Source organism: Calliopsis andreniformis, unplaced genomic scaffold, assembly GCF_051401765.1.
Source record: "Calliopsis andreniformis isolate RMS-2024a unplaced genomic scaffold, iyCalAndr_principal scaffold0022, whole genome shotgun sequence".
NCBI lineage: Eukaryota > Metazoa > Arthropoda > Insecta > Hymenoptera > Andrenidae > Calliopsis > Calliopsis andreniformis.
The window spans coordinates 5,878,351-6,166,708 of NW_027480432.1; the positions used below are offsets into that span (position 1 = coordinate 5,878,351).

The 288,358-nt window shown below is 41.3% G+C and overlaps 7 protein-coding genes across 12 annotated transcripts; 2 read left to right on the plus strand and 5 right to left on the minus strand.

The window, feature by feature from the left end:
* Window positions 1–897: 897 nt before the first annotated feature.
* Glcat-i (Glucuronyltransferase I) lies at window positions 898–3,409 on the plus strand. Its single transcript, XM_076391450.1, has 4 exons — window positions 898–1,038; window positions 1,500–2,023; window positions 2,382–2,678; window positions 2,853–3,409. The coding sequence occupies exons 1-4, from the start codon at window positions 912–914 to the stop codon at window positions 2,949–2,951; spliced, it is 1,047 nt and encodes a 348-aa protein (XP_076247565.1). The 5' UTR covers window positions 898–911; the 3' UTR covers window positions 2,952–3,409.
* Window positions 3,410–6,184: 2,775 nt separating this feature from the next.
* Fas2 (neural cell adhesion molecule fasciclin 2) lies at window positions 6,185–130,221 on the minus strand. 5 transcript variants are annotated; one of them, XM_076391446.1, is made up of 11 exons: window positions 129,792–130,221; window positions 30,278–30,443; window positions 29,057–29,080; window positions 25,161–25,330; window positions 24,176–24,441; window positions 22,329–23,388; window positions 21,725–22,177; window positions 9,372–9,503; window positions 8,913–8,982; window positions 7,858–7,983; window positions 6,185–6,326 (listed from the first exon to the last, which is right to left on the minus strand). In XM_076391446.1, the coding sequence occupies exons 1-11, from the start codon at window positions 129,853–129,855 to the stop codon at window positions 6,185–6,187; spliced, it is 2,673 nt and encodes an 890-aa protein (XP_076247561.1). In that variant the 5' UTR covers window positions 129,856–130,221. The 5 variants fall into 5 exon arrangements, with proteins under 5 accessions (XP_076247561.1, XP_076247560.1, XP_076247562.1 ...); XM_076391445.1 differs by having other exon boundaries at window positions 21,725–22,189; XM_076391447.1 differs by lacking the exon at window positions 29,057–29,080 and having other exon boundaries at window positions 21,725–22,189.
* A 64,661-nt stretch (window positions 130,222–194,882) lies between these two features.
* LOC143186974 (uncharacterized) lies at window positions 194,883–196,608 on the minus strand. The gene is made up of 4 exons (XM_076390877.1): window positions 195,727–196,608; window positions 195,446–195,653; window positions 195,201–195,333; window positions 194,883–195,107 (listed from the first exon to the last, which is right to left on the minus strand). The coding sequence occupies exons 1-4, from the start codon at window positions 196,499–196,501 to the stop codon at window positions 194,946–194,948; spliced, it is 1,278 nt and encodes a 425-aa protein (XP_076246992.1). The 5' UTR covers window positions 196,502–196,608; the 3' UTR covers window positions 194,883–194,945.
* A 6,823-nt stretch (window positions 196,609–203,431) lies between these two features.
* Window positions 203,432–207,862, plus strand: Tko (30S ribosomal protein S12 technical knockout). Of its 2 annotated transcripts, XM_076390527.1 has the most exons (5): window positions 203,432–203,574; window positions 203,879–203,926; window positions 204,016–204,063; window positions 207,218–207,439; window positions 207,552–207,862. In XM_076390527.1, the coding sequence occupies exons 1-5, from the start codon at window positions 203,511–203,513 to the stop codon at window positions 207,683–207,685; spliced, it is 516 nt and encodes a 171-aa protein (XP_076246642.1). In that variant the 5' UTR covers window positions 203,432–203,510; the 3' UTR covers window positions 207,686–207,862. The 2 variants fall into 2 exon arrangements, with proteins under 2 accessions (XP_076246642.1, XP_076246643.1); XM_076390528.1 differs by lacking the exons at window positions 203,879–203,926; window positions 204,016–204,063 and having other exon boundaries at window positions 203,437–203,574.
* Window positions 207,863–217,495: 9,633 nt separating this feature from the next.
* On the minus strand, window positions 217,496–219,890 carry L(2)k10201 (zinc finger protein 511 lethal (2) k10201). Its single transcript, XM_076390626.1, has 3 exons — window positions 219,181–219,890; window positions 218,866–219,067; window positions 217,496–218,797 (listed from the first exon to the last, which is right to left on the minus strand). The coding sequence occupies exons 1-3, from the start codon at window positions 219,318–219,320 to the stop codon at window positions 218,354–218,356; spliced, it is 786 nt and encodes a 261-aa protein (XP_076246741.1). The 5' UTR covers window positions 219,321–219,890; the 3' UTR covers window positions 217,496–218,353.
* Window positions 219,891–220,364: 474 nt separating this feature from the next.
* Window positions 220,365–228,765, minus strand: LOC143187223 (uncharacterized). The gene is made up of 3 exons (XM_076391316.1): window positions 228,642–228,765; window positions 228,512–228,577; window positions 220,365–220,457 (listed from the first exon to the last, which is right to left on the minus strand). Exons 1-3 carry the CDS (start codon window positions 228,732–228,734, stop codon window positions 220,365–220,367), a joined length of 252 nt encoding a protein of 83 aa, XP_076247431.1. The 5' UTR covers window positions 228,735–228,765.
* LOC143187237 (uncharacterized) lies at window positions 220,502–223,919 on the minus strand. The gene is made up of 7 exons (XM_076391329.1): window positions 223,860–223,919; window positions 222,839–223,810; window positions 221,308–222,778; window positions 221,034–221,250; window positions 220,834–220,887; window positions 220,691–220,726; window positions 220,502–220,583 (listed from the first exon to the last, which is right to left on the minus strand). Exons 1-7 carry the CDS (start codon window positions 223,917–223,919, stop codon window positions 220,502–220,504), a joined length of 2,892 nt encoding a protein of 963 aa, XP_076247444.1.
* Window positions 228,766–288,358: the final 59,593 nt, after the last annotated feature.

The window sequence follows — 288,358 nt, forward strand, 5'->3', positions numbered from 1 at the left end:
GTTCTAACTTTCTAATGACCACATAATTTGTAATGTAGTTCAATATTCTTTATTTATTAATACAGTTATCAAAGTTTTTAAGTATGCACATGATTTCTTAAAAATAATTTTGTGAAACTGTTATTAGAAGTACTATTTAAACCGTATATAACAATTATATTAGGTACATTAGACTGTTGCATGATAGTATTTACAGATTTTGTGATAAAGTTAAGGTCTAAATGCTAAATAAAATAAGCAATGAATAATTCACAGATCCTAACTACTGAAAAATTACTTCCTACTGAAATTTCTTGTGATTAAATTTTGTGAAAATAATGTACAAATTTTCTACATGGTGGCCAATCTTTGAGTTGTGATTAAAACGGTAATGACTATTAATCTATCTACTAGTATAAAAAGAATGATAACTTGTCGATATAATAGTACTAATAAAATGATTATATTTTAAATATAAATTTAGCGCCAGAATCAAGACGACAAGCCTGCAACTGTTCTAGGGACTTTTACACGTTAGATGTCACCTAACCTACAGCAATACGCGCATGCTTGAGTAGCATTTTTATGAGATCATGTACCATATTTTCCCCATAAATTTTGACACCTGTCAAATATAAAACTGCCTCGCAGTCATAGGATTTCATCTAACATCTCAGTCTGACTCCGTCTATCCAAACCGAGATATTGCCTAGTAATCGGTTTACCAATTTATGATTACTTCCATAATAAATATAGCAGTAATTTTCGAGCCTTTTTCATTTAATACGCGACATTGCAAAAAATGCACAGGATGTCCTTCACGGAACGTCCTTGCATTTGAGGTTAGAATTTCACCGGTGATTGTCGTATGAAAGGCGTGCACCAACGCGTGTTGCGCAGTCGACATCGAACAGTGTCATGGCGCGACAACAATGACAGAGTGTGTGTCCCTTACCGACGAGTCCGGCACTAAACCTAATATGTTGGGCGGTTTTCGCTGTAACAGATACACAGCATTCCTGATATTGTTCCTAGTTTTCGCATTCCAAGGTTTCATATGTGAGTACTGCTCAGCATCTTGCATTTTTTATTTTCATCTCCCTTGGTCCAGAATTCAGATCCGGAAGACCACGCATCTATACAGAGTCACGCTTATTTATAGTGTATGCGTATGCACATGCGCGGCGCGAAATTCAAACGCATTTAATTCTGTTCCTGTGGTTGTATATTATATTTCTTAATATAACTAAACATAATTGTCAGTTTTCTAAATGTATCATGATCGTAATCATTGGATTTCCGTGAGTTACGTATAACTATGTCACACATGCGTTAAAAAAATGTCACAAATAAAGAACGAAGATTTTTCAAACAGTAAATACACCTTTATTTATCCTACAAGTTTTATTAAATTTTTCCAAGCACATATTTTTTCATTTCTTCTAAAAGATGATTTTATACAGTGGCATTACTTTGAAATACACGTGCGATATGTTATCATAAATTTCGCTGTTTTAAAGATTATAAGGACTACCATAAATGGCAGCAATTGATGGACAAAGTGGACTCCATACTTAACGAGCAACGAGACACACGGGGCATGGCATATGGTATAATAACTAGGATAGAAGGGCACGGTATTTTCAGCGCATCAAACAGACAAGAAATCCATTTGAAGCCCATTATCTATGCCATCACTCCCACGTTCACCAGGCCTGTGCAAAAAGCCGAGCTCACTCGATTAGCGCAAACATTCCTGCACATCCCAAACTTCCATTGGATAGTGGTCGAGGACTCGCCGAAGAAGACAAACCTAGTCTCGCGATTCCTAGAGAACAGTGGCCTAATTTATACTCACCTCGCCGCAGCGACCCCGCCTAATTACAAGCTGGGTAGAAATGACCCCAACTGGAAGAAACCTCGAGGCGTCGAGCAGCGAAATAGTGCCTTGCACTGGCTCCGAGAGAATCTTAAGCCATCCCATAAGGGAGTCGTCTTCTTTGCCGACGATGACAACACATATGCCATCAAACTGTTTCACGAGGTGAGAGCTTAAAGCCTAAAGCATCCCCTACTTGGAGAGACTAATTTCGCAACATGACTCGAGGCAAAGTCCCATGTAAGGTGTCCTGGGTATCATGATACCTATTCATAATCAGCAACACGCACGGGTTTGGAGTGGAGTGGAAATGTTTCTATATCTTTCTGCGCGAGCAAGATTCCAGTTGCTTTTTATATATGAAAAAGGAAATTAGGAAATGGACCTCAGAAATAGATTCTCTTATGTACCATTATTAAAAGAAATTGCAGTGAAAGGGTCCCCAAATCTCATCGTGTATATTTTAATGCTAGAAGAGAAATGCACTATCACTGAAGTTATGTAAGCAACGTGTGTATTACAGATGGAGAAGATTCAGAAGGTCGGCGTGTGGCCAGTGGGTCTCGTCGGTGGTTTGATGGTGGAGAAACCGATATGCGATAACTTTACTAACAAGGTTATTGGTTTCAACGCGGCCTGGAATCCTGACCGTCCATTTCCAATAGATATGGCTGGCTTCGCTATCAACTTGAGGCTTTTACTTCAGAACAAAGACGCGATGTTCTCGTATGATGTTAAAGGTGGTTACCAGGAGAGCGAGATCCTGAGGCACATTGTTACTAGAGATGAGTTAGAGCCATTGGCTGATTGCTGCACCAAGGTGCGTCTATTAATTCTTTTGCAGAGAATCTTTCAAAATTGTGAGGCAAAATACAATTTTTTGCGAAAGAATGATAAAAATTCAATTTCGCAGACAGGGTATACAGATGAAATTAGTTGATTTTCAGTTTCTTTACATTCTGTGTGATATGCTAACATTAAATATTTGCTTCAGGTATATGTGTGGCATACGCGAACTGAGCCACCTCAGTTGAACGTGGAACAGCTTCTGATAAAGAAGGGTAAACGCTCCAATGTAGGCATCGAAGTGTGATAAGAACGTTGAGCTGTAGTAAGTTGATTTATATTGTTTGTTAAGATTACCTGTACGACGGTAACGAACAAAGAGATTATCAATCGTATATTTGAAAACGAACAAGGAAAGGAACAATGAATATTGTATACGCTTCCCTTGGCAATGTGCTCTCTTCGCTACGTGTAAAAATATGCTGTGCCATAAAGCATAGTCGCTGATTACAGTCGCATATTTAATAAGGGACTCGATGTAATTTGATACGATGGAATCTGATGTGATGAATTTCTAGTACGTGAAACGTACACATGTCGATGATATGCTTAATAATGCGGCTCTACTTTATGAATGAGATATTCATTTTTTACTTTTCATATTATGCCCTATTAGTACAAATGTTTTCATTGTACGATTGAAGCACATGGGTGTATTCATGATTAAAAAAAAGTGTTGGAACGAACGAAAATGCGTGAGACCTATACAGCGTGAATTACTTGACCTTGAAAATGTCCTTTATCCTTTATTAGTCGAGTACGTTTCCTTGACGCGTACAGAAAAAGCATACATAAAAAATATGCCTTACACCTACGAACTTTAATAATATTTGTAATAGTTTTGTTAAATTTTTGTTTCTTCTTTAAATTGGAAGATGCGCAGTAATACTTTTCATGGGAAGCTACGGGGGTTACGGGTTTTGGCAACGAATATAAAATAGCTAGATAAACACGGCCTCTTGACGAGGAGTTTCGAGAAATACTGCATGTGACGATCCAGATGAATAGCTCTCGCCATTTTCTTTTCTCGTCGATATATATATATATATTTTTTTTGTTCGTGTATAATATGTACTCGTTGACTTATAAGCTAATAAGTACTATATATTTGGCAAAACTCTGTGTTTACGGTACGTAAAAAAGCTACCCGCGCAGAAAGTGTGTTCGCAAGCGAGGAGGTGATTGGTGACTTTCTTAATTTTCTTTTTTTATATATTGTACGATTATCTTATTAAATATACACGTGGTCAATTATGTTTCCTAATTACTGCTTTGTTGTTTCCTTTCTTTATCCTTGTCCCTTTTTGCGAACGCACCTTCCGAACTCGCATACAACATCCTAAACTTACCGAATCTTAAACTTATCTCCGATTATCCTTAAAGATTAGGAAAAACGTTTACAAGCATTTACAAAAAACTTATCACATTTTAAACTGCGTATTTTCTCAAAAAGCCATCTTATACATTAGGACAGAGAACTGGTTACGTTTATCCAATATTATTACATATATATGGCAGCTTGTTTTGTTTTTTCTGAAACGGAAATCCGAATCCTTCTCAAAGATGGCGAGTGTCACTACTCGCGCAACTTCGAATCAGGTGTTTTGTCTATAGGATGTCGAAACAGTTACCGTTTTTAATTACATACATACATATTCAGAGAGACTTTTAATGTGAAGAGATGCGTCTGAAAATCATCAGAATGCCATCACGATCGTCCTACCACGTGACTCTTCTAACCTAGAACGCGTTTCCGGTTCCCATATCTTACAGTCTCTAAATTTAAGTATACTGTCTTGAAATCACGTCGACAAGTTGATCGCAACGGCATTCTGTCTTATCTACCAGAATTCTCTATCGTAAAACTTGCCTAATTTTCAAGTTTTTTCTTACACTATACCAACATAGGATACATAAAACACTAATGGAAAAAAAAAGATTAAAAACAAGGAGTTGTTTGGGCCGCAATGCAATCTTTACATCGTCAAATGTACATAGTAAAATTATCACGATAAATTATCACGGTTAAAAAAAAGAATACTTGAAAAAATTAAAAAAAATAAACGCAAGCTAAACTAATCGCGGGAGTACGCACAGTGGTTAACGATTACGCTAGTCATATGCTCTTGATAGAGTAACGGTCACATTAAAAATTCGAACAGTACTTGTTACGCGTTGAATTTGTTCGAAACACACACAGTAATGATTTTTCTCGTAGAGTACACGCAAAACAGCGAGTGAACGCGAAAAACGTTTGGATGACCTGAGTTACTTGATCGTCAATGATACAACCATCGCGAATTTTCAAATTTCGCGCTTAAAGGAATCAGTCTTTGAAATAAGGTCGATAACTTCGTCGTGCCGAATATTTAAAAGGGAAACGATTAGAACGTGTCTGTGTTACAAAAGATATAATACTATGGCTTCTAATCGAGAAACGTACGGGATTGGGACGTGTCGAGTAAATATAATAACCGTCGGAAATATATACACAGATGAGAGGTCGCGAAATCGCGGACCTCATCCAGAGAAATATATAGAGAGAGTGACGAGTTCCTATTTCGCTCGTTTCTGCTTCGCCAAAAGAATTTTCTCAATGTTTCTCCTTCAACTCGATATCTCGGTCGATTATACAGTTCTCTTCAACGAAGCAGGAGAAACAGACCGAAATAGGGGAACCCTGTTCCGTTTTCATTCTCGTGCTGCGCGCACGATAACACAGTACTACCCAGCGTACTAGACTGCGATTATCTAGAGGGTGCCTCGAAGCAATGATCACTAATTACCGACCAACGTCTACCAATTTCGCGACAAATTTTGTACATTCTTCCTCCTCGTGTAAGCGATCTATCTAACTCCTCCTCCTTGCAATATCGACTAAAAGTTACATTACATCGGTAATCCCTTCCTTTCCTAGGACGATCCTCGAAACGAGTACTCGTTTCGAGTTTCCATCGTGTGCTTTGGGCGAGGAGGGAAGGAAAGGGGGCATGGAGATTTATTTTTCAAGAGTTTCCCTTACTGTTGGCTATCAGAAGTTCTAGGGGGTAAGTCATGTGTGCTCAGAATTTTGTACCAAGGGAATTCGGTGGAGATACTTCATCAATACAAGAGGCTACTTTTTGCTTCCTGTCTGGTCCTTGAAGGACAGACGAGAATGTACGGCGCGAACAACTGCGTCGATTGTTGAGGATTTCACGAATTTTCCGCGCTGTTTGACCGTGTGTCAATTGGCCAGATGTCGCTCTTCGAATCCAAGAACGAAGTTTCGTTGGTTCGAATTTCTTCCTGCATTTTGTCCCGTGCCAATTCCAACTGGTTTCAGAATCGCGCGAGAGGAGAGGAGATTCTTGACACCCGCGAAACTTCATTCACCGCACACTCCCGGATGTACGAGCCTTATGGTACTGTTCGCGAACACTTTGGCCAGAAACAGCGTTTCCAAGGGTGACTTTACAATCTAGTACGCCGGAAGAATATCTAGACGGCCGAATCCTTGCCGACAAAGCCAGTCTTGGACACAGACCTCTTCCCGTCGAAGGTGATCGATGTCTCCCGACGCAGGCCAGAGTCGATGATCGGCGTGATCTTCTTCTCTTCCTTCAGCGGCTCCTTCTCGTCTCTAGAATGTTCCAATAAACGTAGGGAGATCAGTAACTGGGAAAATACTGTGCTTTTGTACGATTGTTACGGTTACTTCTAGTACTGGGCATAAAAGAGCATGTCGAGAGATGCGGCGCGTGGTGCAACATCGAAGTACGCAGAGGGCATGCCATCACTCGTTAGTATCGTATATTTGCATACAGGACTGTACAGGGTGCTTCAGAACTGCGAGTACAGAGTATTTTTAGGATTCAGTTTTTGGAAGGTTTTGATTTTTCATTGAGGACAGTTGTCGATTGGGATTGGGTCCATGTAGACCCAAATATGGCAGCTGGAGGAGTGACTTGTTTTATAGTTATCGTGAATTTAAAATAAGGTGGCACTATGTTCTGAATTTTTTAGGAGAGTCCAAGTTTCTTAATTGATAAAATAATTTGAGACATATATTTGTCCTGAATTCAGTTTGTTAGTCCTAATTCCAGCTATTTAATTTCGAATTTATTCCCAGTTATGGAGAATATCTTCTACTTCGTCACATCTTTATTTCCCTATTTCCATAATCCATAGAAAAACCAATAAACAGCGAATAAATAAAAACACTATATGTTACATAGTTATAAGCTCAGTGTTATATTCACCATATCTCAGAGTCACATATTTAAAGCAAATTTTCGTCCACATCTTAAATCAAACAAAACTAATCACTATTTAGGTGGACCACAGAAGCAAGTCCCTCGCTATAAGCTCATCACCAATGATCTTCCAATAAAAGGATTCTCAAGTTTGTACTCACTGCTCCAAAACAGTCTGTACATCATTCATATATTTATTCCTTTCTGATATATTCCACAAATTAAGAAAGGGAGAATAATATCAATAGAGAAATCTGTAACTTTGGAGACCATTGGAAAACGGAAAAATCTTATTTAAAATCGCGCATGGATGAGACTGACGATTTCGTTGCCTGAATTACCTATGCCCATGATCCACAGCCGAATGGACCATGGCAAATTAGAGAGCATGGTGGTGAGGTGTGTGCTAGGTGGTTAACGAGCAATTAATATCACTTTGGGGTGTTGATATCTCATGCAGCATAGCCAAAGCACGGGCGAGTAATGGCGACAGTTTTATGCAGACCGCGTAAACAGTGACAGAGGAAGACAGATTGGATTGGATAAGTACCAAATGAAAGTCGACGAGACGTGAGAAATGGTTGGCGGCAAAACTGATGCGTTGACTCAAAGGGAAAGAGTGGGGGAGGAGCAGGACAGGAGGGAAAGGGAGGAAACAAGCAAACAGGAATTCTGTCATGCTCCAGTCCTGTCTCATCGACGTTTACGTCGATATCGTCTCTGGGATATGCGTTCTGGACATTCCAGAATATTTGACGGTGGGGAACGGCTCCAGGAGGGGTACAAATCATACGTGAAAGAAACAAAAGAGTTTGAGAGCATAAAAAAAAAATGTATCATGCCAAGTAGAAAGCCGTGTCGGAGCCCCTTCGAGAGGGGCCATGCTTCTTACTGATTTCACTTATGTATCTCTCTTACATGGCAGTGTGTTTGACCAATTTAATGGTATTTTTTCCACTACCCGACTCTTGGATGGCCGTGACCCCGGCGACATTGGCCATTTTTTGGTCGCAATACGGCAATGGAAACCGCCAACCGTAAAGACTACCGGTAAAGAAAAAAAAAGAGAAAGATGCGAGAGGGTCAAAGTGTCTCCTAATGGCGGGCTACGTTCTAGCGAGTTAATCGGATCAGCTAATCTCGGAGTGTTACTAGCTTTTTTCTCTTTTAGTCTTTTCTCCCCGAAAGCACTTGTCGGAAGAAAACGCGACGACGAATGCCCGGTGCCGATTTATTGAGCTTCCATTAAGCTGATTACGAGGCTTAAAAGGTTTATTGAATGTGTAGAACTAACTTCACGCGTTTGAAAAAGAGAAGAGGAGAGAATATTTTATTTCCTAAGAATTGAAATCCCTTGTGCAGCGTAGGATTTGAATTAGTAGCAATTGTGGCGGCGCGCTGTCTGTCTTTAATGTGGCGTCATCTACTTCGTTGGCGCGAGCGGTCAGATTTAGAAATTTATGGCAGAGGAGGCTTCTGAATTTTCAGTGACCACTTGCTTTCCTTCTCATTTTCCTCTATTAATATAGCAATTATAGCTCCACTGTTAATTTTGTTTTTCTTTTTTTTTAATATTCTAATTCCTTTTGAGAAATTGAGCTAGCCTAACTCTAAAAAAATTTTCATAGCTTTTAACAAATCGGTACCGGGGTTTTCACAAGCAATTCAATAAACAGGGATTCGATATACTCTCGCGTTCTGAATTTAGTCTGCGTTTCAATCGTGAATTTGTTTAATGGCCGAGGGATTGTGAAAGAAAGAGACCCACGAAAGTCCAAACCGAAGTTCGATGATGGGATGCAAAGTTCGATGACACGGTAAATGTAGCGCCAGACTTGCCAAAGCACAATGTAGAGTATATAATAATGTATAAAGAGGAAGTTGAATAAATCAACTATATATAGAATATCGAGAGGGTGTTTTTCGTGTTAAGTGTGAATGTGTTCAAGGGGTTTAATTGGAATGACTCTCACCTGCCCAGTTTCGCGTCTTCCTCGTCCACTGGCTTCCGGCGAGATCGTTCGCAGACATAATATATGATACCTGGAATTTGCAGAATTTCTTGTCAAAAAACATATTTTTCAAACATAAAGTGTCTAGATAGTATTATATAACATCTCTTCACAAGCTTGCGCAATAATTTCATGTACTTTAATGTTTACAGTTTCAGATATATTTGCGTTGAAGATTTAGATAAGTTTCGGTTATATGTTTGCAGAAAATTTATGGCACGAATAAATTCCATAAATGTTTGCTCAAGTTATTCTGCAGAAAATGTTACATAAATTCTTATTGGAATTTTGAGCAAACTGCTTTACCATCTTTAACCATTTTTCTTTTTTATTAATATGAATCAGCATAGATATTCTACTGTATTTTTGTTGTAACTTGTGAAGACGCGCAAAATTAATGAAAAATTGTAATTTTCTTACCTGTTTTATGCGCGCAACAGCAGATTACGTCGATCACAATGATAATAATGAACAGTACCGCGATCACAATACCGATTATGGCTGCGCTCGATATCAGGGGTCCCTGATGGTGAACCACAGTGGTGTCTATACCTTAAAGGATAAGAACAACATGTCAGATAAGATTTCATAATGTGCGTATGTTTGTTGCAATCCGTTAGTGCAAAAGCAATACTTAACGATGTTTGGTGATGATAAGGAGAAGAATTATCTCTGTTTAATTAACATATTTGGAGAACGTACTGGTACGTTTTGTAGATTTTGCATTTCAAGGCGAACGACTGCGTTTGATTACAGATATTAATTATTTGACCAAATTTATGTAGGTTTATTTTTGAGAGCGTAATTACTAGGGTTATGCGAGAAGCTGAATACCTTCAATTTTTCTTGGTTACTAATGAGTAGTTTGATTAAGGAGAAAAAGGGATTTAGAATTTTGTGCAGACTGACACACTAAGAAATATATACATTCAAATATTAAATTTATTATCAATGTTCTAATAAGATTAGTGAAACTATCAATGTATCTTTTATTTTTAAAATTTATCAACTTTCTGCTTTGTCCCCATTTTTTCAGTCCTGTTATAATCACGATACAAAGTTAAATGCTTCAAAAGTTTTCAGTCTACTTTGATCCAAGCTTCAAGTGCCATCGATACCAACAGTAATAAATATCCAAATGCAGCCTATTAATTTTCGAAGCAAATTAAAGCTCGAGTACCCAAAAGTTTCGAGTACACCCCTAGTAATCACGCGATGGAGCAATCCATCGTCGAACTGCGCGGCAATTTCGCGTCTCCGATCGATCGGGGTCCAGCATCACCAAACACGTTACGCGAACGATTAATTTTAGTCTCCTGAAAAGAAAATAAGATCGGCGAGGGGGGGGTTCTGGGGATGTGCCAAAAATCCGTTTTCATCAAAGCGTAGACACGTAAAGAACCAAAACCAAAGCCAATGGAGATTACACATGAGATTAAATAACGATCGTCGTCTACGAAGCGATTGATACAAGCTTGTTAGATAGACGGAACCGAAGATAAAGAAGAAAAGAGTAAAACCGAACGGAAGAAGGAAAGCTGGGGTGCACACACAACTAGCAAAGCGCGCGAAAAATACAAGGTGTAACACGGCACACAAGAAGCCATGGGAAAGCGTTTTCTCCTTTCGTTCCTTCTGTTCCTCTGAGTTGTACATACGCAGAGAATAAAAAAGGGGTGCTGAGAAGCTCAAGGAAGGGGGAAGAAAGCTCATTCGCTACCTTTCTCTCCCGATGTTAGTTTCTACGCGTCACTAATCTAAATGTGCTACCTCCACATAGAAAGCCTTTTTCCACCGAGTGCCTCTTACTCGCTCTCTCTCTCTCTCGCTCGCTCGCTCGCTCTTTTGCTTTAAAAAGTCAACAGGGACTACTACGGATATATGTATACTTAGCAGATGGTTTGATACACATTACACCGTCGTTCTCTTCTGATGTGCTGAGCATATTTACCCTCTCTCTTTTGGACCGTGTAGCATCCCGTCGAGTTTTATCGTTCCCGCCTCTTTTTTCGCTTTCGTTCACGTTAAATAGGTGAGCGGTAAATGAACGAGACGGCCGAGAAAAAGAAACCATCTCAAATTGCTCTTGACTTGTCTTTTTTTTCGGTAGTCGAGGAGGACTTTCACCCCTTAAGGCTTGGACTCGAATGTAAGTACGTTCGTGAGGGTGTTGGTGATCCATCAACCGAGGAAGATGGAGTAGGAGTAAAATACGAACCCCTTCCCTTACAATTTTCTTTCGTAACGTTTCATCTTCGCTGCTGATCTGAAACGTATGACTATCCAAAACTGCCAGCGACAAAGCTCCCATTGAACGAACGTGGATCCCTCACGCGATGGTGCGTGATCGGTTACTTGCGAAATATCTTCGCCATTTTTTACTACTGTAAAAAGTCCGACTCGTCGAAGTATGTCAAGGGGTTAAATTTTCACAACTCTCGATTTCAGATGAATTTCCCCACCTACCATAAAACAGAGTTGCCTTAAGGGGTCAAGCAATCCAAGATAAATAATTTTCAACCCATATCGCCTTTCACATTTTTCTCGAACAATTAAATGTATCTTCCTTTTATCATTGCTTGCCTGAATAACAATTTGAAGGTGGCTTCTCCGCCGGCGGATTCAGTAATCTGGTGTTCCTTAAACACTCACATTATACGTATATTTCCGTACTCATATTTACAATAAGTGTCCCACAGGGGGAACTGGTACTCCGCCCTCGTCATAAATACGAACATTAGGCACTAAGGCTAGCACATAATCCTTGCACGCATGTAAATGTTCTTATCGTTCTCTCTCTCTTCATATATATAATATTTATAATAATATATATATATATATATATTTATATACGTTTGTACATACACGTGTATATTGTATACAGATACAAGTGTTTACTCGATATATTATGTATATTCGTCGGAAATAACACGCGGGTCTTTCGAACGCGCTGACCTAACCCAATGGAAAACGTGTTCCTTTTCTTTCTTATTCGCCATCCGTGCGAAACCCTGGGAGAACTGAAGCACAACGCGTTGGCCTCTTGCTGGAGAATTTCGCGCGTCGCGTTCGTTTTACATTCCATCCCTCCGTTAACTCGAGCCTGTCGGATACATGGAGCGTATCGAGAACTAAGAAACGTGCCGTCGATGGACGTTCAGGTCGTTATTAAAACGAGAAAAATAAAAGAAGGCAGAAGAACTGGGGAGAAAACGAAAAAAAAAAAGGAAAAGAAAATAACAGAAAAATTACATCTCCTCGAGGGCTGCGATTGACAGGATCGTGGTTCAGCTATTGTCACCGTCGCCGTCGCGTGGGTGGACGTGGAGCTTCTCTACTGTTGGCGAAGGAGAGCTACGCTGCTCGAGGATTGAAGAGTAATATCGGCGATGGAACGAGAGGAAACGAACGAGGGAGAGAAAAAATTGCGAAAATGGAAATTACCACTGTAACGAATTTCAAGAAACGATCCTCCGCTGGGGAATTGTACCGATGTAATCGCGGAGCTGACTTTTTCGGCTTTCAGCGGGGAATAACCGACTGGGGAAAAAAGTAGTCGGACTCGTTAATGCCCGAAGTCGTTTTCGTGCTTTTAATTTCGTCATTTTTTTACCGCGCTCTCTACTTGCGCGCGACGATTCGGAAGCGAACGAGCCCGTGAAAAATAATTTTCCCTTTTTCCTATTTGGGGAAAGACGAAAGAGCTCTCTGGTCCTCCAATTTCGAGAATGAGGTAAAAAAAATTGCGTTGGGAGGAACAAAAATTTTCATTCGGAGTAAAATTCTATTACAGACTATGCTTGAATTCCTAGCTGGGGCTACGTAACCACAATCACTTTGAACAAATGTTAACGCTTAACGTATGTGTTATTTCAAGTGTCAAAAAATAAAAAAAATATTAAAGAATACTTCATTCTTTTGAAGATTAAAATAGATTAAAAAATGTCAGTAATTCTCATTCTTCTGATCATTAAGTATTCACTTGTCTACATTTGACGGTCATTGAAAATTAAAATAAATATTGCAGCGTGTCTGCTAGAAATTCGATACGCCGCGCTATAATTGTATAACACTTGAGAGACAGATTGCGTTATCGCGCCTCCGCGATGCACAAGGGCTCGAAAATCCACGGTGAATGCCATGTGCCCCCCTCGAAAATAGATTCACGGCTCTCGACATTGCACGGTGCACTTCATATCGCAAACGTCACGATCTTCCAGCTCGCTCTTTCGTCCCTCACCGCGTGCTTCTCTTCCTTCTCTTCCTCTTCGTCGAGGACGTGTCTTCTATTTATACCGGGGGCTCTGTTTCGAAATGGCGAGAGTTCCTTGAATAAGTTCGCCTGAGTGTCCCTATTCGTTTCTACTGTAAACGATGAAAGTGTTGGTGCAGCGAGGTTTCTATAGTTGGAACGGCGTTAAAATGCCTGCTGAGGGATAATGAAGCTTCCCTGATACAAGTGTGTGATCACCTTCACAGCTTCGATTTATGAGGGACCTTGATCTGTGTGAAATAATATTAGAGATTCAGTGATGTTCAAATATGTTAATGTGGGTGGTTTTTAGAATTTTGTTTAGTGGAGAGTAAAAGAGGTTTCAGGTATACAGTGTCTTCGACAGGTGTAAGGAAATTTTAAAGAATGATCTTATATGCCAAAAATAAAGCAAAAATTAAGAATGGTGAAATTGTGTTTGAGGCTTGGTTTCCTAGTTATTCATTATTGAAGAGACATTTAAAATGGAAATGAAATGTGTCTGATTTGAGGCTTATTCTACTGCACGAGTACGTGACCCAGGTCAGCTGCAGAAGGGTCAGTAGAACGAGCCAGTAGAATAAGACAAGTCAGACACATTTCACGTATATTCTAAATACGTTTTGACCAGTAAAGTCTTAAATGCAATTTTGTCATTCTTGATTCTCATCTTGTTTTGCCATAAAGAATCACTCCATGCAATTTCAGACATTTGTTGTGGGACACACTGTATAATACACTATTTCAGAATAACATTGATATGCTATACTGCTAACAAAAATTAAATTCAAAATTATTTTCTTTATCAAAATAGAAAGCCTATAAAATGTCTAATTATAGTATCTTGTACATACATATGTAGATATTACAAAGTTATAAATTGACTAAAGACTTCAAGAAAAGCCTTCCTCTATATTGAATCTCTGTTCCTTTACTTTGAAAACCTCTCAAGAAACAAACAACCAAATAAATGTGCTAGTTCCCACATCATCTTCAAAATAACACTGTCACGTTTCCCAAACAGAAGCTTTCCTTTATCACCAAGGTCCAAAATTGATCCAATTTCCAGTCACCAGCACCTACAAACGATTCCCTAATGACAGTCTCTCGCTGCACCAACGTTCCAGCGCTAAATTTCTTCGCTTCTCTGCGAGGCGAGCTTAGAATACACCTCGCGCTTCTTCAGCAGCCCATTTGCATCCGAGTCGAAATTATCGCGTCGACCTCCCGATCTCTCTACCCAAGTAATTTCACGGAGGATTCCTCGTTGCAACTTGTAAAATTACAAGCATGTAAGGCGAATTGGGGGCGACCAGAGTTGAAAAGGTGCAGAGCGAGTTGCCAGCGAAGTATAGTCCCGCCATTACAAGTTTACGCGACGCTTGCAAGCCTCGAGAGTTTTAATTGCGTTAGAGGCGGACCATTATCCACCGAGTTGCGCCGATTAATCTCGAAATCCGCCTTTTATCCGTGAGCTCGCCCTTCACTGCTGGCCCGATGCCTCAGGCTGGCGTGTAGGCAGAGCAAACACTCGTCCCACTCTTCAGGGACTTATCAGCGATATCTTGTCGATTGGGAAAACAGCTGGACAGGGGGCACTGTTCGCGAAGGTATTTTGCAAGGTCTTTTGTCCGCGAAATTGCAGTGTCCAGGGGACGAGTCTGCGCTAGGTGGGCGTTAAAGAATTATAGAGATGGGCCCTTGGGATGAACTGATGAGGGACGCCACGAAGGAATGGATTTCGATTGATTTTTGCCTCGTGAAATGCAACTGTTATTCATTCTTTTAGTGCTGTTTAAAAATCACTTGGTTTTTATTGGAGTCCATGAAACTTTAGTATCCAATATTTGAGGTCGGTTTTAGTAGATAATAATTTTAAGAAAAAATAATAGATCATTAACAAGTAGTACTTCCCGAGTTATCAGTACTCATAAATGCCAAAAATAAAATTGGTTTCTGAAAGTTCTGAATGCCACTCTGCATTTAATAATCTTTAAACAGTCTAATAAAATTCTGAAACTAAAGCAGTTTTATTTCTTCAGAATCTAGACAGATCACAAAACTCCATAGAATCCTTAGGCCCTCAAATATTCAACAATCCCAAAACTATACTCCTCAAGGTTCTGAGATACCACTCTGCACTTACTAATAACAGTCCATTTGAACGAATTAAAATCAAATTTATTCAAATCACTAACAGTCTATTAAAATCCCAAAACCACTTCAGAACCAGTTCTATTTCTCCAGACTCTAGACAGAAAATCAAAGGGGCTCTTCAGAATCCCTAGGCCCATCCCCAGAAATCATTATCGCCGAATCTCGAGCACCAAGTCGATCCTCGAATACCTCTCGTTTCCGTCGACGTCGTGTAATTCTCGCGAACGTCCGCGAGCGTCCCAGAAAAAAGGGCTCGCCAGATCAAGCAATTCCGATCGTCGACTCCCCGCTCCCCCGAAAGCGATTTAACTCTGGCAAAATTACATTAGGACACGGTTGAATCGAATCCCGTGCCCGTAGTCGGCTGGACGTGCAACAAATTAAGAGGGCTCTCGCTCCAAAGGGGGATGATAGTCCCTCGCTCGCCTCTGCTTCGGATCGATTCGAAAAAGGAAAGGGTTTCCGCGGTGGGACGAGGCTGCAGAAACGATTTCGCGTGTCGCTTCCTCTCTTCTCCATCCACGTTCTATTGTCTCCCATCGACGCGGAACACGCTTCACGCGCCGACGAGCAAGCTTTTCGGCGCGATCCCTGGTTCAAAGGCAGCACCTCGAAGGAGAAGAAACGCCTCTCTCGCCTCGACTGTGCCCCCTCCTGCCGGAACAGGGCTTGTCTTTACGGTCGCTGGAGGCTCGAGTCGCGAAGATGAAGAACGATTCGAGGTCTCGATGGCGCTGGGGAGGCTAGGTTCTTCAGGAACCTTCGTCAGCCCCGTGGCTCCAGGGAGATGGGGCTCGGTGAAAATTGTGCAAAGAGATTACAGTTTCCAGAGAGAACTACGTTTGTGCTCCAAAGACGGCCCCCTGACGGTAAATAAGTCGTGTTTGAGTTTTGGAGGATTGGACTCTGAGACTCTTGGACGGTTCGTTGCCTCTCTTCGGTGAGATTGTGCTATTGGTGTTTCGATGTTAGTGAGTTAAGCGTTGGCTCCCTGATGGCGCAAGCGGAGCGATTTAAGCAAGTTCTTGGTTTCTTTGGCCTGCTCGAGGGACTACAAATGTGAGTTTCTAAAGGAGGTCAAGATGTACTACTGACAGTACTAGGATAGGAAATTTCTAAAATACTAATTTCTTAGTTTATGGTTTTTCTGTACTAGTAATTCAAGTTTTGTTCAATTTTGTCCCTCCGATTTACAGGCCAAAGATCTCAAAAGAGAAATATTCTGAGATTCTTTAAACTCTTTTTTTTTAATAATTAGCTTAATAAATCTTCCATTTGCGAAAGAATAATATTCCTCAAAAAGTCTTCAGTATAAAAAACACGACTTAAAAATCTGTCCCATCTTCCTGGAACCACGAGATTTCTTAATTGTATAGTAAAGATTCTTCAGTTTCAGATTCTGACTCCACTTTCATGAAGTGTTGAGATTCCTTTGTCGATACCCGTGATACAGATCTCTTGGTAGTCGTCGACTCTCGACTATCGATCACAAAACGATAAAGCGCGCTGCACTCGTGTCTGTTCCTTCAATGGTGAGTCGGTGTACATGAAATATAGCTTTCCGACGCGTTTACATGAATCCAAATGGGAAGCTACACGAGCGTTCGACACGCAACAGTTGAACTTCAAAGTGCTGTGCATTTTCCTGCAGAAAAGAGGTCTCTCAAACTTTCAGCGCTGCCATTTATCACTATTTCAATGTTTTCAATATTCATTCAGTAGAGGTAGATTTTTTCATAGAAAATAGTACTCAAAAGAAAGTTATAATTTATATTTTTATGTCAGTATTATTGATATAAAATCAGTTTCTTTTTTAAGTTAAACTTGAATATTCTTTTGGTTATTAATTAAATGATTTTAAAAAATTGATTAAGGTAATATTGGATTTCTTCTTTCATGACTAAGTTTTAATAGAACCCCTCTTATGAGCAACCTCGTACCACTATTAGCTCACCAGAAATTCAGAGAAGACTTTCCATAATTGAAAATCCATCTTCCATAATTCTAAATATTTCACAAACTCTCAAATATTCCACAAGTAACTTCCTGAACATTTTTTCTTAAACAGCTGGTATCACTTTCATCAAAGTTTCGAACGCTCGTGTATCCAGCTTTTACAATTCACCTTACACCTAAGCACCGAGACTCGGATACGTTCACACACCCCTGACCCACGGAGCCTCTCGAAGAGGGTACACAAAAGGTTCGTTGGAACGAAAGTGTCGCCAAACGGAACACAGGTGAACGGCGTTAATTAAAAGAACTTCCAAAAAACTAAGATAAAACGAAGAACTAAAAAAAAAAAAGACTAAAAGGGGGAGGAAAAAAGGGTGGAAAAAAAAACTGAAACGATACAAGCGCATGCCATGCGGTATAATCTAACATCTAAGAACCCAGGCAAGTGAGCGAAAACGCGAGGGATCGAAGTTCGACGACCCCGTCGCATTCGTTGAACGATGACTCTCTGTCACTCGATCGATACAACGTAGACACTCTGTCGCGGTTTAATGACCGTTTGTGTCTTCTCAATGCGACAGAATCTTCGACCCTTCGAGCCTGCGCCCGGTCCCGTACGGAGCACCTATCGTCGCTTCTTATCCGAACGAAAATTAGCAAATATTTGTGGTAATACTAATGGTAATGACGGTACACCATGTACAATAGGTGACCCGTGGCTCTAGTCACGAGGAAATCAGTTGGGCCCCTCAAGATGGCTCATAACCTACCCCCACTACCTCTTTTCTTCACCCCCACTTGCTCCTTTACTCCGCCCACAATACTGGAGAGACAATAATTGAGGGCCCGCTTTGAATACATGTTAACTGATTTCCTGTTGACCATACTTCACGACGTAATATCAGTGACAATAATAATAATAATAGTAATAATAATAATAATAATAATTATAATAAAAGTAGCAGCTATGTACGCCATAATAATACAATAATCGCATAACGGTAGAAATAATGATAATCGTAATCATAACACACATCATGCGCACTAAACACGTATGGTCCAATAGCTAATCAAGCAGGACTAAAAAAAAACTGCTAACTGTCAGTAACAGTATTCCCCAAGAAGTATATGTAAAAAAATAAAATAAAAAAGAATACGCAAGAGGAGAGAAAAAAATCGTTGTTTGCGATTCAGCTGAAATGAACCCACAAAACTAAAACTAATTTATTGCGCAATCTAAATGGTTATATAATGTATGTATATATATATATAAAAGAGTCGGCGTGCTCCCGGGTTCGTGCGGATGCTGCTCTTTTCAGGTCTCTCGTTCTCCTTCGCTGAACGGATCAATCGTTCGAAAACGGATTACATCCCCGCGAAATGGAGCGTCTCCTATCGCGTCGAGAACACGCGAGAAGCGTGATTTAAGTATCTGCGGTTCTTTGGCTCTGAACGTGTTATCGCACGCGGACGTGGATGCGCGAGAAATGATCGGCAGACCCACCGATGTCGACCTAACTCTGCTAAGTCCCAGCTCGGACAAAAACGGATTTTCTTCCCTTCGCGGACACAATTATTTTCAGTGATCTCTGCGTTACCAAGATGGCTGCGAGGTGTGGCGTTTCAATACTTAGCTAGCTTCGATGCAACGAGACTACCATCGAACTTTTCGTCGTTGTTTCTGAACCCCTCTACGGTTGATATCGTCGCGAAATTAGGCCGCGAGAATCGCGAAAAAATTCCCCTCCAAAAATATTTGTACTCTACTAAGTGGCGCGAAAAATAAAAAAATACCTATAACCCGCTTGCATGGGGTTGGACCAGAATTTTAGGATCAGGTTAAACAGCGATTCTTCGTTTTGAGAGATGGTGAGAGTCTTCTACTACTTTGCTCAGAGACATTTCTTAAAAGAAAGAATTCATAGACTTTTATTATTGACTTGTTTCACTTATTCTAGTTTCCTAGGGGCTAGGCTTTAAAACAGTATTTTAATTTCTTTTGCTGAATCTTTTTTTAGTCACAAAGACTGACATCTTATACGATATGAAAAACCGTTCTTATCAATCTTCTTATCACTATTTAAGCTAATATCATTAAGATTAACAGAGCTTATATGATCTTAATTCATTCTTCTTTTATCAGACTAAATTACCAAATAACTCAGTACCAGATATTACCTTGACTTTATCTCGATACCACAATTTGCAAAGTTACCGACACTTTTTTATCTCCAATCGCGAAGAATTTTTATATCCTGATTTATCCCAAAATTCTGGAACACCCCGTACAATTATTCCTACGTCCACTCCCCTGGAGAACAGATAAATCATACGTTTCCACCCCCATCGAAAATCCTGTCTTTCCCCACAGAACAACGCGCTCTAAACACTAGGCATTTGGCAATTTAAGGCAGTAAGTGTCTCTGGCCCGTGAAGCCTCTCACTGTACGCTAAAATAGATCCGCAGTGCACGCGCGGATGCATTCGGATGCGCGCTGCAACGGGAGGTCGCAGCGGAATGCAGTAATTCAGCGCGGTAACGAACTCCTCGAATGGAGCACATCATTTTTACGAAGCGCAGAGATTTCACGAGATTCAAAGCTTTGTCACAGGACTGTGTCCAGCTGGTCGAAATAAAAAAATTTCGGGAATGAGAGAAAAAAAGAGTCGTTGAATTCCGCGATGCATTTTCGGTTCCACCGCGTTTCCATCTGGATTCCTCCCCGTTTATCTGTCATCGTCAAAATGACTCCGTTCGCGTGTCTGTGATTTTTTCATCCCTCGTTTTCACGCGCCGCCACGGCGTCAACCCCGTCGAAAACTGCGCGCACTGTCGGATCCACGAAATCACCGAGGCGTGGGCGATGGTTAAAAAAAAAAAAAAAGTAAAAGAAAGAAAGAAACGTACCAGTACGTTTGCTAAACGATGAGCATTCTTTTTAACGTCGTAAATACGCTTTGCTTCGTTCCTAGAACCCCCGCGACGTTCCTCCCCCTCGCTAGTATACACAAAGCCCCCGACTTATCCGCTATAATCGTTTCCTCGTTGTACGCTCGGAATGTTGTGCACCGGTGTCTCGAAGCGACTCTCACTTCACAATCGTCAATTATGCACGATACACGAAAACTCGACGAATCGCGGATTTGTATGCACGAAGTGTACTCTCTGTCCATCTTGTGTCTAGTGTGTTTCTCTTTATCCCCAGGAATTATGAATAGTCTCGCATGTACCACTCCTACGAACGTGTACACTATACGGAAAGGATATTTTTTTATAGAGCGTGAACAGCGATCGTTTCCCCTGACGATGTTTTGCTTTTTTCTTTCTCTGTTCGTTTTGCGGCTTTTTAAATAGCTATGAATAGAATCGTTATTGCTGTAGCAATGGCGGTCACGGCGAGCTTGGGGGTACCTCCAGCGGAAGTATCTATATTGTAGTCCACATTGATGCCCGGAGATTCTGAATGATAAAAAGTGACTTGTAGAAGGATCGTCGTGTCTTGAACATATGTTTGAGGGGGGTATATCTAGTGCCTATGCCCACTGAGTGGCTACCGAGTTCATCTAAGTCGCTTGTCTACAAGGGTCAAGGGGACTGAGGACTCTTTTAGATTCAATCTATTCAATAGTTCTAGTGATTCTTCTGAGACGTTCAAGTTTAGGTTTGAATCGTTTTGGCGGCTGTTCAGGTGTCAGGAGGTGACACAAGGAAGGAAACATGTTTGTATAAAATGGGTATGTGTAGTTGAGGCTCAAAGCTAGTTCATCTAAAAGGTACTAAAGAATCTTTGAGTTCTTGGGGAATGAAATAGAAAAGACTATGAAAGAAAAAAATGTGTATCAGTTATATGATAATCTAAAGATAGTCTTAATTATACTGGATACTTATAAAAAGGAAGACCAAGTAGATATTCCTTTTAATATTCCTAGGCAAGATGCAACTCTGAAAGCAGACTTTTTCTGAAGCTGGACCAAACTGATATGGTCCAGCAATATGGTAACTGATTTATAGTATAATTAGTAAATACTAGTACTCTAGTATTGAGTGACTATATGTAGTATAGTGACGCAAAACCCAGTGACCAAACATCCAAAAGAAGGGAATGAAGGAAGGCTATATCTAGGATCGCCGCCACGAGCCTCGCCAGAACATCGTAATACCTCAATGACCCTTTTCCCTCCTCCTTGAGTGAACAAAATAGAGGCGAAGTAATTAAACGGTCTTTCTCGTCAATGGAAAAAAAAAAAAAAAGAATATATCAATCGGTGCAATAGCCTCGTGCACATATAATAATGTCTCAAAGAGAAATTACGACTTGAAAAAGGGCACTAATAACCGACGAAATATCGTTAAAGATGAAACGGCGAATGAAAACGAACAGTGGTCAGATAATATAAGGACACTTACCTCTTGCAGTCTTAAACTTCGCCGTGCCTGGTTTACTGTAACCGATCGCGTTGTGCGCCTTCAGCTCTACCATGTAGAACGTGTCCGAGTACAAATTCTTCAGCCAGTGCTTCCTCCTCCCCTGTGTCTTCACTTCCTCTGTTCGGCAGGTGTTGTCCAGGACCTCCCATGTGCCAGATACACGTTTTATTTGACAGTATTTAATCTGGTACATGTCAATTGGCTCTCCATTGTCTGCGATCGGCAGCCACCCTAGCTCGTACTGATTGTTGAACATTGAGAGATCGTAGTCTGGGTCTGACGTTAATATCTTTGGCTCGTTCGGGACTGTTCGTCGTGGTGTCACCTCTCGCAGGAGAGCTCCCCAGTTGCCCAGACCGACCTCGTTTCTTGCAGCGAAACGAAACTCGTAGGCAGTCTGGGGCTCCAGATTTTCCAGGATGTAGTAGGAGTCTGGAATAGTAGCTGAATATCAGCAAAACGTTAAGATTAATTTGAAGTAAAACTTGAGGTTGATTGCAGGCAGTGAGATGGGACATGAGGTTATACATGAGTGATTGTACAGTGTTTTAGGTTTAATTTGATACTGCTTCGAGCTACTCACCAATAGACCACGTTTTATTCTTCGCCTCCATCCAAGTCTGCCCATCTCGCCTATACTGTACAGTAATAGTCCTCAAGGGTAGCTCTGGATGCGTAGGTGGGGGAACCAGATCAAATCTGATAGTAGTCGCCGTGATCTCAGCCATTTTCGCCTGCAGCATCTCACCAGGCTTGGTAGCTTCCCTCAGCTCGATATTATGCTCGGTAGTACCGTGAGTATTCGAAGCGATGCACTTGTAGGTGGTGTAATATCTTTTATCCATAGGCTCAATCGTCAAAATAGACACTGGTCCATTTCCTATCTGCTTTATCCTAGCCTCATTGTCAATACTCTGGTCTCCATGTATGGTCCAGCGAATCGTAGCATTAGGGATACTCTCGGCGATGCAGCTAATATTCACAGGCTTCTGTTCCCAGGACCACACTGTTATATTAGGCATAGAAGCAAAAGATGGTGGGAACTCGACAGTGAGATGACCATCCCTGCGTGCTTCTCCACCTGTGTTCTGAGCGATACATTCGTACATCCCATCGTTGGATCGACGTGCCTCGTGGATCGTCAGGGTACCAATAGTCTCCCCAGAGCTGTCACGAACAGTATTATCCAGGACTATCCTCTCGTCATCAGGCTGTACACCCTTCACGTATGGCTTCTCAGCAGAGTCTTTCTTGAAAAGGACCAGAGGAGGCGGCCTGCCAAAGGCTTTGCAGACGATGGTCGCCTCCTTGTTCTCCACCACGACGCTGTCCATGAACTCCATGATCTTCGGCTTCACGATCACGTTCACCATGATGTTTGTGTTCGCCGTGCCAGCTGCGTTTGTCGCGGTGCACTGGTACTCGCCAGCGTCATCTCGGTTCACATTCGTGATCGTCAGCAAGCCTGTGTCCGCGTCCACGCCGAAACGATCGGCGTTGGACAGGTTCTGCTGCGTCAGGGATTTCACCCAGCTGAATTTTGGCGGCGGTTTGCCGTGGGCTTTGCACTGTATGCTCGCGTCTTCCCCTTCGATTATGTTCACCGGGCTGGAGAGCTCCTCCACAGTTGGACGTACGTGGACCTGGCAAATGAAAGGCAAACTTGCTGTGATGCCTGCGGTGCTGTTGGCACTTGGTGTTGGGAATAATTGGTACACATCATTGCGGGCATGCTCAGATTGATGATTGGGAGATTTGAGGGTGATTGAGAGGGTGGTGGGTTTTAATCTGAGGTTCTTTGTGGGGGTTTATGTGGGTTCTCCTGTTGACTGATTATATACTAGTAGTATCTATTTTTTACTGAATAAGGTAAACAAAATTTCATGATAATACTTGGCAATTAGAAAGTTTTTAAAGCTGAATACTTAAATATTCGAATATTTGGATACTTGATTATTTACAATGTTCAAAAATCTTATTTACTATTGAAATTTGAAAAGTGTCATAGTGAGTGGTGGTTATTTAAAAGTCTGAAGATTTAAAAATCTGGAGGATTAAATATTTGAATACTTGAAAATTTAAAAAATCAAAAATCTTAGAATTTAACACATTTGAAATATTAAATATTTGAATATTGAAAGATATTTGAATATTTGAAATTACTTGATATTTAAAAATTGAAAAATTTCAATATCTGAATATTTTAAAATTAGAAGAGTCTAACATTTGAATATTTTACTAAACTATACTTACTTTTACCATACCATTTTCATTACAAAAAATAAACTAACATAAAAATGAGATTGTGATCTAATACAAAAATTACATCTCAAAAAATTCCTCAGTGTCTCTAAATTTTACAAAACTTGATTTTGATTAAAAAATTATGAAGCAGAGGTATTTATCTCTATGCATTAAACTTTTACGTACCTCGACGCGAATGGGTCGTTCTTTGAGCTCTCCCGTGGTCAACACGGAAGCACGGCAAGTGTAGATACCGTCGTCGGACTCTTGAACGTTCTTGATCGTCAACGCGTACTTGTCTATGATGTAGTGGTCGTTCGTCTTAATTAATTCACCGTTGTACAGCCAGTCGACCGAGGGCGGAGGCCTTGCTCGTACTTTGCAGAGAATGGGGAAGTCCTCTCCGAGAATCGGGTATTGATTGGTCGGGGCATTGTCCCAAGTGATCGCAACTACGAAACAGTAATTACTCTTCATACTTCTGTCTTTTCTCTTTTCCATCCCTATTCACATTCCTCGTTCAGCTCTTCGAGACAATAAAGAATGCAATAAAGGACACTTAATAGAATAATAGTGAAGCATTCCATTCTTTCGACAGTGGGAATGAAAGCCAAGAAGTGGAAGTGGATTGTCATTAGTCGGACAAATTTAATCACATCTTCAGTAGATTTGAAAAATTAACAGAAAGTAGATCCTCTGGAGTAGGTATCATTTAGTTCAAATAATAATGATTACGATTTCATTTCGAATTTTCTGCTTTAGATCTCTCCCTTTTTACGAGAATTTTAAATACTCTTTTGTGCGCAGCACAAGGACCGCTCTTTTGTATGCAATGCAAACGTTAAGGGGGAAATTGCGGACATTGTTAATATGTTCGTGAAACCCATTTTATGACAGTATTTTCTCGTACTCCATTCTGCTACACTACTTCATATTAACCATATTAGCTTTAAACCTTTTAAGACTTATTTTCAAGGGCTTTTCTCTGGTTCGTGCAACCTAATATGAACTCGACATATTTATGAAGTCTGGAAGCTTCAAAAATGAAGACACGAGAAAATTTAATAAAACCTTCTTCAACAAAATTTCTGCTTCCAAATTAATTTTCACGTACGCAGTTTCAGTGCCTTCACTAAGAAGAATCATTATTTGTCTCGTTGCTCTTTCTTACCTATGGTCTCGATCGTCACAGATTTCTCCAGTTGAATGGAGTTCGCGTAAGTAGCCTTGCACTTGTACTTCCCAGCTTGCTCCTCTTGCAGGGAGTTGAAGAACAAGGAGAGACTATTTCCCTCGTGCAATTCGGTGTACATCGGTGGCTTCGAGTAGCCTGGGAACGTGCTACAGGGGATAATCACAGAAATCGTTAAAACGTTCATCTTCACAAACGCTTAGACACATGCCTATAATATATAATAATGAGTCAGATGTCCAGGTGGAGTGTGATGAGGAGAAACTGTACAACTACCAGCCCAACGTTTCGCAGGTACAATATCTCAATTAATTTTCCATTTCTCTACGTGTCAAAATACCGATCCAAGGAACGTGGCCCCAGGAAAATCGTCGATTTTCATACGGAAACATAAAAATTACGAGCTGCTCCAAAAACAACCGCCACAGAGCTCGTAAATCTATCCAAACAACTAATCCACGTCACAGCGCGAAACATCGGGCCGATATCGGTAAAATATCGTTCACGACAGAGGTATGAAGGGAGAGTGCGCGCGTCGAATTCAGATCGATAGACCCGTGTCATTGCGCATGCAAATCGATCGACCTTAATTCGACGTAAGAGCCTCGGGATCGATCGAGTCGGCTCTGTTTCGATCGCGAGCTACCAGAGGACCAGCGACTCCTCGATCTCCGCTGCGCGCGAGAGGGACGATCGGTGTTAAATGAGACACATTCACGCGAGTCCACACAATTTAACAAACGTTGCACAGGACAGCGTTACGAGATGCGGAGGCGAGATAAGGTCCAGAGGTAGAATGCTGAATCGCCATGGTTTAATGAATGATTCCGCGACCAATGCGAATTCGAGCACGTCAGCGATGATATGGCTTAATGGACCCTTTTCGGGGCACGTGGAAGCGAGATCGAGATTGGTGATTGAGTGTGGAGAGGAAATGGTGGACAGTCTTTTGTGGTTTGAAGATTTTTTTTTGCGATACTTTGGTGATGACTTTTTGGTAGCTTTTATGTTTCTTTTTGCGTGAGTTTAAAGTTGCATCGACATCTAGATCCTTAGTGATTTGGTTCTATGTGCGGGTCCTTCAGATTTTATTGAGTATTTTTGAAATTTTTAGGTATTGGATGTTCCTAATTACTATTTTGAACTGAAGCTGAATTATTAACCTTGTATTTAAAGTATATGCCTCGGTTTTAGTTGAAGTAGGTAACAGGAATGGAAGGAATTGAGTGTCTGACTACGACTGGGTGATTCCACTTATGAGCTCAAACTTACTGTATGTTGATCTCTTTGACGAAAATCATTTCAAATGATTTGTTACTATTTTCTTCAAATTTAGACTATAAAATATTATACATAGTATGCAAATTTTTTAACATTTGGTTTATCGTACATTTTCAAATTCCCCTTTCTGGCATTTTCATTATTGTTGTTGAGCTTGTATTTTTGTTGTGAAATATACCAGTTGCGAAATTGTAAATTTTAAAACTGGATGTTTAATGGTGCAACAGGAAAAGTCTGTTATAAAAGCTTTCTCTGACACAAAAAATAGAACACCTATAATTATTAATGTCCATTAAAAGCTCTCGACAAACTAAAGCTGCGCAAAAAGTTACGAAAGAGGTAAATCATTCTGTTGCAGAAATGGAAATGCATAAAACAACTGAAAAAGTAGAACATTTGAATAATAAAACACTTGAGATTTCAAAAAACCTAAAAATTCAAAAATATCAAATTGCTCACATTTAACGAACACAAAAAGGTAGTGAAGCTATTACTCCTAACTATAATTAACTCTTAAAAGACGAATAGTTTTCGACAGCCACGGGAGATGAATGCAGGATCATTTTAACCCACAATAGAATTCCTCTATAGGAATACAGAAAAACGATTTTGAACAATATACACTTTACTTCTTTTAAATTTTCTGTACATCCGATACACGAAGTAAGTGTATTTTTTGTATAATTCTTACAAATACATTTATCATCCTTTTGACATCCTGTACTGTATTTAAGATCAAAGCGACCCTGCATTCGTAGTACGAGGGTTAAATGTGAGAACCACAACCACTATCACTGTTACCACTTTTACACTACAAATCAATGCCAGTCACTCAATTCACCTCCAACAACACCTCCTCGATTCCACGCGCGACACCAAAGGTCCATCAAAGCCAAACGAAAACAGGAATATTCCACGAGCAAGTGACGACAGAGGAACAGTATATGTACAGCAAGATGAATAATCAGGTTAACTGAAACAATGTCCAACAGTATATGATGTGATACGATGACGCAAGTGACGACTACGAATAGTGTTAGTCCGACGATTATGTAAAGATATTAATCCCCTTTCTTCCTTCTCGAATCGAGTCAGCCTCGCCGACTACGATTTAATGAAACGATTCACGGCGCGGTACAGCCCAGGACTCGCTGCTGAATTTATCGGCCATTACTCTCGGGCTACGAGAGCGGACATAATTATGCAAATCGCTCGGGGTCCGCGTAATCGGGCAAACACGCGATCCGACGAATCAGTTACCGAGGTTAACGCTCGTTAGATTGTTTGGTCGCAGTGGTTAAATATTTGCAAGACGAACACCGCGATATGTTGTTTATTAATGAAGTGGATCTCTCGTCATCGCCCTGGACTAACACGGGGATGGAAGACACTACTCTCGATGAATAGATGATGATGATGGCTTGCTGGTCAGAAGAAGGTACCACGTGAGGTGTCAGTGATAATGTGGTAACAAAATCTTATTTCAGAGAGACTCAAGTTTCGTTAGATTATATTAAGTGAACTGAAGTTTCAATTTAAGGTTGATCTGTTCAGAGTGTCTGTGTATTTTGATAGGCAGCATGAAATATTGTATTCTCAAAAAATACTTATTTCTAAAAATGTCAATTTTAATTTGAAAGTCTGATTTTAAGAGCCAATTTTAATCTAATAAATTTCAAGTGAGGATCTTAAACAATTTATCTACTGAAATGAGTAGACTCGTTAATCTTCAACTGATGTAATATTAAGTACAGCAAAATCTATTATTCATGACCTGTGAGAAGTCTCCTGAAATCCATTAGAGGTAATACTTCCCAAGGGACTTTCCATAAGACACGAATAGTACTACTTGGACTTCTGATGTTCGACAATGAAACGTGATTAAAATAGTGTCACATAAAAAATTCGCAATTTCCCAAGTTCACTAACATCCTATTTATATCCAACTCTGAAACCTGAGTCAATATAAACGCCGTGACTTATGCCACCCTAACCAGGGGTTAATATTGAATACTTAAACACAACTACCACCAAAGTCCATCCTCCCTTTCCCATAACACCTCACGTGGCCCCCTCTTAAAGGGGCACAAAACTATCTACACGAGGGGCCAACAGAGCCACCTAATAGCCAAGGCTTGGCCATTGTTCTCGAATGGCATCTTCATAAGCCGTCCAAGTATCTTCCAAGCGTTTTACCACAGCAGTCTCCCTCCGCAAGGTTTTCTCGCTGGCACGCCAAGGCACACAGTGCGGCGTTCAACGTTCAAATACAGCTAGAAGTCAGTTTAGCAGCTGGAAGGCTGAAAACTTTCTCGAACAGCTTAATGAGCAACGCTTAGTTCGCGGAACAATCGGCGAAGCCTGCAGCAATTAAGAGACTCCGCGTACAGTGGCTGTAGTAGACGTAAATCAGCCGACGGGGGCGATGGTGGTGATGATGCTGATGGTTTAAAGGGGGGGTTGAAGAAAAACAGTCTTCTAAAGTTGGATAGAAGGAACTAAACGGGGCCAACATCGCAAAACAGAGGGAAGAGACTGTTAACGACACTACGGTTGCGTGTAAAGGTCTTGAGAATTCAGTTTTGTATACTCGCCTTTCGATCGGCAAGACGACGAGTCTGTGTGCAAATAAAGTGACAGAAATATTGTTAAATTAGTGCCCTGGGTGTTGGTTTCGTGTCCTACTTGTCGTGTAATTGCAAAAGAATCGCGTGATTCTCTACGTATCTCTCCTTTTTCAATTATCTGCTGAAAGCTGCTGTTACGTTGTTAAGTGGAAGAAGAGAATAAAAGTCAGCCCGAAAGCGTGAACCATCCCTTGCTTCTATATTCTCGTCCGTCTGAGCCAGCGCTTGTTTACTCTACTGCGATGTATTTTCGCGCTCATAAGGACACTGGCTTGAGTTATGACCTTTGACCGAGCGTCGTGTGTTATTGCAAATCTGAAGGGTTTAATAAATCAACGGGACTTTTGTTCAAGCGACGACTGTTGCTATGGGGAGTTGCAATATTTTTAGCGATTGTTCGACGATGTATGGGTCAGCAGGAAAATTCTGCAGGGTGATTCTACTGTGTCTGAAGCTTTGATAAAATATTCTACATTTTTTCCGAGGGATTTGCACAGGGCGTGAAAAATATAGGATTAAATTTCTTGATATTGTACACTGTTCTGGAGACGATTTTTTATGCAGACTCGTATTTTGTAATGCTGGTTTTAAGACATTCTGTTTTGTATTTTAAACTACTAAAAATATTCTTTCGAAAACTAAATAATCAAAAATCATCTCCATGACACTAAAATGAAAAAATATACATTAGAAGCAGGACTCGAAACGCTAACTGAAATAGATACAAGGTGTTATATACAGAACCTATGTTGACTGTACATTTTTCACTCCTCTCGCTGAGTATTAAGTCCTTAAATCCTTAAAGTCTTCAAACACTTTTCAACACCCTGTATATTCCAAAATTTCGGTTCTTCGTAACAGTTATTCAGAATAAAGGTTCTTCGTAACTGTTACAAAACCCAAAATCGATATTACACCACTTTTCACTCCCCAATTAGAAGTTCTCTTTAAAAAGAAAAAGGCGTCTATGCCTCCAAGAAAAGAAGTATTCTACACAAGAATTTGCCATTATCCCCGTACAATCGAGGTTCCATTAAAACCTTTGTCCCGGCTGAGCGAGCATCGATGAAATTAATTCCAGGCCGGACGAGAACATAACGGAGAGCAAGGGTGGCCAAGAATGTACCAAGAAGTGCGGCAGCTAACGATCTCTATCGCATTGTCCCCTCTCCCCGACGATCTACTCACTTCAGGGACTCGATCACACGATTCTGTGGATCGAGCCATTGCATGTCGCTGATGAGCGTGGTGTCGTCGACCTTCGGCTTGCACGTCAGGATGATGCTGGACCCAATTGGCTTCGTCTGCGTCTCCCCGCTCGGCAGGATCTCCAAGGAGGCTTCCTCCGCGTAAGCTGCAAGCAGAATCGAGACGTGACCGCTCGTTACATTGACACGAGAAACGGATCGTTAGGCGCGCGAGGAGGAGGAACGAAGGCAGGGGGAGCGCCAGGGATTTTCTCGACGGAGCCACGCTTTAATCGGCTACCAGGTAATTGCACGTAATTCCACGTAATACCGTAATGGCGACGCGATTACGTCGCGTCCCTGGAAACCGTCTCGCGATTTTTACGGACACCTGGAACCTGTGCACGAGCCTGTTAACACTCCGTTTATGGACGTTTCTTACACACCTATCTTTACGGATACGCGTGAATTTAATGCACGAACAGAACTGTGCATGTTCTTCGTAGAACAACATAATTACACGTTATTAACTTAAACATGAAAAATGATATTAAATATTGAATTATTTATTTTATACATGAGTGTTAAGTGTTAGGGTTTTGATTGTTATGGTTTGTGGGGGATGAAAATTGTATAGTGATTTTTATTTTAGTGCTTTATATCTTGAAGGTATTGTAATATGACATTTATGAGAAATGAGGCGATAACTTGAATATGCAAAGAATTCTGTTTCGTTGTGAAATTTTATGAAATATTCGTACTTTATTTTATGGATTTAATAACAGCCACATGAATAAAGTCCATGCATGTCAGTGTTAATAGGTCTTTAATGTATCATACATGAAAATATATAGAAATTTGTCATAGGTAGCTTTAAAAATGTCAGAAAGAGTAAAATAAAAATCTGTACCCATCTAAGTACCTTAAAATTGTTCAGGAAATTAAATATGCTTTAATACATAAAATAAATAAAAAACAGTAAGGTCTGAGTATAAATTTCGTCCATGTAACATTGCACAATTTAATGCAATGCATCCATATTTCATTCTTCTTTCATACTTGTTTCCATGTTTGATATTTCCCTCATACTTTTTCCCACGTTTCACGTTCCTCCATATATTATTTCATGCCAACCTTATTCGCATATCTTTTTCACAGATGCAACGAATATACACACAAATTACAGGTGCAATTTTTCTCTCGTAATGGAATCAAGTAGTTTCCTTACATTCGCGAATAAACTTTTATTTTCCTCCGAGGAATAAAGATACGCAAGCATCCAGTTGGAATTTAAATTCTATCATTAAAAATATTCTTGTAATTTATGCATCGATTCAAAGGCAGTAATTCACCAATCGATAGACATCGTTATCGCAGCTACCTTCGAGCACTGTATTATTACGAACAGTCGGGAACCACTCATTCATTACGTTAACGTACACGTAACCATAAGCTTCGTTCACGATAAAACTTTGGAGCATGCTAGGGAGACAGAAAATATCGCAAAACTTGCAATAAACAATCACACTCTCGACGATTATTTTCTTTTTCAGGTTGTGCTTTAGTCAAATGAGAGTTCCCTTCGGAAAGGACCTGCCCACCCTTCGTACTCGTAAAACAATGATAAAAATCTTTATTCTCTTACGAAGAAATTGCATGGCGAGGGAAACGTCGATGGAGCAAGCAGCGAGTTGCTAAAAGAAAAGAAACTACAAAGGGAGAGGAAATGACGCGCAACAAGGGTGGGAGAAAATTATCTCTGACTCACTTGGTTCACGAGAACATATCAGCGTCATACCGTGCACTGTGACTCATAAACGCTCCCAAGTTGCTAACCCCCAATCACTATAATTCAACCTATTCGCGATATAAAAAGAGCGCCTGAAAGACGACTGATTATTAAGAGAGATTCATGCAACAATATTATTAATGTGAAATTAGATTTCTTCTTCTTCTTTTTCAATTTAGAAGTCAATTACTTCTGTCATAAATTGAGAGTCAATATTCTGGTCATGAGATATAACAATTACTTTTCTCAGAAATTAAGACTGAATATTCCAGCCATGAGATATGGATGTCCTCTAGGTCATCAGCTCCAGTGATTTACTGGTAGCGTGACTATCTTAATTAAGGATTAAATCACACTTGATAATCAGTGATGAGTTTCGGGATCTCATTTGGCAGCCTGAAGCTAGCTGTAATGCTGGCGAAACAGTGGAATATATAGCCTCCCTTTGCCATTGCCCTGTGGCCTAATAGCAATGAGCTTATGCAGCGTAGGCACAGTTCTGAAACTAATTCAGGTCAAATCAAAGACTTCATTTAAAGCTTAATTTACAGTATACAAAATCACAGAGAAAGCTTCTCAGTAACAATAATCCTAAGACCAAATATCCCTAGATTCTATCAGCAAAAATAGAAAGCAATCTTCAAACCATATAAAGCAAAATAATAAATCACAAAAGACTCTTGAAGCCTAAAACTTCTATTTTTAGCATCTGCCCTAAACTTCACCCATTAATCCCAAACCACAGCCTCTCAAAACAATCCCCTGACACAAACCCGAACCCAGCTCCCAGGAACATCCACAATCACTCCCAGCAACAAAAGACAAATCCAAGCACCTAGCACCCCATAAGCCTCATAGTCCTCTCCTAAATAACCCCGTCGCATCCAAATGAACGAATCGTCCACAGACTCCTAGACCCGCGCGAAGTCCCTAAACCCTCCTACACGCTAGGTAAACACGCGCCAGAACAGGGATGGGGGCTGCAGATTTACTGCGACGGGATGCAGCGCGGTGGCGAGCCGTGACGAGAAACGGTTACCAGGATCCAGATCCACGATCGCAGCCTCTGTGGATCGCGGTGGCTGGATCGTCGGCGTAATCTTCTTACCCAAACGAGCAGTGACGCCAGTTGGCGGGGGCGGCGTGGCCCTGAGGACGTAGATGCAGAAAACGGAAATGCAGATCGACGTCTCGGCGGCGCTCATCTCCTCCTCGCGACGCGGCAGATGCCACGGGTGCTTTTACGGCGACACACGTGCGTCAACTATGACGCCGGAATGCGGCTGGTTATGCCAGCGTGACACGCAACGAGCGCCCCGCCGTCGGTACGCACAACAGGATGCCAGAATTAAGCTAATTAATCGTGACGGGCGAAAGTACGGAATTGCCCTAACTAGGAAACGCCGCAGAGCCGCTGCGCGCTCGATGACAGGCCCCCGTTTCGGGAGACGGAATAATAGTTCGCGTTCTGAGGACTCTGGTATCGAGTTGTTGGCCATTCGAGAAATGATACGTTCGGGGTTAGTTAATAGTCACGTTGGGGGACTGTCGCTTTTGAGGGCGGTAATGGGATTTCCTTTAACTACAGGGCAGTTACGGGGCTTGATATGAAGTGCTTAATTGTGTCGAGTTGTTGTGAGTAGTGTGGAGTTTAATAGGCGGGGAATGTTCGGAGGAGTTGAGGATTTTGGGGACACAGATATTGCAATATTTATTTTTGTGTGCTACTTATGGATCTTTACTATTCCTCCACTCATCAATTTAATTACAGTTCTGTCTTCTTTTTATTAATTCTCTGGTTGACAAAGTTTTCAGCTGAAAATTGTCTCCTACGCTTTCACAGATGATTGATCCAGCCTCCCTCAAAACAAAAGAATTGACGCCAAACCTAAAATGACTCAGACCTAATTTCCATCGCACACCCACTGCCTCCAATGCGAGGCATAACACAGAATCGCGGACATTGTTCCATCCGCGTGTCCGTGGTGCGTGACGCAGGTTGCGCCTGACGTATCCGTGGCACGAAAATTGAAACTGTGTCAAATGAAACGGCGCGGAAAAAAATTGTTCTCGGTTTACATCGACCACGAGGCACTGCCGTGGGACACGGTGTGGCGTGTCGTGTCGACGGCCATTTCGCGACCGGCTGGTACACCCGCGGCAGAAATTGTAATGCGGCAATTAATTTAATGGGACAACAGCGGAGTCTCTGGCGACGCCGACATAGCGTGCAGGTGCTGGGACACTGTTGGACGAAATTCGGGGGACAGCTACGTATAGAATTTCCGGTTCCATGCACTGTGCAAGGACGCGGAAACGCCCTGAAGGCGACGCCAGTTAAAGAGCGTCTGAAGGAAACTTCTTTAATTGATCCAAGGAGAGCCTTTAGCCTGTCTCGTTAGGAAGCATCAAAGATCGAACTTTGATGCGCTGTGTACACTGTTTCAGAATGGAGGGAAGGGGGATGCTGCGTTAGTGAGATGTCGTTTCTTGTGATATGGTGCTGCTTGAAAGGGAGTGCAGTGGAATGGGGAGTAAGACAATTTTTCTATAAAAATGCGATTTTTATGTTACATATTAGGTCGTCCCATAAGTAATACTGTTCCTTGTTTTATAATTTAATCCAGAAAATTAATAAGCCTTCGAAGAAGAGCCTAAAAAATGAACTGATAAATAGGAAATCTTGATGGAATATAATATTTTAGAGTTGTGACTAGAAATAATAGTATACATTAATTACTTGAGAAATAAAATAATTTTCAGAAGCAGTAATTATGAATCAAATTTAAGGTAAGTGTCTGAATATATGTATAAGAAGACTTAAGATGTCGACCTAAAACTGTATAGTCCTCATTCTTTAATTTTATGACACTAGTTTTATTTTTAATTAAGTTACCTAATACATCAAAATTTAAGCCTACAACTGAATAAAATTAACATTAGTATTTAGGTATTAGAATATGGTCAACCACTGAGACATTTACCTTAAATTACAGGTTTCCAAAATCCTCCAAAAATTCCCCTCTTCCCCCACCAAATATTGTCTCAGCTATAATTAATGACCCTGATGAAACAAACCAGAGAATCCATTAATCACGAGATACCTAATAAAATAATGGTAATGACCAACCGAAAATTCATCCGCAGCAACCGAGCATAATATTCCAACCGTCTGTTCTTGGAGCCTTATTAGTCAACCCCATTTCTCTCCTCGAATAGCTGCAGGAAAATCTTTAATTCACCCTTGTGATGCGTTCCTCCCCTTTGACTAAGCGAGCCGGAAATGATGAATTCGCGAGCCTTATCGCGACGGCGGACCGTTGTTTCCCGAGCGACTTCAACAAATAAGCTGTCCCGACGCAAGATATTTCTTGGGGGTCGTAATCCTCTCGATTGCTGAACTTCTTATCGCGAAACGGGGAGTGCACAGGACCGAAAATTGGAGCCACCGTTTGAATCTTCTTCCTGTACGGCCTGAGACGCCCTTTGAATTACGCAGCTGTCTGGTTCGCTCGTTAACTTTGTCACTGCGTTCGGCTTCCCTTTTGCTAGATTGTTGGGTGCAACCTTCGCTGCAGTGGAAAAGATTGATTTCGTTGTGGTGATTGGAGTCTTTGAGATGGCACTGTACCTTGATGGCGGGAGGCTTGGTCAATATGCTCAGGGAAGGGTGAAATTACAGAAGCTAAAAGTTCTTGATTTTCTCCATTATATTCTGCGTTAACTTCTTTGAGGCTGAATGTATTGAAATAAAAAATAATGACTTTATTTCACCTTCTTTTTGTGTGGATTTTTATGTATTCATGAAAATTTGATATGTGTACAAGATTGTAAAATGCATGCAGTTTTGAAAAACAGAAAAAATATGAAAAATAGAGCATGAAGAAGACGAAGATTTATATTTAGATTCCATTTTTTTAATTATGTTTCTAGAAGTATAAAACTGCATAAAAATCCAGTCTACTTATCAGTAACTTAAAAAAAAGTCATACTGAAATGTGTAGCACCACACATAACCATTTAAAAATTAAAACAAATACATCTCTGTATAAAACCAATTCTTTCCCATTTTCAAAAATAGCTCACCCTCAGTTCCATCAACATCCTCCATTAATATCCATATAATATTAATACAGCTAGTATTATCACTCCAATATCTCTGACTCTATTCTCCCCCAGCTCGAATCCCCAATATTCCCCAAATAGCTCATCCAGAAAAGACATCATAATTACGTCGCCCCGAAGGGCAGTGCTCCCATTCTGCGCTCCGTCGTTGATCAGAATTCTGCGATCTCATCGCAGCGACCTCGATCATTATGACGTTACACGAAAACCATTCGGCGGAAGCCGTCGAAGAGGCGCGCCTCGTCGAAGGGCTCGCTCTCATAATCCATCTCGAGGATCCACTCGAACGGATTCTCTAATCGTTTTACAAATTCGGCCGACTCACCGCGACCCCCACTTCGCTATGGTGTACCGCGTAAACCATTATCCGACCCTCGGTAAATTCGCAAATTCATCGTTTCCCGTGGAGCGTAACCATCGAGGGCGTGGGGTCCCAAACGAAACATTCTCCTGGAAGCTTTCCGCGAAGAAATCCCGTAATTGGCCCCGAGGCTTCATCAGACTCGCCTTCCAGCGAGGTCGAGGGTAAGATGGCTGCCCTGCTGGCGTCACGGAATCACAGGGTGACTTGGAAACGGAGAAAAAGAAATGGGATGGGGAGCGAGGGAGATATGTTAAGATAGATGCAGAGACAGAGGACGCCCTCCTAGGACATCTTATTTACGTTAGTTAGGGTTTGTTGGCACAGCCACCCCAGGGGCTATTCAATGGATCCACCACTCCCTTTTCTATTCCCCGATGCACACGCACACAGCCAAGGCTCTTCGTCCTCGACGAGGCTCCTGGAACCTGCTATTACCTACACCCACGCAAGCAACACCCTCTGGACCACCCCACTTGCGTACACTTGGCGTCTACTCCGAGTTTGCTTGCACGCACTTTGAGTTAGTGTGGATGTTACTGGATTGGGGTAAGCTGGGAAGATGCGTGTGGAAATGGTTTGGAAAAGTGATATTCTGTTTTTTTTTTTTCTCTTGGATATTCGATATGGTTGGTGGAAGCTGTATTGGTGATTGGTTTTGGAGAAATATAGGATGCTCTAATTATGAGGCAAATTTTAGGTATTCTTCTTCACTGAAAATGAGAAGACTGTAAGTCGATCTGTTGTGTTATCTTACACCACTATGTGTGGAGAATTATACTATATTTCAGAGAAGAATAAAAATGGTCAACCCCCGAAGATAGAAATTTTTATAAGTATAGCTTTCCACTGTAAAAAGTAATTGCAATTTTTTGTAAAAGAATATTTCTCTGTTTTCAGCAGTAATATTTGAAATACTCTCCCAGAAGCTTCCACCTACCATAAAAAACTGCCCACTTTCCAACCCTTTCAACCCCTCTTCGCCTCTTATCAGATCACCTGTCCAAAAAACACAGCAATCTCTTCCTCCCTCATTTCCTCCTAGTCCTCTTACACCTCCTGCCTTATCTACATCTAGCAAAAACATGGTACCTACAACAAGAGCACCCTGTATATCCGCGTAGTCGCATCGGGGGTGGAGAGCCGAGTAAACTCGGCGACATGTCACTCGAGCTGGAAGAATTCGATCTAGGAGGGTCCTGGTGACAGAGGGTGAGGACCTCGCAAGGAGGGGATGGAGGATTTGATCAAATTCCGATATCGAATTGGCCGGGTAAGGGTGAAAAACGAGAAGCACTAGGGTGGCTTACGAAATTTTCGGATGTAGCTACTTGACAAACTTCCATTGGCCGCGTGTGCCTGCTGGGTAAACTTTCAGCGCGTCTTCTGGCACCAGCGCGATTGTCAGCGGGGGTGGAAATGGACATTGGCATCCCTGGAAAGTTGGCGTGCACGAGACTCGAGCGTCGAAACGCGAGAGGCTTGAAATCCAAAATTGGATGCTCGATTGGAAATGTTGCCCTCTTTAGGCGAGGGAATTGTAAAACGCGATTGGGACTGCCATCTCGAACTTCACGAGCTTATTTCGAGGCTGACTCGACGCTTACTCGAGGAGTTTCGCGACCTGAATGTGAGCTTATGGAAGCTAGCGATTCTCTCGATGATTTTTTGAGTTCTACTTGGTAGAGGAAAACGCTGGCTAGATTCTGCTTCAATTTAATTCGCTCGCGTCGATGTGATACAAGGGACGAGGTCTGTGCAGTGATAAAATAAAATATGCTGCAGGGTTTTCCTGCCGCGTGGAACGTGTGCTGGCGCAGATTATCGAAATTAATCGAACGCTTGCTCGATGGTGGAAATTATTTTCTTGCTGAATTACAACGCTGTGTTACAAGGCTGGGTTGTTTGAAATGCTCGTGGCGGTTGTTCCTGGGAAAATTAAACTTTCAGGCCGCGTAATTGCGTTATGGAAATTTTGTGGAAAATTGAGGCGAAGTATGGGAGATTTTAATCCTCGAGTTGGAAGAGTGTAGTCGGAGTATTTACGTTACATTAATATTTGATGTTTAAATTGGAAATAATTTACAGAGATTATTAAATTGGAAAATTGTGAATTTTTTGTTGGCTATTTAAATTCTTTTCCTAATTGAATAGCGGTTATTTTGTCACGTTATGTTATTATAATCAAGCCTTACTTGAGGGATAAAGTTTCGCTGTGGTTGTTGGTAGCGTGTTACCTACGTAGTGGTACAGACAAGTGACAAGTGGTTGAAATTAACTCTAATAGGTGTGATATACCGCGAATATCGACAAACTGCCTTCCTGTTATCGAGCAACCTCGTTATCTTAATGTATTGCCAAACGCAGCACGATAATCGAGCCAAGGATTGACAAGCTTTCAAGCAGCGGTTTATCCCTTTAAGGAGCGACGTGGAATGCTGTGCATCTTTACCACTTTTGATAAATTGTCGTGTAGTTTATCTCCCAAGCTATATGAAGACATTAATAAGGACAATTAAGAGCTCTTTAAAAATTCTTTACAGCTTTCTTTCCTTTCAGCTCAGAATCTCTCTAATTTTTATAAATTAATAATTTTAATAGCTTCAATCAATTTTCACGTGTTAGTAATTCGCTATTTATTAATAAAGTAAAAATTGTTTTAAATATTCTGCTGTCTTAAAAACTCATTGAAGGATAATTTCACTGCATAACAAACTTATGTCGTCTAGGTTATATAAAATTATATAACATGTGTGGCGTAGATACACTTTAATACCCCTCAAAAAATAAGCAAAAAAATTCCCTCCAGACAAAATTGTGTATCCTCAGTCACCCCTAAATTTCGTCAAAATCAACGAAGATTCCTCCACAAAAGTATCCTCCGCCTCATCCCTCGAACCCAGTGGCAAAGTATCGACGTTTCCTTTACCGACACCCCGAGCAGACGAACACCTCCGAAGAATCGAGCCATTTGGCACACGCGTTCCCAGAGAATCCCGAAATCGCTGGAATCGTCCCGATAATCGAGTCCCCATCCGTATTTAAATCGATCGTCGAGAACAAAGGGAGTCGTCTGAAGGATACCAGGGATCGGGCCGCCAGCGTCCTCTCCGAAGGGACAAGGGATGAAATCGCAGAGGGAAGATTGGATCCGAAAACGATACGTCGAAATCGATGGGGAAAAGACGTTTCTGAGTTAACGTTCCCCCCTGGCCCGAAAGTTTCCCGATTAAGGCGCGGCTCGAGAGCACGCTCGGGGATCGTACCCGTTGTAATCTTGTCGACAAACTCCAGCGATTAAGTAGCTTCGATATAACGTGGTAGGATAATGAAGTGGTCGAAGGGTTTCTCGCTGCGGCTGTTCTGTAAACCGAAATTACGTGCATTAATAAAGGGGGCACTGCTGGCCTGCGAAACTTCTAACGACGCTGCGTGTGCCAGTGATGTTGGTATCCGCCTCGATGCTCGGGAGAAAGCGTTATTAGTAGGGATTAATGAAATTGTTCGTTTTGGATTTCAATTTGGTGCGCTGGAGCATATTCTCTATTTGTGAGGAGAAAATTGTGAAGAGGTGGGATGATGTGGGTGGACTCTGGTTGAAAATGGAGGATTTACTCGTTGTGAACTCGGGGCATTTCTGAGGAATGAAGCTATTTTGTATCTTGTGGGAGGCTGAAGGTTGGTTCAGTAGTTTTTGTGATTGTGTCTTTGGTTCTTGGAAAAGTGATGAATTTGGAAAATTTGTTCGTTATAAGCTCGTTGATATCTAATGTAACTGTCCTATAATTTTTCAGTCTTGTAAGTTATATTGTTGTTACCTATTATAAATTATAATGTAGTAAATATAATATAGTATTATAAATTATTGTAATTCTATCGTAGGAAAATGATTCCTTATGAATTATAACAGTATTTTTGGTGCCCATCATACTGGAGTGAATATGAAGTCACGAAAGGGGTTGACAGTGATAAATTTTCATTTGGATGGCGCTGTACTCGGAAGATTAATGTTATTGGAGATTTCTCAATTTACGGAGCCTCTGATATCATCTTTAAATGAGTTCCAGCGAAAGGGTCCCGTGTTTGACTACACATTTAAGCAGAAACGGAGAAGCCATGAAGCGGAAGGATGAACGGAAGTCGCCACCGCGTGAATTGTTAGCACGTGGCTCACCGAAGCGACCAGAAGAGCAATTTGGGCACGAGGCTTCCTTCTAAAGCCTTCCTGCCTTTGAAGTGGCTTTAAAATAGGATGTCTTCGTGTAGGAACGAAATCCCTTCAATATGACAGTGTCTAGCAGCCACGATGTATTGCTCTATTAACTTAGCGTTATACGAGTAGACACAGTGGCAACCTAGACGAGTATCTTCAGATGCATCGCGTAATACACCATGGTTTAATATAAGTAGTACTTTCAGTAATAAAATTTGAGTAAAATATTACAAGTGTTTTATATCTACTATTTTCATAATTCTCATTTTACATGTTTCAAAGAAGTACCATAAAACTGGCAAGAATTTGATGAGAAAAATGAGTCCAAACTCGGCATAAATCAGACTAAATTGAGAATAATAAATTTCAATTTACTACCCCGGATAAGTGATCATAGACTAAACCTATTCCAATTTATGTCGTGTTTGGGCTCATTTTACTCGAGAGAACTTCACCAATTCAGTAATACTATCTCCATAAAAGTAAATCAATTCCAACTCTACAATTCTACTAAACACTATACAAAAAAGAATCCTCTATAACAGTACAGGGTTCTTTTAAATTACCCATAATACTCCACCCTTTTTACCCCACATTTTCAACCCATTTCCCAAAGCCATATTGCCTGAAAGTCCTTCCTTGTAGTGATTAGATTGCAACAAAACCGTGAAACCCGTCTCCACTGCTGGAATCAAAACGTCCCCCTGTCAGGATCCAATCAAAGCGCGCGGCATGCAGAACAGTAACAAGGAAGCCTTCTAAATCCGAGCGCAGCGTCGAGCTGAAAGGCACACCGTGCCCGATACCGATAAAAACTTTTCCCGACGCGGCAGACGGTACACTCTCGGCTGGAGATAAGCCTCCTCTAATTAAATGCCGCTTGGAGGCTTCCGATCATTCTTTTTTCGACCCTGTTCACCCTTTGCCAGGGCCTCTCTCGTCGATCGCTAGATCGCCAGTCGAACGTCGCCTACCCTGTCCCAGAAACAAGTGGCCCAACTTGGGAACTTCCCTCCACTTGTCTGGAGACAGTTTCTTCTTCGAGTTTATAAAGATTTAATCTTCATGAAGTTTCGCCATACTCCAGACGAAAGTGAGTCTATTTACTCTGCGAAGTTGGGTGCTTATAGGGATCCACAGGTTTGCTTATGTGTGCTCGGAATATTAATTAATATTTGTGGAAGTTGTGGCACGTTTTTCATGAGATCTGCGTTGCTTTCTGAGTTTATTAATGTTGCACTTTGATGTATAGGCTGGACTAAATTAGAAGAAAGTTTTTATGATGCTGTATAGAGGTTTAAGTATATTCATATTTCAGTTTGTTTTTTAAGGTGGATGGAAATGAATTTTAAGTAATACTTTAAAAGCACAGGAAGTATTTAGAACTATGGCTCTAATGGAGGGCTCTAAATTTCTAGTTTTATTTCTGTCTGTGGGGGTTTGTTCGCCCTAAAAGTATCCCCATAGAGTCCAGAGCTTGTTCAAAGGTTTCGTTTTCTTTTTAGAAGAGGAGGCCTTGATGGAGTTCAACGTGGGTAGGGTGATCTTACGTCACACGGTCTAAACCTTGAAATAAAGGTTTTCTGGGAATCCAACCGTGCTGTGGAAAAATCGATGAAACCTTTCGGTGAAAGTCAAAGGGCAGCCCGATATCTACGATGAAACTACTACATTACAGACTTCTGCCACTGCATAGAAAGTGAAATTTCTAATGCATATGGAAAATAGATTCCTCACATTCAAATTTACAGAAAAATTACTAATTAAATGAAATCAACGTCCACTTTGAATAAGCCAACTTCTAAATATATGTGTCAAAAACATGTAAGTATCCATAATTAAAACGTAACTTTCATATAGGTTGACCCCAAGTCAACTATCTATCAGATCCAGCAATCTCTCTAACACGAATTCAAAGAACTAGTACACCACTTTATACCACTCCCAAGTAAATGGTAAACCAGCAATAATACCACTGCTGAGAGCAGTTCCTCAGAAAAATCGAAATCGTTCACTTAACCAAGTCAAATCGGGCGTGACTAATAATAAGAAGCATAAAACTTTATTACACGAGTGATTGGAAATCCCAGACATGTTTTTCCCATACTTATTGTCTGTATTCTATCGCCACTCCAGATTGCAATATAATTCTCTACTTAATTTTTCCACAGTACCAGCAGGGATAAATTACCATCGGCACGTACACAACTCTGACGTTTCGTCGACGAATCGGGCAGCAGTAAATTTACTGCACAGTGGAGGAATGGTCCGACGCCCGAGGAATGCGATAGCAGGGTGTTTATGAGCGTATTACTGCCTCCACCGCGTTAAATTGAGAATTCCATGCTGCGAGGGCGGCGCAAACAAGAGTATCGAAATACGCGATATACAATTCTCGGTAAGCGTGAAACATCGAGGAACATCGTGGAACATTTCCGAGGTTGTTGTTTAAATAAAAATAGCCGTGGATGCTGAGAAATTTAGATGTAAGCGGGTCGGGATTAAAATGGAATTGTTTTGCCAAGGAACGCAAAAGGAACGAAGCAGCGAAAGCTTTTCGCTGCAGAATATTAGCATGAAATTGTTCTGCAATTTTCTGTTTGCTGATCGGCTGCGCTGGCTTTTTATCCTTATTTAACCGTGCAAGTGTGAAAATCGGTGGAATGGACCGTGAGAAATTAAACAATGCGCTTGTGGCATGAAGAAATTTCAGTTTACTGTACACCTTATTGGACTGCTGATCACTTTTATCCAATATCGAGGTGATGCTGTTATTTATAGAATTTTGCGATGTGCAGAAGGATAATAAATTTGCATTCATGAATTAATTTTAACACGCTTAAAAAATTCTCTTCTGCTCCATTTTTTCAAATCAAAGAGTAAATTTATAGGAAACTGCTACTGTGTTAAATAAAAATTCACAAAAGATACAATTTTCGCAATCATAAACTGAATTTTTGCTAGAAAGAAATCAGAAAAATTGATACCTATAAGACTACAATTAAATAAAAAAAAAGAATATTAACACTTATATAAAAAATAAAATCTTGATTAACAGAACTTCTGATTTAAATTACATTTTTCAACCACCTTTAAAAATTACTAATTAGATGGTTAATCCTGAAACTATTTTCCAGACAATGCACTTCAATTAAAAAAAGGAGAGTGGAATATTCATCTGGAATAATCCATAAAATACAAGTCACACCTCGTTCGACTGAAAATCGCTCAGAATCGCGCTGTCAATTTCCATAAACCGTACTGTCGATTCTTTCCCAATTGAGAACGCAGACTGAACGCAGTTGCAGCTCGCCCCGTGTAAATACGTGGGAAACTAATTGCAACGTTTGAACGACAGAACAATGGGAACATTTAAGCCGCGCATCCCTGGTAGGAGTTTCCGGGCAACGGATGAAATTCCAAACTGTCTTCTGTAAGCCACACTTCCGTTTGAATATGATCCGCGCGTCGCCGACGCTCTGCTCCATCGAAACCACCCGGATATCTATTAAGCCGCATTTCCATAGTTTCCATCGCTAATTCTGCCCTACTCGTGTCGCTGGCAATTGCGGGGCTTTGTTGCGTCTTACGATGCCCGTTGTTAAATCGAGCTGAGAATCCTATTGTTGGCGGTTAATTATGGAACAATGAAGGTGTTTTATCTGTACAGAGATTTGAAGGATTGGCGGCTTTAGAATAGTTTTATTTTCTGGAGAGATTTTTTGTGATTTAAAATAGTATTTTTTGCCTAGAGAGAGGAAATATGAAATGCAATAACAGAAGGGATTTAGAAATCTTTGAAATTTCGTGGCTGAAATTGAGTCCTTCAGTGAGAGAATTTTCACTCAAAATTATTAGTAAATTTATTTTCTGGAAATTTTCTATCGATCTGATAAACACCACTTTAGTGTTATCTTCCGATTTTTATGAAACTTTGTATATAAATAAAGCATTTTGAGGGTAGTTCTCACCCCCTAAACAAATATCAGTAACTAAAAAAAATACATGTTTAATATTTTTCGTTGCACTACTCGTATACCAAATTTCATCAAAATCGGAAAATGACACTAAAGTGATTTTATTAGCTAAAATAGAAATGAGCCCAACAGTATTGAATAAAAAATATAATTAATTTCCAGATAACTAAAAAAGAGGCACCTTTTAATCACTCTTGAGCGGTAAAAAAGACTCCAATATTTACATATCAGCCCCCACTTATTACACCCCAGCAGAGTCCCCAAGTTTCCCATATTTCTACAGGGGCCCATAGGCGACGACACCCAGCAAATGGCCACGCGCGAGCTGATTGGCAATTTCGTCGAACATATTTTTTCTCCCGCGATCCGTTTGTCATCCCAGCCTATCCCGCGCCGTCTCGCGGGAGGGATCCATTATGGACGCTGGAAAAAAGCGCGGCGCGCTAAATATAATGTCCAGCGGGACGCGTCGTCAAACGCGAATCCGAAAATGGATCTACCGTGGTTCCCAGGCGCCCTGGTGTTTTTATCCGACCGAACAGCGTCGAACAATTTTATTTCGACCGCGGGGGAACACGAGCATTCGCCACTGGCGAGGAATACCATTGTGCGCGGGCTTTTCAGTCGAGCGCAACACCGTTTCCCCGAGTATGCCGCGGATGGCAACGCGAGAGATCGATAAAAACGCGATTCGCTCCCCTTCGCGTGTGCCCTCGCGGGGGATGAAAAAAAGGAGGGACGAGGAGAGGCGTGGGTGGACCTGAAAAGGGGCCAGGGCGCGATAACGCGACACGGTCTTCTTCTAAGCGATACGGCGCTACACGCAATTAAGTCGAGAGCGAGAGATCCTTGAATAGAAGAACGTGGCGTAAGATGATCGCTGTGGCTGCGCCCTGGCCCCCTTTGTGACGAATCGGCGCGGCGCGGCCCTAAAAGGCGGCGACCTCAAAGCGACAAGACTCGTTAAAGGCGAATCTGGTAGCTTTTTATGGACTCGCTGCCACTCGTTACACGGATTTGCACGCGCGACATTCGCTGCCCAGGGGCGGATGAGGTCAGGGTTGCCGCGGAAATTCCCTTCTTGGGTTTGGTGGGGGCGAATTGGGAGGAAGGAAAAATAATGAGTCTTATTGGTAGAGGTCTAGAGCCTAGACCTAAGCGAGATCTTAAGGTGGGTCTACGATACATATTATACAGGATGTTTCATAACATGTAGGATACACTTTGAGAGTTGCTGTAGTCTAAAAACAATGAGAAAAAATCATAATTCTTTTCATTGCTTTTTGGACTTTTTTTTATCTGAACATCTTATAGATGTACTCTAGACATCTTTAAAACGTCTTATGAATGTCTACTAAGAGACATCCTAAAGACATACTAATTTGTAATTTCAAATGTCTCACAGACGTTTTTTTGGACATTTTTAGAACTTCACTGGAGAATGTTTTTAAGATGTTTTTAAAATGTTTGTGCTATATAGGATAGGACAGTCCATACTTCTTTCCCTTCTCCCAATTTTCCCCACCACACTCAAGGAGAGAATTTGTGCGACAACCGTGAATGAGGTCGAGCTCTGAGGAGAAGAATGCTGGTGAGGGAATTCGAGAAGGATCTTTGGGGTTGAGGAATTTGATGAAATTGAGTTTTTGAGGTTCGCTGGAGGTTGGAATCATGGAAACGTGTTCCTGGCGTAGTGGGTTGGGTTTTGGATATTGGATAAAAAATACTGATTTTGTGTAAGCTGTTCATGAAGCTATTTGTAACCTTTTTACCTCTCAATTTAAGGAATCTACGTTTATAGGAGCTATTAAGCAAATTTATTTATGTGAAAATCGATGTTCGGCTAAGCTTACTAGTATAATTTGCATGATATCAGGTTGAAACGAAATTACTGTGAATTGCGATTACATTAGAATCTAATTATACTATAAGCGGAATTGTTCTCCGTGATCATGATAATTACTGTTTCGACATCGATCAAATTCGCTAAAATTGCTCTGAACGTATAATTGATTAATTGTATTGCAGAATTGAATAGGTGCAACCTGTTTGCTCGGTGATCTTCATCAGTTAATTGAGCTGTCGATTCGGACGAGCCATTAGAGCGTGTCTGACTAAGCCAATCACTTTCTACTGTTTGCACGAAGGATCGTTTATTTCGCTGGTACGGTAAAAGAGTATTCTATGAATCGATTACTGTGAAGAGACAGTATAAATAAAATGAACACAAATTGATGCTAGCAGATCCTATGTAATTAAAAAATTCAATATCTAACTTTATTTGAATTTTATGTAAAATTTCTACGTCTCGATTTTTCACCTTACTTTTATTCTAGTAAAATGTGGAAACAGCTTCAAAGATATAATCTGAACAGAAACAGATCCGCCCCTGCTCTCAATGCACGTGCACACGCGTGCACCCTGCACGCGGCTCCTCAGTCTTCTCCAAGTAGAGCGAAACGTGTCTGATGTAAGAGAATCGCAGCTAAAGAAACCTCCGTGAGTCTCAAAAGAACGCCGAGGAAACGAGTCGCGTCTTCAAACAGAGATCCGACAATAAATCCTGATAACAGCGATACCAACCGACACAGTTAAGAATATGACGTTGAAACAAATATACAGAGTGTCACAAAAACAACAGTCATGGATTACAAAGAATTCGTACATTTATTCACAGGATTCATAAAGTTTCTTATTTTTAAATATTCTGCTAGAAGAAGTAATGAAAATTTTAGAAGAATCCACGAATTGCACGTGAACAGGTTTCGGTTAATAAAGTTTTAAAGTTTCAGCCAATTAGGTTGTGTGACGTGGCTCTAGGGCTGGAACTTCTCCTCCACGTTACACAAAGCTTGGACAGCATTGGTTTATGTATCTTAGTGGGGAAAACGCTCCACCCCTAGAGCTACGTCATGCAACCTAATTGGCTGGGACTTTGAACATTTATTAAGAGAGAGAATTGTTCACTTGCAATACTTGATTTTTAATGAAGTTTTCCTTGCCTTTCCTTAGAAACTATTTAAAAATAAGTATTATATGAATTTCTAGATTTTGAAATCTCATGAACATCGTTTTTTAATAACCTATATATTTGTCTCAATGTTATACTCACTGACAAAAACCTCAACACTTTTTTACAATAAAAGAAAATGACTATCTCGCAGCAGAAGCTTCTCTTCCACCTTTTCCCTCTTTCACCAAACAAAATATGAAAGACAGAGGGATCTCCCGATACAGGTTTCTTCACTAGATCTCTGCCAGATCCCCTGAAATTCACCACATGCTCCACCGCTCGAGAAGACAGGCAAAGTATTATCGATACGATAGAAAATTGCTGCGAGGGCATCGTGTGATAAAGTGGCGCGATAAAAGTCGACGAGAGAGACTCCAGGCGCCGTGGAGACGCGGGTCGACACGCGTGCGCTCGCAAAACTCAGCGTAATCGTCGCTATTTCGCCTCCTCGCTATGTCCTATGGGATTTCATTCGGAGCCAGCCGAGATAAGGCTTCCCTGGACGTGTCTCTATGGTATCCCATTGATCCGAATCCGTTTTACGCGTGTACTTTATTGTGTATTGGGCGCGGATGGGAAGCTCTACTGTTTCCACGGGGACAAAAGAGTTTTGCAGTAAATTTCGGCCCGAAGACACTCGCCTTCGCTGACTTGTTTGCGCCGAATTACTCCACTTGTCCGGAGTTGTTCCGCAGGATTTCGCCGGGAGCTTTAGTCGGTTAAGAAATGGCCTTCGCTGGCAAACTGTAAAGTTAGAGGGTTGTCAACTATTTTTACTGCTATTTGTTTTAGGAGTTTGACTCTGCAGAGCTTGCCTCGATTTAGGTTGGGTCAAGAGTTCCGCCAAGTTTTTGGATCCTTCTTTTCCTTATTTCAGCGACTGTCTTCCATAGACTGAATTGAGCGGCGGAGAAAGGCGTGCAGCCACGCAAACACGAGGCGATCCATAATTCATGTTTAACTGAGCTATGAGGATTACGCTGTCAGCTCGTGAAAGGAGAACATCGTAGCTCGTTCCAGGAGACTAGAAATACGTGGCTTAGAGACTTCAGTGTCTCTTTATTAATTATTACATACAGAGTCTACCTTATTTGTTATTCCTATTTCAGTAACTATCGATTCTATAATTCACGACTACCAAACATACCCTAACACCAACAGCATGTATTATCGTCTATTTAGTATAGAAATAATATCCAACCCAAAGTGAATTGAGTCATGTCGTCAGACATGTGTTGAAACGTCAGTCCCTCTCTGACTTCAACCTTGTTTTGATGGAGCATGATTAAATGATGACGGAGGCTGTTTAGTCTTTCGTTCGATATTGTTTACACGGCCAGAGTGCAAAATACGAGGAACTGCGCCACTTGCTCCCTGACGATGACGAATGCGAAATACGACCAAGTCTGGCCAGGACAAACTAGCTTGAATGAAACCCTGTCACGGCACAGAGAAGGGCACAGTGGCGGAGCTGCGAAGGATTTGGAGCGGATGATCTCACTTGAGATTGCGAGTCGAGTGCTCGCTCTGCTAACCGCGGCGATAGTTTGACCACAGATAGCTATTTTCTACTGACCACAGATAAAAAGGAGCGCCCGTTTTCGCACTAGCCACTGTGTTACACAAGCTGCTTGGGAAATCGTTCAATTCTTGGGAAATTATGTCGGTTTCAGGGATTACTTATTGAGTTAACAATTGCGAAAGAAAGTCGATTATTGAATTGTATTTTTCTTCAGTGGGGAATTATTCATTGAATACCCTTTTCCTGAGATCACTGAATTTTCTGGAGGACACACGAATAAAAATTAATTAGTTGAGGTACTTGATCTGAGAAGAATTGTTTTACTCTTCACGCTATATTTCTTTTATTTTTTTTCTCAGCGATAAATATTATAAAGACCAGAGAGACTGATTTAATTCTAAATTATAATGAAGACAGAACAATTAATATTAACTCCTATTGGACCACTAACCAAAGCACGGGAAATTTTAAACGGGGCACCCCTAATTCTGCAATTAAATCCCTAATTAAACCCTTTTCCTTTCATCATCACGCTGCACAGCGTCAGAGAGTGCTCAATATTTTCCCAAGCAAAATGCACCGAGATAAGAATGCGAAGTATTCACCCCGCAATGGCGCAATACCTCGGTCCTTCCATATTCTATTTTCCAGACCCAGCGCATTTACAAATTGTATGTTTTCCCCGCGTGGGGAAGGGGGCGAGATGCGCAAGATTGAAGAAATTCTTGCCGCGGTAGAATCCTTGAAAAGCGCGACGTATTACCAAAGCGAGTCTACTGTGAGAAAGGGAGAAAGGAACAGATTATATTCAGTTTGCTCGTTTATTACGTTGTCAGGACTCGCGGGGAAATTCTTCGCCATAAATTCTTGACGCGGACCTCTTGGCGATTCCTTTTTTCTGTTGGCTGAAGATGTACTGAATTTCAATGTTTCAAGAATTTCGAGATGAAAATGTTAGTCGGAATATGTTTAATATAAATAAACTAGGTTTCTGTGGAATACTTAGAGAATTATTGCTGGTCTGGGTATTTGGCTTTGGGTGCAGTAGAAGATTATTAGAAATTTCATATTGATTACACATCTTAATTTATATTACTTTATCTAACTTTAAAAAAATTCTACAAAATCATGAATGAACCCTCATGGCATAAAAAAACAAGCTCCCAAAAAGAATAAAAAAGAAAAAAAAGCATCTCCTCTAAAGGAATCCTCTCCTTTAACTTCAAAAAATGTGTACAAAATTACTTAACTGCAAATACCAAATGCACCTGCATGTCACAAAAGCACAAATCCTCAAGAAAAAAAATACTAAACAAGCACCATCTCTAAAGAACTCCTCTCTTTAAAGGTCCCAATAAACCAGAACTAAAAATTCAAGCAGACTACTAACTCACCCCCCAGAATAAATCCAACCGCCTCAAACAATTATCACTCAGCAGTTCGACGAACGACAGACATCACAGAATTCCTGATCGGCTAGGATATTTCAAACGCTCGAAATTCGCGTCGAATTTCGCAACCTCGCGAAGGATGATTCTCCAGCGGAAAGACAGACGTGCGTCCATACATTCCCACTTATTACACTCTCGAAGCAGCCTCCGAATTCACAAATTCCCCAGCGCACGCGTTCTCTTCGAAACGAGCTCGCGGTACCTACATCAATCATCCGCCTTTCTCTTCGCTTTTCGCCCGTCGAACGTCGTTGTCGGGTAACGTATTCGAAGCTTTGGCGATCCACGGCTGGAAGATAACCTTCGAAGCCCGATATCAGCTGTGCTGGTTCTCAATGTTATCTCCGAACAGTGTTGAATACATTCAACGAGCTCAAAGAAGAAAGCAGCCCCCTTTCACTATTCGCGAAAAAAAAAAGTAAGTGAGGAAAAAAGAGGATCGAAAGTTTTTCGTGACGCCGCGTAATTTCGAGGAGAATACCTTTACTGATAACACGTGTCAGGTGGAGTGATATCGGCGACGAGATAACGCGAAAAGGGTTTACGCGCTTTATCCATGTGTACACAGACTGGAGCCCCTCCATAGTGCTCTTTGGTCGCGTGACGGCATCCCGTTTCAAAGTGAAAGGCGGAAAATATTCTCAAACGGGGATGGATAAAGTGAAGAACAAGTGGTTATATTCGGCTTCCTATGGGAAAATTATGGTAACGAGCTGGGAGGAAGAAAATTCTGGCGAAATGAGGGATGTGGGGAGGAGACTGAAGGATGTTGATGAGAGGCAGAGGAGGTGTTATGTTCACTGAGTACCTAGTTTGAATTTGAATTTAATGATTGGTTCAACCCCTTGATTTACCTCTGTTTTCAGAGATCTATCTTTTAGCATTAATTTAACCTTTGAAGGAGAAGGAAAAATGAAGAAATTATTTTAAAATTTGGAGACTGGGAGACTGATAAAAAATTGATAAATGATAAATTATAGATCAGTAAGTAAATCTGTAGATCGATAAATTTGAAAAAAAGAGGCTAAAATAGATACAGACAAAACTGTTCTATTTTTTAATATCAGATCATCTTATTAAATTTTGAAGTATAGTCTTTTTTCCCTTGAATATTACTCACTGCATTGTCATAAAGAAATAAGAAAAGATATATAAAATCTTCTAAAAATATAGGAAAAAGAAAATAAAAAGAACCTGATTAACCAAACACAGATATATGCATTTCCCTCGTTCGAAATATTCACATTAGACCCAAGTGTACTCAAAATCTCTGGCAGCCACAATCCTGCATCAATTGCACTATGCACCACAGATGCAGCATCATATCGCCTTGCGGAGTTCATCGCTTGATTCGCCCGACCGCAAACAGTTTCAGCCTGCAGCCGCAAAGCGTTCGCCCACAATCAATAACGTCCAACAAAACGAGCTTGAAAACTCGTTGCTAATCTTTCTTTCGCGTGGCCAGCAGTATTGTGTAAGTGGAAAAGGTTTTCCTAACTGGGAGCGAGAAAATAACTTTACTTTGTGGAGGAGAAAAGGGTACACGCGGAGTTGCTGCTCTTCAGGTTGATGTGTTGGCTCTAACATTGTGTTTGAGAAAATTTCTTGCTCTGTCAGAGGTTGTTTCCATTCTAGGGAGAGTTAGAGCATTTTTGTTCGAGAAAATAATCGTGAGATTATTACTTTCCCTCAATTACTTCAAAATGCAGTATGTATAATACAACGAGGATATAACTAAGAAAGATTATTCCTCTCATTCAGTATTAAACTTTCCTCTTCCTTTTACAAAATAAAAACTGCTATTTCAGTCAGAGTTGGGGCATTTTTATTATAACAAATAATCGTGAGATTACTATTTTTTTTAAATAACTCCAAAATATACTATGTATAAATCAGAGAGTGTATAATAAAGAAAGACTGTTCCTTCGTCCAGAATTCAATTTTCCCCATTTTCTCCCTTTCACAAAACAGAAACCACGAGTCTTTCGTACTGTCTCTCCACGATCCAGACACGGAGCTGTTAAAGGGATTTCCTCGCAAAAATTTCATTCCAACGCAAGGCGACACCTGCTTACCGAAGGGCGGACAGTTCGAGGCTTGGGGGAGGCAGTTACCCAGGGCGATACCCAGCAATTTCGGTAAAAGGGTTCGGCTATACAGAGGGCTGCGCACCTGGTGACGCCGCCTCGACTAAAAGCTATTTTCCCGTAATTCACGGCCCTGTCTAGCCAGCAGTTCGCCGAGGATACGCGACGACTGTGCACGAGTCGGGCCAGCTTCCATCAATTTTCCGTACGACGATGCCTCGCCTTGCCCCTGCCCCCCTGCTCGCGGCAATAAGTCGTAACTCAGGCGACAGTGCTCCTGCGCGCGGGATTCGCCCCGATGGAGCTGGAGGGCCTGCCTAGGGAGCTGCACGTTTATGACCCTGGATTCACAGGACCATGGCCCTCGTTAAATATTGCGCTGTCGAGGAAGCTCCGATCGTCGATCTTGGGACGATCTGACTGGTGCTAACGAGAGGAGGTCGAGGTCTGGCCGAGGGATTCTTGAATGAGGTGTTGGGCGAAATGGGGGCTCAGTGGTTTGCGATTCTGGGACAGCTTGCAGGGTTAGGTCTGGGCTGGATTTGATACTGGCGGGTTTTGTGGATGAACTGAGTGTTGGAGGTTTGGAGGTTCTGGATTGGAGTGAGTTTGAGGGAGTTTGAGGGAGTTTGAGAGAGTTTGAGAGAGTTTGAGAGAGTTTAAGAGAGTTTGAGAGAGTTTGAGAGAGTTTGAAGAAGGTAGTTAAGGATACCCATTTTTGGGACATTTAGAGTTAGTACCTGGAGAATTGAGAAATGAAAACATGGTAAAGAAAAGGTCAAGTACCTAGTTACATTTTTAATACACTGTTTTAAAAAAGTTATAACATGGTAGGCCTATGATTTTTCTTTTAAATTAAAGCCTAAAACCTTTACTTCAAGGCACTATGTCTTAACTTTAAATCTAAAATACACCCACTACTGTAACTTCTTAGTTTTATTGAACAGTGTATCTGTTAGTACCTATTCCTTGGGTACCTAACAATTTCTAGAGTTCCAGCAACTACATCTATCATACATACACCTATTCCTCCCTCCTTAACCAAATTTAGCAAAGCAGAATAATAACTCAACTCAAAAATCACAATTTTAAGAAAAAACAAATTTTCATTTCAAGAACCATCCTGGCTCTAAGGTACACAAGTAAAACAATTAAAACCTAGTTACTCCAATTCTCATTAGCATCCTCCATCAGTAACCTATTAACAGCTGCATCCTCACCTCCCAATCAAAAATTCCCCGTATTTAAACCAGGAATACCCAAATCCTTTCATCTTTCTTCTCCGCTCATAATCCTCCGAGTAATTACGCACAGCGCAGTGCCTACACTCTGTAAAACCATCCTGAGGGTATTCTATGCAGGCCACCGCCGAGCTCGCAACTTCAGGACACCCACACCGGCCCGTAATTGCGATCATTAGCGAAACATTAATCTCCGAACGAACGGTTATTAGACAATACGGGAGGCGTGTTCATTAACGCTTCGAACGGCAAACAGGGTTAGCGAACTTTATTAGTGCGGATGCGGCAGCGAGGAGAGCGTAGGGTCGCAACGACTTCCTCGTTCTCACTGATCGTTTCTCTCTCCTCTCCCTGCCCGCGGCCGTTCTTCCCACAGCCGACCAACGCCGAGCCAATTTTCGCACGAGTATCCTCGAATTCTCCGCGGTTCGAAAGGGGACGCTCGTGTTTCGCGGACCTACGTACGGAGAAATTGGATTCGCGATTTACCGACGCGCGCGCGTCGGCCAAATTTAATCTTCGTTTAAAACGCGAGGCGCACGGACCGACGGCCGAGCGACAAAGCGGAATTAAGGGGCAAAAAGCGTGGACCTAATTAAACTTTGAATCCCGAACCAGCGCGCCTCGGCTCCCCCGAGACGCCAAAAAGAGGAAAGACGACGCATTGTTACGCTCCTTTCGCGGGGAACAGGAATTACTCCAGTTTTGGCCGCTTTTTTATAGTGTAGAGAGAATGGGAGGTTCTTTATTTTTGGGAGCGAGTGGGAGACGTTTTTATTAAGCGGGATTCGGGAAATGGTGCACGCAAGAGAGGGAGGTTTGCTTGATTTTGAAGGAGATGGAATTTTTTAGTGGAAGATGGAAATTTATGGGACAGTTGAATATTTTAAGTATGATGTTCGTTAAATTAGAGACGGGGAGGTGTTCCCTAATGATAATTAGGATTTAACAATCTACACGAAATTAATTCGAAAAATTGGATAGCTGAATAAACATTTGAGTACTTGAAAGTGTTAAAATTTAAAGATTTGAATATTTGAAAATTTAAATATTTGAAAATTTGAATATTTGAAAATTTGAAAATTTGAATATTTCAAAATTTGAATATTTCAAAATTTGAATATTTGAATATTTGAAAATTTGAAAATTTGAAAATTTAAATATTTGAAAATTTAAATAGATACCTACTTACTTGGAAGTTTAAATATTTCAATACCTCTCACGCTGAGAACTAGAAAAAGGAATATCACCCATTATCATAACTCCAAAAAATTCACCAACAAAAGCACCTCAGTGTTACTCACAAACTAAAAATCCCACCCACCCTAATAACCCAGAAGACCCAGAAACTCAACACACCTCCAGCAGAACCTCGACCCCAACTCAAGCTGTACCCAATATCAAGTTTCGTCAAATCCCGTCCCCAAGGAACAAATCTGAACCACTCGAGTCAACCTGTAACAAGAGTAAATCGCGACCGCTAAGCCAGTCAGTCGCAGGCCATTATATCCAGCGCGTCATCTGCTTAAAACGCTTAAACGCAAGACAGACACTCGGAGGCGTATTAGCTCAACCTTCCGCGATCTAATCGTCGAACAAAGGCGGTCTAACCGTCCGTTTCGCCAGCTATTGTCAGTCCAGTGAATGCTTAGACCAGAGCGAGACTCAGCTCGGCCGTAATTATCGCGAATCGCTTAATGGCTTTGAAATAAAATACCCAGAGCGAGGCAGCGGAGGCCGAGTAGCGTTGTCCCTCCGAACTCTACAGAGCTGGCTCGAAATTCTTTCTGATCTCATTAATTCACGGCAAAAACCATTACCCAGCGTCGATACACGCCGAGGAAGACGTGGCAGTCCAGTCAAAGGCAGCCAAGGGCTTCAATGCCATCGAAGGGATATACGAACCGACCAGCTCGGATCCAGTGCTGCCTCTCCTCCGCTGGTCTGCGCTGGAGGGCTTATTTAATGCCTCGAGCGGGATTTTTTTCCGCCAACCTGGCTGGAACACCGAACGATCGTGTGTCGGGCGTCGATGCGCGCCTCCTGCCCCATTCCTCCCACCAGGGAATACGCAAAATTAATTCGCCGCGGTGAATTCCACCTTTGGTCCTCCCTTTTCCACTGGTCGAGTGTCTGGCACGGGCTACCTGTGCTCGTTTCACGGTTTTTCGTCCTTTTGCACCGGGGAAAGCTGCGGTTCGAACGCATCCGATCCATTAATGGAACGAATCCCAGCGATCGAGCTGCTGCAAGTTTGTTTCGACGGCCAACGATGGAGAGGACCGCCCATCCGAACCAGCGCGTGTATGCTTTGACGCTGTTTGCGCAGACGAGTTCGTAATTGTTAATCGGCGAGTGTTGGCTGCGCATTAAATTGATTGCCCGAATAAATGGATTATTAGGGACGACTCTTTTCCTCGCGTGATTCTCCGAGGCTGGTGGGGGTGGAGAGGGGTTGTTTGGAGGGGTAGGAGTTCGAGAGTGGGGTGGTGTTTGTGGGGGATGTTTGAGGAGTTTGAGATTTTTGTTTGGAGACTTCAGTTTGATGGGTTTTTGGGGTTGCTTCTTTTTGGATCTAGAACTGTGAATATAAATTTTTTAGGGGTAAGTTGGACAGAATTATGAATATAGTAATAATGTAGGTAATTAATAATTTTTTTACGAAGTTATAGCAAAAACTATTAGAAAAAGGAGAGCACTATAAAATTACTAAGTATTAAAATGAGTTAAAAACAGAGTGGGAATTTTAATGAGAACCACTCAAAGGATATAAATGCATCCACCATATTATTTTAAAATCCTACACTGAATATCCTACAATAAAATACCAATATAGACATTTAATTCTTCAAAAATAAAAATTCATTCATCTCTAAAAATCTACTTAATTCCAAAAAATTCTTTTCTTTTGTAAACAAATATTATAAATATTTCACCAATTAGGGAGCACGGGAAAAGCCAAATTCAGCTGCTCTTAATTTTGTGGCAAATTTACGCTCTACCGCAAACACTTGCTCAAATATTCAAGCGGTTGGAAAGCGGTGCTGTTGACAAAAACTATTCGGTGAACTATTAATGAGAAATACGTACGCTATACTCTTGTACTCTATTTGCCATTATCGACGTCGCCTGCAGTTCGCAGAGTGGATTGCCAACTTAATTACACGAGCATTAAATTAATTACTGAATAAATACAGCCAGCGCTCCATTCTCGTGAAGGATTGCTTCGATAGTTTCTCCTCCTGTTTGGAATTCTGTCTCGAAAAACTGACAATTAGAAGGACCTACCGATTTGTCACAATGTTCTCCATTATCGAAACTTTACCTGTCGCAATGTCACCAATTATCGTTAATTACGAAGCTTCGAATGGGCATAGAATCGATTGGCAAGTGAGTTTCTTTCCAAACGGGGCACGTTTTGTCTGCCTTCAATAGCCATCAATTCACTGTGATTTTGTTACTATAAACAGATACAATGAGAAAGCTCTCGAAATTTGGTATTGAATCTAGTTTCTGCCGTTTACTGTCCTGTGAAATGTGGGACTTTAACTGGTCACTTAAAAGTGCCATAGGGAGCGGCACTGGGGACTGTTTATTGCACAATGTAATGAGCTTCTGGGAATTGTTCACTGCAAAATGCTATGTATGTTCGAATTGATCATTAAATGAAGTGGGATAACAGTATTTTCAGGTACTCATCAGCAATTTTAATTAAAATAGAATTTTTGAAAAACTGAGTAATTGAAAACTGAAATATTTAGTTATCTAGATATGGTCAACTCGTACTATTCTGCGTCAAAAGATACACAACATCTGTCTGAAATATTTTTTACAAGACCTCTGTCTTTTAAGATGTTCAGAGAAAGATTTACAAAATCGTTGAATTAATCTTCGCGTGTCTATTTCAAGATGAACTTTCTTTTTCTCTTAAAATAACAGCGTTATTTTCCCACACTATATAGTATTCTTTATCTATACACAATGTATTCTTTCATCACTTCAACCTGCACACCTAGAAATCAAATCCACCCTCAAACACCTGCCAACAAATCACCCTCAGTACCTCCACTCCTCTCCTTACCTAATCAAATATTCCAAGCTCCCTTTACAAACATCTCAAATAATCCCCGAGGCAGCCAGGCAATCACCACCCAAAGCACCTCAAGCGATTCGCGATCCCAGCAAAAATCACGTCCCACAATCGATCCTTCAGCCACGCGGCGCCAAAAGAGCGCTGCACGCCGCTGCTCGCGTTTCATCCCCTATTTCTCTTTACGCCGCTCCTCAAAATACGACTCCTCTGGTGGGGGGGACGTTGCAGGGCCAATTAAAAGCGATCCAGGGAGGCGAAGGTTTCCGCGGAAGGGGCAACGAGCAGCCGCTCCTTCGCTCGGGGATGAAATTAAATTTCCTTCGTTTCCACGTTCGAAAACGACGTCGGGGGTGTGGCGGCCGACGAAAAAGGAGGAACAGCTCGGTTAAGACGGGTCGCGACTTAAATAATTCAGTCGTGGACGCCTCCGACAACTTTCTCCTCGGGGTCGCCTCTTCGCATTCTCTCGCCCCTCCGCGCGGCCCCACGGGGGCGGCTGGCGCTGGATCGCGGGGGAGGAATTCGGGATAAGAAATCCTCGTCTCGGAGCGAGGGGCAGACGGGAGCGATATTTTCACGGGCGCACGTGCTGTCGATGGAAAACGAACGGAAATATCAAATTCGATTTTCAGTCGGTTGAGGGGTCGGACCAGACGTTTCTCCCTCTGCCTTGCGCCACCCTCTCTTCCGCGCGCCTCTTTGTGCGCGGTCATTAATGCGATCCGCGGAACAGCGAACGTGATGGAAATTTCAATGCTGAAGGAGGAGAGCTGCGGTTCTGGGACAACTGAGGGATTCTTTGATGAAACGAAGAACGTCATTTTCCTATGAATACGAACACTACGGGGCTTCAGTGGGTTCGGCTCTCCCTTTGGCGAAGTGCGTTGCAGATTGTGCGCTTTAGTGCCGAGGACCCTGATCCCTCTTTTCCTGTATTTTCTGTTGGTTTTGTGTTGTGAGAGCTGAGGGGTTGGTTTAGCCTTTGGGTATCGTGGGTGCTTCGAAATAATAGTCGACGTAGGTGGTAGATAGATCATTCAATAATTGAATGACAGAAAAATTGAGCTATGTGAAAATGGAGTAACTGAGTATTGAAATTGTTGGAATTATGAATAATTGATGTTTTAGTACTTGAATTCCTGTATAATTGAATTTTTGAATAATCTAATTCTTGACTGTTTGAATAGTTGAATACGTGAATAATGAAATATTTGAATAATTGAATGCTAGAAAATTGTAATATTTAAACACTCAGAAATTTGTGCATCTGACAGTAGTATTTTTAAATGTATGTGTAGATAATTTTAATTTAGAATATACCTTACATATTCATCTCTGATTTGGAAGTGGTTCCCAAAGAAAACCTCGACATATAGATTGCAAAAATTCCTTACCTGAAACAAAAGAAGAAATCATATTCAATACATGTTCTAATAAAAGTTTGCTATCCTACCATATCTCTATAGCCCTCAATTCTTTTAAAAATGTTCAGTCCTGTATTACTAAATCCTGAATTAATACTTACAAATATCCTCAAACAACTTAACTCTATCTTATCTACCTCAACCCCATCCTCATTAAATCACCCATCAATTAACTGCTACTATGAACAACTCATCTCCCATAACTGCAGAACCACATCACTTCTTAAAACACAACCACCCCAAAATACTCGAACCCCAGCACAGGAAGTTCGAATCGATATAAATTGAAATTCCTCGGACTTTCTCACCACCCCGCCACGCACCCTCCTCCCGCGACCTCCGAAGAATCCCCCAAGAATCCTCGATCAGTCGACAGCAACACGCACGAAAGCAGCGCCATACCAGAGGGTAGACAGGGCAGAGAACGCTCGCAGAATCCCAGATTCGCGGCGGTGGTGGCGGTTGCATTCGAACCCCGACTTGTTTAAATTAATATGGAATGCCTGACCCGTCTCGTTGCGCGCAAACGGCACAATAGACCTCGTTGCCGCCGAGAGACGGCATTGTACGGTCGATAAGCTGCCACATTAGCAGCGCCGTACACAGAGGCTCGATGGGATGACGGGGCGCGCGATTGCAACGAAGCCCCCTTTACGCGACGCGATACGCGTGTGCACAAGCTCGCGAGGGGGTGGGGACCCTGGCTGCGTTACCAAATGAAAATTGCGCCTAGCGAAATTTCCAAGCCCTGGCTGCAATTGCAACCCGCTCCATGGTAATTCATCCGGGGCAACGAGATAACACTGGGGTGGCTTGTGCTCGTTCTGGCGTTACGAGAAAATTTCGACTGTGGAGCGATTAGAATGTAATTAGGGGTAGAGGAAGTTGAAATTCTTGTGGGTGCATTAGTTTTTTTAACAGTTAAAGATAATAGGAAATTCGAAGTCTCAAATGTTGGGATTCTGAAATGTCTTGGAATTTTTATGTACCTGTCTTGGAATTTCTATGCTTTGGAATTCTCAAATACATATCTTGGAATTCTCATATATAGAGTGATCAGTTTTACTGGAAATCTTCTAACAAGTGTTGGCAGCACTTACAACCCTACAGCATTTACAATAAATACTGTCAGCAATAATTAGAAGGTTTCCATTTAAACTGATCACCCTGTACATATCTTGGAATTCTCAAATATTAAAAAATTGTTAAGTATTTGAATTCTCAAATATTGCCACTCTGAAATATTCAGACATTAAACTACGAATAACGTTCTACATTTGACTAACCATTCGCATGTTAACGACGTGCGTACCACGACTTCCTATTCCACTAAAATATGACTCATAATTCCCCCACGTTTCCTCCACTCTGAACCTCCTCTAAAAATCTGGGGCACCAAGTACTCAGAAATCCCGAGAGGACCTCCCAAGCGCGTTTTCCTCACAAATGGTCATAAACATTCCAGCGACGACAGAGCGATCAGTCAATCCAGTTCCCCGGACAATAGAAGCGCAGGAACTGCTTCCTAGAACCAATCAGACTAATGGTCGCCCCGTAATTAGGATCCCGCAAGAGTCGAAGGCGTCCTATGAGGCGCATCGAACTACTTTTCGAAGAACGTTCGACCTTAAAGGGGTCTTCTACTTGGGAGGACCAAAGACAAACTTTCTTGAGAATTTTTGCTAAAGAAACCATGAGACTTTTTAATACGAGGGTTTCGCTCACTTCTTTATTCACTTTCAGAGAATAATTCACAATTTTTTCGGTACACAATAATAAAAATTGCAAAAGTTATGTAATGATGTATAGACTGTTTCCATGAACAGGTATTTTAATTTTATTACTCTCAGTTTACGTTCGACAATTACTGTCTTCATCATACTCATGCACGTCATGAAGGCTTCCACTTTCAGAGTAAACATATACATCAAAACACGCATCATCCAGCACTGTTTAAGGTTGCAATGCAATTTTTATCTATCTCTTATCCTTTCAGAGCTATAGCCCCAGTTGCGTGAAACACCCTCATATCATCACATAACTCCTGAAATTTGTATTATTACGTGTTAAAAAAAATTGTCGATTATTCTCTAAACATGAATAAAGAAATGAGCGAAACCCTCGTATTAAAAAGCCTCATGGTTTCTTCGGAATAAATTCCCAAAAAGGTCCCTGTTCTTCGTCCTCTCGACTAGGATGACCCTCCTTAAGGGCCAGCAGCATGGACTGCTCGACGAATTATTAATCTTCCGGTCCCCAGCGTGGCGGCGACCAGCGCGGAGAATTATTCGCGCGCCACGGGACGCTGTAATCCCTGCCCACGTCGATGGCACTGTCAGCGGAGCATGAGCCTGGCCGACGAGCCTGTTGTGAGCCACCCTTTAAAACCGGAAGCCCGGATTACCGGGAGAAATCGAGTTTGCCGCGGCGCTCAATTCGCGTCGTTTCCTATATGCCTTCTTACCCCATTTTCGCGCTGTTAATGGAACCACGCAGCTCGTGCTACACCAGGGGGAAGGACAGGGGATGGGGTTCGTTTGCCACGTGATGCACGGGGCGGAGTGACGGATGGCACGAGACAAGGGGTGATTTTTAGCGTGAAAGTTAGGCGGAAATGGCCAATAAATTCACTTGCGCGAGGCTGACTCTTGTTTTTCGGGAACACGGGTTTTTGACGTGTCGAGCGCAGTCTGTTGACTCTGTTCTTATTTTCGGGATGTTCCGCGAGTTTTGACGGGCTTTCAGTTTTGTGAAACAGAGATCCCCGAGTCTATTCGCGAAAAATTGGAGGTAGGAAAATAACGCTGGAATATTGTTTAATGCGTTCTAAAAAAATCATGACTTTTTTACTCGTACACTTTAAATAATAAATACTAGCAGAAGGTGGAAATTCACCTATTTTTGTACACCTTTTTAGATGGCGTACCTTCTTAATCGTCATGAGGAAATTATCAATTGATCAATTTTTGGATTATTTGAAAATTAGCGAGAGCTGATGTTTCAGTGATCTTAGAGGTTCTAAACTGGAATATTTAATTTACTTAGTCATTTGAATATTTATTAATTTGCATACTTTAAGGCATGAAAGAATGGTAATTCAAAAGTGAGGAGCCCTCTTGTTAGTTCCAATACCCAATCCTTTCTAATGAATACTTAGCTATCTCATTGTCAAAAATTCTGCTTCCCCCTAAGTCCCACTACTATAGTCCCCCACAAGTGTCTCATATACTTCAAAGAATCAAAGGGTTGAAATAAATTCCTCCCATCACGTGGAGTCCACACTCCCCCCAAAGAATATCCAACACCACCCATTCTGAGAAGCTTCATGCCCCATGCACCTAACCCAATACTATTGGTATCCCATGAGAAGTCTCCTGGAAAGTGCTGCCACTACTGTTTTCCAGGAGACATCTCATGGAACACCTATGGTACCCACATATCCACCTACTGTCCCCCAATTCCCCCTTCATGGACACTCAGACGAAATCCCAGAAAATCGTGAAGGAACTCCGCTCACCCCCAGCCGCAGACACGTTGCGCCAAGCGATTCAGCGAGCACGATCGCAGTGGAAAGCAGAGTTTCTCGCGTCTAATAGGAAATGCCGCGCATTCTCGCGAGGCCTGCGTAGATCCCACCCTCGAACTGTCTCGGTCCAGGCCTTCGTGGGCGCTCGTCGTTTCCATTCGAGCGGAAGGTCAATCCCGACGCTTCGAAATTTCGGACCACCCCGACTACGACGAAATTAACTGTCAATCTCAATTCCGTCTCCTCCCCCTCGGCGGGCTACCATCCCCGTCGAAGAGGGCCCCCTTTGACACGGCTGCTCCCACAACAGGCTGGCGCGTCTAGGATATATCGTGCGCGCTGTGCAGCCCCTCTCCGCACCCCTGGCGAGTGTCAATTATAAAGCACCAGGGTCTGGCGGGAACGTCAGGCCGCGGCGTCACGCCCGTCTGCTCCTCCTTTTTCCGTCAGGCTTCGTTTAATCGAGGAAAAAAAATCCGATCCCCGATCAGTCATAACAGGGTCGAGCTCGCCGATCCCGACACGATTCTTGGAGGCTGGACAACAGGCGACGCGATGGCGCGCGAACTATGAACGCGGCGTCAGCTAATCGAATGATTTATTCGGATCGAATGTCGGCGATAATTGGGGCATAGAGGAAATTGATGGGAGCCTGTGTTTAACGAGCTGCAGAGAGGACCTCTGGATTCGGGGATTATATGGTCGGTAGGGGTCGGGTTCCCAGGTTTTACCAATTCATGGAGCTCCGTGGCTGGAATAGGCGGAGATGTAGTTTGGTGACAAAGCTGGCCCGGTCATGAATTCGTAAATCCCTGTCGCGATAGTTTTGGAATCTCTGATACGCTATGAATAGAGCGTTTGATGGGAGAGGGAACGTGGGTATGGGTCGTAGGATTAGATCTTTTTTTTTCTTTTTTTTTTTTTTTGCGCCAGTGGGCAACTTGAACAACAAATTTTTCGTTGAGCTGCCTCTGACGGAGCAGTGGACACGGTGGACCTATGCCTGTGGCTTTTTAATTTTTATGGAAACGACTGGCAGAAACGAGGGGACGTTTACCGATAACCTGTGCGGTCGCCTCTTGTCGGATTTACCGAGCTTTTAAATAGGACGACGGCTTTTGCCGCAAGCTTTTATTGAGGGGCACCGTGTTACCACAATGTGGGAGATCAAAGCTCATTGATTTATTGGCGGAACTGGTGAATTTAAAGGGAATTAATGAATGTTATTACGATAGTGATTTAAAGGATCGTGTATTGTAGGTATTTATTTTCAGTATTAGTGTATTTTGGTAATATGCTTTTATACAAAAAAGTAGGACTAGAATTTTCAGAAATGTCTTCAGTAGTAAGTGTAGACACCCACGTGTATCATAGGTACCATAAAAAATTTTCAAGTAAAATACGAAGAAGAAGATCTTGACAACGTGTCCCCTGCAAATGCGTCTGTTCTACGCGAATAGAAATGATTGGACAGCGAAACGGACGTCGCCAGGCGAAAGAGCAATCAAAGCTCAACGAACAATGAAGTAGAAGAAGGGGGGTGCCTTCAAAGGATGTATCGAGTTAATGACAATGGTGCCATTTGCATCGTCGTTCTCCCGTGCCACGAGGAAGCGGATAAGTGTATCTCGCGGATGAGAGAGTGGCTCGTAGGCGTGCCTGCGCGGGATCGTTGCACCAGACAATAATTGAGACAAACCTCCGTCCTTAGGCCATCGGAGGACATCCAGCTGAGAATGTCCGAGCAAACACGATAACTAATGGCCCGCGGTGCTTTAATGACGACCCGGTGTCGTTCCTTTTCTCTCCCGACAGCGACAGGTAATTGCGTTACGTGGGTGGAGAATCATTCAGACCGATGTAACAACTGGAGGTACAATGTTGCGATAATGGCAGAAGGCGGAAGAGAATGATGATCAAATTTGCTGTTTCGAATTTTTTACAGGCTCTAGTACCTTCAGCTTATTGTCTTTTTATTCGTCTTGTCCTGAGATTCTTGTATTTGGACCCTAGGGCCAGAGTGTACTTACTGAGACACATAGAAAGCAAGTGGACTTAATGGATCTGTGGTTGTTAGGCAAAAGGACTTGAGTCACAGATATAGGGTATGAAGGCTTGAATTTTAATACTGTCTTATGAACCTGTGCCTTTCTGAAGCTTTAATTTTAAATGAAAAAATTCTTTTGATGTCCTGTTTTTCTTGAAAATAGACAATATATATTCTGGATCTCAATTGAGACTTTAACTCGAATTTCCTAAAAAAGTGACATCAGTCGTTCTGCTTTACAGCTACAGAGACAGACTCTGGATCTAGAGTCCAGCTATGTTAATAGAGTCTCTCTGTACACATATTCCCAGTACGAAAAATTAGAAAAATTCTAGAAAATAGTTGAACTAATAAAACCAGAACTATTAAAAAAAAGAATATTCCAATAAATTTCCCCAAGTACCTTAAAATGTACTCCAACCCTAATATCTCATTTCGATTTCGCCCGAAATTAAATTACCTCCGCGAACCAAATACTCCGAGCCAATGAAATCTAATGCCACTTGATCTCAATAAAAATTCGTCTCACCCACATCTCACTTACGCACTCCACTTATCAACAAGCATCTCCCATCTTTCCCCAGCGCTGCAGTATCTATTCGCAGGGGTGCATAACAGCGCAGCCTGGGGCATATGCTAAAGCCGAATTTATCGCAGGCCCGTAACAACGCGGAACCGATTTATTCCGGGTGGATCGTCCGAAATGGCCTGTTGACGTCGATCCGTATTAGACCTGGGGCTCGAATTATCCCCGTCTCCCGTCAGAAGGGTCAGCGCGCGAAATATGAAAAATCGAGCAGTCGCTTTCGCCTGACGCGAAGGGGAGAAACGCGATCACTGAGCAGATCTTGATGAATTGACCGATTTCCTCGAGCGGCGAGCTCCCTGGAAAAATGAGCACACGTCGCTTGCTATGAAGCGAGCGTTTCCTGCTGTAGTCGTGGAAATCGATGGGAACAGAATGATAGCTCTTTTTACAGACTTCCAATATTCCATTGCTGGTTCTATCCAGAAATGTCTGCAGGTGAAATAGACTATTATTGTTATTTATGTATCACATTTTTAATGAAGTATAATAGCAGAGAGGAAATTGAAGCTTCTTAAGAAAATAGAAGAATATGTAACATTTATTTATTTAATGCTTTAAATCTATGGTTTATATAGCATGCAGAATAAGTTCACAATTAACTACTCAAACTCCCTAAATTAACCAAAGTCCTATATAGCTTCATCACTCTTCCAAAATCTTCTCACATCCTCCATCATAAATCACACAAGCACGAAGACGAAATTGTTGGACAACGATCGACACTGAAATCGTGACGAATCGCGAAGCTTGCGACAGGGCGATAGTCGACGAGGCTCGACGGCTCGGTAAGTGTGCGAAATTGCGCTGGGGAGGGACACGACCCTCCTGAATTACCGATCGTCGCGGATTAATGGACGCCATGACTAGCCATAAATTTCGAGCTGCCCTCATATTTCGGGAACAACGCCCGCGAGGAAGAGTTCCACGGGAACTTTGTTCACGGTTGGCACCCGTACAAATCGCTCGACCGAGAATCGCGAACTCCGCGAGCGCTCCTTCGAATATGCATAGCAAATCGCGCGGGCGGTTCTTGAAAACTCCGCTGAATTGGAGAAGTTTCGCTCTGCGCCCGATTGTGAATGATAATGAGTAGTTCAGGGGAGACAGAGCTTGGCGGAGGTAACAAGGTTCGCGAGTATGCCAGGGATCGATTTAAGTGGAGTATTTTATTAAATCCAGTGGAACTCAGTAGATACTAAAAGTGTAATTTGTAATGTAAACTGTGGGTTTGTTAGGGTGGGGTATAAATGTCCAATTAAGAGACTCGAGATGAGTTTGTTCCTTCGGTAATGGGCATTGATTCCTGAGCTGAGGACGTGGAAAGGGGTTGAAATTATGCCATTTTTAAATTGCTTGTTTATTTGCATTGGGAGTTAGTGTGGCTTATTTTGCGAATAGGGAGGATGGTTTGAAAGTTCTTTTAGTGGTCTTTCTTCTATCTAAGAATATCAATGCTAGAGTCTATATATCAATTAAGCTTTTGACTAGAATTTCTTAAAAATGTGACATAGGTCATTTCGCCTCACAACCACAGATATATCCTCCTACTTGGGGTTGCATATTTGAATAGATATGAAACTCTTCAAACTTTCAAAAATTAAAATTTTCAAATCGTCGAATGTTCAAATTATCGAATTAAAGTAAATGTCTCAATACCCAAACACTCAAGATGCCAAATGTCCCAATAATCTAACAAAGCTAAAAAAAGGTTGAGCCTCAACGAGCCCCCCAATCATCAAACACCAGAATCCCCCAAAAATTCCTAATACAACAAAACCTTTCTGCGCAAGCTCGTACTCGGTAAGCTCGCCTAAAACCAAAAGTATTTCACAATCGTCGGGAAATCACTTCGTGCCCCCAATACCAGAGCCACTGCGCCGCCGTTTCGACAGGAATCTCGCGGAGCATCCAGCAACAGACTGAAGCTCGAAGGAACTCGGCCCCGAGCAACGGGGGCAACAGTCAATAAGTTAAAGAAACGACTGGGGAAATACAATTTTCTCGGTGCCGCGTTCCCAGCGTTCCATTCACCAGACAGGCCAGTGCATCCGGGGTATTTCTCTCGATGGAAAACGCATCGATTCACTGCCGCTTACAGTCGATTTCCGGCCAGGTATTATCTCGAGAGCTCGCCAGAGAGCGCGGGCCAGCGTAATATTATTGGGGAAACTGTTCCCATTCGGGGAAAACCGAGACACAGGTCTGCCCTTCTCTCTTTCTGTGTGTGTGTCTCATTTTCTCTCCCCCTGTCTCATTCTCTTTCTCTCTCTCCCCCTGGAGCCACGACTCGCGTCGATATATCAAAATTACTCGTTGCTGCTCGACCATCCGCCCCCTGACTCGGTCTTAGCCGAGGGTGCGTCTCGCTGCTCGGACATTAAATCCGTAGCCGAGGAATTAGCAGGAGGGTGGTTGTCACTGGAATTAACGCGGAGCCAGGGCAAATCTGTTTGCTAGAGAATAGAGCCGCGAGGATATAAACTCGGGAATTTTCAGGGCTCGGTCCTCGGCGAGAGCGAATCCTGCACGGGGTGTTAGGCGACTCCTAATGGGGTAGAAATATGCCTTTCATCGCGCGCGACATGACGTGAAAGGCGGAGGTGCTCGTATAATGGTCTGGGTGGTATTTGGGTGGTTATGATTGGGAACGAGGGATGCGGGTGAAACTGAGGAAATGTTTTATGATTATGGAGAGGAGGATGGATTAGATGATTAAGGGCGGTGTTGGGAGGTTAGTTGGAAGGATTTGAAGGTTTGGGGTTGATGGAATTCTGGTTGGAGGCAGAATGCTAGTTTCTGGTTTAGTGGATTCGTTTCATTTTTACGTTTCATGCTTTTATGGAAGTATTTTAATATGAGGCAGATGCTTACGATATGGTGGTAGTTGGGTGATTATGATTGAGAACTAGGGAAGCAGGGTGAAACTGAGAAAGTGATTTATGATTATGGAGAGGAGGATGGATTAGATAATTAAGGGCGAAGTTGGGAGGTTATTTGGGAGGATTTGAAGGTTTGGGGTTGATAGAATTCTGGTAGGAGTTAGAATACTAATTTCGCTTTTAGTGGACTCATTTAACTTTTACGTTTCACGATTTTAGCTAATTATTTTAATATAAAGTAGATACCTATGACATTTTGAGAATTCTAAAAATGTATAGGTACTTAAACTTTATTAAACTTTATCGTGATCAAATTTCTGAAAGGCTAATTTTTGCATAAATGTACCAAAAGCGTACACAAAAACGAATTTCGAAACATTATCAATAATGGAGTGGGTGTCGAATTTACAACAAAATCGCCACGTCTGGTTCGAGAGCTATACAGTACTGAATTACTCTGGTAACATCAAAGTTTAACAAACAAAATCTCCTCTCGGAAAGAGCATTCTGCACTTGGTAGATGAATGCGTTGCGTAATTCGTATAAATGCACATTATTAATATTATTCGATGATCTGCGTGCTCCATTCTGTACGTAAAGTTTAAACAGTAACAATAATATACTTCTCCTAAATAAATAATGAGCTGCTGTGTTTCCTATATTATGTCCCGAGGTAAAAATCTATAGACTGAATAATATTTATTCTCGAATTCGGTGAAATAATAAATATCATAATTAATAACATTCATTTCACTGTCCACTGGATTATTTAATTTATATAAAAAAAGGAAAAAAAACGGTTACGAATATATTTCCTCGTTATAAGTACCTCATTATTGCCAGCAATAATTCTCTAACTCTTCCTGTACCAATCAGTCTTCCAAGAAACTCGCAATCACAATCAGCAAATAAAATAGTCACGTTCAGCAAGCCAATCACTCGCTTCCTTATCATTTCCCGATCCAAACGCCGAGGAAAATCCCAGCAGAAGGATCGACCCACTCATCAAGCCCAGCAATAACGCCAGCCAATTAGCTGACCCATTCGAAGACGTCGTTAAAGGATCGTAGTGTCCTAGATGACGTCATTGTTTGAGAAAGAATCATTCCAGCGTGGCGGAGGGCCCAAAGCCAGACGTATCAGTGCACACAGGCGGGGGTGGATCATCGATTGCATTGCGTCTCTGTTTGCTCCGACGATCAAATGTCGCTTCGGCGAATTGTCCTGCAGCGTTCGACGCGATATGAATTTTCTCGTGACCCCGCGACTCTCTTCCTCACCCTCGATCGACCCTCCCCCCTCTCCCTAGCGTCAGTTTCACCCCGATGATTCCCCCCCTGCGAGCTGAGTGCTCCTCTCTGTTCCTCTCATTTTCGTCCCTGTTTCTCGGATACACTGGCGAAACTCCACGCTCCATTTTTTTTTCCACAGCGACACTCGCGTATCGTCGGCGAAATTCGAAGCGACACGGGGAAAATCGTCGATAAACTTTTAACGAGATACAGGCTCGACGACCGATCGAAAATTATTGGCAAACACGCGGCGGCGTTCGAACGAGAAATTCGACGCATATTCGAGATACGAGAGGGGACTCTATTGGACGATTATTCGATGAGAATTTGGGGAGATTTGTAAGACAGACGACAGGATGTTGTTTAAAAAAAAGTGGAGTGCTTACAGTGTCCAGGGTTTTTTAATTAATTTATTGTTCCATATGTATAGGGAAAGAGGATAATGAAATTATCGAACGTAGGATGATTTTAATGGTAATTAGTAAATGGTTGATGACCTTCAGATCGTCGAATTTTTAAATATTTTATTTGTACTAATTAACAAGGTTTTAGTTATTAGCAAATATTGGAATACTCAAATTTTGTAAGCAAACGTCGAGTTTGTAGAATTTTCTGCGGGTGGAAAATACTGATAAAATAATCAAATTGACTGTGTCAAGAAAATTTCTATTTTTACTACTTACTACAAAGGTGAACACAGAAGTCGTCGTTTGTTACTAGTTCAGCACTCATACATATGGATCATATGTATAACATCTAAGAGTAACGTCTGACGAGAACATGCCTCACCTACTTGCCCCTTCTCCCCAAAGTCTACAGTAAGATAAAGTCAGAAAACTTCAAGAAAAAATCTCGATACATCAAGCTTCGAAACAACTAAAACGAAATTCAGTTTCCATCTCAATTTTCAAGTCTGATCAACACACACTCAATTTCCTGATTCCATCTTCCTCAAATTCTACAGTAAAAGAAATTAGAAAAGTTCAAGAAAAAGTAGCTCATAAAAACACAGAGACCCATTAAACACAGTAAAATAACTTGGAAAAATTTGAAACGAAATTAAGTTTCTATCTGTAGTTCCAAGTTTTATGTCTGATCAACACATACTCAATCTACTGATCCTATCCTCAAACTTTATAGTCTCTAGTAAAAAAAAGTCAGACAATTTCAAGAAATAGTAGCTCGTGAAAAGTACAGAAACCCATTCAATACAATAAAATAGCTTCTTGGAAACATCACAAAAGAATTCAGCTTCCACCCAAACTCCACTTTCCCCACGTAATTAAAGTTTCAATAAATAAGAAAGCAAATGCAACATCCCTAGGAAAAAAGAACAATTTTACTATAAAAGCACAAAGGCTGCAGTCCCGAGGGGCAACGCGAAATTTCAACGCCAGAGGGAATTAATTCAATTTAACGAGAGCCGAGCGAATAGCAACGCGTCGTAATTCACGCCAGCGGCGTCCACGGCTGGCTGGAACAATGCTGGTCAGCGGAGAAGAACGCGTGCACCAGTTCCGTTCCAGCCAGGGATCGTGAAATCGTCTTCTTCCCTGTCGTCGCCAACCATCGAACAGGGACGTCTAAACACAATCAAGAATCTTCACTTTTCAATCTTGTACATTGTTACTCTAAACCTAAACAGAACTGAGAGGAAAACTGGAGGATTAAGAGGAACTAGGTTACTCTCATTCGTTCTGCCTTTGGTCACTTTGGAATATATTTTAAAATAAATTATATTTTATTATATTAATATTTTAAAATAATTTTATTAAGCATATTTCTGTGTATCGTGAAAAAATAAAATATGTAGAATAGAGATCATCATGTGATTTTTCATGAAAAAATAAGACGTATAGAATTGCACACTTTTCAATGATATCACCAGTTCTGGGTCACCATGTATATAATTTCCATTACACATTGTCAAAAACAGAAGATACAGTTCCTCCAAGACCTATGGACAGTGTTCGATTCAGATCAGACGCCTCTATATCCAGAGGCGTATCTCTCTTCGTTAAGATAGCGTTACGCGAACATATATCGAATGTCACCGAACGACTCTTCCCCTCGTATAACGCGAGACTCGCTTCCGGTATTCGCGAGGGACGCATACTCTATCCTGGGACGTTTGCATAAAATTTCACGTGCCATTTTACCCTGTAGACAGACATCCACTGTGCGTTTCATACATAGGGAACACCTTCTAGTCATTTTCATATGCAGTGTCTCTATATGAGGGGACATTAGGTGGTGGTTTCCGAGGAAATTCAATTCTGACCAAAATTCAATTTTATGAAAAAAGCGAGGTTTTGCTCGTTTTGGCGGTGGCTTTTGCCCATAGGCAAGGAAACTCAATCGAGATGGGTGGCAAACTGATGCCTTAGGTCTGAGAAAATTTCTTTTTTACTTGATTATAGGTCCCTGATTTTTGGAGAACAGTACAAGAAGAATTTTCTCATTCTCCCTTACACGATTTTAAAAATACTACAAATATTATGAAAAAATCAATACCTAATAATAGTTGTGTTGTAACTTATCTGTCTATGGTACAAAATGAGTAGGTCTTAAAATTTATACAACATATTATTTTCTCCAATTATCTAACAATTACTTTCGTATTAATCTTCAGAGTATTTAATAAGATCCTGCTATTCAGGACCAGAGTGCCATAGTTGAGGATTAACCTACATATTCTACGCCAACACTTCCAGCGAAGAATATTCAAGAATCCTGGGAAATAATCGGGGGCAATTTTCCATTGTTCGCATTCCATAGTTCCACTAAAAGAATCCTCTTTTTACGCGTCGACATAATCCTCGACGAGCTTCAACCGCGCAAAGATATTACGTGCCTCCCGTTATCCGATTCGAGGAAGTATTAACGCTCCGACGAAGCTGGTCCCGCAGCTTCCGCGAAATTAAACTTTCGAAGTGTGCGCGCAGGAGGCGGGCAAACCGAACAAAAGTTTCCGCTGGGTTTGCGAAAACGGAACAGACTGCTATCGTGATCGAAAGAAGTTCGCGAAACAAATGGGGAAAGAAGGAGCCGCGAGTTGAACCACTTTGGCCGACAAGCAGCCTGATAAACGGGGCACTTAAAGACCGTGGAGACGCGAAAAACCAGCTGGAAAAGTGTCCTCTTTGTCGATAAGGAGGAGTCATTCTGTTATCTCTTGGACTGGTTATCAGTTCTCGGTCACCGAGTGGATTGTGATCTTAAGGTCCTTAGTTGTGTCGTTAGTCTTGTCTTCGCAGTGTTTTCTCGCTCCAGACTTATGGCTCTCAAAGGCTGGGGTGGTAGCTAAAGCTACTTTGTGGAGGCAATTAGTGGTAGGTCATTATCAGTTTTGTGTCACTGAAGGCGTGAACAAGAGGGCAGAAAAGGGACGATTCTTGGAGACTGGTCATGAGGTGTTTAATTATGAAGATTGAGACACTTTAAGGAGGTGTCGAGTCCAGAGATAAAACGAAAAGAAAAGAAAAAATAATTCTGTTCTCTCGTCAAAAGACAAAGTGGGATATATGAGAGAATAATTTCAAAGATTGGAGAACACGACGAGTTTACAACCAGAATATACTCCATTTCCTGACTCTGACTTCCTCCTGATATCTGTCTTTAATTTCATTTCACACCAGCGATGTCCCATATCTCTTCTCTTGCACATCTTAGCACGCTGACTCCAACTGTCTTCTAGGCTTCATCACCTCGCCCGTCTGTTGGATTATCTTCAAAGTTTCGTCACTATTCCACTCGTCTCGACAGACAGCTACTTAACCTAGACAACCTGTCTTCAATGTTCCCAACTTTCTGATTTCAGTCTGGACTCTCTCACATATTCTTCGAGCTGCTTCTGTTTTGTCTGCTCTCTAAGGATCTTCAACTACTTGTTGGGCTAGGTTAGACGTGAAGGTGGTTAAGACTTAATTTTTATGGGACATCATACAAGTGTCTTGTAGTATATATTAATTAGAATATTTGAAGTGATTAGAGACTGAATTAGGTTCTATAGAACCTAATACAGTTCTCATAAACAGTAACAAAAGATTGCAATAGTTATAAAAGATTGAAGACGTCTATTCTGAATTCTAAATCTACATTCTCCACACACTCTCAGTTCGCAGAAGAGTTAACACCCGAGATCCATCAAAGTTGCACATTCCTTCTCCTCTAAACTCCATCTCGCCTATTCTCTCACGAATCCTTTGTTTCCCTTCTTCGTTCCCAAAGTTCCTGAAGTTCCATCTTGATCCACCGAACTTCTTTAACTTCATCCTCGACTCAACATCCCACATATCCAAGGTTCCACCTAAAATTCATCAGTATTTCACCTATTCCCTCCTAGTCCATCTTTTCCTTATTCCTCTAGCCTGCCATAAAACTTGGCTTCCATCTTTCAAACTTCTTCGCCCAGCTTCACACTTCCCCACTCCTCCAATTCTCAACTCCAACATTCTTCGCCCTTCTCTCTCTCTTCCAAGCGTCTCCTCAATCTCTCCACTCTCTTCCCCATACCACGCTGCCCTACGCCCATATTCGACACAATAAAAATCGGTCAATCATCGTTACGAGCGCATCCTGTCCTAGCCCGAAACTGCGGATTCTGGCCCACAAAGAGTCGCTGCTCCTCTCTGGGCCTGATTGCGTCCTCGCCGCCGATTAGGCCGGATCTGCCAATCTTCGAAGCAATATAAAGCCCATGGCTTTATTTATGTACACCATCGGCGCCTGTGTACACGAGCGTCGTATCGTTCCGCTGCAAGCCACGCCCTTATATAAACAGTATAATTGCGGGGGCGTTCGAGCGAATATACGGCTCGCTGGGGCTACTTCGCCCCCTCTTTCCCATTCTGCTTTTATCACCGTCGTCGTGACAAAACGACTGGAGCCTACGCGGGGAGGAACGATAGGGATTCACCAGCTACAACATGCTCTCTGTTCGTCTTCCTCCATCCCTCGAGAAGACCTAGGAGCAGACGCGCCGCGACGCCCCCGAGGCGACCACGCGTGCACCACGACGCTGTGGCGCGGATACGACGACCTATGAATTCCTCCTACGCCTGGGGGAGCGGAACGGAAACGGGGATACGCGGCCGCGTGAAATTGGGGACCTGGAATAACGTCGCTTATGAAATCTTTGGGGCGAGAAGGCATTCTTTTCGGGAAGCCTGGTGGGGAAAAGGTATTGGGTTTAAGGGAGGATTGAAGAGGGAAGATTGGGGCGGGAGGATTTGGAAGGGTTGTGTTTCATTTGAGACGGGTGGTGGCAGGTGTAATTGTGTTCCGTGAATGGCAGATTCTGGGGTGATTGAGGAGTTAGGGGTGTGAAAGAGGTGTTTGGGAGGTTTAGCTGAAATTTTGGGGAAGATTGTTTGGTAAAAGGATTTAAGATTTGTAGGTTTTCTTGTTACACTGATGGGATCTTCGAGGTCTGACTTTAGGGAGGCTAAGCTATGGGATGGCTTGGGATAAATCCTAATTCAAGAAACAAATTAATTATCCTGAGGAATATTATTTCTTTAAATGAGGATTTAATATTGCAATATCTTCTAGGCTGTTAGCATTGGAATTCTGTACATTCTTAAATTGTATATCAGTGAAATTAGACCTTAGTAGTATTCTAATAATTCTAATTCTCACCTCCATATAAAAAGTACGATAACCAGAGCAATATAAAAGCTAAAAAAAATTAAGTGCTTTTAACACTACTATAAGTTCTTCTTATTAAAAAAATTCAATAGATATTTTCCAACCAATGTCCACTAGAAACCCACTAGCCCTACCAAAGAACTTCAACTCAAATAAAAAAACTGTACCCTGAAATATGTAATCGGCCCTGAACGAACCATTGTAAAACAAGCACGGAAATAGGGGTAGCAACGTTAATTTTCAATTAAACCAGCTCTCGTTTCGCTAAATTTCTCGCTCCATCTCGATGAAATCGCATTCCAGCGGCCAGCAGTAGCTCCTCTCCCACTGATACAATATTAACTACGCCCAAACATGATTCTAATTACGCCATAAAGTCTGACCGACGAATTAATGTAAAATTTGCCAGGGAGCAGAATTTCATCGCGTACGCGTTAAACGTGAGCGCAAATGCTGTGCTACGTGCACGAAGCCAGCGGTCGGAAAAACGGAGGAAAAAACGCGTGAGAGGTTTCAGCGCAAAGTAGTATCGCCCTTGTCTGACTACCGACCGCCACGAGCTACTGTGTATTTCGAGGGAAACATTCACCCGACGGAAATCGCGCTCCTTTTATTTAAACGCGTTACTATGCACGATCGAGCATGTGTAATTGAAGCGGAAATAATTAATAACGCGTGAAACGTCTGGCTGAATTTTATTACGAATAAGGAGGAGTTAAACGCTGATGTAGAACGTTGACGAGTGAAATACTTTGATATTGATAGCGTGAATAATATTGTTACTGGGAATTTTATTACCGCTAACTGGCTGAAAAGCCTTTGGAATATTTCAACAACTAAATTGGGCGATGACTGGGTAATTAATTTATTAGCGGAGTTGTGTATAGCTACCTATGTCGGGAATTGACAATATTTCTCGACATTTTGTAAATAGACTGAAAACTAATTGGAATTTAAATTGAAATTTCCCAGTCGTTAAAAGCCATGCATTTGTAGCAAATTTTTTAAGGTTTCATTTTTCCATACAGCTTGATTATATTTACGTCTAATCATTTTTTGATTATTGATATTTTTAATATCAATGAAAATGTAGCAATCTGAGGAATGTTCGTTATTGCTTTCAGTATTTTACGTTCACAGAAAGATATTAATTAAGATGAAAAAATTAAAATAGTAATTTACAGAATTCTTTCCCCATAAGCTCGTCTCTGTTTACCATCCATATCTGTCTTTAATTTCTTTCGTTTTCTCCGAATCGTGCCTACAATAAAGCATGATTCATACATCTACTCTTCGAATTCAGTGCTGGCAATCAGTCTCGATACTATAACGAGTAGCAACATATATACATATTTCACAGTCTCATTAATCTCTCACTTAACCTACCCCCAATTTCGAGTCCCTCAGAAGCCACATTTTGCACCCTTCCCACGAAACTTAATCAATAAAAATTTCTCCAGACAAGAGCGTGAAAATATCGCTTTAATCTCCTCGAGATTCCTCCGCCAGAGTGGGATCCTCCGCAACGAAGTTACGCGGTTTTGCCTCTTCGCATCACCTCTTCCCTCAGTTTCTTTATTTATCCTCCTCGTAACCGCATCAGAGGCGTTTAAAAAATCCTAATAGAACGCGAACGTGTTCAGCGCGCCTTGCTTCTCCGCTTTATGGTATTTTATGAATCTACAGGTTGTAACCTTGTTCCTTGCGTTCGATTAAAGCTCCTCTTCCCTCGGGCGGCCCTGCGGGGCGCGGACTAAAATATCACCCTCACCTTTTCAAGGCCACCGACAGCGGCGGCAGTTTCACGCTTCGCGTGGATTTATACCGTCGAACTTGCCTCGGATTTTATTCAGTTTTTTTTTTTTTTAACCCTCGTTGGCGGAAAGTCGCTTTTACTGCTTCGCGAGATGGCGTCGACGTTAAAACGCACGTTGACAGATTTGTTGTGCACGATCTTCGCGAAAAACGTGGACGAAATTTTGATTGGATAACGGATTGCTTTTGTTGAGTGACGAAGACCAGAGGTTTAAATCGATGCCCATATGCAATAACCTCAGTATTAAATTCCACGATTTTTATATCCTGAATAAATATTTTCTTGGTACTTTCATTTATGCTTCAATATAGTATAAAAAGTCAATCTTTAGCAATGAAGTATTGACATGAAGCTCCAATATAGAGAGCAACTATGCCAATTAAACAAATCAAAATTTTTATTTATCCGTAGCTGCATAGAATGTGTACACATTGATTCAAATATATCAAGAGAGATTTTCTCTGTTTCCCTTCCACAGGAAAACAAATAACATCATTACGCTCAATGAAAAAGAAAAATTAATTACCAGAATTGAAGCGAATACATCGACTATTGATACGAATACTATGGGAATTTCACGTTCAATTTAAATTCAAATTCAGGCAGAATATTTTCCGTCCTGAATACCAATATGGAGAAGATACTTTTGTAAAGTTTGCAGAATATCTGGCAGCACGAATGCGAGCTTATATTGACAAAAAATTCTGTTCATTGACTTGAAAATTAATTTTCCATAAAACCGTATCGACAGTTTTTACGACTTCCCTGGTACTTTTTAAGTATTCTTTAAACTGCAGTTTTTCCTATAAATTTAAGTACGAAATACCTGGACCATCCTTGGTTCTTTTTCCTCGTAAATTTCAGCGACAACGAACGACGATAAGGAAAACGTGGAACAATATCCAGCGTAACTAAACCAGAATGGACTTGTTAATTTTGCATACTCGGTTTGCCTAAGTAATCAACAACTTTAATCGCGAGTTATGGGACTATATAATGCAGTTACTCCTTTTATCTCGACGAAAGCGGGCTACACGTATATCGCCTCGCGTAATAACGTTATCTACCCACAGCCACCTCCACGAGAAATCGTAACGCTTCCGTAATACTACTCCTTCCGTTATTTAATTTTACAACTTCGTTCGCACTTCGAAAAAGATAGGGCACTGTCGTTACCATTTTATTAGAACGATTCGTTCTATCTCGTCACTGAATGACAATGTTATCATCCATTAGTTGATTAAAAATTATTTCCTTAATGAGGTGGAAGATTTTGGGTTCATTTCTTGACAAAATTTTCTTTTTCCAGGATACAATAGGAGTTATGGATAACTGCATTTTCCTTTCACGAAATTTTCTGGGTATAGATTTCACGTAAAATTTCAAGATCGAGGATATTTCAGTTTTATGTTGGATTTAAACGAAACAATTCTTTGGAAGAGGAGTTATAGATACTTACTCTTTCCTATTTGTCATGAAATTTTATGTTATAAGTTTAGGCCTCGTATTATATTTCTAGATAAAGATTGCTTACGAAAATTCGTATTTTCATAAACACAATCAGGGAAGTGGAACCGAACTGAAGATTCATTTCAGCTGTCAGATATTACAAATATTGTAAAATTAATTTTCAACAGTTCTATATTATATGAATCCTATATTTCTTTGCACATTGAAGTTTCTAATAATTACTCCAATTTAATCCAGTATCAAAAACATACCAACTCTTTCAAAGCATTTAATTTAAATAAACATCTATTATCAACATTCACATCCTGCCTCGATAATTAAAAAGCAGAAAATTCCGCGTAAAAAATAACTAACAAAGTCACAAAAACATCGGTAATATTCAACCACAAAGAAACTACAATAAAAGAAACATTCGCGTTATCCCATGCAGCCTCGGACACATTCGAACCAGCACGCGCATTTCACGCTAATTTCCGTCGTAAAAAATTTCCATTTACCATCGGATCTACATTCCCATCACACGCATTTCATCCTTCCCCCTCCTCCCCTGTAAAAAAAGTCCGATACCCCGTTGGCGAGACTGGCCAGCGCGCCAATAAAACGCGACGTAACAGGAGCATCGTGAAAAATCCGACATTACTCGAAAGCATCTGAATTCGTTTTGCAGTTCCCTGGCGCTCGCGAGTTCCATCGGGCTGCCTAACCGTGGCACGTCGGGATTAATAAATCGACTCGGCAACGGTGCACTTCTGCGCGCATTGTTTCCCATTTCGCGCGGTAATCGTGATTCATGCGTCCAGCTTTCGGGCCAAATCCGATCATATTCATCCGGGAGGGTGTGCCATGTACAGGGTGTCTCAGAGCTGGTGGTGCAGGCAAAAAGAGGGGTGATTCTTTGGGAGAAAATAAGACGAGAATGTAGAATACAAATTTTTGATACTGTGCTTTGTTTTGGAGAAATTTGAGTTGGAATTGTGGTCGGGTGCTAGGGTAGAGAAGTACTGTTAAGGGTGATTGAGGGATGCATGGGGTGAGAGGAACACTCTTGGTGATTCTTTGAGAGAAAATAAGACGAGAATGTAGAATAGAAATTTTTGATACTGTGCTTTGTTTTTGAGAAATTTGAGTTGGAATTATGGTCGGGTGCTGGTGTAGGGAAGTACTGTTAAGGGTGATTGAGGGGTGCATGGGGTGAGAGGAACACTCTTGGTGATTCTTTGTGAAAAAATAAAACGAAAATGTAGAATACAAATTTAAGCTTCGAGTATTAATTATAAATGATTTTCTGATTTGCTGAAACACCTTGTACAATAAAAACTGTGTGTTTGAGAATCCCTCTTTAGACTCGAGCCTCAGTATTCCTAGGATTAAGGGAGAGGAGTTGGCTCAAGAAAGTTTGATAAACGCTGGAGTAGATAAAGCCAGTGGTCAGACCGAGAGCGCTAGACTAGATTTCCTAAACCTCCAGTAGATAAAGCCAGTGGTCAGACAACTCATCCCTACAAGTCAAACTTCAAACTCAATTTCCCCTCAAAATAAAGATACAGCCAAACAATTGTTTCACTAATTACGAAAGTGATCTAAGTCAAACATTTAAGCTGAACTTGTCACACATTCAATCCTATATCGATTCACATTACAAAATCAGTATTAAATGGTGTACTTAAACCAAGCAAACGAATACTTGTTCTTCTCTCAATTCAACAAAATTCAGGTGATTAGCATTCCACCATTCAGCTGTCGATTTTATTTTGCCCTGCTTTCCACATTTGAACTTTCTATAAATGCATAAAAATCCACAGTTTAATCATAACCAAGTGATTTCAAGAAGCCTTAGTCAGACAGCACTTTGTCCAATATTTGAGACTATTGGTCTAGCCCTAGCAGCCTCTATTTCCCTTCTGAAACACCCTGTACACACATCCCAATACCTCTCCCCCCTATGCCTGCCCTCGCAGAGGTTTCCCCCGCGCATAGACGAGAGCTCCTCTCTTTGTCAGGAAACAAGGCGCGAGTTAGCGGTAATTAAGGACAGTTACCTCGAGGAGGCGAGGAGTCAGGGTTAACGAGGGTCGTCACCGCTGCGGAGCATCGACGGATTCTGCGGCGCAAGGTAAACTCCTAGAGGCTGGTTAATTTGAGTCGAGTCGAGCGCGTAAGTGACTCGGTTATCGAGTTCCACGGGAAACCTTTCATTGGGAGCTATTTATTGGACGACCTTGCCTGTCGAGCGGAGGAGAGACACAACTCTCGCTTGACAGGCTGGGAATCTGCTGAGGAAGGAATGCCGAGGAGCTGTGATTCAACTGTTATGTGGCTTATTTTAAAATACTAGAGTTTCTTTGGGAAACTGATGCTGGGAACAGGATTCTCCTCATTTCGTTCTGTTTTTATTTTCCTGTGGTATGACAGGTGTTGCGACACTTCTGACGTAGGCTTCGAGCTGGAGATTTGCCAGCAGAGATATTGTAGATATAGATTATTTCAAAGCACTGTGCAGGGTAAAAGAATATTCAGAAGTAGAATTTTTATTCATTTTTTAGGATTTTTGATATAGTCATGAATGTCTACCAAAGATAATATTTTTTAAATTGTGGAGGCTCGAAGGAGATTCTAAAAATCTGTATGAAAATATATTCGACTTGTATTCCTACAGCATCTCTCAAAATATGGATACATATATATGTTCAGATTATTACAGTCAATTCTAATAACTTATATTCAGTGAATTCTAAAATAACCTCAGTGCTTTTTAGAACCACTTTCTATTTCTCCAATAATTCTCAAGCGTCTTCAAAAGAAAATTCTTCTCTACCAATCAAAAATATAAATTAAACCTCCACATGATTTAAACATCAACTTGAGAAGAAAATTAGAGATCTTGAAACAATATCTTCTCGCTTTTTCAAAAGAAGAAAAATCCACAATCGAAGGCAAAGCAAAGCGAGCTATTTCTCAAACGAAGCTCCAGTATTGATTCAAAAGCGAGCATCACGTATTTTCCACGTAAGTAATACGAGCAGCGTTCTCAGTAACGACATAAAACGATACCTTGTTTGAGCCGCGCAGCTATCGTTCGCGTAAACAACGATCCTCGGCTCCCCGCAGCCTCGAAAGATTAAACACATCGGAGCCAGGTCGAGGCTGGCTATTTGAAAGACGCTGGAGAGAGGCCCCCTTCGATTCCAATCGGGGAAACTTGGCTGCTAGAGAGCCACGACGGATGAGATTGAACTCTGACCAGCCAGCGACCCTTAATTTCCTGTTCGACTTCTTAATTGCACGCTGGCTGGCTGGAACGTGCACTTAGAGCGAAGCAAGGCTTGGGTCGTCAAACCAGTCCAGGGGACTTCTAATTTCACAGGAAATTCTATACGCGATTATTCTGGAGATCAAAGGACACAAGGCATCTGTTCAAGGGAAAAAAAACTACCCTCTTTTGGTGGGTCGATTTCTGGATAGCAAATGACACGCGAAATCTCGTTCCAGGATCGTTCTATGGGACTCTTGTTGATTGGGAGTTTCGAACAGTGGAAACGCAGCGAACCAGCGGGGACCATAATCGAATAATTGCAGAGAGGAATTGCGTAGTCGAGTACTCGAAAACGATAAGGATCGAGCAATTATCAAATGTGATCGTTCGAGGACGATGTTGAGCAAATACGAACGAGGAGCGTGTAATTGTCGGATGGAAGTCGATAATTTAATTGGCGACCCTCGCGCATATTTTAGGAAGAAACCGAGCGGTTGGCAAACACGCGAAGCGGATAAATGAAACAGGATCTTAAATGCTAGTTACAAGTTCATTTAATTTAGCTCGTTACTAGGTTTTGGGAATGTGTAACTGTTTCCTGTGTACTATTACGTCATAGGTAGAGTGAGAGTAAATGGATGCTGGTTTATGTATTATTTATTCGAATATGTTCTGCTTGGAACGACGATATTTACTTTGGAATTTTAGCAAAGTTTCTTTTCAATTTTATTCGGATAGAAGCTAGTTCGAATAATAAAGAACTTTGCATGGAAATGTGAATTTATTTAGATACCTGGACCCCAGAAGCAAAATACGTATGTTAAGTCACACAGAGAACAAGTGAACTTAACATAATCTAACTCTGAGGTTCAGAAAAGAATTAGAGAATCATCAGTATCCCAATCCTTCATATTAAAACCTAACCCAGCCATACTGAAACTGGGGAGAGAAATAAATAAATAATTTCTTCTACACTCCTAATTACCCATCCATCTCAATGAGAACCTTCAAACTTTACTTTCCAACAAAAAGCTTCCCAAACAGCTCTTAGCTATCTATACCCATCAATCTTCCTCCAAAAAATAAGAAGATTCTTTCAGACAAACCTCAATACCTCACTCGCCCAAAAGCAGCCTCCCAAACCCCTAAAAACACCAGACTCGCCAAAAACACAATCAGAGCTGCCGAGCGTCAGCGTCCCAACCGAGTCCTATCTCTCCAATCAAAGACACCAGTCGCTCCTGAAGATCAAAGTCACGGGAGGACAGGTCGACTCCGCAAAAACGGTCCTGGAGGGGTTTAATTAAAAAATTAGCTCCACCTTCGCTCAGGGCGGAGGCGAACGAGCCAGAAAGACAGCGTAGGATCGGTGTAAACGACGGGCAAGGGCACTTTCATTTAAAACGAGCTCGGCCAGTATGGGAGACGCTAATCCAATTTGCGAGAGCAGCTCGTTCCTTTAATCCTTCGACACACACAGCTTCCGGCCTAACCAAGTTTTTCAATCGAATTTTCAAGGCCGCCGCGGATCCTCGCCCCCAGCTGACCTTTGCCCTTCGTTTTCGCGTCAGCTTTCGCGGGAGGATCCGAGAGGATTCGAACGAGACACGCGTGTCAGAGAGGGAACACGAGCCAGCGATTGATCGTCGTATCGGCTGGCCTGGGACAAGACACAATTAAGGCTGGTTTACATGGCTGTCCCGGGAACTGGACGGTAATTACAGACTCGCTCTTGCCAGCAACTGGAACAAGACACGGCATTATAGGGGCTGGTGTACTCTGGGCAACTGGCGCGGAGGTAACTACTGGCGCAAAGTGCCTTTCAGGCGAGACGGTCCAAACACGCTGGCAAGTGACGGCAGTTTTCAGCCAAGAAGTTCTGAGAGGGCAATTGGTTTATTTGCTTTCAGCGAACTCTGCTGGTGTACTAGTTTTGACGAGGTGATGGAGAGGGAGATTTTGGGGAGATTCACCCTTGGATTGGCCACTGGGCAGGAGACAGAGATTATAATGGAGGTATTTCATACTGTAATTGAGGCATTGGGAAGAGCAATTCACTAGTCCCTCTACTAGAAAAGATTTTTTAAATTAGCAATCTAAAATATAGGATTTCTTTGTAATAAATTAATATTATTAACTCAATCTTGGAAAACAATGTAGCTTATAATTTACTTTTGCACTCAATGCCTCAATTGTTTTTTCTTCTATTAGGGGAAGATTATCTGTGAAACCTTTAAGCTGTGATTTTCTGACGAACTCATGTTCTGATGAATATGTCTGAACTATTTATCATACGAGCAAGACAAGTTCAGACATATTCGTCAGAAAATGCATCCACTGTAACTACAGCCTTACAAGTTTCAATGAGTCTATACCATTTTTCGATTTTTAATTACATAAAGATTTCGTAGAGAAATGGTACCTACACACCACTGTCTTTAACATCTCGATTTCTAAATGCATACAGTAACCTACTCTGCACGTTGAGTGCAGCTCGACTATAATATCATTTTAGGCAAATTTCCCAGCGCTTCAGGAATAAAAGCAAGAGTATTTTAAACTAATTAGACAGCCTTCTCTTGTTCTTCCGCCATAGTTGAAAATGATCCTTAATTAGATTCGTGCAATTTTTAACTTCCTTCAGGCCATTTTCTTCCGTGCACAATTCCTCGCGTTCGCTTTACCTCCCTGCGGCTTTCGCCTCGTCTGAATGTGCAGTAGGCGAAAAAAAGGCACTCAGGAATCCACTGGGATCCGAACCCGAGAGTTCTGTCGCAAACAAGGACGCTACTCACTTCGCCAGCGAGCCTCCACTGGTGGTCGCACTTTTTTCCAATGTTTCTACTGTGTGGAGGGCTTGTTTTTACAGAGGGCGCTTCCCTATATAAAGGCTTCTTTTCTTTCTGAGGAGCTAATGGCGCGAACATACGGACTGAAACTGTGAAACGAGCTACACAGGCGACAAGCTTATCGTCATCGAAGAAAAAATGTGCTGTGTTATAAAAAAAGGCAAATATACACGTTTTTGCTTGCTTGCCAAGCAATGCTTGGTGATTAATCTCAGATTTTTCAAGAGTATTAGAAAAATAAATGCCTACAGAGTGTGTGATGCAGAGTTTGTGTCTCACCTCTTCGAATCTAATCGATTTTCTGCTTCATCAAGGAGATACAGGCACGTGCCTGATAAGACAATAGAGTCTGCCCACCAATTTTCGATTCCCCTTCGCACTGACAGTTATTCATTTTCTCAAGAAGTTTGCTAACTTTGTTCATTATATTCGTCCCCTAGTCTGTCCAGCTCGTATTATTTAATAAAACTTTTAATTCCCAATTTTCTATCGTTCCCTTCTTGCCGGAAGCGACGCACGTGCAATTAAGAGGCATCGACGAAGTTCATCACTTGGAGCTTGGCTTCGAAATACGTCACATGCAAATGCAGGATCATTCTTTTTTAATCTTCGAGGGAATATTAATGTCGAGAAGAAGTTACTGAGATTTCTGGCCCTCGTTCAGTATGATGAGAAAATTGATGGTGTAGAATATTGGAAGTTTGTTATACTAAATTTAATTAATTCTGAAGCATCACTAATTAGTGATATCTTCTTTTGAATTAATGAAATGGAGAATTTGTTCTGCTATTTTATTTTAATACGAGATTTAGAATCGTTTTGACTGTGATTCAATGATATTACAAGTATTTGAAAAGGGATCAGCAAATATTTCTCATGGAGATCAAAGGCTGTTGATAGAGTACACTGAAGAACTTCTACCTCTTCAGTTGGAGGACTTCTGCAGACTGACAAAACTGACAATGAGACACAGACTAGTCAAACAGAACTAGAAGACTGAATCCCCCTGTAGTCAACGAGTAAGCTCTTCGAAATGGGATAATTAAACATCTCGCTATGCAAACCTAAATTTAATCACTCCAGGATTTTACCAGAATCCTCTAAATAGTGAAATTGGAAATACAATTCAGGTCTCAATACCAGTGCTTTACTTAAAAGGGTAGCATTCAAATTATTTCTAAACTGTATAGTAATAGCTATAGAAATCTATAGAGAGTTTCTCCCAAAAAAAATTACGTCAAAATCGAAGGGTACCAAATTGAATGCATCCCCAGCCACAGACTCCAAGTGCACACTTCAAAAAGCTACACTGAAAAGCTAGCCCTCAGCTAAGTACAGCCTAGGTCAAGGCTACTTCCAGATTAGTCCACTCATAAGCCACTATGACCACAGCCAATTGATCACGCGTCGCCTCCCAAAAATCACCTCTGACCCGTGAAGAAGCTGACGCATCGGCACTCGTCGTCGTCGAAATCTGGCAACAGTTGTTCTCCCGAAGCAGGGGTGGAAGAAAGGAGTGAATACGAGTCTGAAACCACGTGTAACACAGCCAGTGGCGCTAGGCCCCGAGGAGACACTAGAAAAAGCCCAAGTGGAAACGTAATATAGCGGCTTTGTGTCTACGCCACTCAGACTGTCGCCAGAATCCACGCCCCTCTCCCTAATTCTCTCTTCCTCTTCATCAATGGTCGGCAAGCTCCTCGACGTAAAACCTCTCCGAGTCCTCTCTCCCTTCCTCGCGCGTGCCACCCCTCGCCCCCCTTCTTCCAACAACAATGACACTATAGAAAACCGCGAGGGATAATACGGAGGTACGCAAGACCCTAGACGAAATCGATTTCACCCCTGGCCATGCCCATAGACAGAGCCGTCCCTCGCCCCTCGCCACCCTCTCGACGCATCACCTTTGATTCAGCGAAATTCGAGACGTCTTTCCACGCCACTCTGCCATTGTTTCACGTGGGAAGAGCCGCCGCGGAAAGGGGAATTTATCGAGAAATTCGAAACGACGCTCTCTCTGTGCAACCGTGGAACCTCCCTCTACGAATCTCCTTTCACCCCGCCACGAGAGTCCACCCTCGTTCTATTCTCGCTTGTCTTGGCCCCCTTCGTACACCTAGGACGCTTTCCTGTCACGTCACCCTGCGTGGAGCCTATTCCACACCCCTTACTGCGATCCTTTCTCGCGTTCTGTGATCGAGGAAGTAGGTCGGGCAATATCGAGTGTCGAACATCCCCTTTCTGCTTCGTTTCCTTTCTTTGCTGGGTGGCGGTATCAAAGGGGGTATTTCTTCGCGAAAATCCGATTTTTTGATGCCAAGGTTTTTTCCAGGCGATGGGCTCTTCAGGATGGCAGGCTTTGAAAATCTTGTAAGCTATATGTATTGCCACTTTGGGATTGAAGGTGGTGTGTCAAAGTCAGGATTTTTAGGACTACGATTATTGGTCTTAGAATTGTATAAAGAAGTCTCCTTTAAAAAACCCATTAATATAAAACGATTATTTATGAATTTCGTCTTGAAGACGTAGAAATTATGTCCTAAGACGTTCAAACACAAAATAGACATAAAATACATAGTTCTAACCAATCCTAAATTTCCTTATCTTCATATGTTTCAACAAGAATAAATTTTATTTTTCCCAAATAACTGAATCTTATTACCCAAAATAAATCCCCCATTTCTGCCTCAGAAAATCGACACAGGTACAGATGCTCGCGAGTTTCGTCCAGGAAATACACCTTTCCTTTTCAGGCCACTGTGCATTGCGGAAGCTTGGCTGTGCTCGTTCGAGCTGTCGATGCCGCGGGGATCGATTTGAAACCTCGAGAGAAGAGCGACGAGGGAGAGGAAACGCGCCTGCAAACGGATTTAACATCGGTATTTTTCTGCCCCTGTCGTCTTCCTTTTGCCGTCGCACGACACACAGAGCAGATGTCGCGGGCTGCCTGTTTGTCCTGTACGGAGCAGCGATCGGAAGTCGATTTAGCGGAAGCGCGGTTACGTGTGCATCGGTGAACCATCGCTCACGGTATCGTGGCTTTTATGTAAACACTTCCGAGGGAACGTGTTGACTACCCTTTCTATCTAGACGTCGCGTTTGTTTTGCTGTTTATGGGGGCTTTGAGACTCTGACGCTTCCTGGTGGCTGCTGCTCAGGGGTGGCGACAGGTGAGATGGAAGTGACGTTTAGAGTTCAGAAGAATTTTTATGGAGAAGGAAGTCGATGAATATTGCGGGAAATAATTGAATTCTTTCGATTTCTGGTATTTAGAAAGAGGCAGGTGATAGGAAAAATAAGGGTTAGCTAGAGTAGCTAGAGTAGCTAGAGTGATTAAGTGAGGGTAGCTAGAGTTATTAATTTCACTTTTTGAGTGATATCAGTGGGTATAAAAGAGGTGTAAAGTATTTAGCAATAGATAGAAAAAGAAAATCTAAGGTAAATGTCCCAATACTTAGATACTTAGAATGTCAAATGCCTTGATAAGTGAACAAGTTACAAATATATGTCCTGATACTTCAAGTACAATATCTCAGTACAATATTATAGATACTATATTTTGTTTCCAATTTTGATTGAATATTATTGTAGAATTGAAGCTTAAAATGAAATAAAATTAGTGTTAGCGTTCAAGTATCGAGACACAGTCACGTCGAGACATTTGCCTTAAATACTTTACATTCTTAAATCCTCCAAAGTAAGTGATATTCAATTTTTGCTACTATTTTCCCCTTTTACTTGCACCTATATTCCATATAAAATATTTCTCGACCTTCTATCAAAAAACAATGTTTCAAAATACCTCTCGAAGCCCCTCATCAAAATAAAACTGCAAACTCCCTCACCCGCAATTCAGAATCGTCAGTAGTGACCTCATTCCCGCGCCAGTATCCTCGAATAAAAATTCAAGGTTATGGTCCCCGTCTCTTGCGTCATCCTCAAAGATAGCCCACCGAAGCTAACCCTGATCCCCAGCGGCGCCTGTCCCAAAAGGAGGAAAGCCTGTTTCTTGCGGAGTGGAGAGGCACTTTATCTCGAAACGACGTCGCGAGGTCCAGCGAGCTTTTTCTCGCAAGATTAGCGAAGAGAAAGCTTCGCTCGGCGGCTATTTTCTCGACAGCCGAGCGCAGAGGAGCGATAAAAAGCGAGGAACACACCGATGCGGCTTCGGGGGCGTCGCGGCGGCTTTCCACGGATTCTCGCGTCGATGGCATAAGCTTCTCTCAGAGGTCATTACCTCCTGATGCGGAATTCAGTGTCACGCACCGCGCACCGAGGGACTCGCTTTCACTCTACTGAATCGTCGAACTAGTCGTGATGGGCGGCCAGAATAGCATTTGCGTAAGAGCTGGGTCGATTGTGTCGCGGAAATAGACGTATTGCGAGGGATACAGTGCTCCAGAGATATGGATTCACTTAGTAGTGACAAGTTTATGGGGAGCGACACGTTTCGGAAGTGGATTTGTGGTAGGAGACTTTGAAAAATATATCTGAATTCTGAATGGAAATATATGTCAATGGGATTATTTAAATTTGTTTATGGAAAATAATCAAATAATAATTTTAAGAAATAGTGATAAGAATAATAGAAGTTTTACACTGTTTTTTAATGTGTCCCTCAATAGGGGACACACATTTGAAGAAGGGATTCTTCATGCTAAAATAAGACGAGAATTAAGAATGAGAAAATTGCGTCCCACGCTTCATTTAGAAATTATTAATTACTGTAGAGGACATAAAATGAGCGTGAAAGGTGTCTGACTCGGGACTTATTCTACTGCCTGTTTGCAGTAGCGAGGTCAGGCGTAGGAATGTCACCGGAATAAATCAGTAGAACAAGAGAGGTCAGACATATTCCACGTACATTCTAGATGTACCATGGAGATATTATCTCAAAAATAACTTCTTTATTCTTGAATTTTTCGTCTTATTTTAATGGATAGAATCCTTAAAATTTATTCTTAATCTTTTAGTTCTGATTCAGAAAATTATTTCAATTTTTCGAGAATTTACTTACTCCTCAGATGAACTTTGTGATCTTTATGACTGCAAAGTTCCCAAAAAATTGATTGTAAATAATTCTTACCTGCAACATAAAGAAATAAGAAATTAGAGAGACTGAAATATTGTTACATAAATTTATAATATAATTATTAGTGGCACTATGAGATAAGACCTACTCTTTTATTTTTTAATTTGAAGTTAACACATTTCTCACACTCTCGTGAATTTTTCTTTATCATCTACTACCTTCAAAAAGTCTCTTTTATTCTCTATAAGCTTTTTTAATCATCCCCGAAACTAATGGAATTGAAGCTGCAACGAAAGCCTGCCTCCAACAACACCTACTCATTTTTCCATAAACAAGTTCCTGCAAAATCTCTCCTCAAAAAACAATCCCTCCACAGATGCAATTACCCCCGAACGAACGAAACGCGAGAACAAACAGCTCCAGCAGGAGCAATTACCCAATTCCAAAGTCCCGACCGAAACACAAACCCTCTTCCCTGCAGGCACATCATCCAACCCCAACGAGCCCCGCTCCCCACCTCGAAACTTAAAAAAAACAACAACCATTCCAAAATTAACACACCCATACAGATCAATATCCCTCGTCAACGACCACCCTCCCAAACTCCCAGGCGCCGTTCGAATTCCCTCAAGGCTGAAAACAGCGAGGTCAAAGGCCGTCCCCTGGAAAGAGCATCAGCATCGTCAAAGGATTCGGGCAAGGACACCAGGGTCAAAAAGCTAGAGGACTTTTCGATTCGCCTGGTAAGTGTACCCAGGCGATCCCTTTACGACGCAGGGCGTCTTCTGTCGCTCCAGAACCCTCTGAATCCCAAGACAGGAGACGGAATAGGTCGGACACGGAAGGACGGCAGGAAGGAAAGGGAAACGGCTGAGCGGCCAACCAAAGGACACGCCAGGATATATCGTTTCGCAGGCTTCTTCCCATCGCGACAGAGGTATTGATCCTGTTTGCCACGTGGCTTTAGTATTCGCCGCGCAAACTTTCGCGAAAACGTGTCCCGCATGCCTGCGGCGCCCCATAATTGTAGATTCAAAGGATATAATTCGAAAGAGAGACATCGAGGGGCGGGAGGGGCACAGAGGGAGCGTCGAGGGAGAGTAGAGTCCCTGGAGGACGCGAGGGGTCCAAAAACAGCGAGAGCTGGGAGCAGCGCCCTTGGCCTTCTAACGAAGTGAAAATTGCCCGTAATTTTTCCCCCGTCAGACATCCGATTCGATTCCACCACCTTGCCAGGCCCCTTCGCCTCGTTTCACCCTGGCCAGATGTCCGTTTCCACGGAGGATCGCGATCCTATGAGGCTCCCTCCTCGGAGCAGGAAGACAGCCACTTTTCCAGGCCTGGCCTCTAATTCGTAATTCGCGCGTCGTCAAGGATACTGCGATCCCCGTGGATCCCTGCCTTCTTCTGCCACGAGAACTCGGGATTATTGGGCCGTAATTAACGTTCAAACTCTTCCTCCCTTCGCTTCCTGCCTCCAGCTAGGGACTTATTGGCTTATTCCCGATAATGCGTGAGATAAACGGGAGGGTCGATCTTGGATTGGATTCTGTGGAATTTGGGTAGGGGGGAGATGGAGTTTGTTGTGGAGCTGGCCTGTACAATTACTTTTTGAAACAGCTTTTCTTTAAGTAAAGAGAGGAAGATTAGTGGCAGAGAACACAGACTTCTATATTATTATAATACACTAGACAGCTAACTTCAAGTGTTCTATCTTTTATGTACCAATTTGCTATACATATAGACTTAAGCGTATGTCCCAGGAAAAGGGTAGAAGAACATAGACTTTTTCTCTATATGACATAGAAGTACTAAGCTGGGTCTACACTACATGTTATATAACAAAGTTATATTAAGAAAGAGAGATGTTATATAAAGAGAGATGTTACACATATGTCTTTTTTCTGTTTTCTAAAAAGTTATATAACTCTGTTATATAGCATGTAGTGTAGACCCAGGTTTATATAGAAATCTGTGTATACAATACATAGGTAGCTACATACTTGCCCATTTGCCTGTCCTGTAGCTATACAGGGTGATCAATTTAACTGGAAACTCTCTAATACGTGTCAGCAGCATTTACAATGCTAACAGCATTTAAAATAAATGCTGCCAACACTTTCAATCTCCATAACTAACCCCCAAAACTACAGGACTATCGACGTCACTGATTTCCTAAGCTCTGCTTCACGAGCAACCAAAAACACTCTGAGCTCCTAGAAGCTCGGTTGCGGGCCTGTGTCAAAGCGAGTGGAAAGTTGTCGTCGAGGACGAATAATCGACGCGTAGCAGGTGGAATCCGTGAGCAAATGTTTGGACAGCGAGACAGGCGTAGGAAAATATTTTCCTAGATACTCGTCGACAAGGAGCGCCTGTGTGCCAGGAGAGGCCTGATCGTTTGAGAGACCACGGAAGTCTGCCGCACACGGGACCCTTTGTCGCGGGCAGGTTTCTAGGGAACGTGCAACGATGTTTTTCGCTGTTGATAAGGCCAAGTTCCAGCCTCCGATAAAGTCAGGCCTTTCATGCCGCTGGACCGTCGTCAGAGGCGAAAAACGTGAGAAGATAGGGTGGAAAGCGAAGGTGGTTTACAGAGCAGGTGAAAGGGAGAATCTGAGAAGCTGACGGCTATTGTTCTGTGAAAAATGGCCAGGATCGAGCTGAGTTTCAGGTTGACGCGAGCTGAGGCGCTTATTCCGCCACTTTTTCATGGCCTTCGAGATGGGCTGATTTATGGGAAGGGTTAAGGGGCTCTGAATGCATGGGCGACCATACGAGTCATGCTCGCAAGTGGCTGCTTTTTGGGGATTAAAATTCATCTTACTTCTAAATTTCCTTACATCAAAGTAAAAACTGGTCCTCTCTATTAACTCAGGTCCAAAGTTGCGAAAATGCAACATTTCATTCGGCTGTTTTTTGTTCTTCTTTTTTAGGACATTTATATTCCTGAATCCTGCTCCTTCATGTTACTGTCACGTTGATTTTACGCATCTTTGGGCCTTGATGGGTGAATACTAAATACAAAGTAACGCTTGATACCTGGATAGATACTAAAACTTTGCCAATAGTAGGAGTAATAGGATTCCAGCTCAGTTTTAAAAAAAGGTTTATTTCGTTCCAAAGTTGCAACATTAGCTTAGTGTTGCACGAAGAAAAATGGTTTAAACTTTAACCAATAATTGGAATGCTTTAGAAGGATCGACCCTGAGAGTTGTTTATCAAGTTTTATTCACGAAAAGGAAGAAATCTCGGAATCCGTAAATTCTGCTTAACCAAACCCCGGGAAATGCGATTTCCTCGAACCCACTTTAAGCAAAACTTACGTAAGTTTCCGTGCCATGTAAGTTTGCAAAGTAATGCCAGAGAGTATGGAGCCTGACATACTTCGGTGCACTTTGTTTCCATAAACGCCGCAGTTTTGCAAACAATATCCCCTGGTTTGTTAATTTGCTCGTGAACTAAATTGGAAGGGAAAGTTTTCTCATTGGCAAAAGGGGCATAAATTTTGTCCTGTCTGCTGGGAGTGATGAATCATTGGAAATATGTTCTGAACATTGATCTTCTTACTTTAATCAAGCAAAATTAATTTGTATAACAATTGCATTGCTTATTGGTGGAGGAACCCCTTGTTTTTAACGAGAATTAAAATAATAGACAAAATAAGGAAACTTCAGTGATTTATGATACACTAATTACAGTGAATTAGTATAATAAATATATTAATCTTTTCGTAATAGAAGTTCGTATGGAAAGAACGCTTTTCTTAAAGTGTACACAAGAAATTTAGAAATGGAAGCTGCAGGAATTGGCTTAATGGACATCAGCTTTTTACAACTGTACGACTTTCCTGCAGCGCAAAAATGCAAATGCAATAAGCAACTTCTGTTACTTTCTAATGGATTAAGTGTTATTAAAAGAGAGTCACGACTATGGGAATGAAAGCACAGTTCTTCATTCTCACCACTTTTCAAGGAAAATTATAATACACTAACACCCAAATAAAATACAGCACAAGTGAGAATTGCTAAATTGTAGTAGTACGTAATATACTCAACAGCATAAAATAATACTTCCGCGGAAAAGTGTAATAAAGTTCTCAACATAGACGTTTTTTAACTTCCATAATACCCCACAACTTCGCACATTCTGCAACTCTTGTTTAATCTCACAATTCCTCTCAGCGGGGAACCCTTTTACAAAAAAAAAATCCTCGCCACGCGTCCGAGAAAAATTAAAACAAAAGGTCCAAACACAACCATTTACCACACACCTACAACAAGCAATTAACCCCGTTTCACAAATGCGCTTCCGACAGTGATAAACCACCCTCCTAGTCGGACAGGAAGGCAATTAAAGATGGTCGAAAGATTTACGATCGTTCAGCTTTTCCATCACTCTCCCAAAACACCGATTAATCACAGGAATCAATTTTTCTAAATTGTAGAAATGATGAATCTCCTCTGCGAGCAATAAACGAATCGTTAAAAATAAATTCCTTCAGCCTCGAAGGTCCCCCAGCGAATTAGTTCAGGCCAGGTGTATCTATCCAGCGGGTCCTTGATTCGACTTGCTAATTTCGGCAGGTGATCGTCCCAACCAAGACGAGCAAACATTGACTCTAGCCGCGAGCAAACACTCTGCGATACCGTCCTCTCTTTATAAAGCCTCTGGAAGACTGGTAAAGCGGACGAGGTCCGGAGTCTCATCACACAGGGACTTTCCACAGTGAAATTTCTGTCTTTGGGTGTACAAAGCCAGTTTTTGGGGACAACTTTGGCGAAGGGAACCTGGACAGAAACCTAGAATCGTGGTTTAATTGGATGAGGACTACGTGGGAAGAGAGAAAGTTGCACAGTAGCAATAGGTACCGCTGTAGAGTGTGCCTCGAATTAGTGATACTTTGTGAGATTTGCTGTATTGAATGTTTAAAATAGATATTACAGAATTTCATTTTTGTAGCTTGAAACTTTTTTTAATTTTTTAATTGAGAAGGGGACAGAATTTTTGAAAAATATCTCAAGGATTGGCCACCACAAAGTATTTTTCATATTAATATTATGCAGGTATTAGTCAATAATTATTTGAGATATTTTCAGGCGTACCTAATTACTATCATTATTTCCCAAATACCTTGAACCTCAAAAATACAAAACAAGGAACAATCTATCGAAAAATACCAAGAAAGTCCAGAGTTATGAAGGCTCCTCTCATCCACAGCATAAAACTGTCACTCCTAATTTTCCCAATCATCGTGTAACAGAGTAACAGCGATGTCCCTCACCATCGTCAGGGCGACGAATGGAACCGAAGCCCCGCGGAAAATGGAAAGGGATGACTCAGTCGAAGGCGATGGAAGGCGAGAAGAAAAGACGTGTCCCGTGAACTTAAGGTCAAAGAAAAATTCCATTTGTTCTCTCGCAGGGCGAGTGGTGCTCGTGCTTCGACGCGAGAATCCCCGCCGCCACTTTCCTCGTAAAACGGTAAACGCGCGAGGCGGGAGAGAAAGGAAGAGGGAACTTTCCTCAGTTTCCCGGGCCAACACGGAAATTCCTTTCCACCTTTTTTAGAGCACCTTCCACGGTAACTCTGTTTGTTTCTGTCGGGATAAAGCCGCGGCCCAGATAGGAAGTCCCTTAACGAGACTAGACCGCTGAACAAGGAGAAATCTCGGCCCCTGGAAACGTTTTGCCGCAGCTGGTTCCGCTGCTGAATGTAAGGAGAATAGAAAGGCCGATGGAGTGCTCCTGGGTCTAATTTATTGTGGGCTGATATCGTTTACATGAGTGGCTTTTTCTTTGGACTCATACAGAACCCTACTTTCTTTCATCTGAAAGGTTACTGTGTTTACGAGCTATGGGGAAATTGTTACTCGTATTTCTACTGCTTCTTTCTGTTATCCTTTTTAGATTATTTTAGAATTAGAGGTAGAGGTACAATTGCTGGTGATATGGGTCCTCGATGATTTTTAAATATGTTATAAATGAACAACTTTTTTTTTGACGAAATTGGCGATCGAACTTAGTTTCACTTAGTAAAATTTAGTATAAAATGTGATATAATTTCGGTGACAGTAATGTGTTTACACTCTTATAGGATGAATTCGTTCTATGCTAACCATTCAAGCAACAGAAATTGAAACTGTGTCACTATTGCAACAAATTAGTAACATTTGTTACTAAACACTATTATAATATAGAGTTACCATGATTCTGGTAAATCCTCTTTTCTACTTTCAACCTCACGAGACCCCCTAAAAATGTAACAATATTCCACCAAAGCCCCCTGCCAATAAACAATCCTTCTCAAAGCCCTAATCCCAGCGCAGAAAATCGAAGGCAAGGGAGTCTGACACATATTGCAGGGCAGCCAGAACGCGTCGCGTGAAACGAGAGCAGGAATGGAACGAGGGTGAAAAATTGGAATTTTTTTCCCGCGCGCGCGAGGGACTCCTGGAAGCGTTTCTCTCTAAAGAAGCCTCCGCTCTCTCGCGAGGCAAAGGGATCGAGGGCACGAGACGTCGAGGGAAACACGGTCATGGGATTGCGAGATCTCCTGGTGCTCGAGTTACAAACGCTTTGTCCCGGCGTTAAATCCAAGCGGTTAGTGTCGTGTTATGGAACACCGTCGTAGCCAATTGTGATCTCCGCGCGCGCGTGCACACGCCGCAGCTGCGACGCCGCCTTTTACTTTCCACTGTCTGGCCAAAGAGGCCCTCCGCGCCTGATACGGAGCGGGCTTGTTCTCCCTTACCGCCACGCTCGTTTGCCCACCTGCGAGACGCGCGAAACCACTCTCTCCGCGGCGCGAACACGCGCCGCTCGCAAACAATGCGGGGATCCATTAAGGTGGTTGTTAAGGCTGCGAGGAAAGGGGCTTCTGGCGGTAGTTGACGGCTAACTGCTACTGGTTCTTTGGGAGAAACTGGAGACACGGTGTGAGGCGAGTGGTAGGGGAAGGGAAGGATTTTTTGGCGTTTATGTGTGGATTGTAGAATTTTATTTAAATGGGTATAGTAATTGTGAGTACTGATTTTGATGGGCTTGGATTGGAACTTATTCTAGTGTGATTTTCTCTTGCCTGGCCTGAGATTTATTCTACTGGTTTCTCTGTGTCTGACCTGAGACTTGTTCTACTGATTTCTCTATCTTAGTCGCAAGTAAGACCTATTTTACTAGTTTCTTGGTGTCTGACTCGAGACCTATTCTACTGATTTCTCTGTTTCTGATTTGAGGCATATTTTACTGATTTGTCTGTGTCTGGCTCGAGACTTATTCGACTGATTTCTTTGTTTCTGACTTGAGGTCCATTTTACTGATTTGCTTGTGTCTGACTCGAGACCTATTCTACTGATTTTACTGTGTCTGACTTGAGTCCCATTTTACTGATGGGTCTTAACGTACATCTGAGTAACAAACAATCAGTTTTAAAATACATATTAATAATATATCAATTCATTGAAACTGCTCCTCAGGTTTCTCACAAAAACTGCTATTTTCTATTCTTAGTATAGCTCCAAAAGCAGTATCTTAAAAAGTAAGTGAAGCTGAGGAACAAGCACTTCCTTGAATGTGCGACACCCCGTAAAAGTAGCGCTGATTTGTGTAGGGTGCTTGCAGTATGCACACGTCCTAGAAAGCACGAACAAGGGGGTTGTTACGAGCTTGAGTAACTTCCTACATCTGCACAGTGCAAGCACTTTACACTTTGGACGACATAGCAGAGGACGAACTAACACTTCGAAGATGCAGTTGTTTCGCTTCAAGGTATGAAATTTTGTCTTAATTGTCACAGGAGAATTAAATTCCGCGAATTCTGTGTATTTCCATTTATAACGCAAGACAATTTTATGAGAGAGTTAAAACAGTTAAACTAATTGTCACGAGAGACAGTCTATTCGTTCTAAATTTTCATTTCGAAAATGCATTCCCCCTCGGATCAACGCGATTTCCCTAAATAAATCCATCCACAGATTAAACTGTATTGCCTCATATGAATATCTAACAGAGATGCAAATTTATATTTTTATAATTAATTTATGTTTGCAGAACTGATTGAAAGTCACTCATGAAATTATTCAAGATTTGCTAACCCAATATTGTTATAAATTAAATTCATCAAATTTTATCATACTTTAATAACTACCACGCTCAATTTTTCAATAAAATCTCAGCGACCCATCTCTCCCAAATTCATCGTTGAGTAAACAGGTTACGTAAGTCCTTCCACTTTGCATGTTCAGCCTTCGTGAATATCGTTCAGCGAGAACCGTGCCGACATTTTTATTACGCGAAATATGTAAAACTGTCACGTCTCGTCTGGGTCGAACTATCCCTCGAACGCCGATATCCCATAACGTCACTTTCGTCCATTAAAAAGAACGAACCTATCGATTCTCGATAACGTATTCCCCGTCCAGGTAATTTGTTATTCATATCCACCGCGAGATGAGAAGCTGCCTTCTCCCTGGAGTGCTCGTAATTTAATACATCGTTCGCCTGTGAAAAAAGGAGTAGCTAAAATGCACCGATGCAACCAACGGGACACGGAAGTTAAGCTTCGGCTCTTCGAGCATGCACCCTCGTAAACCACCCGTGAACCTCATTCAATTACGACGTAACATTTTGTCATCTGTCAAAGAGTGCGTGAGAGGACAATGAGACTTGAAAAAGGAAGATAATAAATGATGAAAATTGAAGACGAGGAAATTTGAGAATGGAGGAAAAAAGTTAGAAATAATGAGACCTGAAGATATGAAAATTTAATAAAGTTTCCATTGATAGTCAACAGAATGGGTTAATTATAATGGCTGAAGAAGAGGAATTTAAATGTGCTATTCTGCAGAAGCCTTGGAGCAACAAATCTGAATAATTGTATTTGAAGACTGTCTGAAGAGGAAGAGGTAAATTTTTTAATGAGTGCTTGAATGCTCTTGAATTTTGAGAGACATGTCAGTCACGTAATTCTGAATTTTAATTTCATTAAAGGTTAGTAGAATATAAGTATGAACGAAGGGTAGTGTGAATGGCAAGAAAAGTGAATGGATGGTATTATTAATGACATTATTCATAGTTGATATTTTTAGGAGATATCACTGATTCCAGATATTTATAACAAAAACTATCATGGAAATGAGCTATGTTTAAAATTTGTTATCAATAAGTTAGCGTTTAGAGTCACAAAATTTCAATAGTACTTGAAGTAGTTTATACAATAGTGTCTTATTCGTATAATTCTACGAAAATGTTGGGTTGAAATTTAATAAATTTCCTTCACTTATAAGGTAACTTAATTAAATTCTTATTATTTCAATAAAATGAAGAAAAAGCAATAAGATCCTGCAAAAAAACTTAATTAAAAAAAAAAACTTGGTTTAGTCTGGATCTGAGGTCCAGAATTTACATCAAATTTCAAGAAATAAATAAAGATTTCTTAATTTCAAAAAAATTCCTCTATTTTCCAATTTAAGTCATGCAGGGCTAGATTTTTTAAGCTTTAAGTTCCACATAAAATTTGATATCTCTAAGATTTCGACTTTAATATTCTTCAAGAACTTCTCAACCCTAACTAGCTTCTGGCTATCCTCCAACACCCAACAAACAAGACACCAAAAAACCCGAAATTCCCACAAACGCTTGTCAGCATCTAGCTGCACAGCTTCCTTCCTTTTTTCCCCCAAAAAGTTTCCTTGTACCGCCGTTTTCCCACGTCGATTACCAAAGGTTTGCTGTGAACCGCTAAACGCAACGCGAGAGGAACGCTGTATTCAGGTAGCTTCCTGCTCTCGGTGCAGCAGGGATGCATTAATTATTCATTCCGCGTTTCGTAAATACCGCGGCAACGTTAGCCGACGGGCCACGTGTAATGTAAAAAAGGAGAAAAGGGAAAAATGACCAGCTAGCTGCGGTTTTCACGGTTTCCAACAGCGGCGGGGCAAGGGGAAATTGCGAGAGGACGCGACGCGACTGGCGGAGGTTCGTCGTGTTGCTTCGCGTCGCGATGCGAACCGAGCTCGTTCAGAATTACGCAACATGAATATTTAAACGCGACAGACATCTATCGCGTCTCGTCATCTGGGACGCTACTGGCTCCTTTGTCGTTATTTTGTCGCGAGCAGCGTCGACACGAGGCTCTAGACGAGGAAGTTGCGCGAGGCGAATGTTTCTTATGATCGATAAGTGGAGAATGAACAGAGTGCAGGCGGTGGGAATACTAAGGGCTGATTTCAGAGAAAGTGGGGCTCTGGAGGGAGTGGCTTTTTCGCTGTTGCCTTGGAACGCCATGGAAACAGTGCTTCCATGACTGGTTCTTTTTTAGCTATTGAACATTTTCAGGAAAGAGAGGAAACTGTCGTTGACAACGATCAAAATTATATAATAGATGAAGAACTAAAAACTTGACTTTACAACCAAAATTTATTTTAGATGTCAAAATAATTGATTACTTATGGGTACACTAAATACCATGGAGGTTGAGAAGAAATAACTAGAAGACCTAAAAATGAAATAAATTAAGCAGAGAAAGAAATTTAAGGAATCAAAGAAAGTTATCCTTCTAAAAGCTTAAGACCACTGTGCACTTTAAGAGGAATTTCTCTCAAATATCAAACGTTCACTCCTCCAATTATTACACACTCCCTCCCAATCACGAAGAAGCCTCTTCAAACCAATGGCACCCCAAAAATTCACACCACAACCCCCTCCACCAGCCCAAAAATTCCCACGAGTCAAAGAAACCACCGAAGCGAGCGAACTCTCACGAAGGAATCCTCTCCACTTAACACCTTCCCACTTCCTGCAACACACCCAAACCCAAGCACACCTTTCAGGAATTTACCTCCATGTACAAAACCCTCCCTCTGGCGTTTGCATCGATCACATCGACTCGAAAGCAGTCCAACACAAGAACACCTCTCCTCCTCGTTTCAGACAGAGCAAGACAGAGCAGGAAAGCGCTGTTCCAAGCAACGAGGGATAATTGAGGGGAACAATGGCTGGTGGGGCAGCGCGATTTTATCGCGAAATATTTAATGCACTGGAAAATGTTTCGGCGACGGAGGTCCAAGCCCTGGCTGGATGAATCCATTCGCTCCGCTGCAATCACGCCACGTCGCTGCATAGTAATTGCAGCGACGGGGGTGGAGGGTGGCTGTTTAATCGAGGGCGCTGCCGCGGGACAAAGGCGGCGCGCGAGGCGGCGAGCAAAACAACGCGGAATTATCCGACAGTGTTTTTCCACGCGGCGAAGACTTACAAGGGATGAACTCGAGGGAGCCAGTCGATGATGAGCCAAAGGGGTGGCGACGGGGTGGACGCACGCGGCAGAAGCCTCACAAATTAATTGAGAAAGCGAGACGACTCGAGAGACGCCGTCACGGAAACAACCCTTCAATCTAAATTCAATTATTTTCCCCCTTCAGCCAGCTACCCCCTCGCGCTGAGTATCGCCCACTCGAAAATCCTATGCAACGAGGAAAGGATCCACCGCCCCAGTCCACGTGCATTAAGGGAACGATAGTCGCGAGGTCGTTGACGACTGTTACGTCGCATTCGAGACCTGGAACGATTTTCATCGCTAACGACGTGGAAGAGAGATGAGGAACTCGAGGCAGCTTTGTGGGGGGTTGTGTTAGTTTTGGAGAGTGTTTTGGGTGATGGGCTTTAAGAGGTGGATTGGAATACTTGTTGCGCGGGAGGATAGAGATTCCTTGGAATGAAGTGAGAAGGAGGGTCTAATCATCATATAACACAATGAATTTTTATTTTTTTGGGGGGTTCTGAAATTGGTATACTGAATGGTATTTTGTACTACTTGGTGAACAGTAATTAATAATAATCCGTAATATTCGACAACTCTGAATAACAACTCTAGATTTGGGTGTACCTATTTCTATGCAAAAGCATTTCTCTGCAAGTTAGGATGATTTGAAACAGAAGCATGCTTCATATTCGACACTCTAACCAATTGGAAAGTCTGTATTGAATTGTTGCTATCACACTCCAGTAACTGGTTTAGGAGACGATCTATTGCATGTGAAATTTGAAAAAAATATGGGAAACTACGAATTCAAATGGAATCTGGACGAGCTCCCTTTTGCGAGCTCACGCTTCAAAAAATCGAGTAAAAGCTGGTCGAACCTGATGGCGGTGCAACCTGTTGCAATTCTCGAACTTCCGTGTGGTCTGAATTACAATTTCCATCACGCCCAGCGTGTTAAAATTATAACTTCCCAGAGATTGCTGGCTGTCACATTATTCCTACGCTTTTATTAAACTGTATGAATGAGTTTTCAAATTATAAAACTCTGGCAAAATATGAAACTAATAATTTACATGAAATAGCAATCATTGCTCGACACTTCAAACGTTAAAGAAATTTAAACCTATATACTTGCAAAAAATATTTATCATTAAACACTAGATACCTCTCATTTAACTCTCCAAAAAATGAAAATTTTTAATTAATTTCGCTCAAAAGCTAAAAAACTGTAATTAACGTGTCAAGCATATATTAAACATTTCTTTAAAACAATATAACTTTCGAACTCAAATTCAGACAAAGTTCCAGTACACGTACTAAAACAGTGTTTCAACACACACAGTTAATCAAAAAAATCTTAAAACCCATCCCCAAATACTGGCCATTCCTCCACATTACGTATTCCTTGCCCAATTTGTCAGCTGCTACCCCCTACACACGTGAAACGCCTTTCAACAACCGATCTGGACCTGTTATCAAATAAATCTACCAATGCAACGACCGAATAACCGTGGAACGAACGCGGAACTGCTCCCACGAGCTTCGTCATCCTCGTTGGCAAAAATTTGCGTCGGCACAAACGCGGCTCGTTAGCGTCGCGTTCCACTGCAGCCGTCGCCACTTCGAACACGTGTTCCGTTCGAGCATAAATATACATGGATATGGTAAACACGGAACATGTGACGTTCTAATTCACCCACCTCCCCGTTTGTATATTGCGTCGTGTTTAGAAGTTGCCCGCGTGCACGTGAGACCTCGTGGATCGAGTGGAGCCGAGGAACTTTTTTAATCAGTAGGAAAACACGTGAATTTACGGTTGCCCTTATTCCAGCCACCATTCTCGCGAGACAGTGGCCCAGGCAGGAACAACCATGGCCTGGAACTGACTCTAGATTGAAGTAACGTCGGATTGCGGAACCGTCGATCACAGGAAATTGTTCTCAGGCTCGCACGAAGCGGCCACCTGTTTCCATCCAGCCGCTTAGGGACCCATCGTCATTCACTGAAGAGGTGGAAAACCTTCATCCTCTTTGCTGTGTTACTTTGGTCTTTGTACTGGTTTCTTGAACAGTTTCTTTGATGAAAAATCTGGGAGATGTACTAAGAGATGTCTAGTATCTGTGTTTCGAATTCTCAATGCTATGCATAGCAATTTTCAGAAAATTTGAAAATTTAAATATTTGAAAATTTGAATATTTGAAATTTTGAATATTTGAAAATTTGAATATTTGAATATTTGAAAGTTTGAAAATTTGAAAATTTGAAAATTTGAATATTTGAATATTTGAATATTTGAAAATTTGAATATTTGAAAATTTGAAAATTTAAGTACTTGAAAATTTGAATATATGAAAGTAGAAAATTGAAATAATGTGGAGGTGAAATAATATAGACTTGAAATAACGTAGAGTTGAAACAATATGGAGTCATAATTTGGCCCTTAAAGTCCTCAGATATATCCCCCAAACTACCCCATAACATCTTATTCGAAAATTGATTTTACGTAACTATCTCCTCAATTGAATTATACCTTCCAACTGTTTATATAATCGCCACGAGCCATGCTTTACAGATACGTAATTTTCACTCTATTTGGTATTACAAAGTCAGCGGGGGGCGCACGAACCCCCTGCAAGGTGCAATCTAGCTCGTTTAATGACTTAATTCACTCCCCATGAAAATTATAACAGAGAAGCAAATCGACAAATGTGTGCAGCGCTTATCCACTTTCAGAGGCTGTAACATTTTCACCGGTTCGATGCTGTAATTAGAGATAATTGCGTGCCCTTCGCTTGACGTGGATGAACATTAAATTCGTTCGATCGTTAACTACCAAACACGCTCAGCTTTCGAGATTATTACACCGAGGGGAATATAATTTTCATTCTTTCGCTTTTGACCTCGTCGCCTGACAATGTTCGCCGGTTTCCAGCAATTAATTCTACAAAGAGGAAAACTGGAATTACACTGGCTCGGGGTGGGAAAACTGCTTTGTAACTGTTTTCAACGTGTTTACAGAATGAAGATGAATAGCGGACGCGGCTTCGCCAGCGAAAAACAAAAATGAAATTCCTGCGGGTTCCGTGCCAACCCAATTTCAGATTTTGTACTTTATTTAATCCAGGTGCAGATTAAATACGACTTCCTGTAATATTGCAGTCAGTCGGTGCTAGAACAGTCCGCGGACGGTAGAAAATTTTATAAAAGTAGAAAAAAGCATATTTTAAACCTAGGTTTGCGGGAAGCGTACTTTAAATATTAAGAACTTTGAGGCTACCTCCTAAAGTACAGTAATTAATTTATTCAGGAGTAGTGGAGGAAATTCTGATTTTAGAAATGCAAAAATAAAAAAAAACAGAGAATTCAATTTAAATTTTAATTTAAAATTAATTTTAAAAACACGATGACCAGCTGCAGGGAAAAAATGGTTTGCAAGAAACTCAACTGTTCCATCGAGCTTATAATCAAGACACCACTCTACTGCAGAAAAAGGGAAGTACTGAAAATACCTACTCAAGCAATACACACATTAATCTCTAAGAACAATAGGACAATTGTAACACAACATAAGCTATTTCAATGCTGAAAGATAACAGGTTCCAACACAGATATCCGATTAAATTAATATCCACAGGATCTTCGTTAAGGTTTCATTTCCGCTTAAAACCGCTGACACCAAGGCGCCCCTAAACTGCGTGCAAACTATCGACAACTATTACTTAACGCTCATAGCCCTAATCCCATTCCCACATTAATAATTAAATCGATCCGTTCGAGTGCTCTCGAGTGGCGCGACAAAAAGGTGGATATAAAGCCTTGAGTGCATTTCTCTGTCCAGGACGACAGGCCAGTGCAACCCTAGCGATCGGGGTGTCTCCTGGGAAAAAGGTGGCCAGAGAGATTCGACGAAATTCCACGAGGCAACTCTGGTGATCCATCAAAATCAACCCCCTTGGCGGCCCACCCACTCGCCCTGCGTCCTCCCCCAGCCTTTGTCTATTGCTCTGTGTCGCAAGATGACAGGGTGCCACGCCGAGGACAGGAATTAAGCCCTATTCAGAAGAAACGACCCCGTGTCTGAATTACGATCCATTCAGCGACCGACTGGCAGCTTTTGATCGCGGGCCTTCGCTGGCTATTAATTGTAATAAGCCGCTCTTCGACTTTTCCTTCGAGCCTCACCCTCTCTCGCCAACCCCTTTTCTCCGCCAGGCCCTTGCTCCTCGGCAAATATTTGTAGACGAGTCCAAATAAATCATCCTTTTCACGGGACGCGAGTATTTGGTTTTAAAACTGGCCTCGGGTGGATCCGTGCCCGTCCTCGAGGGTGGACTGTCTCCCCTCGACTCCTTGGACGACGCTGAAGACATCCGTGGAAGACGTTTAGCGGGAGTGAGGGAGCGACAAGTGTTCGGCAAGCACGAAAATTTGGGAAAGCTGGAGGGTATTTGAGGAGACTGAGTTGGGGGTGTAATTCTTTCTTTGGATGTTGCGATTTCGGATTGCCTGGGTTTGAGGATTTTTAGATGAAATAATTTTCCTTTTTAGGAAGGTTTCATAGTATTCGGAAAATGTTGAATATTTTAATATTAATAATTTTGATTATTTCAGCGTTTGAAATGTTGAATATTTAAATCTTTTTACGTCTGAGGTCTTCATGTTTAAAAATTGAAAAATTTAGATGTTGAAGGTTGACTGTTTTTGTGGGTGATTATATTTCTTTGGGGTGATTATATCTACTCCTCTAGGGTGATTATACCTTCTTCTCTGGGATAACTATATTTCTTTCAGGTGACTATGTCAGCTCCTCTGGACTGACTATATCCCACTAAGGTCACTACACTTCTCTGGTGTGACTATTACTTCTCTGGGGTGACTATTACTCCTCTAGGGTGATTATACCTATTACTCTGGAGTGACTATATCCTCATAAAGTGATCATACTCCTCTGGGATGACTATAATTCTTCTGGTGTGACTATATCCCTCTACAGTGACTATATCCCTCTACAGTGACTATAGTCCTCTGAGATAACTATTACTCCTCTGGGATGACTAGAGGTGAATGCCCTACTACTCCCTCTGAGGTGAATGAACCTCCTACTCCTTTAAGCTGACTATACCTTCTCCTCTGCGTTGTCTATATCCCTTTAAGATAACTATACTCCTCTAGAATGACAATACTCCTCTGTGCTGACAATATTCCTCTAACTAAATATTCCAAAGATCGTTTCACAGGTAATTTCAGACCCTCCTATCAACTCAACACTTCATCACCACACTATCAAGTCTGGGCACGAACATTTTCGCTATAATTTTATTCGCCATACTTGTTGCACGCGAACCCGCCCCGAGTTCACTGAAATTAACCGACAAACGCGATTCCGCGTTATTTCACGAAAGAATACGCTTACGAATGCCCCGCTGAGCGGGCTTAATCATCGACAAGCTGCTCTCGCGCAGTGGGTTCTCGATAATTGCGAAACTCGCTGGACCGTCCGCGTCGGCGTTAATTTATTAATCGCATCGACGGGCGGCGGCGAATCGCGAGCTGCGTGGGCGACGCGTATGAATACAAGTTGCGGTTTCATCTACGCCGATATTAAACGAAATTACCAGAGAGGGAGGTGAACTGCGCGAACGAAAATACGATTCAAATTCCATCTCGCCGTTTCGCCCGATCGATAATCAAATTTTTTCCGAGTCCAATGGACTGTGTGAGATTTTAATAAAATTACGCGAAGCCGTATTATTGGCGAAAGCTTCCCTTTTGAGTCAAAGGGTGGAGAATAGAAAAGATCGGTTATATTTTTTACATAGCCCTGCATTTATAATTGATTGATATTCTTACGTGCTATTGTGACGAATAATGCTTTCTGAATTTCTCGAGGAAGGGTTTCCATTACTGTGACTCTTGAAGATCCATTTTGGTTTAAAAGAAGGATTGTGTGTGGATATATTGAAGAACATTTTTATCAGGATATTGATATGGAGGAATATTGAATTCCTGGGTATGGGTTCTTGATAACAGGTTGAGATCTCGAACGCAGGAATATGGAAAATTAAATTTAACCAGAGACGTCCTAGCTGTGGATTCTTTTTGTCTTCGATATTACATTTATTTGTGATAGATTGCGCAAAATATTAAATGGATTGTTCTATTGAAAATTATTGATAGAAATAAGAGATGTGTCAGACGTATGGAAGAGAGTCACAGAAATCATAAACAATATAAGTATGGAAAATTAATATACAAATAAATTGACTTTGGAACAATCCTAAAATGTCTGAACTATCAGAGGTACAAAATCAACCCTAAGAAAATGAATAAATAGCCAAGATATCTGATTCCTACCTTAACAACTTTCAAATAGGTATCTACTTTTTTCATCCAAAAGAAATTAATGGAAGAGAGCACAAATTATTTGACAAGAAGTGCAAAAACTTGTTAAAGGGTTTGTGGACATTTCTTCACCCTCCTAGCACATCGATATCCATGTCAGACTAAACAGTTTTGACGCGCCGTCATGTCATGAAACCACTTAGGAATCAAATAGCTAAAGCCCCAACTATCGAAGACCATTAGCTCCGTCTCAAGAACGAAATTAATCACCCTGAAAGTAAAAACGTCCCCAAAGAAATCACTCCAACAGGAAAAAGTATCAAGAGGAACGCGTTTCCGCTGGTCCCAGCAGCAGGTCGATTTACTATCGCCAAGTATGTATATCGTTGTCAGCTCGCGTTTCACGTGTCGTTAGACATGCCCTGCTTTCGAAGTAAGGCTCGCATCATCTGAGTGTCCCCTTTCGCTAGCTCCTCGACTAATCGAACCGACCAGCGGCTCGATATCGCTAGGAAGAGCGGAGCATAGTTGGCAGAGATATCGGGAAAGATGTCTGGCCAATTGGAGTGCATATAATGCAAAACTGTGCACTGGAATGGCGATGCTAAGGGAAAGGAAAGTATGTATGTCTTATCGATGTTAAATTTGTCCATTTTTTTTCTTCAAAATCACAGAGAATGTCCAAACCAAATTTTAGATACGTGTTTCTGAGATCTTTCTTGTGTATATTGATGTGTTAGAACTTAGAAATAGAGCTTGGAACCAGAGATGTAATTTTTTAAAGAACACCTAATTTTTACCTCATTCTTTTTCTTTCAATTTTTAGTGAAAGACAGTGATAAGTTCTCTAATATTTCAATACTTTATAATTCCAGTTACTAATAAATAGTAGATACTCGTACATTATCCTTTGAAACAAAGTAACAATTTCCTGCACCCAACCACGTTAAAAAAAGAAAGAAGAAAAATGAACACACAAAACAGTCAAATGTATTCTCAGGTCTTCACTGCATTACTCCCTCAAACGAAACGCAGCTCGAAAAAGCTCACGAGGTCTTCTCTCGAGTTTCATCCCGAAGTTCGGGGGAGAGCCACCCCTTTCATTTATTTTTCTTTTGGTACGTTACGTCCGTTCAGAGGAGTAGCTGACGTGCACTCGTTCTACGCGCTCCTCCCCGATTTCGTTGAAAGCAGAAGAAATATGCGTTCGTTAAACGTTCATCCTGGATCTGCCCGCGGTTTCCCCTCTCCCCGCCCCTGGGCTCGGTTAATTTCGCCGCGGTATTTTTCGAGGCTTATCGCATTAATTGCATCGCTGCACCGAGGGGGGATTAAATTTCGCTTAATGAACAATACCGTTTCCCGCGTGCACGACGCTGGCCCTCGAACAAATGAAACGGATTATTTTTGACTGTATCGGGAAAAATCGTCGGCCAGACGAGGGGGTGACTTTCGAATCGACGGCGGCGCTAATGACGGGGGTGGGTCGGATGGAAACTTCGCGTGTTCTTTTTGGCAGCAGGAAGAGCTGGTTTGTGCAGCTTCCGCTGCTTTTTGTGGCTTAGACCAGGCTATTTGCTGGGGTGGAATAAATCATCTTTTTGGGGAATAATGGAGTTGGTAATGATCGAAGTTTGCGCAGAGATATTGAGGCGAGAGTTGGCTGGATGGATTCCTGTGCTTTGAGGATTTTCGAGTGAAGTTTACTCGAAGGAAGGATCTGTGAGTTTGTGATTTAGAATAGTTATGAAATCTTGAGGATTCTCAAAGTGAACAGTGTTTGAGTTAATATTACCTTGTTAGGTACTTTAAAATATAGACAGTTGGCAGTTTCTAATTTAAGAAAAATTCATAATTTATTTTATTTTATTTTAGTTTTCCTAAAATATGTGCTTTAAATCAGTCAAGTGGTATACAAACAAACAGTTCTTAATTATGTATTATACTACTTATTTAATGACACAAAATTACCTAGATTTATACAAGATCCAATAATTGCATCTAAAATTATGTATTATGTACTATTAACGAAATTATGTATTATTAACGAAATTATGTATTATCTTTATGAGAACATAAAGATTGGGAATGAGGCGTCAGAAGTGACGCCACGTAACCCAGAATTATCACGTCGCTAATCGTACAGGCATTGAGACAGTTGAAACAGCTTTATGGGACAGTTGTCTTCGCTAGCGCCACCTCATATAAAAACTTGCAGAAATGGTAAACCTAACTACAGACGATTAATGTGTAATGCATGGGGCGAGTCATTAACAGCAGCTTTTTCTATCCCATCGTAAAAGAAAAGAGAACATTTATGTGGTGTTAATGTAAGCAAAATGCTTGCAAATTGCGAGAATTGTATATAAAGTAGATTTAAAACTCAAATGTTGTCAATGTTTCTCCAGTGAAGGCTAATCAAATTTATACGATGAGCTAAATAGTTTTAACAGTTTAGAAGAAATTGGTAATGGAGCAGAAATTGAAGACACAGAAAAAATTTACTAAATATATGCAAATTATTGTATATACTTAATCCTCTACCCAGGTGCAATAGAATCCACAAAATTCTCAAGAAATCAAACGATCTATACACAAACCAAAATTCCCAATTATTCATTCCCCTATTTGATACTTCAAAGGCCAATTAATCCTTAAGAAAAATAAGGAAAATGGAATAAAGAACACATTACCCTAAAAAAAACCCCGAGAAAATCGAGCAGTTTCCCTAAAAATAACTCCAAATTAAACCATTTCCCTGTTTAATCCCTTCAGCTGCGATTATTACTTAAAAAATCCGCCAGTGAGAGAACGAAGGAGCCAGTTTACCAACAAACAGATCGGAGCAGGCAGAAGGGGATGAAAACGTTTCCCCAATTTTCCGCGAAAATCCAGGAATATCCCGCGATTGCAGGGTTTCATAAAGATATCCGCTCGCAAATGAAATTCAGTCGTAACAACCCCTGGACGCGTCGAGTGAACAAGGGCAGGTTGTGTACGCCCGCTTGTACCAGCGGGGGTTGGACGTCGGTCCTCGCGCGGGAGAGAGCGAACGTCGCAATTTTCGATCGATTCGCGCGCGAAAACCCCTGTTTTATGCAAATCTCGCTTGCCCGGTACCAGTAATAAATTATTCGCTCGGCCGAGTCCGTTTATAGGTACATAGGTTCATGCAGCCGAGGGAACCCCTGGTATTATTTGTCGCCGTTGGCGCCGTAAATGCGACCAAATATTTGCCGGTAATAGCCCCGGGGCGAAGGATAAATATTTATTGGACGTCACGAATCCTGCGTTGCAGCCCGATGCGCTCGATGTCGTTTCGGGGAAAAAAAAAGCGAGAGATAAAGAGACAGGGAGAGAGAGGCAAGGAAATACTACGTGTCGCGACATAAAAAGAATCGTACTCCGCCGCCCCCATCGTTCGTCCACGGTTTCGTTGTTTTTACGATCCGATAGGAGAGTCTTCCGCCCTTATTTCCGGGGAGAATTTGTAATTTTATGGTTTCCACAGGGATTATGGATGCCACCCCAAATGAAGTCCTGTCTATTTTTTACCTGGGAGTGAAATACAGTAGAGGAACTTCTTATGGGGTTGCAACTGTTGCAAACTGGTGAAGAAATGGACTTTTGTGGAGCTTGCGAAGTTTTTTGTCGGCAATATCTTTTGGAAATCTGGTTTCTGTGGATGTTTCGGGCTACTTATACGATTTACAATAATTTTCATTATGGAATATAAGAAGTAATTGGAAAGTATATTTGAAAATTGAAATATTTGAGAACCGAAATATTTAAAAATTGAAATATTTGAAAACTGAATATTTGAGAGTTCAAATATTTAAGAATATTTGAGAATACTTCAATTTAAAAATTGAAATATTTGAAAATTGAAATATTTGAAAATTGAATATTTGAGGATTCAAATATTCTCAAATATTCTCAAATATTCTCAAATATTTGAATTCTCAAATATTCAATTTTCAAATATTTCAATTTTCAAAAATTTGAATTTTCAAATCGAAGTATTTGAAAATTCAAATATTTGAGAATTGAAATAATTAGAATATTCTGAAAAACTGAAATATTTAAAAAATCTATTTTAACAATTCTGAAGTTCCTCTAGCTCTCTTCTAATCACCAAAAATTTCTGAAGCAAAATATCCAAAAAAACTGAACCTACAGGACTGATCAGAATATTCCCAAATAATTAAACTGCCACATATACCTGCTCCATTACATGCACCATCATCCCAAAAGAATTGAGATACAAAAATCCGTGAAGCTCTCAAAGACCCATGTCCCACCTCCCACGCTCCAGTGTGCAATGCTTTTTCGAGAAGGAAATGAAATGTACGTCCTTCCATTGACGCCCCAACAAATATTCCGCGTTATCGCGGAGCAGAACGGAAGAACACAGGCGGCTAAAAAAGAATGACAAAAGAGAGGTGATCGATGAAAAAACAGCTCCGTTATTTCACGGAATTTATACCGCAGCGGAGCGAGTAACCAGCAGAAATTCCTTGCGTCTCTTGCCGCGTGACTGATCCACGAGCCGCAGCGCGCAGGAATCGATCGTTTGGATTCTGCATGAATGAAGACACGTCACAGCGATTACGATCGCCGCTCTGGCCCCGACCACTTGTCCCTGAACGACAATATGCAACCGGTGACATTTACCAGCCTCGTGTCTCGAGTACGCTGTACTTTAATTATCCCGACTAAACGTACAAGCCTCGTCCAATAAGCGACTGCCAGCGCCTCGAGGTAGCCCGTGACGCTCCTACAAAGAAAGACAACGGCTGGAACGAGGACGAATTCTCGACGATTCTCCTAGCCGACAGAGGAAAAACTCTATTTTCACGGATTCATCAGATAAGGGCCCTGGGACACCGTTTATTACCCCAGGTCTCAGTTAATAAACGATCCCCCGATTTAAAAGTCCTCTCACTGTCTCTCTTATCTTGGGGCCGGGGTTCGAGGAGCATTCGAGATCGAGATTTCTACTTAAAATTTAAATAGACTTTAAGGTCCAGAGTGCTGGGGTAGGAGCGAGCAGCTTGCGATAGACTCAGTTTAACAGATTCAAGACTGCAGAAACAATGCTGCTAGATTTTTTATGAGACAGTATTTCTACACCTGTGGAATCGAGGCACTAAATCAACATCCTAAAAATTTCATTATTCTAGATTCTAGATTCTAGATCACAGGTTCTAATATTTAACAACTCCATCAAAGACAAACAGAGATGTATTCATTTCCAATTTTTGTGAACGTGCGTCAAATAGACTTTTACATCAATGAAATACGTATTGATAGTGTTCTCTCATTTATAATTGTGTATTTGTGATTTTTCGCTATTATGTATATTTGCCCAGCTTGTGCTCGGCTCATTGGTTGCACAGATGCACCTTAATTGGCTGCTTCCTGCAAATACCACAGACCAACATTTGAAATGCAATCCCAAGAGCACTAAAAACACCCCTAACCATTGACCTTCGCTTCCCCATAAAATCCTTCAAGCTCGTCCATCAATTCTACCTGCCCTATCTTCCGTCCCCCGCAGTGACATCGATAGACGGTTCACAACAAAGCCCACGGGGTCCGATAATGTCGAACGGTTGGAAGACGTCTATATTTGCCTGGAGGTTGTCCCTGATCCACCTTGCTCGGCTGTCAGGTCCTCTGACGGGGGCTCGACGCGAGGCTCTGGTCGTTAAAGTGGCAGGTCAGCCGTGACACCCTTGCTCCTTTCTCCGCACTTCCGTTAGCTTCGTTTTCGCGTGAACTGGATTAGAACGAACTTGGCCTGCCCTGTCGCTGGCTCGATCCGTGGGAATCGGCATATAACGGGCAGAGAAAAGATGAGCGGTTGGATCGCGATAACGACCACGAGTGGCTGGAGTTCCTCCTTCGGTCAGCAACGCGTGCAGGCACAGGGCTCGTTAAAACTGCTTGTCGCGCCGTGAAATCCTAGTGAACGTCGCGGCGTCCACTTTGTTATCTCTTGTGGGCATTCCTTGATGGATTGGGGATCATGGACACTCGTGTCTGGTGCTTAAATTCTCGCCTAGCGACTTTTTTATTACGGTGTTAGGTGGTAAAATTTCTTTATATTCAATGAATAGTAATGCATACTGAGAAAAAAGTAGCAAAGAAAAGACCAATCTCTGTCTAAAGATTCTTAATGATGAAAGTTACAGAAACTCAAGCTCCCCAGCAGTGAAGGAAAAAGATGTCAAAAGTAACTACAGATTGTTTGGTGTCTTCAAAGCGATGGAAGAAAAGCTTTTACCACTTGTAACTGTGAAGAGAATCTTCACTTCGTTTTCGAGCTTCAAAAGTTTCAGAATCTACTGAAGTTTTAATACAGGAAATGTTCACATCTTTGACCCTTATACGTCGATAAAATTATCTCCCTTCAAATTCTCGCCAAGAAATGGCGTGTAATATACATAAAGTCCTTTCCAATTTGTAGGACTATGAATTTCCTGATTAATGCTCCTATTAATACCCGAGACTTCGAAGGGTAAGTCGTATCTATCGGGAAATCGATTCCTACGTTTCACCGACGATACGACTAGATTCATCAGAGTAGGATTACAGTAGGACTCCCGTTTATCCACGCTCCATTTATTCGAAAGAATCTTTGCACAGTACTGATTGCCGATGGACTCCAGCCATGCAATCAAGTATCAAGCCCTGTTCCACTTATCCTGCTAGTCAGTATTTTTCGAACGAATATTAGTTATGGATAATCAAACAGAGAATAATCAGATTTCGTTGAAATCCTGACGTCGTTTTTACAGATAAAATAAAATATTAGAGACACGATTTGTAAATTTTGTATTATGCAGATTAGTCTATTCAAGGTACATACTTTGTTCCTTAACGTTGAGGGCTATTAAAGGGAACAATAGGAATGTGATATGAATAAGAAATGGAAGTTCAAAGTATTATTTGGGAAAATGCCTACGTTTCAATGGTAAACCGAATTGAGAAAAGGAAAATGCATAGAAGGAGATAGAACGTACAAAGGGAGTACAAAGGACACAACAGATTTTACAATTCTGACGTTAGGTTGAATTATTGGAACAGTACGTGACATGAATGGAGCTTTCTCAGGCCCTGAATATATTTTAGAGTCAAGAAAAGGCACCGTTCTACTCCATTTCATCGAATAAATCAAGCCAGGGTCTATTATTTCTATGAATAAAGCGATTCAACTTTTTCTAAATCCATAAACTTGGCCTCTACGTACGAGGATTTTCTGCTTCCCTTAACAAACAGATCTATTTCAAATGATATTTTCAATCAGAACATTTGCTTTGTAGTTCGAAAACTCCTAAAGTTGTGAACTGGGTTTAGAAATATCGCAGGTACAGAAATTTGCGAGCATTGGGCATTATTTTAGGAAAAATCATTTTTCAAATATTCAAATATTCAAATATTCAAATACTCAAATATTCAAATACTCAAATATTCGAATATTCAAATTTTCAAATATTCAAATTTTCAAATATTCAAATTTTCAAATATTCAAATTTTCAAATATTCAAATTTTCAAATATTCAAATTTTCAAACATTCAAATACTCAAATACTCAAATCTTCAAATTTTCAAATCTTCAAGTCTTCAAATTTTCAAATATTCAAATATTCAAATATTCAAATATTCAAATATTCAAATGCACAAATTTAAAAATACTCAAATACCTAAATACATAAGTTTCCAAATGCTCAAATCTTAAAATTATCAAATATTCAAACTTCCACCCTGCAATATCAAACCAGTACTCAATCCTATCACTGGTTTTGTATTCCAAACATTTTCTCCCCCAATCCACGCTCTACTAAAATAAATCCCACGGTTAAAAACTCAACCCACTGACAACAACTAAAAACAATTCCTCTGGAAGAAAAAGCGATCACTCAACCAACAATCAAAGTAACTGTGTAAACATCTGCCCAGCGCGAGCAGCGGTAAATGGCGATGTCCGCAAGATAACTGTACAGGACTAGCTGCCAGCATCTCCCAGAACTCTGTCGCGAAGCTCAGGCGTCGTTATGGAAATATTCAAGGCCGGGGATGATTTATCGACGTCGTTACTTAAACGGCCAAGCCGCGGGGCCAACAGTTCACGAGTTACGAGGCGAGTTGACGAAACTTCGAGTTTGCAGGACACCCGGTGTATAGTATAACAGTTAGGCGTCCAGGAGAGGCTCCGAAGGAAAAGGCCCCGAGGTGGTCGTTGAAAAGCCGAGCAGGGGTGTCCCTCTCAAAAATCCCTTTGTCCATGGTACAGGTGCGCGCGGCAGGTTGCTGGCAGAAACCCAAAACAGGTTTTCACAAAACCCGCGGTACAGTCCCTCTCTTCCCTTCTATCTATCCCCTATCTATCCACCTCCCTTTCCCATCGAGACCTCGCCAGCTTCCCCTTTTTTTTCTCCCTCCTCGGCGTCTCCTTTGCACGGTTTTCGTTCCCAACCAATGCGTCATCGGACAAACCGAGTGTCCCGTCGCTTTGACGAGCATTCAAATTAAGCGGACCCGAATCACACACGTGGTCTGCCGCACAATTAAAGGGATAATTAATTTTGCATTTGCGGCGACCGAGGCCGCGGACGATGGACGGACGCGAGGGGCCTGGGCCAAGCTGCAATTGCTGAATTCGAGTTTCTTGGAACCTGTTTGCATGGACCTAGGGGAAATTGGGCAATGAGGATGATTTTGGGAGGCTTGGGGATCTGTTGGTGGGGGTTGAACTGGACGAAATAGTTTCATACATACTTAAAGAATAAATAAATGATAGGAAGAAGAATAAAGTTTATTAACAAGATGAATATTCATGGATTTTTCTTAGCATGTACACTGTATAGCCTCTCACTCTTTGTACTGAGAGTGATCTGTCTGGAATTTTCTTTGTGTTCATTAGTTCACTTGCCTCGATCCTCACACACTTTCAAACCATAAATATCTGATTCTCTAGGTAAGACAGTCACGTATAACATTCACATCATAAACTACAAGACATCACTCTAGAGAAAGAACTCTCACTCATTTCAACTCATCCATACTCACACACATATAAAACCAACACTCACAATTGGAATACTAATTTCTGGAGTTGTAGAAAAGGTACCAGTTATTCTTGAATCTTACAAAGTAATGAAGTTTTAATTGTTTGAAAATTTGAATATTAGATTCTATATTCGTGATAATTTGAATATGACCATTGTTCCAGGAATGTAACCTACTTAAGGTTGTATTACTTTAACTGCACTCTCAACTTATAATTTTAATCCTTCGCCTCAAGACAGCATCGTTATCTCTGATGAAAGAAACTTAAAGGATAAAAAGAACAATAGTTTCACCCTGTCCATTGTTCAATTATGATTCACTTATGGAAGAAAACTCCCACGAGTGGAAGCCTTGTTCGAGGTAGTGAAACCTTATTTAGGATTAATAATCAGCACTAAGGTCTCAAAGGAAGGTGGAAAGCGAAACTCTTGAACAATTCCCTCTGCTCGTGCCGAGTTAATTAAACTTCCCGTCTTGATTAAACTAATCACATTGATTTTCAAAGGAAATATTCACGGGCAGACTGCTTAAACCAACTGGATATTGGCGCTTCTCATCCAAACTTAACGCTAACTATAACCACTCCTGCGAAGACGCTAGTAAAAGACGTCACTATCTCTGTCAAAATTACTTGGAACGAATCACATGGGAGCGGGAAGTCCAAATAAAATGTTCAGTGACCCTGTGAAACGTCACGTTTCCAAGGCGGTTAAACAGTGAAGTTAAACCTGCTTGTTCAATTATACACTGGGTTGCAGATTCGAAGACTTCAGTGATTCAAATCTGAGCAGATCTATATATTTCAAATATTGAGCTGGTGAATAATTCAGATTTTAAATAATTAAAATTTATAGTAATTGAAATTCTGAAACACTTTACTTACTAAAAGACCTTAACATTTCAAAAATCTGCATTCTCAATTTAATCCTTGTACAAGTCAGTTCCAATGCAGCAGCAATTGAGACGACTAATCTCAGCCTCTAATATATGCAATAATGATCAAACACTGAAATACTGAAAACTCTTTCCCACGAACTATTACATCCCCAATTTTAAAGGACTCGAGTAGTTCCAGCCGTTTCCCAGAAAACGACGCAAGACGTCATCTGGTCGGAATACTTTAATTAAAGGTTACTTCTGCCAGAGCGATTTTTCCAGCAAGGGTTTCCCCTTCAGTGACGTCCGAATAGAGAAGAATCACGCCCTCGCCTCGCAGGCTTTTCAAGTCGCGTAATTTGTCTGGCCCAGCATCGTAAAACGACCGACCTGGTCGTAGCGCCGAAATATTTTGTCAGAAACACGGTGTTCGCGCGACGTATCGCCCAGCTTTACGACAATGTAAAATGCGGCCGAGGCCGACGATACCTACTTTAATCACTGGATCGTAAAAATTACGATCGTTGGAGGCGTCGATAAAGCATCGTCGGTAGCAAATACTAATTATACTTGGGTACGTATAAAACTGCCCTGGCTACGACAGAAGCATCAATGGTGAAGTGGTTTATGCATCGTTGAAAATTTGATGCGGCGAATGGCGTTCCCAAGCAAAAGTATTTGCACATCAAGCTTCGAGAGGAACATGTGATACTGAATTTGAATGGATGACAAGGTATGAAATGTTTCATGACGTTTTGCTGGCCAGAGGGTATGACATAAGATCGTAGTTTTTATTTTTGAAAAGACGTACTACTGCGTCATCCGACAAAGTGTTAATTTATCTAGGTATCGTGTTTCATTTTTATGTACCATAGAAGTGAATGAAAAATGAGTAGGCTTCATTTTTGGAGCGTTTAGGGAAGTATTCTTCTTTTTCTATGATTTAATTGTGGAGTTTCTCTTTCTATATGGAAAGTGGAATGCAGCTTGTAAAGAAAGACTATTGGAGAGGTGTTACAACAATGTTTTAAATTATTAAAATCGTGAGATAAAATTAAGTACTTTAGCTTCATCTCAATTTTAAAGAAAGGCCTACTACCCCTTTCCCCATTCATTAAATTTTGATCAAAATTTTAGTGAATAAAAAAGAACCTAAAACACCACATGAAACAAAAGTCTCCCCTCATCAGATCCCCCAAAATATCGAGAACTCTCCTGCCAAACTTCCCATGAATCCAAACGGACCACAACACTGTCAGTGTCCCCAGGTCCATTACCGAATAGTTCATCCTCTCGAAAGCGCAACGCAACGAGAAAACAAAGGGACAATTATTTCGTCGGTGAAGAGGGTCCATCATCCTCGATACTCTAGATTCGAGTGATTAAATAACAGGCTGCTGTTATTTTAGTAAGTAGCCTCCGCGCGGTGGCCCTCGCCTGGCAGCCGTGGGTGGGCGTCAGGCTTAATTCACGTGAAGTATTTAGCCAGTTAATCCTACGGGCACTGTCTAGTGACGTCATTGAATCCTTCGGCTCGTTAAAGAAGCCCGACACCCGGGGATTGTGTCGAAACGACGGGGCATAAAGCGCTTGGCGCAACCGTGCGGACGCAACGTTATCCGACTGACTTTCCATTCATCCACTGGAGCCACGAACCGGAAGACGGCTGTGCAGCGCCGCTACACTTTCTCGTTCGCTCGTGAATAAGTCCTTTAAAGGGAGACGCGACACGCATTCAACTTTCGTTTAGAAACTTAATAGTTCGAAACGACACGTAGGAGACTGAATGGGCACGCGTGCGAGCGCGTTTGTTGGAGGAACGTTGTTCGCTGACACCGATATGGGAGTCGGAAGAGGGGAGCTCGCGGTTGGGGCATGATTATGATTATGAATTACGTGGAGTGTTCGATGACCCCAGGAAGCGTTTAGTTTCCTAGATAATCGGATAAATCAGTAAAGCTAGTCTATATGGTCGTTGTGTTTTCATGTAGTCGAATATTCAAATAAATCTGTCATTTAGTGCAATAAACTTGTTATTTATGAATATTTTAACATTAACATTCTTCGATATCTTAAAAGTTTAAAAAATCCTCTAAAAATCCGAAAAATCCTCTAGAGATCCGAAGAATCCCCCAGAGGGGCGAAAAATCCCTCAGAAATCCGAGATATTCCCCAGAGATTCAAAAAATCCCCTAGAAATCCGAGAAATCCACCAGAGATCCGAGAAATCCCCCAGAGATCCAAGAAATTCCCCAGAGATCCAAGAAATTCCCCAGATCCAAAAATGCTCCATCTGGTAAATAATAGAATTCTAAAAGCTCCGATTTCTAAAAAAATACTCTAAACAATTTGTTGAAAAACATTCAATTCACACAAAAACGCAAATTCTAAAATATAATAAATATAATAAGTACTCATATTTGTGTAGGTACAACCTGTCACGTAACATTTATTTTATGAGTAAATTTGTAGTATCAGACTATCAGAATAATAGGTATATTATAAATATCTGTACTCATCATTGTGCACTTTCTAGGTCAACAGTTCTCGCGTCTTACTTAACACTAGCCCGTGGCATCGACCTTGCGCTTTCGTCGGAGGGAAAAATTACATGAGCCAGCGCGCAGGAAGATTACGATGGAACGTGATCCAAGAATCTCCATCGCGAACGCAAGAAAGAAGACGCCATTTCGCACGAGATAAACTCCTCCAATCGTGGGACTAACAGAAGAACATTTGTTCACGAGAATAGCATCGTAATTTTTTCTTAAATTGTCGAGATATGTATCCTTCCGGCTTTGATAAATCTGGCTCAATTTTTCATATCGTGGAACGATATTCCGTTTGATTAATCTGCTCGAGAAATCCTCCTCTAGCAACGATAAAGAGAGATACAGAATGAATTCAAAAACAACAAAATGGAGCAAATATACAATTCATTAAAACTACAAATTGGTTGCATAAATTGTCTTTAAAAGCCTGTTCATTTATTTGCAAGAGAAAAAAAAATCGTTTCCCCTAACGCTAATTCTAATGCTACAATCTATAGGAGTCTTGTATAGCTAGATATTAAAGTACATATATGACATATTGAAATGTTTGTCCGCCTTATCACCTCGTGAATCACAATAATTGATTCGAACACCTGTATCGCCATTCCACAGAAAACTTACTCACTAACACCAACAAACTGACACAGTCGTTCACATTTTATGACACCTAAAAGATAGATTTTAACGAACCATTAACCTTTGCATGACACCAATAAGAATACTAAAATTGATAGCACACAAACACCAAACGACGACAAGTGTCCTAAAAAACATTAGAAGTCAACTCTAGCACGTTTACCTAATCTATACCCTTCCTTAAAACAAAAATCAAAAACTTAAAACAACTTCGACAATCTCTCTTGTATTTATACACCTAATAACGAATCAAGACCCGCTATCTGGACTATCGCGATGAGTTTCTCTGTCGATAAGATATAAGCGATAGTACGTTCGATCGGTTGTTCTCTTTCCACGCGACACCAGCACAACAGGTGAAAAATATTTCTCTACCATGATTCGGAACTCGCTATTCGCCTCCTCCCCTTTCTGTCTGACGTTTCCTGACGCTTGATTAATGTTCGGAACGCGCGAATTGAACATTCCTCACAAAAGAGGAGGACGCGCTTCACCCCTGGGTGAAATATCGATTATGGATATCAGAGATCGTAATTAAAAACGTGTCTTCCCCGTCGGTCGACCGACTCGTTAAGCACTCGACGGTTAACGACACGGAAATTATCGTTCGTGTCTTTATTAAGGAACCAAGGAATTCGCGACGGACCTCTCTCCTGCGCCAGGAGCCTTTTGTCCTTGGCATTTCGACGAGTTCGAGTGTGAAAGCAATTCCTGTAACGTTTCGTGTTGAAATTTAATTGGGTGCAGCTTGACGGAAGACCGGGCTTATTAGTCGCGGTGATTAAAAGTGATTTTAGCAGGGAAATTGGGAACGCCGAATTTTTGGCTCTTCATTACTGTGGTTCGATTGTGATCGATAATGTTGAAAAGTTAACTGAATAAATAGTGTATGGATTTCGAGATCTCTTTTACTGAGGCCATCTGAGACTTTTGAAATATTAAAAGTTCTTTCAAAAGTTTCATATATTTTTTAACAAAATTATATAGACATTTTATAGAATGTACTATATATTATGGAAAATTATTACTTTTAAATACAGTCTCAAACGACAAGGTACTGAATCGTTACATATAGAAGAATATTCAAGGAAATAGCGTGTCTTAATGAAAAGCTTCCTGCCACGTGACGTTAACAACTTGTTCATCATCTCGCAAATCAGTATTTACCGTCTGTCCCCGAGTTGCACTATCACCTTATTGAGTATTTTGAACAGAGTCATCACCAAGGGTAAAAAATAACAGGACAGTTTATATATCCTCGTTACTCCAATTACGAAAGAGAAAAACAATTACATAAAATTTACCTCTTGTCTCGAATAACTGTGAAATTCGATGCAACAGCTTTAATAAACAGATAAGAAATATCATACACTGACATCACCGAATCCTTGAAAGCTGATAAAGAGCTAAAACATTTAGTGCACATGCAGATTTGAAACCTTCTGTCAAATATTGAAAATAAAAAGTTGAAAAGAATACTCGATATTAGTAGTTTCCAACACTTTGATGTCTGATATTGAACAAGAATTTTTTAACAGAAGCTACTTTATGAGAAGACTCACTACGAAAGGAATAAATTAAAAGCTCTGTACGTAATTGAATCTTCCATAGCTACAAAAAATGACACAGTTAAAATGTTAATTAATTCTCAGTTTTTAGTCTATGTAAAAACCCTCACTGACGCTATCAAACTTGTAGAAGGCAGTTCAAGCATAATAAAAAAATGGCAAAGGATGTGTCCATCCGGTCCAGAAAACGTCACCTGGAAACGTGAGAAGAACAAACTAGCAAAGCTCGTCGTGCAGGCTACAATGGCTCGTATTATCGAGAACGCTCAACGAAAACAGCAGCGAGAGTGCCCTCGGGCATTGTTAGTCGAACAAGCTGCACGATAATGGCTGCACAACTTCCCGATGCTAAAACAAGCTGTATCTCGTTCGTGCACTGTCGAACCCCTGAAGGTGGCTCCATGAGTGTTTAAGGGCAAATCGAACACTGATTTCGAGTGCTGCTAATGGGAACTTTGCTGTATGTAACGAAAGAAAAACAGGGAGTACTGGAAAGCCTCCATTTGGGGCCATTCGACTTCTATTAGCTTCTATATTTAACTGTCTTCGAGACAATAGTCAAAACTTGAATTAATAGATGGGACTCATTTTTAATACAAATATAAAGGGAAATGATAAAAGATAAAGAAGAAACAATGAGGTAGCGTTACTGTACTATTAAGTTTAATAAAAAAACGCTAAATATCTGGAAAATAAATCACGGATTTGAGAGAATTAATCATTTTTTGTTTGCAAATTCTCGTATATATGACACCTTGTATATTTCCATAAAGAGAAAACTGCAAAATTTCACGTTTTTAGCGAAAGCTACAATTAAATAAATCACTCAAATCTCGTTATTGTACGTCAGTCAGAATAATGCTCAGCCCTCGATAGTGACAAATACGAGCGCTGAAAACGAATAAACCTCCAACTCTAAAAACGCTGTTCCGTCACACGAATTCAACCACCCCAAGAGAATCGAATATTCACCATAGAAGGGTGAATTGACGTCACAATAGACGCACCAAAAAAGCAACACTCGAGCGTCGAAATTCTGCTAATATTCGAGCAGCATTCGAGGTGGTGAAACGAGAGACGATCGCTTCTCCATTTCACCTAGGGGTTGATTCTCTCGCAATTCGCCAGCTATTTCATCGAGCGAGCGTTGTTGAAACGAGCTGCCCTCTATGTTTATTTTTCATTTCCTCCCGAAAAATCGCTAATTATCGGTACGTGGAAAATGCAAAGCGAGCGCTCTCGTACGCGCGGCTCCTTTCCTCGTTCCGCCTACAACCGCCCCCAATTTTGCCTCCGCTCCTCCGCCGCGGGGAGGTGGATGTTTTTACGGCGACGTGGAGCATATTAGTCGGAGGAAAAAGGAACGAGAGGAACCGCCGCGGCTCATTAACTGTGGATCCTTGCTTTCCATGGAGGATATTTTTTCACGGGGCCACGCAATAACCATAATCAAGGGTTTCTCGCGGGTGAAACTGTTTCCACCCCTGTTCACGTCGCGCCGCGGCCACTTTTCTTCTCGTGCACTTCCTCCCGTGTTTCGGATACGTCGTAAAACTTGGGAACTTCTGCGTTTCGGTTCGATCCGTTAATTCCATCCCCCTTTTGCTTATTACGCGAGTTGAACGCGGTTTAGGGGAAACTGCGTGAAATATGCTTCACTGGGGTGCTCGGGTATTTGGGAGTTTAGAGTAGTGTTAGCTGTTTTTGGGAGTGAGTAGTAGAAATTGTTTAGAATTATTAGAGACAGGGGATTTTAAGTTTTATATTTGGAAATTTAGAAAATACTCCAATTTGAAAAGAGACAGTTTTATAAGGGTGCTCCAATATTTGGAAATTTAAAGTAGTGGTAACTATTTTTGGGAATAAATAATAGAAATTGTTTAGAGATATTAGAGTCGAGGGATTCTAATTTACGTATTGGAAAATTTAGAAAATACTTCAATTTAAAGAACGAAATTTTTACTGATATTAAACTAAACATTTTATTAAATATTTAGTAGGTTGTATAGGATTTTGTTTTACTGAGTAGGCATCCTTTAAAGTTCAATAATTGTTAATATTGATGAACTTGTTAGAAAGTATGCGCATTCAGTGCAATTTATGTTTTCACTGGTGTAGCTATGTGACCTAAAAATAGTTTTTGAAACTCTGATATCGCCTGCAATAAAACGTGGACAGCAGCTGGAAAATTTCTGCAAATATTGAAGTTCTTGCAACTATCGATACAACTGATAGTGTATACCACAGAGAATGCATTAAAACTAAAACTTTCCAACCCATTTCCAATTTCAATTATTCTCTATCAAACGAGTATCTCTACTGTTTGTCAGCAAAATATAGTAAACCAAAGTTTCAGAAACTATAACTGAATTCGAAATGAACCTAGTGCAATCCTATATGTATAATACATGCAGAAAGCATGTTTATTTAACTACTACTAAAATAAATTTATATTTTATTAAACATTTGATCATTACATGTTATTTGTATCTTTATCTTTTCAAGTATACTGATACTGTGTTTATTTTTTGCAATTTAAATTTTATTTCAATGAAGATCTTGTTTCATGGAATCCAATTTCAATGTTTGTATTTCATTTAAATACTATTGGCAACAAGATGATAAAAATATAAATAAAATTTAAATTTTATTAACGAGACATGTAATATTCAGTATTTAACTAGGTCATGTAATCACTTGCTGGCATTTTTTAAAGCTGTGATGGGACAAGAAACATTGAATTAAAAGTAATTAGTAGAAATGACTGAATCCAAAGACACCTAATTAATTCACACAATGTAGAATTCAAAAAGTCTCTAAAGCTTAAAACTCAATATTCAGAAGATCGACCCTACCACCCAATTTTACCAAAACTGAACCCATGAAATTTCACTCATGGCTAAATAAAAGCTGGGCCCCAACATCCCACGCACGTGACTCACCATTTTCCATAACTACACACCTCCCCACGTGCCACAACACTCCACTTCGACCTACAACTCCAAAACCATTTATAAACTCCATTTCTCCATATTTATGCCCCTCGATAACGCAACCACGCGAGTAGGTCCCATTACCGACCCAGGAATGCGTGGTCCCTAAGCACGGGTCACCATGCAACAATGCAACTCGACGAAAAAAGGGGATCGATGACCCGCGTTGGTTCGTTGCACTGTGACGAATCTCCAAGGAGATTCCAGCGACGCATTTACAAGAGAAACATGAAGAAAAGGTCACGTGTCCACGAGGGCCCGTTTATCCTCGAGGCATCTGACGTCTGTCCCTAGCTGCTCGATAATGTTCGACGGTTCTCGAAGAGGCTCTCGAGGTAATCGCGAACCATCGCGAGCCTCTATTCACTGGCTAGACGCGCGTCATCGTCGCGACACTTTCTCCCCAGTGGCCCTTTGTGTCCTCAGGACCTGAAGATCCCCAACGATGCATATTCTCTGGTGGCCCGAGCCGCAGTCGGGCCCTGAACAATGACAAATAAATTTCGGAGCCAGGAGTACAGAAAAAAGCTAGAGAAATTATGACCGACTTCTCCTTGGAGGCTACAGGCTGTTACAGAAAATAGGATATTTTTGATGAACAAGTTCTGGACCCAAAAATGGCGTAAGAAATTTATGTGAAATTATTTCATCAATAAGTAAGGGTAATAGAACAGTTTTTGGTAAAGAGGACAACTTCATAAAATTTCACCATAGTATAATTTTACCTAACATAAAAGTATAAATGAAACAACAAAAAGCAAAGAGTGTTAATTAAGCATACTTGAATTTAAGCTATTTTCTAGATTCTCATATCTACAGCCAAGCTTCCACGACAGTCTTCCATTTTCTGTAACACCCTGTACTCCTAGTACGAGTGTCCCACGGACTCTGTCTGGAAAGTGAAACGGTCCAGCGAGGAAACGGTACCCTTTCAGTCCCTCGTTCTCTCCACGCAACCGTCCATTTATAAATTACAACCGGTGAGCGAGCAGGCACGCTTGTAGCAGCGAAGGGACAACCAGAGAAAAAGAAGAGAGGCAAGGAACCGGACCGAGGGCCAGCCAACCGACAGAGACAAAGACCAGAGGGAGCACCGTGAAAAAGGAGACCAAGAATCGTCCCAGACTGGCCAGGTTGGATCATAAACGGCCGATCGAGAAGACGAGAGGAAGACAAGAGGAAGACGAGATGCTGGGCTCTCTTCCTTCCTAGGGCAATTTGCACCAGGCATTCGGACAGGTATTCGGACGAGGTCGCTGCAATTTCATGGAAAGTGCTCCGAGAGTACAAAGGCGACGCAACAGAGCCTGACTTTCAGGTAACGTTTCCCTCGATCCCCCCCTTTTCCCCTGGGCCCCCTTGGAGGCCAGGTTATTGTTGGCAGGAAAGCCGACTCCGCGTAAGGTGCACCTAGGCGCCTGCACAGGTGCAGAGGGAGATCGTTTGCTCAGGTGTCGGACACTTTGCTGAGGGTCGAACCTAACCGTCCTGGGTCTTGAGTTTTTGAGGAGAGACTGATTACCTGCGGAATGATTATGTGGTCGATGGTTCGAGAGAGGATCGCTTAAGTGTTGCTTGAGAGCCGTGATTCATAGAGGTAGCGAGATTGAGAGCAGTGCTAAAAATGGAGTGTTTACTGCTGAGGAGAGTTGGCATTTTGAGGGGTTGATATATTGACTATCATTATATTTTTGATTTTGTTTCAAGTATTCAGAAGAAAAAATGATTTTATTTTTTGATCAAATATACTACGAAATCAGAGATGAATATTGATAATGTTTTGTTTCAACAAGTCTCATAATTAATAATACAAATAGTGATTCTAGTTTTAAGTAATGCTGTTTTTGTTTAAGATCGTTATGACCACATGTATTGGAATAAATTAAAATTGTATATGATGGCATAAATGAGTGCTCATCTGTATGCAAGTAATATAACCAGATGTTATTGCTTATAAAATAAATGAAATTTTAAAATTCATTAATTTTAATTTCCTCAATAATCTACAGAGAAGCTCTACACTGTGTTCGGAAATTAAAAGAGGATTACAAGTGCCATTCAACCACACTAAGAAGGAACTTCATCCTCTTATTAACTGCAAGCTTTAGAGCTAATAGAAATTTTATATTCTCAATTCTATTATGTACCATTTGATTAATTTCTTCCCTAATCTTTTATCGCTGCCTAAGTGATGAAAATTTGCCGAAAGAAGGTAAACAAATTACTCTAACTTTCAATTTTACTTTTAGTGATCAATATACAAAAGTAGCGATACAATGTTTGAAGTTGGAGGTAAAAAAAGAACGACGAAGTGGCCACTGTTTTGACAGTTGTTTAATAGGGACTGTCAAAATAAAGATGGTTACGTGGATGAAAGAAATACGATTCGAATGACGTTTCAGAAACGCGGGCAAATGAAAATAGCCGCTCCATCGCGTCAGGAAAATACACATCTGTTTTCGAAGGAAATTGCTACGCATGGTAAGGAAATGAAACAAAAAATAGACTTTCTGAGAAGACTGATTATTTGGGTTTCATACTCTTCAGACGTGGCACGATAAAATCAGCAGAACTGTATCCAAATATCAAAGTAAGAGCTCAACTTTGTTACACCCGCGCCTGTAAAAATACAATATGATATAACTGTATCTTCTTAACTTTTCCACTTATGATTTTTACAAGTAACCCCTACAATTATCTGTCTCTTAGGAGATAATTTCTTACACTTTTATTTAAATATCAAGATAACAATCGAGTGAAAAAAGAACCATGATTGAACCACAAAAGGCCAGAAACGCGTACTCGAATTAACAATAAAAAGGAAAAAGAAGAGGAGAACAAAGAAGATTTCCACTTTATATTCACTCTGTAACCAAGAGAATTGTACACTTCTCCCTGTTTTTTGTTCTTCACAGAACTTCAAATAAATTCTACCCGCGCAGCATACAAATCAAACTGACACAAAGGCTGGATTCCTAAAAATCGAACCACTTCTGCGCAGTCGAGCTTCAATCAAAAAGAGTCGACACAATTTCGTGTTCGACCTAAACAGTCCCCATCACCCGTCGCTACACGCAATCACACTTTTCCTCTCGTCGCAACCGCACATTCCTTCGCGCACGGGACCAGTGACTCATTCGTCGATAGATTACGCGCTGATACTATCTCTTTCATTCGCGTTATCGTGTCTCTCTTATTTTGACATCGCTCGCCACGACACGTTCGAGCTGATGAACTTCCCCCTATTCAGTTCGACGGACGCATCTGTGACCACTGGCCAACCATCACAGGTGCAAGGGACGACGTGTAATTCAATGCACGCGAGTAGCCACGCCAGGCCCAAATTGCGACGCGTATGGTGTCTCAGATGTAATAACCAGGAAACAAAGACAAAAATAGGGTAGAATAATTCTACAGGCTTACAGAGACATATGCATGTTATAGAGACATATGGGAAATTTATATGAAGTAGGAAAAATTATTTCCATGGAGTTTAATGTAAAATATTGATTTTTGGTATCGTGATGCATCGAAGGCTTTTTTGAGAATTTTAATTGGGGATTTTTATGAATTCTGCTGTTGAATATGGTAGGAATATGTTGAAAGAAGAATCTTGGATTTCAAGGGTACTTAATTCAGCGTTGATTGAGATATTAACAATGAAAGTTGCTCCTTAGTTTCATGAAAGATTTGAAGAATATCATGAATATATGTATTTCTAAATTATAAAAATTTCAAATGCATTATTTTTCAAATGTTGGAGTATTTGCTCCAATTCACTGAAGCAACAATGAGGAACACTTTGTCGCCTCTTGCTAGGTGTGTTTCGCTTCTGTTTCAATGCGACATTTGCTGCTGGCAACAGAAACAGGAAGAACTACGAAAAACTACAAAGAAGTATTCTTCAACAAGCGTCGACTTTCCCAAGATAAGACCAACAAAAAATTCCTCATTATTGCTTCGTTGGAAACCCAGCTTAAAACGACAAAGTAACATTCCTCCACAATCCCTCCTCCCTAAAAAGCAATACTCGCACTTAGAAAGCTCCTCGTACCAAAGCCACCATTTTCAAAGCCCACTCCGCCCTCGCCCGCCATTAATCGAATACCACATCCCAGACATGTCTGCCAGCAACAAATTCCTTCAAACATCTCCCCAAATACGTTAACCAAACCTCCAGCCACCGTCTACCATAAAAAAGCAGCAACCCACGACTCCCTAGGCATCCCAACGTCCAATCCCCCTCGCTCGGCGTCACGGAAAGTACGTTGGCGGCACTGCGTCGGTTTGAATTCGCGCGAATTGCCGCGCTCGCTGGACCGAGGCCGCGTCCAGCGATCCGCTCGCCGCGAAAGCCAGCGCTCGGCGTCGAACGTCCGCTGGAATTCCGCGGGGCGTCGGTTAACCACCTGCTGAGCGATCGCGTGCCGCGGCGAGAGCGTCGTGCAACGTCCCGACGCACGTGCCTCGGGGCGGCGGAGTTTCACGTGGATTCAGGGTATTCGCGTCTGGCACTCACCTATCAGCGGCAACAGCAGGAGGAGAACGACGGTAGCAGCAGCCGGATGCTCGCGGGCTGCCATCGTGACCAGTGGTCCCTCTTCTTGCACTGACGTCGGTGACGCAAGTTTCTTTGGGTCTCACAAAATTATCTCTTTTTCTTTTTTTTTTTTTTTTTTCACTGACACCACACAATCAGCCCCGCACTGGAGTACTGGGTCGATCTACGATCGATGGGACCGATCAAACTGCTGACAAAGTCGCAACGGGCATCGGGGTCTGCTACCAGTCAAACGACTCTCGCCGCACGTCGTATCGTCACGCTAGCCGATTTCGGACTGTGGCGGGGAGCAGCTCGTACGCCGTCGGCTCGCTGCTCGGTCGCGCTCGGGATCACTCGGTCGGCACCGGTACGCAGGTACGAACGACGAGTGGGAAAGCCACGATCTCGCGGGGAACCGCGAGATCAACCGATTCTTCCTTTCTCGGCGGGCTCTTTGTGTTCGTTTTTCTCGTGGCCCTGTTTTACTCGCGTCGCATTTTTGCATGTTCCTGGGGGGAATGTTGCGCTCCCGAGAGAGTTTTCTTTTTGCCAGCTCGAACGGTGGGGGAGGAGGCTCTGGGCTTTTTTCTTCGAGACGCGTGTTTCAGGGACACTGGTAGTGTTGGGGATTCGAGTGAATTGAATTGCTGGTTGGTCGCGTGGAATTGTGCCTGGAGTCTGGTTAACTTTAGTTTCACTTCTTTTTTTTTTTTAGATTCAGTTGTATTATTAAATAATCTGTGTTATTACCCACGTGACGCCTTGAAGATGTCTGTTGTATGTACATTCTATGCCTGAATGTTTTGCCACATAATTTGGGCGTATTAAAAATACCTGACAGAGTGCATCTTAAAGACTTCCAAAATTTATTTTCATAAGACGTCTTAAAAACACGCTATGTAAATAAATGTTGTAAAGACTTACGCTTTGAAGACGTATATTTTTTGTCTGAACGTTTTACAGACTAAGTTGCACGTCTTTAGAACGTATATAAACGTTTTATAGACGCAACCTGCACATTTTTAGGATGTCTTATAAATGTCTTCTAAGCATCCTAAAGACATACTGATTTGAAACTTTAGGTGTTTGAAAGATGTCTTTTCACGATTCTCAGATCTTCAGGATTCTGCTGCATACCTTTAAGACGTTTTTAGACACTATGTGCTACATGGATACTTTCCTGTGTCTTATGAGGCAAGACTGCAAAGGAGCATAAATGAAGTTATACCAGTTTAAAAATAACTGAATGCACTTAAATTTATTCTCTCAGAATTTAATTTCCTAAAACTAGTTTCCAGAATTTATCCTGTTTAGAGCCACTAATACTCCCATTAAGCAATCAACTGCCTCTCCAATTAACATAACTACCTTTCCCTATCACAAAGACATAATACCACAGCATCCACATTTTCTCCATAGCTGAACAATTCCGTTCACATTCCTGTGCCACTAAAATCCCGCCATTCTCAGTCCACGATACCGTATCGCTGTCAATTTCGCAATTCCCCATCAACATCTGTTTCTCGGCTGAGAAGCTGAAAGCCCTGCCATTCGCCAAGACCGTGGTTAAACGTTTAATCAAAATTCGTGTCGCGCATTATCAAGCAAACAAAAGACTGTTGAGATAAGGGATTTACATTTTCAGCGGAATCGTCGTTGTTCAGATGCTAGAAAACGTGACATGGGACAAGGAGAAACCCCCCTTGGCTCCACCTTCCTGTGTTTTCTACCGAAGGCAATTAACGTTCTTATCGCGTCGTAGCCGAAGAATTAGTAATTTAAACGATCTTCTCGCATACGACGACGACTCGGTTTTCAGTACTTTATCACGTACGACTACACCCGTCGTTTTGCTGTTTCTCCCGACTCCCCTCTTCCATGCAGCCTGTTAAGGGCCTCGACCGCGTTTTATGGCACTCGACATCGGAGCGGTTCACTTTCAGCGGGCGACGACGATTCTCGAGGATCGGCGAGATTAATGGCTCAGGTGTATATTTCAAAGCCCTGCAAATATCGCTGTCACGATAGTTCCAGCGTAATGAAACGCGCTGACATGAACCGCGTACATAACTATCCGCATGACGAGGCAACCACTATTCGTGACAGAATCTGATTCGACCAGACGCCAGGCTTGCAGCATGGATTTTCTGTTTCGCGGAAAAAAGCTTGATAGAGAGCGCGGCGACAGGTGGATTGCGGGGAATTTTGCTGAGAAGTTTGATTAATGCTCGAGGGCTACACTGCCTATTCACGAGTAATTGAAGTCACTCTTTGCGTATTGTCCTCTTGTAGGATTTGCAAATATGCAAATTTACGAAGCTACAGAATTTCTAATATTCGAACTTTCTAATTATTTAGAACAACACAAAATTTTTAACTTGAAGGTCTATTTAATACCAATATAAAATTAACCTCCAGATAAAAGGACCTAGTTAGACATAGTACATTAGCAAAAATGCATACAGATCAGTGAAAATTAAAAAACCATACAGAAGAATATCCTCAGAAAGCAATTCCCCCAAAAAGAGAATTTGATCGCAGTTGGTAAGAAAAAGAATGAAGAAAGGAACTCGTGCATTAAGCGGTTAAACATTGAATCGGTAGCAGTCGTTCTCGAGAGCGCGGAACAGCGCATCAGTTGTCTCTCATAAATCTACTTATCCCTTCGCAGCCTCCTCCCACCCTCGTTCATTTCTGTTTATTCTCCTCGCCAGCTCTTTGCATCGTCTTTTTTCCTCATCCATCGAGGAAGATTTAAGTGTTTAATAACGTTCGCCCTCGCAGAAGGTACAAGCATCTCGAGCATCATTCAGCATTGCGTCTTCAGAGTCTTTTTATTTGCTTCGGTTCTATCCCTCTCCTATCTATCCATTCCTACTTCACCCTCTCCTTTCGCCTCTCCCCCTATCTCTCTCGTTTTGTTTGCCGTCTCAGCATCTTCTTGGATCGACAGACTTCGGTGAAAAGAGAGGAAGGACGTTCATTAATCGAGGCTGTTACTGCAACGCGTGAAGATGGGAAAATGAAATGGAACGAAAATTGAAGGGAAAAATAAAATCACGGGAATATTCTTTTTTCTTTGAACGGAGCCTTTTTCCTTACTCCTGGAACGCATGGTTTCGATCCTGCACAGCTTTCGTCGCTCTCTGAGAAACCTCTGACACCGCGAAGGAGCACGTTAGACACTCTGGCAAAGCTAGATCCACTTTCAGTGTTTGCCCAGCCTTGAAACCGCTGAATCGCGGCAAGGTAGCTTCCTTCGAGGTATTTCAGGACCTCCTTGCGCTCTAGACCAGGTGATTCAATTAGAAATTCGAGCACCTGTGTATCAGTGAGTAAATGTTGCCTTGGGTTTTCAGGATGGAAATGAAGATTCTGAGGAATCTTTTAGAGAGAAGAGAAATTTATGTAGAAAATAGTTTGGGATCTAGAAAATATTATTTCTAAAACTATTCGTCAGTCAGATGAAAGTTTATTTTTTTAGGCGAAGCTGGGGACCCCTGGAGAATGGGTTCATTAACCTATAACACGTGGTCTCTTAAGATGATTCAAGACCTTTCAGAACCCATCTTAGAAAAATTGTAAGACACTCATGTAAGTACTGTCTTCATTCCCTCATCATTTATACAGCTTCACAAAATTGTACTCTCTTAAATTAAAAAAAAAAAAAAAACTCACATTACTTGTAAGACAATTTTACATTTACAAATGAACCTGACACATATCAAGTGACCTGACGATAAAAAATAAAATTCAATTAAAACATCACAAATTAGTCCCTGTTCCTCCCTCTAATTAAAAAGAACGAAACAAATTTCTCCAACCACCAAATTAAAAGCTCATAAGCCCAGAACGCTTTATAATCTCCAACAAACAGAGAACACGCAGTTTTTCTCAAACTCCACAATTCTTAATCCCATGACTACGTAGAAACTAGAACGATCGTTTTTCCCTGGACAAAACTTGCACCCACACCGACTTTAATTAAGAGAACGCTGTTTGCGTCATACGATCTGTTTGGCATCCACGAAGACAGCCTCCCATTGGCGGGTGCAGCGTAAATAAACGGGTGGCATGGCTGGATCTTTCCACGAGGTTCGAGCTCGGGGAAAGGCGCAAGAAAATTCCGTGTGGCGTAATTCATTCGGGTGTAAACAGGCCAATGACAAACGACAAGCATGCACTCTGTCCCTTTTCTTACCCGCGGCAGCGGGTCAACGGTGAGAGAGCACAACACGTTCTCCAGCCTCACGAAAGACGCCAAGGGCGAGGACGTAAACCACCAAAGGGTCGCGCCTGGGTTTATTTGAAGAACGATCCTCGAGAGAGAGGGGGAGAGGGTGGGCTCTGTGTTTTTTCCAGACAGAACGCCACTCGAGACCAGTGACGTTTCGGGGATGAGCTTCAGGTCCTCTTGGCGAACCATCGCTAACTGATCATTTATTTAGCTCGAAATTTATTTATGGCGGGGTCCAAGTGGCCACTGACAATGAGCATCGCTTAAGTTAGTCACACAGTTTTTTTTGGGTTAGCACTTGACTTTGGGGGGTGGCAAATGTGTTGGCACTCTTTTAGATTGTGTCAAGTGGGCCAATTTTGAGAAAGAAGACTGGATGGTGAACTTGTTAATTGTTGGATGTGTGAATTATTCTGAAAATTATTTTGTTTCAATTTTAATTGTTTATAAGATATATATTTTATTTACGTAACATTTATCTCATATAGCATAGAGACGTTCAAGCATAAAATGAATATAAAATAGATGTCTTCAAGACGTCGTATATTATTTGAGTAATAATTTCAGGGATGTGCTTCTTACACAGTTTAAGCTTGTTAGTTATAACGAGATACAAATCTATAGCAGATAAATACTATAATCTATTTTCACTTTGATCTTCATGTACCATTACTTACGTTGGAATCACTTCTATCTGAAAAAATTTAATGCAAAAATTTCGTGCAATTTTATCGTAGTAAAGGGAACAGAAATATTGCGTCCCTAAAAAAGATAGGGATTTCATATAAAACTGCACTCAACCCGAATATCACTGATAAAATTGAGACAAAAATGTAGGTTGCAGAAGTGGCCACCTCAAAACTTGTCCCATCGTATCTACTTGAATCGGAATTCTGTCACAGGCCTCTCCAATGTTTGCGAATTCAAAATAAGCCAGGAATAGAAGTTCCTAGGAAACTATGGTATCGATTCCCGACTGAAAATGGTAAAGTTAACTGCTGGGTCTCTGTCCCGATTCTCGAATCGAATCGAAAATTTCTGACTAGCACATGTCCCAGAGGGCGGTATAAAAATCGTATTTCCGCGAAATGTCAAGGGAAACTTGGCCAATAATCGGTCGCGAGAACGTATGGAAACACAACAGGTAAAAAATGAGTTCAGAAGGGGGAAACAGATGGTCGAGTGCACGAGATAAATCATTTCCAAGATCAATCTTGAAAGAGTCGGCTGGTAAGAAATTGGATGAAAAACGCCTTGTATCCGCTGGCAGCTCGCGCTTTCGAGGATACCGCGAAACTCTTCACAGAAATTCCACGAACCGTTTCGAACGTGTCGGATGATCTTGACTCAAGTAAGGCGGCAGAGATGTAATTAAAGCTCTGATAGACAACTCAGCCGTCTGAGTAGACTTCCAGGGGTGCTATCGAGTAATTCGTGAAAGTAGCAAATCTCTTTTAACACCTCAGTCGAAACGTGCAAAATCTTCAGTGTATCTAGGTTGTTAGTCTGAGTTTAGGTAATTTAATTATCATTTGTTTCTTAAGTTAATTCTTTCTTGGAAGATTGTATTTGCCACTTTTGACTCCATCAGCCGAAATGGGAGAAGTCTTGAAGTTTCATTTTGTGGAAAGTTGTTTGGAAACGAATTTTGAAGTTTTCTGATACGATAAATATTCAAATGTAAAATTTAAAAATTTTTCAAGTTTTCAAATATTCAAATATGTAAATTTAAAAATTTTCAAGTTTTTAAATCCTCGAATTTTTAATTTATTAAGTAGGTATTCTGTTTTTGAACATATCGTAGCTAAGGAGAAACTTAGATGCGGAGAAGCAGAATGGCATAAAATTAAATTTCAAGAAAAATATGGCCTCTCTGCATTAATTTTCCCTCATAATACTGAAATTATGGGTTCCATGCTCAAGAACTTTAAACCAAAGCTTTAAATAACACTGTATTTAATTTCGTTCAACGATTCAGATTCCGAAACGAAGTAATTTCACATGGAAGGAGTTAAATGTTTATTCTCCCTGTAGGAAACGGTGGCGAGGAGGGATAAAAAAAGAATATTTGTATGTTGAGTCAAGAAAATAGGACGGGAGAAATTTAATTAAAATGTGATAGAAAATTTCAACGCTGCAGCTGAAGTGTTTTACATCTAACAAAGCAATTTACGAAACGAAAAAAATTCCCCGTGCTATCGCAAGCAGTGGATTATTCTTTTCCCGAGGTGGACGTTGTTTCGCTCTGAAACGAAAGAATTACTGCCTCCTAAGAAACAACCAGGTCAAACACTGTGCGATGTATAGGAAAAAGAAACGAAACGATCCACCTTTATGACGTGAGAACCCTTGTACGAATTCAATTATCGTTTCATACAAAATTCATGTTATGCAAAAGAATTTCCCTAAAAGTGGAATACAGCTTTGAGCTCGAATCTCGAAAATTTCTGTATTCCATTTTGCAGAAGTGGAGGCCGAAACTCTCTTCCTTTTTGGGCTTGTGAAGGAATAAACAGTTTCTTTTGTGTGCCTTGAATCGATTCAGTTCCGATATTTCTAACAAAATGGGCTTGACAGAAGCTGCATTCCATCATCACTTTATTGACGAAAATAAGAAATTTGAATAATATATAATACTGATCAGTCTACTCTTCGTAAAAAATTTAATTTTATTAAATTTAAAAGTACATGATTAGTAATCAACTCTGCAAAAATTGAAAAATTTACCTACACAGTTATGTCAACTATCATAAAATAATAAAACTATGTATAGTTAGTAAGTAACATATAAGGTATTTCATAACATATATAATTCTAAATTATAACTTCATTTCAATTCTAGTAACGTTCTTCAATATAATTTTCCTGTTTCAGGGATAACAAGTAGCTAAACAGCATTCCTTTTCGATTCTGCTAAATGTCAAGGTATTAAAATGCGTCAGCTTTTACTAACAATTTCTCTATAGTCACACAGTGAATCAATTTCACATATTGCACAAGGGTCCCTTGCGATCCAAATTACTAGCCCTCGAGATACGAACAAAATTCTGTACTCTCGCGTTCAGCTAAGAGCTACCTTAAAGCTCATCTGAATAACATCCCCCAGCGTGTAAAAAAAGAAAGAAAGAAAAAAAGATAAAGCGAGACGGTGATTTTCAATCGCAAAAAAACAAGCCAGAAAGAGTCTCGCAGTAAGGAAGGCGGAAAGGAAAGGTCGAATCGAGTTAGAAAATGAATGATGAACCCGATGTACGTCCTCGGTGTCCTCCGTTTGCTCCCGCCGCTGCGCGCGTATTGGAGCAGGTCTGCTGGCGCCTGGAAGGCAGGCAGCCAGGCGGGCGCCGCTGCTTCGAAAGGGTTTCGCGTTGCTGGAACAAGGACGGCGTCCGTCGTCGTCGCTGGCGCGAGAGGAACGTCCGATCGACGCGGGGGTGGAAGCTATGGAGAAAGGGAGAGGGGTTGCAGCGGGGACGTCGGATCGGGACGCAGGCGCGACGGGGGACGGTCGGGGGGAGGACGTCGCGAGAAGAAAAAGCAAGGGGGAGGCATCTCTATGCGCGCCTCGGAAATCATGTTGCGGGGCCAACAGCCTGGAATACGGCGGAACACGTCCTCCGTCGCGGAGGAGCTGGATTGAAAGCTACTTAGATGCTAACAACGAATACGTTTCAATCTATCCGGATGCGACTCGCCAGGGCGCCGATATGCCCTCCCGTGGGACGACAGACCGTGGAATTCTGCGAGAACTTGTTAACTTCTGGGGATTGTCACGGGGAATTCTGATGCACTCGGGGAGGGAGTCGATTTCATTTGCATTGGAGTCGATGTTGTTATCTGGTCTGAGGATGCTTGCTGGTTTTTTGGTGAGTGGACTTTGTTTAGGGGAGTTAGGTGACGGGGTTGGCGGTGTGACTAGGAAGGGGATGGGGGTAAACGTTTGAATCGAAAGAACTGAGAGGTGGTTGAATATTAGAAAACTATAATGTTGTTAATATTTAAATATTGAAGTTGTGACGTTTGAATACTGAAATATTTAAAAATTTGAAAATTTGAATTTTTAAAGAACTGGAAAGTTTTTTAATTTGTAATATTCAAAAGTTGGAATACTTGAAAATTTGAATATTTGAAAATTTGTAATATTCAAAAATTCGAATATTCGAAAAGTAAAAAATTTAAAAATTTTCTGTTGCACAGTTATTCTTTAAAAAAGAATTATTTTTTAGTGTTCATAAACCACATCTGGAACAATGAAGATTATCACCCATAGAAGTAATACTGGAACAAGTAATGAAGAAAACTCTCATCATTGATTAAACGTATTCTCGCCATTTTTGATACTTCAATAATCGAGACAATTCCAGCCAAGAGCCAACGTTTCCGCAATCCAATATGAGGATGAACGTAGTAAAGGGAGCACTCTAGCTATCGTTAAGGACACGGAACAAACGATCGACTGAACATTGCGCGAAGGGCGAAATAGGGATTGTTCAGGGCACAAAAGCAAACAATAATGGGTGGAAGGGGAAGAGAAGAGAGAAATGAGAAAGAGGCAAGGAAAGAGAAGTGAAAAGTACAAGGGCGAAAGGAAGTTAAGAGAGTAATTAGGGAGAAGTGCGATTGTGAAGGTACGAGCGACTTAAGAGAATGAAATACCGATTCTTATTTACTCGAGAAGCGTGTTTACGACATTCTGTTCAACTGTTCCCCGTTTGCGAGGAGTTCTTGGATAATGTAATTCGAATAAAATGCAATCACATTTTGATTGTGTAATGTGAATTCCCTTGGACATTTAATTTTATTCCTTCATTTAGGCTGGTGTAGTAAGAATTATTTTATTCTCCTCTTTTCTGACGAGATAATACCTATTTTACTTAAAGAAAGATGAATTTAAAGGCACTGATATATCTTCATGTAAAATATATTAAAGAGTATATTTACTGAGGAATACTTCATTTCTACTTCATCTGGGATAATTTTTCATCTTTTTTTATAAAAAGAAATATTGATGTGCCTGTCTGCTCTCTGTGCTTCAGATTATTAATTACCATGTGCATCCCCTGCAGGGGTATACGAAATACCCAGCATGCTTTGCATAATGAGGCTTCTAAGACAATAAAAACTGCATAAATAGATAAATATCTAATTTTTGTCTCTAAGAATAAAGAAAAATTCGATATGGTTTCTTATTCTATTTTCTAGATATTGTATTCGACAATAATTAAGATACCAGATATCAGATTGTAATCTGATCAGCAAATACGGATACAAGAGAAGCCCTATTATCCGGTGTATTTTTCTGACCCATTTTCCAGAGCTCTAAATCCCCATTACCATTCCTGTGTCAGAATTTCGTGTCGTTACATTACGTCACCGGTACGTTATCAGCATACCCTACAAACAGATCATAAAACTGAAAGAACGTTATTAATAGGAATTCTCTACCTCGAACCATATATCTCTGATAATACAAAAGTGAGCTACTAGAATGCAAACTGATATAAAAAACGTGACCCTGACTACATTCCTCAAATAAAACTCCTCAGAAACGCTAAAACTAGTCTCAGCCTCTAAATCGATAAACTAATCCACCCAGATATATAAACTTCTGTTATTTTCACAGCCTGAACCAATCTCCCCAATACTCCCTCGCAACCAAATAACAAACCCACTTTCCAAATTCCAATCAATCCACAATGAAATCGAGCACCGTAAGACACGCTCCCAAGCAGGCCCCACATCGAGCCACGAACCTCTTCGCAGCATCCCACTCAGAAGCTTCTACAGATTCCGGGAGGCAGACAAATTCCAGCCGAAAAATGCACACTTCATCAGGACCAACCGCGTCCGACCCGTCACTTTCGATTGCCTTTCTGCCCACGCTCCCACCCTCTCCCAACCCTCCACCTCGAGCGTCCTCTCATTTCCTCTCGACTGGTGTCGCTATCAGGCTGATTCCCCGCGCGTCTGGTCCCACTTCCAGGACACGAGGGATCCCCGAATCGAGTTCTCTTTCGTCGCGAAAATTTCATCGGAACAGTGGCACCGCGGGGGTCGAGCAAGCGTCGAGCACGAGCGACCATAGGCGCGATCGATGAACGAACGTGCGCCGAATGCAGGGGATACTTGAAAAAGCAAACCGTCTTCATCGGAGCCTCGTCGGGCATACCGAAGTAATGCTGGAGGCGAATCGATAGGTCGCTGGAGGGAGGAGGGATCCGGAGGGCGATCGAGATACTTTCCTTCGTGAGGCAGATATCGAGGGAATCTCGAGGACCAGGGACGCTGGAGATGCTCGGCCCGCCAGGAAGGTGATATTTTTCTAAAGGGGAAAAGTTTCAAACGCAGACAGTAACCGCTTTTTACCGTAAAAGGGCTCCATTGTCTGCGCCGCGGCGCTTCCCCCGTCTTCCTTCCTCCGCGGCAGCATAAACAGTCCGCGACGGGCGGAAGTCTGAAGTTTGGCCTGAACCTGGAGGAAGGGGTAGAGGAGATTTATTCCTCGTCCGTTTCGTGCGCCGATAAGCCGTGAGGGAGCCTTGTGGGAGCCGCGAGGGAACGAGGGTATCCAGGTCCACGTAAACTCGAGACGTCGCTCGTAACTTACTAATTGACGAATCACCCGCCACAGGCTCGCCCAACTACAGCTGTAAAGCACGACAACTTCCGTGCGCTTGGACTATCCTTCGCGGTGGACACTTTGATGTAACTGGGAAGCGATTCTTGCCGTGGGACACTCGGTCTTGGGTTGTTATTTTTGCAGACACCGAGCTCGGGGTAGCACCTGTCGCTGCTGGCTTGGGAACAGGGAGTGAGTTACACTGGGACACCTGCGCGGACGGGGTGGTTCATTGATGAGCTGGGATTTAAATGAAGACGAGTTCCTTGGGGAGGCTTCTCGAGGTGGCTTTATATAAATCTAACCTCAAACATGGAACTAATACTGAACCTGAATTCCTGAAGCTTAATCTATTCTCCCAAATAATACCTCTAAATCCTATAATTCTTTCTCAAAACACCATACACCCATCTCGTACTATCCACCAAAAACTCTTATCCTCCATCCCCTAGCCTTTGACTTCATGACGATTGAACACCCTCTTCCAAGCCCAAGCCCGTCAGTCTAAGAACACCCAAAGCACGATGAGTCTTCCAAGCGAGGTAGCAGACACGTTGCGTCTGCTTCAGCAGAGTCTCCATCCTCTTCAAAGCGTGAACAGAATCCAGCGGTGTCTAAACAGCGCGAGTATCCTGGGAAGCCCTGCTACCCAAGCTGGACATATGCAGAGGGAGCAGGCAGGATAAATCTAGCAGATGGAATCGGCGCGGAAGGTTACACATTCGCGGGAGCATTGTGCCGATCCTAATCCGATTACACGGCCCATTGAAGTCAGAAGTGCGATCTTTTAAAAGGGGCTAACGTAACGCGCTTGTTAAACGCCGCCCAGTGGAGAAGGAGGATCGATATTTTCCGCGATGCGCCCGCCCGGACAGGACACGATACACGTTGCCAACAACCCCTCTGCCGCGTCGGCCAGTCGGTAGATAATCTGGCAGGAACCTCGTTACCCTCCTATCGCGGAATTACCGGAGAGAGTCCTCGAATTTCCACGGGATCCCATCCGCCTCTATAGCTACCCCAAGCCTCTGCATCCCCATTGCCGCGCCCGAATGATAGCGATTGTATCTCGTCCGAACTTTCAATACTGTTGTTCCACGTGTAGATAAGTCCATGGTGGGGGAGAGCATTCGAAGCACGGTGAAATATTGTAATACTTCGAGTAGCTTTTGTTGCTGGTGCTCGGGGTAGCTTTTTGTCGAAGGATTCTTTGGGATACGGGTTATTGGGGTTGGTTGCTTTTTTGGTGGATTGTCACAGAGTTGGGGTTAGAGATGGGTTGAAGAGGACAATTTTTGATGGAACTTTAGGCACTAAATGTCCCAGCAGTTGAATACGCACGCTAGAGCATTGTCTGTAATGCATTCCTGGGGACTTCTCATGGGACATGTATAGTTCTGATGCCTGAACACCAATTAGTTTAGCTCACTTGGTTTGATCAGTAAAGAAAACTTATTGATAAGCAAAAATGACGGGATTTAAGCTCTTACTAGATCACAAGCCCCTTCTCCTTTTATAAGCCACCACATACAGTATATGTAATATCAGTTAGTTCGCTAGCTTTTAGCCCATTCTAACTCATTTACCAACTCCTCAAGTGGATGATACTTGGATGCTGGGCTTGATCCTTGTCCCACTTGTCTTAGAGTATTATAAAGTTAGTCGAGGATGGGTTATGACATTTAGATGTGACGAAGGTATGCCGTAAGTCAATTTCCAACAAAACTTCGGCGCTAATTTAAGGGGGATATAGTTCAAGTTTCTCGACTAATTCTCAAGTAAAGCCACAATTCTTCAACTGACGTCGACGAATTCTCTACACATTCCTCTTTACAAAACACGTAACTAAAGAAAGGAAACTACTGTCATTTGAGCTACGATCCAAGTTTACAATCGTAAACCAGAATCTTTGAACGAAAACAAGGAAAAGTTACGTTTCCTGACTTTACGACTTCTTCGTCATAGCGCAACAATCCTCATCAGGCCGAGCATCAACGAAGAGTATGAACTGCTTCATGGAACATTCAACACCGTCGTTCACTCGATATTTGTCGATCGGTCGCGGATGGAAGAACACTAAGGGTGCACTTAAATAAAGGGCCACCCCGTCGGCAGCAGACATCTAAATAAATGGCCAATGGGTTCTTGAATTATGAGCAAGCGTACCAGTTCGCTCGGTGTAATGTAATTATTGCTCGTCGAGCGTTATTGGCTCCATTTCTGTATTAAAATCGACTGCGTTTGCCGTGACTGTGCCGCTACTCTATGCTGCTTCGATTAAATGGACTTTAATTCGCGTAAGAGGCAGACTGTCAGAAAGAACCCGCGGCAGAGGGTGTTTCACCTACTTTCCATTGCGTTCCCTCTTCCTTTTTCGAGAACTGCCCAGTAAATCATGTATTCGGGGTTGCGTAAGTAATGCAATTTCGATCTAACTGCTATTTTTGCTGTCATTATGGATTCCAGGGTAGAATGAATTATCGATTGGTTTCGAAAAGTGTTATTGGTTTGAGAAATATTTTAGATGGGCTTTGGGGAGCATTTGCAGCTAGACGTGATTCAAATTTGTAGAATGAATCCACTTACTCAAAATTTAAAGTGCGAAGAATGAAAACTGGAAATGTTTTTATGAATATTCATCATACATGATATACTCATTGAATACTTGAATATTTGAATAGTTGAACTACCAGGGTTTTTAGGTCACAGAAAAGTAACAGAGTCTTTAAGTCCCAGAGGAATTACAGACCTTTTGGGGCACAAAAACTCGCTGCAAAGAAAACCAAAAAATGTTCCAACCCAAGGTCTAAATGGAAATATAAATCTGAGATCTAAACCGAGTTTTAAACCCGAAATTCAATCCCAAGTTCTAAACTTCTCTTCTCAAAAGCTTGTTACACGAATACATAACCACCATTTAAGTTCTCTTCACTAAACCAGTCCATTGCAAAAAATACCATCATACACCAACTACCCGTACCATTATCTCTCTTCTACTCCACACAAGTATCTCCCCCTCCCCCAGCACCCAGCTCCCAACAAACAAAAGTTCAACGCCCAAGACAACCCCCAAATTCCATCCAACACCCCCAGCCCCCTCTCAAGCAGTTCACAATGAATGGAAAAAGAGGTCATTTGTCGCGCAATAACCTAATGTTCGGAAGCACTAACGTCCAGATGAACGAGTGTCCGTACTCGAGGCTCGTGAAAGATGGGGACGAGAGCAAGAGGCAGTCGGCTCCGTGAAGTCTGCCCGTGTTCGAGTTTACTGTCTCGATGGGAACGGGGTCGTCGTCTGCGCTCGATGCTAGGCTAGAGCGAATAAAACTGTTCCAGGGTTCGTGCCGCGTCAACGTTGTATCCTTCGCGGGGCGAGAAAATCGTTCCTGATCCCCTTTACGAGGGAGACATCGGCCAGCTAGGATCTCGTTTCGGGGGTAGAGGCGACAAAAAGCTCCTAGTCTGTTTTCCATGGCGATGCCGAGCCGTGGTCCGGCTCCGGGTCTCCTGGCAACCGCGGCTGGAGCGGCTGGACTGATTCCAAGGACGACGATCTGGGTTAACGTCGCGAAATTGTGCCGGGTCCGCGTCTTCGCCGCGACGAATCGGCTTTAAAGCTTACCGACGAATCGATATCGCCACGTCCGACGACACGGCTCGAAAGGATGCCCTTGTTTGCGAGCGGCACGCCGAGTTGGACGTCTCGTAAATAATGCCCTTTTGAGAGTGAGACTTCTGGCAAGTGTGGACTGTGGATCGGGAGACCTGAAAAGGGTTCATTGGGAAATCTTATTTCGCGGTTAGAGGTTAGAGAGGTGGATGGAGAAGTGTAGAATGGAGCAGAGTAGAATGGAGGACTGGTGGCTAAAGCTAGGTGTGACAGGAGTATTATCTCCTGAAGATTATTTTTTAGTCGACTGCAGGTCGAGGAAGAAAAGATGATTTCTTCTGGAATATTTTCTAAATTCAAGTTACTCTCCTGAACTTGATCAATTTTTTGGGGGACTCGTTTTACAGTAGATTTCAAGTCTGAAGTTTTGCCTTTTCAATGAGGCCTTAAAAAATGGTCTGCGATTTTTTTTCACCGACTTATCGCACTTTGAATAGAAAATGTGACTGATATCGGGAAAATGCAATGACAAAGAGATAAAAAGAATTGTCGATCTTAAAGCTGCTGGTCAGTTTGCGAAAAAAATCACATGACAGTGAGCCTGGGCTAAATTTAAAGGACAAAGCCTCTACTTTTTCATCCCTGAATTGTAGTTTTTTGGAGACGCTATTGTACTCGGATGCGCTGCAGGAATGTGAAAGTGGTTTTTTCTCCTGATAATTTTCCTAGAGGGATTTCCAAAGCCTGAGAGTCACATCAAGTATCCAGAAGAGAGGTACGTCTACAAAAAAATGTATCTAGTATTTAGTATCTAATGTATTTACAAAGATATAAAATGTGTTAAAGAAGAGTAAGCCCTCAAATCTTCTCAAGAATATTTCGTTCTTCTTTAAACGAACTGTCAATGACACGATGACGACTGACGACTCTATAATCCAAGCAAACATATTCCACTCGCACAAAGAATTGATAACGTTCGTATCTTTATTTAGTTTGACGATACAGCATTCAGAGATTGCGATACACACCGCTGTATATCAACATTGCGAGTTCCATCGTTGAATTATAGATGAATGTGATGGCTGTAGTGCGCTGTTTCGTCTATTCACGGTGTTATCGTATCTAATTAGGACGTTAAGGGAAGCAGACGAAGCTCTTGAACGTTCCTTGCTACGCTCTTAATGAAACTATCGTTTCGGCAATTACAGTTACGAGTCGTTAGCTATGCGACATGTTAATTTGGACGCCCTGCGCGTGTTGGCGAAGTAGTATGTGGCATTGCTCGATAGTAGGACTGGGGCAATTAGCGTGAAGAAAGAGGAAGTTGCATTTTTTACTTGGAAAGACTTTCTAATAAAGTCTGTTATTACTCTTAAGCGTAGGATCAAAATTATATTTTGCCTCATAACAATTCTTTGAATGTATTGAATTCGATTACATAGCTACAAATATTTATTTCGATAATTTTACGGATCATAATAGAGTCCTGCTTATAAACTGTCGAGTACATAAGTTGTTAACGAGACACTGAAATAAATAGTATTAATAACAGCATAACTCTAGATTTAGATACGTAGATAAGTGAAATGAAATTATTTCCACTCTGATAATTTAAGCTTCAACCATGACCCAACCTTTACGCTCCATTGCAATGTTATATCCCTGAATCATCGATTTGAAATGGACTCGAACTACCATTTCATGTAACAATATCCCCGCTGGTTTTAATAATAATATCGTCAGGATTTTTTGGAAAGAAAATTTCCGCTGTGGAGCTCCTGCATCTAATAGGCTACTATACCTCTGACGAGAGAGAAGGGTTCACCATGAAGCTGCATCTTTATAACACGGTTAAACGAAAGAGGCAGTGGCAAAGATTGCTCGTAGCGTTTTAATTTAATAAATTACGAAAAATTGAGGAAGAAAGGCAAGAATTTAATTATCATTCTTGTAAACGAGTACCAGGTTTTCATATCACCCACTGCTGCAAATTGCAATGTACGTTGAAGAACCATAAAAGGAATTTTATACACACACCTACACTGTTACACTTTATGACAAAAAAATGCATCTCTATATAAGGCCACTATTTTCAATAACAAAAAAATAAAAAATAAGCTGATAGAAAGGATAAAAATGCTTTTTCCTCTACAAATAATCTAATAAATATTTTAAATCTCCATTTATTTGAAACCTGTAACCTTCCAATTAAATTCAAATAATTTTTCACGCCAACAGCGCTGTGTCAAAAGCAGTTCTAAAACCGTCTCAGCCAGGCTGCAAACTATATTTTAAACCACCTCCGAGGACTGAAGAAACTCTTAAACAACTCCCAAGTATCCCGCAACTTCCGCCACTCACTACCGGCAAAACTCGATCGATTATCGAACTGCGGCAATTTCATTTAGGAAATGTCGCCTGAACGAGGACACTGGTATTAAAGGCCGTGCACCAGGCTCGTTTTTACAGCATCCACACCATTGCTCTTCGAGTATTTATTATATTTATCCGAGGCCTGACGCGCTTAAATCGATGTAGCGCGATAATTCGAGATACGAGGCCAATATGGTTTCGTATTGTTTGGCCCAGTGGAAGGGGATGAATCGTGGGCGAATTTCGGCAAGTGGTGTTACGCCTGGTTCGACCAGTGGAAGGGTAAATCTGACAGATGCAAGGGCGATATTGATTGCTGGAAGTCTGCTTATTACTGTTCGGTTATTGGCGTATCAGGCTTCTCGATGATATTATCTAATTAATTTCAAGGAACCTGCTTCTTCGCACAGATGTGTGCAATCTGCCTACGTCCTACACTGTGTATATTCGAATATTTAAATATCTGAAAATTTGAATATTTGAATATTTATATGTTTGAATATTTGAATATTTGAAATTCTTTTTACCTAAATCAATTTTTCCCACAAATTATACGTACATTAGTTTTCATTTAACATAATAAAATTATCATTGGTCCTCTAACTGTTACATGTCATCAACAGATTGCACACATCTGTATGAAGTGGTCACATACCGAAGTGGGAATATGTTGGGCCAGAATCAAATGAGCCGTCTGTACAACATTGCAATTTACAGGAGTGATTGCATCACTAAATATTATGCAACTACCGCAGGTTTAATTACACGCATGCTTCTAGTTTCTGATAGAATGGGACACCGAATGCTGATAGTGGAGTACTATACGTTCCTAAGCTGTCGATGGCCTGCACATGTAATTGAATAATTTGCACACAAATACAGACATACGTACCTAAATATCTCAAAATTATTCACCGAACTTTTGAAAACATAATTACGAGACTATTTTCTCAATATTTTTGTGTACAATTTGAAGTAACTCAAGCTTAAACTCAAACTACTATATCCTATACTCAAGAGACTAAAAAATAATAGACTTTAAAAAGTAGATAATTTAAGGAAATTCATGTCTTAAATTTTATTAAGTGTTACAACTTATTTTTTTAGAAAAAAAAGCAAATTGTATTATATAACTATTCCTACAAATCTAATTATCCTAGTATCAATATACAGTCTTCATAGTTTTATTTTTTACTGATACTATTTTATCATTGCAAGCTCGTTTCTCTATTCACTAAAGTATTCACTTAAAAATTACACCCCCAACACTTCGCTCAAATCCTGCAACAGTTAATTCCAAATTTCTCAATTCAAGTGGCCATTACAGCCCAACCACTGTGTCCATCGATTTCCCTTAAAAACCGTTATCCGTGTCAGCGAGCTGCACCCCCTCGCCCCTTCAACGTTCCCCTGTTCCAGTTACGGCTGGTGTTTTCGAAAGCCCAGTTTCCATCAGCGTGTCGGATAATAGACTAATTCTCTATTCGTCTAACACGCATGAAACGGAATAACAGAGCGTCGATAATAGTAACGACGGTGAAAGGACGATCGCAAAAGTGCACGGAATGGCTGAACAGTTGCTTACGCTCAAAGCATGGTAATTAGCGTTTAATGACGCGTTATTGCGCCGAGTGCCTGCCACGAACGACGTCAACAGCGATATTATGCGATTTACCTTCACTAGTGCGATTGGGCCAATCGTTAGAGTGGGAATCATGAGCGAACAAAGGCGTTGGCGCCTTCTCGTTATACAGTCGCGACTTGTTATCTGTTACGAGTTAATTACAGGGATACACGTTCATGAGATCGTTTATTACGTGAACTGTTTGTGTCCATTTTATTAAAAGAAAAGCTGAGAGAGAATTAAAATATTATACACGTGATACTTTCACTGAAAAAAATGGAAGACAATGAGAATAATTCTAAAAAAGGAAGCAGATATATTACTGATCATGAGATAATCTGTCTCTTACACTGGAAAAATAAAATCACTTTTCTTCTAAGCTCAATCCAACAATTTCTCTTCAATTCTCATCTTCTCGGTTCCCGCAAAAACAAGAAGCGTGGCACTGAAAACCGAGTCCTCGCCTATGGACTTACTTTCGCCCGTGAAGTCGCCGCTTCCACCACGAATTCGCCAGCGCGACTCTATTTTTCCATGACGTCTCGCCACGACTCGCCTAGCCCCGAGGTAAAATTTCAAGTGGTCGATCGCGAAGCTGGCTGCCGTGGCGTTCGCCGACCTCGACGGAATATTATATACGGCACCAGTGGGGCCTATGAATTATGCATATTTTCCGCGGTATGAGTGGCTGAGTGATGGGGTGGCACGTAGCTTTGACAGGCTGTAAATTAGAGACGAAAAACGCGCTCTACCACCGGTTTTACGTCGCGATTCACGTGGACTGTGGCGATACTACGTCGTGTACAAGATGATTGCACGCTGAGTTGGGAAAGCGAGAGTCTGGTGACATGACTCATAAAGCTGGGTCTGAATCAGCGAACAGTTTGTGAACACTGTTTAATTGTTTGCAAAGCTTTTAATCACTATATGTGTATACAGGACTGCTCGTAAGTATTCAAATGGTGTCACATGTTGAGAAAAATACTGGTTCCTGTGTAGGAGTAATGATGTACATTCTTTACATTGATTTTATATTTCTATTATATCATAGAATTAAGTACATAATAATTACAGTAATTGTATCTTTAGCAATTTGTAGCATCTAGGTGGTCCTGTTTCACTGAAACTGTTACAATGGTAGAATTGTTTCCTGAGGGTCTGGAAGTTGATGAGGTGGATCATCTGCAACCGATATTTATTGCTTAGACTAACTATTATTGCTAAAGATACAATTACTGTAATTATTATGTACTTAATTCTATGATATAATAGAAATACAAAATCAATGTATAGAATATAAATATCGATTGCAGATGATCCACCTCATCAGCTTCCAGACCCTCAGGAAACAATTCCACCATTGTAACAGTTTCAGTGAAACAGGACCACCTAGAAGCTACAAACTCGAGCATTACCAAGCGTCTCAAGAAATCTCGTCGTCTTTCTGAATGCGTTAAGGTGTAATCCCACTTTCCTTTCACCCCCGCCAGGGCGTCGTTCTTATGCGAGCAGGCGTCGCGACGCTGCGCCTTCGCGTCCTCGGCCCCGTGCACAAACAGCCGCTCTGTGAAAGCGGATCGCTAAAAAAGCGTCGAAAAGGAGAGAGCGTCAAATCCAATGTAGAAGCTCTCCGCGTATCCACTTTGTAGCTCGGTTTCGCTGTGTAAATCGTCGCGAGGCTGTTCGTGTGCCCGCATATCGATGCTGACAGGCGCGAAGTGTGGGCCACGGCGATAGGAAAAATCACGAATATCCGTTCCCGATTTGACAAACAGCCTCGGGCTGTTTTCTAAATTTACCAGTCGAGCGTTCGCGCTTGCCTGTTCGCCAAACAGAGAACGCCTGAAAGCCGACTGAATGGGCGCTGGATGGGGACCGTTTTAGGATCTATTGGCTTCACGCTTTGAGAGAAGCGTCTTGGCAAATGGAAGATAGATTGGCTACACGTGCTCGTATTGGGGTCGTAGGAGGCGCTGAAACAATTTTTATGCCTGAATTTTTTTAGCGGATTTATGGGACATAAGGAAGTGCTCTCTTGTGGTGGCAGGTTTTAGTCTGAATTATAGTTATGCGTGACATCTTGGCGCCCTTTAGTATAAGCTAGTTAGGTTTCAAATCTCAATTTATTCAAAAATTGTTAAGAATTCAAATTTTCAGATTTAGGGCTTTCAATTTTTCAAATATTTCAAGATTTCAATGTTCAAATTTGGAATTTCTTAACGCTCCACATTTTTAATATTTTACTTTGCACGTAGCTATTTCAAATTTCATGGTTTAGAATTTTCAATTTTTGAGATCATGAAAAATTTTAAACTTAGGAGTTTCGAATTTCAAACTCTTGAAATTTTCAAATTTACAACACTTTTCCGTGCAAGTACCTAGTCTAGTAGTATAGTGATATAGTATAACAGAATAGTATAGTATAGTACAGCAAGTACTTAGAAGCTTCCAATGTTCAAACATTCAAACTCCAAATTTTTAAAAGCTTAAATCTCCAATTCAAATAATATTTCCAAATTACCAAATTTTGTATTTTCCCCGACGCTGAAATTCGTAATCCACGTTTCGAAGCCTTTCCTCAACATTTTCCAAACAAACGGCCCCATTTCACGCAAGAGAAATCGTCCCTTCCGCAGCGACATTATATCAACAGATCACAAGCGCGTGGATTCGATTCGGCTCGAATCGAGGACATCGACGACCGACTGATTCGCTTCCATTAACGCGATATTACACGGGCATGGAGCGAGCGAAGCGCGAGCCATCGTGTCCGCCACGCGATGAAACGCAGGACAAACGGGCAAATATCGAGAGCCCCGAATGAGCAAACGGTCGCTTTTTTTTACGGCCATCTGCACACATCATCGCTATGCGGCACTGTAAATATCAAGGCGAGCAAATACGCGCCACGAGATACGCCCGTTTTTATTTTCCAACTTCATTCGGTTATTGTTCCTTTCCCTGGTTGAATTTTTATGTGACGCCACGGCCCGTGGCTCGCGCGCATTCATTCAGACGCGATTTTTACGAGTCACGTATGAGAGCCAGGGGCCCTCGGGCGGAGACCTGAGGTCGAATAAAGAGGATGCCAGTCAGCCTGGACGACAACGACCACCACGAGCCGACGTCGCGGTTATTACGCTAAGGGTCAACGAATTTTCCGCCGTCCCCTTCGTCGTCCCTGGTGAAATCCAAGAGGAAGCGCGACGGTGGCACCGCGTCGTTCGATACGCGCCCCCGCGCTGTCCCTGCGGGGGTGTTCCTGCTTTGCTACTCGTTAGCAATATGGATCACTTTTGGGGCTTTCGGAGGACTCGGAATTTTGGGGTAATTTTGGGTGAGAAGAAGCATCGGAGCTGAAGCAGAAATATTAGAATGTTAGAAGAGATTTTAGAAGATTCTGCGATTAAAAAATTGTTGAGAAAAATGTTAAAATCTTCTCAGTACTTTAAGGGGAGTATTTTGGTCTAGATCATAAGTTTTCAAATGTTCTGTAGAATATTTTGGTATCAAGTTTTCTTGTATATTTCTTGCCGATATTTGAGGAGCATACACAATTTTTTTATAATATATAATAATGATAATTCATAAATAATTTAGCCTTGTAGATACCTTGTAGGCACATATTTTGTTTCATATTCTAGTCTTTTTGTCTTCTTTAATTTCTTGTGTATTTTTATTTCTGTTCATTCTTCTCTGAGTACTATTATAGAATAATAGCAAATTACGATTAATTTCATTGCACAAACATATCTACATTAATAATAATAGGTAAACTAAGTAAACTTTAATAATAATAGGTAATAATCTTCAATATCACCCGCCATAACCTACTCCACTCAACATCTCATTTGAATACAATTTGAAAGACATATTTCACGGGGCATGCTCTCATAAAACGGCAAAGAAAAAATAATCAAGTTCTTCAACCCCCCAGAGTAGGAAAACCACTTCAACGCGCATCGAGCCATTTTCCATCCACCTCACCCCCTTCTTTCCCCCTCGTCCTGGTAAACGACGTGTCACCAATGTACCCCACTTCATCGTCGACGATATCGAGGAAGCGTAGAGAATCGAGTCACGCTCGCTCGCCTTTAAACCTTCACGTAATCGCCCCGTCTCCAGCTCTGACCTACTACGAAAACGAGAATCACCCCTTCCAGTCACTCAATGCTGAATTTTTAATCGTCTCGACCCCGTATGGTCGCACGTCGCCCGTAATCACGCGCCATCCTATGAATACGTTACTGTGGAACAGGCTGGGTCACTTCGAGTCGATGCTGGAGCCTTATGGATTTAATTAGCTGACTAAAGCTGATGAACGGTGGATCGTTAAACACAGAGTGTGCACAGGTTTTTGTGGGCTGTTTTGGGGGCGTGTGGTAGTCCTTAAAACCTTGATTACTATTTTATTACGCAAAAGAATTAGATAAACGATTTTTCATTGCTCTTTCGGTAGGTTGTTTCTCTAGAAAAAATGTACATTGCTTGGCGTTAATCGTGTAAATTAATTTACGATTTATAGAAGTAAGTTTGAATACTTATGAGCTTTACTGTATGTTCTTCTGAGTTCTGAGTTCACTTTGCTGTGATAACTTGTAGCCAACATTTTAAGCAAGTGAATGCAGCTGACTGCAAATGAAATTCTAAGATCTCTGCAGATGCCAAAAATATTGTACATGCTTTGCATACTTTGTGCATCTGTATATTAAAGTTTGAATGCACATAGGGACTGCCTAAGGAATTTTCAAAGAAGGATATTTCCCGAAACCGAAAATTTGCTAGATGTCACGTGAATTCGGAGCCACTCGGGTTCTATAAAGTATTACATCTGTGACATTCTAGACCCCATGTCACCAGCCCTGATCCACTGAGCGAAAAATAATTTCCTGAATCTTTTTCCTGACCTATTTCCTCGCTCTTGCCCCAAGAATCATCGAAGACACCACATATTCGCTCATCCTGTTCAGATCCAATTTCCACTAACTCCATTTACAAAAAAAGAAATAGAGTGAACTCTAGGTATCAATAATGAAGGGCATCACGAAGAAATTGTCAAACGAGTACAGTTGCAAGCTGAACACGAACTAAATGAACTACCACTAATCCTGTTAAACATTCCAGGATTTATAACACTGTAAGATATTACGTTCCATGCGAAATCGGAGCGCCCTATCAATTTTCAGCTAGCTGAACGCGATATATTATCACGTATACACGACAGGCAATTCATGCGCTGATAAATCTTCCATTAAAAAGTGAATTAATAGGCGAGTAGCGGGCCACTGAAAGGTGTTTATTATCTACGTCACTGACTGGCCTAAAAATGGGAAATTTTATACACGAAGGAACTCTAGTGTTTGTGCCCCAAATACAAGTATTCTAATACTCGCGAAACAGCTTGCGTCTTCAATGGAAATTATACTTTATAATGGACACTAAACGAGAGAGGGATAAGGCAACTTCGCTGGGAGATAAACGACTGAAGAAGAAACGAAGGAAATATTTGGCCATCGCTCTCCTCGAGCCAGATTCAAGGGCCACGGAAATTGAATAATGGAAGGACGTGAAAGTCTCCTGGTGCTTTCGACTGGGTGGGGCTTAGCAGTATATTTGCAATATTTTGGTGCTATTTGGATCGAGAATATTATGAAGCTGACTGTGCACATAGTAATTCTGTATTCAATGTAGAGATATTATTTAATGAGGGATTAGTAATTATTTTATTATACGCGTGTAATACCACGAATATTACCTCGCGCATAATTACCAAATAACCATTTTGGTATTATGCGAACATATGCAGACGTAGAATTAATAACACAAGCTGAAGCCAAAATTTCTCTAAAAATGTCTCGGTTCAGAAAATTCCAAGGCAATTTTAATGAAATCGCAAGCATTCAAGAGAAAATCGTACCAAAGTGCATTTTAGCAAGTCGATGGTTGGAAAAATTCCAGCCAGTCCATTACATTACGTGCCCCCTGGGTGATGGATCGACTCGTTGCATTATGGTTATCTGATAGTCCAATAACGCCTCCAGCGTAGTATCATAAATTTTATAATGAAACTACCTTCATTAACATTTAACTTGCCACAAGCAACCTAGAAAGCCCAAACCTTTTTCAATTTTTATTTGCATTAAAAGAAATTTCTAAAAATCGAATTCTGTATACATAATAGAAATTTGAATAAATACCTCAGAATATTCATAAGCTTTTTTAAAGCTCCATACATAGAGTAAAAAAATTGCGAACTTTGGCGAATTGCACAAACTTCCTAGAATTTTTTTCGGGGGTGCCGTTCACAGGAGCATAAAATTCGATCCTTCCCCTTCAATTTAAAAAAAGAATCAAGTCATTACGATTTTTTTTCACTAAGTTACAGCAGTTCAAAGCAACCCTTGCATTTTGATAGCACATGGGGTAGTGCCAATACATGACAAAAATGCAGGGATTACTTTGACAGGCTGTACCTTTGCGAAAAAAAATCGCAGCGACTTGATTCTTTTTTTAAATTAAAGAGGAAGGATCGTACTTTGTACCCCTGCAAACAGCACCCCCGAAAAAAAATCTAGGAAGTCCGTGCATTTCCTCAAACTTCGCAATTTTCAATACACTAAACATGCCTTCCGATTTAAGGCGCTACATAAGTAAAGGTGTACTAAACTCAAAATTGAGGCACAGTATCTTACAGTCAAGACTTCAAGCTATAATTTAAAAAAAAGATCATGACTTTACGCTGATTTTTCGCGGAGTTATGGTCAGCCAAAGTTAACCGATTTTTATCCAAAATTGTTCTATGCCATAATTCTTTTAACAAGTATATTTCTATAAAATAAAAATTAGTTTTTACATTACCGTATACAAAAATCCATTCACCAAGGTAGGGTTAAAAAAAGAGAATTAAAGATTCATCAGAGAAGTCACTTTCGATTCATTTAAACCTCCTCCTCTCCCAACTATAAACCCTGACCAGCGATTCACCCCATTAACATCCCCATCGCTGACATCCCCGTTGTCTGACAGTTATTAAAATGGACTTTCAGTCGCGTCATCGATCACGAACCATGGCGGTGCTCTCTCTCGGACGACCGCAAAGGTGGAATAAAATTCATCGACTCCCATGAGCCCAGGGAGTACATCAAAGCCAATGAGAGGGACTCGATCGCGCCTAGTCGCGGAGGACGCAGTCTGCGCAGGGGTAGCTCGGCTAAATGTAGCGTATAATTTAGACAGCAGCTGCGCCGCGCGACAAATATAATTCGACGCATCAATCTGCGGCTTTAGGGTCGAACTTCGGCCTCGGACGAAGCTTTAGACGTAACGGAATGATCGAGGCTGCAGGAGAGGAGCTGAACGATTTCGGGGCGGCGTCGGCGACGGTTTTGAAGGCTGCGAAAATTAACGGGCGCCGTGGAAAAAGCGGCGCGGATCGGTGATAAATAAGAAATTAAATATCGGCCCTCGCAAGCTGCGCGCGCGCTCCTACGAGGACGTAATTTATAGGGAAAGTTTCAGCGAGAGGGAAAGTGCACGCGGCGCAGGGTGGAAAAGTAGTGAGAGTAAAAACGGGGGTTTCGGTTTGCTGGAGGAGCCTGGCTTTCTGAGGGATGAATCTTTTTCCTGCTTTTTCTCGTCTGCTTGATAATGCTTAATGACGAGCGCGAGTTTAATTCTTGGTACTTTTGAAAATAATTGGACTGTTGTAAATGGTTATGGAGGTTGGCCTTTTAAGGAGAAGTAATGGCAGAATTTTTGAAGTTCGAAAGAAGTTGTTTGAGAAAACGAACAGAGAACTTGCGCGTATTTTTTGTGGTAAAATAAGGATCTGCTTTTGTGAATTAATAAGATAAAAGAAAATTAAGGGGGAAGGGAGATTTTGTGTGTAATAACGAGACTTATTAAACGGAGTTTTAGTCGAGTATACGCATGCTCGACGTTTCTCCAGAGCCAATTATGCTAAAAGTGTGCTGTCTATAAAAAGACTCTTGTCGGGACTTCGTTGTTTAGGAGGTACATATCGTTTAAGCGAGGTAAAGTATCGAACAAATCTATTTATGAAATATCAACGACTTATTTAATCTTTTTTAATTATCAATTATTAAATACGTAAGAAAATGTAAAATACGTCTGAAAATTTTAATTTAATAACATTTTATACATTTTCAACATTATTCAATACTCCAAAACTTAAAATCAGTCCGTCATAAAAAGGTATCAAATCTCATAAAAAAAGACAACCCTTAAAATTCCACAAATATTGTTACTCCCTTCCAAAACAAATTTATTGAACTCAGTAAAATAATTATTCTCCAATCGTATTTATCCTTCAACCATGTCACAAAGTTCCCACTTTTTAGTCGAATAATTCCGCCATAAAAATTCCTCTGCAAATCATAATTAAACTCATCACACCTCCATCACTGCGCCGCCTGTACACGAAATAAAAATGAAAAACTACACGTACGTGTTAATATCCTCAAAAAGGTGCTAAAACACTTCTCGACTGTCCCATCCAACGCATCAAACCAATGAGGAAAGCCAGAGTGTACCGCTGACGCAAAGAAATCACTATCTTCCCATAGAATTCATGGAACCCTTGATCAGATTTAGGGTTTCATTTCCCCATGGGGTGTAAACAAGCGTGAAGAGGCAGCATCGAAACGTGTAGGCTCGCAAAGGAGACGAGATGGCGAGCTGTGGACACGGGTCGCGCACAGGCGAGCATTGTGAGAAAAAAGAAATCGAAGCAGACGTCGGGTCGGTTCGTTACGCCAATAATTTCTCTCCCGCTGAAAGGAGGGTGCGACTGTATACAAAACGCAGCGACGGCGCTGATATCGGGAACGTGACCAGCCTCGTCTTTCGGAGTCTAAACAACGGGCAAGAACCACTCACGCAGCACTTCGGCATCGATCCCCGTTGCAAAACCGATGACGCCATCGTCGTGCCTCGACGCTTATCGTCCTTTCGATAAACTTTTTCTCTCGCCTCGAATAATATTGCGTCGAAGCCACTCTCGACGCCTCCTCTCCCTTGCTCCGCGACGCGTAAACCAATAAATCGACCGCGGTGAAATATTACGCGAGACGCAGCGTGGACGATTCCTGGAACAAAGCGCCGCTGCGGGAATCGTTGAGCTGTTTCACTTGGACGATTCCGCCCGATGGAATTTGGCTGCGGGATCATCTCCTATGGTCATGCGATGCCAAGTCTATCGGTTTTGGACCTTGATGTCAAGGATTTCGGTGGCATTGAAATATAACGCAGTTTGGGTGAAATTAGGATATAGTTGATTTTAGAGAGCTTCGATAAATTACTGGAAGCTGACACGAGTTGTGACATCGAGGAAATAAATTATGCTGAAGAATTCTGTCATTATTTTATTGGTCCATGAATTGTTGAATGAGGACTCAAACCTATCCCGACAGGAATGAATTTTCTGTCTGTAAAATACTTCAATGTATGAAATTTATTTTTTACTATCTTTTTAACTTAGAAACGAGTGATTTTAAATGTACATATTGATTTCTCCCTTTAAATGTTCATGTACGTACTATGCACAGAAAGCATTTTTATTATGAGGAGCCAAAATAAAATACATTTTCCCCTAACTTCATAACGGCAGTCGTTAGCTATTTTTATTCTCATTTCTCACACGTCACACGATATTCACTTACCCTGCATCAGTCACGTTCGACTTCACGCACGTCAATCATCCAGCTGCAGCATCATGCAATCACAAAGCCTGTCTTTCTTTAAATACTTATATACTACATGATATTGTCATCTAGGAGAATCGAATACGTGTATGTAGAATATAGGATGACGTGTCGCATTGGTTCGTACCCTAGAATCAATAACCTGAGAATGACGAAGCTTTAGATGTTCGATGACTTGTCCTATTAAAGATGAGAAGCTAAAGAAATTTTGACGGGTCATATCGATGATGTAAAAGCTAATCTCTATGGTTTTATGGTCTTGGTCAGTCATTGTAGACATCTCAGAATTTTTATAGGCTATCCGTGAACTTTAGTTTCATTATACTACCGTAATATTCTGATGAGAGTTACAGTGTTAATATCCACTAGATGCATGAAATGTTTATGTTACTAGGAACTTGTGTCGTTTTAGCCTACTTAGTTGCTGCTATCAGCCTCCAGGGAGCCCTTAAATGAAGATGCACGATATCCTCCTATTCCATTAATCCTGCTTCAATCCTTGGTTCAGTTCGCTATCAGGTCAATTTACCCTAGTGTCAATCTCGATCAAAATCAAACTCCAAGTTTGCTCCACTTCCCAGTTCACTTTAGTACCTATCCCGAATCCAGTTCAAACAGATGAAATCAAGTCAATTGCAAGCTCAGTTTCTGTTTTTCTTACCCAGAAATGTCTGCTCATTTTAGAATAAACTAGCTTCTAATAAAAATTCGTAATACTATCCACGTCTATAAATATTTAACGACGTTTTACTCTATTATATTCTATACCTTAGAGCCAAACTAACCCAAGTCCATTTTTGTTACTTTTCAGAACATTCGAAAAGGAAATACGATTACCCATTTCTTAACACTTAAAAAATTTAATTCCGAGAAAAGGGACTTGTGTCAGACTGGCTCTGAAGTACAGACTCAGTATCAACACTTCAAAATCAAAACCTAAAGAGACTGACCAAAGACACAGAACAGAGAACAGTTTATCTACCGCTTGCGCGATCTTCCTCTCGTCTTTCGTCACGTTCCAATCGCCAAAGTTTATTTAACGAGGCAGATCGAGTCTTGTCGATGCCATTGATATTTACGAGGACAGTGCACGGAGCCCAGGGACCTTCGAGTTCCCTCTCAGAGTCCCCGCGAGACCCACGTGACAGATAGAAGTCGGTCGAACAAAGTAGGAAAAGCGTTAGTACAGAATTAAGGGTCGTCCAGGGCTGTTCGATAAAGGGGACCCGCAGAGTCTCCTGAGGCGCATATACTTGAGTAGGATACACCATGGATGGCCCGTACAGGCGCGTATCATCGACACGTGGCGTTCGTGTTCCGCGTGTTGCACCCCCAGCATACCTACTCATCCTGCTTTCTCATGTATATTCCATTCGCAGTTGCACGCACCCTATAAAAGGAAAAACACGCTCTTGCGACGTTATACGGCTTTCTTTCCCCAATAAAGACCGCGTTGCTCGTTATGCGTGAGTAGGAATACCTCTGAACACTCCTGGTGCGATGGTGCGTGGCAAAAATTTCAATATCACGAGATAAACGAAATTCTTTGACTTGCCCCCTATCTCGGGCATGTGGTTTTCAACCCACGAGACGTTCTATTTGTTTCCATAATTCTGACATTTGAGGTTTTATTGTGCTGATCGAGAGACAAGCTGCTGGATAGATTCAAGTAATTTTTGGCTTGTGGGCAAGGGCATAGGGCAAGTTTCTATTTCTTAAGTATTTAAATTTTCAAAATTTTTCGATTCTCAAATATTCAAATTTTCGAATTTTCAAATATTCAAATTTTCGAATTTTCAAATATTCAAATTTTCGAATTTTTACATATTCAAATTTTTAATTTTTCAAATTCTTAAATATTTAACTCGTTAACTTGGAAATCTTCAAATCTTCAAATTCATAAATTTCCTAAGTTTCAATGTCTTCAGTAGCCAAAACTTCAAATTTCCTAACTTTCAACATTCCAAGCCCTCAAAGTCTTTCTACTTGCTTCAATTAAAAAATCTAGAGATCCCATACAATGTTCTAAAAATTATCACGACAAAATTCTGCGCACCTATTTCACATTCCCCATAAAATTACCCAAAGACAATCAAAACGAACATTACACATAAAATCTGTAATCTATAGTCATTACGAATTTCCACAAATTATTAAACTTAATCAATCACAACACACCCTATCTCTGGTTTGACAAAATTCGATCTGCTCCACTCAAATGCTGACACAGTGAAACCCCAACAGTGCCTTTTAATTTGTCCCACTCGAGGATCGCCATGCCATCAGTCATCAGGTAAACAGACCGAATCGAAAGTTCGATTCACGTGGCTGAACGTTTTCACTGTAGCGACGTCCCTGTTTAACGAACACTCGAAAATCGGCCCCTTTCATAAAATTACATCGTTGTTTTTCCCTGTCGTCGGAGTTTCGACCCTCGACCAAGCGGGACGGTATCGGTCTGTTTCGATGGGAATCTCGCGAATCGATGGAGTTCTCGAGCAATTAGTCTCGTTAAGGAACCAGAAAGAGGAGCGAATTCGAAGTAGGGACTCGGGACCGCCTTTGTTCTTGAATCGAGATATAGGGGTGGAAAAAGGTGCCAGCGACAAGACGTAACGGGTGGTTGGGGACGACAGGGCTCCTCAAGTTCGCAATAAATAGCTTAATTTCCTTAATTAAAACCCCTCCGGATGGGAACTGTTCGATCCTGGGACGACTGGAATAATTCAAGATAGCTTAGTCCTTCTACGAGCCTGGATAAGGAGATGGCACGCGTGTATCCTTTATTCTCCTAATTTAGCAATTATAATAGTAATACTTAGAATTTTTTATGTAAGTGATTTCAAATTTTCAAATATTTAAATTTTCAAGCTTTCAAATGTTACAGTTTTAACTTTTCAAAGCTGCGAATATTCAAATTTTGAAATACAAAAGTTTCCAAGTGTTTAAATATTCAAACACCTAAACCTTTAAATTTTCAAATATTTAAACCTTGAAATTTAAAAGATTTTAAATTTTCGAAACGTACAAATTTTCAAATATTTAAATTTTCTAATTCCAAAATTTCTAAACTTTCAAACCTGCACAATTTTTAATCTTCTACTTTTCGAACCACGTGGTATTCATTGCATTCGACCTCATGATCCCTCAACTTTAAGTCAGTTTCCTCTAATCCCTTTATAGGATACATTTCTAAAGCTCTTCATTAGATGAACTTTGCAAAGGGATTCCAGAAGTACAGAATATTAATTATAATTCACAGTTTTCTTAGTGATAAATAGAGTATCATGAGTAAGCACCAGTCTTAAAGTAGGATTCCATGTACAGCCCTCGGTCTTCTTGCTTCAGTCCCTGCCACCACCTAATTACCTAGTTTATGGTTTCATTATACCTCTCTCATCGAACTTACGTAAGTGTTCTACCCCAAAAATCACTAAAATCTAATTTAAATACTCCTCCACTACAATTACCTACATCAAATTTCCCTCAATAAATACAGAAACAATTCACCCAATTTTTCAATAAAGATTCTAATTAATCCTCGCCAAATCCACGTTGGGTCATTCTCGACCCCCTGTTAACCCTCAGCGTATCAATTCCAAACACTCAGCTTTCCCAGAATTAAAAAACAAATTCCACTGCACATATCCTTTCACCAAACTTCCCCTTCCAGGCTACCTAACAAACACAACCACCCAACAACCAACCATGAACACAGGCCAAGCCTGCAGTGGGCTGCACTTCCCCCGTGATTACTGTGAACTCAGCCTCCGAGGGCTTTCAGCGATGCGCGCTCACCGATACGTACAATTCGTCGTACTTTGACTGTCGAGCACCCTTTTTCACGAGCAATTATGCGCTCGGAGGGCAGAGAGGACAGCAGGCGCAGAGGGCGAAGGAACGAGCAGGAGGGCCAAGTCAGGAAACACCCACGCGGTGGGACAGAGACGCAGCGAGATGACGATTATTACAGAGTTAATGAGAGAGCAGTAATTGGTTGTGGCAAGCCCGCCACGCGGCTGACCAGTCGCCGATCGTTCGCCACACTTGCCCAGGCCCCGAGCACTGATCGCCGCGTTGAATATTACAGAGCACGTGCGTCTGCGTGAGCGCGCGTGTCCATGTGTCGCGGGGTAATTGTCGGAAAATACGGTGGTTCAGCGACACCTCGGGCAGGTCAGGGACGCGTGTTGGCCGACGTTTATTACGGAATCGAAATCCATAGATTACGACGTGGCCCGCCCAGGTGTGGTTGCTTTCGATCGCTTCCTTATCAGGACTGTGTACCTTACTTTTTCGACCTTTTTCGGCCGAGATTTATGAGCCCTTCGCGTGGCACGTACACTGGCTCTTAAGATCTTGATACACCCTTTAATAATCGAGGAAAAACAACCTTTCTGTAGACAGCTTATTGCTCACTAGATTACTGCTTCTATTGTACAGAGTGAAATATAAGATAATCGTTCACTGAATTATTAATTTATGATTACAAGCTACGAAATCATCTATGATTAGAGATTACGACAATTATTTACACTTATAATTGCCTTAAGTACTGTCAATAATCGATTACTATATTCTGTAGTAGATACAGGCAATACTAAAGAAACTAAAAAAAATAAATTAAGTAATAGGGGAAAATAGGTACCTTAGAAAACTTACATAAAGGATTAACAAAAAAAATTCAGCACAATATCACCTAAGATGACTTCAAATAGACCATACATGCATAGTTTGTTCCAGGTTGCATCCTGGGCAGCAGCCAGACAAGCAAGGATGAAATAAAAATCCCTGTAACGTGGTATAAGGTTGTAACAGACTTTCCGTGTAACCCACAATTAATCGGATTAATGAGGGATCGGTAATTGGCTGCGGCGAGAGGCAGCGTGTAGACCCTCGCGAAGCTGAATACGCATGTTGGTGCATTTGGTGCATGCATGCACGTCCTGGCCGCGTGACGGACGACGCCAAGCTATTAATTTATTATCGCCAATTACGTGACTTACGTGACCCGTAATTCGATTCCTGACACCTTTCGCTGCATTAGGCTGGTTAGCTGGAAGCTTCGTGGTACTGATATCACGGAATTGGAGTGGTAGATGGGAATGTTTCGTGTTGGCCTGAGTGCCATGCTGCGTTTGTTGAGAATTCTATCAGGCCATGTGCAAAAGATAAATTTTTTATTATAAAAAAGCTAGTTCTATACAGAAACATTGATTAACCCTTCCAGGCACATAAATATTGCGAGGGAGTAGCTTTACTGCTACCTTAACTATACATTAATTAATGAAAGCTCTTGTGTTATCCAGAGAAGAAAATACATGATTTTCCTACGAAGTAACACCCCTAATAACGTGTATCTTAAAGCATCCAAACAGATTCATGACTCGAGATCAGGTTCACTATGTAATATAGCACCGAAGACCTCAACCATGTTGACAATGCCAACCCAGATCGATCAATACGATACTCTGTACACAATATGTCACAGCTGAAGGTCTAAACACTCTATCCAATCATAAACACAGGAAAACAAACTTCCTAACAAATCTAATCTAAACCCCCATATCCCATTAAACAAGCCAACCTTTCACTAACTTTTATTCACACTCTCATACCAATCAGAATAAAATCCCCAGCCATTTTACGATCCCATTTACACTATTCTTTGTTTTCATGAATCACTAACGAACTCAGAGACAAAATTAAGTCACTAGCAGACTCGTCCACGACCACAGAAAAATTGGACCACCTTGCCAGGGGATTGATTCGTGACATTAGCCCGATTTTGTCAAGAGGGGTGCTATATGAGGCACAATGTTAAGACGATAATAGAATTTTCATGTAATCCTTAGTAATTCCCTTGCGGTCGTGCAGGAACCCATGGATAGGGACCCTCTGCAAACCCCCCCGGGACATATAAGTGGGAACCGTGCCGATGCCCCCCGCTTTTAAATCCCCGAGGGTTAATTGGTCGGTGTTTTGACGCGCGAGTTCTCCACAAAGGGTTTTTGCGGCCAGCCGCGGCGGCGGTCTGGCTCCAACAATTTCGCAGGGCATCGTTTCGCAATGCCCACGGACAAACCCTATGGCTCGTATAATTTGTCACTTATGCTTTGCATAAAAACCTCTGCTTTTGCTGCGTGATATATCGGAGCAGTATCTGGCACGTTTTTTACGTCACGCTTCACCTCTTTCCGCGAGGATTAGTTTTTATTCGCCTTTTTACCCATCTGTGTGTCATGAGCTTATGACTCTAAACTTAAAGTGATACGGTGCAGATTACAGTATTTATACAGACTCAACTTTTAATATTTAGTGAGCGCGAAAAATATGCGGGGATAATGTGGAAAAATTAGTGAACTGAGATATTACGAATTTTCTATTTCCTACTGTTGCTTATTATATCCCAGGCCAGTGTCCCAGTAATCCTACTAGATTATATTATAATACTAGGTAATATTAAAGCACTTGAGGAAGACCAAGAATTTGTAATAAAATTACTAAACCAAAGAGCTCTCTGGGACAGGTGAAATTGAATGAATCTTCATGGAAACAGATTCCCGAATACCCAAGAACATCCAGCGAGATCTGCCTCGCCGACCAAGAAGCTAACTAAAGTGCAAAAGGAAACACGTATCGTGAATCGATCCAGGAACTGGAGCACACTCTGTGTACCCAGGTGCGTGCGTCAGATGCAGGATTCCCAGCAGTTAAGCCGCTTCCGCCATTCTTCCACCTACCCCATTGTCGAGATCTAGTTTAATCTATTATATCACTGAACGGAACGCTGACAGCAGCCACGGTCGTCGCTAATAGACGTTTAATCGCGATTGTAACGCGATTCGACAGTCGGAATTATGGACCTGAAACGGCGACATAACTACGAACAGAGAGAGAGAGAGAGAGAGGGATTGCTCGGACAGCCGTAACACCAATCGACTAATTATTTGTCGGATTATTGTTTCGCAACGGGGCCTGGATAAGCGGCTTCCTCGATTACACACGCGACACCCGTATCGATTGCTCCCCTCGCAGCCATGAAATTATTATTACCGTGTCACTCGAAGCGCGTGGCTCGTTTGTCCTGTTTACGTTCTTCTCTGCGCGATTTAAACAGCTAAATCATCCCAGAGAAAGCGACGTAGCTGGAAAAACACGCCCCGTGTTCTCGTGGAAACTCCAAGGAGAAATATCTGTGCTTGTCTGACAAAATAACGTAAATCTCTTAGTTAAGTATTCTTATTTCTGGGGTATTTATACTACTACCTCGTATTTTAAAGCTCATAGGATTTTTTTATGATCGAAAATAAAGTAGATAATTGAGATATTTAAGGTGGATGGGAGGTTCTATACCCTACATTTTTTAAGAGAAAATTTCCTTTAAATTAGTTTGATACTTTTGTTACGAATATAAATTCTGTCTTGTGGACTTCAAGTCAAACTGAAGTCTTAAAGGGCGACGAGGTATCACTGAAAATTGGATTTTAAAAGTAGTCCTTCACTGTACTGTCTGTACCTTGTCTACTATGCAATAGTAGCTAATCCTATTTGGACTCATTGTACAAAATTACTTGTATAATAAAGAACTGTCAGAGAAATAATAATCATACTTTTCTTCTACCTCCTTTACAATCCCCCTAACAATCACAAACCTTCATTTACGAACTTTTCGTGACATCACATTTCAGTCTTATTTTTACTTGTAGAAAACCCTACCGAAGTATGTACAAAAAAATATGGGCCACCCCGTATAAATGCTGTAAATACGAGACAAAGTACCTAATACACAATTTCCCAACACGCATATCCACAAATTTCAATGCTAAGCTCCCTCCCCATGCGCCCCTGCATCGTTCCGCCTTACGTCCAAAGATACATCGCCGCCTTCTGGCTGATGCACGATAATAAAGCGAATCGATCCCTTCCCAGGTTTCCCCGATGGCGGGGAATCTCGCGTGATTTCTGACTTCACGCGCCACTTTTCTCGCCCGCTTCTGCCCGCCAATCTGTGAGGGTTACTCTCTCCTCCAAGGACAGGGTGGCGAAAGGCTGCACGCTCCGGGGGCTGACCGTGGCGGTGCACTGTGCGCGGGATGCAAAAGTACGGTCGCACGGAGCAGCCACGGCGCTCTCTCGTTCTTATAATGTTTTTCCAGGATAAATGGGCTTTCCAGCGGGCGCGGTGCCGTCGTTGCCGCTGGTTCTATGGGGTTTCGTCGCCATGGCAACCCCGTAACGCCATTAAGCGGGCACAGGGTCTCTCCTGCGAGGGTTTCCACGTGGAAACGGGAACGCCGCAGCTCCCTTTCTCTTTCGTTCCTTCTTCTTGCCGCGTGTGCGTGGGGCCGCCTCGAGTCCTCGAGGACTTTCGTCCGGGGAAGAAGGAGCGTCGCGGGGGCGGCGAGGAGCCGAGGACCATAAAAATAAATAACTCGCGAGCGTAAAGGTGATACGCACCGAGTCCCCCTTTTTCCCTTCTACGACGTCGCTGCCGACACGACTCGGTCACTGGAGGAGGAAAATTCTGTGGCTGTAAGGCAAATCGATCTGTGTCGAGTTTTCGAAAAATTCGAGTTAACATTTGGAAGGTGAATGGGTTTCGAGGGAGACGAATGCAGGGACATTTTGACCCATGGCAGAGTTTGTAGTTTTAATTACATAGGATTAGCTAAAGAATTTGAAAGAACGTAAAACTGCGTTACTGGTCACGAATATGTTAATTGACATCTACAATATAGAATTTATAGTCTTAGAAGAAAGAAGGGGCGTTAAAAGAATTTTTTCACCCAAAAATAAGGGTTCAAGAAGATACAAGACACAAGTCCATAAGATAATATCGAAGCTGTAAGCTTTAAACGCAAATATCTTGAAAACCAAAATATGTGATTTGTCGTTCTATTTTACAAATACAGAATTCTGCGTTGAACTGGTTCGGAGACGCAATAGCGAATGCTGCGAGCGAGAGGATCGCGCGAAATGAAGGATATGTGTTGTTGAGGGATGGACACTGAGGATGGGACATGTAGCGAATGATAGGCTTCTGAAAATGGTCAAGATATCGGAATACCGAACAGCGATGGGAGTGGGTATCGATCTTTATCTTTTATTGCGGAGAATATGGTTGTGGAGAGATGGGAGGAAGACGTTTATGGCAGCTTGCTCTTGGATATTGACTGTAGGTAGTCGGGAATCTCTTAACCCCTTTATATTCGCTGTAATATTCTTGAAACAGTGTTATAGTAGGAGTAAGCAAATTGAAGTGATTCCTTTGGAATGATTAATTCTTTAAAATTCTAGCAGGAGTGGAATTGAGAATAGAAATAAATAATCAATTTTATATATAGTGTTAAAACTGACTCAATTTTTAAAAAAATATTTGAAGTTTCTTAAGTATGTACTTAGTTTCAGCAGAGAATTTTTTGTACGACTGCCAGTTCAATTGTTCTTAGCTACACAAAGCCTGATTTTGGTGGGATCAAGATCTCAGCATCCTGAGGATCAGAAGAACAGTGACAAGATGATAGATTAACAACTGATATTGCATACGTAATTAGATGCAATAAAAAATTGTTTTCCCTCTTGATTAATGGAAGATGTATAATTAATATATTACAGAATTCATACTTTGTTTTCATCATTATCGATGTTTGTTAAATCATTAAGTACATAATTTCTTCTTAATGAGCTACTAATATTATGCATATTTTAATAATTTATTAAGTTTCTTATGCATTCGATAAATTAGCAATATACAAATTTTAATAAGGTATAAATGGATGTCATTTAAATTATTGCTATGATTATCAGCAATTGAATACATAAATACGTTCGAGAAATTAATTAATGGAGACATACGACAATTGAACATGTTATAGTGTATAGCAAAATTGGAAGGAAATATGTGGACAGAAGCTTTTTTAATGTAAATACTCAAAACGTGAATTTGATTAAGGCAGTTTTTTAAAGTCTAGAAAATAATTACATAATTTTGCTTTTAATAATCTACTATTGTATTCTACTATCGATAGTACTTTATATTTAATATTCTAAGTCAAGCATTTCTCTACTCATCAAAAATAATAAATTTCAACTTAACCAGTGGGCACAGTTTCTAAATAAAATATTCTGGACCCCTTATATATCTTTGCATGTCCCTTAATAGAACCTCGCTGATTTATAACAAGCTTAACAAAATTATGCCCTCTGTAATACACATACATTATACAAGGTAAAGCACCTTAAACCGCGCAATTTCCGCACCCATTTCTTAAACATTTTCACAGCACTCCCTAATACGATCATTACCATCGTACCCACGGTTAATTGATAACCATCATAATCCCCTTGCACCTTCCATTCAATGCCCTCCTCAAGGCCCTCCCACTTCCCGCTTTCTTCCTCAAATTATGTCACAAGTACCATCCGTATCTTCCTTCGCCTTTGTCCCGCGGCACTTCGGAATCTCCGCAATTATTTTCGAAAAAAAAAAAACACTCCCATCCGCCGACTCGTTCGCTCCCGACGTACCCATTGTTGCCCCAGTAAATGGGAACAAGGAGAAGCTCTCTTCGGGCACGCCTAACCGTTTAATTTCGGGAAGCTGCGTGCGCTCGATCGTCTCCACCGCTGGAACATTTATTTCCGTGGCGCAGGGAAGGCGGTCGAGGCTGGAGGGTTGCGGAAGGAAATCGATAGAACAATTACAAAAGTTTCCTATCCTTCAGCGACCTGCGTAATCCTGCCTGGGAAGTTGGGCATCCATCGTGCACACTTGCCATCTACGATTCCTTGGCCAATAACCGCGCGGCAAGTGGTCCCTCTTTCACAGCTCTGGAATGGGCCCAACCAGGGTTGCCATATGGTGAGACGAGGCGTGGCCTCTTGACTCTGGCCAATACGACCCACATTCTTCCTAAGGGACTACTCGTGGGACAGCTATAGTACTTGTTCCTTAGCTCATCCCCACTATTCAACATCAGACACCATTCACACTTACACCATCGTTCGTGGAGTAGTGGTAATGGTTACAGAAACTAAGTAGTGGGGACAAAAAGGGACTGATGGGAGGAGCATGTGGCTTGTGACTGAAGGAAGGCTTAGACCAGGTAGGATGACCCATCTGAAGTTTCGTATACAATTATCTCCTGAACTATATCTCGTTTAAAAAAATGTTTTAAATAAAATTTCTATTAGAGAAAATTTCTGACCACATCTATCACTTTGAATTATCTTTTGCCAGCATGTAATGTCACCTTTTCCCCATTATCTTTCCTTCACTTCGACTCGAATATGTCTGGTCTAAGCTTACAGCGTCACTGGAAGACATTCTGTCCCGACATATGGCAGCTCATCGCTCGTGTCGAATCTTCGACCCATTATGCACGTTAGGAGCATCGACGCGTCGCTTGGTTTCCATTATTCTCAATTAGCGACGATGTAGATCCGCCTCGCGCCATGTCGAACGGGCTTAAGTGCGATGGAACTATTTATTGAGGGGGATGGGAGGCGAATGACGAGGCAAATGGAAGTCCTCCATTGGAAATGGAGAGGAAAGGATGGATTCTCACTATGAAAGTGGTTTCCGAGGAAAAGTTGCTCCAGCTTCGGCGCTCGAGACTCGAGACCTTAACCTTTCGGGCGTGATGTGAACGCTGATATGACACACTGTGGGAATTTTCGAGACGTTTATGGGTGGCTGAGAAAATGGCATAGAAAATTCGAGCTGAGGTCGATTTCAATTCTGAGAAATTAGCTGTGATTCTGTAATTGAATAATAGAGGGATACCATTCAGTTTAAATTAGAGAATTTAATAAAGTCATCAATTTTTTTAAATCCTTCGTAGGTACACTTTCTTACGGGATTTTATTTTTCCTAATTAATATTACAAACATTTAACTCGAGTAGTGAATGTCTGGGTTAGTCAGCTGTTCTTATGCCATCAAAGTCATATTTTCCAAAACCCTCACAAGCTGCCAATACCTCCCTTCCCTTAACCAAATTCGATCAAAAATCCTCATACCAATCACCCCCAATATCGCCCTATCTCATCCCCAATAAACTCGCCAATCGAACAGACTCCCAAGGAGCACCTCTCCCAAACAGAACGTTTACATAAAAATGAGCCCTATCGCGTGACAGCGATCAGCCAAGTTGCGTTTCGAATGTGGAACATTGGCCGAGAATCTCGCGTTGCAACAGTTAAGTAGGTCGATGGGTGATAAATTCGATCTGTCCTCTATACAGAAGCGACCCTAGGCGAAATTCCAGCGGTTATCTGGCTGTCTGCTTTTATCTTGGAGATAATCTCGTGGGGCATAAATCGCGCGACCCATTCTCGTCTAATGGGGTCGCGGAGAGCGCAACACCCTAGGAAACAAATTAAATAGAGCTTCGCGAACCCATCGCCTGGTTGCCCACCCCACGTTTATTCTTCTTATTCGTCACTGTATGACGCATCCGCACGAAACGACCCGTGACTGCTCGACGAACGTCCGCGTCTAATGGGAGTTTCCTGTTGTGATTCTCTCCTGGCGTCTTCGCTTTGTTATTTAACTCTCGTGTGTCGCGACTCCTCCAGGAATTACGCTGGAATCTAATGTGATCAACGAGTGCAGCGTGTGTTAAATTGGCCAGTGGAAAGGGGTCGCCTCTGGTAGAGAGATATTGGGTTTTAATTGGAAAATGTGTCGGGATTGCCTTTGGTCGAGTGACACTGGTAGAGAGCTGAATTCGTGACAAAGAATTGGAGTCTGATCAACTGTGCTAGTGGAAGGTGCAGACTGGGGGTGGGCTGTACAACTGGGTTAACTTTTTGTTCTGGGTGAAAGGTGAATGTTATGTTCGTGCTGGCGGTGGAAGATTGCAGTATGACGCGAGGAAGTGTCTCTTGGTTTATTTAGGATTGTAGAACTGATTTGTGTGCCTAGGGGAACAGTTGTTTTGTGTTTTATGACACTTTATGGGTGATGAATGGTTATGTATGTTAGTTTCAGGAAAAAGAGAAAATGAGGGTATAGAAGAAGTGGTACTAGAACTTCTTGCTACATTAGGTGGTCTGAAGATTTATCTACTGATGATGATGACTTCCGGTTTCATTATAATTTCTTTATACTTCGTATTTGAGATATGGACAATGGCAGAGATAAGCATTTCTTCAATGTTAATGAGCACCATACATAAATTTATCATTCAGTTTACTTACAAGATTTTCTTAAAGAAGCTAACTACTTAAAATAAAATCTGAAGAAACACGATTTTACTAGAGCTGCAACTTTGATCTATATCTCAAAATATAATAAATCGAGTCATCTAAACCGACATAGATTTAAATTCAATTATCTTACAAAACCTTAAGCCCTATACGTCACACATTTAATACATTATGATATATGTACATCTATGTACCTATATATTCTGATCATCATATATGTATATGTAAAATTGCATTCGTCAATCCACAATCACTACAAATGCTCACTGAACACCATGCTCCAATTCTCGAATCAAATCACAGTGTAGCATCGAGGGGGGTCGATCACCATGATTTTGATTTTCATTTATGCGTGGAGTAATAGCAGCAAACCGCTATGAAACGTATGTGGCGCGAGATATATGAATGGGGTGGCACGACTCGATAAGATCTCGAAGAGGGACGACTGACCTCCTTTCCTCGCAAGGCCTATTCTTAGGGGTGGAATCAGAGGGATCTCAGCATTCCAAGCAGCTACGATTCGCTATCAAAGCTGCTGAAGGTATCCGCGCGATTAGTCTCGCAAAGTTTCGCGGATCGTTGAATTCAAATAGCGAGTTTACCAGCAGGAGGCGTTCTTCGGCGATTGCTGGAGTCATGTACAGACGGATCATTTGATTCTGGCTTAGTGTACGCATTGGAACAGAGGAGAACTTATCTTCAACTGGGAACGTGCTAATTTCAGAATGGTGCATAGCATTTATTTAGGCCACATCGATAATCTGACGAGTAATCAGGATTTTATTACATTAAATGGAGAGTTTTTGTGGTAAATATTGGGATTAAAAAAAAATATTTAGAATTGAAGAGAGAGTGAGAGGGTGAAGTAGTAGGTGTGACTTATTCAGCTAATAAAGGAAATGTATGTGTACCATCTCTATGAATTTTTATGCCAATCAGATTCATTGACTACTTCTGAGCTCCCAACAGTAGTAGTAGTAGTAGTAGTGGTCAGGAGACAGTGATAGTCAGGAACCACTAATAGTCATGAGTCAGTAATACATAGCTAGAAATCAGTAGTGATTTAATTGACTAAGCTGGGTTCATAGTACCAACCAGTGGTCAAAGGTCAGTACTTACTACTAACCTAGGGGTACAGGAGTAACCCATGGACACTGGTCAGGGTCAGGAGTAGTCCATGGACACTGTCCAGGGTCAGGAGTAGCCCATGGACACTGGCCAGGGTCAGGAGTAACCCATGGACACTGGCCAGGGTCAGGAGGAGTTCCCTGAGACCTCCAGAGGACGACCTGCACCCTCCGAAGTCTCGGGAGCGACTGAAAAATTCTTTGACCTCACGGGGTATTTATACTGTCACGAACAAAACAGAAAAACCACGTAAACAAGACTGGTGGTTAATTCAAAACACAAGTTTGATCCAAAGAAGACTGCCTTGTAGAAAATTAATATTTTCAATGAACTAATGATCGAAACAACAATTTATGTTACGAGCATGGTTAATAACAATTTTCTACTTGGTCTTGCAGGAATTATTTACAACTCTAACTATTAATTAACGTTAAACGATTTTTTTTTTCTCAATTTCATTCAGTCTATTGGAATTAAATATTATACGGTTAAAATATTTTGCTGTAATTTTCCAAATGCTTGTGGAAACAATTTAACAGGATAAATTGTTTCAATTAAAATACAATATTTTATCAGCACCACTTCCGTGTTAAAAAATTACCACTCTGCAATCGCTTTATTTAACAATTTATAACAAACCTCATGAAATACTTGCAGTATTAAATTTTAGTTATTTATTTCTGTACCAAGCCAGCCGTATTCCAGGCAAACAGAATAATTAGAAAAATACGAACGTGAGCGATCAATAAATAACTTCAGGAGATATTGTTCATTTCTTATTTCAGCCAATCACTTCATACAACTATATTTCATATGCCAGAATTAAACGAACCGTCCATACCTTCTGAGAGGACCATTAAATCGACAGACCTAAATCGCGCGAGGAAGCCGAAAGCTCGAAAACACAAGGCGCCACGTCCCCTTCTAGGCGATCGAAGTGAAACTTGGCCTCGTACGTTTAGCTCACAAATTGCTGCGACGTCGCGGCAACCCGTTCGAGTACACCTGCAGCTAGTAGAAATTTATTACCCAGGTCAGACTCGTTTATCAGACAGGGAAACGTTGTCGCAAAGCGTCCGCGCTTAAAATTCAATCGAACGTAAGCCACCACCACTTTTCGAGCCTACCAGCAAGAGTCGATAACTGTTTTTCACTCGACACGCGTCGCTCGCTTCCACGAATTCTACGAAGCCTGGACCAGAATCCAGATAGAACACTGATTGGATTTGAGATTAAAGCTTTTTTTCAGCTGATTCAGTAGAAACAGGCTTTCAGTACAAATAGGATTAAAAATTGTATAATTCCATAAATATAATTCTACATTGAAATAACCTTCTACCCTAGAGATTAGGTAAAGAAACTAGGCAATAAGTGGAAGGTCCAAAAGAAAGAAAGTACCTTCAGCTTTTTCTACCCTCTTCTATTATTTCCTTTTTCATCCCCTTCCTTCTTTCTACACCCTTCTCCAATACCCTAATCCCTTAAAATCCTTCTCAGACTCTCACCTTCCCAATCCTTCCCATCTTTTTTTAAAAAGAAAAGAAAATTTCCTCCCTCACAAACTCTTCTGGGTTCCCCAAGGTCCACGTGGACCTCGGGTCAGAAGTCTCCCAGAAAGCTACAATTACACGAAAGCTCGTACCGCGTATCGGATCGATGTCGCAAATTTCTTAGACAAACACCTGTTTGATCGATGGGGGTGGGCGGCATCGGGGGCAAGGCAAACGAGCCCTCGATCAGTTCCTTGCTCGATAAGGTGTACAAAGTTAGCTCAGGATCAGCTGGCTTAACCTTCCATTAGCGGGCTCGAACTCGACAAGCCGCGCACGTTGAACCACGGATTAAACTGTACCACCCTTCAACGCTGCCGCCCGTCACCCTCAACCTTCGCCCCCGCTGTCTGCACGTCCACGGCCGTATCGGCTGCGTGTCCTCGTTCCAGACGTCCTCGCTCCCGGGTAACTTTGAACTTTAAACTCTCGGCCAACCTCGACTCGTCGACTTAGCAGGATTTCTCTCGATTCTTCGACAGAGTCAGAGACGATTGGATTCTGCGATGGCTCTCTGATGGCAAGGAGTTACTTTTTAGCTTAAAATCGTGATGGTATCTTTACGAAGAGATATCAGGTCGAACTCTATTTAAAAAGTTAATTTCAATAAAAAATTCGCTAGTTCTAAGTGTGTGTGTCTATTAATAGCTATCACAAATTTTGTCGACTTCTTCATCATAAAAATAAAAATACCTATGCTAAATGGCACTTTTGGAGACAGTAGAAGTCATAGTCCTGTCTATAAAAATTGTTCTATGTCGATTAATTTTTATACAAAACTAAGGATTCTCAAGACCATAAAAGTTTAGTGACTCTAAAATGAAATAATCAGAAGTAGTAAAAATTTAATTTTTGTTCACAGTAAAATAACCATTGTGGGACATCGTGCAAGTCTACGTGGGTAGTAACCCTGGATAACTTTGAACTTTAAGCTTCTAGCCAACCTCGACTCGCCGACTTAGCCGGATTTCCCTCGATTCTTCGCCAGATCCAGCGTCCCAGCGATTCACCCGACTGTTTACCGTGCGAGCACGCGAAATCCTTTCAGACATCGTATTTTAAGGAAGCGTACGTGATCATAAGATGTCGTACTCTAATGCCGTATCCGTTCAACGTGGGAGACAGCTGCTGACAGAAGTGGAATTTCGCGGAAAATCCGATTCGGTGTTTCGCTTTTCTCTCTGTTTTACGACGCTTGGTTACTGTATACGAGAGAAGGAGACGAATACTGTGATTTGTCCGATTTCCTAGCTCAAGGATTTGGCAGAGGTAAACGCGGCACCGTGGTATTTGATTTGGGTTTAAAATGTGTGCTACTGTTCGTGGCATGCTGTTGAGCGTGTGGAGTGTGTGGAGGTTGGTTTCTAGATTGTTTGGTGATGTTTTTGTGAGAGGGATCTAAAGAGGGCGACGATTTGAACGTGTGCAGTTCTTCGATAGCGAATGGAATTTTAGAGACTCGGGGATTTGGAGAGTGTTCTAGATTAAGGTTTGAAGATTCCAATATCTGAAGATATTTTTAATGAAAATCGAATATTCAGAAAGATTAGAAAAATTGAGTAGCTAGAAGAACGAAAACTAAAGAATCGAAGAATTGAAGAAAATGATCTGGAGAGTTAAAAATATCAGAATTTAAAAACTTGAAAATTAAAAGCCTTTTAAATAGCTACAGATTAAATATTGTAGAAGCTTGATTTAAAATTCAAACTCATTAATTTTCTCTCACTTCCCTATCATTCAGACTCTGATTAAGAGAGCACCCGTTATAAATGAGAAATTCACCTAGCTTCCAAAGAATAACACTCGAGAAAATAAATCGGAACTCATTACTATGCTTCTCAAGGATCACCAGCAAGTAATTATGTCGTGGAGTTCCTGAATCGGGCACCCATCGAATTATTCACGAATCCGCCTCGAAGGCAGAAAAATGTGGCAGAGGATCCCCCTGTAACGGGGACTGTACGCGTCGAATGGCCTGATTAAAATGAAATTAGTCAACCTGTCCTCGTGGATCGATCGAAGATATAGGTAGGCCAATTACCTAATTATCTCTGCCAGCTCTCCCTTTCTGTTCACGCTTCCTGTGCAGGCTGATCTAATTATTGTTCCGCAACCTCCCGCCGAGAGGATCAACTTTTGCGTCCCTCGCGGCTGTGTCTCCTTTGTGTCTACCTTCCCCTTTACAAAAACAACGACCGCGCTTAAAACGCCCACGCGATGTCTACCTTCCTGCCTGCTCTTCTCTAACGCCCAGAAAAACGGGCATAGTAAGGCTGTGTCCACATCTGGAGTCTGAATTGACAACGAGGCGAATATGAGCGATGCTAATTTAAGGTTATTCTTCAAAAAGATGGTGGTCGTAAAATTGATGATACTGAGTGAAAATGCTTCTTGAGGAATCTAAAATTGTATGTATCAATAATCGATCAGATTCACAACTGTTTTTATGTAAACTAGACTTCTCAGTCAGAAACAGAGTTTTGTCTCTGTTAATAGAGTTAAGAAAAAATTGAAAATTTGGAAACTTGGAAAAGTTAAGTAGATGAGTAAAGATAGACCTTCAATGAAGGAACATATTCGACTGTGGACACAGCCTAACGCGACAGAGCAACTTGGGCCGAACGAGTGATTAATGAAGTACCGTAGACTAGGTGTCGATCCTCTCTCGGCTGGCTAAATCCCTGAGGGGAGACTTCCGTTGTCGTTCCATGAGAACAAAAAAGAATCAATAATCCCAGTGTGTTTCATTATCGCTGACTCAAAGCCTCGACATAATTGTTTGTTCCCCGATGACGTGTTTTGACAGCTCTCGACACAGGTGCCAGTTGCAGTCAGAGGCGATAGGGTTGATCGCAATCGCATGACGCAAAGTGAGAGAGCTTTGAGTGGGTTGTAACGACTAAAAGGGTATACTTTGTTCTGTTTTGATAGGGTAAACGTGATAGAGGTCATTGTTAGCCGAAGTGAAATATGCCCCAATTATGGCCAATTGCTTCTGTGTTATTTCAGTTGTGTAGAAATTAAGTCTAATTTGAATTTTCATTAGTATTTTAGAGACCTGAAATTTTCCATCTGTATGTAATACTAACTTTAGTTTCGGTTTTCGTGAAATATCAATTCTAGTTTAGGTATAAATTTCTAGGAGATAAATATAAAGTAAGTTATTACATTTAGAAACACAAATATTCAAAATTTCCTTAATTAATAAGTTTCCAAATTTTCGAATTTTTCTACAGCTAGACAGTATATAAAAAATATATATCTAGAAGTAGGTAATTAATTAAGGAATAAAGGCACAGCTTCATGAATCTGTACACTGTCAGACAATAAGTAGAATAGAATTCGTATATAGCCAGACACTTCGCAAGTAGAATGATTCCGACACGTGTCAGACATTCTAAGTAGTACAACCCAATATAAGGGCAGATATGTCAAGTAGTAAAACTCAATATAAGGGCAGAATTCTAAGTAGCACAGCCCAATATGAGGAGAAAATTCTAAGTAGTACAACTCAATATAAAGTCAGAAATTCAGTAAAGTAAAGTCAGACCATCAAAATTCGTGTCTCCTTATTTCATAATACACATTTTCGTTCTCCACACCTTTACTCGACCATTTTCCACCTGTCTACAAATGATGAACGGCTCACGTTTCGTCGCAAACTCGTGCAAAATTCCAACTACTACCATTTCCAGTTTTGCCACCCACCTCCCCAGCAATCTGCGTCACATTTCATCTAAAGTTCCTCCGTAAAATTTCCCTACAAATTCCACTTGAAACACCAACGCAGCGACAGTCGAAGCGCCCAATATCGAACCAGCAACCCAAGACTGATCCTTACCCTCCTCTCCCAGGCATCCCCAAGCACCTTCCAGGTTCACCTCAAATCGAACACAATTGATCCGATTCCCTCCCAGGGATCGCTTCCCACGAGCACAGTGTTTTAGCCTAATGCTCTTAAGCACGCATGCGTTCCATAGGTCCAAACGACCCGAAGCCGCGAGATACAGAGGTCGGCATCGCAGCAGCGGCAATTTGCCACGCAGCATACGCGGCCCGTGCTGCCATTCCAAGCGGAATTTAATTAATAATCGGCAGAATGTATGCCAATTAGCGGCGTCGTTACGACAGGATATTTACACAACTCCCGCGAAAGCCTGTTTCCAGTCGAACGTCATTAAAACGACGTCTACGTATTGCCTCTGTTCCGTTCATCGAATTACCAGGCAACGTCTGTCGAATTAAGGGGCATATCTGGGCTCCGTGCAACAGGATGCACTCGAAATAATGCAATCACGAGGCCAGGGAATCCTGAGTATCGGGACTCCAGCGACGACGAAATTCAAGACATACCGTGGTAGCAGTTAGTGCATAGAGCTGGTGAGGGTGCACCTGGATAAAACGTGGATCTACAGGGTGTCCCAGAATTGATGGTTCAAGAGTAAAGGAGGTGACTCTAGACACACAAAAATAAGACGAAAATGTGTAATGAAAATTTTGATATCGTTTTGACCGAGTACAAACATACAAATGTGTCCGATTTAACATTTAAATACTCCTTCAGCTTCCTGCAACCCCCTTTTTCTATGGGGGTGATCAATACGAGCAATTTCTGTAAGAATTGAGTGATTTATACTACTTTCCATTTCATATTTCACAAATGAAGACGAGTCGACCCATAGAGATTCCCCTTGAGTCTCAAGGGCAATGCATTCCAGAGGACTTCTCATGGGACAAGTACTCGAATAGTACTCGAGTATCGCTGCATTAAACGATTTCCAGTACAGCTGATCACTCTGTGTATCAGAACGAGTCTGAGGTGCAACCTTACCAGCTCTGCACGCCAGCATGAAAGCCGCCTGTTGTTCGCTGGTCGATAGACCCTCGATCCCGCGGACTCGATTCGAGCCACGTACGGGTAATTTATGCTCTCGCGAGGTTAAATATTGACCCCCGTCCGAGTTTCCTATAAACGCTATGAAATTAAAGAGGAAACGCGCCACGTGCACGCCGCTGGCCAGCGACTCTCTCGCTCGACGGTTGTGAGCGTGCCGGGCACGGACACCCGGCGGTTTTGCGGCCGATTTTATGGCTGTCCCTAGAAACTTTACGACCCGACCCCTGATCCTAAAACATACCGAATTACACCGCGGCCACGTTTCGTTCGCTCGTTGCCGCGGAACACTCGTGGAAAGAGACGAAAATTGAGAGCGGCTATCGATCCCTTGGACTCCTTTGGACGCGTACCAACAAAGAGACCCCGACGCACTCACCACGACACGTGAACAGAATCCTGACGAGCCGTGGCCCCTCAACTTTGGACTTCTGTTGTTTTTGCTGGCACACTAGCGGTTGCTTCTGAGGTTTTAGTGGCTTTTCGAAACGCTACTGGAGTTTGTTAATAAGCATGATTTTTTGGTTTACAAGTTTCTGCAAGTTTTGCTAGCTTTAAATTTAGTTAGTTAACTAGCTAAGGTTTACTTATTGGAATTTTAAGACATTCTAATAATAAAAAATATAATACACTAGGGAATTCCTATTCTCAAAAATCTCACTCTATGCAAACCTTCACTACAATCCTCTAAATCTACACGTGCAGACACATACCCACACACACCAAAAACCCTACCTTGTCCCTTCTCCCAAAGAAGTTAATTCTCATGCACGAGAGATTGATAAACTCAGACTCGACAATTTTACAAAATAGGTGTACAGGCCCAGGGTTAGACGTCGAGGAGAATCCAGTGGGAATTGGGTGTATCGCGAAACGAATCAGGTTCGAATTAGGGTACCACCACGTGGATTGATTTTGAATGAGCCAAGATATCCCGCGTAATCCGACGACAGCTTACTTACCACCGTGGACAGATATGTAGGCGCAACAATCTAATTACCGTCGGAAATATTTCATGCCAGACACGTTTCTCATAAGGGGGGACTGCGTTGGCAGTCCGCTGATTGCAGGGACACCAGTCACGGGAGCACAAAGTTTCCCCGGGGTCACAGAAGTTCAGACACTTCGGGGTCTGCCTGCTCCTTCCTTTTCCGTTATTCCTGACGCTTTGTGAGAGATCGTTCCTACCAGGCAAAACGAGCACTATTTCTGGGTTACAGGAAAGTGTTTCGACGAGATTCTGGAGAGCTTGTCAGTGTCTAGAATTGAGAGAAAGATGCTTCCTCTTTTATCATTGTGCTATCAGCTTGTGAAGGTAGAACTATTTTGTGGTAAAGGTAGATACAAATATGGCTATCTTTGGCAAAGAATAGATAACGTTGCAAGCAAGTTTACTGTCTAGAAAAATATTTCGAACATTTTTATGACAGTTCTTGAATTTTATCTTCAGAGTAAGGAAAAATACTGTGTTATTTTTTCATGAAGAATTATGGAACTACTTGTCTGAAGATAATTCTTATATTTTGAATAATCTTGAAGCGAGTACCAAGGGGATGTTATTTTGAGAAATCCTTCATTCTTGAAATTTGTATTTTAATAATTAAAAAATATTCCTCCTTCAAACCTTCTGAAAACACTCGACAAATTGTCTACCTAATCCCCAACGGAACTTCCAACAAAACCACCAATGAAACTTCTCCCAACTATCGTTTCCAGTCGAAGGAACACACTTTCGCGCGTTCCAGCTTGAAGAATTAATAAATTCAACCTGCTCGCATTATCGCGAAATAATAGGATCGTTCGCGCGGACAGTGCTCGCCGCGAAGTTAGAAATAACGTTACACCCCAAGAGGATTTAGCAGAGAGATCGAGAAAGTTTGATCGAATTTCTCGGGAAGAAAGTGGAAAATGAGTTTCCGAGTCGCGGTGTGCAGCGACCGAAAAAGCATAACTGAAAATATCCACGAGTTCCGAAAGGCAATGGTCTCTCTCTGGGTCAGTTGTTACAGCCACAACAGCCACCTGATAGGACTGGGATGAAAACGTATCCAGATAGCGAATGAAAGGGACCTTTTGGCCAGGCAACACCAGGTATTGATCCTTTTTACCAGAACGTCGAGTATACGCGTCCTTTCACGGGGCAGCCTTTGAGAAAAATAGGCTGATCGACCACGATAACCTCTGGACATGAACAGTCACCTTTGATGTGTCTATTGATTCATATTACTTTTATTGCGATATTGTTTATTCAGAAATTGCCTTTGTAGGTGGTATTAGTTTGTATTGACGAAAGCGATATTTTTTTGTTCCACGTGGAGCAATGTTTTATGAAATCCTTGAGTGCTAGCGACGTGTGCAATCAATGGCAGAGATGTACATATATGTATCTTGTGGCTCTTAAAGGGATAGAGGATGAAATTAGTAGTGAACAGTGACTCACTGATTTATTCAGATTTATTAAAAAAAGTGAGTAGTTGTAAAAGCTACTTCTGGGTTAGTTTTATCTAACACACATTGTTCGAAAAATAGAATGCTTTTTCAGGTCAAAACTGTATTATGATATAAGCACACATACTTTTCCCTTTTTGCCAATTTTTCATCCCCTAGATTTGAACTCTTGCCCAGTTTACTCACTTTAACACGAAGGGTAAAATATCTTTAGAATTCTAACATGTGAATTCATAAATACTTTATGAATCAACTCGTGAGTGACTGTGAAGTGTCTAACTAATTTTCTGTCCAAGATAAATATAAAATCCTCTCAACTCCCAATATCATCGACATCGAATATTGAACACTGTTTCTAAGAATACAATTCTCACTACTGTATTGAATTAAAAAATAAGTTATTTATATATTTACAAAGGAAGCACTTCGATCAATACGTCAAGTAAATGGAACATATCCTCCCAATCTGGCCATTTATTTCTGAACTATTTCCCCTGACGATACAATTAATTTATCGGTGTCCAATCAGATCCTTAGTATTACTTAAAGGGGGAATATGAACCCCTATCTCAGTTTGCTCAGAAAATCCACTCCAGGTTCTTAATCCACGTTTATATGATCTACCCTTATCCTTAAGGTGAAATATCCTCCTAGGTTTTATCCAACTGTTTTCCACCCACTCCATCCATCGGCAATGCCTTCGAGCCATCGATACGGCATCAAAGATCGCCAGAGCGCATATTTCAGCCAGAAAAATAAAACTCCTATGACGTTCACTGTAAAAAGGGCTCTGTTTGCAGAGATTCGTATGGAATTAAAAAAGAAGAGGCGAAGGGAGGGAAAAAAACTAGTTGACGAGGGCCTTTGACAAGAAAATTGAATCTCCAATAAGCGAATACGTGCAAGTGCCGGCTTAAAGCCTAATCCTCGAGCGAAGGCACGGTCCCCGAGCAAAATTCAATCGTCCTATCCTGCTCATTGCGCTCGTTGGGAAACGTTCGTACGTGCGGCTGCCGTGTGTTCTCGTACGAATAAGCTCCGCGCTCTCAAGGGAGGAGGAGGAGGGTTCGAGGCTGCCTCCCGCTGAAAAAGGCCACCCCCTCTGATACACAAGATCAGAGCGAAAGCCGTACGTGCGGCGCCTTCCGCAATCTGCATTACGTATTTGCCAAGAATCAATAAACCAGGAAAATACTGCTGACACTACGGTGAGAATGAACAGGGAAAGAGAAAGAGGAGAGCAGAGGCATGTGGGAGAGAATTGAGAGAGATAATTAAGAGTTCTTCGGTGTTAGGATTTTTAGAATCATGATACACTGTGTACTCTACTTGATAGGATACAAATAGTTTTGTAGTGGACTACTGACTGAAAAATATTTTGCTTTTTTAGGGAAATTGACTGGCTAATAATGTAATTTATGAAGATTCTTTTTTTGTGAAATATGGGAGAAATAGGATGGTCAATTCACATGCTTGATATGAATTCAGTAGTAATGTAGAGAATAATGGAGACTGTTAAATAAAATTTTAAGGTACCTCTGTGTATAATTTTTAAGTAGAAATCTCAATAATTAGGGGAAAATTCTTGTTTGAAAATCAATCCTTTTTTCTTTAGATGTAGGCTACTAATATAATCAGACACGTATGATCGTACCACTGCCACAAAAAAGTACTGGAAGCACGAATAAGTTCTATGAAAAAGAAGAACTAAAAGTCATAGAAGATCGTGTACATTTTTTTACTCCCTTTGGGTTTTCTAAACTTGGAGAGAGGAATACAATTTTTTAGACCAATGATCGTTGAAAGGAACTACTTACGATCTTCAATCGAGAGAAGAGTGTAGTTTCAAGTAGTCTAGATGAAATGGATTGGAGCAATCTGTGAATATTTCACGAGAGGAAAATGCTTCCAAGTAAAATTGAATCCTGGTCCATTAGTTTTAAAATTTTCACGAATATATTATTAAAAAATTTTTAATTAAACCTCATATATAATAATTCTCCATTTTACAGTAAAATTTCAATAAAGTTATTTTACATACCTCGCTTTTAGGGCTCGAGCACCACTCCTAAAACATTAAATTCTTCCAAACAACAAAATACTCTCAACTCGTGCAAATACCAGATCCAGGTTTCGAAACTAACTCGTTTGATCCAAACACTTCACAAGTACAACTGTAATAACAACTTTCATGAATAATACTTGAAAGTCAAATATTGAAATTCACTGGAGTACCTATACATTTAAATGGATAAAAAAATATAGCATTGTACTACCACAGATACATCACCGATTTGATTAAACATGACCACTCAGAATGTAAACCTGGAACTGTATAGTTCCCACAAACTTGAAACAGTGAAAACAGAAATTTCCTAATAGATAATCCTACATATATCCACAAACTCAAATCTTTAATTCCTATCAAATATTAGAAATGGGATTCCTATTTAGATAAAGACTGAAATCCTACTTTCATGAGTAGGTACATGGAGCGCGTATTAAGAAAATATTGTATCAAACCTAGATCTCAAACCAATCTCACTTCCCCCATAATATGTAACAGTTTCCACGAGAGCTCTTCTCAAAAAACTTGTTCCCAAAAAATTCACTTGACCCTATAAACTAAATTCAAATTATCAGTACCTCCATTTAAAAATCCCTAAAAAGCTAATGCATTGCGTCACCATGAGTGCATCACAATCCCAAAACCTCAAACGAGTCCTCTCGAAAGTGCAAACCCAGAACCCACCCCGAACTCCGCTCAGCAAACACGACAACCCCAATTAATTCATAAGCGCCTGTGAATTAATAACGCCAGTGGCCTTTAAAATTCGGCCGCGCCATTAAAAGCGGGGAGGCCCCGCGGAAACAGTCGTCGATGAAACTTTCATCGGGCATTAACGTCTGGCGGATTCGCGGGTCTGGTCGTTATTAGCTTGTCCCCAGTGGTACAGGTGCTCGTTGCACGCAGCGGCACGTAAAATGTCACGTTATCGAGTTAGTTCGCCAGGCCAGACGCCTAGCTGGCTGGTCCCTCCGCCTCCTTCATCGCAGCTCTCGGCGGAGGCTCCTTGTAAGTAGCTTTGCAGCACGCGACGAATGTAGATCAAAGATCCCAGCTGCGAGCAGCCTTACAAGCGCCTTAATGATTAAAACGGCCCATGTCGCTTGTCTCCGTCGGAGGAGAGAACGTCCCAGCCACTGTAGGCCTTCACCTATCCTCCTATGACCTCCCATCGGAAAGAGGGACCACCCCACCGATACGGGAGATCAGAGGAAGCCCAGCCATGCGGCATCGTTCGTAATCTGTATCACGTCTTCCTCCCCCTCGTCCATCCTGGGCCCCCCTCCTCGCTCTTCGTCTTTCCAAAATCGATTTCGGTCGGTGAGCGGGGCCGCGCCCAGCCCGACATACCGAGTTCGACTTGAAGCGAGGGGCGACGGGACAGGGGGGCCAGGGAGAAGCAGCGAGGGAGGAACACGGCAGAGGGTGAGTTAGCCTCATTTAACCGAGAAGGCTCCCGGCTCCTGCCACGTCGTGCGTGCGATACTCCCAACCCTCCCACTTGCCCTTTTCGTGGTTCCAACAGCGATACGCCTCGACTTCCTCTTCCCTGACCCCTTCCAGTTGCTATAGGTACGCAGACTTCGGAGACCTACTTACAGAGGAGGTCTAGGAATTCTTTCGCGATGGATCCGCCGAGCCGACGACCTGGATCGCGAGGCCTTCCGGTTTGGAAGTTCTGTGAACTTTTTTTTCAGGGTGATTGAGGGCTTGAGGAAGGAGGATTCGGTTGCAGTTTGGGCGGTGAAAGTGGAGCGAGTGATTGGGAGAAGCAAGGTTTGGTTGTGTGTTACTGGTGAGAGTAGATTATTTTGAATTGTTTGATCAGAGTATGAAATTTGAGATGGAGTATTGTGGGATTGTGTATGGGAATACTTATAGCAGAAGTTTGTTCTATAAGGAGTATTATTTACTTGTTTCTTTTTTTATTACAGTTAAGGGAAAAGTTAAATATTTGAATCTCTGAATATTTAAATATTTGGATATTTGAATATTTGAATATCTGAATATCTGAATATTTGAATATTTGAATATTTGAATATTCGAATATTTGAATTTCTGAGTATCTGAATATTCAAAATTTTTCCTATTTGATAATATTAAATATTTGACTATTTCAATCTTGGAGACAACACAAAATTAGAACTCTCTGGTCATTTATTAATGTCATTCTATTCAGAACTGGAAAGGAGGAAACTGCAAATTGTTTGAAATGTTTGCTAGAAATTGCGCATGCTGCTATAGGATGAAACACTTGTTTCATTCCCGTATAGAAACTTCTGTTGCATTAACGAAACCCTTGGTTCGACTAATTAACGTTCTTACTCATATGAGCAACTATTCCAAGTTTCTAAAGACAACTATCCTGAATTTCAACGTATTCTGCGGAACACTGCGATAGCAGAGGACACCAGTGAGTGTACTACTGCTAAATTGCTCTCATTCTGACAATTCAAGTAAATGAGACAAAAATTTCGCGGCAAGAATTGCTGAAATTATACAAAAGTGCTTGTAATTAAGAGACTAGATTAAATATAATATTTGAGTATTTTTTAACGTTTTTACGACCCTAATTTATCTCTGAAGCCATGTCTACATATTTAAAACTTCCTTATACAGAATCCGCTATTTTTTATGTGTACAATTCTCAATTTTATAAACTTTAAGAGATACTTTTTACAGCACCCTGAACTTCTACTTCACGTTCTTCCTCAATTTGCCTCCCAAGGATCCCAACAATTCCACCCCCACAACTTTCGCCATGAATAAACACAGTTTCGCATCCCTAAAAACCCGCGCATCTCTCAAAATTTACTTTTAGCGCCTCCTCCAAACAGCTCCCGTGTAAACTTCTCGAGCCACCCTCGCAAAAAGCTCCAAGGCACTTGGCTTCCCTCCCGCCTCGTATCGGGTCGAATTAAAACAACGCCAGAAATTAAAGAAAAGAGGAGAAAAAGGGAAACACTGGCAGCGTTACGACTCGCTCGCAAAAAGCGCGCGGAGTGGTGGGCAAGTGGTACTAGGACGAAAGTGGTAAACGTTAAAAATTCTCAAAGCGAGAGAGTCCGAAGCAGGTGTGACGAAGGCAGTCCCTCAAGGGCTTCCGCTAAGTAGCGAAGTTTAAAAGAAACGCGGCGTCCCGCGGGGGCGTGCGCGCGTGCAGGTGCATCGGCGCGTGCATAGGAGCCGCGGGAGTGCATCGCGGCCCGATGGTGGTCGTGCACACGCAAACGGGACACTTGCGCGCGCCCACAGTCACGTACACGTCCCGACGCACATGACTGCCCTCGTAGTCGCATTTTCGCGAGCCAATGACTGTGAAATCGACCGTTTTCCCTCGCTTTTTTCCTCTGTTTCGTCGCAGCCACCCACCCACACGACCCACGGAATTGCGAACTCTTCCCGGATTCCTCGGCGAAACGCGCGCCCTGCCGATCGATAATGAGCTCCAGACCGAGTCATCGAACCCCTTCATTGATTTTACTGCCTCGTATCTGGTCTATGGGGAATCAGGACTTTCAAGTGGAAGACTATTCGAAATGGATACAGTGGTTCCGCGTTAATCGACTATGGTTCGGGACCTGATCTGGCCAACTATCTCGAGAGGTTTACTTCTAGGAATTCCCGAGTGTTTTCTTCCTGTGAGTCGCTCGTTTCACTAGAGAAGCATCAGGCACGGCTCACATTAATTTAAAAGAAATTTGGTAGAGTGATGAGCTTCTAACGAGAGAATTCTATATTTTCGCCATTAAATTACATGAATATAAATAATGTAATATAATATAAAAGTATTTATTTAATTTCCATGAAATTTCTTAATTCTCCAAAGTGATAAACTAGAGAAAGGTCTAAAAACCAAAGTCCTCGATCAGTGTTCATCCACTAGCAACAGAGTTCGAAAACATCTTCTATCATACTCACGACGACCAAGACGCCAGACAAATCCATCGCCTAAGTATCTCTCACGCGAATGAATCTTCGCGGGTTAACGACCCGTAATTTTTCCACCTTGCACAGAAGAGAAGATCGTGACGAAACGATTCGGCTGGAAATCGAAATGCACCCTGGGAGCCTCTTAATAATTCACCGTGCCCTCGGTCGGGCTGGGTGTATCGATAAATAATGAAACGCGAAAGACAAGATTGCCCTTTGAGGTGGCGTTTTTCGCTTCGGTTTCCGTATTCGGGGCAAATATTTACGGAAACGTCGTCGACCGTTTATTAATCGAGACAGAGGCGAAGCGAAAAACAGGAAGCGAAGAAAGGCGAGAGAAGAGTGGAATGCTCGTCTCTAAAATATAGGATGATCCAGAATTGAGGGTCCAGTGCATGAGAGCTAGTAGAGTGATCAAATATTTTTTTTATTAAGATGGACCCCTTTCATAAATATCAGAGTAGTATTGTTACATCATAGAACGTAGTAATTGATGAATACTTATTCATCCTTTAATATAATTCTCTATCTAGAAATTTTTTACTCAAATTAATTGTGATTTATGTAGCTTAAAGAATATTCTAAGCCAAGGGGTTAATAATGAGAAATTGTACTTCTGATGCAGAAACTCTGCTTCGTATTAAATTTTGTCAAGTACTGTTTAATATTGCACAAAAAAATTCTTAAAAATACAGAGTAATCAGTTTACCTGGAAACCTTCTAATGAGTGTTGCCAGCGCTTACAACGCTAACAGCAATTACAATAAATGCTGCCAACATTCGTAGGGTTTCCAGATAAACTGAACACCCTATACATCAGGAGATTACACTGCACATATTTTCCAAGCTTCAGCCCATAAAACTGAAACAAAAACAGTCACAAATAATGCCTACGCTCGAAGAATTATTTTCTTTTCGATAGCCTGTCATTTCCCCTACCATCCCCTACCAATCGACCCACGATTCTGAACGTGCCTATAGCGCAAAACGGAATGGGCCGCGGGATGCGCTATAAAGAAAGGAAATGCGATTTCTCAGGCTGCTCTTTCGACGTTCCAGCAGCATCGGAATCCTGTACACGAACTCGAAGGCGAAGGAACATCGGGGAATTTAAAGTACGTCGCCCCCGCGCTGTTCAGAGTTATATTTTCAAGCTCGCTGCGGATCTCGCCGATTTCGCGATATACACGGCGCGGGAGCTTTCTTTGTGAAATATTGCGCGCTATCAAATTGCCCCACTGGAAGCTCCACGCTGGAGCGCGTGCAGGGTGAAACTTCGGAGAACGACCGACGCGATTGTGAGCGAAATTTGTGGGTTTGCTGGGAGGACTGATCGGGCGAAAAATTGTGGGATTAAGGAGAGGCAAAGATTGTTATTTGAGATGGAAACAGTAGTAGAGACCTCGATACGTGGAATTAAAGAAGAATTATTAAAATTTGAGAGCCTGTGCTTGGTAACGTGAGAAGTGGAGTATTATGTAGATTTATTGACTGAAGTTGTATCATTATGATTGTATATTGTATATCTATAGATAGATACTTTGGAATTGTGATTTCTGATACTTCTGTACTTTAAAGTCAGACTAACCCACGTTCAGTTTTTTCAAAATTAAGTTTTTTAGAGGATCTTATTGTTTCTTTTTTTAAGTTTACTATAATAATGGGAATTTAGTGAAGTTACGTTATAAGTGAAGGAAATTTAATAATATAAACTATTTGAAATACTATGTTGAGAAATATAAGAGAAAAATGAGAAAAATGAACTTGGGTTAGTCTGTCTCTAAGGTACAGATTTTATACAAATTTTTGTTTCTGTAATTAAATTTGGATTTATGGAAATTAAGGTGAATTCTAAATGTATTGAAACTGAATGATTAATAGGTAGTAATTATCTGCATTAGATAATTTAGGTGCACGAAATTTCTAGTAATTGGAAATTCTAATTATTTATCCTATTATCCAACCAAATCGATAAACTATCAGCACTGATGAGGTAGATTTTATCAGCAAGTTGGAGGGCGATAGTTAGAGCACCCATTCTATAAAGTGGTGTCACAAGGTGTACCATCGAGACCACCTGACAATGTGTGCATGATCTTGAATAAACTCGTATAATACATCGTTAAATTCAATCTTAGAAGACGTTGTTACGCTATAAGAGTCACTAAGCTGATCTCACCAGACCCTTAAGGTTTCCAGTAATTTCTATCGAGATACCATCTGAAACAATCTCTTCAATTTTTAACGTAACCTCTCCAGTAAAAAGATTTTTAAATCAATTATTCTTTTCTATTTAAAGATAGTCTTTAGATCTCTTATTAATAAGTTATTCAAGTCGTTCAATAGAAAGAAGAAGAATAATTCGTAATTATGTTTGAATTTAAGGATAAAGAAAAATATTCGTCCCCTTGGCATTTTTTGTCCCTTCCTTCCTAAGATAAATTCCTTCCTAGTCGACTGTACTATGTTGCACAAGAATAATTACTGCGTAATCTTCGCTGGGGATTATTGGGCAGCGTTTAATTGTGTGAAACGGCGCGTGAAGCTGAAACTTTTTCCTCGTCTGCCTCAGATATTAATTTCTTCTACTTTGGAGCATCGTCGAAAGATGCAACGAAGTATCTTGTAAACAATCTCTTACTTTTCATTCGCGAAGTCTTCAATTTGAATAAAAGTAATCTATACGTAAAAAATGCAACTTTAGTCACAATATACTTTGCTTATATTCTTCTATAATTTGTCATTATGGGATCGTAATACTTAGAAATTTTTAACTTAGCATCAAACTTTTTGTATGATTAAAAAAATCTCTTAACTCTTTTAATCCTTATTTTAGAAATATAATCAATATTATATTTCTTTGATATTTAATTTTCATGCTACTAAGAATGACGCAATTTGCGTACTAAAAAAAGATACAAGAGTATGATGTCTCTATTAACTGCTGCAAGACATGAACCTTTACTACAACAAGACACGACTCTCGTTAACCTCGCGCCTAATTAATCCTCCAATATTCATCGCGGAACGTGATGCCCTCCTTCGATGAACACCCACGCTAACTGACCCAATCAATAATCAGCTAATAATAAATTCGCTTCTAATGAGATGTTGCACTGTCTTCTTTAAATTATACATCCATAAATGCAGAATGAGCAATACTAAACATAGAACTCCCTAACAAGAAGAGAATATAGTCTGCACAGAATTATTAAGGAATCATTGATCACAATATTTTATTTAACAGGAATATAATTCAAAGACCTGCAAATAACACTGTCGCCCACACATTAAAAAAAATACATAGCAAACATGCTCAATAAAATGGCAAAACCCACGCCAAGGACATTTTCCACGAATAACTTAACAACACACACACTGTTACCCCCTGGCCCGCCCCCAAGCTTGATCGCCCATTTTCCATCTGGCCAGTAATTCGGTCCTTTATACTGTGGCCATCAGGTTATTAACTATCATCGGAAGGTAAATGTAGCGTGGCCAGGGCGTGCAGGCGATCAATAGTTCATACACGAGGAGCTCGCTCGAAAAGGATTAATTCGGGCACACGATTCCAGACCAGCTATTCGCGGTGCTCCACGTAGACATGCTCGGCTTCTCGCGTTCATTGTACTACCTCGTGACCCCCGACCCCTGACAACTATAGCACGAAATACGGAATAAATGGGTACAAATTTGTCTCACTTCAAGAATAACTCTGGGACAAATTGAAAACGTCAGGAATCGCTACTTTGAAAGAGGAAAGCAATGCTTTTAAGCAGATTTGATCCTAGAGGAGATAGACTTGAACTCTTTATGAATGCTTTGAGAATTCTAAGAAATATTTTTTAGCACAATTCGACTCTGCTGAAGCAGATTTGAAGTGGACATTTTTGTAGGTATTTTAATTAGAAGTCTGCTATCCTGTGCAATTGTATGGCGATGGTTATGTACTGATTACAGGTATCATGTACCCGGAAGGAAACACTATAATAGATGGTCCAATATAGATTATCTATGATAGTAGTTACAATTATAGGATTAATTCATGATTAATTGCGATTGTACATGATATTTGTTATATGTTGACTCTCAGCTTATACAGAGTGAACAGATTGCAAGTATCCTGAATGAAACAGCTACTCTCATGATTAATATTCATAAACCCCTGAAACGAAACCCGACTGTTTTATCCTCTTAAATTCATGTAGCTGGTTTTATCACGTTTATCATTTTTCAACGACTCCAGTTCCTGTTGCATTTAGGTTCCTTTACGTGCTAGCAACTATAGATCCACTATCTACATTATAGTGTTGGTAGCTTAAGCTGGGTATACACCAGCGAACAATTCGCAAACACGGTTCGCAAACAATTCGCAATCTTTTTATCACCCTTAGGTCTCGTCCAGGCTGCCAAGTTGAGCACAGGAACAGGACTGGGAACACTCTGAGAAGGCAGATAAATGGACAAGAATCTGTTTACGACATGTCTTGTATATCTATCTGTCCTCGCAGGGTGTTCTCAATCCTGTTTGCGTGCTCGACTCAGCAGTTTGAAGGAGGCCTTACTCGATCTTTTCGCGAACACTAAGAACAGCATGGGAGCAGATACCTATACAGACGATTTCTAGGAAATTTAATTGTCATACCATTCGCGAGCAGTTCGCGAACTCTGGTTTTGAATTGCACTCGCTGCATGCAAATTAATACGTATACCACGCGGAGACACTCGCGACACGACTCACTGCGTAAGGATCCACGGCACTAATTAAAAGTTTCGTTACAAGCAGTTCTCGTGTTATACTCCTTTTTTCTCCCGACTCTCTTTTTTCATTAATCCCTAAGGGATATGGTACACAACAACACGTTCAGGTGCTTTTGTCATTCTAAGTCCCTGAAGACTTGTAGCCTAATAATAGTCTTTTATCAGAAGCGGAGGATTGTTGCTCAGGACATCTCCATTAAATCTGACTCTGATTCAGAGTACACATTGAACTTCATCCGAGCCCTAGTTGACAGGGACCAACCCCGTTGTATTTAGAAAGTTTCTGACGTTAAGAGGGCGACTGGCCTGGAGTGGTCGAGGCGTCGCTGCCAGGAACGTCTCCAGAAGATTCGAGGCAGGCCCATTGAAAGGCGCGATGAAAACTTCTTAATTCCAGACGTGCTCCAGTTTCCGCCGCGGACAGGCATCGTCACGTGTACGAGGGGATTGGGGAGAAAAGGGGGGAGAGAGGCCATCAGCGGGAAAGCGGTCCTTTTCACGGAGGCGTTTATACAGCGAGCCGCGTTATTACCAAGCCAAGAAGAGAAGTTTCGCTCCACGCTGCTTCACACCCGAGCAAGGTATTAATGGGAGCAACCCCGTTGGCCTGCCTAAGAACGCGAGCCGTGCCGCGAGACGATAAATGCACGCCCTCTGCCAGCATCGTAATCGGGGAAACAAGTTCAGCGGGAGACGCTCAGCCGGGGATTTATTTCGATTGCGTTCCTGCCTCGGCCGCGGTGGAACACGGAATGAATGGGAACGTATCGCGTGACTATGATTTTATTACTCGCCTAATCCCCTTCCGGGTTAATTTACCGTGAACCTCTGACCGGGACGCCTTGAAATCACGCCGAGGGACTTTCGTCGGTCTTTTTAGGTCGTGGGCGACGTTTCATTAGTTTCAGGCGAATGGTGGGGGTGGTTGTTGGGCATTTTTTAGGGCTTTTTGAGTTGTGGTTGCAGAGGAACTGGGATGTAATTACGTTTCTTGGGATTTGTGATTTTCTTGGAGGAAATAGAATACCTGAATATTTGAATATTTGGGCATTTGAATATTTGAGAATTTGGGCATTTGGATATTTGAGCATTTAAATGTTTGAATATTTGAATACTTGAGTACTTCAATATTTGAGTGCTTGGATATTTGAATATTTAAATATTTGAATATTTGAATTTTTTAATATTTGAATTTTTGAATTTTTAAATATTTGAATATTTGAACATTTGAATGCTCGACATTTAAAAATTTTAAAATTCAAAAATTCGAATTGATAATTCAAACAAATGTTCACATAGAGTGATTTTGGATAAACTAGAATATTTATACGAAGAACAAAGCAACATAGGAAAAAACGAGAACCAAAAAAGAATATAGCCGTCGAATATTTTATATAAATTCGTTTATCTTTGAAACCATAGTTCACTGGTTTCTCGACAGACACATCCACGAGGGTTGCCCCTTGCAGAAGTTATCGTTTTCATAACTCATCCCGTTCAAAGAGGGAGGTTAACGCCAGGGGTTGACCGACCAATGAAAATATGTCCCTGTTACGAGAGGATTAGCGAGGATTAGCCATAAGATTTAGAATCGTCTCGCGTTGCTGCTCGCTAAACGTCTAATCCGGAAATATGATCATCTTTCTTCAGGATCTCCTGAGACATTAGTAGTACTCTATAAAATATTTCATGCCGTGAATAGAACTGACAATACAATTACAGTAATATTTTATAGAAAAATTACTAAGAGAGAAACATCACGCAAACTTCTTGGTCAAGTTTCATTAAATTTTCTGCAATAAATTGCAACAAGCATAATAGACTACCAGAAAGCTGAAATGATGAAAGACCAAGGACTCTGCTTGCGTCTCCATAAACGAATTAATTATCAGAAGAAACACAGGAGCTTTTATAAAAATTACTTTTCCCTTCCTAAACAACGAGAATACTTCTACTGTAAGAACAGCGGCCACTATCTTTCCCTCAACGAGACATAAAAATATGGAAGAATGGGATTACATAAGTATGCTGGATTCAGCAAATTCATATTATACCCTATGTCTGCCAATGCCAGTAAGACGAACAAGAACGAGATAGCGTACAAACTCGTCCTGAGTTCAGGTTACGAGTTGTCCAAACTGCTGCCTACATAAAGAAATGAAGAGAGCAGTTTTCTTATCTCGAAATGAATGCATAAGCCGTGAAATCCTCTCCGCGATTCTCGATGGGGTGGAGTTTCGTCAGACGAAACTGCGGTTTGGGGAATTTCAAGCACAGATTAGATGACTGAAATTTGGATAACTTTGAACATCGAAAATTTTCTAAAAGTAACTCTAAAAGCTTTGTCACACATACTTCAATAACGCCAAGTGAAATATTTTTCATCGAACTAGTCACATGAAGGTTCTGCATTATTTAATTACAAGTTACCACCTTCTGGCGCCAACGTCCAGCGTATGTCGCACGACCGCTACTCTAAATGCACAGAAATTATTCGGACTTACATATTCTGAAATTCAAATACAGGGAAATACAACGAAAGATACGTTTCCGCTACATAGCTTCACCATTAGTTTACGGTTCCCAAGGGTACACGAAGGGTTGCGTATGACGCTTATAAGGCTCTGCGTAACGGGGAGTTGGGTAACGTCGCGTCCTACGAAGGGCCACAGCTATCCAAGTTATAATTACTGTATGTTAACTAACACGACGCATATTGGGGGACGAGCGCGTTTTTATGTATGAACTGTCAGCGTTTTTCACTGCGTTTTATTAGTGAACTCGCCGTGAAGTTAGTATCCACGTTCCCGTATATTTCAAATTATTTTTTCATCATTCAAAACTTCAATAAAAGTAGAATTTTAAATTATTTTTCAGTGACACTTTAGTTACATATTTTTATCGTTTATTCATTGGCAATACAAAAATAGAGTATTATATGTTTTCGTATATTTACACAGTATTACCTAATTTCTGTTCATTAGTATTAACATAATGCTGTCGCAGTCTTTTTAACCAATTTCTCCACGCTAGTTCTAAAGCTCTGTCTTTCACCTCGTGGATAGTTGCAGGCTTACCGTCCGTGTAAGCAACTACAATCAACCCCCTATCTACCTGTAAATGCATGTATAATGCAATTAACGCGTCGTTGGATTTCTGCATTATTAAATTTAAATTGGGCAGTAATTTCCTCCTAACTATTATTACCTTAAATGGGTAGTTATCTGAGGCATTTACAGCGCCGATATAAGCGGCAACCTGCAGTGGTGCATCGAAAGTCGATGCAAGTGTTAATTTTTGTTTATCAGATTTTTTCCAGTCGATTATGCAAAGATTACCCCTAGACACGTTATTTCAAAAAAATTAAAACTATAAAATGTTAAGAGTGAGTCTATTCTAGTTCATGGTAAAGTAGGTTTCTTCTACGATGATCAAATCAGTTTCCGTTTTACCTATAGAAAGCAATGCAGTCCACGACTCCTTTGTACTGCAAATTTGGATGTAACACGTGAGTTTCGAGGTTTTTGACAGTTTCTATGTTGCACAAAACAGGTTGCACACTGCTGTATGCTAACTCTACTTCTGAAGGAACTGTAATCTCCTTCTGGAGTAGAGTATCTTCTATGCAAGAGTGAAACAACCTACCATTTTTCAATAATTCTAAAAAGTACAATAGTATAAAAATAAGGTGCTGATTAAAGCTTCGTAACTTACAGGCTGGAAAATGCAGTACCTTTACAATATATATCAAACTGCTCAAGACCTAGCTTTTCAATCATATTTTTCTTCCATTGTTCTAATGCCTGTTTTGATGCTTCAGACATAGTATTTTGAAGAATACGAGTTACACTAGGAATATATAAATTTTCATTACTTTCTCTATGCCATATATTCTCATTGTCAAGTGATTTGGAGCCAGAAATGGGAAACAATGTTACATCTTCTAGTTCTTTTGGTAATACTATATTATGAACACTTTGTGACAAATTTTTTGAAATGTAATTTGGTGTTTCAGATGATTCTATCTTATTGATTTTATTATCTAAATATTCATCAGATTTTACGTTTCTGTCATCAGTGAACTCTACTTTCTTTGTAATATTCTGTTTTGTAATATTCAAACGTTTTATATGTTTTGCATTTGATGTTCTTAATACCCACTGAAGTTCTGATTCAAGCTCATTATTATGAGATAATGTTTCTGAAGTTCCTGATTGTTCTGATACAAATTTTACATTTTCCTTTTTTTTATTTTTTATTACTGATCCAAATAAGTAGTTATCTGCTTTATGTTTTTTTATTATTATATTTTTCCTTTCACTATGATCTTTTGAATTACTATTGACCTCTCTTGCTGTATCATCACTAAGTTTAGTACATAGCTCATTGACATTGATCCTAAAAATGTCATTCTTATATGCGCTTAAAAATATATCCAGATTCTTTGTACATATTAATTTTTGAATCACAGCCTTCACAAGTGATACATTTCCTGAGTTTAATCCCATAATTGTAACATGAAATCCGTAGAAGAATATAGAGAACAGATATTTATTATAAAGTACTTGCTGTTTTACCTGTCTCACATGTATAAATTTTTATTAGACCTTCTATTATTTAAGAAACTTTTTTAATTGATGATAATCATTCTTATATTCTTTAAACTGCATCAGCTGTGCAATCTAATTATGAGGTTAAACACTCAATTTGAAATATATTTAAGGTTATGTTTAGCAATTTAACCATTGACTAAGTAAAGGAATAGAGCTACCATCTTATAGGAGGTTCCGTCACCTAAACAGACGGCGGGTTTGAGAACCACATTTGATGAAATTCAATACATCAAAGTCGGTAACATTATTCTAAATAAGTTAATGTAAGTTGCTTTAAATGACTAGAAATTGCTTTAGAAACTCCTTAAATTCTCCTGAACGACGAAAACGTAACATTGTAATCTTATTTTAGGCTGAATTAATAACATCAACAATGAATGAAACAAAAATTGTAAGGTGGCTTGGAAACTTAAATGTGTAATAAAAAATCTCAAAGTAAATAATAAGCCTATTTTATTGACATTGTATTAATAATTAATATAACACATTTTTAGACCTCCAGAGCCATCTGCTGAGAACTTTCCTATACTATAAAAGCTTTCTGAATCGGTAACTTAAGTGCTTTGACTACTTATAAGTTGCAATTAAGACAGTTAATTGTATTATTTACATTAATTGTATTATTTATAAGTATACATTTTATATAATCTACTTCGTTTTTACAATTTATTAAAAGCTAGTCACTCTATAAATCCTAAATTCTTTGCCTGAAAGATCTACGAAAAAGTGCTTCAGTAAGAAGAATGATCATTGATCCCAAATGGCTCCATATCACCATGGTCAATGAACGTAAAACGTGGCCGTAATTTATCAGGCTTTATGCACTGTGGTTCGTGTCAGTACCCGCTTGAAATTTCAAAGTTAGTCACTTATCAACCAATCGACCGTTAATCTACTTAATGATCAGAGTGAAGTGCAATCATGGAAGAAATATATGAAGAAAAAACTGCAGTAAATAAACTAGAAATGGTTCCAAGCACATATAACATTTAAACACAAGAATAGAAAATTTGTTGTCAATTCGAATGCAAGTACTTTTGAACAATATTTCCAAGAACGTACATTCGATTGTTTTTTTTTGTAAACAATTCACCATTATTCATTAGACAAAAAAATATGAATAAATGCAAAAAATATACATATAAATACACATAATGCAGCTATACAGGGCGCTAAAACAGCAGCCACATAGAGCGCTAAAAAAGCAGCCACATAGGGCGCTAAAAAATAAGCAAAAATCGAAACAATTTGTAGGTGTTATCATTTAACACCAAACAAATTACAAAACAAAGTCAAACAAATAAATCACAACTTTTTTCGAACATTAAACAAATTTCTAGTCAAAAGTAATATAAGTAATTGTTTGACTCACTTCCATGGCTGATGATCAGTTGAACAGTAAAAATATCTCTCGAAGCAGTAAAAATACATTTGGAGCTCCTGTTAACACACTATAGTGGGGAGAGATCAGTCTTTTATTGTCCAAATACCCGTAAAAATCTGAAAAATGAAAATATTATGCATTGCATTTTAAATACTTTCTCCTAAAGTTAATGTGCAGGTAGAGGAGTTCATCGAAATCGATAAAAACAAATCTAAAAATATTAGCGTGACAAAAAAGTGCATGTAAGAAGAAGTACAATAATGTCAACAAGTGCTACCATGTCAAGACTTACTAAAGTCACATGTAATTCAATGCAAAGTTGAATATCACTAACTATAATTAACAATAATATATCATTTTGATAGGTACCTATACATGATAAATGACGAAAATACAGTATAGAGAAATCTTCAAGTCAGTTACAGTCACGTCCAATGTCCACGTATCGATATTTCATTGTTTCAATATCTTTCACCACAGAATTAACAAAGAAAATACAAAAAACCGAAATTGTATTAAATGACAAAGAATTAAACGGTTTTTCTACGTAAAACTGAATAAAAACTGAGAGACGCTCTTAGCGTGTCAAAAGTCGCGAAGAAATTCCTAACAGCGCAACTGAGCATGCGCAGAAGCATCACGTGACCAGTAAAAGTTTTGACCAGTTGTATATTCGAAGCAGGAGAAGTACAAATTTTTCATACGAGAATTATTCACCAAAATTATAGAAATTGAAGTAAATAATCCATTTAACATGTAGAAGTATGTTAAAATTAAGAACACATACCTTTAGAAATAGTCAGGAAGCGCCAGGAACAGGATTAAACAAGTTTAATGCTAAGAGCGATACACACGTCTAATACCCATGACATCCAGAGGAGGAATGACGGCGCGCGCAATTTGAACAAACATGGCTACTGAAATAGGCAATGAAAAAGAAAAGAAAAACATATATAATAATTGACAATGCCAGACGAGACTCTATAATTAGTTTTTCAATACGATTTTACGATGAACTCTATTTATTTATTGCACAAAAGAAGCACACGAGAAAAGTTGAATTAAAACGTGAAAAATTGAACACTGTAGCTATCTAGCGGCGACTACAATGAACTAACTTTAGCCCTTACTTATTTATTTATTAATTTATATGCAATTTATGAATCTAGAGACATTGTAAAACCTCTACAATTAAGTATACGATGATATTAAGCCACAAGAGTATTTATTTATAACTACAAACTGTTTATACAGTAGCCTACTAAATAAAGCTAAAATTTCTTTATCTGTAATCTGTAGTTCTAGAATAAACTTAGAGGGCCTACACGTTATGATATAGTGTATTAAAGTAATGTTGAAGTAATTAAACAATCTGCAAAATTTTGATTGACTAATTTGTTTTATTCAATATTATTGTAATAATTACTTCTAGAGCTTGTGTTATGACTAGTATGATTGCTTTCTAAGATCTGTTAGTAATATTGCGGGTGACACAGAAATAGTAACGGGACACTGCAGCCCCAGGGAATAGATCCACAAAAATACATTCGATGTAAGGTTTACTCGTACACGCAGTCAATGGTGCAACCCCTTTATCGGTAATCATTGCACAATAATCCCCGATTCGCGATATTCAGTCACTTTCGCAACCAGCATTTAGTAATATCTACTATACCTAAACTTGTAAGAAATTTGTTCACTTTTCTTAATTACACTCTCTTACGTAACAGTAATATCCACGTTACCTTTACATATACCTTCGAAACAAAACAGCAAAACATTGAGTAGAACTGGTGTTACTTGATATTTTTGATCATTCGATTGATTAAGTACACGTGTTGTGTCGCGTGACGATCAATTCGTCAAGATTTAACACACTTATCAATCGAATCGAAAGTGTACGGAAGGTATTAAACTTATAGCAAGCATAATAATTAATTTAACTTTTTGATCAAGTGATAATTTTTTAAATAATGAAATATAAAAATATTCTAATGAGATCCTAATTAAGATGATACATAGGTGGTAGTCGTGTATCTCACATTGTAGACTATTTCATAGTAGAAGAATAGTACTACTACAATATTGTTTTCATAAATATTGAATGAATCATGAAGCGTTTCACACGCGTGAAACGATTTTGTTGTTTCGATGCACATTTAATAATAATTACTAATCGTAAGTTTCTACTGCCTTCCCTATTTCTTAACTGTAATTGTTATTATTATCGAAATAACATAGGTATCTATCTATGGACAAAAAGAACTACCAAATAAGAACAGGCAATTATAGGTACTTTCCTTAGATATTTCATTTCAATAATCACTTCCTACTTCCAATTCAAATTTAAATATTCAAATATTCAAATGTTCAAATATTCAAATATACAAATTTTCAAGTTCTCAAATGTTTAAATTCTCAAATTTTTAAATCCACTATCCATGTATTTTTTGTAGTGACCCTAGGTCGTAGTCCTTTCCTGCCAGCCTAATAATTTTCAAGCACATAAACGACGTTTCCGATCAAAACCTGACCCAATTACAAGCTTCTTAGACAGAACCTGCCACAAAGGTGACCCAATGCGAGCAGACACGCGACGAAACGAGGGCAGGGAGGAAGTGCAAGCCATAGCTCGCCGAAAAAATCCGTATTCGTATTTTTACGTAACACTGCAACCGAAAACCATCGTCCCCTGGCTCACAGTAACAGTGAAAGTTTCGCCTATGGATGAAATTCGAGATGCGCGGAAAATATCTCGATGAACCCCAACGTCCCTCCTCTAGAATCCACTGCTCTCAGATAGGATGAGCAATCGGATCCAAAACGGGGAAAAATCGTTTCCGCAAGAACGGCGAACATGTCAACGATGCTCATCCGCTTTCGATTGGCATCGATACTATCGACACTAGGAAACCGCGACCGCGATATAGGTCACTCGTGTTCGAAACCGCGTTCGAACTTCTCAACATGGAGTTATTGACTTGGAACTGAGGAATTACAGAAATGAAAAAAATATAAAATGTAAAATTGACGTAACGTTCTTTTAATTAGAAATTTATATGCGCGTCAGAGACTTGCGTACATTCGAGCGATCGATCAGTGCGATTGCATCTCCGTTTTTGTTTCCTATCGAACGCCTTCGCTTTCAACACTAGGAAGAACACGATTTTTCTTCGAATAACAACTTCTTTGGTTTCCCACCTATCTATCATCTTCACAATTGACCTACTTTTTTCCAACCGGCTCGATAGCACACACAGGTCCCACTCGATACTATTTGCGTGATCGCGAAAAAAAATTTTGCGACAACAGGAGTACTGGGCTGGCTATTGCATTTAGAAAGGCGTTGTGTGCGCGGGCCCTCCACGTGCTATTCTGCGACACGAATACAGGCGCGATCAGCTTGGGATGCGGTAGCGAGTAAAAGACTCCGCTGGTATAAAAGGGGTGTATTCCGTGGTGAATGCATCAGTTTCGATCGTGAACTGTACATCGCTGCATTATCACCATGAAAACCATAGTGAGTAGCAGTCTGATTTAGTTTGAACCTCGAAACTTTTTCACTCGGCTGCGCCGACTGCGAGCTTATTGCGAGGCATTGCTGAAATTTAGCAAATTCAGCTTGGGCGCCTTCTTTCGTTCCAGTAGATTTCAAGCTTTTTAAATATTTTTCTTGTTTTTAGTTTGATTTCTATCATTTTAAAACTGAAGAGATTTCTTGTAGTAAATATTCGGTATAAGCTCGATGAGTGGTGCGGTAAAGATGGTGAGCTTGTAGAGTGTGGAGAGTATGTTGACTAGAAATTTGAAAAAGAAGCTTAATTAATTCTAATAAATAATTGGCTATAAAAACCTGAACACTTAAAAAAAATTATTATTGATTTGCCTATATAAGTTCATTAAAAATTTTCCTTCCTGTGAAACTTGTCGCTCAATTTATCCAGTATGTAAATTTATCATAATTCTGGAAGATTTTCCTAGCTTAAATTAGAGCTTCTGCTCATGCTATTTTGATCAAAAACAAATTCCTTAAATAATAATAAATACAAATATTACCTGTATTATTAATGTCTTGTTTTTACAACAGATTGCTGTCGCTGTTATTGCCCTGGCATGCCCCATCTATGGCCAGGCAGAAGATGAAGAGAAGAGAATCGAGAAAAGAGGAATCTTGAGCTCTGGTGGCTTGGGAGGTGGTTATGGAGGCGGTTATGGAGGTGGATTGAGCTCTGGTGGCTATGGAGGTGGATTGAGCTCTGGTGGCTATGGAGGTGGATTGAGCTCTGGTGGCTATGGAGGTGGATTGAGCTCTGGTGGCTATGGAGGTGGCTATGGAGGTGGCTTGAGCTCTCATAGCTTAGGAGGAGGTAATATTCAATATTTCATGTAAACTCCACCTCTTCTACTTTTAAGACAAAATCTTAGAGGAACCTTGTCTCATTATTAGAGTACTTTACGAACAGATAATTATCTCTAAACTTACTTATATCAATTTCGTAATATTAGCCAGATCTTTGCAGCAGATTGCAAACTAGTTGACAACCGGAAGCTTATATAATATTGCGGTTAATCTTCGAGTGTCTATATCCAGTTTCATATGACCAATTCGTTCAGTGCCTATTACTGACCCAATCTCAGCTTTGGCACGTACTTAGTTTCCTGACCCGTACGTGGGTCAGGTTCGAGTGTGAGGGGAAGAAGAAAAATTCTATTCTTATTTTATGTAATTAATATATGTATTTATATATTAAATAAATAATGTTCAATTGCAGGACTTGGCGGTGGTTTGGGTGGATTGTCTGGTGGTAAGTCGATTCGTCTTGGAGGAATCTCTGGTGGACTGGGTGGACTATCTGGTGGACTGGGTGGACTGTCTGGTGGATTAGGCGGACACGGTGGTGGTCTGTCTCTTGGATATGGCGGTGGACTTTCTGGAGGACTTGGAGGACGTGGACTTGGTGGACACGGATGGTGAAAAAATCATGAATATCAGCAGTATGCGTTCACGCACTGATACGACTGTGAGCTTTATTTCCAGAGCACTCTACACTTTTCAACATATCTGTCATCTAAAGGAGTTTTTGTACTGATGCCTGATGTGTGAAATAAATTTTAATACTTTTTAAACAACAGTTTTATCCTTTATACCTTAAATCCACTAGTAAAAGAGTATTTTAAGTCATACAGTTTCCCCTATTCCAATAATAGGAGTACTTTGCATGTATTTAAGTTACTGATCATTGAAATGGGGAAATTTTACAGAAAAATTAATTATTTAATATTTTTAACGAAGTAAAAGATGAATTAAACTAATTGTAAGTTATTCTACTGAAACTGGATCAATAAGTGATCGTGGGTTCGTGTCTAAAATACTAGGGTAAAATAGGAACATACTTTATCCACGTATTTGGTAATACTGTGACGTAGTTCCGTATTTTCTCACTAGATAAAACACCAAGGATGTGGAATACATTCCCTAAAAGTGGTTAATTTTTGAAAAATAGTTTAATCACGTCCGTCATGAACATCTTAGCTAGAAGTATAGTGGGTGTAGCGAGGTCTTGCTTAGGAAATTCCATTGAAGGTACAATCAGAAAGTGTCTTTAATTGCGTATTTCGTTACCTAACCTCTAAGCTAACCTCTCAGTATTAAAAATAACAATATTTTCCTTCTTATAAATATTTCGTAATTTTCCATATTCGTAAAATTAAACATATATGCGACTGTTCATTTAACAGTATTCACATTTCGCTGTTAATTTAAAAAAACAAATTTTATGTGAGAGTCTCGCTGGCGACTATATGATTATTATTATTATTTGTTTACGACTTATGAATTTTTTTGTATATATTTATACTCATTTGTTTTGTTTGTTTGTTTGTTTTAGGCACCAGACCACATTTGACCAGACTATGTATGAACCCTGGCTCTCAAGGTATTTCTTTCACCTTTCAAATTTAATATTTAATAACAATAATAATAATTATTTTTTATTTGAAGATAAGCCTTTGTTTTTTTTAACAGGAAGTCTGGTGAATGCAGCTAGGTCATGCTTAGGAAATTTATTTCAAGGTACCGTACTAATATATTTTATATTCATATTTTAAAAAAACATTATTTTACCACTGTATTTCTATTTTATTTGTCATTAATCACTTACATGTGATCCATAACACAAAAAACACATGATATCTATCTTCACTTTCCACATAAATCAAGAAGCGAATGATCAAAATCTAAAATCCTCCACATTAACAAATTTTATCTCAATCAAATTTATGAATTAAACTGCTACATATTTTAATATACGGAACACATACACACAAAATAACAAACTATATCTACAACAGTATCTAAAAAAGAAAATCAGCGCTCCCATTCAAACAGGCAATAATTCAGGCTGACCCATTTACGTGAAATCGTGCGAAATTTTGCTAGGCTTGTTTGCGTTTCCCATAAACGCAACAAGGCTGGACAATGGCAGAGAGAATTCGAGTGACATCTCAAGTTTCCGTAAGCCTTTTCGACAGATTCGTATCTCTGTCTCTCTGTGTTGAGAGTAAATGCGGCAAAAGGGGTGGTCGACCTAGAAAGGGACCCCGAGGCTTTCCTCTGGCATTCTTCGGCCGCGCAAAATGCGCGTGGCTCGCAAAAGCGCACGCAGTCTTTACCTCTTTGATCCCCAGGAAAGAGAGATCTTCTCAAAATGCAAAAAGGGATCTGGCTACTAGGAGCCGCAAGAAAGCCGACGAAACGGGGAGAACAGGGCTTTCCATGGCCAATAGCGAAAATCGGTGGGAATCGAAGGGGGTGACGTGTCCATTTGCGGTTGACCAGTTGTTAGAAACGATCTGTGATGGGTTGCAGCCTGCGTTAAGACTGTTATTCGCATTTTCACGTTTCTCGTGACGCCGAACAAAGGGGAGCCTTTGGACAGCATCATTCTCCATAACCACTGAATGACCAGCATCGCTCTGTGATCTTGATTTTTGCTGGAAGATTCTGGTTTTTCTGGGATCTTAATTTATTTTTAAATCCAGACGTTATTGAAATTCATTTTTAATTTTCTTGCAAAACAATATTTCCTTTTGGGTAGATGATTGTTTAGTGAATAGAACCATTTGAATTATTTTTACGAGTCGAAGGCATTCATTTGTTTAGTTAATCTACTTTCAGAGACACGTCTCATTTTTCTAAACGAGAATAGTAGGTTTGAGTTTATGTCACAAATTTGTTCTAGATTTGGATTTTTTAAAAAATCTAAATTAAGATCCTGTATAATTTGTATAACTTACTAAAAAATTCATCTAAGAATATACCATCCACTTTCATGAAACTATAGTCATGGACCATAGCTACTATTTTTGTACTTCTCACGAGTCTTCCATTAATTCGTCTTATTCGAAGCAGACCAGGAAAGTCCCAGAAACTTAATTAGTCTCTAATTGCGCAAAATGCCATCATCAAACAACAGAGAGAGGTCGTGACCAAAGATAAGCCATGGGTTTTACCTGCGCCGAATCTTGGCTGCGTGAACGCGACAAAAGCGTAACCACGACGTCGAAAATTTTCGCAATGTAATCTTGCGCATTGATCTACCGAGCAAAAGGGGTTGCCTTCCATGCATAATAGGTTCTGCTGGTCTCTTGCCTTAGTTAAGTCCGAGTTAGGTCGGATTAGCAGCGGCAGGCTTGGACATCTGTCGTATTGACGGACGGTGGTCAGCCAGATCTCGAAATGAACAACACAATGGCGCAGTCTCGACGAACAGACCCTGGAAAATCGTAGACTGCTGTAACCAGCCCAAGAATATCACGAAATTGTCGTGTCATCCTAGACATTTTACTTAAACTGCGCTTCGACGAACTTTCCCTCTGAGAAGCTCTTCTAACACCATGAACGATCGATTTTATGCCATGATGTGGGAATGTTCCGGGTGGATTTGATTTTCGTTAAAAATTCATGAAAATCAGGGTCTGTGAATCTTGATAGGAAGTACTGTAGTCGTTACTATAGTCTCATGCCTCGTCATCAGCAAGAAATTTATAGAATGTGAGATTTATTTTTCTTGAAATGAGACTAAGAAAAAAGACTAAGAGAAAGACCTGAAAAGCATGCCCTTCGATATAAACTCCTCAGTGGGTCCTAAGTCTATAGTAAAGGTAAATTGCATTTATTTTAATCTGCCATGGAAGAAGTCTCATTTCGCAGCATGAATTCCCTTGATCTCAGAATCAGTAAAAGTGATTCCAGAATCGGGTTTCCTACTCTACACATCTTCTGTGTCTTTCAAATGATTTTTTAGAGTCTCTCGAAGGGATTCGCTGTCCACTTTCAGTCCAGCTTGGATCTCACGGATCGTGAGCGTTTTGTGCAAGGGTGGGTGGACCCAGCCCCGTCACAATGTTGCTTAATAAGCTTATACACGCTCGAGCGAGAAAGGACAGCTTTCGCCGAGCGGCTTGCAGATGTCAAGCGTCCGTCATATTTGATATTCCGTCGGCGGAGACCCTCTTTTCTTAGGCAGAGTAAGATTATTTGCGAAAGAGTTTCCAGTTTTCTCGGTACCGTTACTGTGCTCAGTGGGTCTCCTATTTTTCCTCTGGTCCCTTCACAATGCTCTTGACTAGGACACCGCGGTCCTCTGGGGACCATTTCCCTATCTAGCTCCTCGAGTTCTGGGTCTCTTTGTCGCGCTACTCGCGCAATCGTTCGATGGAAATAATATCGATGCCTCTGGGGAATACTTTTCAAAGTGGACGTTATACTCTCTTTAAAAGAGGATATTGAAATGTAATGAAATATGCTTTCTCATGGGCTTGGGTCATAGTTTGAGTCGACGTTGGATTAGAAAAGAAGGTATGTCTATGGGTGATTAGGCTAGACTGATTGCGTAACCGAAGAATTTCTAGAGAACTTAATTGTTACCATTCACTGGGCTATTACTTTCCCTTGTTGGCAGTATTTGAAAATGAAAGTACTTATGTGCATTTGTGTTGGGCTCTTGCAATTAACGAAATACCTCGAGTAGGGAAATTGTTTACTGGGATCAATGGCAGAAAAAATTGAAGAATAGCGAGGCCCAACTTGAACAAGAAATAATTACCTTAATTATTAGATTATCGAATGAAAGTGTCTCAAGCCATTGCACACAACCCTACCAACATCAATATACCATTTTGCACTTCGTAACAGACGTAGTTTCATAAATATTTTATTATATCAGGCTTCGAACAGATACGACTGGGATCAACATTGAGTCAGCTGCACAGAAAGAAGGGTTACAAAAAATTTAGGAAAAATAAAAATCCTCTGGATGGGAAGCCGTTCGCGAAAGGGATAGTGTTAAAGACGGTGATTAGGAAGCCAAAGAAGCCAAACTCTGCTAATCGAAAGTGTGTTGTCGTTCGACTTTCCACTGGCAAGGAAATGACTGCTTACATACCTGGTGAGTACTAAACTAATCGGAACATTCGACGTAGCACAGTAAAGTGCCACCTCACTGTAAGCTCATTGAAGTTAACTATCGATAGCTCACATATGTCATATTTTAATTTCAGGCATTGGCCACAATCTTCAAGAACACAACGTGGTGTTATGCAGGGTGGGAAGGGTGCAAGACACCCCTGGTATCAAAATAAAATGCGTCCGTGGGAAGTACGATTTACCTCACGTCATTAAGAAGCCCCAATAATTGTATAGTTGCCTAGTTACCTCAATAAAGAACAGTTTTCTTACCTACGTTATAACATTAACCTTTCATGCAAAAAGCTGAGAAGAATATTATTAAAATGCTACACTTACAAACTATCTGTCATAGCTGTACATTAGAATATTCCCTCTAATAAATATTTCAAGGTTTGAAAGGTTACTAGTGCTATCTACCAAAAGGGGCGTCACGCTCTCGATATCTAGCGCCCCACAAATTGCGGCCTTTTGACACACATTTCGTACGAGGTGGCGGCTATTCTCCACCGTGCGTTTACAGTTAGCTGGACCGTGCGTCGTCCTCCGAGAAGGACGCTGGCACAATGTGTATCCCGATAGATCGTCACAATGCAGAAAGGGTCGTGGCACAGCCCCCTTCTTTCCACATTATTACGGAAGGGTTGCCCTTCCTGCATCTGTACCCTGCATCCACCCACGCGGCCACTGGCTATTGACCATATGACATGCTGACCAACATCCTGATGTTTTCAAAAGATGGGCTCTCAACCTGGTCGCCTGGACTTCTCCCAGAATAACGTTTCTATTTTACTGTGGCCAGCGCACGCAAACAGTAGGCGTTCCTCGACCATTGATATTTATCTTTGGCCACGGTTTAGGTGAGACAATGCTCGAGATGCTGGCTTGATAAGGATTATCGAAAGCTAGGAAACCGTGGAAATTCATTTTTGTGGGTGGTGTTGAGATGAATGCATCGAAGAAGACTCTTAACACATTCGAGATTAGTGTATTTTGTCAAGACTGTCCTCAGCGGCTGGCAACAGTCTCTTCGGCACAAAAATGATTCACATGTTGTGTCCTTGGGTAATGAGGATAGCTACCTTTGGCCCGATTGGTGGGTCATCGAACTCGAATGTGTTACAGAGGATTTTATCTTATAATGTTGCGTTTGGCAAGTTTTGTGACTTGGAAATTTTAATATAACTTTCGCTAAAAGTGGTGCAAGCAGAAGGTCTCATTTTCAAATGACACACTAATGAAGCTTCAGATCTACTTATGAAACCTCTTATTCATGGTAGCAAGCGAGAACTTGCAATGTCTGACGCGCTTTTTACTGCAACACACAGCCACTTAAAACTGTTTATAGGCCAGCGAACGAGATTTTTTATAACACAATTGCCAAAGGGTTAACGATACGTCGCAACAAGACAAATGAAATGAGAACCCAGCGCAGAACAATCACCCCCGAAAAGGGGCAGCGCCGACAGAGGCAACAGGGACGCTTCTCTGCTTATTAACCTTCGTTCTTTCCCCAGAAAAAGCGCAACTCGCAATTATTTGAATGAAAAGGTTAAATAGCATTATTCAAAAACGAGGAGCGCTTAAAAAGAGACTATCCCTCGTAAAAAGAGCAGAGGAAGGACGAGTAAAAATTACAGTAATCCGTAGAGGTCGGGAGCAAACGAAAAAATGGATTCTTCATGTGCCAGGGAAAAATGGTCGTTAACTAATTTAAACCGTTTTTGGAGTCAGGCGAAGTTAATCCGTTACGCTATAATCGAGTTTTCCTAAGTCCAACCGATCCCCCGCTCTGGCATGTCCTTCGTCGTAAACCAGGAGGATACGTCGTGTAATAAAAATCAACGACGGTATTTTTCGCGCGGCCTTTTTACCGTCGCACGAAAAAGCTGCATGAGAAAAACCAACGCTGGGTTTTTATTGCGTTGGAGGACGCGGTGTACCTGACTCAAGAGCGCGAGGAACGCCGCGCATTACTGTTTTACGACCTCTTTGCCCTTTATTTTAATACCGTTGGTTGGCGAATGGTCTGCCTGCGGTACCGGTTGCTTTATTACGGTTTTCCGTAATAATCACGCTCTCTTTGTCGATTGCATTTTGCGCTATCAGTTGAGTCGTTCCCCTCTGCCTGCTTTTGGAGCTTCCCCTGATCGGGCCTATGACCAAGCTTTATTGCAGTTGCTTCTTTAGCGGCTAAATACTACATTGCCTGTTTCTTTCCTTCATTTTGGACTTTTCTGTGGCTTGGGAAATATTTTAGAAATATTTTCATATTTTTATTTCTATTATAGAATATTTTAATAAATGCAAATACACGTGACCATCCGTATGTAGAATCCATGAAAGAGAACAGATAAAAAAGAAAGGTAATAAAATACAAAATTGTGGGTTTTTGAAATTCAGTACGTTCTTAGAGGCTCGAGATCTTTTATCTCTTGAGAAAGGGTAACAGAGAAGTAGTTCAAGGACAAAGTGGGACAGGAGTACACAAAATTCACAAAAATCCTTGAGTGACCGCTCTTTTCGGAGGACCCTCAAACAAATAGCATGTAAACGCTTTTGGCTGCCTCCAGAAATTCTCAACTCTTTACCGTAAGGCTTAGTAATCGGACACCGAGCGATCTGCTCTGGAAAGTTTTTGTCCTGTGGCAGCTTTTGACTACAATAGTTTCTCTGGTTTTAGCTGGGGGGGTCTTGAGGTTCGAAGGGGGACAATTTTGCAAATAATGGATTTTTATAATAATCTAGATGAATCTAGGTACATTGTACTTGCAATTATATGTTGGATCTTGCAATACTTGAGAGTACACAAACTTTTAGGTAATGATGAATTTGATTTTAAAAGAAAAAATAATTAGATGGTCTTCCAATTATTACACATATTTTCTATATCGTAAAATACCTGAGTTCTATAACATTAACCTACTTGAACAATAAGAGGGATTTAAAAAATCATCCTTTTTAGCCCTGAGTAACAAGACAGCAATTTCCCATTGAACTTCTAAAAATTAAATATTGAGACCTTTTTTTACGATGTCCTAAATAGAAAAAAATTTACGACTGATTTGTCACTAAAATCTTAGTTTCCTTACCCTGTGAACTGTCCAACAATCTAATAACAGTTACATACAATTCCCCATCACATTTTTACGAAGGAAGCCTTTCTCCATGGACAGCCAAGAATGCTCAGACTTTCCAAGGGGCTTCATCCTTGTCGCGAATAAGACGTATCGGTGAGGTGTTTATCCCAAGAGGTATTCACCTACTGCCAGTGAAAGCAGGATAGAACTTGGTCAAGAAATAAAACTGAACTCGGAAGATCGGTCCAAGGGCGTGTCCTGTGACACAAGTGAACGAAATACGAAAGGCTGGGAGGAAAGAAAGGGGAGAATGCTTTCTCCCAATGGGAGGAGAAGGCGTGCGCCGGAAGTAAGCAAATCTTGAAAGTCTGTTGGCAAAACTTGGCCGGTGGTCCGACCGCAAGATAAATCGAAAAGTAATTGCCCCTGGTGATGTTCACCTCGAACGTCTTAATGCGTTTCCAGCTAGTATCCTCCTTCCCTCTTTTTTTGTTGAGGTCCTGGGCAGCGTTGGTACCGAAATCTATTAGCAAGGAAACCAACAGCTTTTGACCTTTAGCTAACTTTATTTCCATAACTAGATATGGTATATACTGTAATTAAAAGTTTTGAGTATGTGGTGTTACAGAATTGAATAATTTTTGGATAAAAGATTAAAAAATTGGATAGAAAGGAATTTTGGATGTCGAAAAAAATACTGGGTATATGATTCACTTGGAAGAGAGTTGGAGAACAGAGACTTAGTGAAAATTTTAAAGTTATTCAAGTATTAAAGTGGAGCACACGAAATTCCTATTTTAAACAAAAAGCTTCATATAATGGAGTCTTTATTTTAGCTTTTTTATTTAATCAAGAAAGTAAATGATCTTAGTATTTGTTTCTAATCTTTGCCAACATATCTGAATATCCCCAAATTTTTTTCAATCCTCCCGCCTCAAATTTCTGCAGCTCAACGTACTTCCCAAAATACGTAATGTCTAGATTGAAATGGAACACCCTGTATAAGAACGCCCATTAAGGGCCCAGATTTCAAATTACACAAAGAGTAGACGCAATGTTTATTCACACTTCAGCGTATTCAACATGGAGCGACTATATTGTTACATTACAACAATTGCAGCGTTTTATTGATGAGGGGTGAGGAGGACATAATTGAATCGTTCCCTTAACGAGTTTCGAGCAAGTATTCTGCCCTGACCTTTGTTAGACATTCTTGTCGAAGGTAGGCAAACTCGGAGCGATTGTCACGGTTAACGAAAACGATTCAGTCAAAATGTGAGAGGTTTTATTACACGTTATAGGGAAACTATACCTTTTACCTGTCACTGTTACTCTGCCTGTGTTTCCGTTTAATACCGTACCATTTTCTGGCTTTTCAGCCGACACCACACAATGTCCATTCACGTGTTATAACCCTTCCTGTTTCGACAACCTCATTTTAATCAGATACGAATTTTCGTGGGGTGTAAATCCCATCAGATGTTATGCTAATTAAACAGTGATGTGTGATTTTCTCTTTTAAGTAAATAGTGTTTTTTAAATGTCTTTCCAGCTTTTATGAAAATGAAGGATTGATTGTTATTGGTAATGGCCTGTGCTAATCTTCCTAGAAATCTTTTAATTTTTGATTTTTCAGAGTGATTTATTTTTAATTCAATTAAGAATTGAAATGAAAGATCTGAAATAATAATTGTTGCTTCATTTCTTAGTATTCTTTGGAATTCAGCAAAATATCTGATTCAAGTTTGGTGGTAGGTAGGTAAATGTTTCAGAAGAGGTCAGAAGGTCAATATGAAATGATTTCGAGGGAGTATGAAAACATTGCGTGAAACCAATTCGACGAAATGTTATCGTTATCGGATACCACGCTTTTCTTTACGGGCTGGAAAATTTGTGAAAAGCCACTGTGCTTGAAACTATATTCATTGGAGTTATCGACTACTTTCTATTAGTCATTTGTGTTATCTAATGTTACACGTAGTGACACAGAGCTGAAGTTATCGATATTTCAAGGATTGCGTCGGCAGGCCCGCGAGCTATTTAAAAATGATCGAAGCTCACGTAGGCCACAATTTCGACAAATGCTTATCGTCCTTTTAAACTGGAATTCACTTTCAATAGTGTATATTTAGACAAAAGAAATTCGAAATAGTTTGGTCTATATCCTAAAGAATTCTACATTCTAAAATCTATGTCTACATTCTAAATATTCTAAATAATTATAGACATTCTTTCTAAATTCAAAAATGATGCATTAACAAATCTTTACTGAACCTTCCTGAATTCAGTTTCCATAGGTCCTTTGCATCCACTGATTGCAAATTAATGTTTGAGAATAATATTTTATTTAAAAACGCTACATACAACCCCTTTCCACACAATGTCCTAAACTGAAACCTGAAACCTGTGACACGAGCAGCACAGTTCAGTAATTCAGAATTCAAATGCACCATCCAGGTTCAATCGATACTCGTTGCAACAATGCCCCAAAGACTGATTACTCACAGCGGGCTAATTTAAAAGCGGTTTCATCGGTCAGTCGAGACATTTTTCCACGGGAGATCAACGTCAGAAGATTTTGCATCGCGTACCGTTATATGGACCTTCTGTGTGGCATGGGCAGATGCAAATTCACCCGATGGGCATTCATCTGTCGTCGGACGACGGCCACGGGGAAAAGATCGCAAATAACGGGTTGCGGTCGTCCCTGCACCATAGAAATGTGGGTTATGTGACCAAAAGAGCAAAAATTTGTATACATGGGAAAGGAGGCGGTGCGGTGAATCGAGCGACAGGGTGCTTTTCTATGAAACGACACGACATTTTAACGGGGCCCCGAAGCGAAAGACTAAATTTGGCGTGATCCTGGGACGAAGACATAATGAGACGTCTCCATTATCAAACATAACTGTGCTTTCCATTTCAGTTTCAACCCTATTTTTCTCGAGATTGATTTTCTTTGAACTCGACGAAAACATTATTCTGTTTGGATGTAATTAGTTTATTAACGAGGGAAAACGAGCTAAATCGTTATTGGAGTAGATTTTCATCAATGATATGTGTGGTGCTAGCCACAAACAGACTATTCTATAAAAGCAAGAATACTTAACTTGATCCATATCAAGCATAATGCAAAAGACAATGTTAAACATACTGACAATGATCGTCAATCCATTTATAATCATTAAAATAATAAGACTACAACAGTATATGTATAGAGTGTAATAAGTATAGACTTAGATATTTTAAGGGGTGGTAGGAGATCCAAATTGGAGCACAAAAAGTCCTATGATGTAGGATCTCCTACCATCCCTTAAAATATTGAAGCCTATATTTATTTCACTCTGTATATGTACTACATCTCTTATTTCGAAGTCACTTTTCATCTCCCACATTCTAAAACAACCTTCCCCAACCCTACCCGCAGAAATCTCACCATAACGATTCTCCAGCAAAAGCTGCACTCGAAGCTCAAATAACAACCGAAACCGACTCAATCCATCTAAAATCACCATTACATCCCGAAGAATCTTTCTCCAAGAAGCGGAAAACGCGCAAGACAAAGCTCTTCAACGACACAGGGGGGCGAAAGTCGTCAAGAGGAACGATTAGCCAATGAGCTTACACAGTCAGTCATGAAAGTGAACCATTAGTCAGCGCGGGTCGAAGAATCCCATCTTCCGGTGCGACGGAACGAGAACAGCCATATGTCGTGCATCCCTAACCAGTGAGGAGCGACGATGCTTCATCATTCTCCAGGAACAGGGCCCAAGATGGCGTCTCAGGTGGTGTGTCTGGGCCCGATGGAGAGATTTCGCAAATTTCACTCGGCCGCAACGCTTTCGCCAGTTAATTTATGAGCAATTTACGCAAATTCCGCGATTCTAAAGGCAGTGGCAATCGTAAATCATGCGACACGGGCCAGAAACAATGGAGGCCGAAACGCTACGACAAATAGGAAGGAGGAAAGCCCCACGAAAGGGTTATGCAGAGGATTCTACGTACTCTGTGCAGGGACAGTTAAAGTATTACACGAAAGGGCACCCCGTCGTTGCGGATACCGGCTACCAAACGTCGTCTACAGTCAAACTGTTCTTGTAAACTAAGGGGGTGGATTTTGCAGAAGCAAACTTGGCCCTTGCCCTTACGCAGTCGGATTTAGGAGGAAGCATTCGAAGGATTTAGTGTGCCAGCCGGTAACTGGATTTTTCGGAATCCTGAGGCTGGACTGACGACGATGGATTAATTTAGCGGGATTCGATTGTTTGGGGTCAAGGAGCTGTTGCGATCGATTTGAAGGGGGAAGGAAGACGTCTGCGACAGGTACTGCGGTAAGTTTGATGACTACCTAGGACTATAAATCTCGATATAATTTCGAGTTTTCAAAGCACCGATACTTAACAATACGCCCACCGAGAGTAATCAATGAGACGAGTGCGCTTTGGAAATCACTTCCCCCTGCTGGCGTAAGTTCCATAATGAGTTTTGTCGTTTGTAAATTGAGTAGTCGGTGTCGCAATGTTGTCGATTTTTCGATTGCGTTCTGGTGGATTTCGTGTGATTTTAGGAGGCTTATGCTGATAATCCTGGATATTGGAGGATTTTGACTAGTAATGTGTGAATACACACTGTTGATACTATAATCCCATTTTAATATTCTAATTTTTGTATTTTTGCAATTTTTTAATTTTGTGGTACTTCAGTGAAATACTTGAATATTTTTGTTGAGGTTGAATTTATGAAGAATATAGGACAAGTAAAGAAGTAAATGCATGTATAAACAAGGATTTTCTGTACTATCAATGAAAATACATACTGTGTAGAAATCTATGAAAATAAGAATTTTTATATTTAATATTTAAAAAATTGAATGACCTTTTCTTTAACAAAATACCTTCAAATGTTTTAAAATTCAATTAGCAATATTTTTTGAGTACATAATAAAAATACCCAAACTCTGTAAAAAACAATTAAAAATTTTGTTTCGATGATCTAAATAAATTTAAACAAAATTCAACAAACTGAAGCAATTTAAATACCTAAATCCTCAAAAAATAAGATACCCAGGGCAAATCTTCATAGAATTCAAGTTTCCTGAACAAATTTAATAAAATTCCAATAACTCACCGAATGATTGAACTAATTTCTTTTTCATTTCGACTACTGCGAAGCAAATACACAACCCATTGCGCAATTTACGTCTGCGTAATCAAAGGAGCGCGTCGCTCTGCAAACATTTTGGAAATAGGAAGTGGTGAACGCGTGCCAGTCCCATTGTGGCGCTATGGGGTCATCAGGGGCATGCCCCCACCATTTTCTAAGGAGCCCTCCTACCCCTCGACCTTGCAAGGGTTGTCCTGTATATAAGGGAAACTTCACCCCCTCTCGTTCTAAACGATTTTGGCGTTTTGCTAGACGAACACGATTTTTAGAGGAACGTGGACTCTCTAAGTGACTCGAACCATCGGAAGTTTCGGAACTGCGCAATCTGAACGTCGCTCCAGTGTTGTGACAATATCAGTGACCGGTGCCTGACTTTGGATTAATCGTTAGGTGAGATTTATTCCCTGTTTACAATCATCGACATTCGACAAACCCACGAAACCTACAAATTTGCGTAATCAGTGATATTAATACCTTCGTTCGGTGTAGTGTCGCGCAAATTATGTTGGATCTTGACAAATAAATCCTAGTCTTCTTTTAAAATTTTGATTATGACCAGAACCCTCTTTGTTGCTTAATGCAGTCGTCATTCCGATTTCGTCAAGTCGAGGCCTAACAATTTCCTACGGTGCATCGATACAGTTATCAGCTGTTACGCTCGCTTTTCGTCGGCTTTCTACGGTTTCGAAAGATCGCTATCGATAATCTCGACGCAATAGTTCCCATTTAACCGCTATATTACTTTCATTTATCGCGATCGTTTGTGGAACAGCGCGCAATTAATACCTCGTAAGTCGAACTGATCGAGCCCGCTGATCTTGCAAGTCACTTGCGTATTTTTAATCATTCGTCTTTTCTTGCAGCAGGCCACGATGGAAAGTTGCAGAGTGCAGCCTTACTCGGAGCCACTGGACGTTCACGAGGCGTTGGACTTCACCTCTGTGAAGCTGGACCCACCTGGACCAGCCGAAACGCCTGTCCTCGATCTTTCCTGTAAAAAACAGAGCATGTCGACTCCCAGCGAGCCGATCTCGTTTGGTTCGCGATCGAGCTCCCCCGTGAGCAGCGAGAAGCACCAGCAAAGTCTCAACTCAGCTGACGCCGAGCGAAAGAGTCCTTTTGAAGGACGAACGTTCATGGTGACTCCACCTTCGGAGACAGACTCGCCGAAGAAGACTAAATACGAGGCGATCTACAACGCCAGCGCGCCGACGAACACTGGGGTCAGCCAACATGGTTTCTCTGTGCTACCGATGAACATCTCGATCCCAGTTGTGCCTTCGGTATTACCGACCTTGCTGACTCAAAACGGGACAGTGAATCCAATCCAAATGACGGGAGCTTCTGTCACGTCCGCTGCAACTTCGACGACTTATTGCAAGGGGATGACGCCCTCTGGTTCCTCCTGTGATCCATCGAAAAAGGCACCGAGGCCCTTCAAGGCGTACCCGAAGGACCCCTTGTCGCTGAGCATGGGCACAGCGGAATTGATGTATGACCAAAATTCAAATGAAGCGTACTCGGAATTCCGGAAAAGGATGCTGGAATCCGTGAGGCGTTCGAATGAAGGTACTAATATTAAAATGCGCAGGGTCGCGAAGAGTCCTGTGCTGCCTACCAGCACTGTTGACGAGAAGGACGCGGCCTATTGGGAGAGGAGGAGGAAAAACAACGAGGCTGCGAAACGCTCGAGGGATGCTAGAAGGGCGAAGGAAGACGAGATTGCTATTAGAGCGGCGTTCTTGGAACAGGAGAATATAAAGCTGAAGTATGAGCTTGTGGCGCTGAGGAACGAGACTGCTAAGCTTAGATGTATGGTTTATACCAGTTAGGTTTGTGGATATGTTTGTAAAGGTGTAGTCAGAACTGTTACGATTCGTCTAGTGCTCATTAGGGTTTATGCATTTGAGAATAAGTCTAGAGTTGTTAGATTTGTACAAATTTTGTATTGTATTTTTGTAAGGTAAAAGTTCCTTTTAAACTGTCTGCTAAAACCTTGCCACTTTTCTATTTTTCTTTTTTCTTTTCTTTTTTTTTTTTTTTTTTGAAGTATTGAATTTAGGTATTCAGTCTTACGATGGAAGTATTATTTGCTTGCTGTTTCTAAGTCTATATTTTTAATTTCTACAATACTGTCCATATGGATGATGTCCAATTCTCAAATTTTGTTACATAGTGTGTAAAATTTTGATTGTATTATGTTAATACTTGGAAAGTGAATTTTCCATGAATGTGTGAATGTCTGTGCCATTCAATAATATTGTCAGGAACTTGCAAAGTTGCCAGGATCAATGAATTATTATGAAGGAACGAAGAGTGTGCCAAATAGGCTATCTGATATTAGCTTTATCCAAAGTGTAGAGATTTAAGTATTGTTATGCCAATGATACGCGTACTTTGGAGGTGTGTTCTCCATATTATGGGCAGATCGAACAACTGAATTTATATAGTAAATATATTCTATTAAATAACACAATTAAAGAGAAACATGTAAATAAATGAAAGTAATATAGACATTACACAAGGTACAAAATTTTGCCAGCTGTGTTGTACATACAGATGTTGTTGTGATATTTAAAATATATTTATAATAAAAGAAATACTTTAAAAAGATATTAACTCATGTAAGATATTTCTGTTCCTATCACAAAAAATTATTCAGGTAATGATTCAACTAAATCCATCATACTTTCTGTTTCGAGGACATTTTTTTCATTACTTTGATTCTTAGTAAGAGCTTTCGTGTATGATTTCTGTATTTGTCGAGGAATAAAAGCTAAAGAGGACGAACCTTTAGTAGAAATTGAAGATGATGGTGCCTCTTTAGAAGTAGAACTCGCTGGTACAGGAGTTTTTGCTGCAGCTGTAAACATCCTAGCTTTCTGATTTTTATTTAACTGTACTTTTTTGCTTTTCGTTTCCTTCTTTTCGCACACAGACTCATCGACATCCATTTTATCTTTTGGATCGTTTTTCGCATAATTTGCAGTATTGTCAAACCGGAAATTCTTTGGAAATTTGTGCACAATTATACAGTGACTTTTCCTTTCGACAGGATTAATAAACTTTAAATCACATTCAGAGACATAACACTGATACTAAAAGAAAAATAGAAACATTAGTTGCTTTGCTATAAATGTTACAGCGATGTAAATTTGATAAGTACCATCGGTTGTCTTGAAGCTAAAACTTTGAAAAAACTGTCATGAGTTTCTTGGATGTGAATATCTAATAATCTAGGATTCGGTAGAGTTTTCTTGCACTCTATACATACATAACGATGACTGCTGTTATAATGCATTTCGAAATCTAGCAATGTTTGAAATACAGCTTTACAACCAGTAACATGACAAGGAAATTCTCTAATACTGAAATAAAGAAATTATTGCTATAATAATAGTTTCTCTGTAGACTGTATCTAACATAATTAGGTTATGCAATATATTTAGAGGCATCTATAGAATAAAGAAGCTTTATTTACACTTCGTGACATAATTCTTCGTCATCTTCAACAGTAACACCTTTTCGTTCAAATATTTTGCAAACACGATACGAGTCATCAAAAAACGGATCTTTCATATTTCTTAACCCTACACCTATATTTTGCAAAAATTCTTCCATCTTTGCAAAATTATAACGTCAAAGTAAATTTCATAAAATATATAATCTATGATATTAAATTATTTCAGATATTCTACATTTATTCGAATAACTATTAAAACACTACATACTCTCATGTACGTGTATTCAACATTGAGGTTACGAACACTGGCACAGTGGCGCGCTTGAAATTCAAGATTGATCCAAATCGATAATTATCGATATGTGGCCTTATTGCGATTCTCGAAGATTACGCGTCTCCCTCACTTCCTCTCTGGGACTCGTTGAAGCAGCATCTTAATTGTGGTTCCGTAAAAAAGTGATCATTATTAGAAAAATGGAGAGAAATTGTTATAATAAGCGATAAAAAAGTGCAGACTGCAGTTGTCTGCGACTATTGAGGGTGGATTTCAGCCAGAGTTAACAAATTAATCGCGAATTGATTCAAAAAAGAAGTTGGTAAGTGTAGCGCTCTTTTACAAATTTCCTGTGGTATGATCTAATAGAATTTAAAAGCGAATGTTTGATCTTGATAAAATTGTTATGTAAAAATATGATACATTTTTTGCTAATTATTCGAAGACATGCATATTGAGGGAATATGCATACATTTGTCGCGTATTAGGATGCATAATGTATTTATTCGACTAGCAATCGGATTTTAAACGTTTTAGTATCTCCGCCATTTTTTCTTCCATTTCCAGAGTAGCATCTTAATTGTGATTGCGCAAAAAAGTGATCATTATAAGAAGAATAGAAGAAAATGTTATGATAAGCGATAAAAAAGTGCAAACTGCGATCGTCTGCGACTTCTAAGGATGAATTTAAGTCAGAGATGATAAGTTAATTCCGAACTGACGCAGAAAGGAATTGGTAAGTGAATTTCATTAACAATCTTTTACAAATTTTCTATGGTATGATCTAATGGAATTTAAAAGTGAATATTTGATCTTGACAAAGTTGTCATGCAAAAATATCATAATATTTTTGCTAATATTATTCGAGAAGACATGCATATTAAGGGAATATGCATATATTTGTTGTGTATTAAGATGCATAATGTATTTATTCGACTAGCAACCGGGTTTTTAAATTTTCTAGTATCTCCGTCATTTTGCCTTCCAGTTCACAGCGTCTATGCATTTCTTCTCGTTTATCCTGAAACAAATTTATGATATTAAATAACATTTTTGCATCGTGATTTATTGAATATTATATTTTTTGTCAATATGTATAAAATAATCTACAAGGTTTTCCACACAACAACATGAAATTTTAAAGTGCCTTTACAGTTTATTTAGGCACTTATTTATTAGTAGAATATTTTATAATCTTATTTATAAAATATTATGACAAAGTTTTTAAATATTTTTTCTATTTTAAATAATTGCCTGTGTGGAATAGCCTCTATAGATTTGATAAGATATCTAAAAAGTTCATAGCATTTTTTTAAATGAAATTTACTGTTATATTGTTTGTGTTGCATTGTTTGTGTTATATTGTTTGTGTTAAATTGTTTGTGTTATATTATTACATGATATCAATTAATATTGTGTCGTTATATAAGCAATTTAAAAATTTTAAATAACTCTGATATTTTATATTATGTGATGCTATTATAAAAAATAATTCGAATTTCAGTTTTTGATATTTTTAATGTGAAATGTTTATCTGTTACTATCAATGAAAATGCAATAGCTATTCGGTCATGAATGGGGATATTGGCTGCAAAACATGGGCGAAATCGATATAACCAATTGATCCACTCGTTTCAATCTCTTTTTGTCCAACATTATCATAGCAATCGCACTGATCGCGAAATTTCCGACTTTCTCGCTTGTGCTTTCCGGTTCACTGACCAATTTCGTCAAACTTTCGTCATAGCGAGAAGTGTCGCGTCGCGGCATGGTCAAATCGATTGCCTTTTTACCACTCTGAACCATTCTGTCCCCTCAAAGTCTTTATACCCTGATTTTCCCCTAATAATAAAAATCATGATCCATGTTACCAAAATTCAAATAACCACCAGCACCCATGGGATCATAGAAACCGATTGGTAGCATTGCTGTTTGCGCAGGAATCTGGAAATTTGATTTTCCCATCTCCTCTTCAGGATATCCTCCCCTATAATAATTTCCCATAGTAGGCTCAATCTTCTCAGTACTACGCTTTAGAGACTCAAATCTCTTGGATGGATTGGATCCTTGAATAGCTCGTCCTCCTTCAATTATTTTTGGTTCTCCATTCTTATACTCGCCATTTAAATTGTAATATTTATAACTCTTCCAGATCTCTGGAATATTTCTTCTTTGCTGAGACTGTGACCTAGTATCTTCAGTTTCAATTGATTTACTAGGTCCAGGTGTCGCGTGTCTAGGAGCAGTCTCAGGTTTTAAATTCCCTCTGGGCCTCTGATAATAGGCATTAAGAATGTCTTGATGTCTCTGCGCAGGACTCTCAGAAAGTTCTCGTTCTCCACTTTGCTGAGGAGTCTTATGTTCGTCTTTGATATTTATTTTAAATTCTAGGGGAGTGTTAGAAGACTTAGAGTATCCTGGCTTCGTAGTGACCCCAGTTTGGATAGTACTATCCAGAACAAAATCAAAAGGAGGTGGCCATATCCGCTCCTTTTGTTCACCTTCTTGAATCTTCTTCGGCATTGGTCGTTCTGAGATATTCATCTTAGACTTTATAGTCTCTTTTTTCCTAACTCTCAACTCTTTCGACGAAACCTTCTTGCTACCTTCCTTATTTGCCAAGTTATCAATTTTCTCTGACTTTTCAGTTACCGAAGATCTCGCCCCCGTTTTCTTCAGCTCATCAGGAGCATCTAAGTATCGAAAGGGCACGATGAGAGGCATGTAGCTGCTGAAATCCACTTCTTCACTCGACTTTTGTTCTCTAAAATGAGATTCGTTCTCATTAGTGAAGGGAGCTTTGTTAGGATACTTGGAGAAAGGATCAGAAGCATCCTCCTCATAGTTCTGAGGATCCTTTCTTTCAGAATCTGTCCCTTCTTCTAAATTATACTCTTCATACTTATTCGACGCTGGAAGATCCTCTTCTTTTCTCATTTCATCGCTATCGTCATTAGCATGATCCCAATCTTTATCATCTTTTGAGTCTTCTCTGAAGTTAGGAGATTCTGGCTCACGAAAATCATCCTGCGAGTCTTTGAACTTCCCGAAGTAGCTAAACCTATCGTCATTCAACTCTCGACTGTTCAGAGGCTCGCCATAGCTATTGCGAAGGTCCTCAGGCTTTCTTTGTTCATCATCTTCACTGATGGGCAATGGCTCATCATATTTCACGTTAGCATAATTATCATCTGTCTGAGGAGAGTCGTCATACTGTTTAAAGTTATTCTTCTTGTTCTCATAGTCTTCATACTTATCATCTTCCTCACTTTCTTCAGGAGCTTTCACATCCTGGCTCAAAGGAACCCTCACAGGACTGTCTCTTTCTCCAGAGTCCTCTTCCTCCTCAGAATTATTATCATTATAATTTTCATTCTTTTCTTCACACCCTGAGTCCTCAACTCCATGATCTTTCCTCACTTCTTGGCTACCAAAATCATCCCTCACTCGGTTCTTAAACTCCTGCTGCCTCAGTCTCTCAGCATGCTCCTGCTGCTTTCGCTCTAACTCAGCTAATCTTTCCTCGTGCTCTTTCTTCCACCGTGGTTCATCGGCATAAAGATTGTAAAAAGGAGTATACGGTGTGGATGGAGATGGTGGAGGTGGCGGAGGAGGAGATTGCACGTCTCTTCCATCTTGGATCTCTTTATTCTCCACAGTCAGTGTTTCCATACTCTCATTCTTCCTAAAAACCATTTCTTGTGTATTTCGAATGGGGATTAGAGGTCTTGGATAAGACAGAGAAATATTTTCTGCTGGGATCTCTGGCAATGGAGGCTGCCTCATGGAAGGTATGGGGAAGTTCACCAGAAAAGGGGAGCCTTGTCCCAGGGTCACTACCCTTGGGTCAGGCGTCATTTGTGTGGGAGGGGTTGCAGTGCTTCCAGAGGTTCCATTGCTTCCAGAGCCTCCATTGCTACCATTACCATGGAATATTCTCTCGTACTGCTGCAAGTGGTTCAGGAGGCCCGAGCTGTTACCAAAATTCACAACCCCAGTGAACCTTATCGTCTCCCTCTGTCTGGGAGTCGCAGGAGTAGAAGAGTTTGACTGAGTAGAGTTCATGGGGCTAGGACTAGGCGACGGCTGGTTAGTGCCTGCACTTGGAGCAGGAGTTGCATTGGGCAGGGACGCAAGTTGCACTGGGCTCACTGTATAACCGAACACCTGAGCCAAGCCTGAGAGAATCAACCCCAGGGCTCTTTTATCTCTCGTAGCATTTGTGTTCGCGAAGTCACTTGCTTCTTGAGACTCTCCTGACTCTGACGAGTTCGAGAGCCTCCATTCAGAGACCTCAGACTCCTCTGCATTCTCAAAGGACACAGCAAGGGTGCACACAGTGCAGAAGTAACAGAATAGGTACAATGTCCTGAGCTGCATTCTGGAATTTCTGTTCTGAGCAACCTAGTTACACTTTACGCACCGAGAGATCCTCTAATAACGTAGCCTCAGCAGAGTTAGCCACCGTGACATGTTCTATCATGTCTCTCGCGAACTATCACTGACATCCTCGCTTCCACATTTTATTCTACCATAAAAAGAGTCGTGCCTCTTCCACAATTGTCCTCTTTCACGAGTTGAGTCAGTCGACGTATTCTGTCCAAGTTTATCGATACTTCGACCTGATTCACTGTCGGATGTCGTCGGTAGCAAAGTGCCCCATCGCAGAGTTTCGTACTTCGAGATTCCGCGTGGACTGCGCGCCGAGTGTCGCAGGCCGTGTGTCGTTAAACAAAGCCTTAACTGGCGGGGATGGATTTTTGCATAACGTCGGAAAGAAATGTCGAGTTTCTCCTCAATTGCACGGGCCTGGCCGTTGATTAGCGACAACTGAAGCGTCACGGCGCGGAGCGTGGGCAAGAAGTCGTGGAGCGGAGTGCAGTTTAGCGAAACAGTGGAGGAGAGATTTTGGGGACTTTTAAATGGGTTTTTCGAAGAGACAGGAAACAATTGTGCAAGGTAACGATTGATAGGATTTCTTCTATAAATTGAGAGAGAATTGTCAATTTTTATTTAATGATTGAGGAACTTTGTGAGTATGGTGTATTTTGAGGCGTTTAAGAAAAGGTGTAATTAAATGTATTAAATTTTACAAGAATTAAGGAAAATCATCTAACTTGTTTTTCATTTCCAGAGTATATCTGGAAGGTATCTTCATATTTTGCATTAACTAAAATTTACTCTCATAAAAACCCTTACACTCTGTATTCTCCAATCATTAAATTCAATCTTTCCCCATCTATCTTGCAAACATTTTCTCTCAACTATGTTAGACGCTATAATGACCAGATATCTCCTGGAATATAAAAAAGCTTTCCCATCTCACACATCCTCGCAGCCTAATAGTGCGTTGCACTGTTCCTAACAATATAACCACCGCTATCTAGCAGGAAATCTAAAATTCCAGGCAACATTTATCGTATTAAATTAGGGAGAAAAGTGCGCCGCGAAGCATAAAGACGGAATCGAGTTACGGCCAGGCTCGTTTTTATTTACAACGAATCGTTAGTCGATACTCGTTAACGTATGATTTCACTACATCCTTTATCGAGGGAAAGGAAGCTCATTGATGCATGCAAGCATTCAGTGACTTACGAGTCGTAGTTCCGAATCGAAGGAATTAATCTCTACAGGTGTGAGGACCGAAAGAATTCGTTCCTCGTGTTTCTTGCGAAGCCTCGGCCGATGCAATCGATTGGAATTTCACGCGAAATCGTTGATCTCGACTCCCCCTTTTTCTCGAACTATTAAAAGTGTTAGGTTCTCCCTGACACGGTTTTTTTTACCTCGCTGATTTTATAATACAGAAATTCTGCGATTGTTGCGCAATGCAGAAACCTGGGCCAATTAGAGGTATTCGTGAAGAACAGTTTAATCGACCGACGCGAGAGAGTGAATATGCTATAAATATGCTGTACAGAATGGCTTTTTCATAAAGAGTTATTTTGAGGTTGAGAAATAGATTTGGTACTCAATGAGCAAGAGCTGGATCAGAATCGATGAATTGGAATGTTTTGAAATGAGATTTGCTAGACAAATTGCGTTACTGTGGTTTATGAATGAAATAAAGAGATAATATACAATTATGAGGGTTTTTATGTTCGATTATATTGTTAAACAAAGTGGTGCTATTACTGTCATAAATATAGACTCATGAAATTTTTATTACCAGGCCACAGTAAAGTTCTAGGACAATGTAATAGGTTCCTAATTGCCATAAAACACACAAGAAATGTATAGATGAATTAAAAGCTGAATATTAAATTTAATTTTCAATTTTAATAATGAACAGTTTATTTAGCGAAGTAAAGAGTTGTCCAAATATTTTTATCTTCTGTTAAGGACCATCCATATTTCTATGATTAATTTATTAATCACTTGTCCTAATTACCATTCACAAAATACATTCTTATACTTATCCAGGAACTTTAGTAACCCTCAATGAACAGACAAACAACATTAAGCTCAGGGTTTAGACATTCGTCAGTTACACCGTCATAAGTATGTCGATTATGTCACCTGTTCTCCACCTAGAGAAAGTTCGAATAAACAGTTCGATTTCCTGGACTAGTGTGACAAAACCTTAAGGAGACAATCGTACCCAGGGAGGGAGGTAGGAGATAAAAAATTAACGACGCGAGTTTTCAGTCGCGACACGATTCGGGAAAAGGGCCCGTTTTTATGTAACCACATCGAGTTCCTGCTCGTTACTCGTCGTGGCTCCTTGAATGGTAGCCAGACGGTTCACTTCGACTCTGTCTCGATCGGCTGGCATGTCGGTAATCACTTAATTACATTAAGCACGCTAATTACACGACGCGTGAAGCACTGCAAATCGCGTGCGTCTTTTGGGAACGTTCTCAGAATTGTTTTATTCATTATCCTTGTCGCAGACAATGGGTAGAAATGTCGCGGCGGTCTGATTACTTAGGACTAGAAGCATTATTATTTTAACAATAGCGAAACCACAGTTGTCCTGAAGCACGCGATATTCTTTTCTATGTAATCTGTGTTTAGCGTTTTAGTAACAGTTTCATTGATCCTGAGCCTTTGAGTGCAGAAATAAATAGAAGGGCTGTTGCAAAAATGTTATATGAGCTGAAACTCTCTCTTTTTTAGAAGTTGTAACAGAGGAATTAAATTTCAGTATATTTTATGTACATGAATGTATAATTGTGGAATTTAGGAAAAATTTAAACTTAGAACTTGGAACTTAGATGACGAGAAAAAATTTTAATGGTGAATCACCACACTCCACTCAGAATATTCACGTATCCAATCACCCCATAAACCGCCTAGTCAACAGTAGAACAACTCTCCATGACTGGCAACAGCGACATCGAAACAAGTGTCTCGATTACATGATCGCGTCTCGATCAGGGTCTCTTATTGGAAATCAACGGAATTCCGCGTGCACTCGTTCTAACAACTCCTACCCGATGAATGCGTTATTAGTCCACGTTCTTACGTGTTTAAACAATTCCCTAAACAGGAATCTCGTCTGAGACTTGTCAGTCAGGCTGATAGAAAACCCTGGCGTTTTCATAACACGATTTCCATAGTGTATCGGGTATAAAAGAACTGTCCACCCTTTTGGACCACACAGTGTGATTGTGAGCTGGTTAAGCATGAACCTTCTGGTAAGCAACGATCTTAGTGATCTTCTAGTTTCTCAGATAATTTATCGAGTCGGTGGTACAGTGTGTTACTCTTCAATAGAAGATTGGCTGAATCCTTGGTGAAGTCAGGTCATGATTCTAGTCGTTGCTGTTGCTGGTCGCCCTTGCCATTGGCATAGGCGCTACCATCCCTGAAAAAGTGGCCAGCGCCAACGACGTGCCTCAGCAAGCTGTCGCTGAAAATGAGGCGCCTACTGATCCTCAGGAGGCGACGGGCGATAAGAAAGTCATCGCGAAAAGGAGTTATGGTTGGAATCCGTGGGGTTACTCTGGGTATAGTTATGGTTGGCCTTGGTACGTAATTCCACCAGGATTGTTTGATTTAAGGACGTTCTAAGAGGAATGTTGGGTTACTGCTGAGATTCTTGATTGAAATACCGTGTTTTGTATGTCAGGAATTCTTAGGGAGTTATATATTAGAGGGTTTATTAGAGTCTCTATCTAAGAAATGTCTGTCGACAAAGGAATTTTTTTGATGTGTAAACTGCTGTTCTTATTTTGCAATAGTGAGGGGGGATTTTAAATCAATAGGAGTGAGATTCAATCAAGTAAATGGGAAGAATTTTCTCCTAGTTACATTACTGTAATTTTTATTAGCTTTCTTTTAGTCCTGTAAGAGTGATTTGTCACTCAGAATCAAATTCATTGAAATATTTGTAGAAAATTGTATCCATAATTGTATCCTCTAAAATTATAAAATAATCTCTGCAGCAACTAAATACATAAAACATTTTCTCAAGTCTCTAGCGATCTAGATGTCCACAAATCAATACTGTTATATAAATACCGATATTTCTTCAAACACTATCACCTACAGTATAAATGAATCATATTGTTACATAGGAGTTATTCGCTAGAAATGTTGACAATTCTGAATTTTAGGTATGGTCATGGATGGTACCCTGGTTGGTATCCTGGATGGCCCATATACTATGGGGGGCATGGGTTCGGCTATGGATACCGTGGATTCGGTCACGGTGGTTGGTACAAGGGATGGTAAAACGAGAAAAATAGTGTCATCGATGTTTCTATGACTACATAAATATATTATCACAGTTTTTCTTGGTATCTTAAGAGTTTTGCACTGGGTAATCATTAAGCGAATTTGATGCTCAATTACATCTAGTTTTAACGAAAAACAATTAAGTGTCGTCACACTAAGACTGAGTATCCTATTAAAACCTGTTATCTTTAAGAATACTAGCATTTCGATTAAAAATTCTCTGTACTATTCGTGTTTCCCTACTTTTCATAAAATAAAGTGAAGTGTAATTAAGACATTAACTAGAAGTGTCAAATTTCTGCGTAACATATGTTTGTCACTCTCACGACGATCGTCGATAATAAAAAATAAATATTTCGTGATGCAGAAAAGATGAAATAATTTTACACATACCCTTAGACGTTTCCTTATATAGGTTGTCAATATTTCCTCGCACACTGTCAGATTTTTGTCCGTATCCTGCGGAGTAGGAACTATATGTTACAGCTTATAGGATAGATTTCTTATTTATGAGTGAGCCAACCTTCAAGATGGATGTCAGCTCCTTGATCTTTTGTAGTTTAGCGTCTGCCAGTTCAGTCGAGTTGCACGATTGTTGCTGATTCGTTGCGTTCATTGCAACTTGAAAGAATATCTTGCTGCTTCTAGTTTCACGTTAGAACACCATAGCACTTGTCCATTTGTCGGGACATTACGTGTACACCTGATATGCGACATTTCGTTGCCTAGGAACGAAGAGGACAACACAGATTCTATTGGACTTTTTGCTGAAAACTATGTTATTTATACTCTTGAATATGTTTGCATAATTAGGCGTGAATAACTGTATTTTATTTGCAGACCGAATATGTAGAGCTATTTTTGTACTTGCAATTTATTCTTGTGTTTACCATTTGCAACATTGCTACCCTGCAGAATTCTGCTTTATCTACAATTGTAGATTTCTAGGGACTTTTTCACCTCTCAGTTCTGTCATTTCGAGAGGTTTCTGTTTTACCTACAATTCTAGGGATAAGTTAGAATCTAGACGTACTTAGCCCATGAGTCTAATTGCTTATATAGAATTATAAAACAATAATCTTGTTCTTACTTATTTAATACTGTTATTTAATTATAGTAATTACTTAATAATCACATATCAAATTATATTCCATACTTAATGGATATTTGTACTTCTTTATAGTTTAATATTATTCTTATGAACAAATTTTATTATGATGTGAAGGAAGCTTGATGAAACTTTGATTCCACATATCTCCCTGTGGGTGTAGGGTGTGTACTATCTACCCTTAAAGTTTTTAATCAGTTTTCTTTACCATCTTTGCTAAACTATTCGTATCCATCGCTAGTTACTTATTGTTAGACGGTTACATATTGTTAGTCAGTGGTTACACTTCCTCCTACCGATTGCTGAGGAACAGGATCTCTGCATTACCGAACCTCATCTCTTGTAGCTTGTTATAAGACCCACTAGAGGGTAGCCTGGGAAATTAAACTTTGAACTTTCATGGCGGGAATATTTTCTAAATAAATTTTTCATAAATGTTCCAGATACTAATCTACACAACACATTATCTATACCACAAGATATTTCCCGCTATCTTTACCTATGATAAACCTTACCACCACTCAATAACTTTAGTATTTTCTCTTATCTAGTACCTCTGTAGGATTTCTTTATTCTAGTATCTCTATAACATTTTCTATTTTCACAATACTTCTATTATATTATAAGCTACCCATACCGCCTACGGGACATTCAAAAAAAGGGATGCGCCCCGTCCCATTAAAAGTCAAAGGCTAACCAGTTCCGTATTCTATAGCTCGAGTTTATTACTCTTAAGTAGACACTGACCATCACACACAATAGGACGCGTCAGCATTCCCCTCTCGCTGGACCACTTTTCTGTCAGCGGAAATTGACCGAAACGATCTCAAAATAAGAGTCAAAGGCTAACTCGATGCATTTTGCGGTTTGCCTCCGTGGACAATGGAGTGGACAGTGGCCATTGTTCGCGCAGAGGCGGCAGCATCCCCCTTCCGGATGGACCAGTTTTCCAGCGGCCCAGGACTCAGGAGAGCGTATTCCAAAACGGGATATTTGGGGGCAGGACCTCGCCACGAGCGAACAGGTTTCGGAAGGGATGAGACTCTGTCGGCGAACGAAAATGGATCGTGATCCAGATCAGGTGGAAAACTGGTCCATTGGAAGGAGACCCTCTCGAAAACGGGAGCGAGTCGTCCACGTGCTGTTTGACCAAGAGATCAGGGATCAAAGAGAAGAGAAGTGGTCAGCAGGTTCGTCTTCCGCGAGTGGGAACAGGTGGCACTGGATGCGCGTTTTAGAGTTTATCTTTTGATTTTAGGTCTCAATCTGAATTTCTAGGCTTTTGTGGGAGTATATCTAGACTGTTAATTTTTTGTTATTTTGGGTGTATGACTAAATTAGATTAAGATGTTCATACTTGAAGTATGAATACCAACGAATCAAAATATTAAATTCTTCAGAAAACAATTCAGTGCAATGATCACTAAAAATTTAAGTCAAGTTATCTATTATTCATGTTTTCATTCATTTTATAATGTTCCTCCTCTTCTAGGAACTTTAACCATCTACTTAAATTAATTATTTCAGCGTTGAAATATTTCTGATAGTTTGATTCGCCTCAAAAAACGTGAAATTCAGTCTCTCAGTCCAAATAAAAAATTGAACACCAAATTCCACAAATTTTCCCCCAAAGGACGAACTTGATCTCTCCTTCAACCACGCCTCTTTCAGCCCCCTAATGATGGACCTGAAACCGATTGACGCGAGAAAGGCGAATTAATCGATCTGTAAAAAGGCGAAGGAACTCGGGACAAAGGCTAAGAATAGGCTACCCTTTCGTTTACATTTCATATTATCGTCGCAGAGGCTCTGAGGCCCGTACGGAGCTGTCTGCTTCAATTTCCGCGGACTTGTCCCAGAGAAAATTCTCGTCAGTCCTAAACGAGCCTCTCTCTCCCGCGACAAAAGGGGGTTCGAGGCAAAAGGACAAAGGAGTGGGCCGAGCACTCGATCAAAAGTGAAGAAAAAAAAATGTATATACAGAGAGAGAAAGAGCAAGGGAAAAATAAAGGCCGGTGACGTGTGTGTCACACGAGACGCCGAAACCAGCCCACATTGGCCACTTCTTTCACCTGTCCATCATTCGCTGCCTCCCCCCGTCCCCTCTACCCCCGAGGAAGACGTCTCGCTGAAAGAGGACATTTGCGTTTCCGTGCTCGTACCAGTCATTGTGCGCTTTTATCGGCCGTTTCGCGTTCAGTTCTACCAGGGATTTCGTGCTCCTCGTCGAGAATACTTGAAAAGGGAGCGACTATAATTGACTGCTTTATTCCGGATTCCGGGCCGCCACTCGCGTCGATACATAATCGGCTGGCTAACGTCAATACGTGATCGCACGAGTTATTATGGGGGTTGCACGTATAAACACGTGCCACTGATACCGCGACGTTTCGATAAGCTGGTTGAGACTTTGGCTTCAGGTCTGTCTGTAGAGACCTAGGAGAAGAGGGTAACACGAGGTTTGCTTTTTGCGAGGAAAGAGGGAACAGTCGAGGGAAGTATTTGGGAAATGTGATCATATTTCGGGGGAAATTCTAAATTGGGAATAATTAGGATCCTAGGTGTCCAAATATGAATTTGTATATGTAAGGATGAACATGAATATGTGGTTTCGCCTTTACACTCATTCGTGAGTATTTTTATGAGAAAATAAAACAGCAGTGGCGATTGTTGTAAGTAGTAGATTCAATATCCTGAGCCATATAGAAATTGAAGAAGAAAATGAGCAGGTTCGAAGTCTCATTTCCACAAAAATTCGCACCTCGCAAATGTCTACTCAGTCCACAGCCATCACCCAAAACAAAGGCTCCCGATTTACTTTGAATTAGGCCTCGCAGGTCTCTCGAAACCAATGAAATTCATCGATCACCCTCAGCAAATACCCCTTTCCCGCAAAATCGAATCGCCTTTAATTCGATCGTATCTCGACTTATCGAGCGATCAAGGGGAACACCGTGACCCCGTCTTAACGAAATCAAACGAGCACGATTGAGAGAGCACTTTCGCAGTCTCGCGAGAGGAAACGAAGCGCGCACCGCCGTGGAGGAATACTCTTTCGTGCTCTCTGCCTCGTTTGCTCCTCCCCTCTCGCTCCTGCCCTCTTTCTCTCGCTCTTTCCTGTCGAGTTAATTTGAGTTTCGTCTGCAAAGACGTGTTTCCCCGGAGGAGGCCATGAAAAGGTTTCACTGCGTATACGCTGCATTACCTCCATTCGTATCGGTAACGAGGCCGAATCCCACTCCACCTGCTCCACGGGATTTCGTGAGGAGTGTGAGGCATACGCGCGTAGACACGCGGTATTGCTGGGACACCCCGTATATAGGGAGGGCGTATTTGTTTTACTGCCTGGCTGCTGGCATTGGTTGAGAACGTGCTCCGCATTCTTGAAATCGTGCCACCCTTGTTACGGCATAGACTCTCCACTGCCACCACCCGGCCACCACCCACGAACCACCCCGCCATCAACCTGGCTCTCTTCTTCCCTGGCATCCACCAGAATCGACGGAAGGATCGTCATCCTTACTCCCCGAATCTTCGACGACCATAAAAATTCTTCACTCCTGTAATGGTCAGGCGGTATGTGGGTGCTCCTGGAACGCTGAGATGTGTAGGGATGTGTTTATGGTGTCTCTGAATTAAGAGGATGTTCATTTTGGGGGTTGAGGAACTGGGGATGGGAGTTCTCGCGGAAGTGGGAAGGATGAGCGGAGATAGAGAGGCAGATACAAGAAAATTTGAAATTTTTGGCTTGAGTTTCAAGCATTCAGCAATTTTAAGTCCTATAATTTTTGTAATTTTGGATTGTGTATCCTTTACTTAATTCAGAGATACACTACGTACACTACAGAGATAATTATTTAGGTGTATTAGGATAGTAGGATGAGTAGTAATTTTGATGAGAACTTGAAGAATTTGAATATTTAAATATTTGAAATAATTTATAAATTTAAATATTTCAAAACTTACCAAATATGAATATTTAAGTAAATTTAATTGCCCAAATATTTATTTACTCATATTTATAATTCTCTCTCTACATAACAAATGCCATCTAAAATTTCAGAGTAATACAGATGACCCACAAGTCCAAGTATCTACTTCAAAGTATTCGAAAGCCTCTAAACACGCCCCAATTTAAACCTCCACCCTCATACACCTAAAAATCACTCCAAACGAAATAACCCCGAAGAAATTATTCTCCAAGTCGTACCTCCCACGAATTTGTACACGTTCCACCGCAATGCCGTAACAATCGCGTCGAGGCGCGAACCAAGGAATCCTTTATCCCCAGATACGATCTGCGCCGCATTTGGCGTCCACTTTTCGACGCCGTAAACGGGTGAACGTAATCGCGCGGCATCCTGCTGCTCCATATCACTCGTGGAAAAAGCACGAATAAATTTCCCAGGTTAATCGTCGGGCTCTCTCATTTTTCTCCTAGCCTGGCGATCGTAAAATTCTTATCTTCCTCGTTGGCTGTGCCTCCAGCTCGAAACAATACGGTGCGTTTGATTTCTTACTGCGAAGGGGCGTAGGGGGGGTGGAATAAGTCGTGACAGGATGGACCAGAGTCTTTTAGTAGAGATCGCGAGATTGAGGAGACTGTGGGAAATATCGAGGTGAAGGGGGAGAAGGAAGGACACAGAGGAAGAGTCCAGCACTCTGTCGATCCTAATTTACGAGCAGGATTTCAGCCGTTTATGTCTTTCCGATAAGGTCGTTCACGCAGATGCTGCGCCTGCAGCGATGGGTATCTTTTTCTTTGGCTTTCCCCGCGTCCTTTCCTCCGAGTTTCTGTCTAGCTGTCGGCTTAGCTTGATGATAGGCTGTGGCGAAATGTTACGCCCCGGTATTGGGAGCCTCTGTCGTTAATGTTTTGCTGGCTTTCGGGAATTTTTCTGATCTTAGAGAAAAGGGGTGTATGAGGACTCTTTGAGAAGACTTTAGTATACTGATTTCTGGTTAATAGTGAATTTTTTATTTTTACTTCTCAAGACGATAACTACTTGCCACGTGAATAGACTTCAGACGTGTGACTCAAATCTAGATTGTATAATCCATTATACCAAGTTGCAAGACTGTATGAATAGACTGCAAGAGTGCATATACTTTCTTAATTCTTAACTCTTGAGTTAAGTGTTTCAAGTAAAATAAGTGGCCTCGAGTTTCAGTAGAAGGTGGAGTCTCAGAGCTGTAGAATAACACGTAGTCCTATCTCGAAAATCAGCAAGTGATTTAACAGAGGGTGCAGAAATTTTCATTCTAAATTATTCCTATTTATAATTTGAGCTATATCCTCGTCATCAGCGGGTCAATCGAGATCGAATGTAGACTGCACTTTGTGTTACAGGAACATTCTCACGAATTTCTCGTAATTCTGTAGAAGGCCATTACGCAACCTTTTTAAAACAGACAGCGTTATATAAATGTTTTTATATAGAAATTAGCCAGCGATAAGATGGGTTACACAATAGTAATATTACGCGAGTAGGACATTAATGAAATCGATTGGTCTCGTCTGGCGAGGTCGGGGCTACAACGTCGCAAGAATCGCGATGGTAATAAATTTCATTTCGTTTTCTCATCGATCGGCCAACGGCCAGGGGAATATTTGTTTAAGGGACAGACGACCGGAGATTCGATAAAATTGGAAATTTTCGGCTTTTTTTCCGTCCACGAGAGGGGTGTTAAATTCCCTGTGAGATTCGATTGGTCGACGGCCCGTGGCGGGCGCAGATTTCCTGTCCGGAAGAAGCGACAAGATGGGCTTGTTCATGGTTTTTCGTCGCTTCGACACCTTCCCTTTTTATACTTTTTTTGTGCCAAGATTGGTCCACCTTAAATTTGATAAACCTCTTTATCGTGAATTATTAGACAAGATTATGGCAGAATTTTTTAAATAAAAAATTTAGCTAAATGTTAGAGGAGGTAGAAATACTCTTCAATAGTTAGTTGATCTATTGATTTATATTTAGTTAGAAATTATTCATGAAGCAAAAGGTTAAAGAGAAAATTGAATTTGAATTCTTGCTTCGAGATATATAGCAAGAAAAGTGCATCTTAAACTGCGCTTGCATCTATCATAAGAGATTATGATACATTTTTCGTTGTCAAGTGTGTTTCTAGGAATAAATTACCCTAGAATTTTTTAGAAATATGAATGTCTATATATTCATAAGAAATTCAAATGTGCAAGGAAAGTGCAGGAGGCACATAATGTACAAAAATACAGAAATACCAAAAAAGAAGATCATATCATAATACTAAGCAGGTTAAATAGTTCTCTATGTAAACTCCTACTTAGAGATTCTAGACTTTCTCCTGGACTTCTAGCTACATTAATAACTAAAGAAAAAGAAACTAGAATCCTGACACAAAAAGCCTTAAAAATCGATTAAACTAGATTTAAAAGTAAAAAATAATTAAACCCTGAAGCTAGTAATTAAGACTCAAGATACCTGCGAGAAAGCCAGAAGTTCATCCTCTGCTCCCAAAATCGACATCTCAGTAACCGGATCTCCTCAAAATCGCCCCGTTTCCCTCCCAGCATATTTTTTGCCCCATGAATCAGACTAGTTTACCCTCGCAGCCGACCCGACAGGAATGGAAGCGTCGTCGTCACCACTTTGTACACCGAGGAACAGCGATTTCCAAGGGGGACGAGAGAGTATCGATATAGCTACTCTTCTTACTTTTGGCTACTATCCGCGGAAGTCGACAAGGGGGTTTGCTGGTGGAGGGACGGGAGGAGGGCTAGGATGGCCAGAATTTATAGCGTCTTTTGCGATCCCGGCGGGCAGGGATGAGGCCGCCACCCCTCAGACTCAATGTTTTCTGCAGGGAAAGTCGGAAGTCGAGTCGAACCCTGGCCAGGACTAGCCGTATCCCATACGTCTTGCTAACAGACTGGATAGGTTTGGTCGAGTCTCTCCTGAAGGAAAAAAATCCCTGAAAATTATCCAATCCCTCTGAGCCCTTTCTCCCTGCACACAAAGCTAGCTAATCCATTTCTTGATTTTTTCACCCTCGTTTCGTCTCTTAATTCGCTACCACTTCCATGCTATCGATTTTCAAAGACTGCCTCCTGTGGACAATACGTGCACGTTATCGGGTAGATTTAGTTGGACGACCGGGTCCCTCCATTTTCCGAATGGACTTCTGACCCAACCATCCCACGGCTCACGGAGATGCTTTTTATTAGACTCTGCCAGGATCACCCGGTATACGCGACCCTGTCACTGTGTGCGTCAACCCTTCGTGTGCATGCACACGCATGCGTTCGCGTGTGGAAGAGCCCTGTATATGCGGCAGTGGCCATGTTCAGGGTAGAGGGACAGCCCCATTCGCCAAATTAACTGCGTTAGACCGGGACCCTAGAATTCTTTACGCTTTCCTCGACCTACGACCGGCCATTTTACGCTGGATTTTTCGACGAAAATGCTTGCCCTTCGGACCCCACTCTTGTTGTCCCTGTCCCTTCATCGTGCTTCCTTTTACTCGCCAAGCTTGATTACCTTTAGGTGAATTTCATTTGGAACTTAGTCCAGTTTAGAGATATGTGGTTCTGAGTAGGACTTGTTAGCGTATCTTGAAAGCTTGTCACAGGAAATTTTTGTTTCTAGATTTGGGGTGGTTTCTGTAATTAGTTATTTATATTATTGTATAAAATAGAATATTCAGCTACTGAAATACAATTCAAGTATAGGGACATGTATTTGTAGGTTGTTTAATTATTGAGATATATATCTTAAGCGTCCAGGTATTGGGACATTTATCTCATGTATAATTATTGTTGTTGTTAAATATTTTCACACTCATTCAATAATATCGTACAGCATCGCTAATTTTATCAACTGCACTTGAACCTAGGTCAGTGTTTCCGCCAGTCAGAGCGCTGCTCCGAAAACGTTTTTCCGAAAGAGGTGAAAGTGCATAACGCGGGAAAACTTAAGTAACGATTTCACGAGGAAACTTCCAAGGCGGCGAGACTTTAAAGGCGAGCGCCCGAGACGTCGGCGGCGGCTTAATCGAATCGCTAATGTTTGCAAAATCTTTGTTCGCGACGTCTTAAAGAGAACGAGACGAAGCGCTGTTCAGCTGAGCGTGAGAGACAAGGATCCTTTAATCCAGAGCAAAGAGACACCCGTCCATGCAAGGAAAAGAGTTCGTCTCTTTGTATTGCGGATTTTCAGATAACTGAATTCGAGACGAGGGGGGAGGAACTACTCCGATGCTTTCTTTAATTCGTTTCATCCTTAGTGTCTTCCTTTATCGTGGCAGACTTGTATCAAATAGCGGTCCTTTGCGTTTTAGCCTAGAGATATTGCGTGCTCTTTCATCTGGTGATTGAAATTAATTATATTATGGGATTTCCTGGTATCGTGAATTAGGTGATGTACAGGGTAGAATATCATTTTTCTTTATTTTTAGGGGGTAGTTCTATAAGTAGAATTTTTTTAGAAGGTTTTTTATTGTAATTTTGCAAGTGATATTTCTGGAAGTAGATATTTTATTAAACACTCTTTAGCTCGGAGTCAATGTTCTTTTTAACTGATTCAAAACTAGACGAAGACAAATTTAAAATTTGTTTAATAAAAAATTTATTATAGATGGTTACCTTAAGTAATAATTTAGAAACAGTACTAAATAAATTTTTTAGTTAGCTTTCTAAGTCTTTTTTTTACAACCACCTACAAAATAGACAAAACTATATCAATTTCAAAACTTATAATTCGGTTCTTCATCAGAATTCATTAACACTTAGTAGTTTTAATTTGGAAGAAAAGTGACACGAATTTTCCCTAAATCAGTATCTTCATTAATCTCACCCCTAACATTAATCTAATTAACCGACTGTCTCATCTAGCAAACTTCAGAGCCTCAAACATCGCAGCATAATACTAAAAAAAAAGCCATAACCCCGTGTTATCGCCCCGAAAACCCCGTCTCTCCATCCAGCCAACTGAATCCACAACAGTGACCCGTGAATACACAGTTCCCAAAGAACAGTAATTATTCACGGGTAGCACGATCCTGAAGGATGGAGGCCCATAATCCGAAGTACTCGAAAATCCCCATCAATCGTCGGAAGTCATCTCAGGGCGCTTGTTACGTATCCTTTCTCGTTAAATCCCACCCCGTCGGCAGCGGTGGCCGGTCCATCTCTTCGCGCTGGAATATCCGCGTTCGATCACGAATAACTTTCTGAATAGGTGATCACGTAAAACTGATTTAGCAATTTGCCCATTCCGGAGCGGCGCGATCTTAGTTCAAATTGAGTATAGTCCAAGTCTTACTCCGGTGAACCACTACTAATCCAATTCCAGAGATCCCAAGACGTCCTGGCGGGGGGTGGCTCAGGAGGCGGACGAAAGAGAAAGAGAGCTCGGGATGCCTCGCGCAGACAGAAGGCGAAAGAGAGCGAGCAAGAGGTGGAGCAGGGCAGGCGGAGGCAGGGGGATGTTCCAGGCGAAGATATAATATCGCCTATGCAAATAGCCTTTGGACTTAGACCGGCTGAATATACTTTAGGGCTCGCAGCTCCAGTTAGACAGCGTCGTATTTTCCGAAGGGGGGTGGCTCTTCGTGTGCAGACGCTCTTAAAAAATTCCATCAACGGAGCCGCGCCTCGTTACGCCGTTGTTCGACAAAGTCCTCCCGCGAGCGGATCCTCGCGCGGTGTTTAAACGAAAGTTTCATCGAGTTACGCTGGAATGGTCACCCTTTTTCTCTTGCCCTCTTTCTTTTACCCTCCAGCTTCGGGGACGACGGAATTCCGCGGCCGATCTTTGCTACGTGGACGCCGATGCTTTCTGGGTCGAGTGGCGGGTTCTCGAGAGCTGAGGTGCTTAGAGGGAGAAAATTACTGCTTCTGGGATGAGGGATTGTTCCGAAAGGGGTTTCTTTTTTGAGGATGGTGGGGAAAATTAAATGTTATGATGTGCTAGAGGGAGTGGGATTGGCTGGTAAGGTTAGTGGTGATTGGTTCTTGGTAGGGAAGAGGCTTGTTTTGGAGGATGAAGGTTTTATAGAAGCTTCGATTTTGGAGTTGGTATAGAGCAGGAAGTATGTAGATTGCTTTAACTGAGATTTTAGAAGAATAAATTATTATTATACAGGCACTGTTTCAGTGAAGGTTGCGTTCTTATTGGGTCAGGTAATTTGTAGCTTCTCTGCTGAGAATTATTTTAAAGCTGTAAGATTAATTTCTATAGTCTTATAAATAGTAAATGAAACTATCTTAAAATTTCTGTAAACTCAAAGCCAGAATAACCCAGGTCCTTTTTTGTTATTTTTTAGGAGAACCAAACAACAAATACGATTACTCATGTCTTGATACAATAGGCATTTGAAGTAGCTTATATTATTGAATTTCTATGACTTATAACGTAACTTAATTAAGTTCCTATTATTCTTATAAATAGAAAACTTAATTTTGAAAAAAGTGAACTTGGGTTACTCTAACTCTAAGATACAAATTTAATCACAATATCCTTCAAATTTACCAAAAACTCATATCTAAGGGATTACCCTATAAAAATAAAGCTTTAAAACACTCCTCTATTTATTAATTCTCCAATCCCTCTTTCGCAACAGCGTCCAGCTATCAAAAATTTATATCACTCCATATATTACTTCCTCTAACCCCCGATACTTTGCATCTCCATATTTTATCTCCCCAAACGGACACCACGTCCGCGCGTTGATCCTCAAAATAACGCATCAGCGTCCACCATAGTGAGCGCGAGAGAGAGGTCCTCGCAACCGATGAAGCGAAAAGGGGTGAGAAAGGGGAGAACGGGGCGGCTGTAAAATCGGGGTGGTAGAGAAGTCGGGGTTAGAGGGCTGCGGGCAGGGAGGAAGGTAGGGGGCAACATTAGGCAGGGTTTCCAGACGAGACGAGGGTAGGACGTTTGAGGTCAGTTCGGGGCGGTTTTTTCAACCCCCGGAGCGAGTCGCTCAATACCAAGCCGCCCCTCGACTGACCAATGGTCGTCGTCCGGCCCCCACTACGTGAACAGGCTGACCAGCCAGCCGATTGGACGAAAACCTCCCGAGGGATACTCTATCCGGCAAGGATACTCGGCCCGAATCCTCCAGACCCGCTAACTAACCCGAGAGAGGAGAGAGATTACCTACCGGGTGTGTACGTTCGATATCGGGGATTCGAGGTATCTCTCCTCGGCCACGGGATCCTCCTGGCGTAGCCTCTTCCCTGACGCAGGAATTTCCGATGAGGGATTACAACGAATTTACACCGTCCAATTGAATCGGAGAGTCGAGGAACAGGACAAGTCCAAAATTAGCCATTTTCGAATAATCTTGAGGCTAGATGCTCAGAACTTCTAGATAACTATAAATTCATCGATAACATTTTTCTTGCTTAAGAGACTCATCGTATGTATGGCTATATTAATCGTATGTTCATACAAGTCGATGAATTATGCACTTCGGTAGATTTCTTTTGTCCAGTATCTATACCTAGGCGTCGTTTATGTAAAACTTTGTCGACTATAGACAGCTTGTAAATTACTTATCGAATGTATCTAAGGGTGTTTATTCGTGTAATAAATAAATAAATACGTCTGGACCCCAGAGCCAAAGTGTATTAAGTCAAGAAGAGAAATGGACCTAATATAGGTCCTCTGGCACCATAGCTCTGGGTCTAGGTATGTAAAATTCACAGAATTACATGTTAGAATGTGAATTCTGGACTTGTTCGATTCCTTAAGTTTGCTGATTCAATTCTGTCCAGGCTATTCGATCCACTGAACCTGGAATAACTGCGAATCGATGCACGCGCTGTAATTGATTTTAGGCAAACGTCCCGTGTGCTTGGCTGTTCGTTTTACATGGGGAGGGTTCAACGTAGCTTGCTGGAGAATCGTCGTTTTATTGTTGTTTACTAGCTGGGGTGGCGCGGATGGGCTATTCGCGGAGGATTGTTTAATTATAGCGGGCTTGGAGATCGATCGGTGGATTCCTAAATAGGTGTCTTTGGCGATGGAGCTAATGGATATGTAGCTGGGGAGGTATTTCTTTGATATAGACTCGGTGGACATTAATGAATTTGGTTTTGTCAGACATATCAATAGTGTATAATAAGCTACATTTGAAGTAATTTTAACCTGGAGGAGTATTGTGAGGAGCTAATACAGGAGGAATATCGTGAACAGTTGGGCTGTTGGCTTTTATTACCTGGGCAGTGTTTGATGGACTATTTAGACTTTTCTATTAAATTAAGCTATAATTTTAACTACGGATTTCTCAGATTAAAAATTACGTCACTCTTGCCCAGGAATCTTTAATTAACTTTTGAAGTCTTAAATCACCGTAGATCGTTCCTCTCTTCCCATTTAATAACCTCTTACAAGACTCTCTATTAATACCACCCATAACCGTGTCAACGTTCATTATTCACAATCACAAATATAAGACTGTCACTCACATATGATCCACGTGACAGTCGAACTTCCAAAACCGAATTTCTGAGGCATTAAATTGATATTAAGGAACTAGGTGCAAAAGCTGATCATCTTTATGTTTAAAGCTACATAGAAAATCAATTTTTATACCAACCCTTAAACTTCAAAATATCTTCAAATATCGATTATCCTACCTAATTCAAATAATCAGGGTTTTCTGTCATTTTTCGAACCAGCCACCCGATATTCCAACCAAGAAAGCTTCCTCGAGGAGATCGAACATCCCCAAAATGTCCCGCGCCGGAAAACTCGAGCATTTCCTGCCGCGTCACCCGCTAGACGCGCAGAGATGGGAACGGTGTCGCGGCGACGATGCAGCCTCGCGTCTGTTTACGAATGTTATCAGCGTAACAGTAGGACACCCTATATCCGTCCAGTGGCAACGTTGGTCGTCTTGGCCTGGCGTGCAGTTTGCTCAAGATGATATCGGGCGTCTCTCCTTTTCGTTAGGTTCCGCCGTTACTAAAGCAAATGGGACTTGAAACCTTGCCAAAATTCAGATCAAGCCGCTGACTTAAAGACACCTTAAAGCAAGCGAGCTGGGGTGGCACGGGGATGGGGTCGAGGGTGGGAAGGGTGGATCGGGGAGAGGGAGCATCCACGGGAAATTTCGAGCGACCGTTCATGGTGGAAATGACGTCGCGAGTTAATTTGGATCGATTTCCGACCGCCAGAGACCGGTTGCCATTGCTGGCCCGCGGCTTCCTCTTTAAACTTCCGGTCGAACGACCCTTGCATCGGCGTATTGGAAATTTCGGCAGATATGCACGTCGGAGGAGGTTTTCTGTCGCGTGCAAACACGCGGAAAGATTTCTGTAATTCTTCGGGGGAAATGGGAAGCTTGTTCTGAGCCTTGATAAATTGTAGCTTCTTTTTAGGTGGCTATTAATGGTTGATGATTTTGAGTGTGACTTGTGTCTAGAAAAAATTAGAATTTTGGATATGTAGATTTAGATAGCAGCATAAGAGCTGTTTTAAATTAAGGGCAATTTATTAAAATAACGATGTTGGATGGACAATTTCATACTTTTGTGAATCATTGTGGTGTCAGTGAAAAAGGATTTCTAACAATCTCAAGAGTCTACCTCAGGTATTATTAAATATTCAAATATTGTCATACAGATCTTGTAAAAGTCTCCTGAGTATTTATTTATTCATTTATGTAGAAGAAATAACCCTTTAGTGTACAAAACTTCTAATACTAAATAATTCAAAATTAAAATTAAAAGTAGATTTAAGCAGAATAGGCTTTCAGAGGATCTCTTTCAAACCTCTGTAAAATTAACAAAGGTAGCCTGACGACAGTATGACCAGCTTTGTTAAACCTACAAAGTCGACTGTTACTCGTTCTATTAAACTCAGGTCTCTTAGAGTATTTCTCTAAATTCTACAAGAGACTTCAATAGCTTCAGCTTAGCATTTGTTTCCATGCATACAAAGCATTCATACAAAAACACGCAAATAATTATCAAAAATCAAGGAATTCCTAAACAGTGATAGCTACAAAAGCTGAACCCACAAAGGCTCCAAACTTCTCATTACACACTTCCTTTTGCCTATTCCCTATCATTGGCCCACGAAATTCCTGGTCCAAAACTCCGCGTCGCCGAGACATATCCCTGACGCAATCTTTTCCACGCGACAGGTATTTCTGGTTATTTTTTTCCTCCTTTCGTGGGTCTTTACTCGTTCCTATGGCGCAGACAGGGCTGGCTGGGCCGGGGCTCGAGCCCACGGGACTGGGATCAAAGGAAGAATTATCAGGGTTCCGAGCGCGGTCCGGGATTTGGTCCCGTAGGAGACTTACCACATGTAAATAAGGACAGAGCCTCTGTAGCTCGCTCCTGCCCTGCGTAAATAACATTTTTCCGATAGCGACGGAATAACCCTCCGCGTCAGTTCGCCCTGAGCCCTCCCCGCTCGCTGCGACGATCTCTTGTCGCTTGTTTCGTCCGTGTCGATATGTACTTGGAGGATCGAGACGGTTAACGCCATTGACCGATGCTCTGATGTCTCCATTTGCCATGATTTCTCATGTTTATTATGTTAGTCTCTGCTGAGGTGCTTCTACTGGTGAAGTAAAATATTTTGAGTAGTGTTAAATGAGATAGAAGTGCGATACCGATACCTTTATAATAGAATTTTTAATAAAATTCAAGTTTAAGTGTTTCTACTTAAGTGGATCTACTTTTAAAACTAGTCTTAAATAATTTAATTTCTGTTTTCTTGTAAAATTTTAGTTTTGTCACATCTGTGTCTTAAAATGAGACAATCGATATTTTTTAGAAAATGTTAATGAGTCAGTGGGATGTGTGTTAGTGATGGGGGGTTGTGTTGAGCCTTTGAGCTTCGGATTTTTCGGGTAAAAATACGAGGGTGGCTCAGTATGTTCATAGAGTGATGGATATATAGAGACATGAATAAGATAAAAATAGGAATTGTGTCTCTGATGGTCTAAAAAAATTTATTGTCAGTGATAACAAGTGTATTCATACTGAGGGAGAATTGCAGATTGAGAAAGGGAAAGATTTTCGTTTTACAACCCTTTTTTTCTCATACTTTGCTCTATGCTCTATTTACATCATATAAAAAAATATATCAATGGAATTATTTCATAAAATTGGTGAATATTCTCTATTTCTTCCTACCACAATTAAAAAAAACTTTCTGAGTCACCCTGTTTTATCTTCTTCAAAAAACAAATAAACTCCACATCATTGAAAACATTAGAGCCCTGATACAACCACCCCTATCACAGCAAGCTTAAAAATCAGAACCAATAACCACAAACAATATCCAAAAAGAAAAACAAAACAAAAAACGTACTTCAATGGTCCCTACCTGTGCGTTCGGAAGCACAACACAGCCCTGACTTTTCACGTTTCTTGTTTACCCGTCCGTTTTCATTTTCCCCCTTCCCTAGAGCCACCCCTCCTCATCCACGCGACGAAGAGAGACGAGGATTTTTGTTTTCCCCGCGGTCCTCCTCTTTTTTCCGCGCTCGGCCAGCATATTCGGTGCGGCGGTTCTACGTTTCAAAATGTATGCAAAAGACTGGAGCACCCCGCGCATCCTAACACGGTACACACGGCTGAGAAAATCGCTCCACCCTCCACGAGCTTCCTCGACGATTGTCTCTTCTACTTCCTTCTAACCGAGAATGCTCGTGGAAGAAAGTGCAATGCTGGAATTCTACGCGGGAATTTCTCCGCGCGTGAAAAACTGCAGGGTGAAAGGGGTGAAAAGGTCGATTTTCCAGCGTGACGAAGGTTGAGGACGACATTACATTTTCGTGGGACTGTACCCAGGTCCGGTCGGCGTAGTTACCATCGATTCGTGGCCGCAACTGTTTCGTCGTTTAAAAAAGGAACGCCTCGAGTCCTCGGGGTGGAAAGACATCTTTCCCCGACATATATTTCTGTTTGTCCAAGGGGCCAGGCAACAGCCTCCGCACAATATGGGGTCATTTTACGTGTTTTCTTACATGGGCGCAGGTTGTTGTCCCTCCCTTCGAGGTATCGATGTTCCTGCAGACCCTGCCTCGATATGAAACGAAGGATGAAGTTCGGGTAAAATGGAAGTTCGAGATTTTTGAAGCAGTAGATGTTTTTTTTGCAGTATAGTTTTGTTGTTGAAGGGTTTGCTTGGGTGATGTGAAAAACAGAGAAGAGTTTGTAGGGTATTTAAGTTAGGTAGGGAGAGAGAGGGAATTTTGAGTGCATTGAGAACGAGTAATTATTAGATATTCGGAGGATTGAGTGTGCTTAAAATATAACTATAGGACGTTTCAAATATCTGTGTTTCTAGTATTCGAGATGCAAATGTACTGTGGTACATTCATTTCGTTCTTTTTCTTTGTAATTTGTTTAGATATTGATTAGAGGCACTCTAGAAGAAGAATCTTCAGACCTCCAACCACACAATTACTTCTCAAGAATACTCCACTCCAAGACTACTCTCCACTTCCACCAATCATCCCCGAACTCGACTACTTTCCTCAATCGCCAAATTTTCCCTCATCCCTCAGCTCATCACCAGCGCAATATTTCAATTTCCCCAGCAGACTCGGGGTCCAGATTTATCTTAACGATTACCAAGGTTGACTCTGGCGATCTCAGAGGCTTCCACAATTTTCACGGGGGATTTATCGAGGCGGGCAGGTCTTTGCGGGCAACTGTACCAGCGCTTATAACTCGTGCCTCGGACCGAGGCAAAGTGGATCTCGGTGGCGCATATTGATTTACGATAATTTCATTATTTCCCCGATGGGCTGGTTCTTGTAACCGATTAACGTCTCTTCCGGGCAACTGTCCGCCGATTGAAATGCAAACGATCGCCCCGGCGTTATCTCGTTTCTTTTCGGTCGGCCAATTTGACTTCGCCTACTCGAAGATCGTTCAAGGATCGTGAACTTCCTGCAGTCGCTGGACTACTCTCTGCCAACTTTTTTTCCACCCCTCCCCTGTTCTCCCCCCCTCTCGTCGTTTTTTCTCTCCCCCCCGTCTTGGCCACCCTTCTCCTATGCCCCGAGATACGGATACAAACGAACTGTAGTGCGTATCCAGCGAGTTTGCACCGAAGGAACGGGACAAAGAAGCGCGCCGAGGAAAAAGCAAAAAGGGAGGCGAAGGGAAAAGCAGCGAGCCAAGGGGAGAGAAGAGACTTTTATTGGCTCTGACTTGGCGCCCCCCTCTAACGTCGTCTACTCGTTTGCCTCGCAGATTTTCATATGTTTTCATCCGCTCGGAAAATTAGGACGTTATACACCAATCGGACTCGCGAGCTTCCTCGCAAGGAGGAAAGGCCTTTGTGGCAGTCGCGCTGTTATCGAACCCCTCGCTACCGTTTATTGGTGCATATTTCTCGTGTTCTGGAGAGAGCTGTCCCGCGCGAGGGGCTTGAAATATGTGCGTTGGAATTCTAGTCAAGCTTTCGCTTTTTCCCTTTTTTATATTTCATATTTTTTGAGAGGAATGGAGAGAGGAAATTGGTGAAAAGGTTTGGTTTTTGTGTAACAGGGAACGTGGAATCTATTTTTAACCCTTTTGTGACTTGAGAGACACGTATATGAATTACTTATGGTTTTTTGCCTTCGTGCTGAGCATAAAATTGGAAGCCTTCTTAATAAAAAAATAAATATGAGCGAAAGATTCTTAAAAAAAATTGTACGGTCACAGTAGAATCCTAACTACATTAACTTCTTTTAGAATCATTGATTTTTATGAAAGTATCTCAGTAAGTTGATTTCAAATAATTTTAAGGATATTATCAAACAAAAGATAAATTATATTTCAATATGGAGTTGACTTTCCTAAATGGATTAAAACATTATTACTCTTATAAGTAATAGTAATAAATGTGACTGTAAATTGATTTAATGAAAACATAGAGCATCGAAAAATCAAGTTTTCTTATCTCTCGCAGAAAAATTTAATAAAAACTAGCTGGAATCTGATTCCTCCAAAGGAACAAAAGCAGCAGCGTTCCATAAAACGGAATAAGAGCAGAAAGTATATCGTCAAGGTGGAAAAATGCGAAGCGATATCCGCGCGATAAATGTTCGAGCGTAGTTTTCCCGAGTCATCTCGGTCTAAAAAATGCGACACCGTGGCGGGGGTGGCGTTTCTTGTTTCGCTGGTGGCTACATCCACCGCAGGAGGGCGCACATAAAAAACATATTTCGAGGTCCTGCCAAGGCTGCGGCAGGGTGGACCTTGGTTCTAATATATCAAGCCAGATCGATACTATTCCGCAGACTTCGGTTGTTCGGAAACCATCCGGAGCGCCCTTCCACCCCCTTCCTCCTGTTCTCGGCGACGACCACTCTCTCAAATATCTCCAAGTTGGAGCATCGGGAAGACGAGGATAAGCCACACGTAGATATAACGTGGAAAATTCGAGGAGTCCTACCGATGCGACTTTTACCTTATTATTCTTCCCTCCACCCCCTTTCGTTCGTTATGGCTCCTACACCCTTCTTTCTTAGCTGTTTCTTGATACTGCTTTTTTTTAAATTGTGGGAGGCGTGCGAAGAGTATGTTAAGAATATTATTCTTGCGATTAATCAGTCACTTTTGAATGTTAGATTATTTTGGTTTTAGAAGGCAGATATACAGGGTGGGTAGACAGAAATATAGTGGATCTTGAAATAAGTGAGGTTTCTTATGCTCTTCCGTATTTGGCTGAGGAAATTATTTTGTTACTAAGAAGAGGACCTAATATTTAGAATTGTATTTAGTCACTACTATATACAAGGTGTCTAAGCTAAAGTAGGCCTCCTAAATATCTCCTCTGTTTTTAATAACACGAAAATCTAAAAAATTTTTAAAATGATCCTACATAGAAAAGTATTCTTCCATGATATTTCTCCTTCGAAACTATTCAAATTATGCCATGGACGATTTTTGTGTCATTAAAACCAGAGGACATATTTAGGTGGCCTGCCTCAGCTAGACACCTTGTATATAAAGTTATTAGAGATTGTGAGTCTATTTTTAAATATTATGTCTCGGGATATAAAGCACTGTTTTTATTCACTATTCAAACTACTTCATAGGGATTTGACTTTTTAAGTACCTTACTACTCACAATTCTTTTCCAAAAAACACTAAAAATTTTCAAGCAGAGGGACAAGCTGCCACCTCAAAAGAGCACATCCCCAAATTCTCAATTGTCCAAAAATTACACATGCCTCACTTTCCAGCATTTCCCAAAGAAAACAGAATGGCGTTTTACATAACGCAAACCACGAAGACAGCTTGTAACGCGAGATTAGAGAGGGTTGGGGTATAAAAAAAGAGCCACCGAAAGCAAACACACACGAACTCTCGTCTATCGTTGCCCCGAATAACACGTCTCCCTTCAAGGAGCATCGTTACACCTCGTCGGTGAAAAGCGACGAATTACGGCCTCGTAAGTGTAGAAAATAGGTTAACGATCGAAAGTGCTCCCGAATCTGTATCGATCCCCGTGAAGTGGCGGGAGGGCGAACGAAAATCAGATTACACAAAGGGCCTCTTACCTGATGCGCTGCGTGCGAAGTCTGGCCCAAAACTGGCACCCCTTTCGACGAGGGAAAGGGGTAAGGGTTTTCCGCGGTCGCACGTCGATGGGTGTGTGTGTGTGGCACAGGAAGCACCAGGTACATGCAACCGGATCATCCCCCTTCCCTCAACCCTCCATGTGTGCTTATACTGTTACTCGAAACGCATGCCAGCATAACAACACACGTATCGATGCTCTGAGTGAGTTGAAAATTGAGGAATAATTGGCGTTAGTCTATCTTCGTCGATTCTGAGCACCTACCCTTAATAATATTGAGGAACATTAAGGGTTGGTTGGTTGTATCAATTTTAAATTTTTTAAATATTAATTATTTAATAGAATCAAATTTATTTCCTAAAATATAATCGAAACAGTCACTAATGACTTGGATGTCGATGCGACATTAAACTCTTACAAAAGGAAAAAAAAAGATCTGTATTTAAGTTCCACTTCTTTAGTCATATTCATGAAAGTGTAAATTTGCATGAAAATCACAGTCTAATAATAATAGTAATAAATATAGAAAATTTGGCTATTAGAAACTACTAATCCAAACCACTACCGAAGTATCAACCAACCCAGCCATTAATCCTCCTCATTAAAAACGCCTTTCCACTTTCTCGCCGCGTGAATTCACCGTGAGATATCGACCAGAATGAAAGCACGAGTTTCTAGGCGCGAAGGAAGACCGTCAGCGGTTCGGAGCATCCCCTAACGCGTATTTCAGATGGATCATTTTTTGATCGTACACCGATGACTCGGCAGTCCCTTTCTCTCTGTTCCTCCTTCGAGCAGAAGACGCGTTATCGTCAGGGACGAGGAAGGGGATGGACGAGGGGCTTCCTCTGGCGTTATCCAAGGGATTTAAGGGACGAACGAGAAATTTCGGCCTTTTCCACCAGCCCGACTCCGCGCCGCGTAGAAGGGACGCCTCCAGTCAATTTTTATCATATATCTGAGAGTTTTGTCGGATTGGCTTCTGCCTGACCTATGCCCAATGGGCCGCGCGAATTCTCGCGCTATCGCGCATGGCTATCGTCCCCCTGTACCGAATCCTCGCCGAATCCCGGATTTTTCCCTCGGAAACCACCTTCCTGCGGCTTCCTTTCGAATTTTCGAGGGACAGCAAGTCTGCGATTTTCTCTGGGCGTGGAATACTCGAGGTGTCGTTTTCGAGGGGTGTGAGAGAAATATTTGATAATGGTCAAGGTGCGCACCCGAGGAAGATTGTGGAGTGGCTTAGAAGGGGGAAAGGCTACAAATATTGTCGAATTTTCTTTTTATTTAAGTAAAGAGAATGGAACAATTGATTCGGTGAAAAATACTGAAATTTGGAGATAGAGAAGAGCTACTGAAAATTGAAATAATTTTTGGAATACATAGTCATACTTCAAAGGTGTTTCAGAGATCTCTTGCTTAGAGCTGTATTTAACTTCTAATATTGAAAATCGAGGAGTTTCAGTTATTTAAAAAATTACTACTCTAAATTTCACATAGAGTAATTTCTAAGTCTCAGAAAAATTCAGAAAAATTCTGTACCACCCCTGTGAAATTATTTGAACCACATCCCCTAAGTCACATTTTCTTCTGAACACATTTAATATTCTACTTGTCAAAAATAGTCAGTAAAATCTATCAAACCAAAATTTCTTTCCCACTACACCTATCCATAGAACCTGCCCACCATATATCTCACACATTACCCTCATTCCTCCAACAATGGATTGCTCCATCCTCTCCAAGCAAAAACTACCCGTACAGCGCGATTTCCAGGGAAAATCACAGACGCGATAAGCGATCGCGTGGAATAGCCGCGACAGGGGAATTTAATATCAGCAGAATCCATTTTAAACGAAATTAAGACATTATGATCTCTTCAACACTTACACGTCCACTTCCCACTGCTCTAAGTAGCTTCTAACCAACTCCCACTAGCCTCAGCTCTCGCATAAACAAAAATTCCCAAACCCCTTATCATCGAAAGGAAGTCTCTCGATATAAGTCACAGAAATCCCCGCGAAATCCTCGTCTTGTACAAGATACCTCGCGGCAGAAGTTTTGTCGCGGACCAATGGACGCTCGAATCATCTCGAAACAATGGCTGAAGAGTATTTTAGCGAAAATGCTTTCGATCGTTCATCGACTCCGCGGTCGTTACTGGGTCGTGAGAGCCGCGACAGCGAAATATCATCTCGGCCGCGGTGGCAGGGAAGAAAATATTTACGTCGGTGGAAAAAAATCCCGGAGAACAATGAATAATTTTTACGTACGCTGAACCAGATGTCCATGGAGCTGGGAACCGAGAGTCACGATTCCCTTACGCTTTCGCGTGCGCTCCGTGTACATCCTGTCCCTTTGTTGCCTCGAACCGCGGGAAATAGGGCAATACATATTCGAGTTGATTCCTGGGACGTTTTTGTATTTGTTTGAAATTTTAATGTCCTCCCAGCGCGGTGGCGCGGGGGTGGGCGAAGGGCTGGCCAGAATGGGGGGGCGTAAACCAGCGGCCATTACCTTCGATTTCGAAATAAATTGCGCGCCATAAACAGGGCGGTCCATAAGAATACATACGACCAGCTTACCGCGGAGGTACCCAATGTTCTGAAAAATGTAGCCTCGGTGTGCTGATATCGATCCCAAACCACCCCCTCGACCCCCTTCTGTCTTCCTTCTCCTACCACCGCTTTTTTTTCGGTCGTTTCGCCCTCGTTGCGTGAAGGAGCAGACCTGGTTGGCTTAATTCCGATGTGCACCCGAATTCATCCGTCCCCCGAGCTGAGCCCACGTCCCAGCCGATCTTTGACTGTTGGTCCCTTCGTCGACCGCCCGCCCCCGATATCTGCGCCGCGGCGGATCTTCAAGTGGCTCGTCAAAGGACTTTTCGGGACTTCTTGCTTTTTATTTGTCCCTTCAGACGGCTCTGCGCCGCGCACGTCATTTTTATTCGCTTGGAAACACTGTCGAGTGGCGAAGAAAAGTTGGCGGTAATTACGCGGCTGGGCCGCGCGTAATTGAGCCCGACGACGCGCGACTGCTCCCTTGATTCCAGTGCGCGCGCAGGGAGATGTTAGGGGTGAGGTTTTGGGAATTTCGGGGCGGTTTTTGGAGGAAATTTTGAGGAGCTGAGGATAGTGAGAGTTCGAGGAAGATGGAATGGTAGGAATAATGAAAGCAGAAGTTAATGGGGTGGGGATCATTGGTGAGGTGATCTACATTCAGTATAGAATCGTCAGCTGATAGATATGAGACCTATAAGGTGGAGTTTTAGGGGTAATTAGTGTGTTGACATGAGTTTCTGTTGTTAGAACTGAGACTTGATAAGAGAACTTGAAACTCGAGAAAAGATCTCTCGCTATAATTTCGTCCTCAGCGTGTCTCGAACCTACACTAAGAAAACACTGTAGAGTATGTACTGTAGACGTGCTTCTTTTCGTCGTTTTTCACTGCTCGTTTCACGAGTCCTGTCCTTGTATCCATGAGGGAGCGACCGCCAAGGAAAAGGACGCGGTTTTGAAAATGGCCGCTGCCGCTGGCCGATAAGAAGAGCGCGAGGAGCGCTGTCCGAGGGGCTCCCTCGACAAATGGCCCGTCACGATTCTCGTAAATCAAGGCTCAGGACGAAGGACCTGGGGCTCTCGTAGGAGGATTCTAAGTCCTTGTTTCGTTGGCCTCTCTTACTGTCACTCGGCAACGGGAATAATCCGCTTAAAGGACGCGGGGGAAAGTTCCCTTGGAAAATTAGCGCGTCTGCCCTTAATGATCGAGCATCGATATTCGCTCTGCTAATTATTTGGGGATTAATTGTTTGGAGGCGCTTAACGCAATACTTTGAGATTTTTTTGTGATTCTAAGATAGTAGAATATACATAGATAGTATAGATAATAATCAGACTACAGATTATTATGCAATTTTATATTTTCGTAAGCACAGTTGAAGAAGTAAAAATGAAATAAAAATTTGCTTCATCTTTCAAGTACTATATGTTATTTCTTCTCAAGTGACATAGGTTATATCTTATGTAATTTTAATATTCTAAGTGTAGTTTTACATATTTGGAGTGAATCCACGAAATCTACGTAACCAAAGCTGCGGGCAGAAGCTAGTCTCAAATAGACTCTCTAAAATTCTAATTTTCAGTAGTATAACTAACTCATAATTCAGCCTTTAGCCATTAAACTAAGAAACCGATCCCAAACCAAATGAAAATTTAGTAAGTGGCGAATTTGAAAATTTGAAATCTTGGAAAGTGGAGAGTTTAAAAACTTGAAAATGTAAAAAGTGGAAAATTTTAAAATTTGAAATCTTGAAAAATGAAGAATTTGAAAATTTACGAAGAGAAGAATTTGAAAATTTGAAAATGTACATACGAGAATTTCTAAGCAAATAGGTAGGTACTTCTGTCTGACTATAGTTCTACCTGTTCTCCTAGCTCACCCACATAAAACAACATACTAAAGCAATTACAGTAATCTATAATAAACTAAGTAGTATTAAAACCGATTCCAAACCATCGCCAACCATTCAACATACCTCCCATAAACCCTATCACCGTATTCTTCCCTTTCCCCCTCTCTCTGCCTCCGTCGATCGTCTCGTCAAAGCAGAAAGTCTCGTCCGCGTAACCCAGCGCTCTGTGCAGCTCGCCATCGGGCCAGGCAGGGCGAGATGGTCGCCAGTATGTACATTGGTCGGAATCACAGGCCGAGAGCGGAGAACTCGCTGTCAGCACCCTCGTTAGCCAAGGCTGCGAGCCAACGAGTGGTTCGGGCTCGTTCCGTAACGATAATGGAACCCTTTGACAATCGTCGAGTGCAGCGCGCGCGGACACGGCGCGTAGGCAGGGGTTGTACTTCCTATTCCATTCGTAAGGCTAGAGTTACTAGTCCCAGGTACATACGCGCCGCGGGAAAGGCGGAAGGTGTGCTGCGTAACCAGAAGGTCGAAGAGGAGGGGGGAGAGGGCAGGACGAGGGGGTTCAGGTCTCGCCGTTACGCGAGAAATCAGCGCAGGAGAAATTTTAAATATTTGAATTAACCCCTTCCCGCAGCGTCGTCGGCCCGTATACCTGGCTTCCTATTATTTTACTCTCTCCTCCTCTTTTGCATCTGCCGATGGAAGCCCCCTCCCCCTGGCGCTCGCCCGCTCTCACACTCCATGTAAAATTATGTTAATGGATTATCCTGGGGGTTGGCAGACCCGCGACGCTTCCAGGTAGTCCGAAGGAAGAACAGGGACCATCCGCGCGCTGAACGTTTCTTTCTTCTCCTCTCCCTCTGGCCTGCTCGCTCTTTTTTTACCCGCCCCTCTTTTCAATCCTTCCGCGGGCCAGAAGTAGGTCGGATCGCGTTGCTGGTGTGCGTGTACGCGCCCATGGGATGCGCGTATAACGACAGATGGGGTTAAAAAATCGCTCGAGAGGATTAGGGATGCGCCGAACTCTGTTGCATTATCGATTTTGCCCAGCGCCGTTAGATTCTGCATTCGAGGCTCGGCTTGGCTGAGGAGGAGTTTTTTAGGTATGGGAGCACCGTTAGGACAGTTCTGGTGGTGTTTGGGTAACGGTAGATTGAGGTTTCTTGAGGGATGCTCGTGTTTGAGGTGATCATTGGTGTAGGTATAATGTAGAGAGGAAGAGTGATTTCGTGGGAGGCACGAGAGTTATGGTAAATGATTCCTGTTCCTATTGGGAATTTAAAAATTGGAAAAATTGAAGAGGAACGGTGTAAGAGTGTGACGAGTGTGTAATGTGGAGGGAATTGGTTGTTTTGGAATGGAAAAGATTGGATTGCGTAGTATTCTTCAGAGGTAGTGATACCTAGAAATTTTTTTACATGTGAAATTATTTGCTAGGAAGTATGTAGATGATTCTATGCAAGAAACTTGAATCCTGAAATGAAGGCATATAGAGAGGCTGCAAATTTCAATATTTGAGTACATGAAGTTTTGAAAATTTGAAGGTTTAAATATTTGACAGCTTCAGAACTTGGAAATTGGAATATTTCAGAATTTGTATATTCAAGACAAAAAATGTGTAAAGAGGGAGATTTGAAAATTTGAAAATTTGAAAAATGAAGAATTAAAAAATTTGAAAATTCGAAATCTGCGAAAGTTGTGAATTGAAAAATTTGGGAAATGAAGAGTTTGAAAATTTCCAATCTTGGAAAGTGGAGAATTTAAAAGTTTGAATGTTTTGGAAGCGGAGAACTTGAAAATTTGGGAATATTTTAGGGTTTGAAAATGTGGGAATATGTATACAAGAAAATTTCTAGCAAGTATGTAGGTATGTACTTCTGTTTGACCATAGCTGCACCTATTCTCCTAGCTCCACCACATAAAACAATTCGCAACCACAATTTCCCAGCGCCACTAGACGTTCATCACCGCTGAAAAATGATTTCCCTCGAACGATCGTTTCCGAATATTCCACGAGAACTCGAACAATCCCCCCAAAGGCAGGAAATAATTAATTGGACGCGAGTAACAGGTGCAGCTTTCGATCCATCCTTCCGATGCAATCAGACAGTAGAAGTTAAGTGTCCCTCTCGAGTGCGGTATGAGTGTCCCTGATATAGATTAGCCGGGGCAAAGCGAATCCACTCGAAGCGATTCGGAATCAACCATCCCTCGACAGGTCGCGTCAACCGAAAAAAAAAGGAAGAAAAAAAGATTGAACCTGGTCGCTTGTCCGCTTCACAATGAAGATCGCGATCGGTTACAAGCATCTCCCTGTTGGAAGTCGCGAGGAGCTTGGTCCGAGATTTCGGATAATTCTGAGAAGCGTCCAACCGAACTCGAGGGTTCTACAGATGCCCGAGATAAGGCATTCAAAGCGTTTCGAGTATTTAAGGGTGAGCCCGCGTGCTATTCCGCCCTGCGTGTACGCAAATATTTCTCCTCGTACGATCGCTGAATCAAGAGTGTTAAGGATGGCGCCCTTCGTTACAGGGTGTGTGGCGGCCATTTCTGGGGTCATTTCTGGGGTCAGTTGAGCCACTGAGCGATGCTTCGTTTGCTTAGTCGGTTGAATATGTTTGAGTTTATTTATTTATTTATTTACTATTATAAGTCTGCTTTATATTGCAGGAGAATTTTGTTGGCAAATGTTTTATTAGATGTCTTGAAATAATTAATTGAAAATTGTTACTAGTGTGTTAATATGATGTATCATGACGAGTTTATTGGTTCAGTGCAGTGAATTATTTTAAGATGGCAATGGGTGATTTTCATAAAAAAATAGACATTGTTAAAATCAGTAGTAAGAACTTATTTAGAGTATACAATTTTCTCACTTTAGAATTGGATGTACCTTTTTCATCTTTTTTTATTACCACTTCAGAAATTCACAAAAGCAACAACAGTAGCTATAAATACAGCTATAAGTATCTAAATTAATTAAAATAAATCTATAAATATAGCTACAAATATCTGAATTAATTAAGATATGAAGATTTTCCATGTAGCAGATTTAAAAAAGCCTTTGCATCGTTTTCCACGATCATGGAACCGCATTTTTCTCACAAAAGCAACCTGTAAAGCGCAAATCGAGTGGCCGCTCGATTAAAATCCGATTGAACCTGACGTCACGTAGGAAAAAAATATGTAGTTCGCTTGGGGTCGATCACGAAACGGATATCGCTGCTTTAGCGGTATTATTTGCTTTCTTTGTCGTCAATTTCTCGCTCCCCGCCCTGTTTTGGGTGTCGGTTTTCACGTTTTTTCACCCAAAACCACCCTTGGCCTATTGTTACCGCCGGCACTTTTTTTTCAAAAGCGCGTAATCCGGCACGAGGGGTGAATTCAAGCACTGCTACTTTATCGCTGTTGCGAAGCAGGTTACTGCAGGTACACTCACGCGTACACACCATCCGTCAATAGCAGACTTGATATACTGCCAATTTAAATCAAATTTACTCTTCCTTCTGAAAAAAGATTTTTCTTTAAATTCTCAATAATAAAATATTTAAAATTCTCCTCCTATTCATGATTCCTTCTTGTAAAATTCTTTTAGAAAATATATTCTCTAATTTTCACACTCAGTGGTTTATCATAAAGGTTCATCTATATTACAGATGAAAATTTAAAGAAGTAGTAAAAAAATAAATTACTTCAAAAAAAGGGTTGCTTGAATCGCTATGTTTTTTTGATGGTCCATCGCAGCCGAGAGTGCATAACGTGTCAAAAAACGAGCCAGGTGACGAAAGAGTGAATCGGTTTCGCTTTTCATTCAGGAAATTGGAAAACGTCATCTGGCTCCTTCGAGAACGGCTAGCAACCCTTTACCCCAACGTTGGGAACCCTCGCAGCGGGGTAGAAATAAATGAAATTAATTTTCTTCACGCAGCAAATTTCACTGGCGACCTATCTGGCAGCTGTATCGCTGGGGCACAAATATTTACAAAACATTATTCTAATATATTAATTTCTTTATACATCACGTAAAATTCCTGTAGATTAGACTCTAATATCCAAGAATGTGAATTCTACCTTGTGACTCTCAATGAGCTATCAATTCAGCTTCCATATTTTAACTGACTTCACAGAAACATGAAGTTGCATAAAAATCACCAGTTTGTCCTGTGTTCATCTGGGATCTAATTTCAATTATATTTCCCAAGAAGCATAGTCCCTAAAATATTTACTATCCACATATCCCTTGAATTACTTTCCTTTTAGCGGCACTAGAAACACACTTTCCACGAGTTTAGCACCAGGCTCGTGGAGACAGTTTCACCCCGATAAAACGTGCACGCTCTGCCCTCCCCCCTCAGGTTCACGCACACGATCACGTTACCATACAGCCAGAAAATACGCGGAGGCCCTCGTGTATTTGCATCTCAGGTAGCTACACGCACACGCTAAGTAACCCTAACCCTTAACTGACATTTGCATCCCAGGTAGCTGGGCTCGCAGACGCGCGCCAGATCCTCGTCAATGAATCGCGCGGAAGGAAAGAGAGAAAGGGAAAAAAAATCGTATTGCATAATAGGGGGTCCCGCCGCGAAACCCTTTTCCTACCTGACCCCCTCTCTCTGTCGCAAAGGTCGCCTCAGGTAAGATTTTCGGGGCCCTATCACACCTCTTATGAGAAGCGAGATCTTCTGGCTGGGACCAGTCCCGTTTCGAGCTCGCGCAGGGAACGATCGCCCGCGATTAGTGGATTCATCATTTTCGTCTTAAAGATGGGAGAAGAGGTGCTCGAACTTCGATTGATCGCTCAAAGATTTCGTACTTGCGTTGGAAGCCTGGTTTTAGGAGTGTGGGAGTGGAACGTGGGTTCAGGTGGGTTCAGAGAAAGAGAGAATATTTCTTGAATAAAAATAAGTGAATCATTCTTTTGTGTGCAATAAGGGATACTTATTTGGCATAAGTGAAAATAATTGATAGTAAGCCAATGGAATGATGAATCAAAATACTTAAATAGGGAGTGAAGATTTTTTTAAATCCTGATAATTAGTTTTGTACAAAGCAAGTAGATTATGCCGTGCGCTACAGACATTTATTATTTAGCATAAATTAAAGTAAGTGTCTTAAGTAGAATACCTCGCATATTTCCTGCCAAATAATTCTATCTAAATGAAATTTATCGCGCGAATTTTCACCCACCTGAAAATAAGGAAAACGCAAGTATGCATAATCTTGGGCGACCAACGAGGAGGGTAAAAGCTGCTCATCGAAGGCGAGAGTTGCTCGAGGAAATAATTTCTATTTCGAGGACGCAAGGTCAACTTTTCATCAGAGGAGCAAAGTTTCTGAATACTTTGCGCAACTTTCTCTACAGGCGAAAGTATCTTCAAGGACAAAGACTGGGGACGTCGTAAAAATTCGTGAAGGTCAATTTAACTATGCCGGGGTAAGTTTTATCGCGCAGATCCTGTCGAATAATTAAAACTAATTGTTACGTAAGTGGAATTTATTGTTCGATCGTGTAACAAGGAGTAATTAAGTGTACATTGTGATACATGGTGTCTCAGAAATAAGTGGCTGAGTGTTGAATACTCATTCTACTTACAGGTATTCTCACAATTTTTTAAAGAAGTGTTTCCAGAAATCCTTGGAACACTTTTTCGTGAGTTATAGTAATCTCGCAATTCTTTATTAAAAACAAATTTCTATAGAATAAGAGATACCTAGTTTTGTTTCAGTATCACAGACATATATTACAGACTTAATATTCTTGTCTCACCAAATGCAAAAATTAATAATTAGACTACAGACTCTTAAGAACTCATGAGAAGCTTCAGTATGCAGAACCCACTATGCAAAAACATACAAAATATCCAAAGACAAATCCACTCTACAGTCCCTGGAGGGTGAAAAGATTTTCTAGTCAAGTTCCATTTCTCTAATTATTATTAACAAAACCACGAATTTGCATAAATATCGAGTCTAACAATACCTCCCCAAAAATAACAAGTATCCCAGTAAACTTATAGAAACTAAATCCAGTGCTCCTAAAACAAAAATCAGATCTTCCGAACAATCTATACCTTCCCTGTCTGGCAGCGACATAATTAATCTACTCGATTACCCTGGACTAATTAATCTCGCTCTGGACACCATCGTGACGCGTTTTCGAGCCGCGGGTCGCGGCGCGTCACGGGCTGTAATCCGCGCGAGGCGCGATCGGACGGATTGAAGTGAGGGATCAATGACGAGTGTCTAATTAACGGCCGCGTACTCGGGCTCGCTGCTGCCTCGACTAATTGACCGTTCGTCTCCGTTGCAACGCGACGTCCTTACTAATCAATATTCACCGAGTGGCGTGTAAGAGACTCGACGGCCGAGGACAGAAAGAAATCGAAGCGAGAGAGACGGCGCGGAGGGACACAGGGGTGGAAAAAAAAAGAGAGGGAGAGAGACAGGCGAGGAAAAAATGTCGAGGGTGCACTCTCTGGTTCCGTGGCGCGATGGTTCGATGTGTGGGTGCGATCGTGCACACACACAGCTCCAGGTTCACGTGTGTGGGTCGAGGTGTGCGAGCGCGAGGGTGAACGAGGATTCTAGTGGGTGCTCGTGCTTGGTCAGCACTCAAGGGGTGAGGTCACCCTATGGTCCAGCCGGCCAATGGGACGAGCGGATTTTTTTTTATCAATACCACGTACTCGGGGGAGGTCGGACCAGGGGGATGGAAGAAAATGGCGGACTTAGGCCCCCTTTTACTGCAGGGGCACCGAGCTAGTAGAAAATCGAAAATAAAGAAATTACAGTTTTTTACTGCTTATATTGGATAATATTATACCTAGTGATAATTCATAATTTTCTGATTTAGATATTAATCTCTATGAGTTATTCCTGACTTGTTGCCATATTTAATATTCACATCTAAATTACTTAGAAATTCACCTAATATATTCTGAGAAAATAAGAAAACTACTAAAAATTGTAAGTCAAAGGGTCAGACAATATCTAACAATTCTACCCTCCAAAACTATTTCTCCCAGAAATTTTTTATCATGTTACACATATACAACTCATAAGTTTCTTGATTACGTCATATAGGATCTATCCCAACTTTAGATCACCTTTTACAAGAACCTTCCCATGCTAAAGTCTGCTGCATTTTCTTGATGAGACAGTCTGAATGGTCGATTGACCTCTTCGCGATCGGCCTTCGAGGGAAAAATGGGCTGGATGGAAAAAGATAGAAATTGTTAGGCTAAGAGGTTCCGGTGTCGGGAGTAACTTTCAGGTGATTTGATTCCGCAGATAGCTAGGCGTTCCACATTATCTGCCATCGTTATTTCCGGACGTGGTCTTCGATTCACGCCCGCCCTTCGCATTGAGAGTCCAATAACAAAAGTAACCATCAGAATCGCTGCGTTGGTCGTAAATTATTGAGCTCCTTTAGTCTGTGCTCCTTGATCTAATCTAAATCTTTCTAAAGAATTATCCAGAATTTCTCATAATCTTCCGGTTTGATTAACTAGCAACACACTTAGTTAGAGTTTTCAATGTTTAGTTTAAGGATTACTATGAGAATTGAGTCGTTAAAACAATCCAATATTTGCTTTCCCAAATGAGGAACTATTTCCATCGCTCCATGAGCAAGATTCTACATGAAAGGAACATGTAAAGTGCAGACTACTGACCCATATTTCGACGATTGTTATCTCGGAAAATAGAATTTTCAATAGGTACAAAAGACAAGGGGAACATTTCTCTAGAAGCATAAAGAAGTTACTTTCAGATGAAAGTAGAATGTGCTTCTAACTATTGCAGAGGAGTCGTTAATCTCATCTTCGAAACTCGTTGTGCCCACCTCGTATTTGGTTACATCTACTTCTCTGAAGGGGTAGTGGCCGGTTTTTGACCCGGAAGCAATCCTTGTAGACTGCACTGACCTCTGCATGCCAGTAGGAGCCCCTTAGACGCGCCTTGTAAACGAAGAAAAACGAGTTTTGACATCTCTTGACCACGTGCCAACACCTTCTGACGCGGCGCCTTATCCTGTCTTCAAAGTGCATTGGTTATACCGGGTGTTTGTGAAGAATTTAGTCAAAGTATCCATAGAAAACTGTGAAAGTAAATTGTGAACATTGTTTTTACTTTTGGTAAAGCTGAGTTTCTTCTACAGCCTTTACTACAAACCATTTAAAGGTCATAGTGTCATAGGTCATTTAATTTATCCTGATGTGCACTACATGTTAAAGAATGGCGGTGAGCTTCAAAACTCTGAAAAAATTATCTTAGAAGAACAAATACATGAATTAATATTCCTATCATTGAACCAACCAAATTTGTTCCAACACATTTTCTCGTATCAGCAAAAATAACGAAGATATTTGAATGTGCAGAGTGAAAGAAACACCCTGTATAAAAAACAGACAATATCGACTACCCTTATTACGTAGACCCTGTAACGAACCATAGCTATTGTAAAAGAATCTCATCTAAAATCATCCACAAAGTGAACACTCAATTTTCCCCAAATATAAAAATGTTTCACGAGGTCTTTCCCTCCCTTTAGCCTCAAAGAAAAAATTTCCACCCTTCTGCTCACTTCTGTAACTACCTCTGCTCTGATTACCGCCCACGTAGAACCTCCCTTATATTCGAGTAGCAGTAACAGCTAGCGATCCGAAAGAATAACAAGCGCGTAACCGTCGCGCATCGTCAGGGTATAATCGTGTAGGGAGGCGAGTTGGAAGTACCTTCTGCCGCGAATTTTTCAGAAAATTTTCTTTCGCCCTGCCTCGAAGGTGTGAGGGACATCCGCGGCATAAAGGACGATTCGAATAGTGCGGCACAAAACATCACTTAGAGAGCCCCGGCACTCGTAGCGCAAACACGCTAATGGAGCCTCCACCATCGCGCCCCGTACGTACAGACGAGCTTCTTTTCGCACCTACTCTCGCCACGGGTACATCGATACGGCCACCCTTCTTCCTACACCCCCTTCCGGCCTCCCACGTCGCGGGTAACCGCGCGAGAAGCGTTTCTGAAAATACACACTTGGCCCGTGATGTTTTGACGGTATCCGTCCCTGTCGCGGACACTTTGCGCCAGAGAAAATAATATCCTGGGAGTGGCTCGATATTTGAGGAATATATTGGCTGGTCGGGGATTTTTAAGGGAGACTGATTAATTTTAGAACGCGAGGGCTTGCCATTTTTGGGAGGGAGAAAGTCGTGACAAACTGGTTTCGTAATGCGAGGAATATTCCAAGATTAGTGATTTTATTGTTTTGAACATCTACTGTTAAAAGAAAAAAGAGAATGATATATTGGGCATTAAATGTAAGTAGTGTCCATCTAGTCCATTTGCGACTAAAATGCATTAAAGAAAATTAAGATTCTCTATGAATCCCTCTAAGAAATAATATCAAAAACTCTTAGTAGAAAGGGAGGTCCATAAAATAAGCAAGAACATGAATCGAAAACAATTTTAATTAAAATAAAAATCACTGAACATATGACAAATTTATACACTCAGTGTTAATTACCCTTTAAGAAAGAATTCTGTATCGAACAGTCATCGAAACACCGTCGCCATAGAAAAGCAAGGCAGCGTTGGAAAGGGTTACATAGATCGCAAGGTAGGCTACTATCCGTGTCGCAGTGGGGGTTGGAAAAGCAGAAGACGGTGGAGAGCTACGGGGGTTTCATGTCGTTCCACGAGAGGACCTGGAAGGATACATAACTCGTCCCTCGACACGAGTATTCCGTACATATGTACGCGTCCATATATGGACGGCCGTGTCTGCGTGTCCTGGCCCCGTGTGATCGTCTGTCCCGCGCGCCGACCTCGTCGTAGATCAAAACGATGTACCAATTTCGCGGGGTACGGTTACGCAGAGATCAAAAAAAGGAGGAAGAAAAGAGAAAGGAGAGAAGGGAAAAATAGGAGGGGGGGGAGGAGACGTTCCATGTATTCTGAATTTAAATTTCGAATTCCAAGTTGGCATATGGTCCCAGGGGAGAGTGGCGTCGGAGTCCCCTGGTCAGCCATCGGATGCAGTTTTCGGTCTCGACGTCCTTCAATTTTTGAACAGGATCGGTCGAAGGTGTCCCGTGGGATGCCAATGGGAAGACCTTGCTCTGGTGTGCGTGTCCGTGTATCCGGGAAACGGTAGCTCCACCCTCGCTGTAAATTCCAAATAACCCCGTAAAGATACATCGCATGGTCGCCATTTTCGAGTTATTTACGAGGAGGCTCGGCGTGCCCCGCTATAGACGATTGACAAGAAATAGCCGTGAAAGTATTAAGTGAACTGCGACAGGAGCCAAGAATTAGGACAGGGTCCTCGTTTCTTTTTTGTGATAGCTTGTCTTGGATGTTAGATACAGGAGCTCCCTCGTTTCATGAATTCTTGTAGGTTTTATAGCTTTTGTTCTTGTTAAACTGTGTTAAAATACTTAGATTCTCAAAGTAAACAGTAGGCTAACAAATTTTTTAGTCAATATGGCATGGCACTCAAGGTGTTAATAGTTTCCTGTATACCGAGATGATGATTATACATTGATAATTTTTAGTCATTTATTCTAGAAAAATAGTACTGTAAATATGAAAATTTGAGAATCGACAAAGTGTTTGTAGCACGTATTTGATTATTCTTGGCTTGATTTTTTGTATTCAATTTCAAATTTTAAATCCCCTAAATTTCTTATAACTTTATAAGTCCAAGTTTTTAGAAACTAAATTAATTAACCATATTAACCAGTACACAAGGAGAGTATACTTGTATACTTTAAAGACTTTCCTTAATACCATCAAAAATAATATTCTCTCTGGGTCCATTTTCTATGAACTCTGCCGTATTCTACGATCTCTTAAAGAAATAAGATTCCACAGTGCTCCCAAGATTCGGCCAATCATCTCAGCTTCCCTTAGTAACGGGAGAAAGTAGAACCAAGAGTGTCTCCAGAATCTCCTGTTGCGTCGTTCCATGGAAGCCCATCTCCGCGATATTGGACCCATACTGGACAAGATAAGATTCTCACGTTTTTCCAACAGTCCCTTTCGATCGTATCGTTTTTCCTCTCATTTAACAAATCCTCGTAAGCCGTTCCCCTTCGAACTCGAAGTGGATCGCGCGTCTCTTCATTTCCTCTGCTCCAAGTAGCTAACAGCTACCTCGTAAATCTCGATGGCAGCAACTCTTCCGCGCGATATCAGCTTCCTATTCTCCTCGTGACAATTCCAAGGGGACCAGCGAAGGGGTTTCCCAAGGAACAGGGCCCAAATCGGTCCCTCCCCGATCCACGAAAAGCCAGAAAAAAAGTGTAACGCCAGCCATGTGATCGTTTCGCGAGAGGTCGATCAGGGGGGCAGGTAGAGGGAAAGCAGAAGAGGAACGTCACCCCAAATATCGCAACTGACACTAAATCATTAATTTGGTCGGTCTGGGTTTTTTTTTCTCTACAGGTAGAATCGTAACCCCTTTCGCGCAGGTATGCCAGCACCTTTTGTCCCGTTTTTCCCGCGCCGTGAAGGGGAAAAAAAAACTATCCTCCTCGTCGCTCTTTTTCGTCCCTGGCCCATCTCTCGACCCTCCAGCGGGGTTGCGAAGGAAAACACTCCGCACTGTCATATCGGGGACTAATATATTTTTGATCGATACGTGACTCACGGGGCCCCGTTTCCCACGAGGAGCAACGGTGCACTGTGGAACGGGAGAAAAAGTGGCGTTGTCCAAACAAACACACCCAGGGCACACGGTGACTTACGGGTCGCGAGGTTTCGCGCAATCACGATGAGAGTGGGTTACTCTTTGATAAAATGTCGGGCGAAACGATGCGATAGAGTGGCACTGATACAGGATGCTACTCGGTTTTCACTGTTTTCTGTGGTGTTTCAGGAGGGGGTTCATCGAAGATCGATGAATATGGGGGATGAAGTCAGTGTTATGGGTAGTATAGACATATTTCGATTATTTTATATTAAACAATAGTTAGGGTGCTCGGTGATTGGAGTTTGAAAGAGTTAAATAAATAAGACAAAGAACGTTTTATAGAATGTTTGGTTTCCAGTTTAACTGGATACCCTCGAGTGTAATCTGACAAAGTTCTAAGAGCCTCTTATACATTATAACCTAATCAGTATTCTATAGCAATGGTTTACTTGCTAGTCCTCCAAGGCAAAATATGGAAAACAATTTTAATAATTTGTGAAATTATTATTAGCAATGATCCTATCAACTTCATTCTTTTATGAAGATTTTCTTCTATAGGATATATTTTTTTTAATACCTCGAACTTTAATCCTCAGAATTTACGAACCTAAACCATAAGTATTATACATCTGTTAGATCTGTTTTTATCCAAACAACAGCCACATTTGACTGATACCTGCATCCATCCACAGACATCACCAACCCAAATCACAAGCGCCATATTTAGACACTCGCCACGTAAGCAATATGCTCGAATCTCCCCGAAATTCGTTCCTCGTCGAATTTGCCATTTTATTGAATTCCAAAATGTCAGCATCGAGGATATTATCGTGCATATTAGGCTGGAGAGCCTTTCGTCCTTGGGGGTCGCAGAAGAGACTCCATTAAAGGGTCGAACGCGACTTAATATGCGACGTCACGAAGTCGGGGGCAGGAGCATCGCAGAGAGTCCCGTCTCTCCGTCCCGGGTACAATGGACATCTAATTCGAGTGGCGGCTCTCGGCGGCGGAAAGACGGAAAATCGGGAAATCGGCTTTGGTCCAGATGAAACGCGAAAACCAAAATCCCCGGTGTAATCCTTCCTTTCAGCGACTTTTTTTTTTCCTCTCTCGCTCTCCCGTTCCCCCCACTTTCTCCCCCTCTGCTTCTCTCATTCTCCGCATCATCGAACCCTTCGTGCGTCGACTTCTGTGCCCCGTCTGGCCTCCGAAAGCTCCGCGCCGCCCCGTACCCGTCCGCTGAATTTTAAGGGTTAAAAACTTGCACTCGACTCGACAATGCGTTACAGGGAGAGGAAAAAAAGAAAGAGAGACGTAGGATGAGAAAGAGATCGAAGCGGAAGGGTAACGTCGATCCCCTGGATTCGTGACGATCCACGGATCACCGACGCTGTCTCTGTCTGTTCAGCTCGCTGTTGTCGCGAGAGCAAAGGAAATAAATAACGAAATAAATGACAGTCGTTCTGGAAACTGTTTTGGGTTTTGTAGCGCGACCGTGCACAGCCAGGCGTCCTTTTTTTCCAGCCCTATTGTCGGTGCACTCGTCCTTCCGAGCGCGGGGAAAAACGCGACCCCCCGCGACCACCCAGCTAGAAATTTATTAGATATTTATTGCGACTCGGGTTTGTACCGGGATAGAACGATCATGGCGAGTTTGCCAGCCCTGCGACGATTTACCCTTTCGCTGGGCGTCTTGTGAAGGTGAAAATGATTTTTGGGGAGATTGCTGTTTTTTTCTGTTTGGGGAAAATTAGGCTCGGGAGATTTTTAGGCTTGAGTTGATTGAATATCCCTGGCAGGAATATTTTTAAGTTCAAACCTCTTGAATATAATTTCCCCTGTGAAGAAAAAATATAGAAAATTGTAAAAAGTACAGATTGAGTAACTCTGGGAAGAGTATTTCAGAGTTTTAGGGCAAGGGGTGAGTTGAGACCTAAACATTTTCTTAATTCATTTTTCTCTCTCAAGAAAAAAAAATACGAAGAATGCTCCAACATGTATTAATCTCCACATCTATACATAATATTAATAAAAACCATGTTGCATGCATCTGTCAACTGAGCCACGACCTCGAAGTTAAGTTCCCGCTAAGTAATGGTTTCCATCGACAAGAGACTGTATCGGTGTGCAGTGTTTCAGCCCCTCGTACTTCGAAATTCTAAATTTATCGGTTCGGTCGCGGTAAATGTGTTTAATGCGCGCAAGCTCGTGCCGTGAAAACAGCGTCGCTCCAATAAAGTTTCGCCTCGCGAAGGGAACACTCGCTAAACAATCGGGACACCCAATAGAGCGAGCGTCTGCGGGCACGTGGTAAGAAGATACATGGAAGGGGAGAGGCAACGATATAAGAAGCCAGAGGGAGGAAGGGGTGAAGGAAACAGACGTCGGAAAAAAGCTGATATCCTTGGAATTTTCATATCGACACAGAATGACAGTTTTTTAATATTAAATTCTTTCCGACCTTTTGACTTCTTTTTGCCCCGACGTCGCCCTCTCGGGTTCCTTGGGAACGCGACGGTCACGGGACGGAGGGAATCTGAGGCAACCCTTGTCGAGCCAATGGTAATTTTCGTCTTATAGTCGCGCGATGGTTGTTCTCTTGCGACACTGATGCAGAGAATAATTGGGAGAATTATTAAGATGAATTGAGGAAAAATTGAAAAGTGTAGGAGAAACTGAGGTTTATGGTTGTTGGACTTAAATTCAATCAGTTATATCCTCATTTTAAATTACAAACTTTTCCCGCCTTTTTGTAGTTTTTACGTTATCTATTTTGAAAATGGTAAACGAAGAATTTTTTAAAATAGTGAGGATTATTTCAGGTATTAAAATTATTCTTGATTTTCTATAAATATATAGATAGCAGCTATTTCAATAAAATATTCTTCACACATTTTTCACATATAACTACCTACATGTAATTAGCACAAATTAGGTATCTAGGGCAGACTTTAAATTACTGTGTCATTTATCATTGTCAGATGTAGTATGATCTATGGTGTCTTTGTAATCACGACTTTCGCAGAGTTCATAGGAGATATTCACTTTCGCACAATTTTCGTTTCTCCAAGAATTAGTAACGCGTCCAGTGGATGTTATTCGTTGCCACTGATATCGATTTCGAGGCAAGAGGTCGACCCTAGTTTCCGCCACGCGAAAGGGCAAACGGACTGCGCGTGTCACCCTTTTTTCCAGCGAATTAAGGAATTTTAAAGTCCAAGGGGAGGACGCTCGCTTGGCCGAGCTAACGCGAGGATTTATTGGCAATTTTTTTAAAAAGCCTCTAGATTTATTTCCAGTTCGAGTGAGCGATCTTCGAAGGGAGTAAATGTTATTTTGTTATTTGTGTGCGAGAGCGTGGAAGGCAGTAAACCTCGCGACTCGCTGGATAATTGAATGGAAACCGTTGCCTTCCTGAAACTTTCAGCGAGATGAAGGTACGCTGACCTTCGAGTGTTTTAAGTTGTTCCATGTTGAAAATCAATCGAGAGCAATTTTCCGTACGAACCTCTGGTGCTAGAAGCTGATCAGAGTAGCGTTTGACTTTCGATTATTGGAGGCGGATGCTCGTTTGAAGGGGCAAATTTGGTTTTTGGTGGGTGTAATTGGTTTTTCACTTTATGTAGCTTTACGACCGTGTGTTCGTGTTTTAAGGGAGTAATACTTCAATCTGAAAGTGTAATAAGTGGTTTGACTGCAAAATAAAAAATTGTGTGATGGGCTGGATTTTAAGTTTTAAAAGAGAAAATGTGCTGTAAGGGGTAGTAGCATAAATAATATACAACTATACGTAGAACTAGAAAAGGAGAATTAAGATTTAAAGAACATATGAACTTCACAAGAAAGAGGAAAAATATGCTATGAATTTTTAAAAGGAAACTTCATCTTCCCTCATAGAACCAGTGTCTTCTTAAACTTAATTTTCGTCAGTTAAATGCATTTTTTATTTAATAATTCACAGAATTTTTCCCACTTTACAAAACCTATAGCCACCCTGAAATCCTCAAATTATCTTCCTCTACTACCACACAAAAATACTACCTACAACTATTAACTATCTACTCAATTATTATCCAAAAAAATCAAACATTTATTCTTACCATCCAGTCCCCCTTAAAGAATTCAAAAGATCCTCCATAAAAATACACCAAAAGATGTATCAAAAAACAGAACACGACCAGAGAAGAGAACCCACTATCCATTCCTACAAATGTCGCGTCTCTTAGGACCCCAGGATATCAAATGAATATGGTGTTTGGCCAGGGGTAGACCCGTTCCGTATGATTAAAAATCTGTCGCGGAAGTTTCGACCGGGAAAGTTGAATGAAAAACGGCGGGCCGCGTGTTGTTCGCCCGGAAAACAGGGTGTTAGCAGTTACGACACTTTAGAACTCGCGCGATACGCGCGAGTGTGACTTGCCCGCGGAAGTACAACGACGATCCGACGAAGTTTCCTCGAGCAAGGGCGCTGGAACTTAACCTAAGTAGTTGGAGATCGTTCCTTATTGTTAGCCTTTCGTTGGACAGCGACAACTGCGACAGTAAACGCGTTAACTCGGAGATATTTCGTGTCCTAACAACGATCTTCGCTACTGTAAACGTGGAAGAGTTAATGATAGTGATGGTAACGACTTTTTCAGAGGACTAGAGTCGTCTGTGATTTTCTTCACTTTTTAATGAGTTTAAAGGAATATTATTTCAGTGGGGATTTTTAAAGAATTTTTTTCTGAGGAAGTACGTCTGAAAAATTTAGTGAATTTTTAAGATTGAGAATTTTGTATCTACTGCTACGAGATTAGTCCTATAAACTATATGATTTCAAAACACCTGTAATCTTAATCACTGTCAGAAAAACAGCTCCATTTCACACAGTTCTTGACTCAACTTTGACTACTTCTGGGGAATTTAGAGTTTTGATGAATATTTCACAGAGTATAATAACACTGAAGACAATAACCCACTAATAACTTGTCTATTACTTTTCTTTAATTTCAACATTGGTCTATAAACTAGTTGCCAGAGTACACTATCGATTTCTATTAACAAAACCCCGAGGACTACTTCCCTTATCACAACCGTGCAATGCAACACACCAGTCTCAAGACACAGGACAAAACCATTTCCTCTAGTCAACCATTCGCTAGTCACCATCGAAACCACTTATTCTCGAAAGCAGTAAACTCCCTCCCGAGCTCCCCGCAAAACTGTAAGTCAAAGTGCCTGAAGACTTGACCAGGCTCACCGTTCACCCTTTCGCCGCCTGGCGCAGAGCGGCGAGTAAACAAATTTCCAGCTCGCTAAATTTCGCTTATAAATTTTCATGAGGCCCGTGGAAGGTGGTTCGAGAGGAGGGTGGTCGAAGGAGCCGCGGCGAAAGTGAAAGCGTGCACACGCGTCGCGGGAAAAGTAAGAGTAGAACAAGCAAGAAAGTTGGAAGGATTAAGGGTGGCGCGGCGGGCGGAGGAGCGGGTATTTTTAAACCGGGGATCGTTAGCCAGCCGTGTTGCGAATCAGAATATGGCCAGAAGCTCCGTGGAGAGAGGACGCCGCGAGGGAGAGAGAGTGAGTGGCGGGTGGGTTGCAAGGGGGTCAGGGGATGGATGGGTAGGTGGGTGGGTAGCCCTCTAATCGATCGTGGCTGTCCACCCTTATCAGGGGGTTGGGAGAGCCGGTATATAGCCGAGGTCGGTCGTCGGGGGTTGCTGCTGCTGCCGCTCTGTGCTTCTGCTTTGCATGGCCGGCAAACCTCCCCGTTCGAGCCATCCCTCGCGCCCCTCGTGCCCCCCTGCTGCTGCTTCGCCGTCTCGCTCGCTCTTTCCCTTTTTCCCTCTGTCCCCCACCCCCGACGAGGCTCGACCAAAAAACCAACCCTTGAAATAGGGGCCACAGACCACGGCCATTGTTGCCAGATGCCCCGCGCATTTGCATTTTCCCGCAGATTCCTTGAAAAATGAAGCTGCCCTCCCGTGCCAGTCCCTTTCGCCTCTGCTCGTGGTATTAGGACAAGCTCCTAAACTCTCCCCCCCAGTTCGTTTCATCCACGTTACTTTTCTTCCCTTTGAACACCCTTCTTCCCTGCTCCGACTGTGTATCTCTATTTCTTGATCAATATTGAGTTACACTGTCAGCGATCGAAGCGTGAGATGGAGACGTTTGGATGGATGATGTCGGTAGGACATCTGGTGCATGGTTTTTTGAGTTAGGGATAGGGTATGGAGATCGTCGGTTTTCTGGGATGTGGATCGAAAGGGAGCACGGGGTCTAGGGATCTTTATTGATAAATTAGTCGATCTTATTAGCCGTGCAAGCACTCGACCGGGGACTCCATCTGTATTTGAGCCACCCTTGTTTGAACGAGCCGCGCGAAATCCGTATTTACGCAAAGTCGACGCTACCCCATTGGTCTGGGACTTATATACGAAGTGCGACAAAGGGCTAAGAACTTAGATACACGGACAATAGTCGATCTATTTCGTTATTCTTGTTTGGTGTTCGCCTTGTGCTTTGTCGCTGCCGTTTCCTCTGAGCATTGTGTTGCATGTGAGACTGGAAAGGTCACAGGAAAAGTTGTTAGGAAAGTCAAGAGTTGGGAGGCTGTTTTCTTGAGATCTGTAAACATGTGTGATAGACTTCTGAGTCGTAGGTCAATAAATTTAGGAATGTTGGAATTTTTATGCAGTTTAGTATGTAAATACTGGAATTTTCAAATATCCAAATATTCAAATATCCAAATATTCAAATATTAAAATTTTCAAATATCCAAATATTCAAATATTTAAATTTTCAAATATCCAAATATTCAAATATTTAAATTTTCAAATATCCAAATATTCAAATAGAAAGTAGAATAGAAAGTATTCCAATTCTAACAGTTTTCAAACACTCAAGTGTGCAAATTCTCAAAGTTTCCAATTCCCAAATCTTCCAATTCCCAAATCTTCCAATTGTCAAATACTCTAATTCTCAAATATTCCAATTCTCAAATATTCCAATTCTCAACTCCTCCTGTTCTCAAATACTCCAATTGCAATTCAATTACACAACCCCACTCAAAATCTAAAAACCTCCTACCCCCTTCCCAAAATCTCACCTTTGCCCCTAACATCGCACCTCAACCATTATTAATCCAGCAAAGCTCGAGACACGAAGCATCCCTCTCCTCAATACCCCCGATCCGTCTCAAAGCTCCCGCAGAGCAATCGTAATGGGAATCGCTTTACAGAGTCGAAGCAGGTTTTTCTGGTACTGTAACCGGTGATAGATTCTCGCGTCGGGAAAATTTAATGGAAAAATCCGAGGTGTCAGGCACAGACACGTCGGCGATACGTCAGACCATTCACGGCTGAGCCGTCGGCTCTCCTCGAGCCCCATCCAAGAGCGAAAGAGAAAGGCTTCAGGAGGCACACGCGTTCCAGGCGTGTAACAGTTTCTCCGCGCCGAGGGTGGGAACAATCCGCGCGATGCAAGATCCTCCAGTCGCGCAGCCTCCCGCGAGCCTCCGTTCATTTTCGCCGCGGGCAACTCGACCGAACGACGGCCTATTCACCGTCAAAAAAAAAAGAAGGAACGCTTCGTGTCCCGTCGCGCGCCGTTTCCGCGTTATCCGCGGGCTGAATGGGGCCGCGGGATGAATCTCTTCCGCGAGCGAAACCGTCCGCGCGTATTTACGCGACGGCTGGTTACACCGTCGATGGCGTTTCCGCGCGAATCGTAATTGGGTCAATAGGGAGTGTTTCTGAATTACCTCGCACGGGTCACTAATTATATTCCTAGGCTGCCTCGACTAATTAGAATGGCTCCGTGTCGGGCGCTTTTGTGGCCTCGCGGAACACAGGCGACAGAGTCTGCTTCGATGGGAGCCAGCGGAGTTTCGAGTGTTTCGCTTTTCTTGCTCTTCGTTTTGGACTTACTGGCGAATTATCGAGTGCCGGAGTGGGCTTGTTAGGCGGGACACCCTGTCGCAGGGGTTGGTAATAGGGTAGTGACGACATCTGTGGATGGGTCACTGTCTGAGCCGTTCTAGGAAGATTTGGTTAGGTAGTCGGTAATGTAGATGCGTCTAGTTTCTAGGCTCTGTCCCCTCTGTCTAGCAGGGCTGTCCAACGAGCTGTCGCTCCTGTGTGGAAAGGGGTGTTCGGTTTAGGGATGCGAAAGGGGCACTGGGGGACTGTACTGAGTGGACTGGGGGAGGGCAGCAATGGCACGGGAGCCATTCGGTGGATATAAAGGTAGAATAAAAGTTTTACATGAGTTTGATCGGTGGTTGTTGTGTAATGAGGGTGGGGGAGTGAATTCTTTTGTGCGACGCTGAGAGTGTGTCGTTATTCGTTAAATGGAAGCTGATGGACGTGGAATCTGTGGCTTTTGTTAGGGGTATTTAAGCTAATTATAGCTTTTGAAACAGGATGGTTTGAAGTTTATAAGTTTTTAGAATCGATAGGTACTTTTTGCAAAATTCTAGCAATGTTCTCACTTTTTTCAGTTTTTTAATTTTTGGGGACAAAAGAAGACATCTGCGTTTATCTTTCCTTAGTGTTGTGTTAAATCTTCATTTCTAGTAATTTAATATCTAAAAATTATTATATTAAACCTAGGTCGGCGAACACTGGGTCAAAAGTGACCCTGAGTCCGCTGGCTTTGCACATATATGTAAAACAGTCCGCTCTCCGAAGATGCACTAAGAGTGCACTAAGTGCATTATCAGCAAGTATCAATGTTCCTTTCGTCTTATACCTACAATTCTGCTAACAATGTACAAAATGTAATAATTTCGAAGCTCGATGGTATTAATCATTAAGTAGATACCCAATGTTCCTTTCCTTTAATACTTACAGTTCTACTAACAATAAATAAAAGTCGATAATTGAGAAACTAGACGATATTAATTACCAGACAAATGCCCTAGCTCTTCATGACGCAAACACACAGAATCTGCCCCGAAGTCCAGCTTCCTCAAAATCCTCAAAACCCCAATGTAGCCACTGGTTCGAAGCGATCCTACGTCTCTCTTCAAAATACGAAACCTAAGCATCCAGCGTTGACAAACCCAGGTACCAGTTGGATCCACAGGACGCCCGAGGCGTTTACGAAACTCAGGACCCATGGAGACGTTTTGCATCGAAAACTCCGACATCGCGGTTCGCCTGGCTGGTCGTAGAAGCACCGGATTAATTTGGCAAATTGAACCGGTTCTTCCTGCGAGTCCGATAATTCGGTGACTATCTCTGGTTCCGTGAGCCTCTGTATCGTCCTCGGTTCGCCTTGGCCCAGGTCCTCGGGTACCTGTGCTCTGTTAAAGGGAATTCCAGGTTGCTGGGCTACGTAGCTAGTTCCCTAATCGAATTAGAGGAGTCAGGATATTGCGTCTCGCTACGTTCCCCTCCCTCTAAGCAATTGTTTTAAGTTGACATCTCCGCCTAGCTGCGTCCTCGCCGCTCCGGACATCGAATTTGAACTAAACTATCTAGCAGCTGGGAATATCGGATTATGGTCGCCTCCTGGAAAAAGCCTTCGACAGAGCCTGCCAGAGGTTCCTCCTCTCTCGATCGGCCACGGAAATCGGATTTGTCGTAAACGAATATCCCTGGAGCCGCACGTGTTACCTACCTTTCTGATAAACGCCCACGACCCTTCGCGGGACTCTGTCATTTGTTAATTGGAAAGGCTTTGACTGGGAGGGGATACTCTGAAACTGGAAATTGCGTCAGATACGAAGTGGGGTCCATTTGATGGTACTTGTTGGGGTAGTTCAGTTTTTTGTCATGGGATCATTGTTATTATATAAGACAACCTCGACAATTTTAGGCAAGGAGTTTGTGAAGGACTTAGTGGTTAGTCTAATATTAGCTATAATAGTGGCCTCTATGTCATTCAAGGTGAAGGAAAAAAGATGAGAAATAAGTCACAAAAGAGAGTAGAATGGCTTTCCATTGTATTAGGAGATTATAAGTGAACAGTTTGTGTGAAGTATTTATTCGAAAGGCTCTTGACTCTTTTTCACACGACTAAAGAAGAAGAGATGAGAAATAAGTTGCAAAAGGAGGTGAGATGGCTTTCCATTGTATTAGAAGGTTATAAGTGAATAGTCTCTGTGAAGTATTTATTTGGAAGACACTTGATTCTTTCTGACACGACTGAAATGAGCAAGAGGATTTATAAGGAAGCTCCAAAATTCGTCTTTTCTTCCAACCCCCTTACTCAAAACCAAAAAAGCTTTATCACACTATCTCATCTTCTCTCTCATATGCTTCTTTCTACCCGAATGGACATCACAATTAAAGTTCACCAAGATCCAAGGTTTCCCAGCGTCCATAAGGGCGACGTTTTGAAATTGAAAAGATCGGGCTTCACCAGCCAGGCGTGTATCATTAACGCGCGTCCATCACGAACCATCTCCATCTCCTATTACAGAAAATGACTCCGCACGGTCTGACGCGGTCGCGATAGAGAGGGGTCGACTCTTAACTTTCACTAACGACCGAAGTTTTTCGGTGTCCGAGCCCCCGAGTCTTGGGGTATCATAAATTCAAAATGGCGGACCCTTTGGGGGCGAAAACAAAAGCCACTCGGGTCGAGCAGGAAGGCCTGGAGGGTCGGGGGCGGGTTGTGTCGGTGGGCAACCCTTCTGAAGTCCTTTCCGCAGGGGTGGCGGGGTGTAGGAAACGATGAGGATTTTCGAGGGGTCGCGCGCCACCGAAAATGGCGGACCCAATTAACCGAGGCTGGGCTACCCGCTATTTCGTGACGTACGCGAGTCATGGACGCTGTGAGAGGAGTCGAGGAAGAAAGAAGCCAGAGAGTCCTATGGACGCGTGCGAATCGCCCTTGAGGGCCATGCTGTGGTGCTAGGGACCCTTGGATTCCCGTCTTGTTGACCTTTTTTGAGCCACTGCGCGAAGGATTGAGGATGGGAGGATATTATTTAATCCTTGCCTTCAGGAGAAACTTCAATTTTTACTGACAGTAGTTTTATTACTTGAAAACACTTCTAAAATTCACAATTTTTTTAAACCACAGATTTAAGAATGAGATTTTTGAGGTTCTACGTTTCCAAGTTTCCAAAATCGGGTTTCACTGAGGTTTCTGGAATCACCTGTACATAATCATTTAAGTAGTTTGTGTTTTAAAAATTTGATACAATTTTCTTCTCAGAGAATCTTTTATTTTATGCGAGAAATATTTTTGTAGACTTCTATGAATATTTTTTCTTTATCGTGAAGGATTTTGGGACTAGTATCTGATGTGAAAATCGAGTTGATACGCTTTCTAAATCTCCCTAAATGGCCTTCACTTAACTGTTTCAAAAGAGTTGATTAAAGTATAAAATATACTATGAAGGACCATCTTCGTAGCTTGTCAATTCAATCTTTTCTTCCAATTCTACTGGAAGACATGAAAGGAGGCATTGAACACATCCATTTAACACACTTCATAGTACGATGAAAATGTCTCTGAGCACAATCTGCGGAGTGTGTCGCAGGGTGAAACCAGGGATGAATTATGACTTGAATTACAATCTCGTTTAAAGGACGTCAACGGGAATATTCGGAGGGAGCATCCCTCTAAACAGGATTCGCATGGTCCAGAACTGGATGAACGAGCTGAGCGAAGATTAACCCATGATCTCTGATCTCGCTTGACCGGATTCTGTCGGATGCTGCACCTTTCTTCAACCTGTTTTATGGTGAAAGTGTCTGAACGTGTGTCATCTAAACATTCCTTGTTATGAGTGTCCACTTGCTTCAACAATGAACAGGTGTTACACGGGATGTTTGATAATATGTATCAGAAGTGTTAAGGAATGATTCTACATGTCAAAATAAGGCGAAAATTAAGAGTGAGAAAATTGCGCTGAAGGCTTCGTTTTGTAGTGAGAACACAGACAGAGAAATCAGTAGAATAACCTGCAAAGTCAGACACAGAGAAAAAGGATTAGAATAAGTTTCAAGATTGACATAGAGGAAACAATAGTGTAAGTTCTAAGTTAAGCACTGAAAAATAAGTGGAATGAGTCTAAAGTCAGATATGGAGAGAAGTCAGTAGAATAAGTCTCAAGTCAGACACAACAAAGTCAGTAGAATAAGTTCTAAATTAAACGCAATTCACGCATGTTTTAGGCATTTTCTTAACAATCAGTCACTCTGAAACATCCCTTCAAAGTTTCTTATAAACACAAATATTCCACTTCTGATAATTTATTGTATAAGAGATCGACAATAACGAATTTCTAAATCATATATTAAGATAATATTCCACTCGTTTTATTCTTACAATCCATGAATGTATCGTCACCTATTAATCCACAAAGCTAACAATAACAGCAACGATACATTATTCAAGCTCCCCTCTGAAAATTCCCTAGCGCCCACCCCAGGACTCACACCTCAACCCTCAGAAGCATCCGCCTCCAAAATAATCATCGAGAGTTCCAAAAGACGCTCCATCCGTCTCCTCGTCGTCTGAATCTCGCCCAGCCGTCCTCTCTCACCCCTTTCCACCCTCCACTCGCGACAAGTTCAGAGATTCCGCATAGAAGGACAATAAGGAGCGTCCCCGTTGCACCCAATCCTCGTTCCTCCGCGATCTTTCACATTATTTCCTACTCGAGACACGTAGGTTGAACAAAGGACGGCGAGGAGGTCGTCGTGGGGGCGGCGAGGGCCGAGGGGGGTGGTGGATCGGGGGTGGAGATCGCTCTCAAAGGTGAAAGTCGACGGCGCGTTTCTTTGAAGCGGTATTAGCCGACCGATTCCATCGAATTTACGCGCGGCCCAGTCTCGAGAGTTCGATCAGGGAGCGATAGCTTGTATATTTGTAGAAGTAATAACGGTTCTAGGGGTTGAACAGGGGGGGGGGGGGGTAGAGAGGGGGATGGAAGAGACACGGAAGGCTCTGAGCGCGCTGGCTTGTCGCGAGGAGGCAAAGGAGGTGGAGGGTAGCTTGGCGACACTCAAGACCTCTGTCTCCCTCTCTCGCTCGCTCATTCTCCGTTTACCTTGCTCGCGCTCGCTCTCTCGGAGCTGTACAAGGGTCCATCTCATAGCAACGCCCACGGAAACTCGAATCGATACGACGCACTGTTCTGGAAATTCGCCGCATTTTCGCGCTCGTTTTCGAATTTCGAGCGCAACGCCGCGCACGGAGCTTCCTTTGAGCGCCGACCGCTGAAAGCCTGCCTCTGAGTCTGGGTTTACTGAAGAGGGTTCCGTGGGTCTTCAGGGTCCCGCTGGATGAGGCGCTTTTTATTTTCATTTTTTCTGTATACTGTGGGTGGCTGAAGGAAGTTCGGAGTTGAAGTTTGAGTACACACTGCGAGGGGTGTTCGTCTAACGCAACACATTCAACCTACAACCTCTTTGTAATATCTTTGTTTAAGGTCATTTTAAGTGAAATTTGATTTTTCTTGGGATTTATAATGTTTCAGGCATTGGAGGCTTTATTTTTATTCTTCTTCAAATTTTAGCTGACCACTGAGGCCTGTAGAAGAACTGTTCCTCTTTTAGCAGGACTCTGCAATGACTGAGTCTTCAGTTCTGTGATGCTACAGACATTAAGACATGTTCTAGCACACAATTTCACCCTTCTTCCTAAATCTTCTGATTAATAAATGTACATTCATATGTTACATACTATTTCATAATTCCACTTGATTTCTAATGCTTCTAATATCGCACAGAGTCCTAGCCAAGAATCCCCCATAATTGAATTTATCACTCACTTAGTAGAAAATTCAACTCTCTTCAATTCTCACTAGACTCAGTCCACTCCCAAAGTCCGCCATAAATATGGAAATTCAATTATCATAAATATTGTAAAGAACCATTCTAACTCGAAAGTGTTAGTCAACGCGTGAACTCAGGCTGCACAACAGGAATTCTCTTAATAGCCGTCAGCGAGTCTCGCCGCCATAAATTCGAGAATCACGGCGAACAGGTCGACCGAGGAGAGCCAGTGAAAATTAGGCCCCTCGCGTGGCCACCTTACCACGATACCCCCGAAGACTAGCGGTAACACGAGCCAACGAAGGATTTTTGATAAAGGTGTTCTTATCTGCCGCGGGCACACCAGCTTTCGGCTCGTTCGTGAAAAACTGCGCGAGGAGATTGTCGACCCTCGTATAACGCCGAGCCGGTTTGCATCCATCTGCGCTTCGATTACTACCCTCCTTTACGAGAAGCTGTATACGAGGAGATGGCTCGTTTTTCCTTCTTACCGCGTTTCGAACACCGCGGAGGACGCCGAGGGTGGACGAGGAATCGGGGCAGGAATCAAGGGTTGTGTTCTTGGAAAAGTGGGGAAGTGTGAGATGGGAATTTGATTTTAGTTTCGGGGGATGTTAATGGTTGGTATGAGTGATGTATAGGTTTTCGTGTGATTTTAATAATAGTAGAACATTGATGAAAAATTGAAGATTAAATTTTTTGATATTTTTATATTTAGTACAGTATTTATACTAATTTGTTTCAGTATTTGGTCAAAGAAATACTCATGACCAAATTATAGAAATCAATCATTATATCTAACACTTACTTTGCGATGGAATAGCAACCCCAATTGTACAATAAAGAAGAGAGTATCCAATAATAAGAAAGACACCTCATTAAATAAACACAGAAAGAATATTAAATTATTATACTATTAGTCTACTCTCCCTATCAGCATAGAAAATAATAAAAAATCAAATACATAGTCTCACACTTACCTTTGGATGCTACTATAACCATTAACTTCAATATTTCCTTCTTGCATAAAAAGAAAACCAGTTAGCCATTACTATACTCTAAAATTCGATCACACACACTTCACCAGGATTCCAAATTTCACCCCAAAGCTAATCAGACATCGCGTCCATTTAAAAAGAGAGCAGTCTGCCCACAGATTGTCTAAAAAACGAGGGTGGGAGTCGTCTGCGCGGGGAGTAGTTCTGAAATGGCGCGAAAGGAACGAGGCGAGTTTGTATTCTCCGCGTTTTCCTCGTTTTTACTGGCGTGGCCAGTCAGGCGTCCTCTCATGCATGACCGATGTCGATACGGGGAACGTACACGCTCAGCCAGCGAACCATCGTTGGAAAAGTCCTTTTTACCTCCCACCTTCTGCGTTCTCTGCCCCCGCCTCTCTGCCCGCGGGAGCACCATCGTCTCACATTCGTTTTCAGATCTGCAGAAGTTCGTGCACGAGAAATCCAGAAAATTGGACAGAGCGATCGCTTCGACTATCCTCGGCGAACGTTCTTCAAATGAACGATCAGCTGGAATCCCATAAGCCATTTTTCTCCGAGGGAGATCCATCGGTCGAACGGGATCGAAATTTTAAGACCTATCTATGTACGCATTCCTTGTTCACCTTGAATCGTCGATTTTTTTTTATTAATTCGAGTGGTGGTTCATGGTTAAAGCTGGGTTCATATTATGCATCTTAATATCATATACATCTTAATACTTCTTTTTAGATTAGAGTAGAATCAATGGAAGAGGACTGTAGCGCCAAATTTGGAAATTTATGTAACGTAGGCTTCAGTATGATTATAATGGAAGCACTTTTCTGAAGATTCTTTTGTCATTTATACTTCTCAGAAAGTATAAATCCTCTTCAATCAATTGAAGAGGACTGTAGCGCCAAATTTGGAAATTTATGTAACGTAGGCTTCAGTATGATTATAATGGAAGCACTTTTCTGAAGATTCTTTTGTCATTTATACTTCTCAGAAAATTGTTCACTTTGTGTACTATTAGGAACTTTCAAATGTGAATAATTATACGAACTTCTACACACATCTTACTACCTCCATATTTAAATTTGTATTATATTGTGTTATATGTACCTATAAATTCACAGGTATTAATTTCTGAATCACCATCTTCTCTGCTGCCATCGTAAATCCATTAAGAAACGTTTAAAAACTGAATCTACCTTCTGCATTTCTCCAAATTTCAAGTAATCGCAGAATCTTTAAGACTTCCATTGTCCTCCATTTCGAAATAAACTGTAATCCACTTCCATTCGCCATCCAGTTCCCTGTGCTCGCGAGACTAGGCTGTTAAATATTCAACCGATGATATTGAGTTACGATGTAGCTGTGAAGGAACACGTCGGTTGATCACCACTGACGCGAATTTGTCTACACGGGCGATTGTGGTCACTCGATCCGGGCGCGACAAGGCCCTGATACTCGTTGATCCAGTTCTCGGCCCTGTTTCGACGGTGAACTTCGCCCTCGAAACGGGGCCAGCCCTGTCAACACAGAGGCGCGCGCGCCGAATGACAAATGTTGTGGCGACCGCTAATGTTGCTGCACAACAAATTATATCCGAGGTGATAAAATCTATTCGGAAGTTAGATAAATAGTGCTCGAAGACGACACGTTGTTCAGGAGGAAATTCCCCCTTGGACTGAATTTTTCACCCCTTGTTGTGTATTCCTTTTCGTGATCTAATAGCTGAGAAATTTTGAGGAAAACTAACGTGAAGATATTATTATTACAGTAATAGTAATAAGACAGTGATTGATAGTTTCTGAACAATTATTTTATGAATATTTTTTCCTTCTTTGTTGCAGACATCCTGAGAAACATGAATTTTTAAAAGCCACCATCCAAGGACTTGCATTATGCACAATGCACGGGGTGCATCACGTCACAGCAATCTGAAAAAGGATTGAATGATTTTTTCACGTTGACTGCCCAGAGAATTTCATGTTTCCCATAAATATGAAATTGAGTGTATACAGTATGTTTGATTTGGGGTCGCTGGTAGGTTTTTTGTGTGGGTGGTGTGTGCGCAGCGAGAGATAAGACTATGCAATTATATTTGACCATAGATCAGTCAAAGTAGAAAATTTATTTCTTACAATGAACTGTAAAACTAAACAGACTCTCATTACAGAAATAACCACGACACTAAATATAATATAATTAAATACTAGAATACTCGAATATCCTTAGAACATATTTAAAACTAAAATCAGTAGTAAGATTTATAACTAATCTTCCTCCAAGCCTTGTAATTCACCTCAAAGTACCTACTTCCCAAGATGAACAAAATGTATCTCGCTCCTCGGCAAAATCCAAAATTTCTCAATCTTCTCATCCCCAAATAGCGTGCAAAGTCTTTTCTTTTGATATTTCAATTTTCCCTGAAATATTGTTCCACGCCATAGTCCCAACCTCAGCATCAGTACATTGCATAATCAAATCAGATAGCGCCAGTGACCCCGCGGCAGTCAACGCGTCAGATTTGCTCGCGTGTGTGAGAATCGCATGGTATGCAAGGGTGGCTGAGAACAATCCACGAGATACGAAATAAACGCAAGGAGAGGTCCTGACCCGAGGCTCATCACGCTCCTGTCCTGCATTCCCGTTGTTGGTCCTCCTTCCCGTTAACTCCAGCATTAATTTTATTCAGCGGGGCGGCGCAGACACGGAACGGTAAGTACGTGCTACATTATTGGCCAATATCGGGCAGACATGAGGTTCGAGACGTTCCGACTAGGCACGACCTCCATTAACCGCACCATAAACAGATAATCGCGAATTTCCAGGCGATACCGTTCTCGCCCAATCAGATAAACCCAAATGCCGAGATATGGAATTATTGTCTACGCGTTTCTGAGCTCGTTCGCCGCGGCTAACGTAACTGTAAACTGGGGGAGTGGATTTGGGTTTCTTGAAGCACGATAATTGAATTCAAGTCGTTGGAGAGGGGGAACATTCGCGGAGATCTCGGGTGGAAAAAGTTTCGAGCTCAGTTTGGGCTTGGGAGATCGTGATGTTTGAGTCTCTTGGTTTGGGTGATGTATCGAGAGATTTGAAAATTGGGGGTGGTTTTTCGTGCGGATTCTTTCAGATACGAGGGGTGAAATTCAGTTTCTTTGGAGGCATGCAATGTTTGTGAATTGTGAGCTGGGTATCGTGGAATAATTGCAGTGTATTTGAAAGAGTTGTACTTAGAAAACTTGGATATATTGTTGACTGAAAACTGAGAAATAGTGAGAATTTCCTTTTTGTATAAATATGAAACACTTTTCTGAATACAGAAAGATCTCTATTAAGTAGATCACATTTGTAATTCAGTCAGAATTTTAATTTTTTACTATGCCAAGGATATAAATACAGTAAAACCTCGATGTGAACTTAAATTCTGATTTAACTCTTTTGTGACCGTAGAATTTCTTTTGAGAATCTTTCATCCTTATCTTGTTTTTTTGGTAAAATAGGTTTCTACGATCGCTGTAAAGTGTGGAGATATACAAAATGAAGTGAGACACATACACTACCGTGCATAAAAGTAAAGTGAGGCACATACATTACCGTGCATAAGTTTTTAGACACTTCCCCGCTACTCAAATATGTAAAATACACCAAGTAAAATTCTATAATATAGTTTTGGCTGCATATCTAATCTCACACGATTATATAAGGCATACTAATACCAATCAGAATAACATTTAATATCAATTATTAAATAAATAAGAAAGTGTAGGTACTTCATACATCACCAATAACGTGAAAGTGTCCAAATACTTATACACGGTAGTGTATATCCTACTACTCACAAAAGGGTTAATAAAAGCTCTGACAAAACCAGTGACTCTAACTTCAAAGAAACTGCCCCACTGTTAACTACCTATATTCTCAAACTACTTCAGCAACTAAGATCCTCCTGTACCCCACTCCCCCCAAAAGATCGAAAAAACCCCCTCCAACCTCGCCTCTAAATCGTCCTCCAAGACGGCCGTTCCCTCGCAAAGCGTTTCGCCGTCTGAGCCGAGAAAGGTGTCTCGTCTCATTCCACGAAACACGTGTCTGCCCCGACATCAAACGTCGCGGCAGCCGTCGGCGCGCGCTCGCGGAATAAAATTTCCTTCAGCGACCTTTCGCGTCATTACGGGGCCATCGTGTGTCCCGAGCATCGTCGGCCCGTGATCCGAAACGCGTCTTTGTTTGCCTTGGCTCGGCAGCGAGGCGAGGGCGAGAAAGAGGAGCACTCCGTTAATCATTATCCAAGGGTAAGTCGAGAGGCGAAGGAAGCCTCCTTTGAGGCCGGACCACGGTTGCTCTACCCGGAATTCCAGGGCCTCGGATTACAATTTGGCGAGTCCAGGGCGAAGGGAGAGTAAAATGGCCGCCGGCGGTGGGTAGTTTTGCCCGTCCTGGGGTGGCTACGAGGGTGGCTAACTGGGTGGTCGACGAGCGGTGGAAGGAGTAGGAAGAGAAGCTGGAGGTCGGCAAAGGGGATACAGCGGTGGCTGAGGACTGGAGGGTCGGGGGCGAGGGGGGCTGATGCTAGCCACAACCCCTTAAGGGTCGAACGAACCCTTGCACTACCACACGGAGTCCAACAACTCTCCCCCTTCCCCTTGCTCTCTCTCTTCCAGTTCCTCCACATCTGTGTCCTCCTCTCCTTCCGCTCTCCTCTGTCTCTCTCTCTTCCTTCTCCATCCCCCTTTTCCCCATCTCCCACCTCTCCCCTCTGGCTGAACAACCTTTATATCCACAGCCACTATACCCGCCACCACCACGAGTACCTACCTACCTACCTACCTCGGTTACTCGTGTGTTCTCAGGGGGGGAGTGGAGAGACGCAGAGGGGGCAGAGCAAGAGGGTGGGCGAGAGTCGAAGCGAGAGGAACGAACGTGCTGGTTGCTCGTGGATAGAGAGATAGAGGGTGGCTGGGCGCAGAGGTGGGAGGGAGACGGAGTGAAACGAAGGGAAGGGTGTACCACGGGAGAAACACGGCCAGACAACGAACGGGGTGGAGAGGGTGGGCGAGCACGGACAAGGGTGGAATTTTAGAGCCGGGGCCAGCCTTAAAATACACGCCGCGCGAAATACCAGGCGTGAATTAGAGTCCGCGCGTATACACGCTCCTGCGGCCACGGCGAACGAACGGACGAACCTTCGGAATTTTCGCAAGCCGCAGACCGAGCACGGAGCGCTCCTCGCCTCTCGCCCAGGAGATCGCGGGAGGACGGACCTTGTACAGAGAGAACCGCTTGGATTCCAACAGGCTACGACACGGCGCCGTTGATTGTGAAACATTCCGCAATTCATTGCCGCCTGGCGATTATTAGAGACAAGGGCGAACGGGAGCACACCCCCGACCCCTGGAAAGAACGCGGAGGTCGGGGGTAGGAGGCAGGGATCGCGGAATGCGCTGGCTCGAGGTCATTTTTGGGGCTGATGGCGCAGAGCAGGGAAAGGGGGATTTTGAGGGAACAATTTTGAATGAGGATTTATAGTTTTATGTTTCTGTAGTGAAATAAGTATTTATTGTTTCATTTTCATGTGTTGATGTGAGTATTTTTGGCTTTATTTTTATGTATTAGAATAAGTATTTATTGTTTTATTTGTACGTGTTGGAATAAGAATTTTTGGTTTTATTTTTATGTGTTAAAATAAGTATTTACTATTTTATTTTTATGTGTTAATATAAGTATTTTTGATTACACTTTTAATGAGTGGGGGATGATGTGAGTTAAGGAAAATGGTGAATTTTAGATGAATTTTGAAATTCGATAGATTAAATATTCAGGTATTTTCTGCTTCAAATCTTTACAATTCTTTTAATTAAGATCGACGGATGTATTGGTACATTCTAAGTTCAAATTTTTCTGTGTTTTATATTCTTTATACTACCTATATTTAAAGCCTGTTCTATATTAAAAGCTATTCGTATTTTCGAATCTTATTAGCTTGTACAATACTAATCGAGAAAGGGTTAAAAAGTTAATGAATAAGAGAAATATCATAGTGTTACGAAAAAGACTTACTTACATCCCCAATTCATGGTTTCATTTAATCGTATGCTTCGAGATAAATTAATAATACTAACAGGGCAATTAAAATCTGAAATTGGAGTTATCTCTCCAGAATAATAGATAGGTATTATTTCTATTTTCGAATCTAAGAAAAGTGGAAAATATGAAATAGAGATTTCTATTATTTATGACAAAATAAGTAGTCTATATTTAACTGACCTTAATTTTATTCCATGAATAGATTCATTAAAGAAAATAATTAGATTACAGAAATATCTCTCTGAATTATTTCGCTTGAAATTATAGTACACTTAGTAAAGAAAACATATGTTAATTATTACACTGCTATACAGGACCTACAAAATAATTTGCATACTGTGATTAATTCTACAGCAAACTCTGTGGATCCTAAATAATCTTCTCACATTTTCCATTCAATTTATCCTACTAAACCAAGGCACTCTTGATCAAATTTACAAATATCTATTAAATCCTGCTAAAATTATTACAAATTCTTAAAAGAATGAACTCCCTCATAGTCACCCATGCAATCGACTACTTTTTCATTCGAAGGTAAATCCGAGGCGCCTCTAGCCAAAAGAGTGCACCACAACGTGCAGGTCAGAGAGACAAATAGGTTACATCGGAGAATCAAAGGCGCACTTTGAATGTTAACGTGTCTGGGGGAACATGATCGATGGCAGTATCGAGATTTTCGGTGGTACAAGGATCCTAGTATTGTTTCCCAGCATCCTTGGCGAATCTCGAATACGTGGTTATAGAAAGTCTCGAAGGCTGCGTCGCTATCAGTGATGACTGCAACGTCTTCAAATAACCGAGAGCTCTGCTTAATTGTTGGAAAGTGGAAAGTAAAGGAAGTTCCGGGACAAATGCAAATGCCGCACCTTGAACAGGCCAAACTCGAAGAAAAAGTTCCGTGTAATTACCCCGCCGAGGAAATTGATTAAACCTACAATTTATTTCGCTCGCTGGAATCATAAGATTTTATTTATCAGCCTGGTTCCTTACTTGTGAAATGATGAATTAGTGGGAGGGTATAGGAAATAGGAAATTTAGAAAAAAATTAATTCTAGATAAAGCAGAGGGTGTTTTATTATTGACAAGGTAGGAATATTCATAATTCAAGCTTTTTTATTTTCATGTATTTTATCTGTTTTATTTTTTAATTTGTCTTATTTTATTAAGAACTCATTCGAGTTCGTCTCATCCCTTAAATAATGTTGTTCCTAATTTTGTTTTTTGAATTCGAAAAATTAGAGAACTAGAATTTTTCTGCAGAAAGAATTTCAAAATTATTTCATGAGCAAAGTATTTCATAGAATCGTTTCTGCGCTTTATGAGCTTACATCGAGTAACTACTATAATTACCATTCACAGACATCGATCTTCTTCTTTTAAGAAACTTATTCTACTGAGATCATCCAATAATAGAATTTTGATCCCTTCTACTCTTCGTCAAGGCTCTTCTTCAGCCTAGACTCACACTATTACTAACTTACATACACTTTTCACTTGCCATAATCTCAAACTTGCTTCAGTAACGTTTACACAGCAGACTTCCGAGGTTAATCAATATGGTAATAATTAGCGAAAGTTAGGGTTAAGAGAAAAGGTAGAACAATAATCCCAAAAAATAAGGGAAACATAAAATACAAAGTAGACCCTCGATTACTCACAATTTTTATTATCCAAGGTTCAGAATATTTTCTATAACAGCCCCATAAATATACTAGAACATGCATTGAAACTTAATCACTAATTTAACAATATTCTATCCAAGATAAATTTAATAATCGAAAGAGCTCTCCAGTTTTGAATCTCGACATTAAAATACCCCACATAATCAAAGCCCTGTTATACCAGTGAGTTTACAAGTAACTAAACCCTACACACTTTCACCCATCGCCTCTCCCGAGCGACAACCGACAACCCCGTCTCACTAGCGAAGTTGAAAAGAAAAGAAAAAAACCAGTTACAGAGGGTTTAAAACTTCCTCAGTCCATTTCCAAGGATCTCTGTCGACCACGCTCTGCCCATCTTCCTCGGCGACCCTCGGGCGCCTAATTCACGAGATCAGACCCCGACGGGGTCGACAGTCGAAGGTTTTTTTCCGCGGGCGGGCGACGATACCGCACGGATTTAACTAATAAGAGCAATTAGCGCCGGGGGTAGTAACTAGAGGTGGTTTGCCCGCCATGGCATGTCTCTCGCCTGGCGGTCGCCTCGGTCAATACCCACCGGACAAGATGGCCGACGCCCACTCCAACACAAACTCAAAGTTACATACATTTATGTACTCAAATGTATAACCCACCCCCTCCGGACGGAGTTGCCTTTCTCCTTCCGCCGGCTTCAACCCTCCGGTCTCGCCATCCACTCGGCTACACGGACACCGAACTTCATCATTATTATCTCGCTGCCCTGGCATCCACCTTACCAGCGTGCGTGAATTTTGCAAAAGATGCTTTTGCGCCTGTGATCGTCGTCTCTGCGGCGGAGATGGAGGTGTTTGGGGAGAAATTAAAGAATTGGCGGCGCGGAGAATTGTCTTTGAGGATTGGGGTTGGCGTTTGGGGTGGATATGTTGTCTCAGTGGTTGTACTTATTAAAATAAGTACTCTTTATTTTTTTCTTTATTTTAATGTCGCGTTGATATCGGGGTCATTGGCGATGAGGTTGTGGTGGGGGATTATAGTTTTAGGGGCATGTTTGTTT

What these genes read in the sequence shown, in the direction of transcription:
- Fas2 (XM_076391445.1), bottom strand. Translation starts at nt 129,855, where the DNA reads ATGGCAGCCCGCGAGCATCCGGCTGCTGCTACCGTCGTTCTCCTCCTG. An exon ending in GTCGTCTTGCCGATCGAAAG is followed by an intron (nt 25,331 to 29,056) that starts GCGAGTATACAA and finishes TATCCCCTGTAG; the next exon opens with CACGTTCCCAGGCTACTCGA. An exon ending in TGTGACGATCGAGACCATAG is followed by an intron (nt 24,442 to 25,160) that starts GTAAGAAAGAGC and finishes ACTGTTTCGTAG; the next exon opens with TTGCGATCACTTGGGACAAT.
- LOC143187237 (XM_076391329.1), bottom strand. Translation starts at nt 223,919, where the DNA reads ATGATAGAACATGTCACGGTGGCTAACTCTGCTGAGGCTACGTTATTA. An exon ending in TGGTGGTTATTTGAATTTTG is followed by an intron (nt 221,251 to 221,307) that starts GTAACATGGATC and finishes AAAGACTTTGAG; the next exon opens with GGGACAGAATGGTTCAGAGT. An exon ending in GTTATATCGATTTCGCCCAT is followed by an intron (nt 220,888 to 221,033) that starts GTTTTGCAGCCA and finishes AAAATATCAGAG; the next exon opens with TTATTTAAAATTTTTAAATT.
- LOC143187223 (XM_076391316.1), bottom strand. Translation starts at nt 228,734, where the DNA reads ATGAACGCAACGAATCAGCAACAATCGTGCAACTCGACTGAACTGGCA. An exon ending in AGCTGACATCCATCTTGAAG is followed by an intron (nt 228,578 to 228,641) that starts GTTGGCTCACTC and finishes CCTACTCCGCAG; the next exon opens with GATACGGACAAAAATCTGAC. An exon ending in ATATAAGGAAACGTCTAAGG is followed by an intron (nt 220,458 to 228,511) that starts GTATGTGTAAAA and finishes AATTTGTTTCAG; the next exon opens with GATAAACGAGAAGAAATGCA.
- Tko (XM_076390527.1), top strand. Translation starts at nt 203,511, where the DNA reads ATGAACATCTTAGCTAGAAGTATAGTGGGTGTAGCGAGGTCTTGCTTA. An exon ending in TATGAACCCTGGCTCTCAAG is followed by an intron (nt 203,927 to 204,015) that starts GTATTTCTTTCA and finishes TTTTTTTAACAG; the next exon opens with GAAGTCTGGTGAATGCAGCT. An exon ending in AATGACTGCTTACATACCTG is followed by an intron (nt 207,440 to 207,551) that starts GTGAGTACTAAA and finishes TTTTAATTTCAG; the next exon opens with GCATTGGCCACAATCTTCAA.
- Glcat-i (XM_076391450.1), top strand. Translation starts at nt 912, where the DNA reads ATGACAGAGTGTGTGTCCCTTACCGACGAGTCCGGCACTAAACCTAAT. An exon ending in CGCATTCCAAGGTTTCATAT is followed by an intron (nt 1,039 to 1,499) that starts GTGAGTACTGCT and finishes GCTGTTTTAAAG; the next exon opens with ATTATAAGGACTACCATAAA. An exon ending in TGGCTGATTGCTGCACCAAG is followed by an intron (nt 2,679 to 2,852) that starts GTGCGTCTATTA and finishes TATTTGCTTCAG; the next exon opens with GTATATGTGTGGCATACGCG.
- LOC143186974 (XM_076390877.1), bottom strand. Translation starts at nt 196,501, where the DNA reads ATGGGATTAAACTCAGGAAATGTATCACTTGTGAAGGCTGTGATTCAA. An exon ending in GTTTGATATATATTGTAAAG is followed by an intron (nt 195,654 to 195,726) that starts GTACTGCATTTT and finishes TGTACTTTTTAG; the next exon opens with AATTATTGAAAAATGGTAGG. An exon ending in GACTGCATTGCTTTCTATAG is followed by an intron (nt 195,334 to 195,445) that starts GTAAAACGGAAA and finishes TAACGTGTCTAG; the next exon opens with GGGTAATCTTTGCATAATCG.